General features: G+C 40.4%; 1 protein-coding gene across 7 annotated transcripts; it reads left to right on the top strand.

Annotated features, from left to right (window-relative positions):
* The first annotated feature begins 81,340 nt into the window (after window positions 1–81,340).
* On the top strand, window positions 81,341–282,640 carry NTRK2 (neurotrophic receptor tyrosine kinase 2). Of its 7 annotated transcripts, XM_065655720.1 has the most exons (18): window positions 81,341–82,023; window positions 99,103–99,177; window positions 99,411–99,482; window positions 106,520–106,588; window positions 110,279–110,433; window positions 122,578–122,714; window positions 125,631–125,763; window positions 127,296–127,595; window positions 132,536–132,568; window positions 137,505–137,605; window positions 138,858–138,957; window positions 161,252–161,323; window positions 198,075–198,263; window positions 231,866–231,996; window positions 238,141–238,313; window positions 241,888–242,122; window positions 280,514–280,672; window positions 281,544–282,640. In XM_065655720.1, exons 1-18 carry the CDS (start codon window positions 81,815–81,817, stop codon window positions 281,727–281,729), a joined length of 2,529 nt encoding a protein of 842 aa, XP_065511792.1. In that variant the 5' UTR covers window positions 81,341–81,814; the 3' UTR covers window positions 281,730–282,640. The 7 variants fall into 7 exon arrangements, with proteins under 7 accessions (XP_065511792.1, XP_065511788.1, XP_065511787.1 ...); XM_065655716.1 differs by lacking the exon at window positions 161,252–161,323; XM_065655715.1 differs by lacking the exon at window positions 161,252–161,323 and having other exon boundaries at window positions 81,729–82,023; window positions 198,087–198,263.
* Window positions 282,641–288,358: the final 5,718 nt, after the last annotated feature.

Below are 288,358 nucleotides of genomic sequence, written 5' to 3'. Positions count from 1 at the left end.
ATCTATTGAGGTCCCTTCCAATCCCCAACATTCTGTGACTCTGTGTGATTCTGTGATCTTGTGTTCCAGAAAACTAGCAGATGTCAGTTGAATAGTGAACATCCCACTAAAAAAAAAAAAGTAAATAGAATGACACATCTCGCTATAACAACTGCAAAAATACTCATTAATTCCTTTTGCATTCTTGTCATCCTTTGTGGCCTTTTCTCACATGAACAATTTTCCCATTGACAATGTCTGGAGTTTCTAACTACCACCCAAGTTGGAGCCTCTATCAGAAAAGCTGACTCTTCAGGCCACGCATAACCAGTAAGTTAAATGCACAACACATCTGTTTCTGATTGACTATCCAGCTCCTCTAGGGGCAACTCTAATTATTTGTGATGGATCATTTATTTTACAAAGCTTTACATTTAAGTACTTTAAAGCATATTCAAAAATTCCACTGGAAGCAAATTATCTTGCAGAGACATCCTGCACCAGCTGTACACAAGATTAATTGTTAGGCAGCACCAAACTACAGTGTATGGCAATCATATTAGAGTCCTAGCAGTGATTGATTCTGAGAACTAGGAATGGTCAGGTACACTCCCTGTCCCTTTTCTTTCTTCAGTGGGGGAATAAGCTCCAATAAAATATCTCATTCTAGGCAGAGGAGTAACATTTGTTGGTAGTAGAAATTCAGCATACATGTAGTGTTCCCCAGAAAGGTCGAGCACCAGATAGCAGGAAGCCTCTGTTTATCCTAAACTGACACTGTTAGTAAGCACTGGTCTTTTGAGCTGTCTTTGAAGTCTGAAAAGTGAACATAAGCATTATTCTTCTTATTATTTGTGTGTGATTATTCATACATAAGCCCTCATTCCCTAATCAAATATCACAACAAAGATATCTGGATAGATGTGTTGCTTAGTGTACATTTGGATCAGTTTTGCTGCCAAGAGAAAAAGTGTGACTTGAAAGCTCAAAAAGTTAAGGAGAGGAAAGGTCTGGTGCCAGTGAGCCAGAGGGCTGGGCAGGTGGTGGATCTTACCTCCCATGGAAGCACAGAGGGAAGAGGTGATCAGGCCTGGGAGCTGCTCCCTGCCTTTGAGTGGGATGTGTCCTGGGGGTCACCAGTGGGCTGGGGCTTCTCCCAGGCACTGCAGGGACACGTTGTGCTGTGGTCAGGGCAGCGACTGACAGACGCGGATGTTAATGCCAGCCCGCATGGATGCTGGCAATGATCCTGCATGTTTAAGTGTGTCTTCTCCTGAAGCCCTTGCCAGCACACCTAAGTGCTGAATCGAGAGAGAGAGGGTTTAAATTTAATTTTGGGGCATGCCAGGAAATGGAGTATATGTTACAGACACAGAAGCCAGGCCATGGGGAGAATTATTTCCCATCCTGGCTATACTTTTAAAGACCTAATGCAGTTCTGCTGTCTCCAGGAGGGTGGCTGCATTTACCTGTGCATTCAGATTTGTTAACTGTTCGATGCCGTGCCAGAGACACTCGTATATGAGCATCCACTGCTGATGTATGCTGTATATTAATATCCACATCTCTGCACATAGCTGTAGTTGGAAGAGTCTGCACTGCAAACAGGTCTGTTGAGCACTTGATGGCAGTATTTGCATTGGGTTCTTGCACCGGTAACTCCATTAGCACTGTGATTTCCAGTGCAGCCTCTGTAGAGCTATGAGCATTTTTGGCTGACTGGGGAGGCTGGGTAGGGACGGGAGGGAAAGAGAGAATCACCAAGGAAGAGGAGTGGAAGGACAATAAATTTGATTTACTCTTTTCAGTCCTACTGCCACAGTTGTCAGACACAATTTTACTGTAAATATTGCATTTCTCTGGTTATTGTCAACTTTCTGCCTCGGGAGCTCTCACTTGACCCTATCTGCTCAATCTCAGGACAAAAGTTAAGCAAGTAGTTATTTGAAATCTATCACAGTGCAGCTGATCACATTGATCTGGGTTATATTGATTAAGAGTGAAGGTACAATTGTCATGACAGTGTTAACCTCCAATAATTATTGCCTTCAAGGAGCTACAATGTTTCAGCAGTGGCTGAAGCACTTGGCAGCTTGTTGGTGCTGCAAAATATCTCTAAACAGGTGAGCAGGTGAGAGCAGTCCCCAAGCACAATGAGGGGCAGCCTGCTGCAGAGCTCACTGCTGACCTGACACGGGCGATACCTTTGTAAATGGTTCTCTGAGGCTGCCTAGGCTGTAAGGATGAGCAGAGCAATCCCCCTCTAATTCTGCACATAAATGGCAGAAAGACAAGGGTGACAAGAAGCCATTTTTATGGGCTTGGCAAATGCACCCTAGCTCAATATAAGGGTTGTGTCCAAGAAGAATACATAAAGCACTTTGGGATATGTATACCAACATCTAAATTCAACCCCTTCTGTGTTCTGAAATTTGTAGGCTGTGGCAGATTTTCAATGCTACCCTATTATCAAATAAGATTTGTGGAAACACTTGCAGTGATGGATTTTTTTTTTTTTTCATAGGCAAGCATTTGTGATGCAAGTAATAAAAGCCAGATTCTGGTGCTCTGGTAAAATTGTGAAATGCCAGGTATTTATTGTGGGTAAGTATTTTGTTTCCTTGATGCAATCAGTTTTTTGCAGTGGATTAGAAGAAGAAAATTGTTTTAGGACTCCCCCTACCCCCTGCCACTGATTTTGCTTTTTTTTTTTCCTGCTTGTTTCAGAGAAGAACATCAGTTGGTCTTATGAGGCAGTTTTCACAGCTTTGGGTGTGCAATATTACCATGTTACGGTATGGCTTTCTTCATGGCACTCACAACTCTGCATTTTTGTTAAAGAAAAAAAAAAGTCAGGAAGCAAAAGAAAATCACACAAGAAAAAAACTCAGTCCGCATCAAATGCTAAGAGAGGTCCTCAGCTGGGGTAAAGCAGCATAGATTTAATATTGATTATTTTTACAACTGTGGATCTGATCCATCAAGTAATTAATTTAGGGATGAAGCTGGGGAGTTTTCATGTCCTGTTGAGTCACCTTTCCACCTGTTTTCATTAGAAAAACTGCAAACAGAAATTTTCCCCTCTCACTACATGGGAGGTTCATTTCCTTGTTGCAGTTGATGTCTTTATCCAGCTAAATTATTCCTTTGTCCCCTTGAAATGCTCTGTAATAAATTAATAATTTATGCTAAGTGGAGCAATACTGCTGGGAGTTGGGAGTTCCACTAATCAAAACTCAGAAGTTGCAGGGCCCACTGAAAACATTTGCTGAAATCATTGTGGCTCCAGGAGATATTAAAATGCATGTGTTTGTGTTTGGGGAGAGACAGAGGAAAGCTTTGGCCCCTTTTACTTCCCCAAAGGTATGACTAGCAATGGCAGGATTTAGGAAGACAGCAGTGCACAGAGCAATCTTGCTTAGCACCAGAATCCTTTGGAAACTGAAATTCCCCTCCATGGAAATTTCTAAAAATGTTCTCTGTGTTTGGAAAAGGTAAACAGATTTTCCAGTATTTCCAGTAGAATGAAGAATTTGAGGACTCTTATGTAGTAGTGATTAAAGTAATTTATTTAGGGTATATTTGTAGAGTGTTTTATTATTTCATTTGGGAATCCGTGTTCTGAGCTTCTTGATTTGCCTCTGTCTCTCCCAGGGAGAAGGTTAGCTGTCCTGAAACCTACAGCTGAGGCTTTCTCCAGCCATGGGTACCTGGGAGGATAATGGTACCAACCCAGAACTGCAGCTCATAGTGACTCCAGTGCCTTCGGCGATCCCCTGAGCTAGCTGGAAGAGCCCAAAGAGAACACAACCCTGCCTGTTTCATTGGACTACAATCATGCAATATTTCAGTTTTCACAGTCTGCATTGTAAAATATTTTATGAAAAGTAATTTCAAACAGAAACTCTTAACCAACTGTGTTCAATAGGCAGGTCCAACATTGGAGACACTGGAAGGACAACGCAGTAACAGTGGCCCCTGTTGTCTCCCCACTTCTGGAGAGTGGATTATTGCCTCACACTAGAGCTATAATGACAGTGACCACTGTAAGACATACCTACATAGTTTATTAAGACCCCATTCCACATTTATTCTCTGGTATCTCATTTAATCTTTTCTTGCTGTCCTCGCAAGCGAGTCTACATAGGCAAGCCCCTGTTGCCCTGAGCTGCCTCTAAAGCTGGGTTGTTACAGCTTCTGAGCTGTCCTGTGCATTCTGAGATACAGGTGTGTTATAAGAGGTAAAAAAAGAGGTAGCTGTGTAATGCATATGCTGAGGGTGACTGGAAATTCTATGAACCTTTTGGGAAATGCAGCACTTTTTCTTGCTTTATTCAACTTCTTTCTATTAAAACATCAAACCCAGTCCCCCTATGTGCTCCCCAACCAAGACTCCAAACAATAGAATATACAAAGCTGCTCACTGAGAAAAAAATAACTGAATACTGTAGTAGCTGAAGAACTGGTCAGGTTACCAGCAGATGGTGCTCCAGAGTATGTAATGTTATTTTCTGCTTTGCTAGAGAAGAAAAATGTCACTTTTTTTTTTTTTTTAAATATTACAAGATGTTTCAAAAAGATGGACCCAATCTCAAAGATACAGTGATTTCAAATTTGGTCCCAGTAGAAAAGGATTCTTGGAGGGAGTGTCCCATTACCTCCTTGAGTGCAAAGATGATCATGACTTGATTTGCAAAGATGCTCATGGTATGTAGCTCCCAGTAATGTAATCCAAAGGTGCAAAACTCAGTCATAAAAAAGGCTTTGAGCTTTCAAATATCTTCTGGAAATGGGTTAGTGTTCTTCTTGTGTATTTGGATAATTTGATTTACTCATGCCCAGATTCTCTTTATTGCCTCTAAAAAATGTAGAAATAATAATAGAAATAAATGAAAAACAACAACAACCAAACAACAAATAAACAAAAACAACAAACAAAACAAACAAAACCCCCAAACCAAATCCAAACAGCTGAGAGAATGGAGGCTAGTATATTTCAATGCAAAACTGGTCCTGAACTAGTTCTCTGTTTTTCTATGCTTCACAAGCAGAAAGTAATCTACAGATTTGTAATTTAAAGTCGGGGGGGGCGGTTAGCTTTAAAATTTGTACAGCAAGAGGAGGATAAACCAGCAGCCTGGAAGCAGAAACTTTTGTCTCATATATCAATTAAAAACTGTTGCAGATCACCCGAGACACGTTGTGTTCTTGCAACGATCCCCCACTATTCCTCAGCACATCTGTACAACTTGCAAAGCAGGGCTTTTTTCTCCATACACAGCCTTCTCTTGTCTAAAGACATTCTTAGTAGCCTGGTTGAATTTTATAGATTTCCTTTAATCTTAGGTGTTTAAAGAAACTGCATTGTTATTGAGAGTCTGTTCCAAATGTTGAGATAAAATTCTGATCTGAAACCAGACCAGGGTTTTAAATCCTGCATAGTTCAAGAGGCATTGATCCTAGGCTTTTTTTTTTAAAATTTTACGGTTATCAATTCAAAATTCTAATCTGGATTTGCTTTCTGTTCTACATCAAGAACGATTGGCTCAGTCACTTTGGTTTTGGCTCATCTTTCAGCTGGATATTTTAGTCTAATGACAATGACTAAGGCAAAAGGTAATTGTTAAGGCAAGCAACAATTAAAGGAAATCTTAGTCTTCACTGCAATGGTCTGCCCCAAGCAGCATTATTATTTGTGCTGATAAAAGTTTTGAAATTTTTGATCTTCAAGATGTAATTTCAAAACCAGTTTCTTGAATCTGTGCTCAATGCACTGTTTTACTTACACATATGATCAGCAACGATGCTCACAAGGACATCAACAACTGAAGTCTTTGCTCTTGGCTTGGACTTTGGGGTGAGGCTTTGAGGATAGTGAGTCATGATATTTCAAAAGAATATAAAAATCAAAACAATGTGCAAAGGTTTCCATACAGAGTAAATGAAAACTTGCGCGGAGGTATGAATGTTGTGTCAGGTTGAGGTCATTTTGCCTGTTATGAGATACTTCTTACTCTGGTTGTGGTCTCGGTGATCTCAATGTGTTTAATTATCTTGTATTTATCTATGAAGACAGCATTTCATATGAACAAGGCTCTTGCAGATTTTCCTGCAACTAGGACCTTATTGACCCTATAGCTTCAATGACAAAAGGGCCACCTCTTCCCTGTTTGTTCTATGAAGTTACCTTCATTCCTGTGGAAAGGGATCTCTGAACCCTTCAAAAACATAGGAAGCATGAATTCTTCTACAATAAACCATAAACCAAAACCAAGCACAAATGAAAAAAAAAAAAAAAACAAACCCAAAACACAAACAAATGAGAAAAACAAAACAAAACCCCAAACAAATAAAGAACCAAATCAAACACCTCCTCCCCTCCACCCCTCGCCACCTTAGAATAAGCTTCTGTCAAACTGTGCTTCCATAAGATGGTAAATTTGATTAGGGGTCTTGTATATGGGCCAAAAAGCTGTATTGCTATGATACAAATCACCAAAGCAATATAGATTAATTTTCTTTGCCCAAAGTGGTTTTAGTGTATTTTGTCTGGGGTTTTCCAGACCACTTTTATTTTGGATCAAACATAATTTGGCATACTTCTCTTTCTGTTGGATCAGAGATTGCTTACTATGGCTAATTTGATAAAAATACAGTTATATGTTCACACCTGATTCAGATCAAATTCATAATATCTGGTAATTCAGTAGTGAAATCTCCAGCATTATTGCCTCTGAAACAGCATGGTTTTTTTATTGGACAGATGTTCTCTTTTGAGTGCATCAGTTGAAGACGTTATTGCCCTCTTCCTCTAGGTGTCTTTCTTGGCTGGTTTGAAACTTCCAACTCCCACAGTTGTGGCTGGTTAAAATGATCATGGAATACTCCCTAATCCAGATCAGGCAAAATAAAAGAAATTAATTCAAACCATTATACGAACTGTTTAAATTATTGCAGCTGGCTTACTGGCAGTGGATTAAACATTGTTCACACACACTACTCTGCAAGGGTGGCAAAATCCAGCAGGCAAATAATCACTGACAGCTGGGGAGTAGGGAAGGGGAAATCTTTAAGTAGCACATCTGTGAAGAGCAAAGGTCTCTCTGCAGCTTTTTGAAAGACTTAACACCTCATTAAAGGCCAGTTCTAAGTGAGTTAGAAACTAAATCATTACAAAATGAGGTAGCAAAATAATTACTGTAATGTTCACACCAGATTGTTCTTGAAAGACAAGTTTTTTAGTGCTCTTCTGGCATGTTCTATGGGAGTATGTTGAAAAGCTGATCTGATGCCACTCAAGATTGAGAATTCAAACTAATAGACATGAACACCTGGAAGTCAAAGGTATGGTGTAGAACTGGAATGTAAAACCCAGAGCTGAAGACCCTTTTTTCCTTTCATAATGTGTAAGGACAGTGTGTATTTCGGATCAGTGCTCCAGATAGTCTGTATCCTGAACAAATCAATAGGAAATACATGAAAGCAAGGGTGTGGTCAAACCTTACCCCTTTATGGAGAGGCTGAGGGGTTGGTAGAGGCCATCTTAATATGTTAGAGTTTCCTCAGTGCTGTTAAAGAACTTTTCAAAGTAGAAGGTTTGGGTTGTGCTCCTCAGCTTTGTGTTTGTCTGCAAAGAGTTCTTGTCTCCTGTGCACATTTCATGAGTGGGTAAAAGAGTATAAAATTTATCGGGCCAGAAGGAAATAGACTTCTGGTGAAGCTGGTAGGAGAAAGGGATGCCAGTCCATATTCCTAGCATTCTTGTGTATATTTTCTGATCATCTATTACCTGCTGGGTAGAGTGTTTTCATGGCTGAACCTAATCAGAGGAGGGCTAGAAATTCATTCTGTATCACCTGTGAGAATTCTCTGTTTTCTGGGTTGTTACATAAAATGACAGGGTCTCTTTTGTCTTCTTTTTGAGAGAAAGCATCTAACAAACCTTGGTCAGAGTCTGTGTGTCACAGCACCCGACTGGACAGGGCCTATCAGAGAACTTCAAAATTCCTCCACTTTTTCTTGTATGCTTTCATGGCAGTTAGACACTCTGCTATTGAGTCTAAAGTAGTTCTGGTCACATTTAGAAGCAGAACTACTGATGTCTTACAAAGTCTCAGGTCAAATAGGATGTGACGGTTAATATATGTTTCCTTGACTCATTTTTCCATCTGAATGGAAATTCAGATGTGAATATATTCACCCGAGATCCTGGATATAAATCCTGTGTAAGCATGTCCATAAGACAGATATCCCAGCAAGGAACTTGATGTCATTTTAAACTAGTTTTATGCAGTCTGAGCTGAGGAAGATGAGCAAAGTAGTGCAGGTATCTTGTTCCAAAGATACATTTGCAGCTAGAACGTGGTTGTGGTTCTGGTTTTTTTTGTTTTTTGTTGGTTTTGTTTTTTTTTTCCTCATGGACTATCTGGTTGGATTTTTAATTCTTTGATTCCTTACTTCACTTTTTTTTTTTTTATATTTTTATTGGAGGTTTTCCATACCTTCATCCACTCTGGTTTCATAGGAAAAACTGAAACCCTGCATTAAACTTCTGAATTTGTGGTTGCCCATGGATTTCAAAGTTGGAGGCAAATACTAGAGTAGAGCCCTAAAAATACATCATTGTTTAAACATAATTAGTAGAAATGTGCAGATGACACTGATAAATCATCACAGAATAAATATGAATAATGTTGTAGGGTATGCAAAGTTATAGAGATGGAACTGTATTTCAATTATTAATAGACTATTGCCATCGATAAACAAAGGTATCAATCTCACATGCTTACTATAAATTACATCCATTAGGTCTTTCTTTCCTCAGGCATATAAATCCATACAATCTGAGCGTATACGAGTTCTTAAATCCATAAATATATTATGTAGTATTTCTCTTTGAGGAGCTAATGCTTTGTTCAATATTCTGTTAAAATGGTTCAAATGAAGCAAATGGGCTTCTAGAGTCTTGTTTATGGAGGCTCAGGAGAGCAAAACATAAAACATGAAAGTGAAAACACTTGCAGGCTCAGAGATGACAGCACTGTATTCTTCTAACCAAACTGAGAAACTGAGTTTCTGAACTCATGTGAGCCACTGGTCTCTAAGAGAATCCTGACTATCTCAGAAGATTTTCCCCCTAAAAATGAAAAACACAGAAGTGTGACCTTAAGAAAAATAAATCCCAAATCACCTCAAACTAAGTTTCCTTTTTCCTATGGTATTACTTTACTATATACTGATAGCTGATATAGTTGGGCCAAATCAAGATGACCTAGATTTTGCCTTATGACCAGACCATAAGTTGACAGCTGAATGACCATGAAACTTTGTTACCACTGTAAATTCTCAGTGTGCATGTATGTTGAGTGATAATAGCACAGATTCTACAACTTCTGGTGTAAACTTAGTCATGAAAGATGTATGTTACCCATGACACAGTGATGTGAGCTGAGAAGTGCAGAGAGTTGTGCAGAGCATGAGATATTAATATCCATGGAAAATACAGTGGATTTTCTAAACAATCCCTTTCTTTATGTTGTCTATACAATACAGGCTCTCTGATTGCTTTCATGCATAATAGATAAGAAATATATACTAATGATGTACTTCCTTAGTAGTATATGTTCATATTAAACCAATTGTTTTGCTTCATGAGACAGAAACACCAGAATTTCCAGCAAAGACTGAAGGACCTGCAGCAGTTGTTTGGGAACTTTCTGACAGCTTACATAGTTATGTGTTTCCCTGGCCACTCTTTACCATCTCTGTGTTGTGCTTGGCTGTGTGGTGAACCAAAACTCAACTCATTTAAAATAAGAGGTTATTCTTCTACCAGGTTTGTTCCCTAATCTGGTTTGCCATGCCGTTGCTTGTGCAGGGAAAGCACATAGGGTAGTGTTGGGACAAAAACGAGAGGGCGGGTGTTTGGAGTGGGAAAAGGGAGGAAAGCAAACAGCTAAACTGGTTTACCCACTTCAGCTGAATATCTAATCACAGAATCACAGAATGTCAGGGATTGGAGGGGACCTTGAAGGATCACCTAGTCCAATCCCCCTGCCAGAGCAGGAACACCCAGATGAGGTTACACAGGAATGTGTCCAGGCGGGTTTTGAATGTCTCCAGAGAAGGAGACTCCACAGCCTCCCTGGGCAGCCTGTTCCAGTGCTCTGGCACCCTCACTGTGAAGAAGTTTCTTCTCATATTTCTTCTCATATTTAAGTGGAACCTCCTCTTAAATCCTGATTTAAGAGCTAGGAGAGTGCATGAGATCAGAGTCTCATTGCCTTGGCCATTGTTACACTGCCAGGCAGTACTACTGGGGAGCTAATATCCTGTTTGCCTCTCTGATAATTTTGTAATGGCCCTAAATGTGATATTGACAGGTCCTTTGTGCCACATTAACCATACACAAAATACAATGCCACTATAAGGAAGAAAGTTCACGGTATCATAGAATCATAGAATGGTTTGGGTTGGAAAGGACTTTCAAAGATCATCTAATCCAACTGCAACATGTTTCGCCACATCAGGTTGCTCAAAGCCCTATCCAGCCTGACCCTGAACTCTTCCAGTGATGGGACATCCACCCCTTCCCTGGGAAACCTGTTCCAGTGTTTCACCACCCTCATCATAAAAAGTTTCTTCCTTATATCAAATGTAAACCTACCATTTTCAGTTTAAAACCATTTCCCCTTGTCCTATCACTACAGACATAGGTAAAAAGTCTCTTTCCATCTTTCTTATAAGCCCACTTATTGAAATGTCACAATAAGGTCTTGCTGAAGCCTTTTCTTCTCTGGGCTGAACAACCCCAGTTCTGTCAGCCTTTTTTATAGGAAGAAGAGTGATGTTCCAGAATTCTGACCATTTTTGTGGCCCCCCTCTTGACCCGTGCTAACAGGTTCATGTCTTTCTTGTTCTTGGGACTCCAGAGCTGGATGCAGAGATGTGGGGCAGAATCACATTCCTTGACATGCTGACCACACTTCTTGTTATGCAGCCCAGGACACAATTTGCTTTCTGGGCTGCAAGTGCACATTGCCAGCTCATGTCCAATTTTTCATCCACCAGTACCTGCAAGTCCTTTTCCATGTGACTGCTCTCAAACCCTTCACCCCCTAGCCTGTATCGATACTGGGGATTGCCTTGACCCAGTTGCAGGACCTTGCACTTGGCCTTGTTGAACTTACATAAGCCCTCTTTTCAAGCCTGCCAAGGTCCCCCTGGATGGCATCCCTTGCCTCTAGTGAATCAACTGCACCACCCAACTTGGTGTCATCTGCAAACCATTTGGAGGTGCACTCAACCCCACTGTCTATGTCATCGTTGAAGATATTAAACAGCATTTAGTCCCAGTATGGACCCTTGAGGTATACCGCTCATGATTGGTTTCCACAAGGACATTGAAATGCTGACTGTAACTCTTTGGACATAGCCATCCATCTGGTTCTTTGTCCATCTAATAGTCTATCCATTAAACCTGTATCCCTCCAATTTAGTGACAAGAATTTATGAGGGACCATCTCAAAGGCCTTACAGAAGGTAAGGTAGATGACATCCATAGCTTTTCCCTTGCCCACTGATGCAGTTACTCCATCATAGAAGGACATGAGATTAGGCAGGCATGATTTTCCTTGCAGGAAGACATGTCGGCTCTTTCTAATAACCTTCCTGTTTTCCATATCTTTCAACATGTCTTCTGGGAAGATCTGTTTCATCGCCTTAGTACACACAGAGGTGAGGCTGACCAACTGGTAGTTCCCAGGATCCTTTCTCTTAATCCTTTTGAAAAATGGGTGTGATGTTTTCATTTTTCCAGTCACTGGAGACTTTGCCTGACTGCCATGACTTTTCAAATCTGATAGTGACTTGGCAACTACATCAGCCAGAGATGCATCTCTTTGTGTCCCATGGACTTAGATATGTTCGTGTTTCTCCGGTAGCCTAGAAACTGATCTCCTATGATGGGAGGGGCTTCATTCCCCCAGTCCCTGCCTTGAGGTTCAGGGGCTTGAGAAATGTGGGCAGAGAGATTTCCATTGAAAACTGAGGAGAAAATATTGTGCCTCAGCTTTCTCCATGTCAGTTGTTACCAGCTTTCCTGTCCCATTTGTCAGGTAGTGTGCCTTTTATTTAATCTTCCTTTTCTGAACAATGTACTGGTAAAAGCTCTTAATATTCTTTGCATCCCCTGCCATATACAGCTTCAACTATGCCTTAGCATTTCTGATCCCGTACCTGCACATCCAGGCACCACCCCTATATTCTTCCCAGGATATATGTCCCTGGTTTCACTACTTGTGCATTTCCTTCTTACACTTTAGTTTGACCAGATCCTTGCTGAGCTATGCTGGCCTCCTGCCCTTCTTGCCTGATTTCTTACATGAGTGAAATGAGAGCTCCTGAGCTCTTAGAAAAATGTCCTTAGAGAGCTGCCAGCTCTGTTCAGCCCCTTTGTCTCTGAGGGCATTTTCCCAGGGAGTCCTATACCCTAATTCCTTAAACAACTGTTTGTATCAAGTTTATATTGAGCAAATAATATAATTCAGCTGTAAGTTTGGGTAACATAAAAGACACATGTCCCTGCAGAAGAAGCCATGGGAAATCCTGATCAGATAGTCTGTTTTCACTTCATTGAGCTATGAGATTTCTTGCAGTCATTTTATATTCTGTGAACATGATGTAAATTTCAGATATGAATGAGCTTCAGCAATAGTGACTGTAGATGCATCTGACTGGAAAATTGCCCAGTGGGCTGTTGCAGGCACAGAATTGACCATTTAACCTCTGGATCATATCTCAGCTGTGATAAAAGTTTGATGTTGCTGGATTCCTTCAGGAACTTGCATGGTTTGTGTCTGTCTCTTATAAATCCATGAAATGTATTAATGCCATGTACAACCACTTCTGTTCTGATTATTTTTTAACTGATCACATTGCTTATTGCTCCCATATACATCTTCACCTCCAAACTGCGCTCACAAATGGAGTACCAACATGAGACTAAAGAATTTCTGCAAAATAGTCTTAATAAAAGCTTACAATTCAGATTCCTACATTCAATCAATCGAAGTGACAGTATTCTGTGGCAGTTAATGGGAATGTTGGTATTTATTAAAGTCTTGCAGAAGCAAATATAATCCTGAGTTTATTCACATTAGTACTTATTAATAGGCATTAGTTAACTGCTAAAACAAACAAACAAACAAAACCCTGATAGGTCCACTTTGCTTACTTTGGATCTCTGAAAAGATTAGAAGCAAACTAATCCAGACCAAGTACTGTATATTACTTGCACAGCAGAGAGGACCAAATGAAACATAGTTTATTTCATAAGAAACCAGCAACAGCTTGTGCTGGCTACAGTGGGAGAGCTGTTATAACGGGAAATGGGGGATAGTGAAAGTCTCTGATGCTGAACTCTTTCAATATAGCTGTGGATGGTAATAATGTTAGTTTTAGGAGGAGGCAAAATCCTAAAAACAAGCAAATTACTAGAAGATTTTCATATTTTCTGTAGACTTTTTTTTCCCATTCTGCTCCAGTTGTAGAGGTTTAAAAGTGAAAGAGGTATGAAAAACCATTTAATCTTTAAAAGAGACACAATTTCAGCCATTTCTACTTTTATCTGTTGTAATGCCACCTTGTTGGAAACAGTATGCCAGAGACCAGTTTCGTGTTCGTTGGAGAAGGACAATATTCCTCACTGTCATATTACTTCTGTGAATGAACACTAGGAGAAACTATTGAAACTGGAGGAATTTTAGCAATGTGGAACTTGTGTAAGGGGAGTATCAAGCTTCTGCTTGCAGAGAAATCCTGATAGTCTGCCACCACAAGGTGAAGATAAATTATACTTGTATCTTTGCAGATATCATATTACATTCCATAATATCAGTTGAATTTGATCTAAGAAAGCTAACAGGATATGAATGGCCTGTAATCTGTAAAGCAAGAGCTTAACAGAATGTTTTAGAAATTATGTATGACAAAACACTCTCTCTTTAAGAGGTTAATATGAAATATGGATTGGCGTAGCTGTCTTCTTAGAACTGCCTGGAGTAGAATGTGTCAAAATGTGTAATTTCATGTAAGTCAAAAGACTTCAAAATTTGGTTACACCTTGCATTATGAATTATGAGAACTGAATTAATTGAAAGAAGACAGGAAGGGCTAGAATTTTTTTGCCTGTGTTTACACAAATTGTTTCAGCAGTTGTCAGTTTCCTTCGTTATAAATTGGTTTTGTACTGAACATCTGTGTAAAAATCTCTTTCTGTTTTTCAAAATGAACAAATTTCTAGATTTGGCATGTAGATCTCACTCGAGGCTTAATTCTGTGAAGTATTTTCAATACGTTAACTGTTATGCCATTGAAATTGATGCATTTTTATAGGGCTTTGCTGAATTAGGGCCAAAATGTTCTAAATGTTTTACTTTTAGAAGGGGAAATCTCTGTTACAGCTTCATGAGACAAAGAGAGCACAGAAACTTGTGCATAAAACACTCGGAATAAAGTAATGCACCTTGCCTGATTTTAAAATGCAGGAATCCAAGGAAAGAGAGTACTTCAAAACTGTACTAGGTAAAGGGTCCAGTATTTGAGTAGGGTGGGCTGAAGCAATTGCAGTTGTTCCCACTGCTGAACAGTTCACAGCTCATCACCATAAAAGAAGCTACTACTACAACTACTACTGATTCATTTTTTCATTATGCAGACTGTAATTTCCAAAGGGTTACTTGCTGCTCCATGAGAAGTTGCAACCATCTCTACAGTAAGTGTAGAACACAGGAAGCTTCTGAGACATCACAGTATGGGCTTTTCCAGCCTGTGACCTGAGCTGTAAAAGCTTCTTAGACTTTGCAATCATAAGCTTTTCTTGGACTTACAGAGCAAAGTCTTGAGCCCTCTTTCCATCCTATAGCACTGTAAATCACAGGGAAAGAGTGGAAAGCGGTAGATGTAATCTGAAAAGTAACTAAATAAGAAGTGATTCTGATGTCTTTGCCTTTTGCCAGCATGAGAATATCTCCTGAAAAGGTGACTTTAATCTGTAGCATCCTTGTTATATCCATTCAGAAAAGATTTAGCTGCAATCACTATCAGCAGCAAGCTAAATTTCAAACAGAACTGAGCGTCACATCAGGTGGGGAGCTAAGTGCATGTTGATCAAATGAGAAACTAAGCTCATCAGTGTCCCTAATGTTCTCTCAGGATAACACTCTGGCTAAATAATCTACTTCCCTCTCCTTTAGCAAAGGTTTCATGCTTGGATTTCAGAAGCTTTTAAGAGGGTAGTCTTAATGGTGTATTGTATTGCCTCTGATTGGCTTGAGGGAAGTGTAATTCAGATGTCGGGATCTGCTGGAACTGCACCGAGTGGGAACATATGAACATGTGAGCATGCCAATTCACTTACAATTAGCCTGAAATGGCTGAAAATGTCGGAGTGAGTGAAAGGGAACAAACTTTTCAGATATATTTTGTACAATGTGGTGCGATTTTGGATGAAATTTTATCTGTGCCCAAGTTTCCTTAATTGGACAATAACTTACTAATGAAATAAAGCTGAAATCCCCTGTATCTCTGTGAGGAATAAGATTTCTCAGTTTGGAATTCACCTGTTACCGCAAATGTACATTAATTATGGTTTCATTATTCTTTCAGATAAATAATGCAAGATCTTTAACCAAGCATTTCCTTAATAACCACATTAGAAACTGAACCTCATATACCAATAAATGCAATACTATATTTAATTTTTACTGTCTTTGAATCCATAAGAAAAATGATAGGATAGTAAAACATCTTAAAGAAAACAGAAAAGGTTAATATTTTAAGTGAAGCATTATTTTGGTACAGTCTTACTTTGTAAAGTAATCTGCATATATTCAACACCTCACCACCAAGAGGAAATTAACTACCACTGAATAATATGGAAAACAGACATTAATTTCCCTCACAGAGTAACTAATTTGCCATAAAATCAAAATAACATCTACTACATGGAGGTTATTTTTAAATGTAATCTCACATGCTATAAAATTATTTGTTAGTTGGGTAGCGTTTAGCTCTAACTCTCAATTTCTTGAGTGTGGGAATGGCATGGCCCCAGTGTGGTCAATGGTAAAACAAATATGGATTTCACTGGCTTGCAGTTTTACCATTTAGAAAATAGAATACTTTGACTATTAAAGAGTGCAGATTGATGCAGCTTCAATAAAGCCATCGGATCACTTTGATTTGCACCTGCTGGGGGGTCTAGTCTATATGATTCTGTAACAAGTAGGAGAGTTAGGCTGCAAGTGAGGAGATTCTGTCAGTCAATAAAGCTGCATTACCCCAGTGTGAACAAAAAGACAGTGAACTGTTTATGCCGAGTATCTACTAATTCTCCTCTTCTAGTTCTTGAGAGCTGGAAATTGGAAGAAAAAGGGTTTTTTCTTATAGATGAAAGAAGAACTAATACTTACCCAGAGTAAATCTTGTCTTTATAACTGACTATATATTAAATTACTACTCCCATTTAAGGACTCCTGTGTTTTTCTTTGAATTTTGTAACAGTAACCTCTAAACCTCAGCTAGGCAGAGTGTGGATGTTGCATTAGTGTGAGAATTATAGAACTGTAATTTCCTCACACTGAGTAGATAAAGCTCTTAAAAAAAATAAGATCCACTTCCCCCCGCCCCCCGCCCCGGCCCCAGAGGGCACTAAGTTTGTTACTGTTCCTAAATAGCAAAAGCAGTGGTACAATTCTTCCATTTGAGTAGGAAATTGCTTCTTGGGTAAATGAACAGATGAGTCACTCAAAGAAATCATGAGGTTTCTGCAATGCATTTTTTTAACATATGGAAATAGGCATGTTGAAACAGCTGAAGCTAGCCAATTTCATTCTCATGCTTTACAGAACACACTAAAAACTAAACCTCTCTTCCTTTACTTTAATTCTACTCTGCTTTTTGGATTCCAGTTGTTCGTTTGCTTCCGCTCTGCATAGAGATGTACGCACAGCCTAGCCTGGTTGTACAAAAGTTCCTCAGATTTTGAGTTCTGGAAATTTTTCATTTCATAGAATCAGAGAATGTCCTGAGTTGGAAGGGACCCACAAAGATCACTGAGTCCAACTCCTGTCCCTGCACAGGACACCCCCACAGGTCACACCATGTGTCTGAGGGCCTTGTCCAGTCTCTTCTTGAACACTGTCAGGCTTGGGGCCGTGACACCTCCCTGGGGAGCCTGTTCCAGTGTCCACCACCCTCTGGGTGAAGAACCTTTTCCTCATGTCCAACCTAAACCTCCCCTGGCACATCTTCCCACCATTCCCTCACGTTCTGTCATTGGTGACCAGAAAGAAGAGCTCAGCACCTGCCCCTCCTCCTCATGAGGAAGCTGTAGCTGCGATGAGGTCTCATCTTGGTCTCCTCTTCTCCAGGCTGAAAAAAACAAGTGACTTTAGCTGCTACTCGTACAGCTTCCTCTCCAAACCCTTCACCAATTTTGTGTCCCTCTTCTGGACACTCTCCAGTAGCTTTATCTCCTTTTTATCCTGTGTTACCCAGACCTGCACGCAGTGCTCCAGATGAGGCCGCACCAGTGCAGAGCAGAGCAGGACAATCACCTCCCTGCCCGGCTGGCCATGCTGGGCTGGATGCACCCAGGACATGGGTGGCCTTCTTGGCTGCCAGGGCACTGTTGGCTCATGTTCAACCTTCTTTACACAAGAAAAAATAGACAATTATCCTCAGGCTGAATTTTCAGAACTTTCTTATGTATTTTTCTTAGGTGATACCTAAACCCTTCAAAGTTACATAAACAGGTTCTACAACCAGTCCCTAGGTCACTGTGTAAAATAATTAAGAATAAGTCCTAATTTGTATGTTTCACAGTAAGACCTTTCCTCTGTCATTTTAGCAGGTGCACAATACAGTCACATGCATGCAGCATGAAAACAAAGGGAATGTATGTGCTGGTTAACGAAAGCAACGAAAACCTCTTGATAGGCAAGACTCCAAGAAAACAGTTTGATCAGGGTACAAATAAGCAGGCAGACTTTCAACTGAATCCTGTAAAGACCAGGCTGTTTCCTCTATGGCGGACTAGTAAAAACAACTTTGGCCAGACCAGACTTTTGACTTGAGCTGGGAGTGAGTTTTCTGTGCTGCTACTTGGAGGGTGAAAACCTGGGGACAGCTTCACACCAGGTTGTTTCAGGCATGCAGTGCATGTCTTTGATTCAGTATTAGGCAAAAAGATGTCAAAGCCATTGTGTAAATAAGGATTAGGAAAACTAAGACTGTACACAACTTTGCCTTCCACAAAGAATAAGCAGTCAGTGAATCAGGTTCAGTAGTTATTGTGTTGCTCAAGTTTCACTTTTCTAAAGCATGAAGACTCCTTATGTGTGGCTTATAGAGCCTACAGCACCTGTCATAATTATTCCTTTGCCGAGGTATCGAAATGCTTTCTTTACCAGCTGAAAACATTTGCCAGGCTTTTCACAGCTGGAAATTAATTTTTTTTGGCATACTACCATTTATGTATGTTATTTGCACAGTTTGCCTGATACACTCTTTCAAAAGAGTGCTCATGAATACTTTTGCAGGCTCCGTTACACCTTCTGGTAAGAACATAACAGTCAGAGAGATCATTTCATGCATATTGGTCGACTGTCTTTTTTTCCCAGACATGACAGGAATAATACGTCCTTGCACGCTAGCCTTTGACTGGATGTCAGTGACCTCCAAACACAAAACCTGCTCTTGTGGTGTCCCTGTCTTTATCCAAGTGAAACAAATCAATGCTCGTGCCCTGCAAGGCCGGTTAAATTACCACAGGCAACCTTGTTGAATCTGCAGGTTTCAGATTTGTATTGAATTAATGAAGGCCAAAGGGGATTCCCATATTACAGCATCTCTGTTGTAAGGGATCCTAGCTACCAGACTGTGCAGTAACATCTGATTTTATCAGTTGATAATGCATGAGATGAAATAAACGCATCACTGTGCAATCCTCTACAGTTTATACACAACGTGCTAAAAGTAAAAGTGTTCTTTTCAGACTCCAAAGGAATTTCTGCAGGGAAGCTGGTTGGATTTAGGAGGTGAATCACCTTTTTTTGTTTTGATACAAATTAAAATCGTGAGGCACAGATGCTTATTAAAAATGTTAAAATTAAATTAAATTAAAAATTAAATTAAAGTTAAATTAAAAATTACCTGCTGAAGGTGAGCAGCAATTAGGCTTCTAAATATTAATACCATGTGTGTTGGTAGGAATCTTTTTCTGTAACTACAGAAGAAGTAGGCCATTTGTGGGAACAGGACCTCTCTTGCTTGATCACCGGTTCATCTCACTGATGAAAAGCAAGTTCCAAATTGTGACCAAATTGTGTGCAAACTGAGTGCCAGCTGTTCTTGTTAAACGAGGAAAGACTAGAACTATTAATCTTTGTGGTTATTTGCAGTACTTTTTAGAATTACTGACTGATGAGCTACCTGTAATTTGTACTAATCAAGTGATTCTTTAGCAATTAGTAATAAAATGCGAGGACTGATTATCTTTCGTCACTGACTTCATCGTTACTGTTTCACCCATGGCAGTTCTGCTTCTAGAGCAGGTCTTAGATATATTTGTACGGGAAAAAGCTCACATCATCTCATTAATAGGTAAAGATTACTTCAGTTTTCAGTGCCATCCATCCACTGTAATTCATACGCACAAAGTCCAATACAATGTTAATGCTGATCAAAACAGTATGCTGAAGAAATAGCAAAAGCTTTCACTGAACAGTATTACTTTCTCCTTTTTCCAGTGTTTTGTTCATTTCATTTCATTGTCCTGAGAGCCGTCTGAGAAACAGGATGGGAGAGGGGATGATTTCTTGTGTGAGTATGTTGCAAACCTGACTCCTTTCCAGAGACAAAAAAGCCTAAATTGTAAGTATGATCATATGCAAGAAGTCTGCATACTGCTTCTTTGGCTGTCCATGTTTCATGTTTTCTTTCAATTATATGCTGTTCTGACACCCTGCAGGTACCCATTGTGACTTTTTTCCTCTTACTTACACAATTTCATTTTTACTTTTTGCCTGACAAGAGATTCTTGTTTTATTTTATCCTTTTGCTATGGGTTCTTCTGAGCTTCTTGTTCCCCTCCCATTTATTTGCTATTAGTTTATAGCAACCACTATGTATAATAGTGATCTCAGATTTCTAGAAGCTATTACTCTGTTATAGACAGGACACTTCATTGATTGTTCTGAACATAACGTGTTTCAGTGATAAGATTGATGGACATGAAATTCCAAGACGACAAATTGACAAGGCTTTTAAACTAAGGCACTGTGCAGCTTTGTAATTTTTTTTTAATATGGCACTTTGAAAAGGTTTATAGAGTACTTAATTTTAAAAAGCCAAAAAAGGCATTAATAGTTAAGCACTGGTTTAGATGATTCGCTTTGCTTATGAAATGCAACATAAGTACATGTTACTATTTTGCAAAAGAGTAAGAGTCGAGTTACTGCAGAAGTGTACTGATACGATCCTTTCTTCCAAACCATGCAGAAAAGAGATAAGGTGTTTCTACTGACAGCACTGGCAGAACTACCAGCCTTTCAAGGAGAGGTGTCTTCAGATGGATTGGGAGGCAGCGGAAGTTTTTGAAATGGGAGATCAGCAGAAAGCAAGCTATCAATTATTTTTTTTTTTCTAAGGAGCAAAAGTGTAGGCAAGCAGAAGAGGACACTACTTTTTCTTCCCTGAACTTACTTGCTATATTGAGCCCAGATCCACCTTTGAACTGAGAGGTTCAAACAAGAATCAGATTCACATGCTGAGGGTCCATCACTGTCCTTCCACAGCAGGCAGGTGGCAGACAGCATCCAGTGTTACCAAGTGCATCATCTGTTGCTCATTGAAGGAAAACATTTAACTTTCATATTTTTCTGTGTTCTTTATAGTTGTGGGAAAAGGAGCAGGACACCTATATGGATAATTCAGGATGAAGCTATAGCAAAAAAAGCCAAACAACCACCAAAACATGAAGGAAAAAGCAAGATACAGAGAAAAAGACATGAGGGTCAGTAGGGAAAGCACAATAGCATCGATGTGTATAGTAGCATATGTTCACCTTCATGTAGCAATAGTTTCTCCATTTTCTACCAAAGTATTGGTCGAGTGTTAAGAAAGCCTGCAAATGGTTAAGACATGAAAGAGTTTGTTTGTTTGTGCAGGTTTTGGTTTGTTTGTTCTTCCCAAAGAGATGTAGAAAAGATATCTTACCATAGAAAGGAGATAAATAAGAGGTGGTCTTTTGAAGTGTTTATATGTGTGTGTATAAAATGATCAGTGAAGTAAATTAGATTAGGGGTTAAGACTGTATCTTTTCTCTATCAAAACTAGAGCTATTGAATTTAACGAGAAAGGACAAAATTACTGACTGATAAAAACTGTCTTTTTCCAGAGATGTAATATATTGAGCCCATGGAATTAGTCGTTACAGCAAGTAATCAAGGATGATAGTTTAGCAAGTTTAAAAATGAGACTAGGTGGTTATGATCTCAACATTTAGAGTCGTTAAAACTATAGGTACTTAGAAAGGAACATGTTTGTTAAACAGAAGCTCTAGAATTGAAGCTAAACTGAGTTTAGATGAGTACAGCTGTAAAGGACTTTTACTCTATTGTAACTCCTGTGGCATTCTTGTACGTTCTTTTGAAGCATCCAGTGCTGCTCAGACTGAGAAATGGAAAGATGGATTAGAACTAAAGAACTCATTGTAAAACAGTTCTTACTTTTGAAGATTATAATCCAGCTCTACACGCCCATGTAAATACCCTTGTCTGTTATATAACAGCAATAATCTAGATTGCTTCCTTCCCACCCTTTTCCTACCATGTTTTTCATTTTGGAAGTAATTTTGTTTACTGCTTTATAAAATATAAATAATTTAACTCTGAGTGAAGATAATTAATACATAGGAAACAAACTCCACCTTATATTGTCCAATAAATCATGGATTTTAATTTGTTATACAACTACCATAACCAGAATTTTAAATTTCTGATGCCTATGAGTAATAGAAAGCAGAGGCTAACAATAATGAACAAATCGGAAGATTTATCGTACCACAAAGGCAGTAAGCTACATCAGCTAACAAGAAGCGGATGGAGACTACAATTTTATATTTGCATTTACTACAGGCTTGTAATGAGGAGACACAGATAGAAAACATGTCTTTTGGCCTTCGTTATTGCTATGAGCCAAAGCAAAGCTATGTAATAACATGCAGACAAGACAGTGTATCTAAGCACACATCTCCACCTTACTAGTCTACGTGCCTTATGAGTTGAGGCACAATAAAGCATTAACCTTATCTTCCCAGCTGGACCTGGTTCAGACACAGCCCTCCATAGGCATCAGATAATATCCAAAAAGGCAAAGTTTTCCCTTAACAAAGTATGTAACTTCTAAGGGAAAGACACTGAAGTCATCAGAGCTGAAAAGCTAAAATTGTTGTCATTTTTGCCTTCGTGGCACTTAGTGTACATCAAGGCCCTGTTGTGCAAAGCTGTGCCTGAATGCATAATACAAAAGTATCTGAGCTCCATGAGTATACGTGTTATGAGGGGATGCTGTTGACCGAGGAGAATGATACAGCACTGTGTTGAGAGGCATCCCTTATGATATGATCTCCTTGTGTGAATTATAGTTGTCTTCTGTCTAAGAACCCAGAAGTTCTTTTCTTCAGCACGCATCCCTGTGCCAACATTTATAATTGGGACCATACTAGATACTACATGGAAGTTTTCATTTAGTACTGTGCTATGTATTAAAGGGGAGGTGTTTGTTTTAAAAGTGAAAAACAACACAGTGAGACTAAACTGACCTTTTTATTTTCCTGGAGAGTCTTGAAAAGTAAAAGCATAACAGATGCAAAGTATCAAAGTGACTGAGCACGATTTTCAGGTTACAGTGCAACCAGGTTTAAAGCTGTGCAGTGCAATCCACAGAAAGCCCATATTTATACAAGTAGTCAGGAGTCACATATAAGCAGGGTTGCTGAATCTTGCCTCTAACATAATTGTGCTTCTAATGTGATTTCCCACCTTCATTGAGAAGATATTGAGTAGGGCTCTGGAGGGTTGGGTATACCTTACAGTAACCTATGAACTTTGGGCAAATATGGAGTGCAAGCTGCTTAAGTTTCGTAATAGAGTCTTGTTGACATACACCACAGTATTTGGAATTCTCTTTGTGTTTGGAACATTCAGGATCAAGATCTGCACTTGAGATCTGTATGCATGTTCTTTGGGCAGTAGTCCAGCTTTTGTACTCCCTTACTACCAAGCTTTGCTTGTGATTTCATGTGTCTATGAGAACATGGGCCTGATTCGCTCATGTCTTCACTGATTTAATCTTGGTTTAACTGCACTGAAGCAGAAGGGAGTAATTTCTTTTTCAATCTATTTGCAATGGACAGGACATGACATGCAAAGTTTTCTTCTGAAACCTTAAAACCTTAGGAAAGTATCGTTTTTTACCTTTTCTGCTTATTACATTACTAAGAAAAGATTCAAGGAAAGTATGGGAGGTTGGGGATTCAAAAGCACATATTTTTTTCTTGGAATTTTCAAAATTACAAATATTCTTAAAGTTTAGAAAAAAATTGAGTTTATTACTCATTTTTTATCTTAGCCAAACAAAAATCATGTTCTGATTAGTATTTAAAACCACAAAGCCCTTCCCAAGGAGTCTAGAGTCTGATTTGTGATGTCATGATACTTAAAACTTCCATATGAGCACACAGAACTGTTTATGAAACAGAAATGAATTTTTAGAGGCTATCTGAACTGAGGACTGGGATGCCACTGTTTCTGGTGTTCGGGGCAAAGATTGGACCTATGGCCTTTACACCTCTTGTACTCAATGTCAGGGCCTGGTGACACCATGTGTCTCCAGGATTTTAGGCTGCCAAGGCTCAGGACCAGCTCAGAGGTCAGGCCTGCTCCCCTAGTGCCACGGGAAGAGGCTGCTAGATGCCCTGCAGGGGTGGTGGTGTCCAAAGCCCATCGCTGTCCTCTGGGAGCTGCTTATTAGCTGGTACCCTGGGCTGGAGCTGCCCTTCTGCTCCTTGTCTGCCCTGCTCCCTGGCTTGGGTGGTGGGACATCCCTGGCTGCTGGCCCTGCCTTGCCCCCACAGGGAGTCCCCATGGCACCCTGATCCCCAGGGAGCTGCTTGACATGCCAGTGCTGTTAACAGACTGCTCCCCACCAGACCCTGTAATGGTGCCAGTTGGAAGGCAAGAGCCTCCCTGTCAGTAGCAGTGCACGAATCAGGCAGACCTCACCACTGACCTGAATGATAAAGACCAACCAACTTCAGCAGCTTTCAGCTTTACACACTGGACAAAGGGCATCTTCCAGACCTGCTGCACTGAGAGGTCAGTTCATGAGGACAAAGACTCCAATCTGCAATTTTACAGGAAAAAGCAAAACAAAATTAGTACTCCAGGTTGACTCTCCAGGCTTGGAACACCTATTTCCTGATAGGATTATTGTAATATCCTCCATGTGGAGTTCACCTTGAAGATCCTATGGAAGTTACAGCTGGTGCAAAGCATGCCAAGAGGCAAGGAAAAAGGCCTTACAGAGTTAAGCAGGAGTAAACTTGCCAATCAGCCCACAGGGTGGTTTGCCTTGTTTAGATAAACGCTGTGGCTTTATGAAGAGGGAGGAAATGCAGAGCACCTCTGTGATGCAGTTGTGCTCCCAGCAATCCATAAAGGCCTAACCCCAGCATTAGAGTACCAGATGCTCAGGGGTTCACTAATCCACCCGCTATTACATCTGCATTCCAGTGTTTTCATAAGAAATGCTGCAGCTGAAGCCTTCAAATGCCTCTTGAAGCAATGACATACTTCAGAGATTGTGTCTTCCCTTCCTTCTAGACCAGGAGGGAACTGAACTCATGAGATATTCCCCCTCTAAAAGAGATGTGGGTAGTCTCAGACTTAAATCCTTAGAAGTTCTTGGGGATTGTAGAAGCACATGTGGTGGAAGAAAGCTGTCCTACTGAAGGTTGCAGTGTTAGATGGGTTCTTCTTTACTCTCAGGCCCTCCACAAGTATACCTTTTAGCTTAGATTTTGTGAACGGTAGCATAGGAAATTTATTTTCAGGTATGCTGGTTGATATTCTAAGCAAATGTCTATTTGAAAGCACCCAGAATTGCAGAATGACAGAATGGTTGGGTTTGGAAGGGACTGCTGGAGATCACCTAGTCCAACCCACCTGCTAAAGCAGGTTCACCAGAGCAGATTGCACAGGAAGGTGTCCAGCCAGGTTTTGAATGTCTCCAGGGAAGGAGACTCCACAACCTCTCTGGGCAGACTGTTCCAGGGCTCTGGCACCCTCAAAGTAAAGAAGTTTTTCCTCATATTCAGATGGAACCTCCCATGCTTTAGCTGGAAAGCTTGATATAATGTCTCAGGCCCACATAGGAACTTTCTTTACTGAGAAAATCAAAAATCCTTTTGCTAACCTAATGGCAAAATGTGTAGTGCTCAATTCTTCCCCTCCTCAGATTTCAGGAGCAAGCTAATTAATAACATCAATTTTTTAGCATTTTCCATGTAACTGGAACAACCTCAGTTTCTTCTGGATCTTCTGAAGTACATAAAATGTGGTATTGTTTTAAATTCAGAAATTTTACAGTGTTACCTTTCTGTCATGCATTGTGGAGTATGCATTTGATGTCCAAACTGGAATAATCATCTGCTATTATCAGTCTGCCATAACTCATTCCTCATTAGTAAAATTTTGTCTTCTCCTGAAACATACTTTTGTAGATGAAAAGCAATGGCATTAATAATCAAAAGCACTTTGTCCTGCATAAAATGTCCCATACTGCCAAATGGTTGCTCTGATTGATTGCCTAAATTGCAACACACTATTTCTCTTCTCTGTGTGGATGGTTATTAACTAGGAAAAGTCCTGAGGCAACTGAGTAGATCTTGATTTGATCACAGAAAGGCTATAGGGAATGTTTTGAAAAAATCAACAGAGGAAATGAGTAATTATGGCTGATAAGTAAGTTTAGGAAACTGTGAAGCCTTTACAATAGTTCCCATCCTCTTTTTGCAGAAGGAAGCATATTTGTTTATGTAAGACACATTCCAGCTCTATATGTAAAGATATCTCAAGTAATCTTTTTGCGGGACAAAGGGAGCTGTGATTTGGACAAAATATTTGTCCTGCTGTGCAAGGAATTAAGTGATTTTTATTGATTAGGCTAAAAATTAAGGAAAATTTCTTGCGCCTTATTCTCAAGTTTTGACTACAAGTACCTGGAAGACACAGAGTGGTGCATCGAGAAAGTACTGCAGTACTGTAGTAGAGAATAACACCAAAACAAAGTGATAACATGCCACCATTTTACCAGACCAAGTTGCATGTATGTGCGTGAACCACCAGGGTTTTTATTTTTTTGCATGCAGCACATGATCTGTAAATATGCTCAGACACTTGCAGTGTGGGAAACCGAGTAGGTGAGAGCACTGTGACAGAGCTCTGGGTTCTTCCAGCTTGGTAACGTGACCAACCAAAGGTGTCCATACTCTTTTATGAAGGAAATATCAGGAAGATATTTTAATAAAAATAGAATATGAGATAAAATGAAGACATCATGAATGACCAATAACTTGCAGTACAGTCACTATGGAAGTTGATGTAACTTCAGTTATCACATTCATACACAAAAATCTCTGTAAACAACATTGAAATAATAGTGACATTTTGCACTTAAAAACTGAAGTCAGGCTTTTTTTATGCTGCAATTGTATTCATACAATTTTTGTAACAGTAAGGAACTTAAGTTCAATGTCCCAAGTAACGTGACTTCTTAGACCAGTTCTGAATTTGGTACTTTTGCCTCAAACTCTTTTCCACTGAAATGAAAGATGTTTGGCTTGTTGAATAACAATATTTGGAAGTCACAGATAGCTGTGATTCTAACACATATTAGATTTGCTTTATTCTATGCAACACTGAAAAGAACATAGTTCAATAGAGAAAATGACTATGAAAATCTTAAGCTAGTGTCTTTCTGTTACTGAATCTTCTGCTTCGGTCACTTTTTTCTTTCCCTACATATTATCGAAACATGATTGTTATGTCTTATATTGCTCCATTTTTGTACAGGTTCATTGCAGTAATTCAGTATATAATCAAGTACAAGAGCCAGTACTCAATTCCATCAGTTTCCATGAGAGTGGATAAAAACACCCACATGTTGTATCTTCATTATAAGATGTATGAAACCCTAAGTCAACCTCAGAAAATAAAACAGGACTTGAAAATATACTATCTAAAGCCATACTAAAATATAGGAAGTGATTTTAAGTTTATAAAATAAGAATTTAAGGGAAAATGGAGCCATTTCTGGAGGGCTACTTAATAGACTTTGTTCTCTGCATGGTAGGATGTGAAAGTTCATTAATCAGATGAACTTGGGGGTCTCCAGGATACTGCCACAGAAGACTACTGCACCTAGTAAAATTAAGCATACACAGGCTGTGCTGCAGGGACTCACCTGCAAACCCCACCTACAAAACATACCAAATTGAACCAAACCCCAGCTATCCTTTGCTTTTCCTGCTTTTTTTTGAGTCAAGGAATTGCCTTTTAATCTTGACATCAAACATTTTATGGGAAACAGCTCTGCACTTAAAGGCAGTTTTGGGAAAATATATTTATTTGAGATTGTGAATTCGATCATATACCTGACACAATATTATAAGGAAGGAACATCCTCTGTTCAACATATTTCTCTCTCTGTGCACAGCTCTCTCGAGTCAAAATGTTACTCATAGCCATTAGCCTAACACTGCCAAGTCCACCTCTAAATCATGTCTCCAGGAACCTCATCCTTTGGATCTACAGACCAGCTGTATCTCTGTTCAAAGTTAGAAGCAGACGATGTATTGTCTTCAAGAGGTACGATTTCATAGCTAAATATTTCCATAACTTCTTTATTGAAAAGAAAATGTTTTCCATTTGGGGGACACTAAAAACCTTAGCAGATTTAGGAACTACTGGAGGGATGGGAGCTGTTTCCTCACTGGTTCTTGTTGACTATGTCAGTGTATGACCTTTAGAGATCTAGTGACTGTGTCGCAGGATGTCTCCATTCAGCTTGCTGCAGCAGCATTTTTTTATTGTCCTAAACATCCCCCAGGTCACGCTGCTTGTACATGATGAAGCACCTAAATTTTTCCTTGGTGATAGAAAACCTAGTTGGAAAGTGTACAGGAGTGGAGGAGGAAGGACATAAGACAGCAAACTGCTGAGAACATTAACTTCATGGAGACATTTGGAGTTACCTGATCCAGTCTACCATATACCTGGTTGAAGGGGCTACCAAAAGTTATGTTTGGCTCTGCTTTCATCTGTGATAGAGCTGCTGTCCTTTGGGGTTTCTAAAAATAGTAGTCAAAATTGTTTAGTTTTGTCTTCACTCTTGGATGCAGAATCTTTAGCAAAGGTTCAAAGGCGTCCAGTGTATACTTAGAAATGAGTTAGCATTCTTGAATACAAACCTTTCACTTATCCAATATTTTTAAAAACTATATCCTTTGCCAGAGATTTAAAGTCTCAGATTTATTCATACATCATCACTGTATATTATAATAACATACAGAACATATATATTTTAATGTATAGGAATTACACTAGAAGACAAAAACAGGGTTCATCATATTATAGCAGAGGATACTATATAGCCAAACATATTCAGCAACCATAGGCTTGGCATAATACTTACCTTTCATTTTGGCAAGAGCGTAGTGAAACTCAAGATAAATGGGGACATGAGAGTTTGGTGTTATCAGATTTGGTATGATATCATTTCTCTCAGCAACAATAAGGTCATATTTTTAAGGCATGTAATAGATAATTCCATGGTTATGTGTATAATAAATAATACCAAAAAGTTATATGAATAATTCCACTCATTTTCACTACCCTAAAGCATCTATGGCTCTTGATATGCCTCACAATAAAGTGAGTTGACAGTTTGCATAGTATTAATTTTTCAGTGTTTCTGGTTTTCTCCCTTCCTTTGAATTCTTTTCCCCTTAGAGGGTAGTAAGTTATCAGCACATATAAAAAATAAAATAATAAAAAAACTCTGTTTCTCCATAGAATACCTTGCTTTCATGTCTAGAGGCAGTTTCAAATTCTGGGAAATACACAACCATAGACCTTAGTTCTGCAATCTTCATGTTTGCAGTGGAACAGTTTCCATTCCAAAGGATTTTGCATGGATTAAATGCATTCCTGAATCACATCTGAGAAGCACTCATATGCATGCAATTGAAATGCCACTGATAAATGCTGAAAATGAATGCAATGTGTTTTAGCAATGTTTATGATGTTATCACAAACAACTGGATAGTTAGGGTTTTTTAAGAGCTTATGGTTCTCATGTCAAAACCTTCTGGATAAAACAAGACATGTTCTTGGCAGTCCTGGTTTTTTTAAAAGGTAAGAAAAACATACATTAAAGTTCTCTAGGATTTGATGGTTTTTTTCTATAGTAGTCACTAAAAAGGTGGATTTGTTGAAGGGTTTTTGTAGGTAAAGACCTCTGGCAATACAGACCTAGGCCTTGATAAAGCTGAAATCTCAATACCCTTTTATTTGAAAGTGCCAAGATTCATTAATAAGTTCTACCAGTACATTCATATATGACTGATAGGAAGAATTGATACATTTGGGTGACAGGCTGGGAAGACACCTTATTAAAGTCTTCCTGAAAAATCATCCCAAGATCATATGGGGCTCTTATGTTCTATTCATCAAAAGACTCTTCACTTCAAGTGTCAAAAAGCAAAATAAAAGATACCGATTATTAACTGCAGAATACAGGAAAAGATATTTAATTCTATCATAAGCACAACGTAAACTGAAAGAGGAGATTTGTCTAAAAAGTTCTCTTGGAGAGAGAGTATGGAAAGATAGTTTTGGCTTTAATCTGAAAAACACTTATCAGGACTACTAAACAAGTTTTGTTTTCAGCTGATCACAGTTAAGTGCCTCATTATTCAGATCACAGGCATTAAGCTCATACAAGTTTAGTAAGGTTTTTTTTAATTATTATTTGTTAAAATAAAAGCCTCAGGCTGGTTGAGATGTTAATTTGTGTGAATTCTGTAACATTAATGTGTCGGCAAGAGTTCCAATGTGTAAAGAAACAGTTTGTTCTTGAAACACCCCTAAATCTAATTATTTCAGTGAAAATTCGTAGAGGCAATAATAGGAAAGGTGGGGATAACTTTTCTAGATGTGTTCTGCTTGAGCTGGAAATCCATGTAAGTGTTTGACAGTGACCTAAAACCCCTAAAAGCCCTTAGCTATGCCAAGAAATACCAAAACCCCACGATGCATAAAAAATGAGACCCTTCTGAATTTATGCTGAAGTGTATTTAAGAGACACTTTTATAACACAATGACCTTTTCCCAACTTTATATACAGGAATTCACATCTCTGCTCTACACAGCTCTGTAATGTGGGATCCCGAGTCAGTGACTCACTGTGTTATTATTGTCACATCTGGTTTTGTCAGACACAGGAAAGCTATTGGGGCTAAACTGGATGACTCTGCTAAAAGGTTGCTTATATACCCTTAAGGAATCATCTGCTGTCAGAAATGGTCAATTGTTTTTATTAGCTGCCAAGTATAAACCTTAAACAGCATCAGGCTGACTGTTCTGGTAGCGCTGCTATAATCAAAGGGCCTTGGAGACCTAGCTCCTATAGCATTATCTACTAACAAATTAGCAAAAAACCTTCATAGCCATTTCAAGCCAGGATATTCATGGAGTTGCTATTAGACAGCACTGGTGGCAGGGCCAGGAAGACAGTTCTGGATCCCAGGAGGAAACTAGTTTCCAACTAGTGTTTCAGTAGCCAATTTTTTTTTCAAACCACCTTCAGCCCAGCCTTGTTAGGACCAAGGCAAATCATAGAATCATGAAATATTTTGGGTTGGAAGAGACCTTCAAAGTCATCTAGTCCAACTCCCCTACAATGAGCAGGGACATCTTCAACTAGGTCAAGTTGCTCAGAGCCCCATCCAGCCTGGCCTGGAATATCTCCAGGAATGGGGCACCTACCACCTCTCTGGGCAGCCTGGGCTGGTGTTTCACCACCCTCATTGTAAAAAAATTCTTCCTTATGTCTAGCCTGAATCTCCCCTCTTTTAGTTTAAAACAGTTACCCCTTGTCCTATTGCACAGGCCCTTCTAAAAAGTCTGTCCCTATCTTTCTCATAGGCCCCTTTTATGTACTAAAAGGCCACAATAAGGTCTCCTGGGAGCCTTTTCTTCTCCAGGCTGAACAACCCCGAGTCTCTCAGCCTGTCCTCACAGCAGAGCTGTTCCAGCCTTCTGATCATCTTAGTGGCCTCGTCTGGACCCTCTCCAACAGGCCCATGTCTTTCTTGTGCTGGAGACTCCAGAGCACAATACTCCAAGTGGGTCCTCACAAGAGCAGAGTTGAGGGGTAGAATCACGTCCCTCAACCTGCTGGTCAGACTTCTTGTTATGCAGTCCAGGATACAATCAGCTTTCTGGGCTGTAAGTGCACATTGCTGGCTCATGTCCAATCTTTCATCCGTCAGTGCCCCCAAGTCCTTCTCCATAGGGCTGCTCTCAATCCCTTCATTCTCCAGCCTGTATCGATACCAGTGGTTGCTCTGACTCAGGTGCAGGACCCTGCAGTTGGCCTTGTTGAACCTCATGAGGTTCACATGGGCCCACTTCTCAAGCTTGTCCAGGTCTCTCTGGATGACATCCCATCGCACAGGCATGTCCCCTGTGCCACACAGTTTGGTGTCACCTGCAAATTTGCTGAGGATGCACTTGATCCCACTATCTATGTAACTGATGAAGATATTAGACCGTACTGGTCCGAGTATGGACCCTTGAGGAACACCAGTTGTTACCAGTGTCCATCCCGACATTTTGTCACTGATCACTACTCTCTGGGTGTGACCATACATCCAGTTCCTCATCCACTGAACAATCCACCCATCAAATCCATAACTCCACAATTTAGAGAGAAGGATGTTGTTGGGGACCATGTCAAAGGCTTTACAGAAGATAAATGGCATCCGTATGCCTTCCTTTGTCCACCGATGTAGTTACTCTATCTTAGAAGGCCACTAGGTTGGTCAGGTAGGACTTGCCCTTGGTGAAGCCATGCTGGCTGTCCCAAATCACCTCCCTGTCCTCCATATGCCTTAGCAGAACTTCTAGGAGGATCTGTTCCATGATCTTCACAGGCACAGAGTGGGGCTGACAGGTCAGTATGCTTGCCATGGTCCAGACCTCTGCACAGGTTGGCACAGGCAGAACTTACTTTCACTACATGTCACATAAGGGACAAACTAAGACATTTTTTGCCTATTATGCTTCTCCCCAAGCTGTGGCTCCATTTCTTGTTCAGCTGCAGGGTACATGTCACCATTCACAGCAATAAGTCAATTCACATCCCACTGAGCTGCCACCACCAACTCCCCACCAGTGATGCTCTCTTATGTACAAAGTTTGATTTATTCAGTAAGTTCTTAACCATTACAAGGATTCAGAAAACAGGAGTCTCTCCTTTTCCAATATATTTTTTCTAATTGAATAGTCGCATGCCAGATTGATTCTCTATATCCCAGTTGGGCAATTGGTTAATGTCAGTTGCTTTTCAGCATGTGACCCTTGGAAAGCAATCAGATAAATTAGGATAGTTGGTTTAATACACACCCCATCAGCTGTGCAGGTGCCTTATTAGTCTTTTGACTGCCATCCAAGAAGGGCTACAGTGGAGGCAGATCTCTGGGAAACCGTGTGTAATTCTGAAAATACAGTCTGCAATCAGAAGATGGGGGAAGTTTGGCAGCTTGTATTTAGGGAGGGTGCATTATTAATGTGATTTTTTGGTATCAGTGGAATTACTAAAGCAATTATAGAAGCTCAGTATGAGGTCTTCATAAGGGGCTGTTGTTTTCACTGTTGACCAGAAGAGTCTACCTCAGTCTGTATGGAAGGAGGAAGACTACCGACATTACCCAATCGGCCTCTTAATTTCTGACAGATAACTTTTATCTTTCTGCACTGTGAAGCAATTAATTTCACCCATTTAAATGCTTATGATCAGATGTATTTATACGATTACTATAAAGTACTTGATATTAATATTTAAGTGAAAGCTAGATTTCGGGTTTTTTTCATAAAGCTTTGCCATTCTTAAATAGCACCAGCATGCCCTATAGATTTGGAGAAACCTAGGAAATTGGAAAATTTATATCAGCAAGAGTTGATTTAAATTCTCATGAATTCATGCTTTTACTTTTGCTTACAGCTGAGACTCTTTTTGGAAACCTTTTAAATGACCTTACATAAAGTTGTGATGAGTACAGGTAAATCTTTCATTTATCTTCTGAACCATGCTCAGTTTGCTATAGACGGATAAATTCTTCAGGTTCTCTGCTTCCAGAAGTGCTGTAGAATTTGACAGCTGGTTTATCTAATAAACATGTCTTCTTTCAGTACTGAAAATGCCAGATCATCCCTTTAGTTCCAGTATCTTATCTGGCTTTTCTTTCTCCTTTGAATTTTTAATTTGGAAGATAGAAGTCCAGCACTAAGGTCATTTTGGTGGCCTGACAATAAAGAGGCTGAGCATTTAGTCTGAGCTGTTTAAACACTTGCCATCAGAATTTTTCGCAAATACTTTCTGGACTCTGTAAGCATGTTCATGTTTCAGTTTGAACCACAAAGATGCAGGAGTACTTGTAAAAATACCAGCTCAAGCATAGATGCAGTGACTGCAAAGTCAGTCGCATACTTCAAAACCCAGAGGAATCCAGAATGGATTATATTGCTTTAAGGCCCTGAACTGCTCCTCATGAAAGGAATTTTTCCATGGGGGATCCTGGCACCATCAAAGCCATCAGGGTGAAGGATATTCAGCAAGAGTCATCTCACAAACTGCTTAGGGTGTCTGGCCTAGCCTATGGGATAACTTTTTATCAAAGTGAAAAGGGAAGGGCTGCTACAGGGTAGAATACTTCCCTTATCTGCGTTGTTCTCATCACAAACCGTTTAACACTGCAGTTAAATCCTAATTCTAAGGGCTTACAAATATCTTAAGAGTTCTTCTGCCTTCCTTTCTGTCTTAGCCTCTATCTTTGTGCTTTACTTTAAGCTAGAATGGTAAAAAATTGCTGTGTACCCTGTTGAATACATGGGTTTCTTTATATAGAGAATATAAATGTGGCTAATTAGCACTAGCTTTGTTTGTTTGTTGCTACATAAAAGCTACATCACTTTTTTTTGGTGGGGGGGAGGCAGGGGCGTGGTGATGTTGACAGATGTGGGACAAATAGTGCCAGGCATTGTTCCTGGTGCTAGCTGCTGCTGTAAATGAATGTGTTTATCCTGGACTGACAAACTAAACTGATCAGATAAAATTAACAGAATTTTTACCTGAACAAAATTTTGTATTGGTCTAAGTGAACCGCCTCCTGCTCCACGTCTTAACTGAGCATATCAGCAATTGCCCAACAATTTTATACACTTTTTCCATTTCTTTTGAAGTGCCTGTGCACTTCTTTGGATCTGGTTAGAGCAATGTGTTTTATTAGCGATTAGCTGATCTGTCTCATCTGGCTGCTCACAGGCTGCTCTTTCTCCTTTTCCAGCATCGGCTTTAGGCAAAGCACAGTGGATGAGGGCAGCGGGTGAACGTGGGCACCACAACAGCCATAAAACAGTGCTGGATTAGCTGGTGTGATCTGGGTGACCCGGGGCCCGTGGTGGTCCCATACGGGGCCATCTTGCTGCAGGGTAGCGTGAGAGGAGAAGGCTGAGGAGACACCCAGGGTGAGATGGCATGGTCCCAGAGAGGGGAGTTTGAATGGGGCTGTCCTCACTCTGCTTCTCCCTCCTGCCTTTGCAGGTGAGGGAGTTTGGGTGCAGACAGAACAGCAACCTGCTAACACCTTGGTTTTGCTTATTTGATGTCAGTAGGTCAGGCAAGACTAAGAATTGGATGTAGTTGCAGTGCAAAAGCCTCTTTCTGGTCAGTGACTGTCATTGTTGTATGAAATACCATATGTATGGACATGGAAGCAGAAAAGATTCATGGATGGACAACGTGAGCAATGACAACACAGTGATAGCCTTCCGGTCTAAATCTCATTAACATCTACGCTGAGGCTAATGAAATAATTATAAAAGTATAGTAAATGAGAACTGAGTCAGCTTAAATAACAGTCTATAGCAAGAGTAGAGCATTCAAGTCTATAAAAAAAAGTGCTTTTCTTCTGAACAAACCCTGAAGTTTCAGAAAATGAAGGGTGTTCAACATTAAAAGGTGAGGCAACCAAGCATCTAGGAGGAAAAGCCTACCAAAACCTGTAATGATATCTGCTTCCTTGCATTAAACAGAAATATTTAAAACAGGCACATTCTCAGCTATTAGTTTATACCTTCTCAGTTCGTAAAATATGTCATAATCCCCTCTGCAATAAAGTTACCTGAAAGCGGAGAGTTAAAACCAGACCATAAAATAAAAGTAATCTGTGAGGATTTAAGAGTACAAACACTATGCTCACACCAGCAGCATTGCTGGAACTACAAAGCAATGAAACCACCCTCTGGGATGACTTTTCTTCCTGTTGTAACTTTGCTCCCTTTATTTTACATCCAGTTAGCTTCCTACAGCTTTTAACTGAGGGAACCTGTAATGAAAATGCTATGCTTCTGTGAGGTATATAGAGCTGTGTATGTTCCAAGGTCGCCTCTGCTCCATTCCATCTAACATCTTAAACTACATTTTGCTCTTCTTTCCTTTTCTGTGCTACACAGGTGTTTTGGTAGAGGAAAAATGTCTGCTTCCCTTGTGCCGTCACCTCGTTTGACCCCACAGTCTCTGAAGTGAAAAAACAGACTGATGTCAAGCTATGGCAGCAACAAATGTGGCCTCTTGGTATTTACGCTTTGGATGCTGTTGTCCACTGTGCAGTTTCTGGTACCTCGCTTGAGCTGGATAATGCATTCATCTGTTAATAGACTGTGTTGAGAGAACAATTAGTACAGTTTTGTATTACTACGTAGACGACATGCTTGTCCCATTTGTAGTAATAAGGCTTTTGAAAATGCTTCTAATGGGACTCCCTTCCTGCAGTCTGGGTAGAAATGTCTAGATACTTTACAAGTATGTAGACGTAATCCCTGAGACCATCTGGAGCATCTGGATAGTCAACAGTTTTGAAAATTGGGATATGCAGATTGTAGATGGATATCCAACTATGGAGTTGCAAATGTCTCATACACCCATTCCTGAAAATCTTGAATCTTTTGTATTTAAACTTTGCAGCATCACTTTTCACTTAATATTTTAGTATTCTTATGAATTTTTCTTCTGTGTTCACAGCTTATCTCTTCATCCTGTGTCCTCCTTTTGTCTAGAGTGCCAATAAAGCAAAAGAAAATAGCCTGAATATTTTATAGTAATAAACTGACATAAATTGCTCTAAACTAATATATGTTGCTCTAAGTAATTTTTCTTCATCCTTCAGCACTGAAAATATGCAGCTTCATTTGACATTAGGTTTTCGCAAGCTTCCTAAATCCAACACAGATGCAGCTCTTGAAAAAATAAAATCTCTTATTCTTCCTAGGCAGGTCTTAGGTAAAGCTAACATGAACAAATATATTTCGCAGCTGAGTCTAAACAAAGAAGTGGTATCTTCTATGCTTCTGGAAAATTTGTTATGGGTATGAACCACAGAAGTGATACCTTTCTTCATTTGTCATCCTGTTGAGATCAGTGACATGTGCTAAAAGGTTCTCTATTCAATGTAACTAAGAATGATACAAGCCAAGCCAAAATATTTAGACATATAAGACCTTATGTTGAATTACTTAGCTCACCATTAAAACAAATGATATTGCTTTGGGAGGGCATTTATTTTCATGCTTGTTACACGATCTTCGAACAACCTTAGCATTTGTTTTCAGTGTATCTGGTTTGATGCTCAATTAATTGCTATGCTGCCCAGAAACTACATTTTAACTATGTCCTTAGCAACAACTAAAACATCAGTGTGTCATCAACATCACTGTCACTCCAAATCTGAAACACGCCAGCTACTAGGAGGAAAATTAACTCTGTCCCATCTGAAAGCAGGACAGCTCCTTTTTTAAGATCAAAAGGCAAAGATTAAGGGCAAAGACCGGAAAACTGATTTCAATGTTCTACTTGTGGTTTAGGTATCCCTTGCAGTAAATTTTCTTCACTAGCTATGTCTGTGGTTGCTGAGGTTCACACATATACCTTAAGAAATCAAATTCATTATTTTCTGCATGTATTGCCTTGAAACATGTAGCATAAATGTACTCATTCCAAATTTAATTTTAACTCACTTCCTCACTATTCATGTGCTTAGAGTGCTTCTAGAGTACAAGTAATTCCTTAGAATAACTTCATTTAACAAATGAAGTTGTTCTTTTTCTTAAAAAGGTCTATACGCAGGCTTCCCTCTCCATCCAGCCTTTTTTGGGCTTGCTTATGCCCCTCTGAGACATGGGGTTTATCTCAGCCTAAGCAAAAATGTTTTCCTTCAAGCATCTTCTGAAAATTTTGACAGAAAATCACTGACACTCCTGGAAAATAGGGAGCACCTGAAGGGTAAGAATTCTCAGAATTCAGTAGGAAAACTTTTCCTTCCATCCACCACCCATGCTTGCACTGCTCCCAAGGTCTGTGGGGATTAAACAGCCAGAGGTTATCCAGAATCTCTTCCGGCAGCCTGAAGCTGCTGGGGAAGCTCCATCCTGTTCTAAGGGAAAAGGGAGTGATAGCCTCCAAAGTCAGCCATCACTTTAGGAGACACTTCAGAGGATCACAGCTGTAGCATTTCTCATGAAAACACTGGAATGCAGATGTAATAGCTAATGGATTAGTGGACCTCTGAGCATCTGGTAATCTAATGCTGGGGTTAGGCCTTTTGGATCACTGGGAACTCAACTGTGCAGTAAGAAATCGCTCTGAATTTCCTCCCTGCTCAAAATATGGTCTATCCAAAACATGCTGAAGTAAAAAAGAGGTGCTTGCGAAAGGATGCCTAGGGTGGATCCCAGTGCTATACCATGGTCTTTGCTTACACAAAACTTCTTGCCTGTCAGGTTTTTTCACACAATTTCCCTCTTCTGTAATGTTCTTTTTTTGTCCACTCCTGTGACAACTGATTTTTGTGGCCTTTGTTTGATTCTGAAAGTAAGGAACATTTTCCTTCTTTAATGAATTACTGGCTTTGTCCAGGTGGTGTTTACAGCACCATGTGTTGAGACCTCTACTCTTGTGTACCTGTCTTTATCACATGCTCTCCTAGTCAGCGAAGACTCTTCCATGGTCTCATTGTAGGAGATCAGAAATCAGTACATTACCTGAACCTCACAGAACAATGTCAGTCTTTCATTTTACTGGGAGGCTAAGATGGGAAAGGATTGAAAAACCCTAAAGAACATGAAAAGAAAATCACAAAGGAGCCCGAAGGGTTTAAAAATACATTTCTGCAGTTTTTCAATGCCTTAGTTAATACACGGACTACTCACTGGTGAAGAAGAGGTGTGCTTGTATTTTCTAAGCTCCGAGTAGGTGTGTATCCCAAGAAATGAATACACTAGTGATTCTCTTGGGTGGAACAATCAGAAAAGAAACTTGGGTGAATCCCTGGCTACTTTACTGTAGCCACAGAATTAAACACACATATTCCAGCACTGTTCATTTTCTTCTGTTCCTAATACAAACCCATGTTATACCAAAGAAATGAGATAACAGGGGATTCAGCCAAAGTACAATGAAAGAATAGCAGCTTAGGTATAACATGAATAAGTGGAAGTTAAATACATATATTGATGCAATTCTAGATACATTTGAATATCTAAATGTAAACTCATACTCTGTATAAATAGGTTTGTAATTCGCTGAAGCCTTACATTTTGAGACCTTTGGGGATTTACAAGTTATTATTAGGATATTCCACAGTAAGTGATTTGTCAGTCAAAAGTGTTTTGAGGCTGCTGTAAAGGAAGACCCAACTTCACTGTTTCAAATTAAATTGGATATACTAATGGAGAACTCTTTATGGTTACTTGTATAATACAGACTTTCTATCAGTATAGATTATGACGTTACATATTTTTGTACTGTGATGAATGTGGGGTTGATAGGACAAAAGAAGATAGCTAAACATCTGTTACACATTTGCATTTCAGGTGAGGACATGAAAATAGAGCTTCATTTTTCATACTTCACCTTGTGTACCGAGCACCCTATTCTCATTATATTATACTCTTCTGTATCTTAAAACTGTAACTCCACTGCTCCTTCACATTCAAGGCCTGATTCTAATCTCATACTGCATGTTACCCACTTAAAATAGAGGATCTGGATCCTGATCTCATTGTGTGTAATCTGAAGGAAGTCTTTGCAGTTCAACAGAGGCACTTTGAGTTTTCACAAGGTAACTGTAACAAGACCGAGCTCCAACTGCTTGTGTTTGTAAAAAACCAATATCAATGAAATCAGAATCAAGCCTGTGCTATTTGTTATTTCTCTGGAAAATAGTTGATAAATGTATGTTTGCTTTTAAATAATCAGTAATATTCTAATCACAGTCAGTCCTCTTGAGCTGAAAAAATAATCATGGCTTGAAACACTTCCCAGCTAATACTTACATTTAATTCCTTCTTTCTCTTATTTCAGATTCCTCGCACTTCCTGTTTTCATGGAGAAATTCTGATGTGTGCTAGAGTAGACACCAGTAACAATATTTAGGGACTTTGAGAACAATCCTTCCATTTTGACAGAAAGGTAAGTCCTGGTGCAACTTGTACACTTTGCCATGTCCGGTGCATTATCCTCATACTTGCAAAATCATACTTCAGTCTTTATTAGAAAATATTTCCCTGCACTTTTGAGCCAGAATTCCTTCCCTCATATTTTCAGAATTATGCAAGATTAAAGGCAACTTTATTGCGGAGAGGAGACTGTTCGCTATAAAGATCTTCACTCTGGTTGTTTTTATATGTTCTCTGTGAGAAGGGATCTCTGGCTTTTTGGTGTATGACTGCACCTGTTCCATCCATCTTTGAGCTCATCTGGATGGGGGTGGTGGCTGCCAGCAGCCCATGGATGCACGGTGTTTGGGCAACCCTCCTTGGAAAGACTTGCTGTTGCCAGAGACTTCAGCTTCACTGAGAGCCTTGGACTGAAGAGGATCCTTCATCCAGTTGGTAAAATGTGTTACCTGCTTTCACTCATCTTGGGTTTATGACTTAATTATAATGGTTTAATTAAGTTATTCCTGGCCTACAATTGGGCTAGAAATATAATCGGGAAATGTATGTCAGGGAGAGCCACCTCACTAATCTGCATTTAGTGAAAATAACGTACTGTTATCATCTTCCTTTACTAAGCCTAGGTCCACACATATTCAAGGTTATATCCCGTGTTCTTTAGAGGTGCATTTCATCAATGAGCTTAACTATGATGACTGAAAGCCATATTTTCTATTTATTTTTGTTTTATCAAAATCTATCTTTCAATACAGAACTTCTAGATTTCCTGCCTCTGCTCTTTTTTTTTTTTTTTTTAAAGGTAGTGATACATTGATCACTGGGAATAAGTAGGATTAAGTCTCCTCAACTGTGATTTATTTGTGCTCATATATATTTTCAATTACTGAGAGGAACTACAAATGTCGAATCTTTATGGTTATGGTAACTGCGCAGTGAATTATAGATGACTGTTCATTGAGCAGTGTAACATAAAGAATCTTATCAGTGTGTGAAGCTGGCCATCAGAATACCACAGTCTCCATAGATCCTATATATGATCTGCACTCAAAACCATGACAGTTGGTTAAATTAAAACATTTCAATGTACAAAATAGCAACTACTACATCAAGTTATTCAATAGCAATACGTACTTAAAAGCAGTTTGAAAAGTCTACAGTAGTGATGCTGGCTGTAGGGGAGGAAAATGCAACAGTCACAAGGTTACTAAAAAGCTCCTATTTCTAAGATGAATGTCCATATTAAAAACAAAAGACCAAAACAACCAACCAACGAACAAAACCTTAAGTGAATTTATGCAAAAATGTATCTTTTTGTAAGTGACTATGCAGCATTTCTTTATTCAAATATATCTAGATAGAAAGTTATTAGCTTCTTTATCCCTTCATTACTGAAATGAGTTGGAATTATTTCCAATTTTCACTAGGGAAATATTCCAGATAATTAAGATGAGTGCATTCCATTATCTTATCACTTTGCTACTGCTGAGAGTCTCAAAGAAATGTGTCAAGCTGATGAATGGATAACATCCTCCTTGAATGAAAAAGAAAATGCTATTCCATTCTCGGCCATCTTCTACTTATAGGTTGAAGTACGATTTTTATCTTCTAAACTTAACTATGTAAATAAATATATATGACTTGCCTGAAAACTGCTTTTTTTTGTTTGTTGGATATTTTTCAAATATCCAACAGAGATATTTGAAATATATACAGTTATGACAAGTAATTGCAAGTTAAGTGAGATAACTCATATGAAGCAAAGTGGATTTTATGAGAACCAAGTAGGTAGGAGGAACAAAACCTGTGTTTACATATTTGTACTGTTTCCTAAATATCTTGATTTTTTAAAAATGATTGACTGAGCATGTCATAACTAATGGCAATGGTAATGAATAATGTGCATTTACTTAGACATTTTCAGACTGAAAGATCTCAAATACAAAAGAAAAGCAAAGATAGCAGGATAAAATTACAGCTGTTGTCTGATGGAAATTATTTATATTTCTTCAGGTTATAGGAACCTCTAAATGTAAGCTACAGCAACAGATTATAAAGGAAGTCAGAAACTGTGTTTCAATGAGATGAACCTATGCTAATAAATTTCATTGGTTTTGAATCATAGACTTGACCAAAATATCGCTTGGGATATTATATCACTTGGGACCAACCCCCAAAACATCACTTTAAAACATTTTCTTAGATATGTATTCTTAATTCAAAAAGACATGGTCATGACTTGCCTTATATCACTTGAAGAAGGAAAGAATAATGCTTTTTCAGATGACAGAAAAAAAAAGGTGAAAAAACTAATGTTTAACAGATATTAAGACTAATTTACAAAGTCAACTCTAATGAAGCATGAGACATATATTAAATACAAATAACTCTCTACTTAACATGAAAATCTGTGTTTCTGAAGCAAACTTGTAAGGCAAGTCTAAAAAATCTACATCACTATGAAAGTGGCATGTGTTTGAATTTTCTGTTTTCAGGGTGTGTAGAATAACTTTTCTTAATTGAGTTTTGCTGGGCTGCAATTCATGAAATTGTTCGGTGAAAGAAGCAAAGAACTTGACGGTGTGAAAAGCTTGTTTTCAGAATGCAGTATTTTGCTCAAACGCCAGTGAGATTAATTGGCTAACAACAATGCAGTAAAGCAGACATAACAATTACAAGAGAGCTATCAGGTCACATCTTTGTTTTATGAAGTGATGAAACACATGCAGTCAGGATCTGACATCGAAATGAACTCACTACCTTCCCTAGTAATGCCAGAAATATTTTCAGTTGCTGTTAACCAATTCACTATTAAACAATGCAGTATATTTTTCTTGTCTAAATACTGGCTTTAGTGTTCTTTTGCTTTTGCCATCACTTATTTCCTGGATTTAAAACTGTTGACTTACACTGGAAAAGATGTAGCATTTTTATAAGCATAAATTATTTTTAATAAACAAAGGATTGACAATCATGGAGCAGCTATGTGCTGCACAAGACAGTGGTAGGACAAGAACTTTCATACTTTATCTTCTTTCGCTTCCCAACTAGTCAAGTGGGGGGGGCTTGTTTGTTTGTAGGTTTGGTGGGGTTTTTTGTTTTGGTTTTTTTTAATCCTAATGAATGAAATGTGTTTTGCTTTCCCCCAGCTTTCTTTGTGGAGATGAACTTTTTCATCCAACTGAGATGAACTTTTTCATCCAAACTTCATCTACAAGGAAAAAGTATATTCATGGAAAATTTCAGCCAGAAAAGTGTATATATAAGTAATAGCAAACATCCTGTAAATCTGGATTCCTGTGAGTTTCTATCTTAGGCTTGATAGACTTTTCTAGGAAGATGCAGGCCATAAACACTGTTTTTCTGCAGTATGGAATGTGTAATGTGGATTCTTGGGCATCTAGGAACATTGGAGTGTATATCAATCTCTTCTCATTTGAGATGATAACAAAATCTGCAAACTGAGTTAAAAAGTCACTTACCAACTCTAACTACAAAGTCACTTGTCTTCCCAGAGCCTAAGAGAATGGTGATCCCTCCATAACTTTGGCTGACATTAGCCATTAGGTACAAACATGATGGTTTATGGAAAAGATCTCAACAGACTGCTGATCACATTGACAACCCAATAAGCAAGCATGGCATATAACCCTTGTCTTCACAGGGAACAAGGAAGAAAAAGAACGAAAGGCAACATGCAGTCTACAGTGTGGTGGGTGGCACTGCTTCTGTGGTTGCGAGATTCTGAGGATCTTTCACAGCGGGTATGAGAGGGGCAGCTGCACTAATCTCATGAAATTACCTGTATCTAATGCTACCGCAAGTGAGAGAAAAATCTAGAGTTTAAGGTAGACCACAGTAGTTATCCCTTACTAGCAAAATTATGCATTGGATGCAAATGTGGAAAAGGAATCCCTTTGGGGATTTCTATTAATTCTGTGTCAATTCATTTTGCTAATTCGGCAAAATTGTCCATGATGACTTATTGAAAATACGGCATGGGGATATTGATTTTCAGTCATGTACAGGTGAAAGCACCGATACAAAGATGTGCAACATTTTAAACATCACGGAACTGTTATGAAACACCAGAATGCAAAAGCAGCCAAAATGTTTTAATCATTCCTTAGAGGAAAAAAAAAAAACTTATAATATTGGGACTGTCTGTGGAATATTACCATTGAAAATAATAAATCAAATTCTGGTCTTAGTTTTAGCCCTACAGCACAATTGGCTTACTCGTATTGCAAAAGTAATATTTTACAGTTAGAACTGCACAAGAAAGTTCCGGCAGAACCATTTACCAAGGAATCTAAATGATCTGTGAAAATGATATTTTTTGTGGCTCTTCAAAGCTTCAGGAGAGATCTAGAAGATCACTGCAAAATGTTTTGACATTTGTGGAGAAAAGTTTTGTTGTTGTTGTTGTTGATGCTAGTGTTTTATGTTTGTTTGTTTGTTTGTTTGTTTGAATATATTTTCATGTAAGCAATGCTACAGTGTACTTTAGGAATTTCCCTGGCTGCTCTCTTGTGGGGCTGTCGGTTCCAGGTCTCACTGTGCTGGATATCTTTCTTAAACTTGCTTTTGATTGTGTACCCCTTTAACTTTTTTTAGGGGATTTTCCAGCACACTAGCTGGATGATTTAGACTACTGTTTCACATCCCAGAGGCAGAAGCTTTGACATTGAGATAGCTCAGTGACAGAAACAGAGCAGATGACACCTGACCCATCCTCACCCTGGACACGACTTATCTGTACCTCCCACATAGGGATTATTCTTGATTCACTGTTAAGCACTTCAGCGAGATACAAGGGCAAACAAATACATAGCTTTGCTTGTTTTACAGTAACTAAAGAAATAGTAGTATTTAGAAAAGGGTAATGTAAGTCTGTCATTCTTGCTACTGCCTTCTTAACACTTGGGTAAGAGCAAGAATGCTCTCACTTAAATATGCTTTTTACAGCAAATCATGGAGTCTTTTTTTCTGTATTAACTTTCCTCCTACCGTTCCCTGTGGAAAAGTGTGCTTTCTCCTGTCTTGGCCCAGCCCACATCATGTTTTTTGAATTCCTTGCAACAGTTCGAGACCTTGTATATTTTAAAAGAAGCATGTGGCATCTTAGTTATGACATTTCTGTGCCCATCTGTATACTCATGTAATTTTTGAGAAGCTGGAAAGCTCTAATTTCCCTGAAGATATGCCTCAGTACTCAGTACAAATCAAAGTATCTGAGGGCAGCAGCCTCACCTCCTCCTGGTAGATATACAGCGCAACCTGAATCCTCATACCCTGACACACTTAGTGGTTGAATTTTTTTTAACTTTTACATAGACTAGTTTCCTAAATTATCGTTCTCCTAAACTAAAGTAAGTCGATTTAATTTTTTTATTATTATTATATATATACATATATATATTTTATTTTAAGGAGTACAGTTTCTCATGGGCTTCAAAAGCCAAAAGGTGAGGTATGAACTAGTCACTGGAAACTCTGTGTAGAGAAGCTAGTTACAAAAAATCATCACCCTCAGAATGTAACTAATCCAGTCCTTCGTCTGGCTTTTGAGATGGATTAGATGAGTTTCCCTCAGGAGTACCTGTTTCCCATTACCAACTGTTAAGGGAGCCTGCCTGGTAACATTGCATTTGGTGCCAAACTTAGATGCCTAAATTTAAGTAAGCTGAGTCCTACCTAGTGTGTTTAGACTTCAACAGAGGTAAATTATTCAAGATCTGCAACTCTTTATTTTACAGATACATTCCGCACTGTGCAGAATTTTTATGTTTCTTTCCTAGTTGAAAGGTTTTTTAAATCCTTCAAATCTTCATAAAATAGACTTGTCATGCTCTGCTTATCTTTTTTTTTCTTGGTGGATTGATGCATTACTGACAGTCACAACCACTGTTTAACTTCTTCCAGCGAGCAAAAATAAAATCATAATGTAAGCCACATTATCAGGATTGCACATGGATTACCAAGTACAATCAGCAGTTCACATCCTGATGGGACTGAGAGGTATCTTGCATGGGCTCAAGTGCTCTCAACTCAGATTATCTCTTGAATACAACTGAGTACTTTGCAAAGGAGAAAAATACCATTAGCTGTATTTGTAGATGGGACAGACAAGGTGAAAAGAAATAGTTATTTTCAGACTTCTTTTTAGCCTTCCTCTGTGTTGTGGTTCAACCCCAGTCAGAAGCTAAGCCCCACACAACCACTCACTCACTCCCCCTCACAATGGGGTGGGGGAAAGAATCAGAAGAGTAAAACTGAGAAGACTTGTGGGTTGAGATAAAGTCAGTTTAATAAGTAAAGTAAAAGATGCACATACAAGCAAAGCAAAACAAGAAATTGATTCACAACCTCCCATTGCCAAGCAGGTGTTCAGTCATTTCCAGGAAAGCAGGACTCGTCATGCATAATGGTTACTTGGGAAGACAAATGCCGTCATTCTGAACGTGCTCCCCTTCCTCCTTCTTCTTACCCTGACTTTATAGGCTGAGCATGATGTCATATGGCATGGAATATCTCCTTGGTCAGTAGGGGTCAGCTGTCCCAGCTGTGTCCCCTCCCAGCTTCTTGTGCAACCCCAGCCTCCTCACTGGTGGGGTGGTGTGAGAAGCAGAAAAGGCCTTGACTCTGTGTAGACACTGCTCAGCAATAACAAAAACCTCTCTATGTTATCAATGCTGTTTCCAGCACAAATCCAAAACATAGCCCCATACTAGTTACTGTGGAAAAAAAGAACTCTATCCCCATCAAAAGCGGCACATTCTGTCTTCCCATCTTTCTGTCCTTTCTCATGGCTATCCTTCTTTCCAGCTGTCTCTTCACAACTGCCTTCAGCACTGTGTGGACAAGGAACGGTCCTGTGGAGGCTGTTGGTTTTATCGGGAAACACCTTAAACCAACAGATGTTACACCCAAAGATATACTCTAAATTTCTCTACTTTATTACAAATTACCACAAATACCACAAAAATCACCACTAGCAAGTAAGCTACAACAAAAATAAAAATAATTTAAAAAATTACCTCTAGCAAGTATACCTAAGATTAATAAAGTGAATATCTATATCCAGATATTACAAGTTACTATCAGCAATCGAAATACAGTATCGATCAATAGTATGGAAGCAGTCAATAACAGCAGCAATCAATCATGCAGCAGCAATTGATCATATAGCAAAAATCAATAACAGCAACCATCAATTAGGTGTATGCTATTACAGGTTACTATGAACTTCACATTAGTGAAGCGACTTATCAACAGGATAATAGCAGATATGATAGATTGTTTATATGGATTTATGATATTGGTATCAAGTGAATTAGACAGATTTCAGGAGGGGAAAGGCCATCTCAAAGAGGGGGAAAATCTGATCTCAGAGGTGGACCCAATGAACCGAGAAGGGAGAGGACAAACTGACCCAACCCCAGAAGTGGGCCTAAAAAGGAGGCCCAGTGAGATTAGAGAGAAGTTCACTTCAAAGGTGATGCATGTCACAGGGTCTGGAGTCAACCGCAAGTCCCTGATGAGAGCCCAAGATCTCATAGAAAGTTCATGCAGAGAATTCATCCTGTTTAGAAAACAAAAAGCATGTGCAGCCAGAGAGTTTCTCAGGGAGAGAGAGACCACTTTGGATAAAGATTAAGCTCTTTTTATATCACAGAGACAAAAGAGGTGTAGGACATAACCTCTTCAAGCAGCCAATAGATGCTGTTAATTTCAATTTAATACATGAGGTTATTGCTCCCCAGAGGCAGGGCATTGCACTTCCCTGGGAACTTCATGAGATTTCCTGTTTGCCTATGTCTCCAGACTATCCACGACTCTTTGAATGGCAGCACAGCCATCTGGTGTATTAACCACTTCTCCCAATTTTGTATCATCTGCAAACTTGCTCATGGTACACTCTGTCCTACCACCCAGGCCATTAATGAAGAGGGTAAACATTATTGGTAAACCATGTTTAAAAACTTCAAAACAGTGCTGGTACTAACTCCTGGGATACACCACTAGGGACTGGCTTCCAATTGGAGTTCATGCGGCTGATCACAACCTTTTGAGTTCAGCAGTTCACTCACTTATCTGGTCTGTACTTCATAGTTTTCCTATAAGGAAATTCAGGAAGACAGTGTCAAAAGCCTTAAGCTTGACATTTCTGAAAGTCAGTCCTTGACCAAAGTCAAGATAAACAACATCCACTGCTCTTTCCTCATTCATCAAGCTAATCATTTTATTGTTGAAGGCTATCAAGTCAGTCAGGCATGATTTTCCCTTTATAATCCACACGGACCGTTCCCAATCACGTTTGCATCCTTCATATGTTTGGGAAAGGTGTCTAGGAGGATTTGCCCATTACTTTTCCTGAGGTCAAGGTGAAGATGACAGACAGTTGCTTTCTTCCAGCTCTCCCCTACTTGCCATGGCCCTTCAAAGATAACTGAGAGTGGTATCACAGTGACACAGGACAGGTCCCTCAGCACTCACAGGTGTACCCCATGAGGTCCCATGGACTTCTGTATGCCCAGACTTTTTACATTTCCCTAACCCGATCCCCCTTCAGTGAGGATAAGTCTTTCTTGCTCCAGGCTGTCCCACAGTCCTCTGGCACCTGGGATTCATGGAGGCTGGTCTTAACAGTAAAGCCTGAGCTGAAGGCGACACTGAGTGCCTTGACCTTCTACATGTTCCTTGTCACCAGTTCCTCTGTCACATTCAGCAGCAGGCCTACAGTTTCCTCCATCATAATTTTGCTCCCGATACATCCATAGAAATTCTTCTTGATGCCCTTTGCATCCCATTCCAGATTCAACTGCAGGTGGACTTTGGCTTTCCTAACCCCATTCCTGCATATTCTCTATTCCTGCTGAGTTACCTGACCCTGACTGCAGCTCTTGAATGTTTCCTTTTCATGTATGAGTTTTGCGAGGAGCTACTTGTTCACCCAAGCAGGTGCATCCTGCTACCTTTGCTTGACTTCCGTCATATTGAGATGGACTATTCTTGAGGTTGGAGGATGGAATCCTTGAAAATCAATCCATTCTCCTGGACCACTGTCTCTCCAGAGCTGTATCCCACAGGATTCTTCTAAGCAAGTCCCTGAACAGGTCAAAGTCTGCTCTCCTGAAGTCCAGTGCTGCAATCCTACCTTTTACCTTGTTTTCTCCTACCAGGATCCTGAATGCCATCATCTCTTGGTCACTGCAGCTAAGGATGCTCCCAGTCTTTACATCCCTGCTCAGTTCCTCCATGTGTGTAAGAAGACCATCTCCCCTCACTGGCTTCTGGATCACCTTCCAGTAAGTTGTCAACAGTGCAGTCCAGAAAACACCCGAGTTCTTATGCCCTGCTTCTCTAGCCCATCAGTGGACAACAGAGGTGATTGGTAAACCACAGCCAGGTGGTGCTTGAAGTCTTCAATGAGAATCAGGGCCTGTGAATGTGAGGCTTCTCCCAGACATATTTGACTGTTTGTAAGAATTTATCCTAATGCTGTGTCCTTGCTTTTTGTGTTAATTAGTTAAAAAACCCCAGGAATATTGGTTAGTCTGACCTTGGGGACACACCACAAGTTTCAGTGGAGGGGCAAATCAACAGCACCAGTTCTATTCCTGTACTGAAATACAAGAGAAGTTCTCTGTAGCTTCACTGGTTTAGAAGACTTGAAGAGTCAACCTCAATACGAGGAACAAAAGATCCCTTTTCTTAAGATTCGCACATGGATGTAGTAATTTTTCATGAAAGGATGGAAAGTGGAAAATACATACAATTAAATTTTCTGATTTCTGGTAGGTAGCAACTACTGCATTCCAAAGGTAAAACCTGCTTTGTGCAAGAGGAGGGAATGCTCGTTGAAACATGATTAAATAACTAATGATTTTTCACTCCCCTTAACTGTACCATGGGACCATTTGAGCAGAATCTGGTAATTAAAAAAAACCAACAGATTTTGTTTTTTTAAAAATACTTCATTTGGCAACTACATTTTAACAGTGTTTTCTAAGTTAAAAGGCAAGCAGTGTATTTTTGTTATGAAGTCAGATATTGATAATACTCAACAAACAGCTTGGTTATCAAGCAGAATATCCAGAAGTTGCCCTAATTTTAATACCTGACATGCAAATCTGCTCTGTGGTATAGAAGTATTTATATTAATACTTTTGAAGAGAAAATTGGGATATGCTGGTGTAACCAGTATTAGATTTGGCCCATATGTTGCAGAAGCATGGTAAATTGGAAGCAGTACCAAGCAATAAGTAAGATGAAGAACAAGTTTTGAATTAACTCCTTGTTTGCTTCATTCTTTCTTTTGTCTAATGACCTCTGTGATTTAAGGAGTCGCAAAGCATTTTTTGCTACAGAAAATTCATGTTCAAGGTGGGAGATTTTTTCATCTGAAGTTTAAAGAAATAACTCATTTATCAGTCCAGAACTACTTGCAGAACTACACATGTAACTCGTTACCTGTGTAGTCATAAGTGTCCAACTCGTGGTTGATTTTTTAGTGCTGTATTTCTCTGTTGTGTATATCGGTTTTTTACTTCTTTAGTATAGATTATAAAGCACTTTATGATGTTTGTAATGCACTAAAGGAAACCTCATGCAGGTGTCAAGCTTGAAAACTAAGAAACAAAACAATGGCTTGGGGATTTATAACAAGCTACAGGACCTCTCTTGATCTGAATCTAGCCAGATTGCTACAGACAAGAATATTTGTTATCAAATGGTGTTCATGGAAAGACATAATTATCTTGCCCAATTTTTCTGTGTCTCTAAAACAATCCAATCAAACCAGTACAGCTGCTGGCAGATTTAGCAGATTTAGTAAGAAGGATTGTGTAGGCTTTGTGTTCTGTACACTGTTCAGTCCCTTTAGTTTAACAGTGGGGGCATTATTTGAAAATTTACTTTCTCCTGGCCATTTCAAATAGAGCAAATACAGATGTTTAGTCCTTGTGTCTTTTAATTCCAAAGGAAAAACACCAGCTGTACTTCAGAGAAAAACCTCTGTCAAATCTTCTGAGACCAGGTTCATCAAGGGCAATAAAGAAGTAAAGCAGAAGTTAAATTGTGCTTGTAAGAAGACGAGAGAGACTAGAACAACTCTCTAAATCAACTGTTATTTTATACAGCCATCAGAATGGCTGGCCCAGTAATTCATGAGCTCTTGGCTCTACCGATTTTATGGCAAATCTACTGTTTGCATTGAAGAAATCTGGATTTAGCCCTGACGGATTCATCAAAAGTACATATTATCTTGTTCCCTTTTATATTCTTTTAGTAGTTTAAAAAGAGAATCATTATATTCATATGAGTATCTCAAAATTTCTTAAGCTTGCACATTATCAGGGTCATTGAAATAAATTCTGCAACAAGCTATATATGGCTGTCATTCCTTTAGAGCCGATAGGAAAAGGAAAAATTTAAAATTGTGATATTGATAAACTGGTGAATATCAGAACCTAAAGAAACAATTTCTATGTCTCTGTGTTGAAATATTTAGGTGGGAAATAGTAGGCCATAGCATTTGTTTGTTTGTTTGTTTGTTTAACTTGGGGGTTAGAAATGAAATAAAGTAGTATAAGGAGAAAGAGAAAATTCATAGAATCACAGAATGTGAGGCTAACCTCTGGTTAGCCTCAAAGAGCAGTATCATCCTGTACTTTCATTATGCCCAAATTAGTTAACTGATTATCTAATTATTTAATTTTTGGAATAAGAATCTGTGCAAGTGATGGCATAGAGAACATGCTTCTCTGGGATTTCTGGTGAGGAGACTTCTGATTCGGTGAGTAACTGACTGAATGATCATGGAGCAGTCTAACAAGACCAGACTGAACAAAGAAAATATTTTGAGAAAACAGAGATACTGGTGTTCTTTAGAAGCGTGGAAGATGTTTGGAAAAGCCTTAAAAAGCTTAGTGGTGCTGATCTGTTGAGAAGATGACCATGAATCAGCAAGCTGTCTATAGAGGGTGGCTGGGCAGAGAATAGTTAGAGACCTGCAGGAGGAAGGTTATGAGAATTGTGAATATATTAGAAATGCATGTATATGTGCTTTAGTTTCTGGTAACTGTGAAACGAAGGAGTAGAGCTGTGATCCAACACCAATACGAGCTTCTGCTTGTAGCTATAGTTAAGCAGGAAATGTTGGCTCCATATGCACACTACTGTGCAGTAAGAGTTTTGTGCATGGATGGAAGTGGTTGAGGCAAGAGTGTGCATGATGGCCCGTGACAGTTTGAAAGGCAGAGCTTCATTGAGAAAGCCCAAGAGCAGCGTCAGTTGTGTTCATTGCCCAAATAACACCCACTCACATCTGTATATCTTCATCTCCTTTTGTGATGCTTTTCACGGCATCACACTCGTGCTTTTCAGACTTTTGGTTTCTAGGAAAACAATAACCAAAGAGGTCCATTCCCACAAAGAGTGGAACAGAGCGTCCCTAGAGATACTTATATTAAAGGCAATTGTTTGGTGTTGTATTTTCATTAAAATCCTTTCTCTTTCTGGGGAGGAAGAAGGGAATATATTGGTTTTGGAAGAGTTAAAGAACTAACGAGATACATGGGGTTGATTTATTAACACCTTAGTGTTTGCATTGTGAAATTTTAAAATATCCTACAGGCACTAGATGCTGTTTTAGCATAACAGCAAAATAATGATAGGTTAAGTCAGACTTTATTATTACAATGTGCTTTCTTTTTGTGATTCCAGATTCCTTTCCCAATCAATGATCCATATATCTATTGACATGTGTTGTGTTATAGCTAGACAACTTAATTGCTACAACGTTGATTTTTTTTCTTTAAAGCTGTTGAAATTTCTGAATTTTTCTTACAAATTTAATGTCAGTAAAAATTAAACAATGCATAGTACTTTCTTACCATGTTAGTTTTCATCGTGGTGTTCTAAAGGCTATGGATCATTGAAAATACTGCATTATTTATGTGACTGTATAATAAAATCACAATTACTGTGCACTTGTGGTACTGAGCTAAATTGAAATGTTGAACATAATAGTCCATTCACTCACCAGAAAGGGTCAGTGACTAGTCTTACACTTAATGTTGAACAGCATCTTACTGCTCTGCATGATAAAACAACTGTTAATTTCCCTACTGCCTCTAGCCTGGAAGATGAATGTCTTTGTTAACTTTCTAAAAATAAGTTTCCATTACGAAAAGCATGGTAATTTATTAGAAATATGCCTGCTTGTGCATACAATATTTTATCTTCTCAGATTTCATCTCAAGACATTGAGTTAATCGGTAAGTGACATAACAAGATACGAAGGGTTCTCTGTCTGAAAACTGATGGATCACATTAGAAATATTCAGGGAATGGGAGGAAGGGAATTCAGATGGATGAATCAGTGGTACTGGCATGTCAGAGCTGTAGTTTTGATGTGTTTTGTATGTGAAAGAACAGGTACTATCATGTATAGGACTACATTTCTTTATATACCACTTGGTAGTCCCATTTGGAAAGTTTTTGAGGAAAAAAAAACCCCAAACAGTACAATTCTAGCATGATGTTATTGTGGTAGCCAAAACACCTACTCTAAATCAAGCTCCTACTGTGCTGAGCTGTGGAGGTGTCCGCAATATCGTCCCACATCTGAAGAGCTGTAGTCCAAAGGAACTCAGGAAGGCATAACTGAGATGGGCGATGGAGGGGGAAGGAGTAAAGAAGCACAGAGGAGCAGGATCAACCTATTAAAAAGGTGAGGTTTCAAATACTGCGTTCAATTTTGGGCTTCTCACTACAAGAAAGACTTTGAGGTGCTGGAGCGAGTTCAGAGAACAAGGAAGCTGGTGAGGGTTCTGGAGCACAAGTCTGATGAGAAGTGGCTGAGGGATCTGGGGCTGTTTAGTCTGGAGAAAAAGAGGCTGAGGGGAGACGTTATCGCTCTCTACAACTACCTGAAAGGAGGTTGTAGCATGGAGAGTGTTGGTCTCTTCTCCCAAGTAGCAAGTGATAAGATGAAATGGCCTCAAGTTTCACCAGGGAAGGTTTAGGTTGGTTATTAGGAAAAAATTCTTCATGGGAAGGGTTGTCAGGCATTGGAACAGGCTGCCTAGGGAAGTGGTGGAGTCACCATCCCGGAAGGTGTTTAAAAGTTGTATAGATGAAGCTCTTACGGACTTGGTATAGCGCCAGATTTATGTTATGTTGGACTTGGTGAGCTTAAGGGTTCCTCCCAACCAAAATGATTCTGTGATTCTATGATTCTTTGATTCTGTGATTAGTTTAGAATTTGGAAATTTCATTGACTTCCAAAAAAGATTTGTTCAAGTGAACCTGGCATGTTCATTGGCTTCCAGGAATGTCTTGTATGTCTTCAGGCTTCTACCATTGTTTGATTCAGTCACAGGATTTTTGGTTGTTTTTTTCACTACAACAACTAGAAAGGCACCTAGAATCTATAGGGGGATTACATTTCAGTGCAAGTGTTTCCTGCTGTAACGTTCTACCTTCAGTTTTTAGATCCTGCAGTTTGTCTTGGATTTAGTAGTAAAAGCAAGAATAGAGGAAATGAGAAAAAAATAGTTCTGCAGGAGACTTGTATGTACACAAAATACCTTTCAAATAACTTTATAGGAAAATAATTTTGGAATGTCTTGTAATTACTAATAATTAGTAAATTAATACCAAGTAAAGATCACACTAGATTTCTTTTATATAACCCTAAATGAAAGTCATTATCTAGAAACATCAAAGGCCATCTTATTGAGTTCATGCTTTATAAACCTTGTATATAATTGTTCTTTGTGCTTAGAAAGACAGCTTCAGCCTCACTCATCTATTTACTCTGCTGAAGAGAATGAAAACTTTTCTTTCTTGAGTTTGCATGCTTGTTATATAACTGCAATTGCGTTGCTATCACATGCCTACAAATACTTTTCGTCTGCCGTTTTCAGTGTCTTTTATGCACAAATTGAAAGCTGTACTCTCCTTCAATTTTAGCTGTTAGGTTTAAATATAGCTTGTTTTAATTATAAGCTTTTTTTTTTTCTGTCACATTCTTGTGTTCTAAAAACTCTCCTGTAAATTCTTACAGACGTAAGCTCCTGATAAAGTCTCCAATCCTCATATAAATAGCAGCACGTAACGCAGTCCAGGAAAAGATCAGCCTTAATTTTTTTTTGCATTTCACCAGAACAGATTTCTATATGAATGCCTCTCTTTTCCCTCCATAAATGTAGAATGTGACTCCTGAAAGGTGACTTATGACTACACTATGTCCTAAAGCTCTCATGTTTAAACGGCAACAGTGTTGAGTTACTCCCCAAGAGGTTGTGACTTCCTCTCAGTAAGACTAAAAACCCCACCTGGGCTGTAAAAGACCCTTGATGTAAAGCATCTTAGTGTCTCACCAAAGGGATGAAAGAAGTTACATGAAGGAGACCAGCAGCAAGGGGAGCTTGTTTGTTTAGATATCCCACTAAGAAAGCTTGTGCCTATCCCATCACAACCTGTAAATATTTGACGTTCAGAGCAGAAGGACAGGAGGACCCAGAGGAAGAAGATCCTTAACATCTTCTTATACCTTTCAGATTTCCTGGGCTGTAAAAAATGGAAAAACAAGGATTTAAAAATACAAACATACACTGTGTTTAACCCTATGCAACTCAAAAAATATTTTAAAAAATATATAGTTAGACGATTCCCCAAATATTTCTGTGTCTCTGAACAGCAATGCTCTTTGTCCTCAGATCCAGAGATATTGTGAGTTCTTCCATCCAACCCATTAAAGCACCTGTGACTGGGGCCCACTGCCAACATTACCTATTGGCATCAACCTGTAAATCAAGCCAGTCTAAACCACGCGCTGGAGGGATGGTGTATTGGCCAGACCCTGCCGTTCCCTTCCAAGTGAGGGAAAACAAGGGATCTGAGAACACACAGAGTCTGAGGAAAGGCAAATGATAACCAAGGAGAAGCAGAGGACAGAGGTGCTCTGGAGACAAACTCTAAATTTGAAACCTATAGAAAGTTCAGGTTGCCTCTCCGGGAAGTTCAGTGTACACTGCTGTGTCATGGAGGCGTGCCAAACCAGACCAGAGAGACAACAAACTCCAAGCAAACTTTAACCAAAAAATATCTCAGCAGCAAACCAAGCTAGAAATAAGGTTTGTCAAAATCACTCAGCACTCAGAACATTATAATCACAGGTTTAAGATACTGTTTGGGAACTAATTATTACAAAAACAACACACAGGACATAGGCATAAGGCATTCTCAAAGCCCCAGAATGATTCAAAGTGAGCATTCACCCACTCACAAAGGAGGACTCTTGAGGATACCCAGAAGATCCGATCACTCACCAATAAAGCAAGGGAACTCAAGGACAGCCCAGAAAACACAGTTGCTCACCCAAAAGGTGAGGGCACTAAACCTCCAGGAGTTTCCTTAGGCAGTGTCCCAATCCTAAAGGGGAAGAATCTTTGACTACAGAAGCTTTGCTCTGAGAAGATTAACTCAAAACGAGGTCTTCAGTGGGATCCACTTATAACCCTAGGTCAAAATCCGATCTGTGGTGACATATGGTCAGTGGTCCAGAAACTTCTCTCAGCTAAGGCATTTCACTGGCCAAGGACCCTGCCTGCCGACCAGGGGTCCTTGACTCTCCCATCACCTGATCAGTGGGGTGTACGTGCCTACAACCACACTGCAGGGTTCAGTTGGGGGGTGCAGCGTACCTGCCATATGCTGTAGCACCACCGTTGTTTTAAACTCCCTTTCAGGACTTTCATGTCTATCTTGGTTTCTAATTTAAGTCCAGTAACTTCAGGATTTCAGGGCACAGTTGTGGCTAAGATGGTATTTAAAATAGTAAGATGTGGTGTGCAACTAAATATTTAACAATTCCTGAGACATCAGGTATTTGGCAATGCATCTGTCACTTTATCTGCCAAAACTTGCTTGTATTGTCTCACCACCACTGATAGCTGGCTGTGGAATTAGCAGCATTCGGTGGGGAGCTGGAGAAAGAGACCACCACAGATTACTGTGTATCATTTGGTCTGTCACCATTTGCACACTCCACATATTGATGTTCAGCTTTTTACTTCTGTGAACAGGATTTGCTAGGACCCTGTCTCTCCCTTCTAGCTTGCTACTCGCTGATCTGAAGAGAGTCTGGAATGTCTTTCATTGTTGCTCTCTGAGAATATACAAATGTGAAACAACATATAAATATTTTCTACAGTACTACTATAAATTGTGGACATGGCGGACACTGGAGTCCTTGTGATGCTAACACAGCTGCTCAGCATCCAGACTTCCCAAAGCTCCTGTGTATCAGACACACAGCCCAGAGCCTCACTCCAAAGTTCATGCATCATGCACCTGAGACAGCCCCTGCCCTGTCGCCGTTGGGCAGAGGTAGGGGACCAAAAACCTGAGGAGGGTTGGAAGCAAGTTCCAGTTAGGCATCTTGGGCAACCCCCCTCCCTACCTGCTTTGCTTCCCCAGGTGCCCCTCCGTAATAGGTTTGAGGCCCTGGATATTGAAGAAGATGCAGGTGCGGATGTGGTGCAAGGGCCGCCTACAAGTTCACACAGGAAGAGGCGATCGACTCCACGCCTCAAGACTGCCTCCGATAAAAAAGAAAGAAGGGTAATTGTAGTAGGCAATTCCCTTCTGAGAGGGATGGAGGGCCCGATATGCAGAGCTGACCCTCATCATCGGGAAGTTTGTAGCCTACCTGGAGCTTGGATCAGGGACATCGCCAGGGCGCTCCCCAAACTGGTGCGCCCAATGGACTACTACCCCCTACTGATCTTCCAGACAGATGGGGAGGAAGCTGCATCCCATAGTCTGAGGGAAATGAAAAAAGATTTCAAGGCCTTGGGACGAATGGTGCAAGAGCATGGGGCTCAAGTTATCTTTTCTTCCCTCTTTCCATTTTCGGGTGATGATGTGGGATGGAATTGAAAAATTAAGATCGTAAATTATTGGCTTTGAGACTGGTGCTACCAGCACCGCTTCAGATTCTTTGATAACAGCTGGTTTTATAAGACACCAGTCCCGTCAGTGATATGTGGGAAAGGTTTATCCCACAGGGGTAAAAGGATGCTGGGACAGGAATTAGCAGGGCTCATTTGGAGGGCTTTAAACTAGATTTGAAGGGGGATGGGGTTGTAGCTGGGCTTGCATCAGTGGGGCAGCATGCTGGAATCCATAAAGACCGGGAGGCCCCTCAGGCCCCTAGGGTGAAATCGGTGTACTCGGCTCGCTCCCTGAAGTGCCTGTACACCAATGCGCGCAGCATGGGGAAAAGCAGGAGGAGTTAGAAACCTGCGTTCGGTCAGGAGATTATGATCTGGTGGCATTAACAGAGACATGGTGGGACAGCTCACATGACTGGAATGTGGTCATGGATGGCTATGCCCTTTTCAGGAAAGACAGGCCAGCCAGGCGAGGTGGTGGAGTTGCTCTTTATGTGAGAGAGCAACTACAATGTATAGAGTACTGTCCAGGTGCGGTTGAGGAGCGAGTTGAGAGTCTGTGGGTGAGAATTCAGGGGCAGGCTGGCAGGGGTGATACTGTCGTGGGTGTCTACTACAAGCCAGCAGATCAGAGTGAGGATGTTGATGAGGCCTTCTACGGGCAGCTGAGAGGGCCTCACAGTCACAGGCTCTGGTTGTTATGGGGGATTTTAACTACCCTGATGTTTGCTGGAAGGACTACTCAGCCAGCCAGCCTCAGCCTAGGAGGTTCCTCCAGTGCATTGATGACAACTTCCTAATGCAAATGGTGGAGGAGCCGACTAGAAGAGGTGCACTGCTGGGTCTCATCCTCACTAACAAGAAGGGTCTGGTCGAAGCAGTAAAGGTGGGGGGCTGCCTTGGTTGCAGCGACCATGAAATGGTGGAGTTCAGGATCTCATGTGGCGGGAGCAGAATAGCAAGCAGAATTGCAACCCTGGACTTCAGCAGGGCCAACTTTGGCCTTTTCAAACAATTGCTAGGGGAAATCACATGGGCGAGGTCGCTTGAAGGTAAAGGGGCCCAGTATAGCTGGTTAACATTCAGGGACTGCTTCTACCAAGCTCAAGATCAGAGCATCCCAACATGTAGGAAGTCAAGAAAGGGAGCCAGGAGACCTGCGTGGCTAAACAGGGAACTGCTGCGCAAGCTCAAGTGGAAGAGGAGAGTTTACAGATCATGGTAGGAGGGGGCTGGCCACTTGGGAAGAATATAAGGCTGTTGTTAAAGGATGTAGGGAGGCGACTAGGAAAGCTAAGGCCTCCTTAGAGTTAAACCTGGCAAGAGGGGTCAAGGACAACAGGAAGAGCTTCTTCAAATACATGGCAGATAAAACTAACATCAGAGGCAATGTAGGCCCACTGATGAATGAGGTGGGTGCCCTGGTGACAGAAGATACAGAGAAGGCAGAATTACTGAATGCCTTCTTTGTCTCTGTCTACTCTGCCGGAGGCTGTCCTGAGGAGCCCCGTACCCCTGAAGCCCCAGAGGAAGGCAGGGCAATGGAGGAGTTTGCCTTAGTTGACGAGGACTTGGTTAGGGAGCAATTAAGCAATCTGGGCATCCATAAATCCATGGGTCCAGATGGGATGCACCCGCAGGTGCGGAGGGAGCTGGCTGAAGTCATTGCTGGACCACTCTCCATCATCTTTGCCAAGTCTTGGGAAACGGGAGAGTTGCCTGAGGACTGGAGGGAAGCAAATGTCACTCCAGTCTTCAAAAAGGGTGAGAAGGAGGACCGAGGCAACTATAGACCGGTCAGCCTCACCTCCATCCCTGGGAAAGTGATGGAACGCCTTATCCTTGGTGCCATCTTAAGACATGTCAAGGATAAGAGGGTCATGAGGGGCAGTCAACATGGCTTCACCAAGGGGAAGTCATGCTTGACCAACCTCATAGCCTTTTATGAAGACATAACAAGGTGGATTGTTGATGGCAGAGCAGTGGATGTGGTCTACCTTGACTTCAGTAAAGCATTTGACACTGTCTCCCACAGCATCCTCACAGCTAAACTGAGGAAGTGTGGACTGGATGATCGGGTAGTGAGGTGGACCGCAAACTGGCTGAAGTAGAGAAGCCAGAGAGTTGTGGTCAATGGGGCGGAGTCCGGTTGGAGGCCTGTATCTAGTGGAGTGCCTCAGGGGTCAGTTCTGGGACCAGTATTATTCAATATATTCATCGACGACTTGGATGAGTGAATAGAGTATACTACCAGCAAGTTTGCTGATGACACCAAGCTGGGAGGAGTGGCTGACACGCCAGAAGGCTGTGCTGCCATCCAGCGAGACCTGGACAGGCTGGAGAGTTGGGCAGGAAAAAATTTAATGAAATATAACAGGGGAAAATGTAGAGTCTTACATCTTGGCAGGAACAACCCCAGGTTCCAGTATAGGTTGGGGAATGACCTATTAGAGAGCAGTGTAGGGGAAAGGGACCTGAGGGTCCTGGTGGACAGCAGGATGACCATGAGCCAGCACTGTGCCCTTGTGGCCAAGAAGGCCAATGGCATCTTGGGGTGTATTAGAAGGGGAGTGGTTGGTAGGTCGAGAGAGGTTCTCCTTCCCCTCTACTCTGCCCTGGTGAGACTGCATCTGGAATATTGTGTGCAGTTCTGGGCCCCTCAGTTCAAGAAGGATGGGGAACTGCTGGAGAGAGTCCAGTGCAGGGCCACAAAGATGATGAAGGGAGTGGAGCATCTCCCTTATGAGGAAAGGCTGAGGGAGCTGGGTCTCTTTAGCTTGGAGAAGAGGAGACTGAGGGGTGACCTCATCAATGTTTATAAATATATAAAGGGTGGGTGTCACGAGGATGGAGCCAGGCTCTTCTCGGTGACAACCAACAGTAAGACAAGGGGTAATGGGTTCAAGGTGGAACACAAGAGGTTCCACTTAAATTTGAGAAGAAACTTCTCAGTCAGGGTGACGGAACACTGGAACAGGCTGCCCAGGTGGGTTGTGGAGTCTCCTGCTCTGGAGACATTCAAAACCCGCCTGGACACATTCCTGTGTAACCTCATCTAGGTGTTCCTGCTCCAGCAGGGGGATTGGACTACATGAACTTTTGAGGTCCCTTCCAATCCCTGACATTCTGTGATTCTGTGATTCTGTGATCATTCTTTGTAGCCAGCATCAAGAAGTGAAAGTCTCTGAAGTGGCAGCTGAGGCTGCCTCTGACAGCGAAAGTCACAGGATTTTTTTCCAGCTTCATCCATCGTGGTGCTTGTCCTTCCTCCCAGCTCTGCATGTTTGCCTGTCTGTGTCCTGGCCCCATGTGGAGGTGTGGCCCATGCTGCAGTAGCCGTCAGAGCAGTGAGGGCTGGCTGCCCAGCAAGGCAAGGTCAGCCTGGAGCAGGGCATGATGGCATCACCAGCGGTGGTGGTGGCCTTGTCAATAAAGAGCCACTCTTGTGTTCTGTGCCTGCCTAACACCAGGTCTGGTGCAAGGGCTTGTGGCAATGTGAAATAATGTGAAGGGATTTTTTTTCAGAATGATCTCTGTTTCCCCTGGCTCAGTCTGATGTTTAGCCCATGGACTGTGCAAATTAGACAGACTGTGTTAGAGCAGAAGATAATGCTGCTGTGGGAGTTTCACGGGAGATAAAGACCCTGTCTCTCCATCTAGGAAGGATGAAGAAGTCCTAAACATGCTCGTGAGAAATTTTCTTCTGTATGTCAAGAAAGGTGCTTGGCTCACGCCTGAGGTTTTTGTCTTCCTTCAACTGATGCCTCTGTATTAAACACGATATCAGACATGGAAGATGAGAAGGAACCAGTTTACGACTGCCTTCTAGTCTGTGTACTGAAGAACATTTTTACTTTAAGACATGAGTTGCTCTGGGTCAGCTGGATACTGTCCAGTAGTTTTAGAACTGTGTGCTTAGTTCCTATTGCTCTTTAAAGCTATTTAAGGAGAGGCAGGATATAAATCTATGTTTATTAAGACAGCGCCTGTGTGTATTACACTTCTACAGGCCTGAGGCAGTGTCTTACTACAAACATGGTAAGTAATTTCACTCAAGCTCTGAAAAAAATCTTGGTTCTAAGAATTGCCTGAAGAGCATTTGGCCCACAACTTATTTAATATATACTTGCATCTATAACCTGAGAAGTAGGAACCTCTGTGACTTAAGAAGTAACTTGCATCTCCGTGACTGAGATGGATTCATCACCATCTAGAAAGGAAAGTATTGATATTTTGGCTTTATTTCCTGTAATTGCCCAAGATAAATTTTTGCTTCAGTGTTTGTAATGAACTCAATAGTTATTTGAGTACAACTGGCTTGGGCTTGTTCTTGATAAGACTATATTACTGGCAATGGCACACAGAGCAAATAGGTCTGTGAAAATCTGAACAAAGCAGAGGCATTTGTAGATATAAAGAGAGCTATCATGAACATATACATGCTCTGAATTAATAGTTTTTAAAAGCTAGGTGTCGATTTCAGCTATACAAAAAGAAGGGCTATCAATAATGCAGAATTTTTCTTTAGAATGGATATGAACTTGCTAACGATGTATCTGTACAACTGTACATGTATTCCTGAAGCAATGTGTGCGTGTCTGGTATTGGCAAAGCTGGGTGTCACAGAAAGGGTAGTACAGACACTGGAAATAGGGAAACAGGGAAATAGTAACTGTAGTTATTACGTGTAGGATTTTAATAAAGTTTTAATATCTTATAATAGAGCACCTTTACTAATTTTAATATCTTATGATAAAGCACCTTTACTATAGCTAAGAAAAGTATGGTAAGAAAAGGGATACAGTAGGTGTTTCTAAATAATACTATTGGCTGCAAAACTGTCTTTAAAGTTTTCTACTTATGTCCTGACTTTGGAGCAAATGCAGATCCATGGTCATGCCTGAGGATGCTACTGCTTAGGATGGGCTACACCAGGATGTCCTAGCTGCACCTTGGTATGCAGATCCTGGATTCACTGGGATCAAGCCTCAATTCTGGGAATATTCTGGCTGCTGAAACTTCTGTGGATTAACAATCATATCTTCTCTTTCCTCTACCATAACCCTCTGATGGCAAAAAAAACCTCTGCCCAGCTTTGATGCTATTGTTTGATCCTCCATGGGTGGCTATTTCATACTTGGGTCTCAGTGTTCCTTAAAGGAAATTATGACCATAATAACTAATTTCAGGAATTAAATCAAAGACCAAAGTGACACCTGCTTCTTTTTTAAAAAGAACATACAAGCAGGATACTCAAGCCTCATATTTTAGGGAAAAGTTAGAATTTTCCATCCACAGCTCCACTCTGAAGCTTGACTGAAGCACAGTAATTCTCAGCCAGGCCTGCTATGTGGAAAGCAAAGTGGACTGAGGTTGCTGTAATACTAAGCTTTCTTTAAAGCATCTGTTTTATTATTAATATACTTTTAATAGCATCTCTCTGATTGTTTTACAGACTGACTACAACTTAAGTTAATGCTGAGACATTAAAAGCTTGCCTTTTAAATTTTTAACAAGAATAAAAAAGTATACAGAGTATGGACTTTGTTGAACTATCTGGATCTGAAGTGAAAACAAGCTAATACTATTTCACACTTTGGTTTACATATTTTATTGGAAGTCACAGATGCTTCTGATTTATATTTTTGTGACCACTGTTCCCTAAGTACTCTAAATGTCAGCTAAGCGATCTTTTAGAGACTTCCACAAAAATGAGACCAACTTTTCACGTGAGTGAAGATATTGGAAAAATGAGAGGTGGAAATGAACTCATTTAAATTGGAGGTAGTCCTCTCTGCTGATACCCGTAATCATTCTCCCCCATCCCCAAAGCAAACTAAAAGAAAAAATACACAACAAAACCAGAAACCACCGGAGGGAAATGGAAATAGAAGACAGAAAAATAAAGAAAAGTTGTCTCCGTAGTTCGAAATATGGTCTTCCTTCCCTCATGACTTGCAGAAAGCTATAATGAACTGGTGGACTAAAAACTGCCAAGAAATTCTGGTTGGATTATCAGCATTTTGAGATCTCTGAGCATTTTTGATCAGATTCATCACCCCACTGTGACTTAAATGTAGAAGTGAGAAGCAGATTACCTGGTAGTGTGAGTCTGATGTAAAATTGGTTTTTTTGAACTGTGTTATGGTTGTGCAGTTTCAGAAAAAAAAAAAATCTCCTCCTCTGTTGAAAGCTTGTTTGTTGTTTTCTTTTTCCCCATGTTTCAATTGTATCTGTTAAATCCTGTAAACACAACGAATTCTGCTTGGTAGAAAAGTAACTTTGACTCACTCAGGTGAACCACAGCATCAAAGCCTCTTTTGAAAATATGAATGTCTTAAAACATTGTATGTGCCAGGTGTACATCGTAATGTATGAAACCTTTCGATGGTTTTCTTTCAAATAAGTAGTAATGTTTATATATAATTTTCTGTGCGCTTTTAAGAAGACACCCTAAAACTTCTCTTTCCCTTCTGCAGAAATCTAGAGCTTTAAGAATATGAGATCAGGTTGGTAATTTCTAATCTTGCCTTCCTTCCTTTTCAGTTAATTCTCCTCACTCTGAACTGGTCCATGCAACTACAGGGGACCTCAGGAGATACAGAGAGATCTAACGTCACAGGCTTGAAGGACTGCGTCACCTCTCAACTACCATTGGGATTTGAGAAAAAATGTTGGCTGTCACTCCAGGTCTCATAGCAGAATCTGGAGGACCCCAGCTTCCCAGATTTGGGACCTTCTGGGATGAGCTGTGCCTCAGGTTTCCTTGGCAGACACCTGAAGAGCAAGACAGTGAGGACATGGCTGGTGCTCCCCAGTGTCTGGAGGGCACATGCTGGCGAGACAGCTGGGAAGTCTGCCTGCAGTTCCTGTCCAAGAGATAGCTCAAGAGATCTTTTATTCCCCTAAGGGGGTGTACCAAAGGGCGCACGTGTGAGTCATAGATGTTCCTAATCAATCTGTAATGCACAAGTATCAGTTGTTCTGTACTACCCTAACGAAGAAAACCTTCAAATTTATGCATCTGTGACTTGTTTCTGACCTGCTCCTATGATTATAGATACAAGGCTATGCCATACATTACATGTTAACAGAATTATTGACTAGAGAAAGACAGGGGGTAAACCCTAAGTGTTCTGTGCTTTGACAATCAATATTTTCTCTGCGTGTTAGATAGAACATAAGGTAGATTCAGGAAAGTGAAATAGCTCATTTAATGAGCTGCTTTACTAAATTTATCCCCTAAAAATAACAACTAAAGAAACAGGTTTATTCCCTGCAGAAATTAGAATCTCTACCCAGCTCAGAACATAGGATGACTTGTGAAAAAAGGACAAACCATTGCAGTGAAAACACCATTATTAAAAGAAGTGAGCCTTTTTTCTATCCCTCCTTTTTCTCCTTTCCTCTTTCTAGTTTAGTTGTAATGAGCAGTGTTCACAGATTGTTTTACACTGCTGATGAGTCAAGCCAAAAGAGGAGAGCTCCTGAGCCGGGACCTGCAGCAGTTTCCAAGCATGAGTCACAGTCACTGAGCTGTCCATTATCTGCATCTTCTGGGAATCACAGAGTCAATAAGGCTTGTCACAGGCATCAGCCCTATCGGGAAGCCTGATCTAAAACAAGAAATGACAGAGATCAGAGGTTGATCAGCCAACAGGAGTGCAGACAGCTGCAAAAGTAACTGAGTTTTAACTTCTTAGATGAGCAGAGTTAGCACATATTATTCATCCATTTGCTATCACTGTTAAACAAAATGCCTAGAAATACAGGATAAAGGAATCAACAGGAATATGTCAGCTGTGCTAAGTCTGATCTTAGGAAGTGAATGAATGAACGTATCATATTACAGAACAATGGTGATATGAGAGGAGTGCAAGTCCTTTAGGGGACACACAGAATGTTTTCTTATTTCTGGTGACAGATTAGTAGACAGCTACTATCTCTTAGCATAGTCTGGTGCAATACTATGCAGTTTACACGTTGCCACCAGGTAGCTACCTACTAAGGTAGTCTCTGTGCTTTTCATCCTTGAAGACTAAATAATTGGGGTTTGTTTGTTTGTTTGTTTTTATACTGCACCAGGAATCCAAATAGCATTCTTGCACATTTACCTTAATGAGAACAGATCGTATCTGTGCCAAGCAGTTTGTGATATCATTTGTAGGAGTGAATGCTGTCCAAAATGTGCTACACTAATGCCTCATCTTGAGAATACCAGCAGTGCAATGACTTCCTTTTAATTAATTATTATGTCAGCTTTGTGTAAGAGGCCAGCTCGCAGCCTGTGAGCCAAACCTCTGGGTTTCTGATCCAGGAAAGAGAATCACACCATGCACAGGTGAATAGTATTTGATAGAGTTATAAAAATTTCCATGAGTTTGCTCTCTCAAGATAAATTACAGGAACTTTCATTTCTTACTGTTACAACGTCTGGTCTGCACAGGATAATAGGAATGCTGTGCACACAAAGGGTGGGACTGTGTCACCAGCAAACCTATTCTGCTGAATGAGATTTAAATGGTCCTAACTTATTTCTAAGTATTGAATGTGAATGGGGTACCGGGGTGGAGAAAAATTTAACAAAACATTCAGAGGTGGTGTTAATTTCTCATAGTTTAGGTGCAACCTACAAGAAAGTTCTAAAAAAATTTAGAAATAGAGTCCATCGGTCCCACTGAAATTTGCAGGAGAATCTCACTAGCTTCACAGTAGTCCTGTGTGACTGAAGTTCAATTCTGATCGTGTAAAAGTTGGGTTTGGTTTCAAAGCAGTCAGAATTTCCTTGATAAAGAGTAATTACGGATGTTGATTCTGCAGCTTCATATGCTGCAAACCACACCTCTCTTTAGTCAGCTGAGAGGAGTTGTAGGAGTGTATTTCTTTGGAGACAGAGGCTTCATCCATGGGACAAAAGGATGCATATAGAGAATACTTCTGTTTGCAAAAAGGAGTAAAAATTAAAAACCAAATCCCAAACAGAATACACAACCAACAAACCCGCTCATGTGTCTGATTACAGTGATGCAGCTGGTTCTGGATTTGTCGCCTGACTCTGAACTCAGCCATACTTGCTTGGGAAGTTACTTGGCATTGCATTTTGGTACCTTGATGACCACCACGAATTTGAGAACTGGGACCTCTGAGGCTCTGAGTTTGCATACATAATACTTATTATCTTGGCAACTCTCTTATAGGAGGATTCCATTGAACGCCACTGGTTTTGCTCTGGTCAACCACCATTCAGCACCATGACTAAAAGTTACACAGGTGAACCCTCAGGAGTGCCTGGAACTCAGTGCCTTAATAATTGCCTTTAATTATAGGAGACAATCCCTACAGAATTTCCTCAGCCTCACAGAAAACATAATTAAATGGCTAAGACTTTTGCCTATTTTTTCCAGTATCTGTGTCTCATTGTGATCCCAGAACTCTCCTCCAGTATGAGGTAACACATACCCAAGATCTTGCAGGTGATGAAATGAAGGATTTACAGTCTAGGAATGCTCCAAGGTAGATATTTTGTATTCACGTTCATCCTCGCCTAGAGGTCTTGAAATGGCATATAGCCAACCTCTTCTTTCAGCAATTCAACAACACTGCTTCTTCCTATTTTCAGATACAACTTTTCTTCAGAAATTGCCTCCAATTTGAGACAGAAGTAAAAACTCTTCTGTGAATATTTCTTGCCTACATATGGAATCTCCCTCAAATTATGTTATACCTTCTTTTGCTGGTATGCTTAGAAAAATACTTTGAAGACTCTGTGTATTGGTAGTGCCTGATGATAACTGCCATAAAAACATAATTAAGATGAGTAGGATATAATTCCTCTAGTCTGCTATGATGTTTATAATACAGTGTAGTTTAGCAAATAGACTATGGAATCTTGTCTAGTGTTCTATTTCAGCAAAGTAAGAAGCTTTTACTAAACAAAACTAGCAAGCAGAAGTCTTGGCCCCAAGATGCACTAGATTAGCACCTCTGTTTCCCCAGTTACATCTTGTTGCCTTTGCTTATGTTTAGAGGACTTACCATGACTCAAAAGTAGGGTAACTCATTGTTGAGTCAGACATTTTGTCTTACCGTATCTGTTGTGAGTAGCACAGTTTTTAGTGCCATTATTGCCAGACAAAGAGACAGTGACTCTGTTGATAAAGATAGCTCTGCAGGCTCAGCACAGCCTGACTTACTCCAGTGCCCCAGGCCTCTATTAAGAACACTCCAGTGTTACTCTTGTGTTTATAGCTGGCATACTACTCTTATTACTTGCTTTGTTTTCCTTTAAGCAGGGGTCAACACACTGCTGTATTCCCTTATTACTTTGCATTTCTCAACATTGTCACACTCCACAGTCAAAAAGCACGCAAAACCTCAAAAGAATCCATGTCCTTGGACCAAGATGGAGCTTAAAGGTCAAATAGTCAATTATGTGTCTGCATCAACCCATTGGGCAATTTTCCAGTTAGGTACATCCACTTTCACAATGTCTGAAATCCAGCAGGGCAAATGTACACCTCATAAACAAAAAGCCAAGGGATGCTCAGGGAGAATAGAGCTTGTCTTCTATAAAGCAAAGACACCCAAGAAATGGCACAGGAAAGGGAGTTGACTTTAGTGAGATATTAATTGCTTCTTCAGTTTTCACCCCACTACTCCAGAAAGACCTTTTTTAAAAGAATTTTTTTTTTTTTTAAATACAGGAAAAATTCTGAAAAATTCTTATTCAGCAAAATGGCAAACAACCCTGGACCCAACCCTGTATTTATGTAAACATGGAAATGACTTGAAAATGAAGAGTTAGGTGACAGGTTTGGAAATTAGAACATTGGATATTAAGATATTGTGCAACAGTAGGGTAGTAGATAAAAATATTAGCATGCCAGTTAAAGTCTTTTCCTTACAGTGGAGTTTCAAGTGCTTTATTTAATTCGGTTTTAGGTATGCCAAGTATTGGTGCTTCCAGAAATTTTCCCTTGGGAGACCATGGTGCAGCCTAATAATTATCACTCTGAGGCAGTCTCTTTGCTCTTCCTTGCCTGTGCCAACTGAATGCTATCTAGTAACACACTTGAGACAGCTTTGTGTTCTGTGTTCAGGTCTCTTTGTATGTCCTCAAAGATGCTCTTGATTTTGTGAAGTCCCCTTGTGATTAGGCTCAAGTAGGAGGCATTTCCAATATTCTTTTCCTTCCCCAGAATATGCTCTACTCACGATTTTCTAAGTCATCTTAAGTGGCAACTGAACAGCCTGCTCGGTTTGAGTCACTAGCATGCATAATGCTCAGGATGTGGAGACATTGTGTCAATGCACACGGTGACTCCACAAAACCATTGTATCTTAGGAAGCAGAAGAAATCCTGTCCATTTTAACAAGGGAAAGCCTGTTTCTTACACTTTTGTACAAGGTTTTAATCAAGACAATGGTCTTCATATGCCTCTGTGAATTCTCAGGAATCATCCCAGATATTCAAGAACAAGAACTTAATTCAAAACCAAGAACAGTCAAAACACATTTTCATGGATGCTGCTTTTCTTGCAGAAGCATGTGATTTCTATTTTGTCAGCTTTAAAGTGTTTGCACTCTTGTATTTGCAGTCTGCATTTCTAGGTCAATAGAAATAACACACTTAGAGTTAGTGAGTTGACCTTAGATAATTTTTCCAAAGTACTAGCTGGACCAGTGTCTTCTGGGACAGTGCTGTCACACTAATTCTCTTAATGTCACAAATATATTACACAGGCTTCTTAGACTATAAAGTTTTACATGCTTGGGAAAAATAATCTAATGGGTATATCTTATTGTAAACAAATATGTTTTACACATTTATTATAACAATAATCTATTGATAATTGAATCACAAACTTATTTTTATACCATTATTTATATAACATCTGTGTTACCAGTGTTTACATTTACTTCTTATGTATTTTACCTTTAAGATTAAATCAAAATTTTAGAAATTCAGGTACAACTGAGGAAGAAAGGCAAACAACTTCTTTTAACATCAGGTCAGAAAGACAAGAGCAAGCATCACGCAGTCCTACAAGATTTAAACCCTCATGCAAATTGCATATCATCTTAATGATGATATAAGCTTTGCCTATCATCTTACTCGTCATACTCTTAGTATTTCCTTTCTTGCTCTTCAGAATGGTGACACTTATTTCCTTACGTGGCTAAGTCTGTATCAGCCTGCCAAGTCAAATGAGCTCCTGATGCAATATCTGAAGATCAGAGTTTTAATGATAATGACCTGAAAAAATCTTTTGGCATTCAGCTATACTAAATGTATTGTGTGAACTCAGCCCCAGATTTTTGTTAGTTCTCTCACCACATAAAAGTTACACTGAAGCTGCAGTGAGCTTTCATGTGCCCAGATTTATCAAACCGCAGTAATTACCATCCATGTACTTCGGCTCTTTGACCCATACTCTGTGGTCAATTAATAAATTGGCAATCTGTTAGGCTGTTTCACACTGGGATTGAATAAGGATGACAAGGAGAGGGCCCTACATCAGTGGTTTCCTTTCAAAGCACACTTAAATACCATCAAATCCACAATCAATGGCTATGCACACGCATGTTTAACAAAGCTTTTAACCTTTTAACCACCAGACCATCTGCCTTTCAAGAAATATTGCTCTTGGTTCAAACGGAAAAGAAAGGGATGGTGTACGCCCTCCAGGCTCTTATGCTTGGAATCTGTAGGTGAGTGAAGCCCTGGGAATCTCTTCAACTACACCATTCTCCTTCAGGTAAAAAAAAAATAAATGTAGGGACCAGTATGCAAGAGCCATCTCATGAAATAAATCCAGTCAAGACACAATCTGATAAATACTGATGGGAAGGAAGACTGAAATGGGTCTCAGCAGCTGTTCCTGGGCCTCCCCAGCAGAGCTGATACATGTGTATATACGCAAGATGAAATAGGACGTGAGACTCCTTTCCTTAAAGACGGTGTGAAACAAACGAACAAACAAACAAACCAAAACACTACCGGTTTTGAACACAAGTACCCTAGTTTCCAAGCCTAGTCACACAAGCAGCAGCAGCAAAGCCAGAGACACTTGTCCCAGCCATGTAGCTGCAGCAGGATCTAGACTGACCTAGCAATGGTGGATACCAAAAGTGAAAGAGAAAGTAACCCTGAGTAACCTGTTTCTGCATTACAGGGAAGAAACAGGACATGATTTGGGTTTGGCCATGTGTGAATGAACCATGGCTATAGAAAGTTATTCTTAGCTACAAAATACCTGGGGAATCCCTGGTTCACGCGACTGCACAAAACTCTGATGAGGCACAGTTGTGTGTCAGGAAGGAGAAAGCTACACAGGAGGTGTCTCCTCCTGACTATGGGAGCTGTCAGAAAATGCTACACCACAAGAATTTGACACTGGTGAGGACAGTACAGGGGAAGAAAGCATTACTACAGTAGATAAATAAATCAAACAGGATTGGGTTAACAAATATATGAGCTTTAGGGCTAGATGCCGGACATGGATTTCAGAACTGGCTTCGCTTCCTGAGGTTATATAATATCTTCAGCCATTGATCAGGAGAGGGTGAAGGATTTGAGTAGCTGGGATTCAGCAGCAAAAATCCAATCAATTACTCCAAAAGCACCAGAGCCCCCAAGGACAGATACCAAAGGCAAAAACTGGGTTGAATTCAAGGAGGCTGTGTGTCTTGGGAAACACTTACTGTTATTGTTGAACAGCTACACAGCTGGCAAAGTAGTTTCACTGCATGCAGACATGCTGAAGAAGCAATCATCGGCTTGGATAAAGATGAAACTAAGTGCTACTGGCTATTAGTTGGTGAAATTAACCTTGTAGATATACAAACCGTATTGGAATATGATACACTTGAAACTGCAGGCAATTTTGCTCATTGTTTTTTCTGGAGAATGCTCTTCCAAGACCTTTATACTCCATTGAGAGAAACAAAAGACGGCCAAGGCTTGTAATCAAGAGATGTCTTTTTGCAAGACAATACGATCAAGGACTCAAAGTAGTTTTGTCTGTAGTGCTTGTAGTCTAAAAATTTACAGGAACATAGCAGATTTCCCTAACCTGCATCCAAAGGCAGAAATCCCTCCAGGATCGGTATCCATTTAAATATACATTTGAAAAAAGAACACTTCCACATCTAGATAGTCAACTTGCATTCAGTAGAGAAACAGGCAGTTTCAGGACATGATCCACCTGACCTATTCAGACATTACTGTAGGATGAGGTATGTCAGGCATTGTCCATTTCTCCCTATTAAATATAAAAGAAACGTAGAGTGGTGCTGTGAGTCTCTACACGTAGGCAGATGAATCCTGACATTAAAGTCTGCCTCTGTTGCTAAGGAAAATGTGTCACTTTCAGAAGACAATCATTCTTCAGCAGAAGTCTTCAAAACCAGATTAAATTGGGCACAGCTAAGAAAGGCTCTTTGTTTGATATCAACAAGTTTAAAACTTTTTGCTTTCTTTCAGCTTCTTTTCTAGGTGCAGGATCAAATTTCTAACAAAATCAGAGAATTCTTGCTGCAGAGGAAAGGAAAAGGTAAGTACCCAGTGGTACCTGTGAAGAATAAGTTAAACCTGTGTAATGCAGCCTTCATCTCTCAGGTGTGGGGAGAAATGCATCCACAGTAGGTGTTCCCCTTTCTGTTTCACAGGGTGAGTTTGTCTCCTGTTATTTCACCTCCTTGTTTCTTCAGCTGGGATGGACTGAAATCCTGAAATAGCTGGAGAGATAAGAGATCTGGTAAACATCTGAGAGATGCTGATGATGTGCCACTGGTGTTGACAGTTACTCCACCCATATACTTGTATTTACCTAAAAGGTTTAGGAGAAGGTCTATGATGTGAGTGGGGTGTTCCACCTGACAGTAGAGCCTTGGGAAGAAAAGGAAGCCATTAAGAGGTCCTTTTGACAGGAACAGATCCCAAAGAGCATTGCCTATGTAAATGACAAGTAAAAGCACTGGCGTCTGAAGAGAGAAGGTGTTCTTCAAGTAGGACGTCTAATGAAACTGCAAATGACGGAGTAAAAACAAGTTTAAATGTTTTATATCTGCACACTCAATAGAAGGTCCTGAACTTCCTCTGCTACTTGCCACCAGTAGAAAGGTTACTGAAATCTGCAGACTCCATTTGGAATGAGTGAAACATCCTAAGATGAAGGAACCCAGCCAAAGAGCTGGAGCAGCTGAGTCACTAAGTGGAAAGCAATGCTGGGACGGGCAATAGGGGCTGGCTTGTGGCAGGTTCTCAGAAATCTGCTGAGTTAAATCTGCTAGTGCGCAGAGAAAGACTGAGCCATCGGTCTTGGTTTACATGAAATTACAGTCTAACCCAAAGACCAATGAACTCAGAGAGACATTGATGATGGACAGATGGACATTGGTATCGTGCCTTTACAAAAAGTAATGCAGCAAACTGGAATGAAGATTTTGATTTTAGGTTTTGGAAGTATCAGCATAAACTATGGCAAAAGAAAGCAAACCTTAATCTTCGATTTGCATTGACAGATGTAAGGAGGAACCATCCCTTTCCTTCCCTCTCTCCTTTTTTGCTCTGTAATTCTTGGATGAAATTTTCAAGTGAAAAATATATTTTGTGAAAGTTCAGGCATCAACATGCAACATGGAAAAAAATATAACACAGGAAGATAACATAATCAAGTATTTTGGGCATGAATAGAGTACATTAACAAGAATTTTCATACACCTAGAAAATATAATGCCTACAAAAACCTCAAGCAAATTGCACGGAAAGCAGGTATAAACTTTTGCTGCATTATCAGTTCAGGCTAACAGATGGAACATAAGGCAAAGGCAAAAAAAATACAACTCAGGCAGCATTTAACTGCTGAGGACTAAGCTGTGCAGGATAGATAAGCTTCAGTTCAGGCATTAGGAATCTTTCACTGACTTCAGCTTCAGGACCTAAGCTGGAGAATTCACCTTTAATGAATGTGAATTCTGTTAACAGTCAACAGACACTGGTCCCTGCCCTGAATTGTACGTAACGTGCTTCGTGCAGTAAGTACAGCTGCTTGGGGGAGGCAGCTGGACACTGACTTAGCCAGAGATTTGGACAGGTACTAAAACTACGAGAATTAGCTTATGCTAACACTTTCAGACCCCAAATGTTCTGCTATTGTGAACTTTTATGATATTCCCTGTGAACAGAAGGGTAACTATCAGCTCTTTCTTTGTTGCAAGTGTTGCCAAAACACAAGGCAACGTTGCTTGTTTGAACTTCAGAAAACTGACACCAAATGGCACCTCTGTTTTAGCTGGACATGACAGCATGAAGAACAAATGTTATCTGAATCTTGTGAAAAGTACGAAGAACTGATGATTATGGTACAGCTTAAAATGTCTCCTGCGCCCTGTCATTGCTGTGGGAAACCTAGTGGAAATGCCATAGAAACGTGCAGAATATTATGTAAGAGAATCCCTCACAGGCTGTGACCAAAACTGGGTGTCGTTGGGAGGAAAAGGCTCTGGAGGAGATGGGGAAAAGTTCACAACATGTTGGTGGCCAGCAAAGGCTGTGGGAGCCACAGAAAATAATCAGCAATGGAGTGGTTTTATCCATAATTGAGGGAGAGAGAGAGCATGGTGGAACATGTATTAATCAAAGGGATCTGCATAGCTTCCACTCTAGACTAAATCCTGAATTTAAACTTGAACAGGAAAGCCTCCAGATGATAGCAGAATGGGTTAGCAGTGAACTTGTCAATGTGTTTTCTCAAGTCAGTCCAGAGGGTGGCAAGGAATTTTGTCAGCATCAAGACATTATTTAATAAGCAGGGGACAGGACAGATATTTTCTGAAACTTTACTGTTCTGTAAAGAATTTAGCAGGTTTTTTGTAACAATTCTCCTGTTTTCACCTAGCTCAGTCTTAAAAATAATATCATGTAATGTCTTCTTTTGTATAGAAGATGTTGAAGCACCTGTAGAGCAACAGTAGACACAGGCATCCAAAAAGGAAACTGAAACTGACAACAAGCACTCTATTTACATGGTATCATCTCTAGTACTAAAATTTTTAACTTAAAAGAAAAAAACAATGAAGAATGCTCCCATATACATAATTTTCAGACAGAAAGAGATTAGATTTACCAAGCCTTCCACAGCATATTATCCATAAGGTAACTGGAAGAATTACCCACACTTCCAGCCACCGTACTGACCACCAGGATTTCTCAGTCCTAAATAGATCAGTTGGAAACTATTGATTTCTGACCTTCTAGGTCTCTACTAGTTTGACTGCTTATCTCTGCTCATGGCTGTTATCTCTGCCACTGTGAGGAGGGGTATGGTCAGACATCATCAGTAGTTTTGGAACAGAATTACTGTGTCCTGCCCGTGCCATCAACAATAAGCACAACTATACAAGCAATATTTTCCCTTGGAGAAACAGGCCATATAATAAGATTTGACCTCTGTTTGAATGAGACACTGGCCATGACAAGCATATCTGCATCATAAATAAATAATTTCTATCTTGAGCAATAAACTACAGAGCTTTCATGCTCCAGGTCAGTGTATTGCATGTGGCCTAAAAGGGCAAGGAGTCAAAAATCATGTTCACCTCTCACTTGAAATGATCTTAACCCCATAATAATGAGGCAATGCACGTTCATGGTATGTAGTTCATGAGAATGAGGAACAATAAATGACGGGAAAAGCAGTAAGTCAGTAACTTCTGATGCCAAGTGAAGCTGGCTTTCAATGTTCCAATAGCTAAGTTTTCAGATGATTTCTGATTTTTGCAATTGGTGTACTGGTGTACAGTGTAGTGTCTCTCTTTTTTTTTTCTTCTCTTTTTTTTGCCTTCTTTTTCTCTGATTACTATAAAGGAGGGTACAGAATATCAGCAGCTCATCATGACCAAAATATTCTCACTGTTTGGGCTGCTTTTAAACTGGGAGAAAACTCTCAACTATCTGTCAGATTTTTATTATGTTGGCTGTTTTCCACCTATTAAACCCTTGTAATCAGAAAGACAAGCATGTCTTCCACAACAAAATGTGGGTGTGCAAACAAGTATACAGACAGTCAGCTGGATTATCTGAGGGAAAAATGATTTCTGTGAACTGAGCAAGTCCATGAATTTGCTACAAACTTAACTTGAACAAATATCATTTAACAAAACCAGTAAACCAGAACATCAGAGATGATCACCTACTTTGGGATTCCTGTTGCTAACGTCTTATGATGTTTGCAGTCAGAAGGTGTCCAGAAGGTGGTACATCAGTAGCTGCAGAATCAACAAGCTGCCCTGTTTGGCTGGCTGCAGAAATGCTCAGAAGAGTGGTGGTAAAATAGTCTGAAGCAGGGGCAGGAGCTTGCAGCAACACAGAGAGGAGGCAATCATGCATGGGATGGAGGAAGTAATCCTTCACAAGTCCTTATTCTAGTTTTACCGTCTTTGGTATGGTGTTTGCTCTCATAGCATTACCAGAAAGTGACTTCTAACGTCCTATTAGCCAGAAAAAAATAATGCTGCCTTGGACTTCAGCAGAAAAGGGAGATCCGTGCTCCCTACAGTCATTGCTTTTACTGCCCCCTCAGAAAATACTGAGGTTTTTTTAATAATGAGGAGGGTCCTTTCCTGCACCCTATGACGTGATTGCTTACTGATGAAAAGAAAGTAGCACTGCTCTCATAGGAAGAAAAAAAAAAAAGACCAAGTGCTACCAGGAACTCTGTGATTAATACCTGTAGGCATCAGACAGACATGGACTACGGGCCAAGAGGCTGGGTTAAGCAGCTTGACAAGATTAGGTCATGGGGGAGACCTGAGCTTTGAAATTGAGTGGGGATATGAAAAGTGGCATTCTGTAGCGTGAACAGTGGCCCTAGAAGAGTGATTCAACTCGTGAGGAGGTCCCGGGTAGACATCTCAGGCACCATCGAGTCGGAACCTACTATTAGACCGTCAGGCCTTCATTCAGTTCCTTGTTTATTAGAAACACGGTAGTTGCTGTAAACTTTTCCTTTCCTGTTCTTTGCTCCTTCCCTAAATAAAGAGGTGTGATAATTTTCTTGAGCACAAGGTGGCAGGATTCAGCTTCTAGCTAAAGCCCATAAGCACTGAACAGTGCTTGAAACACGTAAGGTAAAAATGCTTCCATTAGTCAGGATTGCAAAAGCAGCTATGATCCAAGTAGCTTGACAAATCTGCAAATAGGTGAAACACTGGAAATAACAAAAGCCAGGCTAAGACACTCAGAGAGTGCTTTGGAGGAGGTTCAGAAAAGGGTTGTGTAGAAGACAGTTTTTGTCATTGAGGGAGAAGATGCGGGGAGCTCAGGCAAGAGAAGCAAGTACATGTCAGAATAGTTATTAGACCAGCAGATGCTGGAGATTTTAGTTCATATACTTGCTCTGGGGCATAGTGCAGCCATGTCTCATGTTTAGCTCGAATGCAAGAAAATCTTCATGTAGGGAGTTTCATGGGAATCAGGATATTTCTCAGGAAAACGAAAGATTTCTGACAAAACCAGGAGTTCCCATGAGCTGTCCAAACTCTCCCACATGTAACAACTTAAAATCCCCAAACTGTGAGCAAAATGTAAGCAGCTTATTTCTATGCAGCTTTGGTATTGTTGTATAAGACGGGTCTTTCTGTATGCACTCCTTTGGATAAGACAGGATACCCTACTAAATGCACAAATCATGTGGCCCTTACCTTTTCCCAGACCCTGTTGTATAATTTCTTTTTCCCCCACCTAAATAACAGTACTTTCACAGGGATTCTTTGAGTTTTAAGCTCCTTCCTCTTTTGCAGAAATCCATGTTCACACCTTTTCATATATTTGCTACAATTTATATGCTACAGTACAAAGATACTTTATGTATGGTGTATGAGTTAAAGTTCGAGTGATCCAATCCAATTTCAAGGCAGTAATTTCCAGAAAACACTATGAGTATTTCAGCATCTTCAGGTTTGGCTTCTAATATATTCAGATGAATGTGCTCTCATAACTTTATCTATGACAGTAAAAAAATGAACCAAGTAATGTGTACTGCAAGGGAACAGAATCTCTGGGAGGTCATTAATTTTTCACCTACCTAACGCAAATCTGACTCTACTTCACCAACTCTGGAGAGAAGCTCATCTCACCTGCTCTGAGAAGGCTCTATTGCTCAAGATTCCAGTTTCTCCAAGATGACCTACCTGTAGTGCTTAACTGTCCTTTCCACGCAAAAGTTTTTGTAATGTTGAACATGAATCTTCCTTTCTGTAAATCAAGTGCATTACTTCTCATCCTATCCCACGGAGAAGGAAAAAAATTGTTACCAGTCCCTTTGCATATCCTTTTACATATTTCAAGTAGTGTTACTGCACTTCTCTTCAGTCTTTCACACACTGAAGAAAGCCAGTTCTTTCAGTCTTGACTCTGAGTTCATATTTTCTAGCCCTCGGATCACATTCTATAGGGTTGTTGTGTTTTCAAGTCTTTGTTCTACTTTTACCACCTTCAGGATGATGTCTGCTCTCAGACCATTACCAGAAATGTACTTGTCTTCACTGGTTTAGTTGTGGCTCTCCTTTAAGTAACGCTTCATATGAAGTATTTGAGCAGTTCTTTCCCACTTTCTTTAGCCTGTGAGATAAAGCATAGAAGAATGGTTTTACCTTTATAAATAAAAATTATTTATGTAGAAATAAAGTCAAAATTTATCACGGCAATTCTTTGTTCAGCTACCCTTTTGTAATCTAGAATGTAGACACTCCAAGCATCTAGCTGTGTCTATTGGAAGAGCTGTTGCTTCCCCCAGTAGGCCAGCAATGGTACTTCCTGGGGCAGCATTCACTAGCTTTAATTTTGGCAAGTTTGGTGGCCCCAGCATACTTCACCTTCAGTTTGTTATCCCCCCACATTCTACCCTCATTCTATTCTGATAAAATACTAATTCTAGGGGAGAAATACGTTTTTAACAGAATTTGATATTTTACCAATGTGTTTTCACATCTGGTCATTTTTGGCATTGTCATGCAGAAATCCATGTGGGTAAATCCCAGCCCTTCTGAAAAATGATTACCATACAACTCAGCCAGGCTCTTGTGAGAAGTATCTTTGAGTTGTAGAAAATACAAACCAAGATCTACTGCAACAGCTGATAATTCCCCTTTCCAGTGTGTGCTCCAACATTATTTAACACTTACTTGCAGCCTTATGATTTCAAGGTCTTACCTACAGAACTTTACTCTTCCAACACTATTGAATTATCCAACCAGATTGATCCAGCTGCACGGTTTTATCGGAAACTTCTTTGACCACTTCTCAGTTTCCCAGAATCACAGAAAATAGAGACATGTCTGTGAAGTAATAAAATCCAGTATGTGCCCACATATGTTTACACAACTGTGAGCTTCTTGTCATAAAATCACTAGGAGAATTACGATTAAGTATTTATTGCCTTAAAGAGCTGATGTATTTGTGTTCATCCAGGAGAGAGAGTAAGCAGACTTGGCTGGAGAACAGTAATGAAGGTTTTGCAGCAACTTCCAGGGTTTCAAAATTTTACTTTATCTTGCATTAGAGACCTTCCTCATGTTTTTTTGAAAATTGAATAATATTGCAGTTGATGCTGTTAATTTTTCTGTCTCTCTTTTTCTCATAATTTTTTTCCTACAAATCCTTTAAAAATCCCAAACTATCTTGCCTCTAGAAAATCGTTCCATTAATTTTGCATCTTACTATCTATCCTATAGATATTTCTGTTTAGAGATATTTTATTTTAAACAGATTAGTGCCTTCTTTTTTTTTTTTCCAAATCTTGCATTACTTGTCAACAAAATGACTTGTACTTGAATAACATTATGGTACTTCCATGTTTTTATGCTGCATCATGTGGTTTTGTTATTCCTTGGAATTTGCTTGATCTTCCTCATGTTTTATTTAGAAAGGACAAAGTGGTGAACTTGATAAGGAGGAGATATATCCTGGGTAGAAGAAACGTATCTATTTAACAACATAATTTCAAATAAATTTGGTTTAAGTATGATAGCATGATTGACAATATTTTAAATTATGTCTCTTTAGCCAGTCTTCACTCATTGTCTTACAGGGAGGTATAAATGAGTTTTTCAGCTTGGTATGGCTATGACTTCCTCAGTAGGATGTTCTTTGAAAGCAAAACCAGCCCTGCCCGTGACTGTTAGGCCATGAATGCACCCAGTAAGAACTGGATTTTTCTGTAGCAGCCTGAGCAAATGTAAAAAGAACGGAGAGTACTTTCAATTAATAAGTGCCATGTCAAATTGATTCCTGAGTACTTTGTAAAGTGTATTGGCTACTTGTTCTGTACCTTTGTAAAAAAATTAAAAAAATCTGTAACCTTCCCTTCTTTAATTCACCCTGATTTACTCAGTTCAAAATTACTCAGCTCAGGTAATTAGGTAAGAAAGGACCATCACCATCTTTGGATGTAATGGTACAGAGGTAAGTAAACAGCCACAAAGCAAGGACTGTCTGTCACTTACCAGGACAGAAGGAATATAGCCGCTGAAATGGCAAGGAACGACTATCTTTATTAGGCCCAATTTCCCAGATCAGCTGCCTATTGCACCTGTGAATTACGTGCTGTACTAAGACCTGCCTCAACCTTCATGCGGGGAAATGCTAACTCATTGCCGCTCTCCCACCATGCTAGAGCGGGCATCGTATTAGTCCACAGGAGGGTCAGGGGTTAATTGATCCCCCACGCTAATTGCAGCGGGTCCCCTCCGCTGGAGTGTCTCCGTGGGGTGCGGCGGGGTGCGGTGCAGGACGGCGGCGGGACGCGCGGTGGCGCCTGCGGAGCGCCCAGCGCCGGGCACTGCGGCGGGCTCCGCGCACCGGCACCGCTGCGGAAAATCCGCACCCGGGGTGGGGAGGGGGGAAGAGGTGTAGGAAAACGCAAAACATCCCCGACCGCGGAGCTGTCAGGGGGAGGACAGGGCGTTTTGGGTAAACAGCAAGGCTTTTTAGGGTCGCTCATCCGTCGCCTCCCGGGGCACTTAAAACACGCCCGTTTATCACCCGAGGGCGAGATCCTGCCCTGGCGGGGATGCCCTGTGCCCCCTGGCAAGCTGTCCCCGCCTGCGCCCGCAGGGGCGGACAGTCCGCACGGGCGGCGGGGCGCTCCCCGTCCCGCGGGGGGCGCGCGCGTGCGTGCGTATGTGTGTGTGCATGTGTGTGTATATATGTGTGTGCGTCCGAAGGCTCAGGCGCAGGCTGCTTATTGGTATCTCCTCTTCGGCATCCTCCCTTCTCTCCCCCTCCCACCTCCTCCCTCCCTCGTTGCTTTTGTCTTTTTTTTTTTTTTTTTTGATTTCAGGCTCATTTTGTGGAGTTTCTGCCCCTCTCTGCGTCAGCCCCACGTCACTTTGCCGGCAGCTCCCCGGCTTGGGCTGGAGCAGGAGCCGGGGCTGCTTTATTATCAGCTGGAGGGAGGAGGAGACGGTGCGTAAAGCGGCGAGCACGGCTCCCCGAGCCCCGCCGCCGCTGCCGCGGGCTGCGCTTCCCTCTCCGCCCGCCCTCCCTCCGGCGGGCAGCGGCCGCCCGAGCCCCCGCAGGTAGGCGCGCAGCCTCCGCCACCTGCCCCCGCCGCTCCGCGCGTTTTGCAGCATCATCGGGAGCCGCCGCGGGGGCAGGCGGCGCCGCTGTCCGCCCGCCCGCGGGGCCGGGGCAGGTGCCGCGCCTTGCCGTGCCGGCGGCCGCGCTCGTCCCTCTCCGCCCCGGTCCCGCCGCAGCGCCCGGCTCTGGCTCCCGCCGCCCCGGGCGGGCAGCGAAGCGGGGCGGCTGCGGCGCGCCGATGTGAGCCCCGACCGTGGGGTGCCCGCCCGCGGCGCGGAAGGCTGCGCACTCTCCGGGCGTGCGCCCCGGCAGCGGCGGCGGGAGCAAGAGGAGGCCGTCGGGGCAGTGCTGGAGTGAGCGGGGGCGGCATGGTGTCCTGGCGGCGGAGGCCCGGGCCCGGCCTGGCGCGGCTGTGGGGCTTGTGCTGCCTGGTGCTGGGCTGCTGGCGGGGCGCGCTGGGCTGCCCCGCGTCCTGCCGCTGCAGCTCCTGGCGGATCTGGTGCGATGACTCGCCGCCGGGCATCGCCTCCTTCCCCGTGCCGCAGCGGAGCGCCGAGGGGGACAATGTCACCGAGATGTGAGTACGGCCCGGGCCCAGCCCGGCCCCGGCCCGGGTACGGGGGCGGTGGGACGCAGCAGCCAGGGAACGCTGCGGGAGGGGGCGGCGGGGAACTTCTCCGCGCCAAAAGGCGCTTGGTCCGCGGGCAGAGGCGGTGGGTGGAAGCCTAAAAGCCCGGCGTGATTTAATTTGGACGCCACTTCCCAGAGATACCGCTGCGAGCCCGTTTAGATGATGAATCCTAATTGCGGGCGATGCGGTTCCCGGGGAGCGGGGCGGGCGGCGCGGCGGGAGGGCGGCGCGGGGGTGGCCGGCGGCCGCAGCGGGACCGCGGGGCAGCCGGGGAGCGGGAGGGCGCGCTGGGGAGCCGCCTCCGGCCCCTGCCCCGGACGGGGTGCCGCACCACCCAGACCTCACCTCTGCGGCGGCCCCAGATCTGCAAGAGGGGGTTTATTTTTTTTTTTCCTTTCTTTTTTTTTTTTTTTTTTACTTTCGCTCCCTCAGTTTATTCCCGCGAACCAAGAGTTTTGGTGGCTTTTCCGGCCCCCTCCACCCCTCCCTCCCCCGCCATGTCTCTTGTACGCTTTTTCTACTAAAACAACAACAAAAGAAAAACAAATATTAAAACAAAAAGGGAAAAAAAGGAGGGGATGCGGCTGTTTCTGGTGGATGGGACAGCAGAGTGTGTTCCCTGCCCTGGCCATAGGCATGCGAGACTGCTTTGCCCTTCCCACCAAGGTGGCTAGAAGGAGAAAATACTGAGCCTGCAGAGGTATGAGAATTGTGCTGTCTCTGTACAAGTGCTGGAGGATCAGGAAACCATTAGTAATAGTGAGGAAGGTGCAATTTTTTTTTTTCTCTCTTACCCCTGTGTTGCTTCCATCCTCGTTTTCCTCCAGATGATATTCAGTGAGGGAGTTCTCTAGCTTTTTGTGTTCAATCCTGCATCGTTTTGCAGCTCTGTACTGTGTGGCATCCAAATACATTGCCTGAGAAAAGCTGCAAAGGCTCTTGCTGAGCAAATGATTTTGGACGCTGAATTTGCAGATGATACATCTGGGGAAAGAAACCCTTCTAAAGCTGTTTTGTCCACCTCCATATTTCCCAATCACTGTTATTTCTGGATTGTTTTCCATGGCATTTTAAATGTAGAAGATACCAGTATATTTTCCCCTAAATCTATATAAATTTCTCACTGTTTGCATTCTCCATCTTTCCTCTCTTTTTCACTTTCCTTTAGAAACAATATGAAATTACCATGAAATACTGTGTGATTTTAGATTAGATTTTAGCCTCTAGGCTACCTATCTGCAATTTGCTGAAGTCAATTTGCAGTATTTCCCCGCATGTGTTTGGGGAAAAAGCTGGAGACATGCATTTTTACTACTCATATACGGCCTATCTTTGGTACATTATTAGGAGCTATGGTAAAGAGTGAGTCTTTCAGCAGTTATTGTTTCAGATATTTGTTTAATATTCTGTGTATTGCTTAATTAAAAAAAAATGCTTTGAGCTATGCGTCTCTGTTAATTTTCATAGGCTTTGCTAGCCTTATTATCAAGTACTTTCAATTTGGAGGTAATAGAGCAATTTCCGCCACAGAATTTGAAGTCTGTTTAAAAGGCCAGAGGAGAAAACACATATGTAAATATGTATTCCAGCCATGGTCAACTTAAAACATGTCTAGTCATTTTGCAGTGATGCTTGTGGTTTTCATTTTCCTGTGTTTTTGAGCATCACTGTCTTTACTGTTCTTTTCAGTTTTTACTGTATCATTCTGTGACATTGCATGTTGTTGTGTTTGGTGATCTAAAAATAATTTTGAGTCATGGATTTCTCAGGAGATGCTGTTGCACGTATTTTAGATGGTCTTTTCATGCGTACTTTTAACATGAAACACAGAGGCCCTTTAATTAGTTTATAGGCATAAATTAAAAATTGGACTGCAGTAGCTGTCACGTTATTTCATTGTGGGAGCTCAATAAACAGCAAATATGCAGGAAAGCAGTTCAAATATGGTAGATACAGATTGTGGAAACATTTTTTAACACCACACATCTTGCTTTATTCAAGCTAAGAAACCGGTTTAAGAGGCTGGGGCATTGCATTCTACTGGGAAAGCTTCAGGCCTGATTTTTCTTTTATGTGTTTTGTAGATACAGGAGCACGATTCCATCGGCATCTGGTGGAATTACTCTTGCTGTAAATAAGAATGAGAAGAGCGTAAGACAATTAATTTCTGGTGATTTATTCCGATGTATTTCCTGAGTCACTGTTGAAACCAATCCTTCATCTGCTGCATAAGTCCTGCTCTTGGTGGGAGCGGACCCCTCAGTCCTATGCGGAGCATCCACAAGTGCCTGGGGCATGTGGCTGGGTCAGGATCCTCACCTTGGCCGTTTGCACTGGGAGCGTTGGGATAACTGCACGGTTCGGGCGGGCATGTGGAACCCATGGTGGTGCAGAGGGTTGGCTGTGGGCCAGGTGGATGGCACTGGGCAGGAAGGATGTGAAGGGGCAGTGAGGACCTCCCCTTGGCTCCCAGACGTGGGAGAGAAGGCTGCGGCGGTGCTGGTAAGAATGAAGGAGATGCGGTCCCGTGCATCGGGCAGCCTCCACTGCTTGATACCCAGGTGCTTCAGCTCTGTTTTGGTCCATGGGTAAGTTGCAGTTTAGAGCTTAATGAGCACTCTCCTCCCGCTATTAGTTGATTCCTGCTTGGATCCACCATCCAAATCCACTGAAAGCAGCAGAAAGACACCCAAGGCACTTCTGCATCAGCCCTGTGAGGGCCAGCTGCTGCAAATTGGTGTGGGAGGGTATAAGAGTATTTATGCCTGGTGCTTTTCTTAGTCATCTTCTTCACTCTTTCCCTTCCTTGTTGTTTTTGCATAGTTTTCTATTAATGTGCGTAAAAGACAGATTTTGAAAATTCTTTGTCTCTAACAAGATTTTAGATTTGCCCAGTGGGCTAGGGTGCTGACGGGGGCTGGTCTATATCTGAAAAGCATGTGCCAGTGCTAAATTCTCTTATCATAACAGAGTTTAATCATAATAATTATTTGGTAGTTTTGATATTGTTAGGGATAAATTGAACTCCAGACTGAGACCACAGAATCACAGAATAATTTGGGTTTGAAGAGACCTCTGGAGATCATCTAGTCCAACCCACCTGCTAAAGGAGGTTCACCTAGAGATCCTGCATTAAAATCATGCTATCAGTCATTGCAACTCACGTTAAGAGCCAAGGACCAAGAGTGGTGAAAGCAAAACGAGTATGTAAGTGTTGTTAAATCCGTGCATTGTAGTCACCATAACAAATAAGTAGTCCTTGGCAAGATCACTCAAGCAGAAATATTAATAGGATAGTAAACGAGTCATTTTTGAAGTGCTCAAGACTTTCCGTAAAAGGACTGGTCTAATATTTTCTTATGAAGTAAAATGTATTATTAGTATATCTCAGTGTATATGACTTTTCAAAGACTTTGATTTCAAAGTGTCTTCTTGCAGTGCAAGTGTATTCCTGGCCTAGTTTCACAGTTCTAGGATCAAGTCATTAAAATGTTGACTTATGATTATTCAAGTGAATAGGGTTTGAAATTAATTGCTGTGTTTCAGGAAGAACTGCCTGCCAACAAAATAGTAGGTGACTTTTAAGCTCTTGCCTATTAAAAGAGAGAGGTGATTGTGTATTGCCCACATTTCAAAACCACAAAATAAATTTCTAATGCAGCTATATAAAGCACTCTAGGATTGTTAATAAATAAGACAGGATAAGTAATTTATAGAGTAAATTATTTAACAAGTCATGTGAGCTTGTGCTAAAAAAAAGGCATTTTTAAATTCATATGAAGCTCAGAGCTGCTAGTATTTTGGGTCTCTTTCATTTTAGATTTCTAGGCTGTTGCAGATTTAATATAACATAAAACTGTCTACAAGGCTCTTCAACCCCCAGCCCCTTCATCCTCAAAAAAACTTTTGGCTGTACAGCATTGCATGGCTTGGCTGGATTGAAAGGTTACTTCTGGTGACTTGGAATTGTATAATAAAACACGAGGCACCAGGCTACAAATTATTAAAGGGGCTTTGGACAGTAGCGATATAATAGCTGGTTTTAAAGATTTGGGTTATTGGTTAAGGCGAGTCAAAAGTAAGCATTCTGAAAATCAGTTTTGTAATCTCTAGGCTCTAAAAATACTCCAAATATCACAAAGCATTGGGTTTCGTATATACTGGGATTTTTTTTTTTTTTTTTTTTTTTCTCCCAGGAAGCCTTTTGTGTGGCTTGTTTTAGTCTCTGTCCTTTGGATTGATGAGGACGGATGAGGCTCCTGTGGGACTCCACTGGCTCTGTCTCCATCCGGCTGAGATGAAAGAGCTGGTGCTGGAGGAGGCAGCATCCTTCAGGAGGTGCTCAGTGTTGGGCAGGGGTGGGCTGGCAGGACGCTGCCTCTCCATCTGTGTCTTTCGTCACCCAAGGCTTTTATGAGACCTTTTGGATGTATATAGTAAAAAGAAAGCCATTTGTATGAATTCAAGGATTTGGTCTTGAATATGTTGTTTTCAAGAAACTTCCACTTTTTTCCATACTAATGAGAAAACAGAGGGCCCGGCAGTCCAGACTGTGATATCTTTAGGATGGCAATTTCCAGATTTTGCAGGTTCTATTTTTTGCTTTATTATTTTTATGCTGACAGTGGAAGGGAGAAAGTAGCTTAGCAAGGTTCTAGATCCCAAGTAACTGTGAAGCAAAACCTTTTACATAACTAAACAAGGGCCTTATTTCTCCATTTTGGATTTTGTTTTGAAGTGAGAGAGACCCCCGCTTCTCCCTGCTTTGGATTGCAGTTCTCTCTTTCCCGTTTGTCATCTGTCACTGCAAGAATGTCTAATAATATGTCAGTGAAGGTGACCATCCAAATATCCTTGCCCTAGCTGCATGAGTGTAGCAGGTAATGAAGACTAATAAAAGATGAAAAACAGAGCAGAGAACACTAAAACCATCTAAATGCTTTGTTGATGTTGAATGTGTGTTTAGCTTGTTTACGTCTGAAAAACCTCTCTTTAAAAACTGTCCTTTAAAAAGTGAAGCACCGATTGTATAAATTCATCAGTTTTCATGCATTTCAAATGGAGGAATAAATTCATAGAGGTTTCAAAGCCACATGCCTGTACTTTCTGGGATATAAATACACTCTCTTACTGGGTGCTGTTTCCGTTTGCTAGGATCTCTTCATCCAAATATATGGAGGCACATAGCTGCTATTAAAGTCAAATACAAATGGGATGCACCTTAATTCCGGTTCAATTGTGAGCCTGTATTTTCAGAAACTGCGTAAAGCAAAGCAAACTACTCCCACTCCTGAAATATGCATATGGAGATCCTGTTTCTTACATTGGTACTATTAACCACAACATTGCACAAACATAATGGACTTCTAGAAAAAGGAGCCATGCCATGGAAATTCTGTTGTGAATATACTTCTTTTTTTTTTTTTAAATTTTCCTGGAAGAAAATGACCTACATTGAGTATTGATCATCAACAGAAGGTATAGCTGAAACTTAAATATGTTTAATACCAGTTCAGCTATTCTTTTTTTCTGGCCTGTGTTGTCATCAGTAGGATACATTACTGAAGATCAGCTTCCAGGTCAATATGCTTTGGTTCCTAGGCAAGGCCTGAATAAATGACTTTTTTTTTTTCAGAAGTAAAAGTGGAACGAGGCAGGCCCAAGACATTTTCAGAGTCAGTTTAAGAGATTGTAATCTCTGGATGTCGTGACTTGAACCAGCCTTTTGCTAAACGTGTTGGTCTCAATCCAGCAAGGTTCTTAGGTGCCTTTTTTTCAGAGGGAAGCTGAGGCTGAGATTCTGGCGACATTAAAGTCAGTGACAAAACTGGATGGAATTTGCATTTTACCAGGGTAGAATAGTTTAGAGGACACATGCAAAGGATGAAAATACTTTGATTCAAGCATTTTCGTGCCTGTTTTGAGTTTGGAAGAGGGCTGTTGCTCCATTATTTGATATATTTTTGACTGGTGGCTTTTCTTGGATCTCAAGCATTTTCGTACTATGTGATGACTAAATGTATTGAGGCAAGAAGAAGCTGAGATTGAGTATTGTAGAGAGGTCTTTTACAAAGTTTTGTATAATTCTGTATTGAAATGAACCTGCACCTCCATGTGCAAAGCAGTAGCAGCTGCAGTCACGACAGGACCTACTCTGCCCTGGTGAGACCACATCTGGGATATTGTGTCCAGGTCTGGGCCCCTCAGTTCCAGAAGGACAGGGAACTGCTGGAGAGAGTCCAGTGCAGGGCCACAAAGATGATGAAGGGAGTGGAGCATCTCCCTTATGAGGAAAGGCTGAGGGAGCTGGGTCTCTTTAGCTTGGAGGAGACTGAGGAGTGACCTTATTAATGTTTATAAATATGTAAAGGGTGAGTGTCACGAGGATGGAGCCAGGCTCTTCTCGGTACAACCAATGATAGGACAAAGGGCAGTGGGTACAAACTGGAACACAGGAGGTTCCACTTAAATTTGAGAAGAAACTTCTTTACAGTGAGGGTGACGGAACACTGGAACAGGCTGCCCAGGGAGGTTGTGGAGTCTCCTCTGGAGACATTCAAAACCTGCCTGGACACATTCCTGTGTAACCTCATCTGGGTGTTCCTGCTCTGGCAGGGGGATTGGACTAGATGATCATTTGAGGTCTCTTCCAATCCCTAACATTCTGTGATTCTGTGATTCTGTGATTAATCAAACTTAGTTCATTGCTGAAACAGAAAGTCAGTGAAATGGCAGTTCTTCTGAGCTCCTTACAGAAGAGTCTGTTGATAGAGCTCTAGTTGGGGCTGGGCAAGTTATCTATTTTTCTACTTGGTCTGACAGTTGAGCCAAAAGAAATCTTCCGGTTTTAGATTTAAATGATTTTTTTTTAACCTTTTTTATTCTTAATTGGACATGTAAAAATAATTAATGCCGTATTCAGCAGATATGCTGTGAAGCACGGATGTCCACGTTGCACAATCAGATGCTGTATTCCATATGAAGACCGTATAGGACATGACTTTTCCCATTCTTTTGCAACAGCTGTCTGATTTTCTGAGTGCCAGACAGCACAGCGAGCATATGCGGATAAATCATGTGCACATACTGGGCATGTCAGACTTAACTGGGCACAGACTGGGAGACTTTCCACAGCATGTGCTGTGGGTGTCATGCGCTGGTCTTGCTGATCACGTCTGGGACTGTCCCAGGCCTCAGCATTTAAAATCTGGCAAGTCCCTAGGAACTGTGTAGCGAAGGCACTTAACTCGGCTGGCTACTCTCCTGCCAGCAATGGGGAGCCCACTTCTTCCAGGAGGTGATTCAGGAGGCTAAATTAGGTTCCTACTGCAAATTGCCTGGTGGAGGCATCCCCTTCTCTCCCCCGTGAGTATAAGAAAACCTCAGGGACTTAATTCCCTGGGTTAAGTGGAAAAAGCAAGACCTTCCTTTTTGCGAGCAGGGTCACGCTGTGGAGTGAGATGTTTGTGTGGTCCCAGATGAACCATTTCAGCAGCACGTGTGGGGAGCTGCTCTGCATGAAGCAGAGCATGGGCCTGAACCAAGGTCTTGCACGTCAGCATCTTGACTGCTGTCCTGTATGGTGTACAGATGTGGGCTTGCCTTGGTCCTTCATGGCTGAGTTGCCTTCCTAGGCATGGAGTATTTAAATGTGCTTTTGGGTCAGAAAGCAAGACAGTCTGTTTAGCAAAGCGACTGTGATGCTTGTTTGTGCAGTGAGACAGCTGGGTCCTGCTCCACTGAGTGTTCAATTACGGCAAAAATTAGAATAGCATGAACAGGTAAGGTTGAGACTGCTCTCTCTGAGGTTGCTTTATAGTAGGGTATCTTCTGAGAGACTGGGATCACATTACCTTAGGGAGAGGAAGGAATTGAACCTGGTACTCCTGGACACTACTATAGCATTATTTCCAGCATTTCTTCCAAATCTGTGGTATTCTACCTCACACGGAACATTTATTTTATTTTATTTTAGTTTTTTTAACAGATGAATCTATTTGGTGTATATTGGTCTAGTCCAGGGAGGTGAAATTACCTTTCCTGCCCTGCCCAGCTGGGTGGGTGAGTAGTCTATTGCATATTCATCTCCTACTCCCTGCTCCACTCTTGCCTCTTCGTAATTTTTAGAAACAGGTTTTTGAACACATTATGCATGCTATGGTCCTCACCTGATGAACACATACACTGTAGTCTCTTGCTGGGAGCTGTTCTGTTGACTTCATGGGACTAACATTGTAGTGTACTTAAACATATGTTGAAGTGTTTTACAGTTTAGAGTAGTAGCAATGTAAGTATCTTTTGAAGACTGTGTATTGCACACTTATTTATACATGTAGACAAAACTTTAGACTTTTTGGGTTAGATTCATATATATTTTAAAACAATTGAATTGGCACAAATCCACATGTGCCATCAAGGCACCTAAACAGAAAAATATTGATGCTGGATGCTACTTTGGCACTAGACATCACTGCAGATTCCGGACCGCGTTTGTGTGCAGCGACTGTCTTGTTGCCTGGAGCCTGTGTTGTTTGGGGGGTGCGGACCTAGGTGGCACAGCTGCAGAAATAGATACCGCTTGTCCTGGAGGTGAGCGTGGGTGGAAGAATGACTCTGTCCGTCTTCCTTGCCCTGAACATTTCTCCCAACCCTCCATGGCATTCCTGTCTGCATGGAAACAGGGCAGTTGTTCCTTCTCTTTGCTTGGTCTGGTTGTATGCATGGTTTTCACCTGCTGTAGAGCACTTTTGCATATTCTTATGATTGTGAAAGAGGTACGTCAAGGGTGAGAATTCAGTTTGAAGGGCAAATGGTAGAGAAGATGACCTAAGACTTGAAATGATGTTAAAATGGAAAATTAATTATTGCAAAAGAGTGTATTTTCCCAAAGTATAACAATAAAGACATCCACGAGTGTTTCTGAAGTAAAGTTGACCTCACTGTGGAAGAGGCAGTATGTATATGTCAAGCAGTGGAGTGAACAGAAACACAAAGAGAAACCTGAAAGATAGACACAGAATGCTTGTCTGCATGTACAATTGCAAGAGGGAATTTCCCAAAAATCGAACTGGCCAAGTACAGGAATGTGGAAAATTATGGAAACAGTGGCAGCAATGTGGCAGTCAACACAAGTATTAGAAATAATCTGGATACTGACAAATGTGCGGAAAGTGTAATAAACACATCATTATGTTAATATATGCAGTGCAAGTAAGAAACTACTTATATTAAGTGAAGAGCAGGATTCCTCAAGTGAAGATAAAGTGCTTTTTTTTAGGAATGCTAAAGGAAGAAGCTAGAAATTCAGAAGTTTGGCCAATTAAAATGAGGAGAAATGGACTGTAAAGGACAGAAACCAGAATGGAAATAAATGTGATAAAAGAAACTGAAATAGGGAACTGGGAAGAGCACATAAATGTGGAAGAGTGAAGAGTCTTTAGCAAAGAAGCAATTTTAATGCTGTTGAAATGCTGTCTGAAAAATGCATTGGTTAAATATAGATTGGTGTTGACATACAGAAGATGGCAACACGTTCTGGGCCTCAAAGACTGAGGTAAACATCGAGTCAATATCATGGAAGGTCAAAAAGACAACCTGTAACCCTTTTGGAATGCTTCAATAACAAAATGCGAAGATGTATTAATGTATGCCTTCCATTTGAAAACAAGATACGGCTTGAAGAAGACACAAATCTGTGGTTAGGCCTACACAAAATGTTTTACAGGTCTTGGGAAAGAGACTGGGAAATCGATTGTGAACTGTGGCAGCAGATGGTATCATTTGAAGAACGGAAAAACATCTACCAGTTGGGTTCTCTATGCAGTATTTGCAAAGAAAAAGGGTAGAGATTGTGACCATATGTAGACCCTCAAGACTTAAATAAAAACAGAAGAAGGAATTTTTCTTTTGGCTTATGAAAAGGGGAATATTGTTTGAGATTCAAGACTCCAATTATTCAGCAAATTTAATGCATTAGCAGGATATAGATGGATTTTCCTGGATAGATGGCTTCAAGTTTTGCAGTTTCACTCCATCGTTTGGAAGTACTATCTTTTGACTTGTATTTGGCATGAGGTCTGTTGCATGCAGTGAATGAGACAGTGGACAGTGTAGCACGTATGGACATATGTCTTGATGATCAAGTGAATATCAGAGCAGATTGAGCTGAGTATTTGACATTCCAAGAGCCAGTAATTTTAAACTGAATAAAGCCAAGTATTAATGTCAAACAGTGGAAATAATATATGTGAGGGGAAGACTGACCTCAGAGGGAATTTCAGAGGGAATTTCTTCTGTTGAATCAAGGAGTCAGAGAATATTGAACATGACACAACCTGAGGATAGGAAAAAGACTTGAAACTTCTTGAAGCATACTGACTTATGTCAACAAGTGCTTATCTAGCTCTGAAGGATGTGAAACTGACTTAAGACATCCATTCCACAAAGTTGCTGTCTAAGCATGGGTGCCTGGAAAGAAGAGAATTCAAAGGTTTTGACATCAACCAAGATGCTTTCATGTTTTGGTTCACTGAGGAAACTAAAAAGATGCGTATAAAGGATGGTTAGGAGGAATCTTACTGTGTTGTTAACAATGAAACTGATGTTTTGTCATTCTCCTTTGCATCAAGGCCAGTGACAGCTACAGAGGTGGTGTGTGCAAGTGCTGAAAAAGAGAGTGGTTCTGTTACTTGTCTTTGAAGAGTCACCATCCTAGGTGGTTCTGTATGAGAAAGAAATGTCGCAGAATCAACAGAGTAGCCAGAGTTGGAAGGGACCTCTGGAGATCATCTAGTCCAACCCACCTGCCAGAGCAGGTTCACCTAGAACAGGTTGCACAGGAATGAGTCCAGGTGGGTTTTGAATATCTCCAGAGAAGGAGACTCGGCAACCTCTCTGGGCAGTCAGTTCGAGTGCTCTGTCACATGTATTTGTTTGTATTTATTCATTCCTTTCAGATGCCCATTCTTCCTGCAAGCCAAATAATAATAATGATTTTAAAAAAGATTGTTCTTGTGTCTACTTTCTGTCAAGAGCTAATGAAAAGCCACATACGCAACTCTCCTTTGTATGTTATTTAGTGTGTAATTTTTAGTATATGTGTTGTAAAGGGACTGTACAAGAGTTTAAGCCTCTTCCTAACAGTCTGCAGGGATGATTTTATACACAGTGGAAAAAATGTGTGTTGTAGATAAGTATAAGGTCAGTGATTAAGACATATCTTTTTTAATAAATAGGTTATTGTCTGCCCAGCTGATACTTTTTTTTCTGACTATATCAAGGAATATCAACATTTCCAAAACATCTTTGCGAAGGAAAAGCTAGAGTGTAGCAGTCAAGTGTACTCTGGAGAAATATCAAAAATTGATGTCTTGGTGAAATACCAAATACACAAACTTCATGGAGCTCAAGGGGGAGGGCAGGTCTCCGAATGGAGAAGATAATTAAATAAGCTTTGCATGCATTTTGGGTAAAATAATTCTGAAGGTGGAGCTCGTCAAGGGCATGAATCTTAAATCTTGAAAGCTGTATAAAATGTCTGGAGAATTTGCTTGATTTGGTAGTCTGCTGCTTGAAGAGAACAGAACAAACACCTTGAAGCCAAACCAGAAATGTAAGTAAGCCCAAGGGTGCATTACGTTTCATTTTCCCTACCTCTAAATATAGTAACTGTTTCCTTAAACTCTGCATTGCAGACATATTCATTTATTTTTACTTTTGCCTTCATGTTTGCATACTGTAAAGAAGGAGCTAAGGTTGGCTGGCAAACTGTCGGCTTTCCATTTCCCAGGGAGTAGTACTCATAGACAAGGGTATGGATCCACTCCTGCAGTGCCAAAATAAAACTGGGATCTCCACTGAATTCCTGCTTTCTCCTGCTTTATGCTGGTGGATTGGCACTAATTGTTCAGGACGATGGCTTTGGAGAAGCAATTCCCAGTGGCAACTGTGTACTACTAATTGGGTACTACTCATTGGATGATCATAGTGTATTGGCACCAAGCAGAATGCCTGAGCCCCGCTGTCTTGACGCAGCCACACATGATGAACAGGGAATTCCTGAAGGTGACTGAGATCTGTAACCTTGTCTGGGAGATGCTGAGTTTCAGGTTGCCCTGAACAGCGCATTACCTGAATGCGGGATATGTATAGTGAAGGATTTGCTCCAAAAATGGGCGTGCCTGTGGCTGTAGAGAAACATCCCAGAGTTAATTATGTTAGCTCCAGAGCTGCTGTACCGGCACGTGGAGAGCTACCTCCTGTAGTCTTCTGTGACTCATGGTTAAATACTCTAAATGGGAGGGGAAAAAAACAAAACAAACCAAAAAACCAACAAAAACCCCTCAAGGATGACTTAAGGAGGCTGTGATAGTGGCAATCAGTTTTTCACTCTTGGTGAAGTACAGAGTGATTCACAGTTTAAAAAAAAATACCACTGCAGCACGTGCTCAGAATTTGTCAGGAGACACCAGACAGCCAAGGAGCACCTGTTTGTAGAACTGTTGAATGTTAGGTAGGACCACAGTGGACTAACTCAACACACTGCCTCTTTCCCGAGTTCGGCATGCTCTTTTAGCAGTAGAAGTTGTGTTTCTTGAGGTTGGCCTCATGAAATCTGGCACTGGTGGTACCATGTGGAGACAGCAAAATAAAATAATCGGAATAAACCTGGATATCCGTAGAGAACTTGTGGCTTGTAGGTGTCTGTATCGTGCTCATTGCTTGCTGTTACAGTTTCCATACTAGGGGGAGTGTGGTCCTATGTAGAAAGATTTGGTGGTTGAGTGGAGATTGTATCATTGCTCCCTACATGTGCCTGAAACCTGGCATTCCTGATATGCAACATTGTGTAGCTCTATGCTTCATTGTCAAACTATGTGAGTTCACACCCCTCCAGCATTATTTTAAATTTGGTTTCAGAGGGGCTGCAAATGAAACCCATTTGAATCTGCCAGGTTTCATCAAATAATGTGTCAAGCTTAAAAATCTTGCATTATTTTGATGCATAACTGTAAATCAGCCCAGGTGTGCTGAAAATGTCCCTAAGTTGTAGCATACCTTTTGATGAACTTGGTCTGACATTTGAGTTTGTAAGGAAATACAGCGCTAGGGATCTATGCAGTGTTTAATTGTCGATGTTACCATACAGCTGTCACAGTAGTGTAGACTAGGGACATACATGACCTGTCATTAAATGTTAATTCACCTACTGACAGTTCAATGTCTTGAGTGTGCTGCCTTTTTCCCTAAAGACTGCATGAAAAAATAACTCGGAGTATAAAGTTTTCCCAAAGTTCAGAAACATTTCACCAGGGGATGTTTATTAATTTTAAAAACTTTCTTCCCAGCTGTATGAACCAGAGCTAAACATATAACTGATGTATTTTTTGGAGTGTTAAGAAAATATGTTTCCCATAAAGGGAGGTTTCTGGCAACAAAAGTACTTCTGGAGCTGAACTACAATGTTATTCGCTTGCATCTATGTTGTTAAGATTTGTGTGCACTAGTTTTCCAGCATGTCATTATAGCTCCAAATGGAGTAGTATACCTTAACCTACATTAATACAGAGGAAACAGAGTAAATCAAATAAGTTAGGAAGTTGTGCTTCTGCTGACCATTTTTTTTCAGGTTAAGAAAAAGAATTGAAAGTTAGAGTGAAATCCTTTTTTGAGCTATTGAGGCACAAAGTAATCTAGACCCCTTTACAGAGCAGAACCTGCTTTCTCTTCATTCTCTTCCAGTTCAGAGGTTGCGTCACTGACATTTTACAGACTGTATCCATAGTCTTTCATGTATGTAATGAACAGAAGTGAAGACCACCCTCTTAAAGGAGAACTTATTTGGAGGAGTTAACTCTTTTATAATAGGATGTTAAAATACCCTTTCCAGAAGTTGCAGAAGTGGTGAAGTATGAGCGTGGGACATTATTCAATAGCTGCTGAAGTGTGCCGAGATGGACGTGTTATTGTAGGTTGCAATGTGCAGTCACTAGGTGTGTGGTTCTGAATGCCTTTATTAGAAGTAATCAGTAGTTTTCAAAGAGGGGATGAAATTAAAGGTCGGAAAACAAACATTGTTTATTGATGACTCACTGAAGGAGAGGCAGAACGTTATAGTATAATCAAACGAGTAGCACTGTAGGCAGCAGAGGGTTTGGTTTAGCAGCAGCAGTCGGTGTTTGTGAGCTGGTACATATGATCAGGCTGGGTGACATCCAGCCAGGTTTTGGCGGTGCGATGCTTTGCTGTGGTTGCTTCCAGGCTCCTCACGTGACTTCAGCCAGTGAGTCAGGATGTTTTTCTTCTATGCTACAATAAAAATGTTCAGTTAAAGAACAGGGTGGATATTCTTAAGGGCAGGCAGGCAAATTACATTTACCAGCGTCGCCCACTGCAAGTCAGAGCTTTTAGAGTATTAATGTTTGATGATAAGTAACAACAAGGTAAAGTAGTTGTGAAGAAGGTAAAAATAGACTTCAGTTGGGGAGAGGTTTTATTTTGAATCTCCCACTAAATTAAACAGAAGAACTTCCCCTTACAGTGTACAGCTACAGTCATCAAACTCATTTTTTTGTCTCACTGCTATGAAATTGCTGCAAAGGCTTAACTTACAACAGACTTATTAAGCAAGTAAGGAAGCATAAGAGGACATGACCTGCTTATGGTAAATTACAACTGTCCAATCTTTCTTCAAGGATTTCCAACGGCGTGAAATTTGCTTTACTGTCATGTTCCATACTGAGAGTGTTTTTAAAAATGTACTGCAGAGCAGTTATTGTTTTGAGTTAGTTGCAGTTAGTTGCCAGAATTTCTTTTGGCTTCCTACTTGAATTATGGTTCTGGAAAATCAGTGATTTCTTTTGGTTCTTTCAGTTAGGAACTGGAATCATAAATCATTCACCATAAAGAGACTATCACCAGCTCAGATTAAAATATGCCCCCCCCCCCGCCGCCTTGCTTTTCTTTTAGGAGATGCAATAGGAGAGAGAAGTAAAATATTACAAATTCATGCTGCTGCTTCTTCCCAAATATCATCCTTTTGGTTTGTTCTCTAATGGACCAAGGCTGATCTTTTAATATAGATTGTGTGCTCAATCTCAGATCTTGGTCTGATGTGAATTGTGGTAGCTTCATTGACTTCTGCAGAGCTGAGCTGTTTCACACTGTCTGAGGCTTACCACAGGATACACTGATGTATTTCTGTGTGACACTATGAGTTATGTCAAGTTCTGGAGTTCCTTGTAGTGGGAGGTTCTGGTTAAATGTTTTTATGATTAAAATTGCAATGTCAGGTTTGGATGGGTGATAAGTGATGTGATCGATCTGTATTCTGGCAGTGTTCATCAGAAGTTCTTTCGATGGCTTAATCTTCAGCTAGTACAACTGGTCATTCAGTTTCTTTTCTTTTACTCTTCTGAGTCTCCATCTGTGTTTATCCGTCCATTTTTCTCAATTCCTGCTCTTCTGTGTTTTCCCAGTCTCTGTCTAGTTTTGACAGGATCCTTGTTGGTTGAACACTGAAGGCAGGACCAGGAAGGTATCTTCCAGATTGCCTTAAATATCCAAGGAAACACAAAATATGAAGGACTATTATCTTATAATGTGTATACCATGTTAATCTTATCCTAAGAAGCCCTGCAGAGCAGTCAGTGTAATATAATGCTGTAGTAATGTGTTTTGTCTAGCGTAATGCATTGTCTTTTTACTGCCCACCTTTTTCCCAAGGGACAATGTATCCCATTAGGAGACACTTTTTGTTTTTTCTGGTACTTGGCAAGAGCATAGCCCAAGTCAGCTTTGCAGCTTTGGAGGAGAGCCCAACCCAACTTTTGGTATTCTCAAGCTTCTGTTGGGATGTGAACACACAGTGAATTTCTCAACACACCAGATGACATAGTCAGGTTGCCTTTGGGAAAGCAATGCACCTTCTTTCCAATTCAGCAGAATTCCCTTTAAATTAAAAAAAAAAAAAAAGTGCTTAAAGACAAGTTTTATTCTAGCAAAGAAAGACTCATCTTTAGAAAAACCTGCAGCTTTGGTTAGTTCTGGATGCTCGTGAAAGTACAGGTCAATCTCTGTTTAAGTTTTTCTGGGACTGAGGTTATCTTTTGAAATGCATGGACTCTTTAGCAAGGCGTCTTTTACATCAAGCTTACTTTTCTGCCCATAATGTCAGTTGAATTGCAGTTTCCACTGATTTCTTCTTCCTAGACTGCATGATTTGCACTGTGAAACTTTTTTTCTTCATGCAGAAGATTACATATCATCCCATGCATTATCTGTAAAACATTTTAATTTCCAGTCTGTGAGATGTCATTGGTTATTTGTAGATCTCACATGATGATAATAAAAAGGACTGGCTTGCATGCCCACATCCTTTTGGTGTTCAGGCAGATATTCATGTTATGTGAGTGGACTCAGTGCTTTGGTCTACTATGACAGTTTATTTTCTTTTAATTTCTGCTTGCGTATGTAACATCATGAAGTACAGCCTGCCTTTCCTCAGTTTCCTTATTGCCACACCTTGTAAATAGAACCGAAACTACTTTGTGGCAGGGAGAAAATCGGTTGAACATGTGATTAAGTTAACAACATCAGAGAAAAGCCTAGGGCAGTCCGATGCCTCCTCAACGTAAGTGGAGGTAGCTCCACTGTCACCATTAAAGTTGGCCCTTTTGTTGTTGTGAAATCATGAGGAAGGGAAGTGTCTCCTGGAAAATGGTGACAGTGTAATGTGGCTTTACTTACTTCAGGGTGGCTTGCTTACTTGATGAGCAAGGCCTCATTTCCTGTGGGTAAAACCCAATTGTTTCTGCTCCAGCCCTGTCCCAGGAAATATCATGTAATCAGTGGGGAAGATTTTAAGCAGCACATTCGCTCTGCAGATGCTCTAACTAGATCTTAGTGTTAATTTTAATAGGTCAGCAATTACAGCTGACTTTCAGACATGAGTACTTGATCTTTGTGCAGTCAAAGCCATGGAAGGATCCACTTTCATACTTTTCTTCTGTCTTGCTTTTTCAACAGTTACATTGCAAAACAGCGAAAATTAGAAAGTATCAATGACAATGAAGTTGGATTTTATGTTGGACTTAAAAATCTGTGAGTATATGGGCTGCATATTTTATAAGGCTATTTTTTCTTTATTTCTTTTATAGAAGCCTATAGAACCTCATCAGAGTTTAGGCCTAACTTTGTGTGTTATAGAGGATCTTGCAGTTGTAGATGTTGTGATTCAACCTTGTTGATATTTCATACACACTCTTTATTATTATCATTATGCTTTCCATTATATTTTAAATGAAATAGTCTAACAGTTTTTTGTATTTTGACAGGACTGTGGTGGATTCAGGCTTAAGATTTGTGTCCCGTCATGCATTTGTGAAAAATGTCAACCTGCAATACATGTGAGTAAGGATAGTGTCTACTCCGAAAGTCAAAACTGCCCAACTCATGTTAATGTATTTAATTTTTTATTTATTTTGCTCCTTTACCATTTCATTAATATAAAATGTTTTAGCAAGAAAGACTTACAATGCCTTCTGTCATTAATTGACCCTAAATAAGATATGTATAGTAAAGAACTGGCAGAACATAGGTAAGGATGTGTGGTAAGGAACTGGCAGGTCATAAGAACATAACGTGGGATGGTAAAAAAAATTATCTAGTTCATTATCCTGTCTCTAACAGTGGACTCTGGCTGCGTCTTCTGTGGTGAGCAGTGCAGCATGAAGAGTGGCTCTCTCTTGCTGAGTGAGCTGGTGCCAAGAATGTGATGTCCACCCTATACATCACACTCAGTGACACGGGTCTGACTAGGTCTAGTCTGATTCAACTACCTGAATGTGTTTTAGCAGCTGCAGGGCAGTAGGTGCATGCATGGGGCACATCTAGTGTAATTTGACCAGTGTGCGTACCTGGGAACTGGAATGACTGTAGTCTAAGTGGGGATGATCAGAATATTAACTTGGGAAGCTAACTCAAGATCTGAACTAATGCACCCAAAGCAGACTATAAGAATGAGGTTACTTTTCATAACCAAATGCAATTTGTGGCTCATGAACTTCAGGAAGCAGAGTTGGTGCCTTTGCAGCTTCTTGACTGTGTTTTTCTAGATTACTTACACTTTAGAGTTACCAAAGGCTGAACTGATCAAAGTTTACAAAAGTACAGAGAAAAATGATCAGCTAAAATGAAAGTTTTTGTTTCTTTTTAGTGTAAGTATGTGTGCCTGAGAACTGTAGTGCCTTTTGATGGGGCAGACATGGAGTAGCTCACTTTGCTACTTAGATGGAAAACTGAGGATCTAGTCTTACAAAACATTGAGATCATGTGAGGGACTTAATTCCTCACAAGTGCCCTGTTTTAGCCAAGTATTCAAGTGTGTGTTTCAGTCCATTCATCTTTATTAGATATATTTAGCACTTAACCCCTTGCTTTTGTCGAAGTCCTAATGAGATCAAAAAGACATAAGGCCAAGCCTCGGGCTTGTAAGTTACTTCCTTGCAATATGGAAGAACTGTTGAACTGAGCCAGGGCTGATTGCTTTGCTAATGAAATGGAATCACTTTCTGCACCTGTGTTTTCTAAAGAAAGGGAATGAATTTCTGTGAGGAAGTGGACATGAATGTCCATATCTGCGTAAACAATAATTGCTGACCTTAATGTGGAACAGTCGCTGGAGGAGTGTGAACCAGATCTTGTCGGCCTGTGAAGTTTACATATCACTTCATATAGTCATTAATAAAGTAGCTTTTACTGTAAACAGTTGGTGATACAAAGGAAGTATCTTCTAGAGTGAATTTGTGTGTTTACCTCTGTAACAATTGCTCAGTGAATTATGGTTGTAAAAGATGAAATTCCATAAAGCCAAGTGCGTATTCACTGGCTATGGAAAAGCACAATAAGAACGTGCTGGCTGAGAGGCACATTTGCAGAGAAAGTTTCAGTGGCTGTGCTGGGGCAGAATCTCAGAGTAATGTAGCAGAACAAAGCAAATTCAGTCTGGGATACAAAAGAATTTTGTGCTAGATTTTTACATCTTTTCCCCATTACGTTAGCTGCTGGAAGGGTATCTATTGGAATACTGTATATAGATTAGGACACTGAATCTACCCCTCTTGGAAGATATTACAGAGAAGGGCAAGAGAGTTACAAGGAACTCGTAAAGCAAATAATTTAAGGAGACTCAGAGACTGAGTACCTTCAGTCCAATAAAGAGAAGAGTGAAAAGGAATGTATGTCTTCTTATCTTTAAAAGAAGAGCAATTATGATGATGAGAGCAATCCGTTCTCTCCATGACCATTAGTACAGAGTGAGAAACAATGCATTTAGTTTGGAGCAAAGTAAACAGATGTTTGGAAGACCTTCCCAGCTGTATGGGCAAGCAGACACTGCAAAAAGTAACTGAGGCAGTTGGGGGGATCCTCTTGACAGGCTTTTTTGCCTGTTTCCTTAGGGAAATGGGGATCCTTTGGTCACAGTGTCTCTGTCCCCAGTGTTTCCTTCTAACCAAAACTTAAACAGATAAGCAGGTTTTCTGAAAACTGACAACAGAACAGGGTCACCCTATTAGAATTCCCATTTAAGGAACAAGTATCGTGCATCTGTGACCTGGTAGGCACTACAGAATTCACTTGGACAAGGTGTTTTGAAAATAGTTCAGCCACAGGAAGAGCTTCCACTGGAGCAGACAGTCAAACGTGGAATACTTATCTGTTGGTAAGCAGGCTTTACTAGATCTGTAGTTCATGAAGCTGCTTGTTAGAAACAGATGAGGCTGACTGACATCTGTGTGGTTGATGTACATGGAATCCCGATCTGGAATACTTAGGTTATGAACCAGGAGCTTATCCAGTCTCGTACTGTGTTTTCTTCTGGTGGGGATTTAGTAATGTTAGCAGACACAGGATAAGCCCAGATAAGATGGAAAATATTAAGTGGCACCACCTGCTCTGTATGCACGTGACAAAGCAGTAAGTATGGGGATATTTTTTGCTGAGGCTGATCTATTATCCCTGCAAAAAATGCATTTGTTTGTTTTCTGTGGGAAGTCTTGATGCACACTAAAATGTTTCTGAAAGCCCCAGTGACTCACTGCTTGTTGTTGTCAGCAGCAAAACTCCTGTGGCTGCACTGGGAATGAGGTGCAGCCTTTGTTGTGGTTGGGACAGTGACAACTGGTAAGATCTGAAATAATTTCACTTGTAAGAGTAACCTCTGAGTACAAGTCTTTGAGAAGTCTTGCATTTTATTTTGAAACAACAATTTGTTACTATCCAATAAAGAAAACAAAACCTCCAAACTTCTGAAGTCTGATGTAACTGTATAAGCTTTAATTTTGCTAGTGTTACTGTTACAGTTTTCTTTTTCCTCTGTGACAAATATTTTGATGTAGTTAAGGAGTTCTATTATACGAACATAGTATTTATTTTACGTATCGTGAGAATATCAGATTATATAAGAATATCAGATTATAAGGAATTTATTAACGCACATTTCCTCAAGTCTTTTTTTGTCATTACCTTATTATCTTGGCCAAATTTCTGTAACCCAGATATCTTTCTAGAGTTATGTATGATGAGAAGATTTGAGTAATAACATAAACAACAGGAAAGTAAATGTTATAATAGCTATTACTTAAATGTAATTAATAGTCTCGCTCATCTAATTGTGGTATTTCCATTGACCTTACACTCAAATTCATCAACAGTTGCATTTAACAAGCTATTAAACAATCCTAGCTTAGTAGTACTGTAATTTATAAGCTTATCTGCTGCTATCAGTAATTTTAATGGACCTGTGTAATACATTTGCATGGTGTACTGTCAATACCTTTAAACATCAAAATATGTTTCCAGCAAGTGCCTGTTTCCAAAAACATTGAAAAATAGCTATTTTTACATGTCAGGCTGTATGTAACTGCACTGCTGGATCACAGATTTGTGAGTGTGGTATATATACAGCTCTAGGTATTAAGATGTATTTGTGCACTGTTTGGGTTTAGGTGAGGCAGCCAAATGAAACCGTTTGAGACCTGGCTGCAGATTTTGCCTTGCTTGCACAGAGGGCTGGCTCCAGCCACAGGCACAGCAGGCAGTTGCCTGTGGAGGGAGACTGAGCGTAGCAAAAGGGCCATTTCTTCACCTCTTCTCGCCGGTTCTCCTTGGATCTGTTCTCTCCTCTTCCTCCTCGCCTCCCCTTGCCAGGAGCTCTGTAGGCAGTAGAGCTGTGCCCGTGTTGCTGGCTCTGTGAATATTTATGCAGCTTCTCAGGCTGCTTTTCTGCTCCTCACATTGCCACAGATTTGCTTTTAGCTGAATTAGGGCTTGCAGGTTTAAAATGAGTTTGATATGTGAATTAAAATATGGGTATGCTGTTGACTGAATTTGTGTGCTCTCCTTAGGTATGGCTTTGGGGCCAGGCTTTGTACTCCAGACTTTTTTGGTTGTTGTTTAGTAAAAAAAGGCTTTAGAACCCAGGATGGATCTTCTTTGGACTGCTCACCATGATCTTTTTCTGTCTAGTTGAATTGGGGAACTAGTTTATATTATATTTCCATGGAAGTGGAAGTGTCATCCTTAACTACTCCATAATAAGCCTGGTAGTGATTATTTTCACTTAACATGAGTTAAAGAGACCACAGCAGGCATCCCTATAATCAATGTAAAGTGCTCAGTTCATGAAAAAATATATAACTTTAGATTTAATGTGGAAGTATTAGTTAAGATGACAAATGTGTAACAGTGGTCTGAAAAATTTCTATTGAATTACTTGTCAACTTGAAAAACCTTAAAGCTCTAAACTACATGAAAGAAAAGGCTACTGTCTTGGAAGCACTAAAAGTTTCAACTCATGATCAAGAACATAGGCACAGGAATTTTTTATTACTTTTCTTACCATTCTTCCTTTCTTTTCCTGGTGCATATAAAGCACAACTGGCAAAAATCTGAAAAGACAATTAAAGCTATCAAGGTTCTTTTGGTTTTTCAACACCGGAATTTTTAAAAACAAAGTAATGACTCTTTGTTCCTTTGATAGTTTTACTTAAATTATCAGTCCTGTTTTTTCACCGGCTTATATGGATTCATTGATACCTGCATAGAGTTTTCAGAAAGTAGCATACCTAGTGACATTTGCACGGTAAATCTGGCTTATGAATCTAAACAAGTAAGGGTTGTTCTTCTGCCTAAAGGTTTGCAGTAATCCTCCAAAAGCAACGATTGGCCTGAGGCTAAATGTCAAGAAGACACAGTTATAGCAGCACCTATTCTTGCAGTCTGTGCAGTGACAGAGTTCAGAGCTCTGAAGCAGGCAGCTCAGCAGCTCACCAAGAGATGGGATGAGTTAGATGTCCAGGAGTAAGTTGACCATGGGAACATGTAAGGAGCCAGGAGGAAACAGTAGGAAAGATGGGACTTTAGTCCTGCCCATGAAGTAGGTGAGTGGTTGTGTCCATGCTGGGTTACTAACAGCAAACCCTCTCCCAGAGTCAGTCTTTATGTTTTTAAGATATTCTTTAAAATTTTATTTTTAAGGTGTTATTTTCCTAAAATAAAACAGAGAGAAATGCTGTCTCAGAGGATTGCTGGAGCTTTTACATAAGATGTTTGTGGCCAACTTTCACATTTATATTGTGATACTTTAGTATTTAGCAGATGTTGGTGGGAGAGGGTTTCAAATCCCCTTTGGTTTGCTTTGGTCTGGAATCAGAGCTTGAACCTGGCTCTCCCATCAGGGTGCCAGGGAGGGTCACACGGAATGAAATGCCTTCAGCTGGACAGAGATTTCCCTGAGGAATGCATTGTCTGATGGTTAGGGAGTCTTCCTGACATGAAAGAGCAGGGTCCTCTGCTGTGCGGAAACCAGGAGTCAAACCTGGTCATCACAGGGCCACGATAATGTTGCCTCCCACTAGAACAATAAGTGGCATGGGCAGCTACCTGCAGGTGAAGTCTGCTGTATACATGCTTGTCTTTAGGGAAAGGTAGGATTCAGTTGCTGCGCAGGTAAGGGAAGCAGGTGCATCTGCACGTGCTGCTTGGCAGTGTGAGAACCAGAAGAGTTCTCCTGCGTGGTGAGTGAAGAGTTGCCCATGGAGGGATGGGGTTTGATGTGCCTCAGTGCAGGAGACAAAAGCCCAAGTCTGTATGAAGGTTCAACTTCTTCCTATTAATCTCCCAACATATGGCTATTAGGGAAAAAATCATAGTGGCCATTTTTACTTAAACATGACTTCTGTACTTTAATTTTGATATATCTGATCAGTGTCCATGAGACGCTTCCACCAGCATCTACCATAGGGCTGTCCAGTTCACCTGACTAATGAAATCTGGTTTGTTCTCACATTTGAGGACTAGTCAATTTGTAAACTTCAGTCTGTTGTTTGTCAGAAGGAATCAAAAAGGAAGTACAGCAAATAAAATCTCTTGAAGATTCTGTTCTAAATGTTTGTAGAAGATCCAATTTGTAATTTCTCTGAAAATTACCTTGTACTCAGAGATCAAGGACTGAAAGTTTGGGAAGTAAACACTGTCCCCCTTAGTCAGAGGAAAACAAAACAAAACAAAACCTTAATCCTTGGTTTTAAATGCAACACAACTTTAACTATGGAGCCCCTATGGTGTCTTTATAATACCATATAAAACTCATGTAGTATTTTGACTCATAACACTGATCTGCACTGTACTGCTGGCAGATACACAGTTTACTGCTCTCACTGTCCTTAATTGGTGGACTGATAAGACTGTAAAAAACAGCATTATTTTGCTTTGGGGTGGAGAAGCAATTTTGTAAGCCTGAGAGGGGAGGAGTATTTCTGATTCAGAGGAACATTTCTTCGCTTTGCATAATGAGAGAGGACCTTTCACTTAATTACCACTGGAAACCATAAATGCTTAGTTGACATAAAAAAGCCCAATATAGGCATTTTACAGTTTTCCTTTTGATCTTCCATGTGGGTACATATTGTACATTCAATTTGAAAAGAACAACTAAAAGGCTCTGATGTGGATCTGTGCTAGCATGTGAGGAGGGCTTATGTGAGTACCGAGTTTGGTGCAGCATCAAAGAAAGGGATACACCCATTTCACCTATGAATAAATTGAGCATGTAATTAACACCTGGACTTTACAAAATACTTTTGAAACAAAATTAAACCTGCTGATTTTCTGCAACAAACAGTGCTAAAAGTGAAAATATTGACCTCTGCTGAGTTTGATTTTGAATGTATTCGACTTTAATTAGAGACTGGATTCAAACCTTTAAAACCCATCAAACTATAAAACGAGACCAAGCACCATTTCTTTACAACAGATGCGAAAGGATTAAGGGCTTTTTAGAGCTGGTTTGAGTTCTTAATTTTTTTTTTTTAAAGACAAAACTGTATTTTCAGTGTAAGAAGAAGCAATTCTAATTAATGCAATCTTTCTTTTTTTCCAATAGCAATTTATCCAGAAACAAGCTCTCAAGTTTGTCCAAGAAGCCTTTTCGCCATCTGGGTTTGACTGATCTGTAAGTTGTGATTTCTTAAAATAAAGTTTATTTTTGGCTGCAGTGAAAGAACAAGAGTTTGAAGGTTTTTTTGTTAAAGGTAGAGGTCTATCAATTATTAGGAAAGAAATTCCAATCCAAAGAAAGCAGCAATGCTGGCCACTTAAATACAGAGAGATTTTCATTCCAGGGATTCAAGAAGGTCAAGTGTATCTTTTAAAACAATCTAGAGGTCAAAATAGTCTTAAAATATTTTATTCTGAGGTTACTTCACACAAAAATACTGGAGTTTGTATTAAACATTTGAGCTGATGAAAATACAGTCATGTACAGATCTTCAAATGAAGCCTCTCTGTTATACTCTTACAGCTGCTATGCTTATGGTTGGCTATTGAAGAATATTTTTATTTTCTCAAATTCTTTGAGTTTCATTGTGGTTTATATTAACACTTGGTAATGAAGCACTGGTAAACATATATTTGTTGATTGTTTCAATATTCCATTTTTATCCTCTGTTCCATCAAGCAGAATTTCTGTATTGGTATACATACCAAAATTCTGGTCATCTTCTGCGTGCTTTGCTAATATGTGGGACTGCAGAGTGCCTGCAGGAGCTTTGGGAGGGCTGGGGCTGCAGAGGAGAGGGAGATTGCTTTCCCAGAGCTCAGGGCAGAGTCAGTAGTTGTCCAAAATGCCAGTCCAAGAATTGCAACACCAGCATGGCAATGCTCAACTGCTTCTGGTGAACTTCAGCATGGGGGAAATGAAATGAGCAAATTCCAATGCCACAAAAAGAGGTTATGCCCTTTAGGTAGGTTTTACTGATAATTAAGTTGGTGTAGTCACTTTCTTTACAGCCCAGGGAACATTGCTCACTGGAATTTTCTTTCATAACTTGGAGGTTGCCAAGCACTCTGATGGAGAGACTAGCTAGTTGCAGAGTATTCGTCTTGCTGGATGCCCTGCATAGGCCTGTGGGTTCTGAAAGTCCTTGTTTTTTCAGATGCTGTATCTAGTTCCTGCCAAAAAGCCATCTGTAGTGTGTACTTGGCTGTAGGTTCTATGTTTTGTAGTTGTTGTGACCTCAAAGAAATAGATGCAGGACTCAGATGAGTGCACAGCGTGAAGCTTGTTCTTCTCCTAATTTTTCTAAGCAGTTAGTGGGGAAATGGAGTCATCTTTGCCTCTCTCCCCAGGTTGCAGAAACGTAAGAGTGGGTATGCTCTAGCTTAGTAAGCATGCAAAAAAGGAGGTGACTGCAATTTTGAAGGCATACTCTTCTCCCTGCTTCTTGGAGTTTGTCTGCCGCCAGTAATAGGTTTATTCCAAAGCACAAATCAAGCCACTCTTGAATCTCTCCATTTCAGGTGAACAGCTTCTTTTAGGCTGTGGGTGGAGTGAGTGCTTACAAAGATTTTGAAAGAGAACAACGTCAGTGTTGTAGATCTTTCTGAAGAAGTTGGTTTGCTTCTGGGCAGACAGAAGTGAAAAAAGGTTTGGGACAGAGAGTGAGAGAATAAAATGTTACAGATATGTGACGGAAATTATGGAGATGAAGTTTGATGAGGCTGGGAAATAGCACTTTGAGGAAAAACAACTGATTGATGTGAATTAGGAGTAAATACATTTGTGTTGCTAATACCAGAGTTAAACAATGGCCATTCAGTGCCATGGTAATAGAAGCAGGGGAAGGGTACTGAGACTCAGCCAGACGTGGGAAAAACGGATGGTGTGAAGGTTAAACTGAGTGGTATTTGAGGTATGGAGGCACTGTGTGATGGGGGACAAGTTGAGAGAGAGAGGATGCAAAATGGAGGTAGTGTAGTGGGCTTGGGAAAGAGTTTTGAGTATAGGGATAGAAGAACTAAAGTTATGCAGAGATTACTATGGATTGAGATAAACAGACATGGGAGAAATGAGGGCAAGAAAGCATTGAGGGGGCTGAAGGGAGGAAAAACAGTGATAAAATTAGTATCAGTGGAACAATTGTGTTGATAAGTCGCTAATACATAGGTGTAAAATTAGAAAGAGGAGAGAAAGAAAAGTATTGGAAGGGGAATCTGAGAGAATGATGCCTTAAGTGTCTTCTGAGGACCTTTTCTGACAAACAAGTGTCCTGTTGTTAGCACTCTTGTAAATCATAACATAAAGGGGTGGAACTTCAGGATAGGGTGAAGTAGGATATATTCACCAGGTATTGTAGAGAAGAAGATGCTGCTTTGAAAAGCTGCTTCTTTTAGAACAAACTGTAGTTGCAGCTGTAAAATTATAGCAAACAAGATAAAGACATGTAATTTGTTCTGACTAGGTCAGATTCTTTCTTCCACACATCATGCCTCCATCCAGCATCCTGGCAATGATGGGCCTAACTCCCTTGGTGGGTTTAACATGAAATAAAACAGTGGAAGAAAAGGACTGCTCAGCCACTGATCAAAGGAAATTTCTCTTTTACAGGGAAGTTATGTGATGAAAAAGAAGATGGGAAGTAAATATTGCTGTTTTGAAAATTCATGTTGTAGGTTTTGACCCAAGGGATCCTAATTGCACAAGCAAGTCTTGTACATGCTGTGGTGCTGTTAAAGTCCAGCAGATGACTTCTGTGAACACAAATTCCTCTTTCAGACACTTGCGAGAATGATCCCTGCAGCTGTTAATCCTCAAAGAACTGCAGATGGCTTTGGGGGGAACAAATTACAGCTCTGATAAGCTGAGTTTTTCATGATTTGCACACTTAAAGTCCTCAGGAGGCATTTATGAACATAGATTCTGTGAGCAACTTGAGTTTAGTTTCTGTACATTGAAAATATTCATGAAATTTTCTTAGGAACAGTTGTTCTCCTTGTAATAAGATGCCTCACACAGTCACTTGCACATGCTTTATTGGATCTTATCTGTGCCTGCAGGAGAAAAAAATAACACTAGGTCACTTCTTACGTAGATATTGGGAAGTTTATGTTTATATTTTACTTGGGCATATTGCATTACATTGTTGTGTAATTTAATGAAATTTTAAAACTAGAATTTGGTGAGTTTGCTAACCTGTGGTTTAAATTCCATGCAGCATACTGTATAGCTGGATGATACATTTCTGTTTCAGAGCCATTTTTTCAGTTAGTGTTTCTTCATGACATTACCTAGGGTTTTATTGTGAGATTTTCTAGAGTGTTGTAGTGGATGAATTTTGAAGGTTAGGTAAAATCCCTTTTTATGAGTAGAGTTTGTTAGAGCTTGCCTATAATCCATGACTGTTTGACTCTATAAAGAATTTACCACCTCACAGCGGTAAACCATTTCTGGTATGATCTTTCTGAGGTAGCTGAGCAGAGAGTCAAGTGTAGAAGAGAGCAATTCTGATCTCTGCTTGGCTGTTATGAAATAAAATGGAGCTTGATGGAAAGCCAAGTCCGTGTGCTCCTGATTTACACCAGTGAATTGGAGATAGTAGTTGAGCCCCATGTATGATCTCTCTGATCTATGACAGTCTGGATTCTTGCGCAAAGAGAGCTTCATTCTTTACATGTAAACCATTATCCTCTTGTAGCTTACATTGCACTGAGGTTACTAAGGTTGCATTCCTTATCTTTCCTAACTAAAGGGTTCAACTTCTGCTTTTACCCAGCTCAGTGCCTGGAGCTTCCTTGCTCCCCATTTTTTTTCTATAGGCATGACACATTCTGCATTCTAATTTTTTTTTTTTTTTTTTTGCTATAGGATATTGGTGGGCAATCCATTCAAGTGTTCCTGTGAAATAATGTGGATCAAGAAATTTCAAGAGACCAAGTCCTACCCAGAAACTCAGGATTTATATTGTGTAGATGACAACAACAAGAAGACGGCTTTGCTGGATATGAAGGTCCCGAACTGTGGTAATACTCTTTTAACATAAAATTGCTGCTAAATTTTTGTGATACAGGAAAAATGAACATGCTTTTTTTCAAGACGCCTATCAGGATGACAACAGCGCTGATAGACGAAAAGGTTTCCGTGGAGATATTAACCACTCACTGGTCTTTCACCCGACATGGAATAATTCAGGGAGCTTCACATAATTTTTTTTTTTCCTTGATCAATGTGCCATTATTCAAGTGCAGGAGAACAGAACACCCATTATAGATAACACACAAGAATTATGTAAAATGCATGTGCCATTGTTAAACTAAATATTAGTGCTTCCAAGCTCAATAGATAGAAAATTTTACCTCCTTAATTTTTTTTTCAGGTATTTATGGTTAATGAGGTCTTTATTTCCCTTCAAAAATACAAACTCTAGTGCTAGGACCATAGGAAGAAAATTCAGAAGAACTGCATGCTAGTAGAGACAAATTAGGAATACCTCTGTTCTTGACACAGATAAAACTCTACTGAATTCTCTTGTAAAGGCTGTGCAAAAGAGTCATAACAAGCTTGAGTCTCTGGCATTTTGCAGCATGTTCTTTTCAGTTTGCTTATAGGGATCTGGAGATAGTGGAAAAATGTAATAATGAGGCTTTTTTTGTATGCAGCTTTGCTGCCTATATGTGGTCCTGGGACAGCTGGTGAAAGGTTTCACCCACTCATCAGAGAGACTTCTCCTTTGTGTAAAAGGGGCAGAGACCAGGTGTTCCTGACATGACATGAGACCTTTTGGAGTCTGGAGCTTCCTTTTGCAGAGCAGGGAGCTGGGGTGCCCTGCAGCAGGCAGACAGCAAGGAAAGGGAGCATGGGCGTCCCCATGGAGGGCTGCTTTGGGTTGGGGAAGCTGTAAGTGAAGGTGAATAGCAAGAGGAACACAAAAACAATACCCTTTCTCATTCCACGTTGTCCATTGAGTGTCCTTTTCTCCACTGCCTAAATGGAGGGTGTGACCTCCTCTGATAGCAGTTGCCGTCAAGAAACAGCCGTGGAGGGGAGCTGCTGCAGACCCAACACGTGTGGCGTTCAGTGTCGGTAGTGCGTTTTGTGGTCATGCATCATGCTATTGGCCTTGTGTCCACCTTCTGGCTGGGACCAGGTGTGGTGGTGTATTCATGACAAAAACGATGCTAGCGTCTGGTATATCAGAAAAAAGCAACCTGTTAGGGGGTCTTGTGAGCTGCACAGTTGGTCTTGTGTGCTGCAGGATCTGATCTGCCTGAAGTGGGAGATGATACCAAGCTGAGCTAAATGGACCCAACCATTTGCTCTAGCTGGATGGACTAAAAGGTATCTGCTGGGTGTAGAAAGGTGTACTGGTGGACTGAGATCAATTAGCACAAACCAGGAACTCCAGCATGGTCTTTTGTAGCATTCTTGGCCGCCACACCTAGAAGGTGCCAAGTAGCTAGGGTTTTTTCTTTGCAAATTTTTGTTGTTAAATACCCAGAATTAAAACTATGAGACATTATTTCTTTTTCCTGAGTGCTTGACCATCTGCAGTCACACCAGACTTGTCTCTGACCTCTTGATGCTATGTATGTGCATGCGTGTATACACGCACACATCTTGTGGGCATATCTTGACTAAAATACTTGCAATGACGAGGCAAGGTGGTACTTCCAACTAGAGGAGGAAGACGAGGAGGAGGAAAGGTGGACATATATGACATTTAGATTGGAATTTGCTGTATGTAGAATTTGCATATGGGATATGTTCATTTTGCTGAGGATCTGTGTGGATGTCAGCACATGCCTGCCAATTATTTATGTTAGTTTACAGGCTCCAAATATGACTAAAATTTACTTTTTTTTTTCCCTTTCAGTGAGTCTTTCTCCTTAATTACCTTTTTTGAAATGAACCAGTGCAAGACATAGGTGTTTAATAAAGGTGACAACACAGCCTTTTCCTAGACACAGAATAGAGAATCCAAGGTGAAGAAGAATTACTACCTTGGTGAGCACGGGCAGTGTTCTGGAAGATATCTGAAAGATGCAATGTGTGACTCTTGCTTTCAGTATCTCTGCAAATATTTTTCTGTGTTTAAAAGAAGAATAGTTAATTTCAAAAAAACCCAATAATGAAGCTGATTTATCTCATTTCAAGAGCTTTCTAACAGGCTAACAGGTAGAACTGAAACAGAAGAAGAATTCAGCTTTTGACTTTGTTTTGTGAACTTTTTTCCCTGTCAACTACGTGATCTCGTTAGCTCCTTTTGATATCAAGAGAAATTTTTGAGCATGCAGGCCTTTGTATTTTGTTAATAAAACATATTCTAATTTTCTCTGCTAATGAAATGGTTTCATCCGATCTCTCTGGTTTGTTTTTTTTTTTTATTTAGAAACTAAGCAAACATGCTCTCTTCTTTGTGTGCAGGTGTTATTAATTACTTCATAATATTATAGTAAGTGGCCTGTACAGTATGTGGTAAATGTCTTGGTAACAGGCTGTCTCGCTACTCTGTGCTGCTAATAAATCTCTTGGTGGGAAGTTGGAAGAGGCCACTGTGTTTTTTTGATTGTAAGTCTTTGGTTTGTAGATAATTGATGTGAAAATTAGCGAAGTTCTGTGGTACTTTATTTATTGTTTATATGGTGGAAGTGTTTATTAATGTGCTGATTAAAGGCTGGTTGCAATTTAGATGCCATCAGCTTTGTGATTTCTTTTCTTGAGGTTTAAAGTTGGGTATGTTCACTATCTAGAAGATATTTTCGAGTTGCAATATTAAAAGTCAATAAATGGTTACAATGTTTGCAGAATTATTTTTTCAACTGCGTTTGAAATGTATTTATGTATGATGAAAATTGTCAGATTCTTTTTAAGTTTTAAATTCACACTTAATGGCTATGTCAAATATTAAGTTGCGTCTGCCATGGTGCTATTAGTAGAGCCTTCTGTGTAGAGGAGTGGTTTTGTTTAGTTTTGCCATTTTCACAGCATTTGCTGGTTGCCTGTACAACATGGACAGCATCACCACTTAGGCCATCCTCTGTAGACCCATGTCTGTACTGATGATTAAGATATTGGTTGCTCCCACTGATGGACAATCAGTTATTCAGCTGCTATCGTTGAACTCACTGCTACCGAAATAAGTCTTTTTTTCTTGTGGTATTTTTGGGAGGGGCTTGGCTTCTACAGTTGTCTCTGCAGGCCTGTGTAGGTTTTTTGTTGCTCTGGATCTCAGTCTGGTAATGGCATTTTGCCTTATATGGCCAATTTAGTTAATCGGATTTTTTTACATATGCTGGTGTGATGCTTAATCTGGCTTTCAATTTTGCTTACGTTCCCAGGTTTGTATGCTTATTTATCATACATTGTTTCTGAAGACGTTTTCTTTCTTGTCATTGGTCCTGAGTTCTAGCTAAAGTCTGCTGAACAAAGTGGCAAATTAGTCTCATGCACTAATTTGTTGTACGTATAACAGACGTATTAATATGTTCAGACTGGCTGTTTGTTTACATACACAGCCAGTCAACAGAAATGTCTGATTGGAAAACTATGAGATTTTTTGCATGCTAACATTTTTTGTCTACCTCTTCCCTTGCGCATGAAGTACTGTGGTGTTGCTCTTTGTGCTGGTTCTTGTGTATGAATGACAAAATGTTAGAAGTCGTTGTAATGTAGAATTACAGCCTAAAGAGATGGATTGCCCATTTCTTGCTTGGTGGGAAAACCATGAATTTTTATGGGCAATCGTTCAGATGACTATGGATGAACTGGACTGGATCCGGCTTCATTTCAGCCTCTTTCTGGTGATAGATTTTTGTCCTAGAGGTAAATAAGTAAATGGTAGTATCAGACTGGAGGTAGGTGGTTATAAATTCTAAAGAGGAGAAAAAGGCAAACTGAAGGATTGACATGTTTATTTCTTTGAATTTACAGAAAAGATTTGTTGTATTAGTTAGTCAATAAAATAAGCATTAGATCTTAGGCTATCACAGTACAATGCAGTCTAAAACCACAAGCAAAGGAATAATCCAGTGGGTGTTGACATTTTTTTTTCCGTTATCAGCCAGACTTCACAGATAAGACTATCAGGAGAACATTACAGGCAGAATGAAGTGAGTTTAAAAAAAGCCTTAAACATTCTCTGTGTTTACCTTTCAGAATATTCTTGGGCTCTCTACCCTGTATTGTTTATTTTGGCTAAAGAACTAGATGTTATGCATAATGTATGGTGGCAAACTGTTCTTATTTTTCTTATCTGTGATCCTGGGCTGCATGAAAAATTATTTCTATGAGAGTTTTGACAGTAATGGGGTTTCACTGTTGCTCCGAAGTTGAGTTAGAATTTGCCAAACTTAATAAAAACAATTTTCATTATTCCAGCTTTTTAAGTGCCTGTCCTAGGGACCTTAAGAGACAAGTCCTGGGCAGAAGTTAAGGAGCTGATATAAGCCTTGGAAATATAAGCCCTTCATCTGGTTTGAAATGTCAGCAGCAACCTTCAAAGCTTCTATGCAGGTTGACTGCAGAAGATGGCTTGCTGTCCAAGTGAATTTGTTCTCGTGTGCAGCTGTTCGTGGGTTTTGCCTGCATGGCATTCATAATGGCATTTGAAGGCCTGGATGGGATGACAGTTCTGCGGAGGTTGTATGTGCTGCTGTAATCATGAAGATGAGTTAGCAAGTTTTGTGGCCTTTGCTGCAGCACACACTCACTCTACTTACAGAAGTTCGCTTCTAGTGATAACTTAAGTTAAGTAGGGACTGCTGGAGTGTTTAAAGGCAAATTAAGGGTGTATTGGCTTAGGGAAAGCATACTTTAAAGACTCATGATCTTTCAGTAGAGGCCATACTTGTTTGATTATTTTCTGTAAAGGTTCCCAGCTGAATGTGACCATCAGGTGTGTCATGATTGGCGGTAGATTTCTCTTAGTACTGTAAAATATTTGGGTGGCTTGATGAGCTGCCATACCACTCATTCTGCTTCCCAACAGAAAGATGTTCCTCCATAGACTAACGAGGTGGGTGTTGTGAGTGTCAGATCTGGTGCAGTAAGAAAATGAGAGTTGGACTTTTAAGAAGGTATACTGAAGCAGCAGGCACATCTAGCAAGGAGAGGTCCAAAATATGCTTGTTCAGTGTGCATATGCCTTCCAGCTGGTCATCAGGAAATGCTGAAGGCATGGGAAAGTCCTAAACTCTGGTCTGAATGACTCCCCTCAGGGCTTTGGCAAGGAGCCTCTACGTTTGGATGCAGCCTCTCCCAGTGGTAGGAATTTGTGCTTTTCCTTTCAAAAGGGTATAACAAGACCTGTGTGGTTTGGTTGGTTTTGGTTTTGTTTTGTGTGTGTGTGTGTGTGGTTTGTTTTGTTTTGTTTTGTTTTGTTTTTTCTGGATTAGGAAAAAAATGTAGTGGGTACAGGAGGAGATTTTTCATCATTCTCTGGGTTCAGCTTCAGTTCAGGAATCTAAGCTACAGCTTTGGGGATGTCCTTGCCACCAACCTGTAGAGTGTTTGAGACTATTTGAGTTAAACCCTCTCAGATGTGTGCAAAAGACTGTGATCATTGTGGAAAACACCCATCAAGATTTGCTGTGCCACATGGTGACCATATCTCTATTCAGTGGTTATTCAGTGATCTATTCAATGGCTATATACTCTTCTGAAATATTGAAGACATTTTGATGTGGGACAGTTTCTTTAATTTACTTTAACACTCAATGGGCAGTGTATGGAAATATGCTGGGCAAAAGGATCATAATCCAGGATTCCTCCTCCTCTTTCCCCCTTATACTTTTCAGACTAGTCCCTTTTTAATCCAAGGGAAATTTCAAGTTTTGTTGTGCATGATGGCAAAGTTAGAGTGAAGAAATGGAGAGTAGTGTCTGGTGGTTAGAGCAGTGAGAGATTATATATTTTTAAATATTCCTCATTTCTGCTAATTCTGTATTTTATTTGCCTGACATTTTTTTATTTTCATTGACTATGATTCTGATTGTCATCTTAGAGTAACTTCTGTGAGATTTCTGCAATTATCCCTATGGATTGGGCATTTGGATTTTGTGGTTGTGATACCATAGGAAATGGAAACAATGGTTTATGTTTTCTTAATTCACCTTTTGCATGTAAATTTTTGGCATATCTTGTTTATAGTGCTCTAAAGATGCAGCCAGGCTAATTTTTAGCCCTCTTGTTCTGCAGATTTCAGTGGAAACATGCCCACTTGGCCATGGCTGAAATTTGGCTCAGAACTTCTTGGCTGCAGACAGTTGCTAAGTGAAACACAGGAGGTAAATCATATCCAACAGCTGCTAGCTTTATAGCTAGAATTGGTAGAAAGTTTTTTGGTTTTTTTAAATCTATAAAAGCCCATTGGAAAAGATCTTTGGAATTTGTAACACATTCCTGTATTTTCAAACAAGGCAGAATTTTAATAGAACGATATAAGAAAACTGGTTTTTTTAACATTTTACATTGATACAACCTGTTTGGAGCCAGTAAGGCCTCTGAAATTTGCAGATCCATGTGCACAGTTCTTCACAAATTGCATTGTCAACCATCCTGTTTCCAGGCTCCAGACAGTACAAGTGGTGGGTGTTACCAAGCTGTACTATAGTACTGTAGTTAGTTGTATGTTTTCTCCCTAGAGAGAAAAAGCAAAACCAGGGGAGCCAAGAACCTTGAACTGTATTGAAACCTTATGTGGGACAAGTAGACTGGATTTGGGCCACTGTATTTTACAAATTACAAAGGATATGTTATAAATCAGTGGTTCTGGTAGTCCGCCTTTGCGTGGTTCAGTTTGTTAGATGGTTGCTGGCTCAGTATTAATTTAATCATTCGTGGTCTGATATATTTATTAAAAAGAAGATAAAGGATTTCAGGTAGGGATTAAAATCACCTGATTAAAATTCAGATGCAGTTGGCTAGTTTTGAGAAAAAAACTGACAATTTTTTCTTGGTAACTACTTGTTCTTGTCACAGGACTGGTTGACCTGCAAAAATGTGCCAAACAAAAAAGAGATGTCATGGGCTGCATAGAAAACCATTTAGTGACACTGCATCATGGCTAGACTCCTGGGAGTTTGCTGACAGGCCGATGAAAATCAGGGGCTTGCTGTACAAAGGATGGCATAAATGAATGCAATATCGGATTTATGATATTCTCCCAGGAGCTTATTTCTTCATCATGTCATTTCTTAGGTATTAGCGATGCTAATTGACCATATTGAGAGAATTTTTTGGTGAAGGCTTTTGAGCAGCTGAACAAATCCCAGAACCAAACAGATGAAAGTTGAAGCTGAAGAAGTCAATCTGGAAATAATTTTGTAAAAAATTTTGTAACTGTGAAGATAGTTAACCAGTGAAACAACATCTTGGATGTAATGGTGACTTCTTTTCTCCTTGTTTAAGACCTCCTTCTTCTAAAAGTTGTTGTAGTTTATTGGGTAGAGTGTTGGTGCTGAGAGTTTGTATTAATACTCAGTTATTTCTTAATTAGGTTATATCCTTATTTTGACATATAGTGACAGTCTGGCTCTACCAAGGCCAGTTAAAGTTTTCTGTAGGAAGTAGTAAGTAGCAGCGTGAAGACTTTGAAAGCCCTCTAAGGGCTACTTACTACTGCTGTCCTCTGAGGAGATCTTATCAATGCTTATAAATATCTCGAGGGTGAATGTCAAGAGGATGGGACCAGACTCTTTTCAGTGGTGCCTAATGACAGGATGAGGGGCAACAGGCACAGACTGCAGCAAAGGAGGTTCCACCTGAATATGAGGAGAAACTTCTTTACTTTGAGAGTGCCGGAACACTGGAACAGGCTGCCCAGAGAGGTTGTGGAGTCTCCTTCTCTGGAGACATTCATAACCTACCTTGACACATTCCTGTGCGATCTGCTCTGGTGAACCTGCTTTAGCCAGTGGGTTGGACTAGATGGTCTCCAGAGCTCCCTTCCAACCCCAACCATTCTATGATTCTGTGAATTCAGGTACATTCTTGTTATTAGTTTTTACTAGTTTCCATTGACAGTTGTGTAGCCAAATGCTGTAGTAACCTTTGAAAATTTCATCCCAAGTTTTTGGGTTTGTGATTGCTGAAGTCCCAGCTGTACACAGTGAAGATATGAGTCATTCCCTACTGATGCTTAACAATTCCACTGTCTGATGGCCTTGGGCCATCGTTTTGCACGAGTCATGGTCTGTGAAGGTAAATAGTTCCCCCTTACTTAAAGGAAGGTTTGTTCCTTTAAAGCATGAGATGATATTTGGGCTTATGTGACATGAATGAGTTCCTCCTGCTTGTCTCTGTTGTGTCCGGTTGTGCCGTGGTGGAGGGAGTGACTGCTTATTCTGATCCAGAGCTACCTATTTCCAGGGATAAAGTGTTATCAATTTGAATATGAGAACAGATATTCTATATGTGGTGAAATAACATAGCTGTTATACACCCATACATAATGAAACACATGATCTTTAGTGTACACTTTCATTTGTTGAACTGTGTAACTCTCTACACTACAGTTTAAAATTCTCAGTAGAAGGTTCTGTCCTCCCGTTTTTGTAGACTCTGGAAAGCTTTGGATAGATTATTGACAAGAAGGGACACTTGAGAAAATGAAATAAACCAGAGTGGTCTTAAGAAGATCATTCAGAAACTCTTCTTTCTCCATCCTGTCAGAACAGGAGAGCACTCAATGAATTTGAATGTCACAGACAAATTTCAGAACTGATAAAAGGGAATGTCTCTTATACAGCCTGGACAGAATGTCTGTGAAATTCATTTCTTCAGAAGGCTATTAAAGCCAAGAATATAGCTAACTTAAAAAAGAAATCGCATACTAGCAGGGTTGTTGCTGGTATACAGAATTATAATAATTAATGCCATCAAATTTTGAGAGAGATACTGTGTTTTGAGCTTTGGGGCACAGGGTAATCTCTGTCTGAGAGATATCAAGATGAGACTTGTGGAAAGATGATGTCATGTCTACCTTGCATGGGCTCTTACGCTACAGTCTAAAGTTACTATGCTGGCAGTACATAAAATTATTTGAACCTGTTGTCTGATGGCTTGTTTCAGTTACTTTGTACAAACTCCTTTAAAATGTACATCCATATCAACAGAAGAGATAGGCATCTAAAACACTGTATTTAACCAAATTAATCCAGGAGTAAATGTAGCATGGTTGGCTATCTTTGTAATTGTGTAGGTGTCAAAATGCTACTGACTCGTATGAATGGTCTCGCACTGCACTGAGCATACATACTGAGCATATGTGTCTGTTAGGGTGCATTCTGTTTTTTTAAATACAGGTATTTTTCAGTACAGGTTTTGCTGCTTAGACTTGTTGCTCTATTGCTTGAGTCCAGTGTATCATATTTTCTGTTTACGAGGTTTTATGCTACTGTTTGCTTTTTCCAAACACAGCCACTTCTCAACTAGTGTGTGTTCTGCTGTGAAGCAGTCTGGCTGCCACTGGAAATAAAAGCCAAAATGAGCTTGCAGCTAAAGTTCACTAATTCAGGATATTGAACCAGAAAAAATGAGTCTCGAGGCAATTCTTGTATGTGTTTCCCACCCACTTCTTATGACTAGGAATGTGAGGAAAAGAAAACACACATAATAATGTGATCTATTCTGTTCTGTTTTGTTCTGTTCTGTTCTATTCTATTCTATTCTATTCTATTCCATCCTATTCTATTCTATTCCATCCTATTCTATTCTATTCTATTCCATCCTATGCCATCCTATTCCATCCTATTCCATTCTATTCTATCCTATTCCATTCCACTCCACTCCGCTCCACTCCATTCCTACTTTTTTGCTGCAATGTATTCTGCCAGGTCTTGCAACTCGTTTTTAGTGTAACTTTAAGAACCTATAGAATAGTAAGCACTCTTTTCTTATAACCCCCTGGCAGGCTACAAGCATGGTGTAGCTCTTTCCCTCAGAGATATAACACTGACATGATATGTGCAGACTTTTGCAAAAAAACCCAGAGCTAGATCTAATTCTGAGTGGGAACCAGAACCAGTACCAAAGGAATTAAACTTCAGTTGCCTATCTTTTAAATAAACACACTGCAGGAAGAAGTTGTCTCAGAACTTAACAGCTGTTAAGAGAGGGCTCTAAGGGACCAAAGTTGTTTTTATTTTTGCTTACATGAGAAGTTTCATGTGAAATGATATGTTAGTAGGAACTGTGCAGGCTTCAACTGTGAAAGGCTTATCTGTCGTGTAGACCTTGTCCCAAGTGCTAGGGCCAGGAAGGAGTGGGGAGTTTTAATCTCTTTTCATGTTCAGGTCTGGGAAGAGTAGTTGGAATGGTTTTCAGAGGTGGTGTGGAAGTGTAACTTTATAAAGCAAATGATCTCATTACTTCTCTCCTCGTTCTCTAACCAGCATAATTAATATCCAAATGTTCCCTCAGATTAGTTTTATTTCCTGCCCAGCAAGTTGACAGACACTGCTGAGATTTGAATTCACAGCAGGCGAGAGCAGATGGCTACCTTCGCTAACAGATTACTGCATCAAAGCGTACAAACTGTCCAGCTCTGTCTCAATAAACTTCAACATATGATTTATAAAGTGAACATAATAGAAGAAATCCATGGCGCCTATAACAGGAATCATATTACAGCACTACTTATAGCACTGGTAGAAGCAGTTATTGTGTACTTGTGCTGATCTTCAAATCTTATTAGGCAAGAAAGCATTTCTGGAAAATTGTCTTCTTTTTTGTATTACTTCCTCTCATTTAATTTTTATTGAACTAGTTAAACTTAAAGGGAGATTTCCAATGCATATAGCTTCTGTTGAAGTTCTGGCAAACATTCATGTGTGCACACTTACTTGGCGGCTAGCTGTTTGTATGGGACTTTTTACAGAAGCAAAAAAGTCTGCTAAATTTCTGTATCTGCAAGTCCATGATGAAACTACTGTACTCTTAACTAAAAACCAAAACAAAAAAAAAAGAACTGTTGTTTCAGAAAAAGAAAAGTCTTTGCAAGATCACGCATACATATCCAGCACAGCAGATAGACTTCATTTTTTGAGATGATAAAGTGCAAGTAAAACTTGTCTGGAACAGTTGATGAGAAATGCCTCATAAAGGAGGCTGAAGCATTTTAGAGAGTATAGCAGCTCCAAATAATGGTACAGTATCTTTTAAGAAAGATGTGATATTTCTAGCATGTTGCATAATTATTTACTACATACATAAATATGAAATGTGAGGTCCTCTGTGTCTGAAGTCTGTTGAATTGATGGCATTATTTAATAAGAGGGTCAGTCTATAATTCCTTTTGTTTTTGTAAGCATCCAACATATATTTACTCTTTGGGAAGCTCCCATTACTTTGGTTGCTGAAGAATGAGATATAGAGTGACTTATAGGTCTGTGAGATGGAGGGGAAGTCCTGATTCTTGCAAAATCTGGGCTTGTTTCCTGGTGAGTGATACCGTCTCACTGCTTTTCTGCTTTTCTGAGGGCAATAGCAAAGTCTGCTGAGGTGACTTAGATAGCAGCTCTGTGCAATTGCAAACCTTCTCTTCTGTCCATTCGCCCCTCTGGCTTGATCCGTTCAGTGCTCTGTTTCCTGCACTTTGTACTTAAGTTCTAGGTCTTGCCCTGCGCCCTGTGAACCGTTTCTCCCTGTGAGAGGGAGGGCTGCAATGTCCTGTGATCCTGGGAGCTAATGGGATTTTCCTGTTCGTGTTGTGGAGAACAGTGGGAATACCACTATGTCAGTTCATGGAAAATAGAGGTTTCTCTGCAGCTGTTGCAATGACAAGGATTAAATTTCCTGTTTTAAAGAATACGGGAAGGGGATTTCTTCATTTTGAACTTAAAAGCTGAAGTTAGGATAACCTCTTTTTGCCCATCTGAAACATTTCCTTATATAATTAGCTTAATGTATTTCCACATGCAGTAATGTTTTCTTAGGATGTGAAGCAGAGAAGGCGCAGAAAAATGTTACATAGCAGTTTAAAGACTGTAGTTATATGTTTCCAAAGACTCTGTTTGTACTCCCTGACTGAATAGTAACTGACTACAGTGAATACCTGATTTAGTGGTGGTTTTGCTTGCATTTATACAGCTTACTTAGAATTGAGTGGTCTGTTTCTGTCAAATACAAATACATGTGGGTTTTTTTCGTTGTTGTTATTTCTATCATAGACTTGCCCTCAGCAAACTTAAGCAATTACAACATCACCGTGGTGGAAGGAAAGAGCATCACATTGTACTGTGATACTACCGGCGGGCCACCCCCTAATGTGTCCTGGGTGCTCACTAATCTTGTTTCAAACCATGAGGTAAGTTTTATATTCAAATATGTGGCAATTCAGAGACAGGCTATATCTGCTGAAGGATGGAATGAAGGTTCATGTCCAACTTTAGTTAACTTTGTATTAAAAAGATGAAATAGAAAATTAATGTTGGGTTTACATTTGTTTTCGAGTTACTTTCAATCGAGGATGACTGCTGCAGTGCTTTTGGAGAATAGCAGACATTCTCTCCTTGAGACCCTGATTTGCATTCTGGTGTTTGGATATTCACTTGTAAATGAGAGCACTGTAATTTTTTGGAAGTAATATGGTGAACTGGGATACTGAAACACAAGGGCTTTCTAATTTTCACTGATACCTGCATACAGAGAGTACATCTAATCTACTCTGATAATGAAAAAAAGCTTTGTGTCTCTAATTTTATTATGTTTTCATGCCAAAAGCTTGGTGTGTTGGAATTTGGGTGTAAATATTATTTTGTGACTTGTTTAATTTTCCTTCAACAAACAAAGCAACAACAGGGAGAAATAGAAATAGAAGTGAAGGTTTTACTAAAAAGAATGGCAGGTTTTTTTAATGAAGCATGAAGATGTGTCCTCAATAAAATCATGTAGGCAGGGGAATTTTGTTTTCTGAGATCTTTGTATTCTGTGTCCCTACCTTAGACTGTGCACACTGGAGATAGAAGTTCTTTCTAATGGAAGTGTTGATAAGGAGAAGCATATAATTAGATCTTTAACATGCAGCTACTGACCTCTTAAATTGCCATTATTTATACAGTGGGCAAGACCCTCTGTTATTTACAACTTTATGGCATTGACTTACGTACATTCATGATGGTGCAGACTGCCTAAAGCTCTCTGGTCTGTACAAACTGCAGGATGTGGACTTCCAAAACTGTTCCTGCAGCGTGGAAGAGACAGCACCACGTGTCTGTCATAGCCTTTGCACTTTTTTCCTTGAGCACATTATATCGGGTCTGTATAGATTTTGAGTAGCCTGGTTTTCAGGTCTCCTAAGTAAGAGCTCTGCGGAGATACATAGGTTTATTTTTAAAATTTGATCTGTAAAACTACCCAGACGCATCAGTCATTATCAAGAACAAGAAATTAAAACAATTTGGAGAACCTATGCCAAGTTGTATTTTCCCTTTTCTCTTTACCCTTCTTTCCCCTTTTTTTTTTTTTTTGAGTTATGTGCCAAAACGAATGTGAGATGCTGTTCAAAAAGTGAGATCACCTCATTTTTTAACCCTCCTGTCTTTGAAATGCCATGGTCAGTTTTCTTCAAGCTTTCCAGAAATGTTCTGTCATGGCATAACTTCATCTTGAGATTTCAGAGGGGCTCATAATATAAGCTAGATATGGCCTTAGCTGTGGAGCACAGTAGTCTTTTCAGTAGCAGAAGAATGAGTGCCTTTTAAACCTCATTTGCCATTCACAACTGTCCTTCCCTTTTCTGTGAGTGTTGTGTTTGGTTTCCTTTCTCTCACTCCCATATCTTAGTTTCCACCTCCCTTTTCTTCATCTCCTATGCTTCTTTTGCCTGTTTTCTCTCTCTTTCCTCTTTTACAAAGAGAGACATTAACAAGAGTTAAAACTATAATAAACTTTAGTCCTGCAAAGTTAGTTGTATGTCCTCGGTTTCTGTGCTGCTGCATAATCGGATTGATGTTGGTTAGATTTATCTTGCTCTAGCTTTCAGCCCCGAGCCTGCGATTGAGCCCCTCTGCTTCCAGTCCAGCTTTGGGCACTGCTCACCTCTGAGAGTTCCCCTAGTGTCACACTGGAATCAAAGGGACATTTAACTTCAGTGGAGTAAAGGTGTCATCTCGAGGTTCAAAATTCTGGTCCAACAGGACTATATGCAGGAGTGTTGCCACCTGTGCCCCTTGACTGCCATGGAAAGTCACTGTGGCGTTACAGATGCAGTGTGTTATTTGTTTGTGTTCCGTGCAGCACTGAAGTGTATGTGTACACTGCGATAAGTACTTACAATAAGTATTATTGTTTATTTTCTCAATGTGTTTTGGTTCCTTTTAAAGAAAATAGTCTTGTGTTTTATGAAAGATTAAAGTATGGAAAGAGTAATTATTTGGGGATCATATGAAGGGTCTTATTTAAGAAAACCAGAGTCTTTAACAGCTTTTTTATTTTTATTTTTAATTCAGCCCTCTTTGCTTTATTCAGTGTTGTATAGCTGCATATTCAATATGGCATTTAAGGCTATAAATAGCCACTGAGCTTTCTAAGAACCATAAGGATCAAAATACCTAAGAATCATAAGTCTTACCTTAATTTGCTTGTGCTAAAACACATAAACCAGTACTTAAGCAGTAGCTTAGGTAGTAGCTTGTTGTGAAAGGTTTCATGAAAAGAAGAAGCTTTTAGCAGAAGTTTGGCTAATGAGGAGAAAGAAGACATGTTGTGAGGGTACAGTATAGCTTAGAAGGCAGCAGTGGAAGAGACGTCAAGTCTAAGTACAAAGAAAACAGACAAAAAGGAAGAGCAAAGCAAGGTTTAAACAGAATATATGAGGGAATAAAAAGTTGAAGGGGAGCAGAGATAGACCATAAAAATGAGTCATGAAGTGGAAGAGGGGTATGAGCAATGGTATGGGTTGAGAAAAAAAACATTGTGTAGAGGGGAAGAAGCATTTAAGAAAATGGCAGAAACCAAAAGTGACAGGACAGAAAAATGGTTGAGCGCAGTGTTTGTCACAGGACTTTTGGAACTTTAAATCTGCTGTCACTGATGGTTACAACTGGTTCTGTACGTGTTTTGTGTCTGGATAAGATACTAAAGTAAGGCTCTGGTTAATTGGACTAATAGAATAAAAAGGGAGAGAAAATGAAAAATGCCATTCAGCTGTGGCCAGTGATTGCCTCTCTCTCTGTTCTTTATGCTGTGGTTGACACCTACATGTTTTTCTGATCGGTTGCAGAGTGACACAAGTAAGAACCCTGCCTCACTAACCATAAAGAATGTTTCGTCCATGGACAGTGGACTGTGGATTTCCTGCGTAGCAGAGAACATTGTGGGAGAGGACCAGGTCTCTGCCGAGCTCACCGTATTCTGTACGTACGCAGGCCTCTGTACAGCTCCCAAGGCCAAACTGCATTGGTAGCAACTGTTTTGGGTATAAATAATTTTTGGAACAAAAACTCTTTAAGGCATGCGAACTATCTACTGTAGTTAATGCTGGGAGTAGCCCAACCAGCAGTTGTATTTGTCTTTTTCAGCCCTGCGTTCTGAAAAAAAAAATCTGTTTCTAAATGCTTTATCTTCCAGTTAGAGCAATCTGCAAGTAAATGTCTGAAACCCAAAATACGCAATGGCACTGTGAGTGTGGGAAGGTTTGTAATGATGTGCGTGTACATACATACTCTCTTAGGAATTAAGTGTGAACACTTGTACAAGTGTGAAGGCTTGTACAATTAATTATAAGAGACTACAAATGTTTAAATTCTTATTATCTAAAGCAACAACTGCTGTGTTCAAAAAATAACACACTCGCAACATTCGTACTGCCAGATGTAAATTTATTTGCCATAGCTTTGAATAATATACTTATTTGTCATGGCCAAGGAAGGGAGAAGGGACATGTAGTATAGAGGCACTGGCTTCTCAGATCTAAGATCCAGCCTGAATTAATTTGGTGTGAACTAGACAGCATGTTTTCACGAATTTGAACTCTCTATTTAATGGAAGATGGGAATGGAACACTTTGTAGAGGGCAAATTTTGTTCGGCATGTGCCCGTGACAGAATAAACTAGAAAAATCAGTGTAGATGTAGGTTTGTAGGTTGAAATGGGATATATAATAGCTATGTGAAGGGACATAAAGTAGAAATGTTTGAACAGTGTAAATGAGATTCTGAGCTTGGCACTGTTATGAGTGATAAAAGGGAGTATAAGGAGATGAAATTGGATGCAGTTAAGAAAAAATATCAAGGAAAATTTCCCAATAGTGAAATAATGGGCAAGGTGTTGGAAAATCTCCTGAGGGAAACAGCACAAGTTGGTAAACTTGAGGCATTTAGCAGGTCTGAACAATGAATGAGAAAAAGTATAGTAAAAAATTGTCTTTCTGTGACAGAAGAATCCAGGGAATTAAGTAATCTGTTCTGGCTTTGTGGAGAAAATTGTCTGAAAGTTTGGATTCCTAGCTGAATATATTTCCAGTACTACTTGCTTTTGGCCAACTTTTAAATATTTTCAATACTTTTGTGTTCCTTCAGCACTCCTCTGCACCATTTTTCAGCAAAGCTAAAATGTCTCTCTCCCACTTCTTAGTGATCCAGTAACTGAACTTCCCACATCTTACAGGGTTTAAGTGATTTAACGGGTGCTCAGTCTTTGTCTGAAACTAGTTTGTTTTGTTTCTTTCTGAAGAACAGCTTCATTTCAGTTGTGAGCACAGTACCCTAGGCAGAGCAGGTGGGTTCCTGTGTGAGTATCTTCCAAATAGGTATCATTCCTACTAATAACATACTTTTGTACTGACAAATGAAAAATACTTCCCTGATAACTCTGGGGGGAGAGAGGGAAGGAAGGAGAGACATGTTCAGAATATTCTGATGTTCTTCCCTCTTTTTTTCCAATGTAGTTGCACCAAATATCACATTTATTGAATCTCCAACCCCGGACCATCACTGGTGTATTCCGTTCACTGTGAAAGGGAACCCTAAGCCCACATTGCAGTGGTTCTATGAAGGGGCTATACTGAATGAGTCTGAATACATCTGTACTAAAATACATGTTATCAATCAAAGTGAATACCATGGCTGCCTCCAGCTGGACAATCCTACCCACCTGAATAATGGTGCTTATACCTTACTGGCAAAGAATGAGTATGGAGAGGACGAAAAACGGGTTGATGCTCATTTCATGTCAGTGCCTGGAGATGGTGAGTATGTTTGGTTTTATTTTTTTTTTACATTAGCAATTGCAAATTGATGAGGCTGTGGAGGCAGTGCTCCTGGCCAGTTTAACTATTTTGGAAGAAGCTTTGTATAGATATATATGTATATATGTTGGTTTTTTTTTCCTCTCTGAATGAATTCCTTCACATTTAGTTGTAAAATAATGTTTTTCTTGAGCATTTTCTTCTTATTTATGGCTTCTCACAGGAAGCCATGCTAGTGCTCCATTAATCTTCCATTTGAGTAACCATCGTTGGTGCCAGCTAAGGCTAATAAAAGGTTGCTGTTTCTGAAGTGTTTTCTGAAGACTTAGTTCTGATCTTGGAAAGCACTGAGTGCCAATTCAGCTGCTCTGTAAGTTTTCTGCATGGCTTATGAATGCAACTAGGCAGTGTGTCCAGGGACGGGGAGATGCCTATGTAGCACCTACTGCCTTGTTGCAAACTCAGTAGTGCAGTTCAGTGACGTGATGAAAATAGGTTGTTGAGGACACCAGAGGGAGCTGGAGAGAAAACAAGTAACCCAGAGGCAGGATGGTCAAGGTCCCAGGTCCTCACAGGCATTTCAGCATCCAATTCCCATTCGTTTGGGTGGAGGCTGGGCACCTACATGCCTAGGAATATGCACACTCAAGATGGTTGCTCTTAGATATATGCATCTTCAGTTGTTCTAAAGGCTCTGCCTCAGCCCTCCTAAATGCTGTGTGAGCAGGATCAAGGTGGGCTAACTCATTGAACTGCAGGCACTACTGTAAGTGATAGATGTTCACTCTGGTTTGATCTTTTCCCACATCTTCAAAACTACATGTAAAGTGACCTTCAGAGTAACAAGGTATTCATATGAGCATATTGCTGTACATGGAAAAAACTCTCGTGTGGACCTTGTATAGCTGGAGTGAAAATAAAGGCATATTTTTAGGCAAGTTGCACACTCAAATCTGAAAATATGAGCATGTATGTACCTTTGGCTTCTTAGTGATGGGATATAAACAGCTGCTGCTTTTTTTTTTTTTGAAATAGCAATGTGCAGTGCTAGTGTTATCTGGCAGAAAAAAAAATGTGGATATTTGAATTCTCTATCCTAAATTGCAGGCTGCAGACAGTAAAAATATAGTCTGTATTTAATGTTTTTCCCTATCAGCTCAGGCTATTGTAGAGAGAGAGATGGTAAGTCTTCTGCTTTCCCACCCATAGAAAGAGAAGGTAAAGTGCTGATACAGCCAGGCTTTAGTTACTTCTGCTGTCCTTAGTGCTCCTTTTTTCTCTGGTGTTCTTCCTTAATTAGACTCATTACAGAAACATGCCATGATTTCAGCTACTGGCATTCTCTAATACTGCGTTATAACAGGTCAGTGAAATGGTTCACCTCATAGATGTTTTGTGTACAATGGAAGTTCTCTTACACCCTGATTATTTAATATGCCTGGCTTCATTTTTCTTAACAGAGTAAGAGTTCCTCTCATACACTTAGGTGAATTTATAATTTTCTGTCTTTGATCCAAATCCCTTGTACTGTTCTATTTTTCCTTTATGCTTCTCCCCTGTACATAGAAAATTTTTACAGTTGTGGCCTTTTAAATCAGTAAATAGAATTGTAGGTATCCTCCAAATTAGAAAGACAGCCTTATTTATTTGTTCCACCCTCTTTATACTCATAAGGAATATAAGTCTCTCAATATAATCTGTGCTGTGTTCTTTAAGCATTTCCCAAGCCTTGTGGTGGATTCAGCTTCACAAAAAGTGTGTAGAAGAAGACAGTGTATAGACAAGTTATAACTGGATTAGAAGTCAGTTCATGCATAGTGGATTGCACCAAACCAATCTTAAAAATTAACAACAGGGGAAAATGCTTATCTACTTAGCCTCCTCAATACTGTTTTTATTTTTTTCCTTTAAGAATTATGGTGTTGAATTCAGAAGACGTCACAACATTGTTGTCTCTTCCACTGGAGCTAACATAACAGCAAATGTTAAAAAACTAGAATCCTCTGCATTGTATTACACTTTTTGTTTCAAACTATTACTATTTAAAGCACTGACAGGCTGTTTCAAACCCTTAAAAGGCTTTTTCAGTGCTGTCGTTACTGTGTAGTTTCTTCTTTTGGCCCACATATTGTACAATGAAGCATGAAGATTACGGCCCACACCCTCGCATTTCCATGCCTTCATGACTGAACTCAATACCAGCCCTGATGTTTCATGGGGTGGGGTACACTCACTGAGCTTTAAACTGATTCTCTGGTTATTGCATCACTTACGGGCAAATGCTCTGAACGTAAAAAGAAAAGAAAATTTAAAAAAACCCCTCACTTATAATCCATATGTCTATCTAAATTAAATGCAACTAAGTCTGAAGCATGTTCTGTCATCAACAGTGTAATACTCCACTTTCAAAGTTGCATCAAAGATGATGAAGACATTATTTGTGCTAAGATGCTCCCCACTGCTGGCATGCTGCTTGCAGAACATTTTTCACTGTTCTGAGGATGCAGGCATAAAGGAGAGGAAAGCATGTACCACAGTGGGATTTGGATTAGGTCAATGATAACACAGCTAATATTGTAAATTAAGACTTTGTTTTATATACAGAGGCCTGGAAGAATAATTTTCCTGTTCTATTAGCTAGATTCTTAATTAGTTTTAATCTGCTAGAGTTCTTGGATTCTTGAGAAGCTGTCCTTGCTGAGGATGACGTGATTATTTGAGACTACACTGCAGCAAACAGTAAGCAAGAAATGTTAATGTTTTATTCTGGAGGCTGTTCTCATAGTTGATCCAAAACTGCTAATGAATGTGGGAGAGATTTTTACCAATAATAAGTGTTTTTAATTAAGCTTATTCCTCTGTCAGCTCTCTACTCTAGAATTCAGCTAAAGGAATCCAAGTCACAGAGTATCGTCTAAAAGTAAAATAATATGTTAAATAGGCCTTAGAAGTGGCATCTTTCTTGTGCAGCAAAACAGCATGGGGCTGTTTTGCAGAAGTATGTTTTTGGATTGAGTCTTTTGCTGCTGCTTTATTTTGAAAATGTCAAATTTCTAAAGAAAGAAGCAAGCAAGCAAAGTGTAGTTGATGTAGTTTATAAAAATGAGTGAATAGTCTGAGTGTCTTAATAGTTTATTTATACAACAACCTCTTCTAACAGGGACCAAAACAACAACGCTGTTCTGGGTTTGCCTTAAAAATAATTGTGTGTAAACGTGCAAAATTATTGTGGTGAAGTTTACTGTTAAAATAGCTTCAGCTGATGTTTTGATGATTGTGTAGGTATGTTTTTATTTAGGGAATACTAAACAGAAATTTGAGTTTCCTCCAGCATCCTGATTTTTGCAACCTTATTTGAAGTGAATTATATATAAGGTATTTGAATGAGGTTGATGACTTCCTAGTTTATATCCCTGTCAGGGGTTAAACTAATCTGATTACTTTATCCCAATTCCAGTAAAGGCTAACAAAAATGTTGCCATTTAACTCTGGAATAAAGGCTTGGGGATTTTTTTTTTCCTCTTCAGCTTACAGGAAGTAAATTAGAAATACTGTCTTTCAGCAGATGGATGTTTTATACTGGAAAAACTGAATACATGAACTGTATGGAATGAAAACTCTGGTCAGAAGTTGCTTGAGGACAGAGAGTACAGGCTTTCTTCACTTGTTATTTGTCTCCGCAGATTGACATGATGGTTCTCGTGGAGTTTATTAACCTGTATCTCTGGATACTAGAATATCTTCAAATACATTTAAAAATAAACCTAATTATTTGCTGCCGTTCGGCAAATAGATTGCAAGTCTGTTTAGTATTTCCAGCACAGATTCTCATGATGTTGACATAAGTAGAAACAATGCTGTTCACAGCATTCACATAGATCACAGCGGTTTTATGCCAGTGTAATTCCACTGCTATAGATTTACTGTATAGTACTATTAACAGAGTTATGCTTTCTGAAATTTGATTTATCTTTGGAGATTTTAACTATCTGTTAATTTTATTTCCAAACCAACAAAAAGAAAGAATAAAAATATGGAAGAGATGACTAGGAGCCTACTACCTAAGCTATACTATAAATACGTTATAGACCAGAGTGAATGAGTATGTTGTAATTACAACACAACTATCTTTCAAAGCGCGAACAGTCTAATAGTATGCTAATTTCAGTGGGTGTTCTATGCAATATACTCACATATGTGCTCGGCCTTATATATGTGCACTAACTAGAAAAAGCTGGAAACTGGAACTAGTAAAATTTAGAAAGGTGTACACTAGACATTTGCTTGTGTAAAGGCTGGGTTTGGAGACATCTGACTCTTTTGGTAAGAGTTCTGTCAGTGTATCAGCTGTGCAACTGGCTTCTTGGAAGCATCCTTTTACAGAGCATATGAATTGGTGCTACTTAGTTCATTCCTACGTCTAGCCCTTAACTTGCTAGCTCACAGCTAAACTGATTTGCTCCCGCAGTGCAAAATTAGCAAAATTTTTTGACCAGGTAAGAGTCAGTGATTGTTAATGCTCACTGAATTCTGCTTCCACTTAAGGTCAGGGAGAATGTTACCATTGTTTTTTCAACAGGAATAGCTATCTTTGCACCTATTCCAGATATACCTTAACAGCAGAAAGCAGAGTTTTGCCCAGTTGGGAAATACTCCTGTGTTTGGCAGGGCTCGTGCCCTGTGCATTATCTGTTTCACATGAAGCAAAACATTAACCTGTGGGACAGCTCTAAAATGGTTGTAAATGTAATCCGATAAACAGGTACTGCAATATATTGATGTTGCTTTGCATTTGTGTAGATGCTGATCATGGCTATTGCAAATAACATGTGAATTCTTAAAAAATTCCTAAAGAAACTCTTATTCTTCCAGCATTTGCAATCTATTTACAAATGCTTTTTCTTTTTTTTTTTTCTTTTTTTTTTTTTCTTCATGTGCAGGTAGTGGCCCAATTGTGGATCCAGATGTTTATGGTATATATTTGATTTTCTTTTTCTTTTCTTTTAATGATAAAAATGAAGGAACTGAAACTATTAAAAAATTGAATGTCAGGCTCAATTAAATTGAAATGGCGCATATTATAACACAGTTCTAAAAGGTACTTTGTATTTTTGGTTCTTCTCCTGCCTTATATTATTTAAGAAACATGAGGCCATTTTACTTACTCTGCTGCTTTTGAATCACATTAGAAGAAGCGTAAATCCACTGCTACAAATGGTAGCAGTTGATCCAGTAGGATGACGGCTATCTGATGTAGCTCACAGGCATGAGATTTTGTGAACCTTTTGGAGGCTTTGCTTGGAGGAGAGTTCATTATTTCTCCTTGTATAACTTAATTTATTTTTTTCAGGGATGATTTGATACTTGTTTTGCCTCCAAAAATGTACTCCTAAATCCCACTCAAAAATGAGGTTGGCACAAGTAAGTTTTCCTGTAGGCAATTTATTTTGCTCTGTCTGCTCATTTGTACCTTACTTTAATCTCTCTTGCATAAGCAGACCATCAACTCAGTGATATGTGAGTGTATGCCAGCAGAGTTGATGACACAGTGTTCACAATAGTTTTTTAGTTGGATGAAATGTTTTGGTCTGTACCTAGTGAAAGCCAGTGTGCACAAGAATTGAAGCTGCAGAATGAAAAGCAACTGGCTAGTTTTACAAGACACTTCTGGTGAGTAGGAAAGTCCATCCTAACCAACACATCCAAACACTCTTCAGCTTCCAGCAGAAACCGGATCTGGTTTGGAGTACTTTTTATTTGGATCAAATGGCCCGTGACTCAAGTTTCCTTAAGCTGATTTAAATGTTATTGCTTTGATTCCGTTCCATGTCATTAAACTTTAAAAAATGTGCAATTGAAGCATCAGTTTGGCTTTAAGTGCTTAGAAATACTAAAGGATAGCTTCCCCTCCCTCTCTTTCAAAATCAGGTTTTTTGGGGGAGCTGGGAAGGTGGTGATGGTTTGTGCAATTTCTTACATGTGTTGTATTATGTCAGCTGTATGCAAGACGATTTTGATTCTGAGCTGTTTATCAAGGACCTATTTGCCTGTGTATGGCTTTAACCATGTGAGTGCTGTGCTTCGATTGACTCGGGAAGGTTTCTGCTGAGATGTGCGCTTCAAACTGCGCTGGTGGATCACAGCTTGCAAGACCTAGTCCTGATGAAAGCCGCCTTCCTTTTTATTCCTGCCTTTTCTTTCTGCTGTTTGAAATTGCTGTCTTTGGTCTTTGTTTCAGTGACTCAGTGCTTGCTTTGAGAAGCACTTTGTAGTCCAGAGTGTTTCCCTAATTATTCCAAATTCACAAGTCCAGTTAGTGAGGTGAATAAATGAGGCTGGCTGGAAAGTCTAGGAATGGCTACACTTCTTTGGAGAAGCAGCCACCTGCATGGCTGACAGTGGGAGCCTGGGTACGAGCTCCCCCAGAGACTGAGCGGTTTCGTGACTTCTTTTCAGGCTGCTCTGTCTCTGTGCTACCCCATTTAACCAACAGCTTAGATTATGTTGGAAGGAAGATACAAAGAACCACCCCCTGGTTCCTGCAGGCTTCACTTTAAAGCGCATTTTTCAGAGCCCCATGCTAATTGTGTTGCAAATGTGCCTGGTGTGCAGGGTAGAGGCAGCGGCAGAGGATTTGTTCTTGCTGGGCACCTGCACTAGCTGTGTGTCTGTCGGTCTGTTGGCGATGGGTAAAGTTAATGGGAGCTGCGAGGTATTTCCCTGCAAGTGTCAGGGTGCCATGGGGGTCCCTCAGGGCAGGGCCTGGCAGCCAGGGCTGTCCCACCACCCCAGCCAGGAGCAAGGCAGCTGGGGGGCCCATGAACAGCCCCACACCCAGGCATTGGGACCTGTCCTGGGGCCCGGGCTGGGCTACAGGCCCGCAGGTGGTCCGGGCTCAGCAGGGCCCAGAGCTGGGCAGCAATAAGCTGTGAGGAGATGGAGACAGAGAGGACAGAGGGCAGGGGACCCCGGCCTCGAGTGCCACTTCATGCAGAACAAACCCCTTCAAAGCCAGGTTTGGCCTGTCCCTTGGGAGTTGGCCGCCTGTGTCCTGCCCTCCATGTGAGGTGATCTCCAGATGTTTTCCGTTAAGTGTTTTGAGCATAGAATGGGAACCCGAAGAGCTGATGAGCTCTGCCGAGGGGAGTCCCAGCTGCAAGTGCGGAGCAGCTGCTGGTGCCTCTGGATCAGCTCTGCGGCACCTCTCGGAGAAGGTGGCTGTCCTGGTCCCTCTGGGAAGGAGCTGAGAGAAATAAAGCACCTCAACTGCGGCTGAGCAGGAGAGCAAATGCAAAGACAGCGTCTTTGGCTCCGAGTTCATGTCTTCATGCCCTGCTGCTTCTTCTAATGTGGCTGTGAACATGAGAGAGACAACATGCTCCATATCACCCACCCCTCAGAGGACTGTGCAGAATGACCCCTCATGCTGGTGTGACTGTGCTCTTGTCTGTATCCCAGCCACCATGCACCTTCTTTGTGAAATGGCTGCAAAATACTGCCCAGCCTCAGCTGCGGTTCACTGCAGTTGGCGGAGAGCCACAGGTGGCACACAGCAGTGGGGAACCTGCCCTGAAGCACCTGGCCCTGTAGCAATACGAGTCCCACGCAGCATCAGTCGAGAGGCGCGACCCTTGTCTGTGACCCAAGCACTATCAGAGTACTTGGTATCTGTGTCAGGATTTCATAGAGAAACAAACAGGAATTGGTTTTAACTCCCTATCACCCGGTTTTGGCTGGATAGCTGTTGCGTGGGTTTTCCTTGCCTGGCTCACGCATTTCAAGAGACTTTGGAGATCTGACACTAGTTCAAATGCAAGCGCTTCACAGTTGTGCAGCAGGGAAGGGCAATGCAACACCAGCATACTGACGTGGCCTGCTTTAGCTCTTGCCCATTTTAATATAAAAGTACATTCAGGAGATCCAAAGACCAGACCTGAAACACTGCCTAGTTCTCATTAGTCCTTCAGGATGTGATTTCCAGTATCAGAGTGCAGACCCAAGCATAAACAGAACTGCAAATAGAACTGCTTTTGCCCACCACTATTTACAGAGCAGCAGCAAACAGAGCCCACCACTATTACAGAGCCACAGCAGCAAAAGCTATGAATATTTGTTTTATATATTGGTCTTATAAAGCTACCGTAACTACAGGGTTGGTCGAACCTATCTTTGTGAAGATTTCCCCAGCTAATTGTAAAGGAAGCCAAATATTGTAGGCTGAGATAGTTGTTATAAAGTGGGCTCTGCCTGCAAATGCGTGAAGCAGAAGCCTGCTCCTTTGCTCTGGCAAAAGCGTGTATTTGTGGTGGCGGATGGTCTGCACAGCACCTTGTCTGAGTGTGCAGGCTGCTTGCGCAGGTGAGCCACTCAGGCAGGGTCGGTGCTGCCTGAGTGCTCTTCGTTTGCCTCTCGCTACTTGCTGCATAGGCAGCGGTAGGTGTAGAGATGCAGTGCTGAGTCAGAGAATTCAAACAGTAGAAGACCAGGAAATTGAATTTTGTTTCTCGTGAAAGCTCTGTATACTTAATATGTATTTTGGCTTGAAAGAGTCCTGTCCTTCAGCATGCATCATGAAGACACTAGATAGAATACATGAGCTGATCAGATAACTGGACTGTACTGACTGTAGCACTGGTGCCAGAGGTAGCTGCGTAGCTTCATATACCAAAAAATCTGCACCCTGACAAGTGCTTTGCAGAAAGCAAAGGAAAATCAAAAGCCCAGTGCAGCTTGCTGTTAGCATTGTTAGCTGAGGTCTCAAAAATGGCCTTGAGAGCTGAAGAAGATAAAGTCTGCCAATGCGCAGGCCCTGCAGCTCTGCAGTTGGAAGAGTTCCTGCTTCTGTAGTTAGTGAGAGCTATGCCTCTGTGCTCTGCTTTCTCAAAGTTAAAATTTCATCTGTAGGCTTACGGCACTGATTTTAATCAAAATGTGTAAAGAAATATGCAGTTAATTGCAAATATAAATTACAATGCTGGAGTTGCATTTTTGTGATAGATGCAATTGTTGCCTTTGTTTCCTTCTTTCATCTGCACACATTGCAGTCATAAAATCGAAGCGTTATGTATATTTCCAGATGCAAACATAAAATATATGCATTTATTTTATTTTAATGCACATTTCTCTAAGTTTTTATATATATTATTTAATTCTTTTTACCTCATTTGAATAATTTGACAGGAAATAATGGGCTGTAAATATCTGTGTTTCATTTTGAAATAATTATAAATAATTAAGCCATGTTCATTCTTTTTGGTACAGACCTCTCAGTGGAATTATTTTGACAAGTCAAATTTCTTTACACCATCTCAGACACTTAATTTTTTTAAAGGTTTACCTCTGTGACAGTTTATGATGCTAGACTGTAACCTCTGTGCACACAACAATATTTTTTTCTTATTTTTTAAACAAAGAAAAAGAGCTATTTCACATTTGGTTGTAATAAACTAGCTGAAACCCCATCTGCCAAGTTCTTCTCATCTGAACAGAAGTCCCCAAGCTAATTTCTAGGACTGTCCTATATTTGACTGAATACAAGGCTGGAGAAGTTCAGCATAGAGGGCGGTCTTTAATTTTGAATGGGAAAGTCAGAAGCATGTGAAAATAGCTTTATGGATGGTGTTTTTATTTAACTCCAGTTTGTCCAGTAGAGATAGACATTATGGTGTAAATTACTTCTCTTTTCAAGTTTATCAGTCGTGACACATTTGTTCAATTTGTTTGATTCCACCCCCCCTCCCCACCACGCAAAGTTTGAGCTACATTAGCAATTATGTATTATTTCTAAAGAGCTCAGAGTCCTGAGAGTTGTTAGTGGACTTGCCATCTTACAGACCAGAAATAATAAAGACAACTGTTTCCCCTCTAAGGTTACGAAATTATAAAAGCAACCTTTTTTCCTTTCCTAAGAGTACGAAACCACGCCTAATGATCTTGGAGACACCACAAATAACAGTAATCAAATCACTTCTACGGATGTTTCCAACAAGGAGAATGAAGATAGCATCACCGTAAGTATATATATTGTTTCATGATCTGTAATCCTGGTGTACTTTCTGACTACAGAACTCACAAAACTGTGGAAATTGTAATAGGACCCTGAGCTACCAGAACACTGGAGCTATTGCTGTGTTGCGATCAAAACTCAGAGGGAAAAAAAGAAAATCAATGCTCCTCACTCTAGCCCTCCCCCCATTTTTTGACAGAGCATATCACTTTTCAGTACAAGTAAAATGTCAAGTTATTTTGTTTCTTACTTTTCCAAACAAGTAACTTTAATTTTTTAGCCTAAGACTTTGCTTCTAATTTTAGCCAAGGAGAGCAACTGTATTTACAAAACAAAGACATCCAAGGTAATTGGAAGATTGTTCTTGGAATTTGGGTCCTGAAGCCAGCTCCTCCTTATAGAAAGAATGTGCTGCAGTGAACTTTCAAATTCTAATCGTATGTTTTTAAAACATGATTTCATGTACATTTTTGATAAAATAATTTGCCGTAGATTTGAATATAAGTAGCTGAATTGGTGGGCCTCCTCCTTTGCTGCCTTGCCTCTCATGCTTTCCTGAGCCGAATTGCTGGAAACTGGTGGCAGGCGGCCAGGCTGGTTGCTGTTGCAGCCTCCCTGCATCGGTGACTCCAAAAAGCAGCAGGTGTTGTAGAGCATGTGCATTCATGCTCACTGGAGAGTGGACTGTGAGTCGGGACACTGTGCTAAAAAATTGGGAGGATCCCAAACAGTCTTGTGTTGTCTGGTAAGAGAATCATTGAGCGGCTGAGGTTGGAAGTGACCTCTGGAAATCCTCTGTCCAGTTCCTCCTGCTTAAAGTGAGGCCAGCGTGGTTGCTCAGGGTTGGGTATACTCTGCTTTTGACATCTCCAGGGATGGAGACTCCACAGCCACTCCAGGGAATCTGTACCAGTGTACAACCACTTCTATGGTAAAATCTTTTTTCCTGTGTGCTTTTGTTATGTGTTTTTTTATAACATGCTACTCTGCTGAAAGAGAAAGGGGTGATGTGCACTTGCTCCCACCTGCCTTGAATGTGTAGGATGTTGAAAAAGTTGTTCTCAGAGGTGTCTGAATCTCTGTTCTCTGCAGGACAGAAGAAACCTCAACAAGTACTCTTTGATCCAAGTGCAGATGTTACCCAGTTGAAATGAATCTCCTTACCTAACTGGGTTAATCTGAATGTATGCTGAATGTCTTTGAAGGTAGTTCATGAGACTTAAACAATCAGATCTGTTTGTGTCCTCTTTTTTTAGGTGTATGTTGTGGTGGGAATTGCAGCGCTGGTATGCACTGGCTTAGTAATAATGCTCATTATTCTGAAGTTTGGAAGACACTCTAAGTTTGGGATGAAAGGTAAGCAGGGTTGTTTTTCATACCTTCCAGAGTTGTTGTGGGTTGTATGAGCTAATACTTTAGGCTTCTGCACTGAGAGCAGCCAAATTAACTAGATTAAGTACCATCACATTTAGTGGGTTTTTTAATTCATCAGGTAAGTATGGGCAGAGTGTAGAATTTTGGATCAAACTCTTCCACTTCTCTTTTTTTTTTTTTCCTTATAACAAATTGCATTTATTTCCCCACTGCTGCAAATCCCTCTGGGATGCTTCCTGTAGTAAAATAATTCTTGAGACAGTGTAGGTAGGAAGAAGATAGGAAATGAAATTTATTCTGATATGAGTTTGATTACAACGATTTAATGAGAATCCATGCTGCATGTGAGAGGTACTTCAGATCATACTACAATGTCACATTAAGGTGACAAATTAAAGGGAAACAATGGCAAGAATGGAAGGTGCATTTTCAGTGGATCCTGTCAAACTGGTGCTTTCTGACAGATGCATTTCCTTGAGCTTCTGTTTGTATCTTGGGAAGTAGCAGCTGGAGAGAGTAGAAAGTGCTCATGTCCTGTGGAAGAGGGAAATCTCAGCCCTTCCATTTATTCATTTATTTATTTTACAGACAGATGGAGGTATGTGAGATGTGGAGGTACCTGCAACAACTCAATTACTGTATTATTTTACTGATATCATCAGTCTGTGTCTGGTGATGTAGGTGAAATTATATTAAAAAAAAAAAAAGAAAAAGCACTATCTTGTTGCAAAGACAAGAAGGTGCTTTGCTAGGTGCTAAAAGAGTTGAACATTTGTTATTAAGATGTGTAGATGAGGGTCTGTGGAGAGTGGTAAGTAATCTTTTGGGAGGCTCCTGTTAACTATTTGTCCTTCCTCTCAGTTGTGCTCATGACACAGTACCACATACATGTATAGTTTGGTAACCCTTACTTGCTCTTCACAGGTGCTCTGTATATTTTGTGTTTATTCTCTTTAGAGGAGAGCAGAGCAGAAATGTAGTCGGTGCAGATTAGCTCGTTGGGCTGGTAATCTTTTCTCTCACCTTCTTCAGACAGGACAAGTTTCAGCTCTTTGGAGCAGCATTGAAAGAGGACAGTCATTGTGAAATATCCTCAATAGCAACATGGAGCCAGCAGGATAGACCTGCAGAGTTTTGGCCAGACTAGAAAAAGCTTTCTGTGACCTGAACAACAGTTCAGCATAAATTTTGTGTCTGAAACTTTCTGAATTGCATTTAGAGAGCTGAGGTAGATGGAAGCTAGATGAGAGCAATGATGAGAAATGTCTGATGCTCGTTCTTTAAAGCTGAATGCTTGTTACATTTTTCAAAACTTGCATTAAATATTTCAAAACGTCATTCTTGGAGGAACGAGGAAGTAAACTCCATCCTGAGGGAGAATGCACAAAAGTTGCATTTTGTGTAGTAACATTTTAATTTACCTTCCAGGAAGCTTCTTACATGGTGGTCGTGTTTTAGTATCTTCAGGTACAACTTTTCTCACAAAAATATTGCTCTTGCCTGATCAGTAAGTTTGACATCAGTAGATTTTGTTGCAGAATTGTCCATGTAGATCACATATTAGTAAGGATACACTTTTGGGAAAATAACTATATGAAATTCTGAAGAAGCAGCAACATCATATGCAGTGTTTAGTTCATTCTTTATATTTGACCAGTGAATGGTTTGGCAGATCAGTAAAATGACCTCACAGTTCAGGTACACTCCTTCAGAAACTGATTGCAGGCATGGTATGTGTGGTAATGGTGAAATGTCACTGTGAGCTGCAACTAATTCTTGAATGGTTCATTAGAATGGAGTGACCTTCAGTTACCCCTGAAGTTAACCTCAAACTTCTCCAAAGTCTGCATTCACATCTGAGCTTCACAGTCTGGATCTGTCCGTAGTCCAGAGTCCTAGGAACACTCTCTCCGTTTATCATCATCATAGTACTGTTGCATTCATATTGAAGCAATATTTAAAGACCTGAGATTAGAACACCAAATCAATACGTAATACCCAGACAAATAATAAAATATTACCTGCTCTGAAAAACCTGCAGCCTAAGTATATCTTGAGAATTCATAAATGAAGATAAAAAAACCCTGGGGTATTTGAGCTTGAGGAATATGAGTCAAAGGTGAAGAGAAATTTTTTTACTGTCAGTATTGATCAGTACAATACATTTAAAATGTGTTATCTTTTAAATTCTGAATAAAAGGATCAAGCCTGTGAACTCCTTGAGTCATTTGCCACTGAATTCAGTGACAGCAAAATTAGTCCCAAGTTAGCTTACAGACATAGTGTTGTAGTTGGTGGTTTAATAAACAGTCTTAGTAGGGAAGTAAAATATTGATTGCCTTTGAAAATATTTATAAAACAAGATAAAGAAATCTTCTTTTCAAATCTTCCCCAAAATATGAATGTTTTGCATTCATAAGAAGGAACTTCCCGAGTCAGATCAGGCAGAAATGCACAAAAGGCTGTACTTTTTTGCTGTTATCTTGCAAGGATGCAACATAGTCATCTCGGACACCCTGTCTCCCCACCCTTCTTTAGCAAGCAGTTTGGAAATAATCAGAATAGTCACTCAGTGATTGAAGCAGTCAAACTGGCACTCGGTGATATTTTTCATTTAACCATGTACATGGAAAAAATGTTCCACTGAAAATCAGAAAAAGAAATGTGTAAGTAAATAGGCAATCAGCACTGTGTGTCCAATGGGAAATGTCTTTGTGTAAGGGATGAAATTTTCACTCCATTTGGGTTCACAGCAGGCATCTGCAGCTTCTTGAAGGCATTGTTTTGTACTTCATGTATTTAAATGCCAGTTTATTCCATCTTTTGCACGGGTATCATCTGCTGAGTTTTTAGACTGTGTCCTTGCTGAGCCCTTCTGTGCTTGAAGAACTTGAGCATGGTTGGAGTGTGCACAAACAGTGACAGCATCCCTGGAAGGAGATGTGGAGCGGGCAGTTGTGTCCGAGCTCTGCTGCACCAGAGCTGCCCATATGTGGAAGCACTGCGAACACTGAAGAGCCACAGACACTGACACAGAGCTCACATGCCTCATTGTCTTCTTTCCTTTATTGTACTGACCAGGAAAGAGTCCAGTTTATGTGGAAGGGCACACCATGTCCTCCAGGAGCTTGCAGTACTTTGGCCATACTGATCAATCTTTTACCAACATCTGCTGAAGAGTTTTATAAAGATAACTTACCCTATCTTTTGGCTTCTCTCTTCATTTTGTGTGCCTAAGGTGAGGGGACAACTTGGGTTATATTAATTTCACTCAGTTACCTCTCCAAATTGTAGCAATAGAATATTTTTGCAGGTAAGGAAGACAAGCAAAGCTCTCCTTCATGGCCAGTAGCAAAACAAAAACATTTTGTTGTGATATTGTGGATTCTGGTTGGAGTCGGATTGCACCATATGAGGCAATTGTTACAATTCTTGCAGTGCTTCTTTTCACTCTGTTTTTTAGAGCTAGCAGAGATAGCAGGCTCAGATTATTACCTTAGGAACAGTTTTAGCAAAGAACTGGTTTGTGATCTGTGCTAGAAGATACTCAAAATAAGGTCAGTACTAAAAAGCGATACTGTTCTTTCTACTCTGTGGATAAACTCTCATGTTGTGCTAGACTTCCAGACTTGCATTGCAAAATTCATCAGGGTAACTGCTGAAACATAATTCTCTCTATTTCTCTGCTTATGCACATGTTAAACACCTTATACAGGGTCTGTTGATGACAGCTTTGTGTGAAAAGCTGCTTTTGGTTGCTTGAATCTGGAGGTGACCCTTGCAAGATGCTGAAACATAAATGGTGAAAGCTTCAGTTAATTTCTTAAATGTATTCATTAAGATTTGTGGGTTGCTCTTAGGAAACACCTTGGCTTGCATTAGGATGTGAAAGTGCTTATGGTGGGAATTCACTGAAGGCTATCAAGACAGCTCTTACCTTTTTGTGTGCATTTCTGACTCCATCTAACCAGGTTGTGAAACTGAAAAACAACAAGGGAACTGGAGTAGAGAGGGCAGGGGAAGGTTTGTGAGCTCCTTGAGAGGATTTGTGAAAGAATAATTCTACTCCTGTTTTATTCTACCTCTTGTGTTGAAAAATAAATGTAAATAAATGACTAGTTGCGGCATAACCGACCTGATACACTAAGCATGAATGGAAGTATGGAGGAAACTGATGGAAGATAAATCAGTAGATAAAGTTCGAACTAACATAATTCAGTTAAAAGGAGGAAAACATTTTTGCTGATTTCAACTGTACTGACTTTTAGCACAGAGTGTCCCTATTCCAGCAACAAGGCGATATCCTCAGTGGTCCTTGCTTGCTAGGAAAGCTGGAAGTGGATGATTACAGGCAAGAGTATTATCACAGCTGCTTTACTGTACAGATAAACAGAATTTGTGTAGGTTTTACCAAAACCAGAAAGGAGAGAGAACACACTCCTCCCCAAAGCAGCCCCTTCTGTCTTTTGAGAAGTTAACAAATAGAATCTGACAGAAGTAGAGGGAAACATATGTGTACTTAATCCCTTTGGGGTGAGCGGGGTTTTTTTGAATGTTTGTATGAAGTTTCTGTCGGTGCTTTGAGCTGTGTGCAGAAGTACAAAGCTAAGAGAACAAGCTGAGTCTGAAATTCCCATTGTACTTACAGTGCTAGCATCTTCTCCTGTCTCTGAGCTTGAGTGTCATGCTTTGAAAGATGCTTCTCCTTCCTGGAGTGCTTTCTGAACTACCTACCATGTCTAAACTTAATCCTGACTGTGAATGCTTTGCCCCTTTCATGGTCTTTAAAGTCTGTTCAGTTCAGGGTACAGAAATTTGTCTGTCTCTGATCAGGTAATAAGATTGTGTAGGTTGATTTAAGAAAGAAAACAGTGTCCCTTTTAGGATGAACACCCCAAAATAGTACCTTTTCTTCAAGCCCTTGTTAGCTGTTTGTCATCATTTTTGCATGTTAGTTTGAAATTGGGACTGTCAGTCAGGGTGCTGTGCTCTTTCACCAAGCTGATTAAAAGTTAAGAACACATCCATGGATTTTGCCTGCCAAAGTCAAAACAGGGTATTTTCTCCTACTTCTTGATAGTTCTTTTGCTCAAGTGATTTCTGTAACTTTTTTGCTGGGCCGTGAACTTCCTTGAAAACATTTTAATTAAAAGCATTGATTATTCCAACAGGAGCACATTGAAAATTTGAGGAATATTTTTTCTTCCCTGTGTGTCATTATCTATTTTGGTTTTGCTTGTAAACTCTTGTTATTTTTGAGCTTTGGTCCAAAAGATAGTACAGGAGAGGGCAGCTTGGAACTTATTTTCAGTTGCAGCATATTTCTGAGTTGTCTTACAGTATTTTAGTTTTGGTAAGAAACACTATACAACAGCATGCTAAAAGCCTCCTTACAAAGCAATATTGCCATTCGGATACAATGCATCCATGACTTTTCACCTTCATTTAGCCAAGTAATCATTTTTACATGACTTTTAATACAGTGCTGTCCCGGTAAGAGTGGAGTGCTTTACTGTTCTGTCTGAACATGACCATTTATTGAGGCTTTTGCATATTATTTTGGATGTAACTTTAGGGCCATCAGGAAATCTTTTATGTCTTATTTGTCTGTAAGCACATAGCAAGTGGTTGTTGTATTCTCTGTTTTAATACATTTTACTTGACTGCACACTGTTGTGGGAGAGGAGGTGATTGCAAAACAAACACTGCTTCATTCACATTGGTGACTAAAGAAATCAGATTTTGGAGAGTTTAGATGTCTCTAAGCGAGTGGTTTGAAGGGGAAAGGCAGAGCTGTTCTGTTTATTAACTCACACATTATCACATTATTTGCTTAAGCAATTGGGTTGTTTGTAGACTAGGAGAAGAATGTAATGCCATTAGAATAGAAGAGCTTTTACTCCTTTTAATTCTAAACCAAGTACAAAATAGAAGCTTTGCTTCTTCAGCAAAGACCTGCAGTTTGACAAATATGATCTAATGTTTAAATCGGTCTGCAATAAGCTTGCAAGTGAGGGTTTCCTGGACAATTTTGCCATGTTTGCAGGTAATTAGGAAGATCGATTTGGAGCTTGGGAACATGCTTACTGCTTGACCTTCATCAAGTCACTGAAATTCAGAGCTTTTTGAGTTTCCATTTGTACCTATAGAAGTGATTTTTGTGCTGCACTGTACCTACCCAAATGCAAATTCTGTGGGCGTTGATCCTATGTCGTTAGAACATTTCATTATGTAGTCAATGAGCAGAATATAAAAGAGGGATTAATTCATGTGAGTCAGTGTCGTAAGATACGATGTAGAAAAAAATGAATGTGCTCATATCCACAGTATTTTTAGTCAGTAGACATGTAAAGGCAATGATGATATTGCTCATCTCAAGCACACACAAGAAGCTATTTTTGTTGTTTGACATTCCAGTCCCTGCAGTCATGGGCAGATCATACAAATTGCCTTTCTCTGGGGCATTCCTTATATAATGGGGGCAGTAGTATTTACGTATCACATGAACATTTGGAAGATAGGGTTGTTAATGCTTCTAAATAACTTACTCTGAAGAAGCAAATTGCTGTACTTCAAAGAATGAGAGTTCTTATGAACTGATCCGTGAAAGTCATTTTGTGTGAAGGATTTTACAAAGATCTTAAAATATTTAAGCCACCATTCTGTTGTGTTCCAATAAAGAAAAAGATGTGTCTCTTAAAGCATTGTTTTGGGGCCACATCACTCTATCAGAACGTAATGTTAGGCATTTCTAGCTTTTCATTGTTTTTATTCATAGAAAATTTGGTCTCAGCTTTCTGTTTCTCTCTTCTACTAGTTTCCTGAGACTGGTCCTGAAGTGCAAGATAAAAGAGGGGAATGTAGCCCTGGTTCTGTAGTACAAACAAGCCAGTGGATGGCATGCGCCATATGTAACATAGGATTTAGGGAGACATCTCAAGTCTGAAGCTAGGGAATTTTTAATGATCAGATGGTGCATTTGACTATGATATTCTTTGGTTGCAAAATTCAAACTCAGTTGTAATGATTGAGGCAGAAAAGAAATTATTAACTTACTGATGGATATTATTAACACAGGAAAATTGTCTGAGGCCTTATGTCTGTTACTAGTGAAAATATATGGAAAACAAGCGTAAACAAGTACCTGTGGTATTCCACTGCCCCTCCCACCAAAAGTAGACCAGCAGGTGATGGGATGAAGGAGCGTGCATGTATGTGATGTGCATGAGTGAGATGGAGAACTAGGGAGATGCTGAGTAGAGGACAGCTTAGAGATGAAATGGAAAGTGACTGAAGAGAAGTGAGGCTAATAATGGATGCAGTGGAAATGAGGAGAGCTGAAAATCAGAGTTGCCAGGGCTCTACCTCGACATGGGCTGAGGCTCAGAGGAATAGCACAGCTCCTACATTAGGCTAGTGGCAGATTGCTCCGCAAGTTTTTGTTTTACAGAGTCCACAGTTTCTCTTTTAGTTTCTTATGTGCAAATGGTGAACACTTACCTGCTTTTATATGAACTGTTGCCCATATGCAGGTCATGCTGTTTTGGAAATGCGTTAGTTTGTAAGGGCAAATTGTGGCTTAGCCCGGAGAATTTTAGAGAGAAATGAGACTACACATAGGATGAAGTATGATGAAGAGAGGAATGGGATGTGGGAGAGAAGGTGGGTCATGGGTAATTAAATATTTACCTGTAATCAGAGTGTGATCAGGCACAAAGAGGTTGGAAGAAGTATGCAGATGTGGGCACCGAATGGGAACAAAGAAAAAGAGCGGATAATAGCAAAGCCAGCCTATGCTTTTTATTTATTTATGTATTTACAAGTGGTCCCAGTTCTCCAATGCTTTAAGCACCATTTACTACAAAGTATATGTGGGCTTGGTTGTGATCACCATTTGAGGAAATGTTGAAGCTAGATGATGCTAGAAAACTACGTGTTATAAACCAAGCAGTTCTTAGAAACAGAGATGGGAACATGAATAGTAGATAAATAGAAGGTATTCTGCGTAGAGATGGGGTCCATTGTATGAACTCCAGCTAAGAAAAAGGCTAATGTGGAAGGGGCTGCCAGCAGAGGTGCTGATAGAAGTTGCTCCTGGAGGCTGGTCTGGCTTGTAGTGACTCACCACACAACAGCTGGGGCTGGCAGGCAACCTGAGAGTGGCCAGTCCGACCCCCTGCTCAAAGCAGGGTGAGGTACTGCGGTTTGCTCAGAGCTGTGATCAGCGAGGACTGAATATCTCCAGGGATGGAAACTTCACAAGCTCTCTGGGCAAGGTGTGCCAGTGTTCAATCACCCTAACAGTACAATTTTTATTTCCTTATTTTATTTCAGTTTGTGCCCACTGCTGCTTGTCCTGTCTACAGGACACGTTGACTCACACTGCAGAGGAACAAAACAGGGGTACATAAAGGTGGCATGTGGACAAAGACACTTTCTGAGCTGTTCTGTGTTGCTTTTGAATACTGGTTAAATTATGAAGACAAGAAAATACTGAAAGGTTACGGTAGACCACATGCTATTTTCAGTACAGTGACATCTTTTTCAGGGAGGTTATTTGGCTCAGGTATGTGAGTCTCAGTTGAATAGCACCAGTGGGGATTACGAGCATATATTGCTTAGAACTTCACTCCTTTTACAATGCTTGTCGGATTTAATGTGAGTTTTCCTACATTTGTGTTCCTCAGCTTTCCAAAACCGATGTAGGATTCGTCCTCTGATTGAGTTGCATTAATTTCTGCTAATGGCTTTGAAGTTTGAATGTATTTTTTTTTTCCTTTTTTTTCCTGAGCTTGGGAGATATCCTGTGCTTGTTCTGAATAGTAGATGATACAATTACTCTGCTTTATAAAGTTCTGTTTTTAAATGCCTGGCCATCTTAGCTACTTATCAATTCTCTTAGCAGATGCTGAGGTCTTAGTACAGTTGGAGTGCCCTTTTTCATTTAATTCCTGTAAAAGCATTCAGTATTGAATTTTGCACAACAGGGGAAGATTGACCCTGGGCTCAGAGCCTGGCTGGGGCAAAGCACTGTGCTGGAACCCTCCTCACAGCTGTTGTCATTCTGCTTCCTGCAGTGGAGCTGTGTCTTTTAAAGTAGCATGGACAGAAACACAAAAAGCAAAGACTCATTTAAGTTTGTTTTAGGCAAATGTGTGCATCTAAAAAAGCCCCACAAACAAAAACTGCTCAGAGATTGAATCTAATTTTTAAAGTTTTTTGATGCTTATTTGAACTTTTCCCAAATCTGGCAAACTGTTTGTTCGTTCTTGTTTGATTTTGCAAAAACATACAGGAGTAGCCTTTTATCAACAGCTTCTTTTAATGCATCTGAAGACGCCTTTGTTTTGTTTGTGCACTCTCATGGCATTATACTCTTTGGATCTGAATATTTGGAAAAAGCATCAAGAACAGATTTTTTTCCAGGTTGATGGTGTTTCTTCTTTCAGAATGGACAAGAAGAACTGTAAAGCCATTTTTGTAGCAATGCTGTTGCTGCTTAGGAAGAAATGAGGAAGTACAAAAGTTCACAGGAATTAAGAAAAATTAAGACAAAAGGTAGCCAAGCTGCTTGAGTATCTAGTAAAAGGAACACTTTAGGTTTTATTTCAATTCTGGGCAAAGGTTCAAAAAATATTGTTTTATTTGAGTGAATGGGTCCTTTTCATATCTCTTTTTCACACACCCACCCTGATGCGTGTCTATCACGTCCCAGGATATCTATAACCTGGGAGCTGCTTTGTATATAAGCTGTTGACGCAGCCTCACCACTGCAGCCTGTGTATTCCCCAAGGTGTTTTCTTTACGGGTAGCTGAACACACCTTTTCCAAGTGACTCATAGTTGTTTTCTTCCTGGAGATCCTGTACCTCCCCAGTGCTTCCTCACCAGTACAATATAGATGTGCCTCTCTGCCTCACAGTGGCCACTGTTTTAGCCTGTCACATTTATTTACTTAAAACATTAGGGCTATATTCAGTCCTCAGCCTGGATGATAATCCAGTGTAAGGATCCGAATAATGTGTTATAAGTAATGCCTTTTTTTCCCATAAATGAGTGATGAGGTGAAATGGGAATGGTCTTCTCTGTTTCGGAGTAGCTTTTTGTGCTGCCCTCAAAGCCCATTTTCTCCTAATACCTATGTAAAAATCAGAATTGTGTTTTTAAACAGGAGTCTCTCGTTCTTTTTTTGTGCTCTGCCCTGTTTTCTCCCATTTAACACTGTTCGCTTTGCCAGTGCCGGAAACCAGGAAGAAATGATGGCACTTCCAGTGTTGCATTGAGAAACAAGATCTAGCAAAATGAGATCAGTCTCATTTCTTTGAGGTTTTCTTAAGAAAATTAAGGCGGAGTTGAGAATCTTTCTGGTTTGTTCTGTTTGATTTTTTGGAGCTTCCTAAAAAAGGCAATGGGATGGGAACAATGTAACAGGTTCCTTTATGGTGAAGTAAAACGAACAGACTGTTTTGTAAGTATTACTTATTCTGGGTCAGTTTTATTCATACTGTTAATGCCACTGTTTCTTCAACTGCCCCGTGTAGCTGAATGCCCAAGAGCACAACATGGAGTAATGCAAACGTGCAGGAAGTATTTATAAAAAGTCTTTCCTGTGACCCTGAGAGATGACAAAGTTATTTATCGTGAAGCATCACTTCTTCCTGGCAATTTGGCCAGCCAGTCTGACTGTCGTTCTCCTCCTTCTACCAGCCCCATTCCTTCTTACCCTCTTTGGGCACTGATGGTGCGATAATACAGAGCTAGCACATCTGAGGACTCAGACCTTTTCCCTCAGATCTGTTTTGGATTTTAAATGCATCATCCTCATGGAGTAACAGGAGGGAAGAAGATAGCCTACGGTCGTGGCACAATCTCTGCACTGCCACAGCTCCCCCACAGAGTACACAGAAGCGTCCGCAGCTGTAGAAGTTAATTCATAACCTTTGTGAAGAGGGCTTGTGATCATGGGTTTGCCTCCACATTCAACGGGGCCAGCCTCACCAAGCAGATGTGCCCTATACGGCCTTGTAAAGTAGGAGAAACTTTGACTTCAGATCTGGTCAGAAGATGTTGTGAGTAATTCAAACTTTGAGAGAAACGCTCCTTAAAAATCAGTGAATTCAGTTACAAAACCCTTTGTTTCACTTGAGTGCACTTAGGCACAGAGAGGCTGGTGGCCACGGCTGAAAATTTTGTGACCAGAGGGCTTCCAGGTAGTGTTTGTGGCCTAATCTCTCTGTGCTTGTGCCCTTTCAAAAGGTTATATTTCTATGATTTCTAGAAATAGGCAGCAGCAGAAAGGTACCTCACAGAAATATTTATTTTTCCACAATAATATCTGAAGCAGAATTTCTTGCCATCCCTTAAATTTTTGGAGAGGGCCATTGCAGTGTTCCGTCCCACGACCTCTAGAGCTGCACTGTTTTCTGTCCTTTCCCTGTGGCATATGGGGCTGTGTACTAAGAGCAGCCCATGTTTTAGGCCTTCAGGTGGGTCTGATGCAGTTCCTCCTTCGTTGAATGTCTCTCACATTTGAGCTGCTTTTGAGGGTAAAATCAAAACGAGCAGTCGAATTCTGTGTTCGTGGCTACCACCAGCTAAATATTTCAGCCCATTGTCATCTTCTTGGAGGTGTCTTTTGAGCTCTCACAGCCTTCAGTCACTTCAGAGAGCAGTAGATAGCCTCTCCTGCTAAATTTCTCTTTTTCTTTGCTTCTGAGTGCCAGCTTGCCAGCTAGGCAAGTATTTTAACTGATTCTGATGGTGCCTGAAGCCTGTGCATTTTTTCTCCTCTTGCGCTGGCGTGCTACACTCCCTGCATGCTCCAGGCAAACATTAACGCAGGGTATTTTGCTGCCGTCAGAAGAAGTCATGCAACCTGCCGGTGGCACAGTAAACCCCAGCTGCCCTGTGTGTGCAGGTTGTGCACCCGGTGAATGGCACAGGGCCTGTTCCCAGCCCAGAGGCTGTGAGTTTGAGTGATACAGCTATTAAGTGTGAAGGCATCACCTCTGGCACGTTGGATCTTTGGGCTGCAAAAGTGTTCTGGATAAGCATGACTATGCGCTTGCTCTGTGCTTACATGATCCCTCAGGCAGATACTTTTCGCCTCTGTCAGAGGCAGGGCAATAGATGTTCTTTCGGTTGGACTGGCATAGTTGTCCTTGCATTCTATGCCTGCTGCGCACAGGAAGGCTGGCAAGGGAGAGAAAGTTTCCTTCTCTCTGTCTCTTAAGCACTCTGTTGCTTTGATAAAGAGTATATGTACACATAGCTTTATTTTAGCAAAGTAATAGTTTGGAATTTCTTATAGTTGATTTAGGGTGCAGTTCACCAATTCACTAGATCATCTAGCACAAGTGCAGAGGAACCAGAGGAAACATTGCTCGTTTTGCTCATTGGTAAAGCAACCTATACCTGGTTCTTGCACACGGCATTTACTACAGGCCATGTGGCAGGCACAAGCGGAGCATGATAGCAAACCAACAGAGAAACGGAGGAGTGCTTATGCTTTCAGACTGCTGGACCATACTGTGCTGAGGCTGTGGAGTGACTTGGACAGTCTGAACCCCTGCGTTTCCATTTGGCGCAGTTGGATGGTTTCTGAGCTGAGGTCAGAGTCTGTGTGTTCCTGCAGGGACTGGAAGCATTTGTCCAGTTGCACAGTTGAGGCCCAAATGCGCCAAATGTGAATAGTGAGAGAAGGATGCAGCTGTCTTACTCCACCTTCCTGTAGCTTCCTTCTACGGCAGCAATTCCGCGCAGTGCTGGTGTTGCCTGCGGCAGCTCTGGGCTGACAGTTGTACCCTTGTGGTGCCAAAGGGAGAGGAATTCCTACCCTGTGTTTGCAGTCTTTATGCAGTTGGCTATGACTCACCTGTGTACTTTGAAAAATCTTCACGCCACAACAGACATTCACTATTAATCACAATGACATCGTCTAGCATTTAGGTGCTTAGGTACTCCAGTGATGGTAACTTTTGCAAACTTTTACTTGCTCCCAGCAGCCAGGACAGCATTTTTGCTGTGTGCAAGCTGTGCTTCTACAAACAGGTGTTGTGATTGCATAAAGTATAAAGCTGAGCACTGTTCTCACTGACCACTACCTGTACAAAAAGGATGTTCGTGTGCACTGTTGTGTACACTAGCTGCCTTGGAACAGTGACCTCTTTGCCACTGAACTCCTGTACTTTGTGCACACTAAATTGATTATGTCATTTATTACTTACCTTTTTAAGTGCAAGGCATAGAGCTTCTGAGAGTTGCCCAGTGCCTCTTCCAGCTGTCCTAACTCCCAAGTTTACTTAAATTTTGATTAGATCTTCAGAGTTAGCCTGTCTTTTACCAACTCATTCTATTGCAGTTGACTACTGATAACCTTTCTCCACTGTTATAATCATGAAAATGCATTCAGGACTGTGAGCAGTGCTGTGGAAATTCTTTAATTGAAATGTTTTCTTTCAGTTCAATAATTTGGTCACCAGTTTGTTTTGCTTCAGTGTGAAGTGGGGAAAAAAAAACCAAACTAACCTTAGCTGCAGTGGAGACTTCAGAATTCAGTGTTTATTACTGTTACCTAGTCAAAGAGCTGTCTTAATGTTTAAAACCTTGCTAAGTGAGGGGATTTTGGAAAGGGGAGAATGAAATGGGCTGCACAGAATGGATCCACTGGTATCTAAGGGTGTTGGTATGCTGATGGCATCCTTCATTAAAAAAAAAAGAAAGGCCAGTGAGCCTGCCTCTCTTTTACACAATGGCCCCTTTATACTGCCCTGCCAGTAAATGAGTGTAGATGGAAATTGGACTCATTTAGATTGATAGGGGCTAGCATTTCTTTGGGGAGAGAAGTGCAGCAGGCAGAGGTCCTGCGGTTGGCTGTGTCAGCTTCCATGTACATCTAGGAAAGTATCTTTTCAGTAACATGGGAAACTAAATCCTCCCAGAGAATAGGTGGAACCTAATCTTGGCCTTTAGCTCCTCAATTAACCTTGGCACTGTAACACAGTGGGCTATGGATGAGGGGGGCATATTAGAGTGGTTCTGAAACAGCTTCTTAAATAGGAGATGAAATATCAGTGTTTTGCTGGAATGCTGCTTCCAGCCAACATGGCAGGACTTAAAGAAAAGGTAACAGAAAAGAGCCCCAGTTAATAAGGTCTCTACTGAACCTGCTCTGGACAAGACACTGACTAGGACCAGTTCTCCTAGGTGAGTCATAGCTACAAAAAGAGAGAGGAGAGAGTGCCCTTACCCACACTTTGGGTGTACCTGACTGCGTTGGCTGGTGTGTGTGGGAAGCACAAAAAGTACAGCAAAAAGTATTTTGCTGATGCCAGTAGGAAAAACTCAATGTGTTTAGTGGTAGGTATGAACACAGGTTGTAGCCTGAAATGGTGAATGCTTTTTGTACAGACTGAGGGGTTCATGTGCATTCATGTTTATGTATGCTTACACATTCCTGGTTTGCTGTGTAGCTTGTCAGCTATAGACAGATAATTATCTTCCTAAATGGGATTCAAAATAGTTTTCTGCTTTGTTTAACAGAACTTTATGGTGTTTGAATATTTTTATTTGTCCAGTATAGTCATAGTTTAGTCACTTAAAAACCAAATATGTCAATTTTTCAAATACTTCATGGCTTCACTGCTTGTGATTCACCTTTTGAAATGTGATTGTAGCTCTGACACATTGCTGTTGTTCAATTTCACTAAAAAGAGTTGCTAATCATGCAAAATAGGTCTAAAATTTTAAAGGTGGAAAAATAAGAAAAGTGAATTTTGCATGATTTTGCATGATTCCTGCAGCCGTACTTCCTTTTCTTCAAACCAATGTTTTATAGTTCTCTGTGTAGATTTTTGTTTGTCTTCAGGAGTAGTACAGGTGGTTGGAGAGTCCTTGTACTAGCAGCACCTTGTGAAGAAAATTTCTGAAGAAAATTACATTTTCTTTTTTACTTTCCTGTATACCCTCATCTATGTGTTCCTGCTCTGGCAGAGGGATTAGACTAGATGATCTTTCGAGGCCTCTTCCAATCCCTGGCATTCTGTGTGATTCTGAGCCTGACTGTAAGGAATTCAAGGATAGTTTTGTAAAGAAGTGCAGTGTGTGGCAGTTTGGACGGAACAAATGGCTCTGAACCATGAGTTATGCAAAACTCTTAGCACAGAAGGTGAATGATATTTAAGGGTAATAGGAAATATAGTCATGGGTCAGGACTACACTGAGCAAAGTCTTGGATGCAGACTAGAGAGATCGTAGCCAGAGGGCTGATAGTCCAAGAATAAGACCAGGTGAACCTCTTGCAATTCATTCAGTGAGCTCAATGAGAAATACAGGTAATAATTTGAGAGACAGATGGGATTATGGTGTTTTGGTTTTGGTGGTTTTTTGGTTTTTTTTTTTGAAAGGCAAGATCAAAGCCTGCCTTTGTTGTGGCAGAAGTTGGGCTAAGTGATGAGTGACAGAGAAAAATGAGGGAAGGGTGAAAAAAGAGATAAAGGAAATGAGGATGGGAAAATATTCAGGTCCAAGTGGGAAGACTAGAAGAGGTGAGCAGGTAGGGAGTTTCTTAAACTGTGATGGGGTAAAAGGAAAAGGTGGTAGTATAGTTAAGGAAAACATTGTTGTGTAACTAAGGGAAAGCAAGCCAAAGAAGGCAAAAATCACACCCTTTTCCAATTTTGTACTGGATTGATTATATCCTGGGTAGAAAGAGAAGAGCAGGAATGGTTTAAGACAAAAGCCCGAAGTTGTGGAGAAATTCCTAGGATTGAAGATGCAATAGTAAATTATGATGAGGAGGTGGGACCAACTTCTGCCAGTGGGAAGGAGGACAGAAACAGGGGTGGTGGGATTTCTTGTCTGTCTGGGGGAGATCTCGACCTGGCTTTGAAAGAGTGGCCCCCGATGTCATGAAGGTGAGCAAAAAAATCAGTGGGAAAGTGAATGAAGAAAGGAATGAATTGGTAACCCTATCCGATGAAAGCAAGAGCAGAGGCAGTCAGGAGGGAGAGTTGAGAGCTGCGGAGAGTATCAGCTCTGACAACTCTGATGAAGTAAGAGAAAGGCCAGCAGATGTGTCACAGAACCACAGTGTAAGAGTTTGTCCTCTGTCAGGCCGGTATTGGGAATGCAAGCCTTTACAGGTACCCTGCAAAGGCTGCCATACCCAGTCCAGTCATCATAACTAGGGCCAGGAGCTGCTCTGAGCTCTGTAGCAGCAGAGTGAGAGCTTGGGAAGCTGTTTTTCTTCTCTGTTCTAACTGCTGCCAATCTGAAATCAAGCTCTTGCCGTCAGTGGAACTGTATGGTTGTGAAGCTGGCTTGTTAGTGCAAAATTTGATACCAGAAGGTGTGTATGTTTCAAAATAGTATCACGGGACCAGAGGAAGAAATCTGTGAGATGTCCTATTCCTTAGCTAATAACAATGTCCTGCAGTCACCTGTCTTTTGCAGTGCCTCTCACCGAGTCTGCATAGTCATGAATACCAGCTCACATTTTAAAGAAAACAAAATGAAAAAGAAAAAATGGAAGTATTTAAACTTCAGCTTGGGATGAACCAAGGCCAGACCAGTGAGACTGAAAATAAGACAGCCAAGGCCAAGATATGTGCTGCTGGTGCCATGGCCACTGCAGGATCAAAAAGGCAGGAAGATGAGAAAGGTTATTTTGCAGAGGTCTGTACAGTGGCACTCAGCCTGGCCCTTAGCCAGGACACCTCTGTTGGCAAGGGTTTACTTGGCCTGACCTGTGCTTTTCACATGCAGTCACAAGATTGAATGTGAACACATCAAAGAATACAGTAACAAATGCAAGCAGCAGGCAGACTATGGATATTTCAAGGAATATTCTTTTGCGCATTGCATGTGCAACAAGTGCAATTAAAATTGTGAATGCAGAAAAGAAGAGGCCTCTCCCACCCGCCACATGCAAGTAATTGTGTACACAGAAGCAGCTGATTAGAACTGTGGATCAGCTCTGTTAAATCAGAAGGATGGCTGGCTGTGTCTCGGAGGTGTGTGCTGCAGGGTTCAGCCAGCAGTGAGAGCAAACCTTTTTGCCCTGGCCTGGCTACTGCATCCTGTTGCTTTTTCAGCAGCAGAAGCACCACTGTTGGAAACGGGACCTACTAGTCAGGGTAGAGTAAGCACTGTAATAGGCTCCACAGATATTACATTTGTAAGGTGCATGGAATACGAGAATTTTGCCCTTGGCCTGTAAATTACAGGCTTATGCATAGGATTGTATGCAACTGATTTTTTAAAAAATCATTACAGGTCCTCTCAGATGTTAGGTGGCTCTCGTAGTTATAGCCAAGACTGTAAACTTTTTTTACAGAGGAATGTTCCTCTGCATTTTATTCTGCCTTGGTTTCGTAGGTCTGTGGAAGTGCCATAGGACTGAACACAACTACATAACCAAAAGTGGGAAGGTTTGTAACTCTTTGAAATGTAAAAGGAAAAAGATGCTAATAATGCTCTTCCGATTTGAATATATTTTTTCTGTTTTTATCAGAAAGAATTAATTCCTTGGATATGGCATTTAGGTATTGTCCAATTCATGGTACCAAAACACCTTATTGTTCATTACCAGTATCTTAAGGAACAGACAGTGGTAGAGTGAAAATGTAAACGGAAAATTAACGTTATGAATGATTCTTCTCTTTCTGTATAGCACCATGTAATTCCTGATGTAAAGCTGTCCATAAGCAGATTCTTGCTAAACTTACTCTGTGGGCATACTGCAGTTTTGGACTAACAGTGAAGATGCATTGATTTCTGGCTTTGTTGTAGTGTAAGTTTGCACATTGTCCTTCAGGTACAGTCTGCCACTGTAATCCACAGCTTGTGTCTTTCTGTCTTACTTGGGTGTCCTTATCAATGGCTAGCTCGCTTGTTTCTTACCTATGATCTTTTGATCTTTTTTGAATGTTTTTTCGCTACCATACCAAAATGAAATATCCATGGTAAGTGGAACTGTTTTATTGTTTAAGGCAAAAGAGATAATCTTTCGAGTGTGATTTTGCAGTAGAGAATTTTTAATCACCTATACACTTTGTATAAGATAATGTTTAGCATTTTATTTTATGAGATTAATTCAGTAATCATTAAGTATAGAAGCAGCACTGGTTTTGTACCTCAATTTAATTCTAGTACTAGTAATTCTCACCTTTGTCAATGTTACCATATTGTCCTTGAAAAGGAGGTTATTTCTAAGGAAGAATTCTAATCTCTAGACAGTGGAAATACTGGTAATTAAATAGGCAATTAGAGGGAAACTAGTGACATGGATATTTTGAAAATGGCCAGCTTCTTACATATGTAAACTCAGTGACTTTGAGAGCACTGAGCATTCCTCTGTGCAAATACAGCCTATAGATTTCTGCAAATGCACTGCTGTGTGGCAGTGGGAACAGAAGTTGTTGCATTTATTCCTTCCTGTGCTGGATGGTAAACAGAAAAATATTTTCATATTTGTACCTTGTTGGTATGCCTTTTTTTGTTGAGCTGCATGTCTCTGAGGTGAAATGTCTACAGTCAATGTTCATTTGGGTGTTTGATGGTTTTCTTCAAGTGCTCTTGGTTTGATCATATTTTTAAAAAATCTTGACTTAATAGTTTTCCAATATTTTAACATAGTTGATTTGTTTAATAAAGGCATTTTGAAATCAGAAAAGCAGTTTTATAACCTAAATTACGACTTCTCTGTAATAAACTAATAGTTAGAGAATGATTTGCAGTAGGAGTGCTAGTTGAGCCAAGACCAAAGGAGGAGGCTCTCTTTGTGTTGCAGTAAGTAGCACAGTAGCTGGACCTACCCAAAGAAAAGCTATTTGGAACAATTTATAGGAAGAGAGACTTTAGAAGAAAAAACTGAAGAATGTACTGAAGAGGGAAAAGTCACTAAGAAGGAGGATGTAGTGTAATGTAAGATAAAAGTGGAGAAAATTATCATACACCTTCCTATGAATCATCTAATATTTAGCTTTCTCCTCCCCATTTACGCTTCTATATTGCTTTAGTCCTATCAATACAAAACAGCAGTTGTTTGGATTTTGCCTGCCATACAAATTATAACTTTTCACATAATTTTATTTAATTTAATTTGATGAAGAGCTTTTTTTTTTTTTTAAAAAAAAAAAAAGGCCTTCTCCTTTTTCAGGGCCAAATAGGTAGTCCTGATAGAAAGTATGCCCAAAGACTTTTCAGTCCTAAGAAGGATCTGAAGACTGGAAAATCATATTCTGCATCAGTGGGTACTAATGAAAGCCTAGGTAGTGTCACAGGCATTCAACAGTATCTTTTAGGTTCTCACAGTAATAAACATAATATGTGTCAACACACACATATATATATTTAGAAATATATGTAACATATGTTGTTATGTATTACATAGTCTAAAGTGCACAAAAAATTATGCCTTTGTGTTGTTGACTAGAAGTACTTCATGTTGTCTTGAATTGATTTGCAGTTTCTTTTCATGAGTAGTTTGTAAATGTGCTGGTTTTGAGGAAACCTGAAGAAAGATCCACTTGGATATGTAAAAAGCTGAAGTGAGGAACGTGCTGTGGAAGTTCATTAATGATTCAGGATGGTTGGTTTCAGTTTCCCTCCTTCCTTTCACAAGGCAAAATCTGATCAATACTTTTCTTTCAAGGTCACAAGTGCTACTTGGTCCCTGTCCTTCTCACAACCCTTCCCCAACCATATGAGCGCTTTGGAGGATTTAATTATTAGTTTAATCAAGCTTGTCATCAATTACTCTTAGCATAGTCAGGCTCGGACAGAAAGCCATATTGTTACAGGGTTGCTGTGCTTGTGAGTGGCTTCGTGTCATTCGTGAAAGGGGCCTTTCCCCTCCCTTCCTATCCCTAGTAATTCTTTGGTTGCATTATGGATAGGAAAGCTGTGAAACAGTGGTATAGCGTATCTCAGATATTCGATTTTGCAGTTTTTGTGAAATAGAATTGAGTCTGAGAAAATTAATTTTCGGTCTTTGTGAGGGAAGGGGTGTTTCCACAGCATGGCTGATGATTCTTACTGTGTTTTGACAAATTTGTTTTCCATAACTGTAAGTGAAAGGTATATTTTTAAAAAATAGTAATAGTTTTTAATGTACTTTTTTTTACATATTTTGGTACTTCCCCTCCCCCTCGGCTTTATTTAAAATTTTGTTCAGTGTAGACTAAGTAAACTTGTTACATACTCAATAACTAACCTCACTTCCTGAAGTTATATTGTAAATTCTAAAGGGAGTACGAGATTCTGTATTTTAATTGCAGGAAAGGAAAGAATGTTCCTCTAATGAGAGTGGAAACCTTTGTCCTTGTAAAATAGCTTTCCTGTTTTGAGAAATATCATGAGCAGTCACTCACAAATACAGAAGAATATCTTAATATATTCATATCTTCTGTTTGGAATCCTGGTAAAGTACTCTCTCAGCCAAGCCTTTTCTTTCTAAACAGGCTGCTAAAATACAGGTTTGATGCTTTATCAAGAGGCAAGCAAGGCTGTGTATCCTTACCTACATGCTTGAGTTTTCACGTAGACATCATTGTGCTGAACAGGGTCTGTGTTTTGAAATTTAAATTCTGTATCTCAAAAGTTATATTTGAGATCTATTAACTTAAGTAGAATGAGCTGGATGTATTCGTAGGAACTGAATTAGTCTGGTATAATTTTTATGTTGGCTGAAAAATAACAAATAAAATTTAGGGCATCATCTCTGCCTTCTGCTTTTTAGGAAAATCTGGACAGGATAAAGGCCTGAAGTCATGATAGAACCTAGAGTTATCATAATAATTTAAGGAGCCAGCTCCTGGAAGTCAGCTTTATTGTAGAATATTATGAACACAGTTAATCATGCTTTTGGAACAGAATGGATCCAAATTTGCTGTGGGTTGTAATCCTTAATCAAAGAATGTCCACAGTTCACTTTGCTTATTCTACTGACATCATATTTAGTATGGCTCAAATCCATTTCATATATAATCTATCTATTTTATGCTGTTCATAAAATGCTAGTAATAGAAAATCTATTTCTATTGGTTTGTTTGGTTTGGTTTGGTTTTGTGTGTGTGAGACTAGTACCTTAATGTTAAACCGTGTTTTTCCAAGGAAAAAGCTGTTTGATTTTTGTGAAATAAGTTGGAGGGAATTTCTATACACATATGTAAATGTGCAGCTACACAAATTTTAAAGCAGTATAATTTAAGTAGATTATTTAAGTTGAGCCCTGCCATTTGGCTGGGCTTTGCTTTTATATGTTTTTTCTTTTTAAACATTTGTCCCTACATTGAATTCATAACGTGTGTCCAGATCTGCTGACCACAGATCCGCTGCTTTTGCATGCAAAGTTCATTTTTTCATGTTGCAAAGAATACTTAGCACTGATACCTGAAAACTCAGGACAGCGAGTCTTGAATTTGCCAATCTTTTGTTTATGTTCATTGTGATGCCTCATGCTGACCTACCTTGGACTAGAATAGGAGGAGATGTGGAAACCTGTTTTACTATATCAGTGCCTCCTGCCTTACAGGAAGCAGGGAAGGAACAGCAGCGCCTCTGGCACAACAGAGGGTAACTTGCAAAAGCTTTAGGCAGTGCAGGTTGCCTACAGGTTGATGTCAGTACTGGGAGTAAGGAGTAGTAGGACCAGGTGCTGAACAAGCTATTTTGATGTTAGGTCTTCTGAGGATTCTTTAGTGCAGTGAATTTCTGTCTTGCCTGTTAATGAATCAGGCTTTTGACTGTATATGATCCCCAACAAAAGCAAAAGCCCTGGACAAAAACCATAAAACCTGAGCAAAAGAGTGCTCCATGCAGTATGATTAAGCAATGACCCTTGACTTCTGTGGGGGCTGTCTGTACATTAACATCGTCTTTGCAGCGAAGGAATATAGACCAAGAAGAATTTCACCAGTAACTGAAGAATACCTCTTCACTGCTTATCATAAAGCATGATATTACAATTTTTCATAAATATTTTTAAGCACTGTGTATTTCGTTGTCTCTAAAACACATTTACAAGCTGTGTCTGGTAGGGTCCAGTCCAAAAAATATCAATTAATAGTGACAGCCCTCTTCATGGTATTGTTAATTGTGAGAAATGTGAACTGGGAACAGTCTAGAAGTATCACAATGGGTGTTCTCTCTCCTGCAGAGTAGAACAGAAAATAAAGCAACTGGTGAAGAAATATAAATATATAAAAAAGAGTACATTTGGCAATTGCAAACCAAACCCTTGACAATTGCATTAATGGTAATGCATTCCATTCCAGTTCATGGTGAAGTAAAAGGAGTTGGTCTGGTAGATCAAATATGGCTTTCATTGCAAGACTGCGACAGTGAAGGTGAGATGATAAAGCTATTCAGACTCCTAACCTATAAAGAGCAAAGACTGTATTTTTTTAAATATATCCGGTGAATTTATGGAATTATTTACTCTTAGAAAAGACATCAAGATAAAGTATTACATTTGTTTTCAGTTATATTGCTGGGTTGTATCTATCCTATTACATGTATCTATCCTATTATGTATACGTATGTGTACATGTACACATATATTTCTGTTGAAAAAATACATATGCAGTCAAAATTGTGAATAATTAATTATGCATGTTAGGTTCCCTTATGAATCTGAGAAATTCTTTTTGTGTAAATGTCAGGGCTTTGAACAGGGCTTGAAAGGGATTTTATTCTATTGAAATATTTCATAAATTGGGAAGGACTAAATAGCAGTATGAGAATGTAACTTGCTGTCTTGTTTTGCTCATAACAAATACATTGTGAAGCAATTGGTAAGAATCTGTTTGGTGTAAGCAAAGTCAGCTGTATATCTAGGGAAAAGTCCCAAATACTATGTTTAGAGTAGTTTTCTTTGGATGAGTGTAGGGTGTTGTTGGTGGTTTTTTGGTTTTTGGGGGGTTTTTTGTGGTGTTTGCGTGTGTGTGTTTTGGTTTTTGGTTTTTTTGTGGGTTTTTTTGTGTGTGTGTGTGTGTTTTTAAATTTGCTAACATGTTTTCAATCATCATCTTTATTTCCAGTCCAGACGAGTAAAATCACAAGAGCCCTCAAGTACCTGTTAATACATTTTTCAGACAGAATGTCAAAAATTGCTTTCTTTTCCATCAATATTGATTCATGGCACCGAGCTTAAATAATTAGAATTGGCCAAGTACCAGGTTTTTGTGTTCTACATTAACAAAGTTGGTACAATTATTTTGAAAATTATTTAATCAGTTGCAATACTAACATGCATTTCACATAACTAACTCACTTCTTGCATTGTGCTTCAAGTAGTCAGAAATAACTCGGTTTTGTGTTATCTGTTAAGTGGTCTCCCTGGAGAGTAGTCACAGTGTGTGCTTTGCATGTACTGTATAATTTTGCTCAGTTCTGGGACAGAGCACAGCAGTGTTTGAGGCTACCCATATACCGTCAAAGCAAATGGGGCTACGTTTTCTCCTCTGTTGGGAAAGGCATGGATCCTGTCTGTACGTTTAAAGCTCTTCTCCCTCATCTCTCAAATAGGGTGGCCTCATACATACTGTGTATTGCAAATAATTCCTAACCCATGCTCTCATTTAAACCATACTGGGACATTGTCTGGGAGAGTGCTGTTTATCTTCTATCGATTACATAATTGTGGATAAAAAAGAAGACACACCCTTGCTCAAGCCTAAGCTCTGGCCTTTTTTATTTACTGACACAAATGTGCTTCAAGCCTGTCTTTGAAGTCTTTAGCTTAGTAGATGGGCCTGTAAGCAACTCGTCCTGCACATCCCATTTATGTTCAAGAGTTTTTGGCTTGCCAGCTATTGTTTGGGTCTTCTTGTGTGCCTGTTCCACATCTGAATTATTCTGATAGTGGTGGAGTCATTCAAGCTCTAGTTTGCAGCAGCCCTGTTCCAAGTATGTCTGAGTTTATTTTCTGGGAAGAAGCTGGGGAGGTGGGGATGAAATGGGAACCTCTTCTTATGAAAGGGAGGTGGGCGTAAGCCCTATTGCTGATACTTTCTGCAGTGGCAATAGCACAAGTGGAGAGCACCGCCTTGGCCAAGCCTGACACCATCATGGCCAAAGCATTGCCAGTTCCAGGGACTCCTGACCTGCAATTATTGCAGGCCATGATGCGTTCAGTTTCTGGAGCCCCAAGGCAGGGAGTCATTCTGTTTTCTTGACCAAAGAAGAGACAGGCATATTGGTTTGGCTATTTATTTATTGAAAAGGCAAGGGGATTTGACTATGAAGACTGAGGACTCTGAATTTCTTAAACAGTGCCTTTAGGGGAAATTGTCACCAAGTAAAGCATCAATATCTCTTCTTTCAGAAGAAATATCTCTTATTTCAACTGCATTTCAAGCATTTTGTTAACCTCAGTATGTCTACAAGACCATTTTTTTCTGTAGAAATAGGGAATTTCAGAAGACGCACCTCAGCAATTCTATAGAAATAACTGAGCAATAGCACCATTCCTTTCCTGGTTCTATCCTTACAAAGTTATATGATGGTAATGCATTTTGAGTGGTTGGGTAAAAGGACAGGAATTGTGCCACATGCACAGAGAGGGAAAGGGTATTTCTATTGGTGTTCACACAGGTTGGAAAGTTACATTCCTAATGCATCAGTGGCAGTAGACAAATAGGATTCAAATAGGATATACAGCATAGTGCGTGCCAGACGTGGATGAGAAACCCAGCAGCTTCAGTTGAAGGAACACAGTTTCAAATAAGAGTCATATTCACTTGCTTGCTAATAGTCTCCCCTGTCAGTTATGGCAATAAGCAACTAAACATGGTATCCATTACAGATCATTACACCCATTACTCACGTCTAATATATTTCATGTTAATTAACTTTATAATTACATGGTATCATCTAGTAAAATTGTTTACTTTCTCCTGTAGAGTTACTGAGTCTTCAGATGGGGCTTTTTGGCTGATTTTAGGTGTAGTTAGCCTTTTAAATGTAGTATATGCTTTGTTCTGTCAAAAAGGTGCACTAACACGTAACATTCAGAAATACAGAGAGCGTGAGCTTCCCTTTCTTTGAAGACCATTTTCTTTCTCCATTCCTTGGTGTATCCTGTGTATAGCATTCCTTTGAATGGTGATCCTTTTTGTGCCCATGTAAAATTGAGAACAGAGTGAACCAAACTGAGGCCAGAATGGAGTAAGTGCACACTTTGGCTCCAAGCAGCTGTGATTCAGAAGACCCCGACTACTTCATTTAGTATTGTGTTGTGCAGTATTTTTCCTTAAGAATATTTTTCATCTTCTGTGTTTGAGAGGAATCACAGGGACATTCGCAGCCAAGCAGTGTCTCTGGTGTAATTCTAACTTATTGCAGTAACTGGGGAAAAAGTCCCTGGAATCCTGGAAGAGGTACAGGACCTGAATGTATGTACTTCAACCTGCCTACAAGATGTGTACCAGACTTTGAGATGGCTTTTCAAGAGCGTAAATCTAGACTGTGATGTTCATGAGGAAACATCTTATGCCTCATTCTTCTCTTCCCACCAAAGACCATGTGTTGCTGTGGTGGAGAACTGGTGTAGATAAGGTTCAGTGGAAGGCAACTGAAAGATTGTCTCTTTCCTGTGCTGTGACATTAGGACTTGTGATAAGAGATAACTAGCAGCGTTTTGGGAGTATTTTAGTTTTTTTCCCTATGGGACCTATGTCTTAATATTCCTACCAGGAGAATTTGTGGGGTGAAATACTTTAACTAAGACTGTATCAAAGTGGGGTGGTGATCTCTGGCCCAGAGACCTTAAAGTCTGCACAGGATGGAGGAAGAAAAGGTGCACAGAAATGATGTAGCAGTGTTCACGGAGCAAAACAGTAACTGGGCTAGCTGGGATTTGCCTCTTGGTTGCTTGCTGTCACTCGATTGTCCTGATCATTGACCACACACAGATCAGGTTTTTTGAAGGAAGATCATTATTTGCCACATGGAAGTGCTTGAATAGCAGTGACTAAAGGAAGGCAGTTGAGATTAATGAAGGGAAAAAAAAAAAAAAAGAATTGTTTTACTAGAGACACTCAGTGATTAGGGTATACATCTTGTGAGAAGTATCCAGACTTCAAAAATTCAAGGTAAAATGTCATAGAAGGGAAGCTGGAGAATTGCTTAATAGCAACTATAAGGCTGTAATGATCAAAGGAGTTAATATTGTTGTAAGGCAACAGTAAGCAAATAATGCCATTATAAATGAATATATAGGATATAGTTCCATAATTTCTACTGTACTAGAATGAGCAACATTATTTCCCTAATTTGTATATAAAAACTGGCTTGCCACTTCTTGTCAAACGGCCATACATTGAAAATGTGGAATGTCTATTGATGCTTGGAATTATGCAAGCCTATGTGATGGAGTTGGCTTCAATATTCAGGTAGAGACACAATGGTTTGGAAGTTGACAGGGATTCTCTTTTTCAAAGGGGTAAGACATAATTATGCTGTGTCCTTTATGTGCTCTGATCTTCTTTCTTTTGGCTGTAAACTGACAGTTGTCAGACGTCTGTGTAGTAGCATTTCTATATTGAACATGCATACCCATGAGTGTATTAAATTCAAATGCTAGGCATGTCATAAGATAAACAGCCTTTTTTCTTAACCGCTTTGACTTTTCAAGTACTTGCAGAAAGCTTTGAGAGAGTGTTCTTTGATATATTGATTAATCTCTCAGGCATACAGTGTTTCATGTAAATGAAGCGTAGAATAACCTGCAGATGTCCATGTTTTTAAATGTGCATGCAGATAGTAATTAATACTCCCTTTCCTATGAATTTGGTTTCTATTAATGTGCATTTTCTGTGGTTCTATGAGGAGCTGCTGTTACTGCAGAGATCTGTTTCTGAGTCTGAACAGTTGCTTATTCACACTGTCTCATTTTCACTTTAACCTGTCCTGAATTAGAAGCTTTGCAAAATATATGCACTGACTAGCTCTGAACACTGGTGCTTTGAGCTTCAGCTTTTAGTGTCCTTGACTCTCACGAATCAATAGCAAGCAAAACAACTACAGCATCAGCAGCAGTACGGTAAAAGGAAACGTCTGTTGGATCTTGTGCTGGAAGACATTGCTAGTAATGACTCTCCTTGAGAAAGATGCAATATTTTCTCCTTAAGAGTGCTGAGCACAAATGTTCCATTTGCTGCTGCCTGCTTGGAAAATTAGTGCATTTTCCAGTGTATCATACCGGGAAATAAAATGAAACTTCCAAATCTGGCTAAGGAAAAACAGATGAAAATATTAAATGATCATTGTTAGCAATGTAGAGGACTGTTAGCCCAAAATATTTTTGGGCTCTAAAATGCTGAGGAGACAAGTTTTACTATCTCTTGGTTCTAACTCATTTCACACTGGGAGCAGTTTTATAGGCTTCTGTACTAAAGTACACATAATTCTGTTTGACCCCCTTTCTCTTTTTATGAACTTGTAGATCAATGAAACAAACCATTAAATAGATTGAATGCTGCCTGCAACACTAATGTTAATGGGTCCAACGTTATTAAGCCCATTTGGACATCTCATACAGGTGATAGCATTCAGAAAATGACAAACTATGTCTGTGGAGCATAAATTTAAACATGAGAGGAAAAGCCAGTGATAGTGGAAAAGAAATTGTTCTAAGATATTGCAGTATTTTTAATAATTTTAAAGGTGAGTAAAAACTCTTTACGTTTTGGGTTACTATAAATAGTCCTGAGATTAATATGATACTGTGTTATGTACTGCCTTCCTGTTGTTGTAGGCAACTGGAGCACGTAAGAGAGTAGAGACTCTATCTTGATGTACAACTTAATGGGATAGACTGTTAAATTTCTTCTGGTCCTAGTTTTTCTAATTACTAAGAAAATTTAGTTATCGGAAAATCTTATCTGGGAGGAGAGATTAACATGAAATTCAGATCTAGAATTTTCTGGGAATTTCTGGCCTGTAATAGTTAAGAGTGTGTCCAAGTCTGTGTGGTTTTAGGTCTTTGGTTTTCATGTGTTTGTCTTCTATCCATGCTTTTATCTTTAGGTAAAAACGTAATATTTACATATGTCATTAGAGGTCTTAATGACATGAATGAAAATTACTGTCTTAGTGCCTCGAGGTAAAAGTGATGTTTAGAAATAAAAAAAAAGTTGTATTAAATGTTTATGTTAGTGTGCTGTGAAACACAAGGCAGTATTAAGCCTGGTGCATGTGAAATCTGCAAAATCCTAAGAAAAAGTGTGGATTTCTTCAAACAGCTTTATCTTCTGCTGTTGTGTAGGCATTGCTCTAATGAAGCAAGATATTATTCTTCTTTGTGCAATAAACATGCTCCAGAAACCTATCCAGGAGCCTCTCCTTGCTTTCCAGTAATAATGAGGTGACATTTTGTCCCCATTTTGCCACAGCATTAGCCAGCACTGCTCTTTGAAGTAGTGGCTCAGATCCAAGAAGCAAATAAAACTATGAATGAATTGTTTCATTTAATTTTCTACTTGAAATGAGAATCTGACAAATTTGATAAGAGCACCCTTTTAGGTAATGCAACTACATCATCTTTATGCTTTTTCCCCTTCCACTCAGCAATTTGAGCTTTCTCCATATAAATCACCGTTTATTTAAAAAGACCAGAGATACATGTCCTGATGTGTTCGATTTCCTCCAAGCTGGAAAAAGCAAAAATGCTTTTTTTTTTTTTGTTTTAAAATACTCTGTTTGGATCAAGGCCCCACGTAACATTCTGCTTGTGATAAACCATATGTACTTGGTGAAGAGAGAAAGTGTAACGAGACTTACCGTAGAAACTTTGAGTTCCTCAACCCTTCTTTTGCATGTGCTTTCTCTTGAATGCTTGGGTTTACATACATGATTTCCAAATTTATGCAGGGACATATTTGGAGAGTGGGATGTGAGTATGTGAAACATAGTTTTGAATTTAGTTAAGTCATCATTACAGGAAACTTTCATTTATTCTGGCAGAGTTTAGGTTAAGTTTGTAATGACCAAGAAAGTTTGCCTGTAGACCTCCAATTTATGTACAACTCATCGGAATATATTATTTCAAATCCTGTTGGAGTAAAAAGGATTTCAGACAACTAAAATTTATGACCTCACTTTGTGAAAAAAGTTCAGAAGACAACCATGTCATAACATTTTCCTTCTTGAATGACTGAGGCAGAGGCTTGTAGGGAACAATGCCAGTGAGAAGGGGTGTGATCAAGATTGTTTGGGACAGGTAGAAATTGAGGCCATGGATGTGTGACTACTCCCATAACAGTGATGTTCCCAGATATCACAGTACATTAGATGTTTTTATACCGTTAACTGCTCAATTGTATGTTGTGTGCTGGTTAAAGGAGGAGAAAAATTGACTTCTTTACATATAAAAAGGATCGTGTTTATAAAAGGCTGTTATTTCAGAATGAGTTCACTATGTATATACATATGGCTTTTTTGCTATTACACTTTTTTATGCTTTCTTCTCTAATGAATAGAAAAGCTGAAAACAATTGGTCTTAAAGGCATTTTATCCAGCTACCGATGAGAGTAACCTCTTAGAAAGTTGTGTATCATCCAGCATCTGAGATACAGATCTGCAAAGCTCGTGAGATAGTTAGCTGTGGTACTTCCAGAAAGCTAGTTGTAGGATTAAAAAAAATCCTCAGTGTTGGCTCAACTGGATCCATATTATTAACATAATTCGAACTACACTTCCTGTAGCACCATTCTCTTTGGGAGAGAAAGTTACACTTAAATTTCATGTCCCCAAAATAGTGTATTACAAAATCATTATAGTGTTTTAAGAATAATAATGAATACAGTGCTCTCTTCAAAACTCTCTGAATGAAGAACCGATATTGGAAATAAAGTATCAGCAGGTTACATTTTAAACTACTTATTATTTTCTTTATTGTCTTGAACACATTTGCATCTGAGAGAGACAGATACATGATGTTCCCTTAAAGGATGAATGAAGTTCTGTCATTCCTTGTACAGGGAAGATTGATAGCTTTTTTTTTCTCTCTTCCACTTTTATTTTGAGTTTTTTATTTTTATTCTCCAGCGTACTTTCCTCTGCAAGTCTGAGTGGCAGCTTATATAACTGCATTTTTTTTAACTAATATTAAACTCAGAATCCAGTGCCCTGGCAGCAACACAAGCCAAAATCAAACTTTGCCTCAACCTGCCTAACTGACTCGTTTTGAACTCTGAGAAGCCAGATGAGAAGTTGGCAGTTAGGACATGAGAAATCATCCTCTATATACCCACTGCCTGTAATATTTTGCCTCTATTAGCTCAATGACTCCAAATAGTCAAAGAGCTAGTGTACAAATTAAGTCCAGATTGCCCGCTGCTTAATGGGTTTGTAGCTTTTTCTACCTTCCCTGGAAGCATTTTTTTAGAGCACTTCTGTTCAGTTTCTGCATCTTTATATTTCAGTCCTTTTTCCTTCCTCCATTTTCCCTTTGTCCTGTCAGAGTCTTCCTATCCCCTACCACCCATCATCCCGCATTCCTCTGTAGTTTTTCTGTGTCCTTTTCTACAAACTTTACCTTTTTGCTTTCTAAGTTCCAATTAATAAAGTCAATAGAGTATTCCTTTTTACCTTTTACTTTACTTTTTTTTTCCCTTTGGACTCCCTTCTATTAACCATTGTTGCCTTCAAAAGATGCATTTATTTTGATTAATTCTTGTGCCTTCAATAGCACTTGCAGGACTCCCTTGTTGCCTTCTTGACTCCTGTAGACTGCTCAGGTCCTAGGTCTGAGTTTTCTTCCATACTGGTTGTTTTAGACATCACTGTCGACTACTCGGGTTGCTGATACACCTGCAGATGAAACTAAGAATATGAACAGATCTATTAATATTGTCTACCTGTGTTTTGCATAGTACTGTACACTTATTAGTAGTTCATCAATTAACAACATCTCAAATGAAAATTCAGAGGTGACTTTAAACATAGCAGTGTGATTCACTGTAATTGCAGCAGACAGGGTAAGGAACAAACTAAAAGGCCTGAATGCTCTCACTTGCAATGATTTGCTTTAGTGTTAAAAGTGTGGTATAGATGTGTATTTTGATGTAAATACATATTTCTGTCCTTTGATTTAGTGTTCAAGAACATATGTAATCTCTACAGATTTAAGAAAACAAAAGGAGGGGTTGGAATGGCCTAGGAAATTTCAAGGGAAGGTCGTGACCATTCAGTATGCTTCAATTCTAGACTACCAAAACCCTGATTATACTTTTCTTTTTCCATCTAACTTGTAACTTCCAAACATCCTTCAGAAAGTTACTCATGAAATAATGATTAGCTACAGTGACTCAGTAAAAATACCGCAGGAAGGCCTGGAAAAGCCTACCACCTTTGTAATGTGCAGAAATGGATCCTCAGTCTTCCTCAAACTTGTTAGATGGAGTTTGCAACATGCAGATACGGTAATGAAGGTCTACATTTTATAGCTGTGCATTTTTCTTGACATTATAGTAGGCTCTTAGGGCTGTGATGGTAATACACTGCATGATGAACTGAATTTTCAATGATACAGTTTTGGTTTTGAGTGCTCTCATTGAGAATTTCATGGTATGGCAAAAGTATATTAATTCACTTTTAAGTTGTTTTATCTATGTGAGATGAGGCAGTAGAAGTAGCAAGGATGTGAATGATCTAAGCTTCAGTAAGAGTACAGATTCCAACAATAAGGTAGTGTTCCTTGGAAGTTCTTGAGATACTTGTCACTATATGTGGATATGGCCATAAGAAACTGATCTTGTCGATGTCAGTGTAGCCTAGAGCCTTCCTCTCCAGGTAAAACAGTCCTTGTGCAGAAGCCTAGCTGTTCTGAAAGATGCTCACATCAACTGACACTATATTTTTGTCTGTGAACTAACCAGGTCCCTTTGTGTTTTCTTGATGCCTTACACTGAACCTTATCAATTGTTTCACGGAAAAGGAATTTTGCCACACCCTTTTGGAAATGTGCAAAGCTAGCATGTTCAGCTTCTGAATGTGCCATTACCTACATTCAGAGTAGAAGTACTAAGAGTGCCTCAAGGTTAGAACAAGCAAGAAAATGCAATGTAAATGAATTAGTCATTCTTACTTACTAACAGTCAAATTCGACTTCTCATGAAACTGATAGCATAAGTCCCATTCATTTAAGGCAAATCAAGATTTGACTCTGAATTGTTGTTTAAAGTGCTGTGGAAGATAGATAAGCTTTCACTCTTTATAGACACTGAGAACTTACCAAAGCAAAGGAAAATAAATAAATCAATAAATAAAATAACAGAACAAACAAAAACTACTGATGAAGTTTACATTTGCAGGATAATAGTGCAACTCACATGTTTTTTTTCAAATGTCATTAGAACAAGTAATGGTGACTGTCAACAGTGATGTACATAATAACTCAACTGCATCAGATAACAACAGACTGGGTAAGACAATACTGTTCTAGGAAGTATTTATGCTATAGAGTCAGATAGTTGGATTTGTCATAGGGCCAAACATAGCCATCTTTGAAGTTCTGAGTCTTAGGCGGTCAGGTAATGTTTGGGGATAGGTGCACAGGGTTTCTCCTTCATCTCAGAATGGAACGTGACACAGGGATTTTTACTTGTGTTTCAATGTGCCATCATATTTAGTTGTTAATTTTTAAGTTCCTGTTGATACTTAGAAACAATACATTTTAAGATAACAAACTATTATTTCTCCCAGCTCCACTTTTTTCTGCCATTACAAAGTAATTTAATGACATTAAGGGCAGGAACCTGTTTGGAGCAGGCAGAAGGGATGATGTGCACAAATCCAAGGCATGAAACAAAGGTTACACAGGAACCTGGTCTTGTACTTACAGCAACTCTGTGGTATAGCGGGGTTCCCTTCACTTAGTTAATGGACCTGGGCAAAGACAGAGAACTTGATTGTGCACCCAGGCTTATTCGCCACAGGCTTTTGCACAAGGCAGGACACCTGACTGAGGTTTTTTTGAGCAAAGCATAGTACGGTCCCTGGTTGGAGAGTTTTAGCTTCATTGCGTTACAACTCAACATGAATATCTTGATATGTTAAGGACAAATGAGTAACATGCCTTATAGATTTTTAATTAACAAATAAAATGATTGGCCACAAGATAGAGCTAATGTTGTAATTTTCATAAATTCATGTACAGTTTTTATTTAACATTTTATGTATATTTTAAATGCATTTTATGTTTATGTGTTTGATTGTCAAGTATTCATTTATGTTTGGACTTTTGTATTAATTTTTCTTTGACTTTTTTTTAAAGCATGATTTCTCATATTTTATTTTGTTTCTTTTAGGTTTTGTTTTATTTCATAAGATCCCACTGGATGGGTAAATGAAATAAGGAAAAGATGAGAGAGGGGCTGTTGAGCTTGTGGAAACTGTGTGCTGCACACTAGGGAGTGGACAATGTTCTTGCCCAGTGAAGTGCCACCTCCCTTGGACTTCTCTTTTAGACATTGGTTATGTTTGGAGAGCTGTAGAAGTACATTCAAATCAGTAGCTGTTTTGCAAGAGCAGGGCGAAGCCAAGCCCTGAGGCAGCTATGAAACTCAAGAAAGTCCAGGAATAAGCTATCACACTTTTTCCTATTGCCTTGTCCTCACTGTGTCTTCCAAAATGACATTGAGATGAAATTACATTATATTGTTTCCTTTGTCAATTTTTTTTCTGTTTGAACTTAACTGGAAAGATGTTGTTTTTATAAATAATATTTATCAAAGGTGAACTGCAAAGTTGCTTTTATTTTATTGCATTAGTGGCTCTGCAGAACTACAAATGCTTAATTTGAGTGTGTGTGTAAGCTCATTGATTTCAATGAGAATGCTCACATCCTTAAAGTTCTTGTGTATTTCCAGGATATGGCCTTCAATCTTAAAACAGTAGATTGCAGAGCTGGCCCTGCAAATCTTATTTATGTATGCAGTTCCACTGACTTTACGAGGAAGAGGCAGAGTATGAGCTGTACACAGAAAGGTGGCAATACAGTTCGTTAGCACTTTTGGGTATTGAACCAGTGCCATCACTTACACATTCAGTTAGGTCATGCTTATTCAATAAAGTCAGTAAATTTGGGTAAGTATACAAAGCTTTAGTAGGCTGGAATGCTGATTCTGAGCCAAGAGCAAGAATAACAGCACTATATGGTTGGTCCTTCAGATTGTATACTTACCAGCCTATTTAACTGTTCATATTTAACTGTGAAGTATACTTCAGAGTATGCTCCAGTATACTTCAGAGGAGAGCCTACTCTCTTCTGAGAAGAGAGTAACAAGTAAACAAGTAAACAATTACAACAAGTAAAGCTAATCGAAGGCAAAAGCATTTTGACTGCATCTAGATATAGTGCTAGACATTAATTTTCGTGCTATTTACCTATCAAATCCTGAGTTTATAGTTTAATCTTTTCAGTTTAGGGAATTGTTGTAAGAAAGATGAAGTTTCTGTTTTTTTGACTGAGAGCTAGCTACAAAGACTAGTATCAGAAGACTGAGATAGGTGCTTATACTTCTATGCATTTTGATTACATTTCTGAGCTATGGTTTGATTTTAATTCCTTACAATTAGGTTTAGTAAAAAAGAGCAGATGGTATCATTTTGGTCTCTCCTGTATTTACTTGTCATTGTGTTTGCTTTTTAGTTTCAGCTATTTTCACTCTACCATTGAAAGACTTGTCTTTTCTTCTGCTGCAGTCTTTTACAGCATATACCACCCCTCTCTTTCTACAATACTGTCTTGACTCATTTGTTCTATCTCCATATAGTTTCTCATATTTTGCCTTTTAAGACTCTTAGTCCTTTGGCCTTTTTCTTGTGTTCTTTTCAGTCTGTCGCATCCAAGTTCTTTATTCCTGCTGTGCTCAAGTTTTGGAAATATCCTTATTAGTCAAGAAATACGTCTACATTTGCATTTTTCTAGGCCTATGTAGTGAGATATTTCCTTTTTTTTGCCACTGGCTAGGGAAGGAGAGTTGCAGTTGCTAAAGTGCTTTCTTCACTTCTCCAAAATCTGTCCCAAAGATGTGGTGTTCTCCCCACATTAAAGAAGAGGGCAGAGCTGGAAGTCTACTGATGACCTATGAATCGTGGTGTCTGTCATCCTGCATATACTGTGGTGATTTGGGGAGGGATGGCAGCAATTAAGGATATCCATTATAGTTCCTGTTTGAAGTTACGTGTCAACAAGTGTTCTGCTGTTCCTCAGAAACAATATTAGGAATGTCTGCCTTTTTTCCTCCCTAAGTCTATGTGGACATGGTCTAATTTTAAAAAGATACTAACTTTCTCTTCTGCTCACTGATTCTCTTTTAACTTCTTTTTAATTATTTTCTTCTTGGACTTCTTGCTTACCCATGAATCTCCCGTCCTGTTGAAATAATATCTGATGCCATCGAACTGATTCTAAATCAATAGGGAATCATTTAGCTCAGCAATATTTGAACTAAAGTCAGTGGAGTTACATTAAATCTAAGTTTGATTATGAGCAGAGCTTGACCCAATAGCCCAGATTCTAGTCTTAAATTTTGCTGGGACAAAATCAACATATTTCAGTTATGTATTCACAATGTATTGCCAAATAAATGAGGTGAGAACCTGAACCCTTTTTTTTTTGGCAGGGAGAAGGCAAACTTGCAAAGCTGGAATTTGGCAGTTGATTTTTGAAATATTTAATTTTAAAAGGTAGTTTTTTCTGATTCATAATATTTATATGCATAGATGTGCACAGTTATTGATTGGGGATTTTTGCATAATTCTTTTGTAATTTATTCTGTAGCACTTTGCAGTTCATCTTTATGGTATAGGAGTAGGTTTGACCTTCAAATATTTCAGCTTGTACTGACACAGTATTTTGGATTTTATGTAACCATCGAGGTAACTTTAATAAACCACAACTGATTTATGCACCAGTGAAATATATATTTTTATATATATATATATACTAGAATATCTTTCTTACGTATTTTGTACTATATCTGTTATATTAGCCACTCAGTGCACTATTACTTGATTCAGATACTCACAGAACTTTATGGATTACAGCACGTGATTTGTTGTTACTAATAATGTCTTCACGCAGATGTTTAACGCTTGATGGAAAAAGACTACATGTTCCTAAAATGGTTTCTTTTCAGTATGTGGACAGAGCCTCTTAAAACTAAGGGAACTAAACTTTTAACATACAAATTGTAGTATCCACTAGTTTCTGTCTTTCAGCTTGATTGTAAGTAACATTGCTTGTAACTGTAGAGATTCTGATCTGCCCAAATGGTGTTGGTTTACACAGGGCTCAGTTAATTACAAATTTGTGACCTCCTTAAAATAAAGTGAGACTCAAACTAAGAATCATGCAGGAACCATTAACATGGTTAAAATGGCTGAACATCCAGTATTTGACATTAAAAAGCTTTTATGTTGTTTCACTGAGCAATAAAAAGGCTATGAAATGTCTAAAGGCGGAGTTGCTATTTTTTTTTCACTGGGCCAGACATGAAACTAAAATAAAAGCATATTTCTAATGTTCTACTAGAAGGGGTTTATTTATACTAGAATTTACTTTAAAGTGACATTTAATGTACTCAGAGAAGTACTGAGATAAGCCGTTGAGCAATTTGATGGACAGATTAATTGGGGGTCTGGAGAGGAAGCACTGCTGGGGGTGTGTTGGTGTGAGGCAAGGCATATCATCTGGTCTGTGGAGTAAACATGTTCCTGTTAAATTTGGTGGAAGGTTTGAGCAGTGGCCAGGTCTGTGTTGCAAACGAGCACATTGAGGAGCCTGGAGTGTGTGCTGCGCTTGCTGCAGCTGCCTGCCATGCCAGGGAGAGGTGGGGGCCCTCACACAGCCCGTTCCTGCAGAAATCGAGGCTGCTGTGACACATGCACATGGCCATATGTATGTGTCTGAGTACCCTAACTTGTGCAAGGCAGTCCCCAACCTTTCCACTGCCTTTGACTACCAGCTAGATCCCTTCACTGCACAGCAGTGAAGGAAACCATTAATTTCAGTGGGAGCAAGATCCTTGGGGGCAGCAGACAGTGCCAAGAATACCTGTGGACAGCTAGCTGGAAACTATTCTAACTTCAAATAGTTCTCACAGGAATTGCTCTTTCTTTTTTGACAGCTGGCACAAGCACTAGAAAGCACTTCTTTGCTAGGGTGCAGCCAATCCCTAAGCACATTTTTTCAAAGATTAAAAAAACTTATGGAAGTTTGCCATGTAGGAATGACCAGTATGCTTCCTGCTGGCCCTTTACTCAACAGCAGTCATACAAAGGTCCAGTTTCTCAGTCCCTTCACCCGGCTGGCCGTTATAAGTTGACAATTTATCATCAGCATGACGACCAGCACTTTACGGCTTTTTGAATGCCTGAAAACTTGCAAATGGTTTGTAAAGTTGGAAGCTGTTACTGGACAGATTAAAAAATGCATCTTTTCTGACATGTTTTTAATTCATCTTCCTTTTTCAGTTGCATATCATACATTTGAAATAATTTGAATGTTATTAAAGGATTGGGCAGCTAAGTATTTTGTTCATGTTCATTTCAAAAGAGAACCTCAGAAGTTTATCTGAAGGCTTCTAGTATTTTCTGCTTCTGCTTCCTTGTCATTCTCTCTGGCTTCTCTTCCTTCCAATTTTCAGTGGTTCTGCCTTTCCTTGTCTTCTGTTCTTGAGAGAGCTCAACATCCTCCTTTGTGAGCTCTTCCCCATAGAGTGCTAGTGTGCAAAGTCTTTGAATATCCATTTGAAGGACTTTGCTGTCATTACGTGATAGTGTAAAGTATTCCAGATTATAATATAGGGCCATGTTGTGCCAGATTTTGTCATCTGATCTCCACAGCATGTGTTCATGGCTGGAAGTACTGAGAACTATAAATACAGCATTATAGGGGTCACAGAGAACATTGGTACTGTGTATTTCACATGTTTCACAGCCCATTTCCTTGTCTCACTTCCATGGGAATGTGTATCCCCAGACTTTTGAAGGTGGCTTCCGTTTGTTCTATTTTTCTTTTTTACATACAAATTAAATCTGCTGTGAAAATAGAAAATAATGCATTAATTGGAAGTTAATGCAGCTGTTTAGTTCCACAAGCATGTAGACTGTATGATCAAACTTGTAGAAGGTGTTACTGTCTTTTAATCAAACCTCAAGGTTAACTGGTTAACTTATTTTCATCAAAAAAAGATAGATTGTAAGAGCCCACATTAGAGTGTGTATTGTTTTGATATGGGCGTGCCATATCACACACACACACACGGAATGCTAGGGATTGGAAGGGACCTCGATCATATCCTTCTAATTTTAATGACATCCTTCCATGATTAGCTATATTTTTTGAAGCTGCAAGAAGCGTGGTGGATAAGCACATGTGTCCTGGCCTGGAGCAGAGTTGCAGGCAGTGTAGAGCCAAACTGCTTTCATTTTGAAGAGGGCAATTCCCCCACAGTCTCTAGAAGCAGCAACTCACAGCTGTGTTACTAAGCAGATTATGCCTTCATATAGGACGAAACTCCCCTGATCACATACACATTTTCACGGTAACTTTGTTCCTTGGCTGGAATGACAAGAACAACCATACAGGATTTCAAGGAACTATCTGATATTGAAGCAAGTAGAGGGTGAAGTCTTGGCCTTCTTATAATGGGTTTGATTCTTCCTTGATGTAGGCAGTGTAGCACTCACTCCTCAGGCATGTCCACAAAACAGGAAAAGAAATCCTGTTTTTTTTCCTGAGTTGTTTTTGTTTTTCAGCACAGCTATTTAATTGATATTAGTGGCTTTACTAGTGTGAGAGCAGGATCAGGCTGCCATGCCACTGCACAAACCTGTGGCCAGAGTCTTTGGCAAATACATTTGAAATGTCTTCACTACCATTCAGAACCCTGTGTTCCTTCCTCTTTCTTAGATTTCGGGTTCAACTTAAAAATAGGAAGAAAGTCATTCTGCTGGTATCAAAGTATAGAACTTAAGCATTCTTTACTAAAATCTATTTCCACATGTTGAAAAAGGTAATATTCTAATTGATAGCACAAAAATGCTTTCTATCATAACATCACATCATAAAAAAATAGTTTGCTGTAATCCATCAGCAAGCTGTAAGTCCTTTCTCTCTCCCCTCTAATTCTTCATGTTGAAACCGTTTTGTATTTCTTGTAAACAGTAGACAATTATTGTTTTTATTCCAAGTACTGCCATAACAGTTTGGACAATCTATACTTACAAAAAGTGTACTTGACAAACTTACTTTTAACAGGCCAATAAAGTTTTATAATTCATTATCATTGTGTCTTTCACTGTCTGTAAATTGATCACATCTAGTATTTCATTAGTAATTGTGCAGTGTATTGGAAAGTATGTGAATCTCGGAATTCATCACCTGATATCTGTTGTTACAAACGTGGTTATTGTTGTTTCTGTTTTCTGATAAACAGTGAGATTCAACTCCTTAATTATGTTTTTATAGCATCTTGAATGGTTACCCTATTTAAAAAACACTCTCTTCCCTGCCCACCCCCAACCCCAAACCTGTTTGCAATAGTTTTATTTCTATTTAATTTAATTTAAATGTATGCGTGTTAATATGTACATTCAGTCAGGTGTGTGTGTATCCAGATCTAAGGACTACATAGTTGACTGTTGACCATAAGACAGCAAGTTTTACATGTCAGGCCATGCTTCATCTACGCAGAACTTTAAGTAGAAAAAGTTGGTTAGTTGAATACTCAAGTAAGCTGTGTGCTAATTTTCCAAAGTATTTTGAGGAGACATCAGTGCTGTGATTTAAGGCTGTGTTTTGCTTTGGGACTTCTGTTTGTTGGCCTGGACCATCTGGATTTCTTGACAGACCTAATGAAACAGAGTACACAAGAATGTTGAAATGGTTATATCACAGTTTAAGCCCAAGTTTTTCCCTTTTTTGCTTTTAAATGGGCATGTACTATTTTCCCATCAATTTGACTGCTGCATTTGGATGATAGCAGATGAGAATATTGCATTACATGTTCATTTACTTGTTTCTGAAATGTTTGGTCACATCTTTTCTCTTCTGGGACCTCAGCACATCTCTGAACATTGTACCGAATCTATTTGGTATGCCAGTAGAGAATTTCAAATTTTTCACTTATTGGCACAATTGTCATGTCATGTAGTGTATTTTAAACGTATGCATTTTTGTTATCATCCATGTAAAACATGCTTTTGGAACTAATATGATGTATCCTCACTATCTAGAAGAAACAGGCTAGATGTAAAGGTCCTTTTTTTTTCAAAGAGAAGCTTTCAATAAGACTTGCTATTACAGATAAATTGTGATAGTGATGAAACTGTTAGGTAAAATTATTTTAAAGAAGTATTCAAACAATATAAAATATTAGAGTCACAAAAATGCTTTATCGAGTAGAAGAACATATTGAAATCGTGATGTATTGGATATTTTCTGAGCGACAGTAAGCTTGCCATTATACTCTAATATAGGGTTTGTAGCCTCAGCAGAGCAAGAAGCTATTGTCTAGGGAGAACAATCAAAAAATGAAGCTGAGCAAAAGCAAAAGTGAAAATAGACATTTACCCGGGAAATTAGGAAGTCAACAAGATAAGAAGTAATATAAAGTCTTGATAATCCAAATTAATATAATAATGCAAACTAGGGTTAATTTTTTAATGAACATGAATTGTAACTTAACAGTGTTCTTGTAGAAGTAATGTCTTTATTTTGTTCTTTTAAACAAGAAAAAACCAACTAACAGAATGTGTTGGATATTTGCATCTTGATAAATTCTTGTTTCTAATTGCTACATTAACATACTGCAAGAATAAAAAGTTAATTTTGTAGGTTAGTTCATAATTCTGTTACTATTTTAAAACTCAAATGAATTTAAAGATCACCCTTCAGGTTGAGTAATTGGTGTTTCTTCCTGTATTATGTTTGCCTTAAGTTGTGCCAGGGGAGGTTCAGACTGGATATGAGGAAAAATTTCTTCCTGGAAGGGGTTGTCAGGCATTGAAACAGGCTGCCCAGGGAAGTGGTGGAGTCACCATCCCTGGAGGTGTTTAAAAGATGTATAGATGAGGTTCTTAGGGACACGGTTTAGTGCCAGAGTTGGGCTAACAGTTAGATTCAATGATCTTGAGGTTCTCTTCCAAACAAAATGTTTCTATGTTAGCAATCAGGCTCTGAAACAAAAATACAGTGCACATAATAAGCCATCCTTTGTATATTGCAGTTTCCTGAGAATGGTTGCAAAAAGTCACGAAATTCTGATTTCTGATATTTAGATAATTCTATTGAAAGACATTTTTGGCAATAAATCTTACCTATAAAAAGCAAATACATTGTGCAGGTTTCTAAACTAAGTGTTCTCTATGTAGTTTGTTGAAGGTGACATATACTTTAGATTTAAATGATAATGTTTTGTTTGGCTTCTGAGTTACTATATCCAGAGCTCTAGGACTTTCATCATCAGAGCACAGTTAACAATAAAGAAGCCAGAGGTCATAAGGTCTATAAACAGAGAATAGAGTTTCAACTAAAACAATCCCTCCAAAATGTAAAACTGCAGTTCATAGTGCATGAAACACGAAAGTGGGTAAAGACAATTCGGATTAGAGTTGTTGTTTGGTGCACAAGTTGATACTGCGTTTAACATGAATGGCTTGCTCTGGTAGTTGAAAATCAGTAATTTAAAACCACTTGTTTGCTCTAGTTATACAACTTGCTTTTCTAGTTTCAAATTCATAGTTTATTCCCTTGATACCATCATTTTCCATTATAGCAAACTTCAGATATAGTTCCCCAATACATTGTAATCAATAAAATCCCAAACTCTGTCTCAAAATGAATTAGAATATGAGCGTGGCAGTGTCTTTCATACCTGTGTTTACTCTTGCCACATGGGTGTGCTTTGCTCTTTACACATCCAGAAGAAGCAGAGTATTCAACTGGGTGTTCTAGCCATGACACCTCTCCAAGGGAGCTGATGTGCAAAAGGAAAATGCACAAGTGTGTGTTGGGAACCAAATATCAATGACACCACAGATCATACGTATTTCATCAATAACTCTTAACAGCTGATACTAGGTATGAGAAGTTAGACAACAGAAGATGATGAAACTCTTTGTGACCAGATGGGCAGTTGGTTGTGTAGTTTCTTGATGGCTAGTGTGATCCCACTGAAGAGTCACCACATTTTCCTTGGAAAGGGTTTTAGCATAATTTCAGTGTCTACAACATTGAAGCTGATGATGTCTCAGGAACAGATACATCATCCCTGCCTCAGGGAACACGTTCCAAGAAAACAGCTAGTTCTTTATAAACCTTCATCCAAGGGCATTTCTTTTAGCTTGTTGTGAGCCCATGCTGACTTTCTGCAATGTCTTTACTCCAGCAGGCATCCTGGCATAGACCTTGCTGCCTAAACTAGAATTCCCCATTGTTTTTCTAAAGGTGCATGTCATATAACCAATTTTAATGCTTCCTCATGAGACCTAGCATGATGCTAGGGTCAGAGCTTATAAGTTAACTCATACTTTTCTGCCCCAGACGGTCCATGAGTGAGGGTCAACAGGGCTAGCCATGTCAGAGATTCCCGGTGCACTTGTGCCTAATTCATGCATGGTCATAAGAAGTTGGTTCATTTCTGTTAAATATCTTAAGACTCCTAGGAAAAATCCAAGGGCTGTGTGTACCTGTGCAGATTAACTTAGAAGAACAAAATGTGAAGTCTTGATAGGTCTGTGCTTTGTAGAAGAAAACATTTACATAAGACTCGCATTGTCATTCAAATTCAAAAAAGTGTGTGTTGCCTTAAATACGAGAGACAAAAGTTAAAGCATGAAAGAACATCAGTGTTGGCTTCCTCAAGGTAAGCCCTGCTCATTGATTTTTCTATTAATGCCAGGTGATTAGATGAAAGACCTGGGAGTTAGTTTCTCTCTTAGTGTTATCTTCTATAAGCCAAAAATCATTTTTTGGCAGCCGGAGGTACTACTTCTGTGTTGTACCATAGCTGTCTGCCTGTCTTAGTGAAGTCTGTCTTCTGGATACCAAATAGTCCAGTGACAGATATCTCAGTCTTGTGAAGGCTTCTGCAACACAAGGAGCAGCTCTGTGTTATTACTAATGGCTCAGCTGTCTCATTTTTCAATACATGTAATGTTTTTTAAATATGACCCAAATCATCAACTCTGCATTTGTTTGCTTCCAAGAGTGTGAATCTAAATCAGGTAAGTTGACTGTGAATTGACTGAGCATTTCCCGTCTCCGGTAACCACTAGGCTTTGAGGTGTGATTTTTGAAGCAGAACTTGGAGAGACCAGCTTTCTATTGCTTTGTGGTGCAACGGGTTACCTTTTCCCATATGTCAGCATTGTTTTTCCCTTGGGAGTTGGCATAATCTCTTTCCAGGTAAAGAGTCACACTTTATCATTCTTCATCATTGTGTTAAAGAAGGCGTGAAGGGCCACGTGCCTCTTCAAGAGGAAGGCAAAGATTTATCATAACTGCTTTTCCTTTTTAAAGAGGATGCCAAGTTTCCATTCCCTGCTGCTACTTCACACTTGGTTGGAATACGAATGTGTATATAACCCTGTTGCTGTTGAACTTGACTACCCTGGGGCCCAAGTGAAGTTGTTACCTGTCCAAAGGAGGTGATGATGTTGCCTCTGGGGGCAGTTATTCCTCGCTGGGGGGCTCTAACTTTTGTTGCTCCAGGGTTCTGGTCTGAACTCTGCCCGTGGTGAGAGCAGCTGTAACCACTAGTGATTTGTAGATGGCCCACATGATAGCAATTTGATCAGTGATTGCCAGGAGACAGATACTCATGCCAGGAAAGGGCAACCTTTGGCCAATGAAGCAGAGAGGCTGAGGACTGATGGCAGAGAGACTGAGTTATCCTGTCATCAGTCTAATTACAAAGAGTTTGATTGTCTCTAGGAGGGGAGTGGAAATTCCAGAAGACTTCTAATGTTTTTTTCCCCATTTGGAGACATGCAGGTCTTGCTTCGGGTGCCATAAATCAGGCTACTGTGAGATTTATTTGTTTAATACAGAATATAAATGTAATTTTAACTCACTGCATTTAGAAGGAGTTCCATCTGCGTGTTGCAGGTTGCAGAGAGTCTGTGCATGTGCTTGCACAGTAATACCAGAGCCCTGGCTCTGACCCCAGATAGAGCACAGCACTGTGTTCCCCTGTAAAATAAATCAGGAGTGTTTATTCATCTGAGATTTTTGTCATCACTGTGGTTATGGACAGAAGAAATTGTGCATGAGTGTGTGGTCCTACCTGGAGTCACATCATTCTCTCACTCAAGTAATTTTATCCGCTTCAGGATTCTAGGGAGGGCTGTTAGTGTACCACATTAAATTGTCCACATTAAACTGCTTTCTTTGGCATTCTGAAACTTCTTGCTACTGCCTACACATTTCAATTGCAAGCGCAAAGCTTGTGCAGCCTGATTCTCCCTTGTCTTTCTTTGCATTACATTTATGTTTATGCCATGTGACTGTAAAATGCTAATAGATCAATCTGTCCAGCAACTGATGTATCTGCATGGGATGCAAAACCATGAGAAACTCAAAATCAGTAGAGACTGAGAAAGGTATGAGTCAGATCCTTAGCCAATTCACATCAGCTAAGAGACCAACTTAAATAGTTGCCATTCGTAAGTACTACTACTCCCTACTATTTGGGAGTGGCAAATTTTAGAGCTTGAAATTCACTGTCTGTGAGCATTCGTAGAGGTAAGCATCTTAGGTCTTGCCAGATATTTAACATAAAAAGGAAATGCCAACAAACTGAAGCAATGCAGTTATAATTCCAAAACTGTAAGGTTTAATCCATAATAGCCAGATTCCATGTAAGATCTGTATTTATCTGTAGTTTTGCTTTTTCCACAAAATCATCTTTTAGGAAATCACGTAGGTGTAAACCAGTGCTATACACTACAGTTTTAGTCAAGCGTTACTAACAGAATAAAATAATCTCATTTTTTACTACTAGTACTGAATGAGTTTATGTATGATATCTACTTTGAAAACTTTATTTAGAACCCAGATCAGTGAGTTTAATTCAACACGGCTAGTTTATTTTAAATTCAGGACTCCAATGTCTTTATGTTGGTGTTTGAATCATTAGTATTATATTGATCTTTATTTTGCAAGTGATAGTGGTGCCTAAACAGATTTTTTCCTTAAACATTATAAGAAATATCCCTGGGTGTGAATATTAATTTTTTAGCAATAATTTATTGTCTATTTGAAATGAAATGGTGCCAGATGGCATTGCTAGTGATACAAAACATCAGAAATCTGTTGTAATCATACTCTTGAAAATGAAGTTTCATTTTTAAAATGACATCTGTAGTGAGATCCTATGCTATTCTTGCTTTCTTTTAAAAATTTGAACGGGTGAGTTGCTCAGGACTTAATTTTTGCTTCATTTTGCAGGCTGGTTAGATAACTGAGATGTTTCAAATTGTATCTTCGGTCCTTGCGTTTTGCTACCACATCATGAAAACATGGAGTAATTGGCTGGTAAAGTAAAAGAAATTGGTACTGTTTTAGCAAACCGAATTCTAATGCCTCTAGAAACTGTATTGGAGAACAAAACCATCCCAACCTCTCAGTTCCTGAACCATGTAGAGGAGGGAATGGAGATAGTGCAGGAGGGATTCACTTCTGCTGGCTCCCAGCCCAGCGTTAAGTGCTCTCCAGCAAGCTGGGTTGTCTGCCTCGCATCCATCCCTCCTCTGTAAGTCCACATGACTGTGTGACTGAAAGGTGAAAGACCAAAATCTTGCTAATTTTAATAATCCCAGGAGTACTGTAATGAAAACCTGGCTCCATAGATTTTACATTTCTGGTAACATGCAGCAAATTGTACCATCTTTAACTCTCTCCCTGGCAAAACTCCCACTGACTTCAGTGGGATTTTGTCTGAGCGTGGCCAGAGTTGGAATTTCAGGTTTTGGTCCTATATTAATTTCTCAGGAAGAAAGAGAAATGGATTTATAGATTTTCAGTTAAACATTAGGAAGACATAAAACTGTCATTCTCCATAATGTAGTGGTACAAATATGGGCAATCACCTTTTTGGCATTGCCTCTTGGGAATAATACAGATCTATTACTTTAACCCATTCCTAACATAATTCATGTGCAGCCATATATTATAGTTGCTGCCTTTCAGTGACACAACTAAGTGCCACAGCAAAACAAGACTTCATTTGCCAAAAGGGTTGTTGTCATTCTTAATGCAAAGACAGCAGTCCTGATTCCGCTGTCATTCACAGGGATTTTGCACCATTGTAAATTTAATAAATTACTCTTGGTTGATATTAAGATGAAGGGAATTAGGCTCTTGATATTGCTATTTCACCTTTTCTGTTCAAAGGTTTTCATGCTTCATGTTTGGTTTTACTCCCGAAATTTTTACCTCCAATTTTTTTTCACTATATTTTTATGAACTAGCTAGTTGGAGCTTAGCATATTATTTTGGGTAAAAAACCAACCAAACAGGCAGAAACCAAACAACCAAACCAACCTCATTTGGCAAAGTCAAGTAACGTAGAAAAATCTTCAGGGAAATGGTTTCTTCATAAAGAGTGTGAAAACAAAAAACTTTCAGTTTACCGAAATTATGGTATAAATGTGAGGACTCAAGAGAGTGAAATACTAAGTTATTATGTTCCTGCACCAGAGTCTAATTATTGGCTATTTAGTATTGGTGTGCTTGAAGTGAGGGTGTGCGTTTTTCATGCACATGGGAAGTGCACGTATCTGCCTTTTGCAGTCTGGTCCTGTGAGACCTGTTTGTGTGTGACTATTGCAGACTCCAGTTTTGAATCTAGTCCAGTGCAAGAGAGGACTGTGGCTGTGCATGGTTTGTTTTGGTTTGCAGTCTCTCAAGGCAGAAAGATTATTTTTGCAGATCAATTCAGAGATACACTAATTAGGGAAGTTTATATGGTGTTCTGCTTTAGTTGGTTCTTATGTTCTTCGCGTGTTCATTAGATTCATACAGAATTACAAAACCATTTAATTATGATTTGTAGTACTTGCTTCTAATGGTGGTCAGAAGTAAGGCTATGTTATCAGCTCCTTTAGCAGTTCCTTTTTGAGAGATTTGATTTCCATGCAAATCTGTCGTGATAAATCTGTTGCTAAGAAACAGCTGTGACTAAATTTTTGGTAAAAGAGGAAGTTACAGTGAGAATAAATGATTTTCAGCCTCAAATACTTGAGTTTAAGACGTACTAATGTATTTAATGCCAACATATAAGTTACAATGTCACAGGAGGCCATGTGGACAACTGGGAATTGAATATTATAAGGTGAAAGGAAGCTGCAGACTTAAGAAAACCAGGGAGATGTTAGAATAAGAGAGAATAGATGAGCCAGGTGGTCAAGAGAGAATCAGTTAAGAAGAAAAAGGCAGAACTCTTTATAAAGGAAGAAGTGAGTAAATAAGCAAAGGGGGCACATCAGAAAAAAGCTAGGGGAGAATACTTGGTAAAGCACTCAGAAGTAGCAGAAGAAGCAGAAGTAATTTATTAAAATATTATGTGCAGCATTCTGAAAAAAAGAGATGCACTGCTTTATTTAAAGCCCTGCGGAATAGAAACAGTGATGCTATCAATATTTTAACAAAACCTCATTGTGGTTTTATGACCAGTTTTGTGACCAGTTTCAGAATTAATGTGTCCATTTTCAAATCTGCTGTAGCAAAACTGTCAGAGCTTGGTTTGCAGTGTAGCCACCTCTGGGATGGCTGAGCTAGCTGGTATGATGCAAGTAGCTTTGAGTGTGGGGCATCTTCCTGCTTGCCATAGATGCAATTTCAAGGAAAGCTGGCAGGAGAGAGGTGGCAGGAGGAACCTCTAGCCATTGAGGCATCATGTGGCAGGGAGGAGGAGGTGTCTGCAAATGGTAGTAGGGGATCAACACCTGGAGGCAAGTCAGTCAAATTTGTGCAGCTAATCCCATAGCTTGTGAGTGGTAGTGCTGGGACAGAAATTTGGCATGTTGCCTTTTCATGCAGGAGTGTCATTTGCTCCGCTGCAGTAATTTTTAGGTCTGTATTTGAAGAGAGTTTTCAGTATGTAAGGCTTCACTGACTTAGGAATTGTTCTTAGAGAAAGAAAGAAGATGTTGTTCAGAGGCAATTCAGCATCCTTGATCTGAAGCCGCATTGGCAGGGATATTCCTCTGAATAGTCTTTTCAGCTCCCTCCCATCTCCAAAGGTGAACTGTATTTTAAACAATGTCCCAAAAGATCTAATTGGTCATAATCCAGAAGTCTATAACTGTGGAAATGGAGAAGAGATTAATGGAAAGTAATTGCTTTTCTTTATGATTTCTTAGATGTGCACAAAACCACCAGATGCTAGAGTGACTCTGTTGCTAAGGCTATTCCACATTGGAGAACATGGCAGAAGCTTCACGTGGGTATCACAAGAATTTCTAGTGACACGTGATTGCTGAGCACCAAAAACCTTCCCAGTTTGGGCCAGTCTCTTGCCAGCCAACAAGGTTTTCTGAGCAGGGGCTGTGATCTCTGAAGGCCAGGGAGATGTAAAGTTGCTGAGTGCTCTAGGGACAGGGGACTATAGAGAAAGCCACTGAAATGGCTGCTGTGGTAGAGACACAAAAGGAATTAGTTTCGTTGTTGCTAAGTAAGCTAATATAAATTGGAATAAAATGTCAGGTATTGATGGTCGGGAAGGAAAGTAAGCTATCTTTTGCTTTGTGCTGGTGGTCATTTTTGGACAGCCTGTCTTCTGCGCTGAAGCTTCCTGCCCCCCCAGCAGTCCCCTTCCAAACGCCAGATACCGCCTCTCCAGCACATGCAAAATTTTGGGCCATCAGAACCCAAAGCCTGTTCATGCAAGGAGAGAGTGAACTAGTTGACAAGAAATAGATAATGGGGCGTTAGTTCACCATCTTCCTGTGCCATCCTCTTCAGATGTAGGTGGGCCTTTGAATTTTGTTTTCAAAACCTGTTTTCAAGGATGGGGAATGTTTGGAGAAGAAGAGGAGCCAGTCCAAGAAAGCTTCAGTTGGACTGCAAGATCATTTCAGTGAGACCTGAGTAAACAGCAATACCAGATTTCCACAGATGTTGTTTATAATTTCAGCATGATGTTTGGGTTGACTGTGTATAATCATTTAGTTTTGCTTCTTTGCACATTGTCACGTTTAAAGTTAGCTAGTGTGGCTGTAAATGAAAAACGAATTGGAAACTATTATGCTGGAATGCTTCTTGAAAGCAAATTGAGAGGTATATTTCAATGCAGGACAGTATTGACTTCATAATTCATGCAGTTTTGGGGGCCTGTAAGAATCTTGCACTTACAGAAAGTGAAAAGTAAGTCTTTGTGTTACAGCATCGTATGGTTAACACTTCCACTAATGAGAACTTCAGAAACAATTAAGGGGGTAAAACTCACTGAAATAAATTGTTTGTAAAGAACGCAATTAAATAATGTGTGTCCTAGTAGAATAACCCACTGTAGACTGTGGATTCGTACATCACTAGTGCGTTTCTCACCTGATTCTGCAGCCTGGAAAAGTAACCTGCTAATGTTGTCAAGTGTATTTACTTTAGTGATATATGCTGTGTATTTGTTGAGCTGTAGGCCTCATTCAGTTCCGAACAGACATAAACAAACATTTGAAGAACCCAAAGTATATTCTGTAAGACCATTCAAGGTCCACCTTTTTGTCATTATGGAAGACTAGGGCTGAAAGGGGACATGGGAGATTATTCCCTGTCCTAAGCCTGTGTCAACTATACCTGTATCTTTCCCAACAGATATTTTCTTGTGGCTTCAAGATCTACAGAAATGGAGATTTCTGAGTCTTGTATGGGCAATTACAGTGTCTGAGGGTGTTTTCCTAATATTTTACCTCAGTCTTTCTTGATGCACTTCTGTGATGAAACTTTTTCATTCCTATCCAGCATTGGCACGAAATAAAGATTGTTCCCTTCCGTTGGAAGGCTGTCCTCATGTACCTCCTTAGACCTCTGTTTAGGATAAAAGGAATCCCATTCCTACAGGTTTTGCTCAGGTCTCTGAGTATTTCTAGATTTTCCATATCATGTTTTCAGCTGATCTGCTTGGATGGGAGAGGCATATAGGTAGTACCCCTGTAGTCCCAAAAAATAATCAGGGAGGGTTTAAAGAAGAGAAATCATTTCATTAGTAAGGTGTTGTGGTGTTTAATTCTTTGTTTGTTTTTAAAGCATACAGACAACAAATACAAGTTCAATATCAGCGAGCATTTCTTCAGCATTGAACATATCTGCCATATCATCTAACCATGTCTACGTAAACCGTATTTGGAAAATTATTCACGTTGACTACTCCAAATAGCTTTGCTGTTCTCTCAGATAAAGACTGACTGCAAAGTCAGCATGGGGAAACTTGTGTTGCTTCTGTACACATTGTATTTGTCTTCTAGACAACAGAGGACCTCATTCCCAGCCCTAGGAGTGGGAATGCTAGCACTTGGATTATTTCTGAGAAGTGTGAAGGGAAGCAATTGTTAAGTAAATAGTTTTTAACTGAAATGAAAGGCAACAAGGATTTAATTTGGAGTGAATTATTCTTTCTTGCTCGATGCCAACAAGCACATTCCAGCTGATCTTTTTTCTTATTGCGGTGATTTTTCACGGTAGTATTTTTGAAGGATTGTAATTTTACCCATGTTTCCAAGATATCCAAACCTGCAGGTGTCTATAATGAATGGTCTTGGTGATCTATATTAAAAAAGATAAATCATTTTTTCTTTCCGTCTTTCACATTTTCTGCTGCCTTGTATCCTTCTCTGACTCACATATTCATATTGATTAATACACTACATCCCTGCTAGATTTTTGTCTCAGGTCTGTGTTTCATTTGACTACCAATAATGAGAGGCAATAAATTTCTCATTCTCTATGATAGGGCACATCGTCTGAGCTGCAGATACTGCAAATGTGTCCACGAAGCAGTGGGCAGCTGTATAGCCAACATTTATGCTACAGCTGAAGGTGGGTTATACAGTGAGTCCTGAAGGGCTCTGTGATTCGACAGCCAGGGCTGGCAAGTCCCTCCCGGGTCCTGGTCGTGACTTTGACAAAGATCCCTCCTGCAGCGCTGGGTGAATCAGAGAGCCACACAGAACTCCTCATGTGGCCTCCAAACTCGGAATAATAACCACACGTACCTCACCAGGGAAGAACTGTGAGGATTTATGGGTTATGATGCTTAAGAGTTTGAAGGTGTGTACCAGATTGTGTTTGTAAAGTCTGTTGTACAAATGCCTCCCATTCTGGCTGAAAGGAGAAAGAAATTGGCAACCTTTGTGCCACAGGCTGAGGCTTTGCTGGTGACATCCCTGGGGAGAGCTGCCCCTGGAGTGAGACCAAGGCACAGTGGGGAGTCACACATCCTTCGTCCTGCACAGACAGTTCTAGCAAATACAGTATGTACTAGAGACCTCATGTTTTTTCCTTCAGGGTTTTGCAGTGCTGCAAAGGAGGTTTCTTGGGTTAACTGCTTTGCCAATCTATTCCAGACTGAGACATCTGTGTCTTTGTCCCAGTGCCCTATAGGTCTCATGGCTTTCAGGGAGTGATTTGCATTATGAAGGGGTCCCCTGGGCTATTATCCTCTCCGTTTGGAACCTCCCTTGCAGAAACTATGACCTCTGGAATGTTCTAGGCTTGTGTGTAAAGGGATGTGTGTGACTGCATGCATACAGCGGAATATAGATTATGTTGAGAGAAGAAAGGCAGCTCAAATGAACTGACTGGCATTCTTTCGCAATCATGCTCCAGAATAAAACTGAAGCAAAGAAATATGCAGCTGTGGCTCTCAGATTCAAAGCCACAACAAAAAGGCCTAATGAAATCCTTGAGTGGCTAAAATCTGTGTGCAGTCATTTCAGTGGAAATTACCCAGATTGTGTGTTTGTTGCTCTCTAGAGGAGTTAGGTATTTGAAATAAGTTTTCCAGCAAGAGGAACAGGCATTTTAGGGGAAGGCATTTAAGTTAGTTTGACCGACCTTTTGACACCTAGCAACAGGGAAAATTTGGTACTGTAAAGCTGAATAACATACCTATTACTTCATTAGACTCCAAGGTATGCATTACTTCAATAATTCTACATAGGAAAGAAAATAATCTGGCACTGTAACTTATTTGCTCTGTGTGAAAGCGATACAGTGATAACAACACAATTTAGTCTTCTTGTGGAGCTGCAAGAAGTGAGGAAAGACGAAAACTGATTTTTCACATGAAAACAAAAGCAAACCACCTTGGATTCTTGATCACCCAAATGAAATGTTACATCAGTGGTGTGGCTTCATTGCGAGTCTCCACCTTGTTTTGCAAGGTTGTAAATGAACAGATTCCTAAGGGCTGCTTCTTGAGTTTAAACCTTTATTTTCAGCCACTTAGTCCTCCAAGAGACCTCCAAGGAGCCTCCTTCCTTCTTTTATTCAGAAATGGTTAGCAGTGCATGATGACAGGGAACAGAGACATTTGTTGGATGTGGGGAAGTTCTCCAGCTCTCAGTTCTTGTTCCTCTGACTTCCTGGGAGCATACTGAACATCTTGGGCAGTTTCGGAAAGTTTTTCTCGTGTCATGTATCAAGAAGCAACTGAGTACAAGCTTAAACAAGCCCTGGTGGGTGCAAATCAATTAAACAGATTAATGATACCTGTCAGGAGATGTGAAATTATTTATCCTCTAAACACCCAAGCCTGGCAAGTCTCGGTTTTCTGAGTCACAGACTTAATGTCTACAGTGTGTTTTTGGCTCAGTGTGCTGCGCTGTGATGGAAGGACATGGACTGTTTGATCTGTGAAGAGCAGTGTGATTCAGCAGCATGGTCTTGAGTATAATGTTGCTTGGGGTGATCTTCCTTTTGTGTTTTCTCCACCACAAACAAAGAAGGATTAACCCCATAATACTTGTATCACAGCTGAATGTGACAGAGACTATTGAGATTACTTCACTGAGGCTGAGGGTAATAGCTGTTTTCTGGGGATCTGGCAGGGATGGGGATGTGAGATGAGAAAGGCCAGTTAGAAGGTGGGGAGAGGCAAGAAATGGTATTGCTCCAGACAGCTGAACTGCTGAGAAAGCATAGGAGCACCTTGCCTTGAGCTTTCCTTCATTAAAAGCATCAGCAGCTACAAAGCAAAGACCATCATTTTAATAAGCCCACTCTAGATTTGCAGAAGAATCTGACTTTGCTTTGAGGAGCTACATCAAGGAAAGTGAGACTAAACTGGTTTCTCTTTGGGAAGCTTATTCAGGTGGCTATTATTTTTTTTCCTTGTGTTCTATTTATGCCTTTTTATTCAATTCCCTATATTCAGCATTCAGCATTTTAAGAGACTAATAATATAAAATAATGTTACTATAATTGCATTACTTTCTGTTATGCTGGGCTCTCTTATCCAGTCTAATAGAATTGTGTGAACATAATTTGATATCACAGTTGCAGACAGTTGTTAAACTTAGGAATGCAAAGGAATATTCAAAAGTAAAGCTTACAGCACCTTAGTCAGAAAAAAAAGTGTGCTAAGCTGTGATTGATGGGTTGTCTTCCAGAGGGAATGAAAGATAAGATAGTGATTCAAGAGCTAAGCTAAAAAGACGTCTGTTCTAGTAAGAAAGTTCGATTCCAGCTTGATAAGAGGAAAAATTGAACGTCTGCTTTTGCTGAAGCATAAAACTTACCTTTTAGTCATGTAAAAAAGAACAACTTAGAATCTACAGCAAATATAAGAGTCTCAAGGGAAAAAAAATCTTGTGTAACTGCTTTTTCAGAACAAGGTATTTAACTAGTGAAAAAATACACCCCTCCCAAAAGAAAAAAGAGACAATATTCAGTATGGCCTCAGAATTCAATAGAGGTGATGTTGAATGATGTGACATGCTCTCACTGTCCTGCTCTTGACTTGATGATGTGCTATTACCGTGCCCAGCACAGACTGATCCCTGTTCCCAGAGGACGTAAGAAGAGCCCATGCTAGCATGAGGTCAGTTGAGAAATCTTCCTAGCAGTCAACATCATTTTTCATGGAAGGAGGCATGGTTATTAAGGCATCACAGCACAAAATCATCTCTATAAACAATCCTCTTTACCTGAGCTGCCTTGTAACACTTGCCTGAGCAGATGCATCCTTGTAACTATGCAGCTCCAACCACAAAGCTAAAGTTGGCTGGTTTATTTTTTCATAATCATTATTCCTATTGTTTTCCAGTGTGCCTGAGCGATTAGTGACTTCAGGGGTAGCTGGAGTGATGTGTGATGCACAGTAGTGTGTTGTGAGGAGGCTGTGGGATATTGTAGCCTCCAAGAGATCTTGTTAGAGCTTGGAGAGCAAACATGGAGAGTAGATTGCTTATATCTTTGGCACAGTAAGGGGAGGGAGAAATAGATGGACACAGTGCTCATTTGTGACCATCTAAACTGAAGTCTTTGTGCTTGCAAGGTCATGACAGATACAAACAAAACCCATATGTTCTTTCTTATTCTGCGTTTGAGAGCCTCTCCTTTTTATTTTTTTGCCTGAGCCTCTTACCTGAGTCATGCTATTGTTTACTTTGAGACTCTATATTTTGATACACACAAAGGTCGTGTGGATAACTCCTGTGGCAGCCGGTAGTCAGGTGTGTTGCCACAACCAGCTACCTAAGGGTTAGGAGAAGTCTTGAAATAACGCAAAGCAAAATGTAGCTCCAACAAATAGCAGCGTAGATAGCCGTTGGTGGTATGCATGTTAAAACTGCATTAACTCCGATGGTGGTAGAAGCAGCAGGAAAGGCTATATTTTGCAATCATGAAACTCCTTTTCCTGGCCAGAAGTACCAGCACACCTTGAAAATATTGAGTTTTATTACTTCTTATTTCTAAACCTAAGGAAACGCACATTCGTTGACACCACCAAGGTCAAGAACAGTGCAGAGATCCACTGCTCAAGAGATAGCACAGAAGTGGGTTGTATTTCAGGAAGGGGTGCTGGTGGTAGTGAAGGTAAAACCATGACCCACCCCAGCAGTGTTTGATTGCCTCCAGTTTTCTGTGGGATGCACAGTGAGAGAAATTTACTGTTTCTACCTGTTCCCATACCATGTGCTGAAGATTGATTCACAGCTTAAGGATGTCAGAAGTATTTTGTCTTTATTCTATCTTGTCAGTTTCAAATATAATTGGTTTTCTTACACATAACCAATTTTCCAGAGAGCTGCTGGTTTTTCTACACAGAAGGGCATTTTCTTGGGCCTAGGTAATGCAGAATGGACAGGTTTTTAGCTCAACATCAAAGAGAGGAGAAATTCAGCCCTGCAGCATATAGCTCTCATGTTTCTTCTACAAGGCAGGCTACCATTTCTCATCTGACTCTGGCTTCTGTCTTCTTCAGATAAGAAATATGGTCTAAAAGTGCAGTCAAGCGAATATGTTGGACAGCACATTTGAAGGTGGAGAGGGCCTCTGGAGTTTTCTTAAAAGCTCAACTTGACTATGAGTCAGCTATTGGCAATAGCTAATGGATATTGACAACCCATGATTTTCACTGCCATCAATGACGTTTTGTCTAAAATTTTCAGATTTCAGGTATGAAACCAACAGTAGATTTTATAAAAACCAGAATCAGTAATAGGTGACTGAGGGAAATTACCATACTTACTCTGCCTTTGACAAGTAATTCAGTGACCCCATTTCATCTGGATGAAACCACACTTTAAAGCGCTTTAAGAAATTACCCTACAATTTGAGCTCAGTGCATATTCAGAAAAGGGCAGCTCTATCTTCTTGTCAGTGCAGGTGATGGCCTCATCTTGCATCCTAGAAAATGGTTATGCATTACTAGAATATCAGTTGTAGCCAGCTGCAATACTGGCCCGTAATTGTAATGTGGCTTAGTGCATTCAAAAAGTGAAATGTGACTTTATGCTAAGCGGATAGTCTGGCAAATAAGTGACTGTGGAAACAGTTTATGTAACACTTTACTCACATTGATGAAAAAGGTCCCAGCAAAGAGTAAGTTTGAAAGGATGTGAACTCAACTGCTTCTGATACACAAAAATTTCCATCCTTGTCTTAATTAGAGAAGAAATATACAGGAAATAGGATTTTGGAACCCAAACAACTACTTCCAAAGACCATTACATGAGCCGATTACTTGCTAATAAATGAGAGGGATCACTAAGTGACACGGCACCAAGTTCCTAGTGTTTGATTTTTCTTAAACTGTTTTGTACTGCCCGGAATTGCTTTGGAAGTCACCTCATTTTCCAGATTTTCCTCACCTACATCAGAGCGCTGAATATACTTGGAGCCTGCTTCATGCTGCACAGAAGACTAGTTTTTACTAGTTAGCCTAATTGAGTAAATAGATTTATTGAACAATTGTCTACTTTTCACCTGCAGCACTTTGCGGTTTATACAGATTGAAAAAAATACTTCACTGTACAAAATTGGGTCTTGGAGTAGGGCAGAAATTATTTGATGAACAGAATGAGTTTCTATTCATTATCCCACTTTAATGTCTAGAAATGTGTAATGGTCACTTTTCCAAGCTGTCACTGCATGTGTGGTAGAAGCAAACAATGACAAAAGAGCCTCCTCCTGTGCAGCAGAGAACAGCAGAGCTGAAAAGGACTCAGAGACATACCTCTATTAAATTACAGAGCCAAGACAATTTGCCCATTTGCTGTAAGAGAAGGGATCTGACCCTCACACTAAAGCTGTATTAGTATAAAAGGACTTTATTTGCCCAAGAAAATGTGTATTTGTTGGCCTGCTTTTTGGAGCCATTAGCTTGACATTCAGAAAGTTTAGAGACATAAAGATGATGCCTAGAAAAAAATGAATGTGGTTTTAAATGGGTTTGCACTATATTGCCACTGCACACAACTCTCATGCATCTGAAAAAGGCATTGTGACTCCATGTAAGTATCTTGTGTGCCATCTGAGGGACTCTTTCCCACAGTTTGTTAGGCTCTGCACTTCATTAGAGGAATCTTCACCAGAAACTCTTAATCCTGGCAGCTCTCCTAGTAGAATCAGTCATTTGAGGATCTGAGTGATCAGTAATGACAAAACCAGCCTTGGTATTAGTATTTCACTTGATAAATTGCAGCGATCCAGGCTTCAGTTACATTTGTCAACAGTGACTTTCCAGTGAAGTGCAAGGTATTTGAAAAATTGCCTCTAATGTTTCAGGCTAGTGGGGGAAGTACTTTTTCAAACTATGAGAACATTTCCCTCATGCACCATTAAACCAACTGGGGAGAAAGGAAAGCAGGACAGGAGTGGGAGTACACTCGAGTCTCTAAAGGTAGGGTTGGGTAGCCACATGCCAAATTATTTTAGTTTTATTCCTATGAGCTATGCCATGTAATGATAAAGTGGTTTTGTTAATGATACAGTGAGCCACAGAAAAGTAAGAGTTTCTTTTCTTTAAAGCTGCCCTTCCTTGGCTGCTGCCTCTGGGCATGTCCTCATTCTCATCTTGTTCCTTAACGGTGCGTGTGCTGTGGTGGATCCTGCCCATCTTCTCTCACATCCTCAATAAAGTGTTTACAGGATCTGATGCTGGTCCCCATTCTCTCTCTGCATCCCCCCATACCTCCTGCAGACACAGATGCCATCTGTGTGGCGGGTCACTCAGCTCTGTCTTTCCTCTGCACTATTCCTTCTGTCCACCCCAAAACTCAGTCTGGCCCTCCAGCGTTTTTCAATGGTGTGACTGGCGACTTGGAGTAAATGCAGGTTTTCGTTGTCCTCAAGGTCCTTTCTGCTGCCCCCTTCTTGCGGGGACATTCACCTCACCTGCCACTGCCGCCTGTGGGCTAAACGCTGGTGGTCATCTGAGGATGCTGTTCCAAGATACACGCTTCCAGAGGGCAAACTTATACATCTATTTCTAGCATTGCCTTTTAATTGTTACAATTAGAAGACAGGAGTGCCAGTCCAAAAACCTGGGTTAACTTGAATGGAAAATGAAGTGAAATGTGACATGCATGGTATCTGCAGCCTCTTCACTGGGCAGATTAGGCAAAATGTTGTCACTGCTAAATGGCGATTCTGGTTTTCTTTGAATAGTGGATGTAAACTGGAAGACGTAATGAGGAATTTAAATGGCAGGCTTAGATGGCAAGAGTTCAAATGTTACCTGTGCTGATCTCTTTGTTAGATCAAAGGCCCCTGCAGCTGGCAGAAGTGGAACGCTGTGCTAAGCAGGACTTCTTTTTACCCATTTACGAGGTTTTATCTACATGGCACTTTCATTAAAAATATAAAGCACAGAGTGAAAAAACAAAACAAAACAAAAAACCAAAAACAAATGATCACTGAATTACTGATAAAAGTGACCTCTTTGTGAAAGGTAACTAGACTCAGGTATGGATGGGGGAGCTAATGGGATGTTCCCCTGGGCTGGATGAGCCTCTCTGCAGTGACCCGAGATTTTGCAGTGTGGTGGAATGTGTTTTTCCCCCTAGTCTCCTCACCATCTGTGCTGCACCTTATGTGGCTGTTCAGATTGTCCCCTTTGGGTTTTGGCTCTCAGCCGTATTGTCTTTCAGAAATTACCAGCCTGCCACATCAGGATAAGTCCATCTCCTCTGTGTCTTTTGTCTTGCAATAATACCACCTTATAGGGAGAGCAGGCATTCCTTGGATTTGTGGCAATTATTGCTGTGTGATCCAAGCAGGGCATAAGGTAAAAAAGTTGACGTGTGTATTTTATAGCTTATTTCTAAGAATGACAGAAGGAGTTCAACAAATTTGGAGATCTTTCCCAGTGACAGACTATGCTGTACCCTGACTTATTTAGTCTAGGTGATCTGCCAGTACAAAAATTTGCTTCACATTCCAACTCCTAATGGAAAAAACCCACTGTTCTCCATCTGCACCCAGACATAAAAAATTCCTGAGGTAAGGTCAACAAGGCACACAAAGAGAGCCATTGACTGTGGTAACGGAGGACAAACTGGTCCAAAAAAAAAAAAAAAAGTCTGCAGGTAGGAAACTATGTGCTGAGTTACAGCAAAATCTTTGTTTCTGACTCTAGGTCCTTCTTCAGTTATCAGCAATGACGATGATTCAGCCAGTCCCCTCCACCACATCTCAAATGGCAGTAACACTCCATCTTCTTCTGAGGGGGGTCCTGATGCAGTCATCATTGGGATGACGAAGATTCCTGTCATTGAAAATCCACAGTATTTTGGAATTACCAACAGCCAGCTCAAACCAGACACCTGTAAGTACAAACAACTGTATGTGTTTCAGTCATTCATTTTACCCGTGCAAGTGCTGGGGCTCCTTAACAGAGCTAGCAGAACAAAATGCTCTAAATTCCTGGGAGTGGAAGGGTGGGGTTAAAATGTATGCAATTTGTTAAAGGTACATGGGATGAACCGCTTTACGTCTGTCAAAGCCAAATTCAGCCCTTGTCAATGAAGTCAGCAGTGTTATACTCAAAGCCTGATCCATATTCCATCAAAGTCACCAGTAGCTTTTCCATTGATTTCAGTGGTCTTTGGCCAGGCCTATGCACTGAATGTCTTCTTGGGAGAAAACAAATCCTGAGTCAGAAGCAGGAGTCAGTATTGTTACATACATGCTGCTTTTAAATTCATCGTGTTGGCAATCAACGTGACCTAACTTGGAAATCGGAGAGTTTGTAAAGCTATAAGAATGATAAGAGTTAAAACCTCAATTCTTTTAATTTTATTGTGTAATTCAACCTCTACAACTGAAAAGATGTTGAAGTAGAGCAGAAGTTTGCCTGATGGACGATAAATGTCACATACAAATTCTTTCATGTTCAGCTAGAAGCCAGGTGAAATGTGGAAAAATATGAAGCGTTAAACATAATTAGCTATGAACAGGTAAAAAAGGGTATACCTAACGTCAGCTGCTGTTCTTTGAATCTAGCAACAGTTTTAGAATTGGACATGTGAAACACTGATTTTTGAACCAGTGATTAGCATTGCAGCAGGTAACTGAAAAAGTACCTAAAGGATATTGTGAATAATAGTAAGTGCAATGCTTACTATTTTTCATCGGTACATTAAGGTCTTTTAAGTGTTTCAGAGAAGGTTGTTCCTGCCTCTTTTTTCCTCGTGTGTGTGTGTGTGTGTGTGAATGTACATACATTTCTGAAATGTCACTGGAGGTCCGGACTGTTTCTGTGCGAAGTCGCTCCAGAGATTCACAGTATAGCTGGTGAGCATTGGGCTTGCAGCTGAGGGACACTACATCCTATCTGTATCCTACCCTGAATGACATTGCTTCATAGCACAAACTGTAGTCTAGGGGCATACTGCCAAGGTCAAAAACCTTTGCCTCCAACTTTGCAAAGCTTAAATGCTGTAATAGGAATCTTTCTTGACCTGTGCACAAGGGCATGCATGCATATGCTTATGCATGACTTATAAGGCTTCAAAGACTGATGCTGGACTACCTAAGTATCTTGCAAATATTAATGCTCATCTACATCTAGATTGTTGCACTAAGCACAATCCACAGAAGGATGTTCTTGCAATGCAACAGAAGGTCTTTTTTTGCCTTTTTATTATGCATCCCTGACGTTCACTTTTACCATAGCTTTTTTGTGTGGCATTATTTTGTGTTTGGAAATGCCCCATTATCTCTTCTACAAGAGGATATTTGAATAATCTGGCATAGCATATGCAGTGGGATGCGGAAGGTAATCACTGAATCACTGATACTTGATCAGCACAAAGAAAATGTTATACAGATGCATTCTGATTTAGAACATTAATTCCTGTGAAGAATAGAAGCCTCTAGGGAATCAGAAATGGGCAGCCTGCCCACTTGAGCCCTCTAATATTGTATAAAAGGCCATGCTTTTAAATATGAGGCTACTGTACCTTTGTTCCTAGCTGCATTAGACAATATTATAATTGTTTAAATAAATATCAGTGACTACAGACTATTTAACTTTCAGCATTAATGTTGAAACAACATACATGCTGTTCTGGGGAAAAATCCAAACTGTACCAAAACACAGACTTGTCTCACATTTAGTAAGCTGCACATTAAGTACAGATGCATTAAATCACAGCTGACTAGTGCTAAGTAGGTCCTGATCCTAAAAATACGGAGGTCTGTTTGGTTTTGTGTGCTGCAATGAAACCCACATGGTGTCAGGGAAATTCATCACAGCGCGTGAAGTTCAGTTTGTGCATAAATGCTTGGAGGATGATGCTCAAGACTTTGCTATGGTGCTCTGGGCAGATTGTAGGGCTGATGCTCTACATTCTGCCACATTGCCGTGGTGGTCTCAGTCTGTGTTTTTATTGCTTTGGCAAAGAGGATCAGGTAAACTGTGACAATGTATAAAACAAGGCAGATTTCTCCTACCACATTGAGATCTGTCCAATAAAGAGCGTAATTAAAATTGTCTCAGAAAAAAATGGTCTTCCCATAAATAATTTCACTTATGCTCTCTTTCCGTCTCTCTCACTCGTTTATTATTACAGAGCTGCACTTGCCCTTTCTTAACCTGCCAACCTCCTCCTGATGTGTATATCTGGTATTTATAAACCTCTAAGCTAAGTAGCTCTCCTACCTTTTTCCTGTTTACAATAATGCCAGCTCCAGATGTCATCTGGTTTCTCATCTCCAGCAAGATAATAAACACTTATGTTTGTTTCCTATCTGGTCTAAGTTCCATTGTCCACTAGCATTAAAACCAGCAATCACTGACAGTCACGCGGAAAACATTCTTATGTATTTAGCATATGCTGGTCTGTGGAAGGAGGTGAGATTTCAAGCTAGGTATGCAGATCATATCGCAGTTTTCACAGAATTTTCCCAGAGTACATCTGCTGTGAGTAGCAAGTGGAGTTTCTTTTTTGTTATCTACTTAAGCCATGTTTTGACTGGTCTAGCTATCCATTTCTAATACAGTGTATCGAGCTCCATTAAAAAAAGTATTAGAAGTGTATGTGTTTAAAAGAAAATTATAAAGTTGATTATGATTAATTTAGTTTGAAATTCCCTCACTGTATCAGTAAATTGGTACTTTCACTACTGAATAACTAAATCCTGAAGAGTTATTGCTTCTAAAGAGTAAATGTCAGTCCAAAAGTTGTAGCATTTCCCTCCTGTGAGAGATAGCTTTCAAGGAGGGAAAAGCAAACTGATGATGACCAAAGATTCATTGGCTAGAAGGGTTAGGTTCTAGTCATCACTCAGGAGGACCGAATTTCTGTGCCAGGTTTCAGCACAAATGCTCATTTGCACCCTTAATTGACATAACATCTTCCAACTGGGTTTGCCTGATATTTCACACTCCAGCTGCTCATCATCTTAACTGCAACCCACTGATGCTTCTTCAGCACTTGTCTGTGCGACACCCTATTCCAGCACTCCTGGCTTTTCCTTTCTCTGCCATGTACCCTTGGCTGCAGCTGGCTGGTGGGCTTATCTGCCACTCCAATATCTTGAATATTTCCACCTTGAAAGTGTACAGTCTGTGGTGCAGCAATGTTTCAGACACATACAAGACTTCTTGGTTTCTGTGTGAAATCAAAAGGTATTTCTTGCTTTGGCAGTACTTGGCTGACAGTGACAACTCCAATTTCAGAAGCATGAGAGAGAGTCTACAGCCTGGACATGGTGAAATGCTCTTTGCACCTAAGTCATAATAAGCCAGGTTGTGCTGTATTAGCATCAGCCTGCAAACCTCTTGCTTGGGAATTAGCAACAGCATTCAGCTGTTGCTGTTGAAAATTGGGGCATAACTTTGTAGTGAAGTAACATCACCAGATGCAGAAACCTTGCGTGGATGGCAAACCTTGCAAACCTTTTTGTCCCCTGCAGTCAACTGGATGATGCAATACCATGTGGGCATAGATGCTAACTATTGCTAGATGGTTAGCTTCACTAATCTTTAGAGCTGTCATAGCCAATAAATTATTTGATATTTTCATTAATACCACGGTATTTCAAAAATTAGCCTTCTACATCTCTGCACAGAAATTGTGCTTACTAAAGTTGCCAACTGAGCCTACCAGATGTGTTGAAACAGGATGGAAAAAGCAAAGCCATTTTCCCCATAAACAGCTATGGACTTTCTTTGTTCATCACTGAGCCTGCAGCCCAGGACTTGGAATATATCAGCCCATTAATATTATGTTTCTGTGCTTAATGGTGTAAATGCAGTCAGTAAATAACACTACTGTGTTGGTAGTATTGTTAAAGCAAAACCTGATGAGAGATACATAAAGTGTCAGTGGAAGCGCTCAGGCTGAGACTCTCAGGGCAGAACTTGGGTAAGAAGCTGCTTTTGCAGGTGGTTTGGGATTTCGGGAGTCAAATTGTTCTCTGAATCTCACCCCAGTAACCCCCACCTCTGCGCCACAAAGTCACCATGGTTGTTTTGGTGCAACTGAAAGGAAACCTGGAGCTTTGCCCTTTCACACAGAGGTTTGCAAGCTCCAGGATTCAGGCCCCTTAGGGTGGATAAAGAGCAGCTGCACTGATGTCAGTTTGCACTGCCCAACTAATCTGTACGCAAAACTCACTCGATTTCATCCTTAAAGATATTATCAAAGATGGAAAACAGCATACTGGGCACGCTTGTTGATTAGTCAGTGGGTGGTTTAGTGGCAAGATGTTTGGAGTGGCTGGCCATACGTATAACCAATGCGTTTCAGATGATGTGGTGTGGATTGTCATTTTGATATGTGAAATTATATATTCATGAGATAGTCTTTAATATTTTGTCTATATTTCTCCAGCTTGGGGTTGTGTTCTTGAAGTATAGGAGTGTGAATGTGCGGTTTGGATAACAATTATTGTACTTCCAGTTGACATTTCTAGGGAAAGTCTGTGGCTGATTACAAGGTGGTAGAAATAAGTTTTGTAAATTAGTTTTCATTTATTTGGCTTATCTGAAAAAATGAATTTACAGTCTATAGCTCCAGTTCCACAGTAAAATTGCTAATTACATGTGTGTTGCTAATTTTAAAGGCAGAGGTTTTGGGAGCATCCCTGTTCTATCCCATTTTGAACACTGAACTTTTCAGATTATGCTTAGGGATTTTCATTTGCATTTTAGAGATTGTTACAGCAGTTAGTTAAAGGTAATCTCAGTCTTTTTCTGACTCTCCTTGTTATTTAACTACGGATTTCCTTTTAACATATACATAGCCAGACTTTGGTTGTCCCTGGTAGGCAGGAATATTGCAGAAATGCCCTGCTTCAGTCCACCACCTTCTTGCATGAATTTTAAGGGAGAAAAGAAATAGGAGTGTTATCATTTCACCGTGCCTCCCACAGTACTGGACTTTTCTCTTCAAAGCCTTAGGTCTTGGAGTCTGGTGATAACGTCAGATTTCTTTTTAGAATGAAAAAAATGTGAAGAAAAGCTTGAGAACGTGTGCCAGACCCCAGAAGGCTGAGGGGGGGGAAAAAAAAAAAATCTGCGTTAGTTTTTGTTCCGTTTACTGCATTTTGATTTCTTTTTAAACTCAGTTTCATGATTGTCAAGCATTTGAGCATGGCAGCAGCACGTGAGGGGGCAGAGCTGGCCCCGCTTTGCCAGCGTGGGAGATGTCCCTGGCATGGCCACCGCAGAGAGCAGAGGGAGCAGCCAGAGAACCAGGACCCACCGAGCTGCCTTCCCTCTCCCCGTCCGTTTGTGGAAAGGTACAGCTACTTGTAGCTCGGTGCCTAGTTGTTTCTGTGGCTGTGACCACTCACACCCTGCAAGCTAGACTGGTTTCTCGTCATTTTGGAGTAGGCTGACAACCTTCTCTCCAGCCCTTGAATCACTAGGAACAGGCCATTTGATATGAAAAAGAAAGTAGTCGTCTGTATTTCCAGGGTAGGTTCAGCAGAAGGAAAGGGATGTTGTCACTCGGTGTGTATTTCTCAGGTATCCTTGCCCCAGGAGTCCCACAGCAGAGTGTGGCCACAGCACGAATTTCCTCACTTGGGTGCTTGGGCTCTCACTGCGGAGTGGGGATGTGACAGTCTGCTGATACGACAGCTGCGTGCAAAAAAGAAAATTAACAAGAGAGAGCCTCTGCACTGCAGGAATCTGCCAGGCCTCTGACCCAGAGCAGTAGATTTGTTAATTTCTGTGTGCTGCTCATCCTGCACACACGGTGTCTGGTAGAAAACAGAGATCAGCTTTGGGCAGACTGCCTGCAGCGGGCAATCTCCATTTGACTTTATTTCCTACCTAACAAATTATGGCATGTTCCAGGTTGTATCTGTTACTCTACACTCCCCTACAATTTTGAGGAACAGGGGTAATTTTTGACACATGTTGCAGGGTAAAAAATAGACTGAGTTGGTCCCTGTGCAGAGAAGAAGGGTCTCTCAAGACAAACATTCTGTCAGCATTACAATATCTTCTGAAAGGCTTTCGTATGTGAGTGACCACAGAAGAAAGGCTGCTGTAGTGGTTTCTTAGCCAGTTGAGCCCTAAGCCTGGGGATTTTCCATCAACTCCTGAGTTCACAGAGCTGAAAATTTATAAGCAGCTCATTTTCCTATAAAAGACACCATGACTTCAACAGCCAGAATGCAGAGGAGCAAAACTGATTGATCTTAGTGAAATCCATACTGGGAGGAAAAACCTCGCTGCCCAAGCTGAGCTTGCCTATCTTGACATTCATTGGTAGTCGGCATTCAGAGGTTGGGAGGCTTAACAGGGCATTTACTTCAGGATCTTCAGATGCTGAAAACAAAAAGCTTTAGATGCTGAAAGCCGACAAAGAATGAGGTTGAGATTACAAGGAGGGATATATATATTATATTTACTGCTTGTCCTGATCCTGTTGTGTGTTTTACTCGGGGGAGATCTGATTCGCTAGGTAAATGTATAAGAGCAAAATTGGCTGAATAAAGATATAAAGATATATGAAGATATATTTTATCGTCTTGACTAAATACTTTTGTAGTTTGATTGCATGTTTTAATCCCTGATTGCAGTCACCATTTAAAATGTGTGTCTTTGCAACTGTTCATCAAGTCATACATATGTCAGAAATGTCAGCCATGTACATCTGTAGTGTATTTCATTAGCTGCATTTGACTTTTCTTAACTGGGTAAGAGATTTGATTCCCAGACCATAGCATATTGAGTCTCAGATATTTTTCCCAGCAATGTGGTTGCATATTTCCTTTGCCCAACAAATCTAACAGGGAATAAATAAAATTATGAGAAATTAGATTTTTTATCTCCTGCCGCTCATTCTGAGACTCAGCAGACCTGAAGTTTTTTTGTTTTCCAACCAGATGGAAGAAATTCTTCCAAAGGCAGTAAGACTTCAACTTGAAAAGCGTGGGTCTCTACCCCCTTAAAAATTCAGAATTGGAAAGAAAGTAATATTTCCAGATTTAGTGTAGAGGTGAGCTGTAGAATCGCTTTTCCCCCCAGAAGCTGCAGTCTTGATTTGTCCTTGAAGTCCATTTACATCTAATAAAAAGGCGAGAAATCATACTTTCAGCAAAATGTTTTCATTTCATCACACAGAATGTTGTTCTGTGACCTGAATTATTCAGTAAACTACTTGCTCCGAGAGTCCAAATGCTGTAAATGCAACTACAAGAAAGAACAGCTTGGACTCTGATCTTTAATTTATGAATAGAATGAGTGTTTTATCACCTGGAAATACAGCACATGAAGCATACTCCAGGCTAAATAATGGGTGTTAGAAGGAGATCTGAACACTGAAGACCCAAAGTATGCAGTTCAACCACAGAGTACGAGACAAGACAGCGTGAAATGTGTGTTCTCAGGAAAGTGACCAGTGTCAAAATTCAGGGAGAACGTGCACCTTCTGGTCTAAATTTGTCAGGTAAACTTCATATAAGCACGCTGTTCTTCATCAGAGCACTGAAATGCTCTGTCAACATCAAGTCCCACCATGGACTTCATGTGAACAGAACACTTAAGGACTTTTTGAAAGATGACGTGAAATTAAACACATGCACAAGCATTCTCTGCTTTTAAGGTATTAGTCGAGATCAAAAAAATACAAGATGGTGCTTTTTTAGTAGGTGTAATCTCAGTGTTAGCACTACATTCATTTTGTCATTTGACAATACATCTGTATCAGAAATAGATACACTATTTTGGCACCAAAATATGTAGCTAACTCAGTAATACTTAAATGAAAAATAGCACCATTTTTTTAAATGATTAAATTATGCCTTTCACACTCTGTGCTGCATACGAAGCTCTATGGATGTTGATTTTATATACAGAAACCTGTGTATGTATGTAAAAGCATAATGGGAAAATAACATGATGGAGGTTAAATAGGTAGTGCTTATATTTAAGCTGAATGGGAAAAAAAGTAATCCATTGTGAAACCATCCTTGTCGTGAGCCTGAGCATGAGAGCAGGATTGGGCCTTGGATTTATTCCTTCATGTCAGTGAGAGTTTTGGCTAAATAAGAAATACGGATCCCAGAAAAGCAAGGTAGTATAAATAAGATTAAAATAAGAAATTTAAGTATAATAAATACTAAAGTACAAGAAAATCAGAAATAAATCAGATAACTTTGTAGCCAAAATTATTTCATAAAGCCTACTAGAGTTCATCACCAAACAACTGCACTGTTATTAAGAAATAAGAGTGTGTAAAATGCAGTTAGCCCTGAGCACAAGCTCACTCAAAGACGACTTTTGGGAGAAAACGATCAGGAATTCAGTTGTCCACGATAAGTGTTGGTTAAGACAGGGTGGTATTTATCGCAGTTGCAGTGTGAGCTGTTATATGTTGTTTTTCAGCTGTGTGTAACATCTTCACAGCTCTCACGAGCAGCTGACTCTGAGGAATTTTAGGCTGTCAGTGCTTTGAGACTACGACTTGAGAGCGGTTTAGCAGTTTGTTTTCTGGAGGAGACCGTGTGGTTGGCTTTGCAGGTTCACAGGTCTGCCCTGTGCCGGGCGGCCCCAGATGGCACTGGATTACGCTACGCCTGCAGCCCTCAGAAGTGCAGAATGATCCACTCTGAGTATGCGCTTTCCCCACTGCATCCCACTGGTGGTGGATCCACGTGGCAGGGATGCGGAAACCTTGTGCTCCCACCCTGGCTCTGTCACCCGCTGCAAGCAGGAGTGCTTGTCAGCTGCTTGGGGGTGGCTGATCTCCCAGGCCTTTTTTATTCTGTGCTCTGTGCAGCTTGGTTATCGTTCTGTCTTGAGGAACCTTCCCCAGCAAAAATGCCACTGGAGTTCACAAGGTCCTAGTACATTTGGTTTGGTTTTGACAGGGTTTTGCTGGGGAGTTCGTTGTTGTCTCAGGCTTAGTTGCGTGTGTGTTATGGACATAAGGCAGACCAGCAGCAAGTGGAACCTAACAGTCATTTAAAATATTGTCGGAGATAAAAGTTGGTAATATTCTGTAATATTCCTCAAATTTTTTTTTTCAGCAGTAACTTGTTAATTAAACCTCTCAACAGGCTTCTCATTTTCCACAACAGAACTTGGGGAAAAATTATAAGGCTTTTTTTTTGTAGTTGAAGGTGTTTAATTAATATACGCACTCTAGTTTAGACATATATTATGTATAATAAAATACCTGCACTGAGCATTTTTGACTTATTTAAAAAATATGATTGTGCAGGTAGACAATTCCAGGAGTATGTTTCCATCACTAATTAACACAAATAAAATCCCAATTGCTGAAACGTATCTTTAAGATCGTCTTTTAGAGGCCTCCGTTTTTCACTTTCCATTAAGCTAGAGGGTGTTTAAAAAAGATGGATCCAGTTTCAAAGCAGTATATTTCATATCTTGCTAATGACTGAGGCCAGGGGCTGTCGGTGCTCTAGGAGAGGCATCTAGTGGTAATAATATGAAACTCTATGCCCTGCCCTTTCTCATGGGTGGTTTGTGTTTGCAGAGATACAGTGATTTCAAATTGGGTCCGTCTTTTCAAAAACTCTGTAGTTTTGTTGGACAGAAGAGAGAGCAGCTTTCAGTACTGGTTGCTCTTTCTGCCAAGGATGTTGAAGGGACCTCTGCTCAGTGGGACTATGACTGAGGGGTGTTGAGAGAGATAGGCAGCCCTTGAGCTCAATAGTTCCCAGTCTGTGAGGGTTGTTATGAATTTCTCAGCCTATGGTTGAGCATGACATTCCACAGAGAATGGGTTATCGCTCTTCAAAGGCCAGTATGTGGATAAAGTCATGAGACATACAGATCTGGTATGAGGTGAACGCTCGCTTGGTCTTATCTCTAGCCCATCAATGCCCACAATAATTGAAGACTATTTTTTGCAGATTGCAATGGAATCACTGTGACTGAAATTTAAAACCCCTTCAGGGAAAAACAGTGTCAAATAACCTGAGTCAAGACCCTGCAATGAGGTCTGAAATTGTTAAAATTCTGTTGAGGAAAAGTTGTGCAGTACCTCTGGCTAGCAACTTGCTCATTAGCCTTTGGGGGCAATAAAATGTTTACATGCAAAACATACTACATGGGGGTATTGTTTGCATTTAGAAAAAATAGATGGTGTATGCATGCTAATTATCTCCTGTTTCTTGAAATTGCAGCATATCTCTGCATAACTAATAATCTCTCTACGATTTTTTTTTCATTATTATTGTTTCTGCATTTAAAGGATCTAAGTTCCATTCTCAGATGTCAGCTAGGCATATGAAAGGAGCATCTCGAAGGCATTCTGGTGCTAAATCAGTGACTAACTGGTTTTCTAAAAAGCCTCTAAACAGCTTGGAAGTGTAATGTCTGGTCAATAGAAATCAGAGTGTTAGTCAGCTTAGTACTTTGGACAATTCCAATAAATGATTACTTTGCATTTAGCTACCTAAATGCCTTTGAAAACTGGTTGCTGGAAACTGTTGAAAGTCAGTAATTGTACAGGTCACAGGGCGCAGGAAAAGGCTTTCAGTCTCCAAGAGACTCACTGTCCGTGAGTTGTGCTGGGGGGTTGGAGTCAGAGTTAAGGAGATGGGAAGCAAAGCCTCACTTTATTCCTTTCTTCCTCCCCCCACCTTGGTTTGTTTTCCTCAGCACTGGAAAGAAAGAATGAAAAACAAGGTGATTGTCTCTATCATGTGGTTATCTGTTCCCAAGATTGGATAGTGAGAAGCCATATCTAACTTCAGACAATCTCCGATTTATATCATTTTGAGGGAAATACAAATTTGACAGAATTTTCAGCTGCTGTTATGAATACTTCTTTGAGTTACACTTTCAGTTAGAAGCTTCCTGAACTGAAGCCATTCCCACACAGCTCCTCTCAATTCCAAGTGCTGCTTAGGATTTGTTTAGGTTTGGTTTCTTAGGCTGTTTTTCAAGGATGTGCTCTCATTTTTCTGGTGCCCAGAGCTTGGAAGGCCTGTGGCTGCCTTAATAAAAAAAAAAGAAAACAAATAGCTGAAAACAATACTCATCAAGGGGAACATGTCCCACACAAAGTAGAGAGGAACAGAAAAAGGGAGAAACAAATGGAAAGGAAACAGAACAACCTCAGTCTCAGCCTTTGGCAAGAAGGAACAATACATGACAGATTTGCTCTGACCACTTGTGCAGGAAGACATGATTTGTCTTGTCCTTGTCTTATTCTCATCAGAAGAAAAGCAACTGCTCTGTCGTATTTGCAGTCTCCACTGGAATGGCAGTGGGATTGCTCCCAGACGGAAATACATTGACCAGTGCTGTGTGGCAAAGCTCGAAAAGCTCCTTCTTGGGTGGTAAAGTGCAAGGCAAAAGCTTATGGGATCATTCTTTAACCTCTGATTTAGAAGTGGAAGAACCCTGTTACACAGGGCTGCTCTTTCCAGGACTGTCACTGTTGTCATGTGCTTGTGATGCTTTGGTCCATGAAGTTCACTTGTGCCATGGGGAGTGCACAAAGGTGCTCTATCATCAGGTGGGAGTAAAATTACTGGCGTTATCATTGTCCAGCAATGCTGTTTGTGTCTTTGTTGATGGTAAATTCTCACCTCATTTTGCATACTTGTATATGCTCCGTTTGGGAATAGATGAGTTGCTACGGTGGATCTCAGTAGTAACTTTTCTAGTACCTAAAAGTGGCTGGTACTGTGCCCATTAGAAACCCTTCACCAAATAAGTATCTAATAAACCTTAAGGAGTATGTTTCTTCCAGGTCTTCCAGCACAAAGAGATTGGCTTATGCTTTGTGACATCTGGATTGATGTCCTTTTTTAAATACTAACCCTGTCTAATAAACCAGCAGGTATTCCCTGTATGGTATGTAGCAGCTTCCATGACATTAACAGCAAAAAATTTATATCCTCTTGTGGCTGAAACCCTCAGGACCAGTAGAGCAAGGGAGAAGAAGGATCAGAAGCAGCTAAAAGGCCAGAGGCTCAGAGCTTGCCGGCACCCCCAGCCATTCCGGCAGAGAGCTGGCGCTCATCTGTCCTGGCGGGCAATGACTTGAAACAGTGTTAGCATCATCTTCAGTGTGTCCGGCGCTGGCTGGGGTGAGCCTTTGGTACTGCCCCGAGGGCTCCGAAGCCCAACTGCATTCACAGTGTGCCTGGAGAAGGGACTGCTGCCCACCTCTCCGCAACACACACGGCAGAGGCAAGTTCACCGTCCTTCAGCTCCTGAAGCCCATGGCTGACTACAGGTGTAAACTGCCTTTTGCTTCAAGTGTGATCAGTTCTCTGGCCACTACTGGGAAGGCTGGATTCGCAGGCTGGGCGCCTTCAGCTGCCACAACCAGCCCCAGCAGGCCTCAGACAAGAAGCCCAAAAGCTCTGCGCTCAGTTGAACCTTGCGGGAAGAACGCTTTCAGTCTTGTTCCTAACCCTGAGAGCTGACATCAGGTGCATGTTTTTAGTGAGGTGTGGTTTCAGAGACAGTAAATCACAACTGTTATCCTGAAGATGTGGTACAGGAGCGCAGACTTAAGCCTCAAATTCGCATGGTCCTTCTTGGGGAACGTATTTAGTTTAGTCTTAGCTTCTGGAGTGGAAGGCACAAGCCTTTTGCTTTTTTTGCAGTGGCAGTGAATCCTTCAGAAAGTTAATCTGAATTCAGCTGTTTGCAACAATCCTTATTTTACTAGAAAGTGACTATTAATATTTCCCATCTCATAGAAGTCTTTTGCAGTAAGCATTCTGATGCAGCCTGTTTCCTTGCTGGAATAGGTTTCACACAATTTTGTATTGCACTTTAAGGTTACAATTCTTTGCCTCTTCTAATGGCAGCATCTCAGAGAACTCTGACATTGTACCTCACTGAAAAATAAACACAGTGCAAAAGTATATCTTTCAGAAATGCAGAAGAAGAGAGAAGTTTCAACTTTGCAGTGATAGCTTTCCTCTAGAGGCCTAATCCAGAATTGATTTCGCATTTTAATCAACATGAGTCTAGCCTATTGATCTCTGTGTGTTTTGAGTTTGGCCTCAGCATCTGAAACAGGACTGTGGTAAATAGCAACATTAAACAAACTGATAAGAGATTTATCGTGGACTTGTAGATTTTCTGGATGGCAAGACAGGATGGTTTCAAGACAGAACAAAGCACACAGGTGTTCATTGCTCCTGCAGAAGACAGCTTTGCCTTCTCAACTTTGCAGCTTGCATTTATTGACAGAATATGTACACAGAAATATGTACAGCACTTTCTATGGGGCAAGCACAGAAAAGGATCAGGTGTTTTTCTTAATAAGGGAGAGAAAGAGCACAGAGAAATCTTTTAATTTTGTTTGGTTTGGTCTAGTCTTGGGACAGACTCTTTGCCTGAGCATGCAGTATTTATTTTTCATCATATATAAAAGGCTGTTCCCAACCACAGTGAGTTCTTGGCTTCATGAGACCAGTAGTCCCATCCAAATGTCCATAAAACTTTTAAAAAACATTTTCTTATGCTTTCTATGACCTGTTTCTATTGCTATACTGTATACAAGCATATATGTTAAAATCCACAGTATTCATTAGCTAAACCATCTCAAGAGCTGTCTTCCTGAAACTTTGATTCTTCCATAACTGCAGCCAAAGGCTGTGCTGGGAGACAGTTCAGTGTCTGAGAGACTAGTGTCTGCCCTACCATAAGGAAATATGGCAGCAGATTTCAGAATAGTTGTGTCAGAATACCTACCTGAATTCCTCTCCGCTTACAGAGGGCTTTTTTAGGGATCACCCTCAGAAAGACAAGATTAATTCAGAGAAATGCTAAGAACAAAGCTGCTACAGAAACATGTATCGATGGTGAGGGTTTTGATTTTTAAGAAAGAAGGGCAATTATTTAAATGGAAATGCAGTATAAAGAAAGATAGCAATCCTGGGTTTAAATCTTTCCTAGATATCCATGCTTTTATAATAAGGAAAGGAAATATTAGTTTACAAGCTCAGCTATAAACTCTCTGTGGTCACAAGCTGCCTATCATTCTCTGCCCTACTTTCTGCTGGCAGATCCTTAGAAGCCGTGTCAGGGCTGAGCTGGACTTAAGAGTTTTGCATGGCATGTTAACTCTCTGGGTACTCAAGCTAAGAAGGCCATAGATAAAAGCCTATTTGAACATATTCAAGCCAAAAACAGTGAGCACTTTTTTCTTCGTATTTCAGATTCTGTGATGGAACGAGCTTTATATAACCTTGTCTGTGACAAAAAGTGTATTTGGAATTAGCTTCTGGGTAGTTGCCTTTGAGTAAACTAACAAGCCATTTGATACAATGCAAGCTAAGTGTTTTTGCATCCAGATACACTTGAATTATTGAGGTTCTTGATGTGTGGTGTTGTTTAAGTTGTGCAAGCTGTAGGATGACTGTAAATAAAATCACATTTTTGGCCAGTTAGTACTCAGTCTGCTTCACAGAAGATGATCGTGGAATCATAGAATGGCTTGGAAGGGACCTTAATGATCATCTAGTTCCAACCTCCCTGCCATGGGCAGGGACACATTCCACTAGACCAGGTTGCTCAAAACCCTGTCCAGTCTGGCCTTAAACACTTCCAGAAATGGGGCATCCACAACTTCTCTGGGCAGCCTGTTTCAGTGCCTAACTGCCCTCACGGTGAAGAATTTCTTCCTTATATCTAATCTAAATCTACCCTCAGTTTAACGCTATTACCCCTTGTCCTACCACTACATGTTCTTGTAGAAAAGTCCTTCTCCAGCTTTCTTGTAGGCCCTCTTTAGGTACTGGAAGGCTGCATAAGGTCTCAGCAGAGACTTCTCTTCTCCAGGCTGAACAATCCCAACTCTCTCAGCCTGTGTAAAGGCTTATGAAATGCACACTGTACCCATGAATGCAAAAAATATGAAGTATATTAATATGTTCAGTCTTCTAATGTGGTGCTCTCTTACAGCAAGATTATGAAACGAAGGAAAGGCAATGCATACTCTTTTTCTCGTTACCTTTGACAGGCAGCTGCTCTGTATGGACAAAATTCACTGTATGTCCTCAGGGAATACCTTCCATGTTACAAACATGAAGACAGTATTATCTCTAGGTGTTGTTTAAGCCAGCAAGCATGTTGCTAAGAGTGACACTGTTCTACACATACCATCATAAATATAAACTCTGAAACACAATTACTGATAAAACTCAGTAGATAGGACAAAACCGAATGAACATCACAAAGATGAAGCACAAAAGTCATGTTCAGACAATAGGGAAACTGCAGGGTAAATACAAAAGCCCATGACTTGCATGTATCCAAGCAATAACCAGAGAGAGGGCTTCAGTAAGAAATGACACCCTGTGAGACAGTGATGTATACAAATCTCCTTTTCCCAGAGAAAGAGAAGGAAGAAGAGGGTGGGAAAGGGAAAAGGCAATAAAAGATAAGAAAGACAAAAGGGTAGGCCTGCTGGTCATTTACTGCAATTGTGCCAATATTTTGAAGCTGTACTGCTCTAAAGCTCAAAGCAATTTAAGTCACTACCTAGGTTTTGCCTTCCTCAACAGTGTGACTTCAGGATTTGGATTTAAGGGGCAAAAAGATTTGGGCAAGTATATCACCTGACTTGTTAAAAGCAGCAACGTTTGAGGATCTCCTTAATTGCCTTTCACTAGGCCAGTGTTTTCACTGAGCTTTCCCTCTTTTCTGCTTTTCATCCTGACAGCCAATTAACTGAATATCCGGGTCCAGTTGGGAAGAGAATTTTATCTGCATTTCTCTGGAGCCTCAGTGAAGAGAACTGGAGGGCAGCATGGCAGGGTGTTTTTATCTGCAGCTTTAACTGTTTGTTAATTTGGTTTTATAGCTTTTAAACTGATGTTTATTGCTTCTCTAGATGTTCAGGAGGGAAGTCCTCCTGAATCCCTGATGGCATTTCATTATAGTCATAATTATAAATTGTCTCTTATCTTTAAGGAGTGTGAAAGGATCAATAGAACACAAGACAGCTGAAGGACAAAAAGCTCTTCTCGGTCACTGTTTATTTCTGTACCTGTCTGTGCCCCCCGTCTCCAGACCTCAGCTGCTACTTGTGCTGCTGGACATATAAGGAGAGAGATGATTAGGGTGCTGGGATAAGGGAAATGTATTATAACAGCGGTGGCTGTGATTATCAAAGGAACTGTGTATTTAAGAGATATCATGATTTGCCTTAGTTGCTGAAAAGCAGAGGAGCCATTCTCTGGATTTTCTTTTTATTAGGAATATTAATATAGCAGCACAGACCTTACTGAAGATGAGATATCCCATCATAATCCGAATAACAGGTTCTAGCACAGAAATACTGCTGTATGCAAAACTTCAGTTCTTCCAAAGGATTTTACATGGACAAGTATTTGCAATAGAATAGGAATTAGATTGCAGAATCCTTCTTTGATTATAATTTTGTTCAGCATGGGAGAAATTTTTTGAGCAATTACTTTTAACTCACAGCATTCAGATCAGGACATAAAGTTTGTCAAAAGTCAGTTGTAGTCATATGTTGGGTTTTGTTTCAAACTTCTGTAGCTTTAACTTCCATTCTGCACATCGTGTGCACTTGCAAGTGATTCTTCCTGGGTAAGTTTTCTGGGAGTGAAATTTGGTAGCCTCTGGATAAGGATGAGGATAATGATCAGAGGAGCAATGTGCTGATGTGCAGGCATCCTGCATAGGCTCCTGTATGAGATTGGCATCCAGTTCTTCATCTGATGATGGCCTTGGAAGAGTGGTTTGTCCATCACATTGCAAAGTGAGAGAGGGAGGTCCTAGTGCCTTTATCATTTTGGACAGCCAGAATAATGCAGCCTTCAGTGAATTATTCTATCCTCAGTACAAGTCTTCCCCCTCCAAAGTTCCAGGGTAGTAGCTGAGATTTTAAATGCACAGAAGTAAAGCTGTTCAAAAATAGAATTTTCCTCCCATGGGAGATTTCAGCATTTCAAAATTACTTTCTGATTTAAAATGACAATGTAAGTTAAAGCAGAGGGCACTTGAATCAATTTTGTCTCAAGTTTCAAATTGAAATATTGAAATGGAAAAATGTGCATCTTCAATATAATTTAAATAATTGGGTAGTTTAAAATGAAATGTTTATCTGGGCAAATATTTCAAAATTAAGATTTTTTTGGGGGGGAGTGGGTGGTTGTGAGGCAGGAGGGAAAGCTTTTTTCTGCTTTGGAATATTGAATTTGATTATTTGTTTTAGAAAGCCAAAAAGGTAACTGAAAATCAACATTTTCCTGCTGATGAATCTTTGAAACTTTATTTATACCATTAACATTTTCAGTCAATTTTTTTGACTGTTTTTATACTCAAGTCAGTACGGTGGGAATCAAAATTTTGAATGTCCTGACTTGTGTTCAATTAATATTTGGCACATTTTCTTTCATTCCTATACCTTTTCCCATTAATTTTCTTGTTGAACTTATCTGGGAAAGGGAGTGACTTTGAAAGACAAAAGTGATTGTATGGGTGAAACTCCACTGAAGTCAATGGAGCTTTAAATATTGGCACAAACAGATAATTTGTCTCATGGAGTGCAGTTGCATTGTCACATCTTGAATGTTCTTCATTCTCATGATAGACATTGCTAACGGAGTCTCTTCTCAAGCACTTATGCATTTATTGTTTTCAAAACCCCTTTCCTCAGAGAGGTCAAAAGCTCTTCTCATCACCATAGGGAGCCCATGGGAATTTCAGCATTCTGAAGTACGGCAGGTATCCAACTGCATTAAAATGTTAACGCCTTTCTTACTTTTTTTTTTTTTTAAAGAGCTTTGTTTTTTTCATGTATCAAAAGTGGTGGAACCTAATTATTTTTTGATTGGAAGGAAAAACATTCCAGCAGGAATAATGTCACATTAAAATCAGATTACTTCCAACTAATCCATAAAAGAAATTCCCCTAGTGAGAAGGCCCTATCCCTGATTGCTTTGTATTACTAGCGTGATGCTATAATACCATTTTTCTACCATGTTTCTGGTAATTTTTGGTATTATCTATGCAGAAAATAGATTGCACATCTCCTCTAAAAGCCAAATGTTTTCTCCTCCTTGGCTGTACAGTAAAGCTGGAGTTTTCCCTCCTTGCCTATGTTGATATTTTTCCTTAAGAGTGGAGAACAATGCAATTACTTATTTGCATGTGTTACTTTAGAGCCCTAAGGTCCAAACAGGACCTCACTGTGCGAAGCACTGCGGGACTCTGCAGCTGTAAACAACCCCTGCCTGAGGAGCTTTTGGGCTATGACCTCGCTCCCATAACCTGGAGCTGGTTGGTTGGCCCATGGGCAGGTCACAATCCTGGGGCTTCACGCACACAGTGAAGAATGGGGGAAGGATGCTTCCTTGTCCTGCCTGCAAGAGCAGGGGGTCCCAGGGATTAAATCCCTTGCCCCAGCTCACACAGGAAATCTGTGGCTCACCCTGAGGTGGAGGCCAGATCTCCTGCGTGGTCCCCTCATCCCCTGACCCATCCATCCTTCCTGCCCAGCGTCGTGTTGGCCTCCAGCGCAGAAACTTCTACCCGAGAAATTTTCCATTGAGTTCTGCTGCTGATGAGTTTCTTTCTCACCAATAGGTGGAAACTGACAGCCCGGTTTCTCAGGTGACACAAGGAACGGTTCTGCCATCCCAAATGAGGCAGGAAAAACATCACGCAGAACAAGGAATTTTCCATAAGAAACTGTACCATAGCAACTGCAAAAGACGTTGAAGCACATTACACTTTCTCAGCTTGTTGCAACCTGTGCTTTGATGCAACAGGACATCAGAAAAGCGAAGACTTGGGGTTTTATTTTGTTTTTCTTTTCCTCACTTGTTTCTTTGGCCAGGAGAGTGATTGCTTTAAGTGGTGCTGCTTGATCATAATGAATTTATTGCAAAATTGTGTAACCTTTCCACGTCCATCTCCAAAGTCTGTGCCAGAGCCTGTGTTCTGGCATGCATTGTCATGCTGTAGCTGGGGAGGGTGAGGGAACTACATCTGCAAACTTCCATAAGAGATCACAAGCTTTTGAAATTGTAGGATAACTAACCAAATGGGATGCAGAAATATTTCCAAGAGGGTGGCAGCTGTGCAATATGTGGCATCGAAATAAAGTTGAGTCACTAAGAAGTAGTGATAAATAAGCTAGCAAAAGTTTCTGTCTCTTTTTCTAAGCATATCCCAAATATTATTGTGTAGTGTAACAGAAAAAAAAAAAATCACTGTGCAGAAACAAGTGGTTGTGGTGTTGGTTTGGATATGGGTAAATTCTTGCTGTACTAGGGACAGCATTTAATTAAAATGTATAAAATCTTTAAGGGAAGTCTTTGCATGGCAGATGTTTAGCTGGTTCCTGAGCACCTGTAACAGGCTGTTCAGGTTGAAGAAATCTAAATTAACAGGACCTAAAATGCTTAAGTGAGAAAACAGGAGAAAATCTGATTAGCACTATTAATCAACTGGGGTCTGGAGATTCCCTTTCTTTTGAACTGAGGCTATTTAGTCACCTTTCTTGTCTTTTTTCAGAGTTCATACTGCACCCTGCCCATATTTAATCTCTACCTTGTGTCTCTTCTCAAGCCCTTCAGCAGTTCAATCTTGCGTTTCTCACTGGAGACAACTCCATGGTGTGGATGATCCTCCTTCCCTATGTATCTTCAGATACGAATCACTGGGTGGAAAGCTGCAGTATATAGCACGTTTGCTATGTATTATATGTACTGTTTTTTCTTTCAAACTCACAACCTGTCCAATTTCTGAGGTATTTCTGAGGCAAGATGTACCTCCTTTCTGTGAGACTGCTTGTTTCAGTGACAAGCCTGTCACTGATTTGGGAAAGTTGTATCAGACTCCTGTAAAGCTGGGCTTGAACTAAAAAGGCTGTACTGGAGCAGCGGTCATCATGGTTGCCCTCAACTAGGGCTGTCAGCAAGGTGCATATGTGAAAGCACAATAGTTTTTGTGCTTTTATAGCAGCGGTAATGCAGATTCTCAAACCACTTGCTCCTAGCTACTGTAGCTAGCTTTCAATGCAGTTAGTTATGGGCAAAAATACCTTGTAAAAGTCCTGAGAAGAAATTTTTCCCCATGATGTTGCTCAGATGCTTAGCTAGAATAGCCCACATTAGGATGCAGTTTACAATTTTCCTCAGTTTCCACAACAACTGGCATTTCTGATGCCTGCTTGACACAATATAAAGGAAAATTATTCCAGTAGCCCATGTTCAGAAATCTTTATTTGTTTACATTTATGAAGGTGTGGAAAGAGAGGTACAACAAATAGATTTGAAGAGCTGGTTGTGGTATGTTAATTCCCTGAGGGCCTGTTTATTTCTGTGCAGGATAGTAGGTAAAAGATTGTAAACTAGTAATAACATACAGACTGGAGTAAGCAAAGAATTAGGGCAGTTAGCTAAGCAGCAGGCCTCACATTTTCTTTTGTTCATGCAGGTCCTTTTTTTTTTTCTTAAATTAAAGGATGCTGTGGGTTTCTTAATAGCTTTCTTCAGCAGCTCATATTTGTGACTGTTAATCTGGAAGGACTCCATGGAGTGCCACAGTTTACATTTTGTGAATGAGAGCAGGATTAGTTTCATGGCATACAAGATAACACTGAAGGAAATGGAAGAAAAACCATGGTGTTATAAAATCTTTTTTCTGAACATATTTTTTTTCTTTCCAATTGCTTTGATTTTTGACTGTGTCATAATGCACTTTAAGGTGGCCAGAATCTGTAAAAATAAAGAATTCATTGCAGCCAAATCCATATCTGGAGAGTCACCACTTGAGATTTTGAAATTAAGAAGGTGATGGCAGTGAGGAGTTTTGGCCATTGTTTTAAAATATAACAGATATGAATTTTGATGAATATGAAACTTATACTTTATAGCTTTGTGACATAATATTTTTTAAAACCCCACTATTATGAAACAGGTAACCATTTCTGGCCTTATTTTCTAGGTGAGGGAAGCAATGATAAAGGGATTCACTCAGCATAAGCCTTGTAAGAGTTATTTGCCAGAGTGCTCATGACAAATGCCTTTTCATCTCTATGTGTGTGTGTGTGTCTAGGTTTCAGAAGCAAATGATGTTGCCTCTCTGTAGTTTCTCTGTGAGGAAAAATGCAAATCAGTAACAGTTATTTTTGCAGTTGGAGCCTGTTATATTCTTGGAACATGCGGCTGTATTACCATTCTCATATTGAAGAAAATGTTACAACAAGGCAAGAAAAAATGTGACAGAAGCAATGGTGAAAGCAACACACTAGCCTGTAAGTTAGTTAACAGTTGTACATGAGAAAACATTGGAAAAACCACCCAGTACATCTTGAAATCGGTTTATAATTAATTATGTTAGCTTCTGATCCTTCCTCTTCTCCTTAAAATTCTGACCAGAAGGACAGGCTAGAAACAGAGTCCTGGAAATTGCCTGAGGACCGTTTTGTGGATGTTGGACTGCAAAAAGGCAAAGTAGCCCTCCAGGTCCATAACAGGCTCCAGACAGAAGCGTCCTAAAATCAGGTCTGTACTTGCCCTCGTGCTGGTGGTGGTCTTGCAGGCGGCAGCAGTTAATCAGCACTGCTTGTAACGTGGTCTGTCAATCTGCCCTGGTGACATCTTGTCTGTAGGGCTGACAGTAAGGCTTTGTGTACCTCAGTGTTTTAGCTAAGTGCAGACAGAGTGCGTATCGATGGACAACGCCCGTTTCCGTAGCTGCAAGTGCCAGTTCCAAGCAACGTGAGACAAAAATTCTTCTGTTTCACTGGTAACAATACAAATCATGGTAATTTTTAATATTTCCTTTATTGATAAGCATGTGGGGTTTTCTGCCATTACAGTTCAACAAATGAAGCAGCTGTTTGTGTTGGTTTCTTCTGCTCAATGTGCTTTCTGAGTACATGAGTATGTAGGCAGCTCATATATATTACTGTGGGAGAGAACTTGAACTTCAGAAAGGAGAAAAAACCCTACATTTTGCCTATCTTTGTTCAGACTACGGTTGCTGTAAATATAATGGTGTACAGTAATGGGAACAAAACAGTTTTGTTTTTTAAAAGCAACAGTCATACGGATGCTAGGTGAGAAGAGAACTTTTCTGGTCCAAGCATTTTTGGTTTCTTGCAGAGACTGCCGGAATTGCATTTGCGTTCACTTCAGATTAAACTGTAAGTAGGTTCCAAATATAAAGAACGCAGGGGAGAAAGGTGACTGTGATTTATGGTGACATCTATTAAGCTTTTACAGAATATCATACGTGTGTACTAGCTATCACCATAAAATTAACAGGTACTAATTGGTCAGAGCTGCCAACTCAGTCTGCTTATGAGTGTAACACTCTGCTTTAGGTCACGTTCATTATACTGACATCCTATGTCAGATCCTGAATAAAGTTCATTCAGCCATTTCTGCCGTTCTTCTTGTTTCCCTGCTATGTGTGTGTGCTGCTATCAGCAAGAGTTCATGTCTCGGCAAAGTCTGGATCTGTGTGCTTTGAGAAATACATGTCTCGGGTATCTGCTCATTGGCCACTTTTCCAGCAGCAGCGGGGCTCTGAGGGGGCATCCTTCAATTGAATCAAGCCTGGTGTTTTCCTCTTTCTTGGCAACTGACTGGAACAAAATGTTCAAAGCTCTTTCTTCCTCCTTTCCCTCCTTCTTTTTTTTTTTTTTTTTGCCCTCTTTCTGTCTTTCACTTCCATTCCTCAAAAGGCTATAACTGGGTTCATTATTGTGTGATAAATCAGCCAGTAAACTTCCATGCATTTTGCTGCATTTGGGCAGCTCCTGTTCCTTAGTGACAGCTGCTTGGCTCAGCACACTGTAATTATCAACTCAAACCCAAGATGCTTTTAGGTGCTGAAAACATATTGGCAGAGCCTGAACTTGTCCTTAACCTCGTCATGGGCCACAGCTTTAAAAGATCCCATTGAATGGTTGGTTGATTGTGTTGTTGCTGTTGGTGCTGGGGCTCTGACTGTTCATTGTCACAGTGAACCCCATTATAAGCAATTGTTACCATAAAGGAGTACAGGTCTTTGTTTTTCATTAGCTCCTGACATATTTTATAGTGAACTTTCCATTAATGTATCTGTGTTCATTCCATTTGTCTAAAATACAATTTTGTTGATATATGGGAGGGGATTTATACATGTTAGTGAAAATTTACAAAACCCTTATTTAAGCAGATGTCTGAAGGGAACTTTGCTGAGGAACAGACCTGTTGGTTTGTTGTCTGTAGCAGAACCGAGGCACTCTTTGCTCCTACTTTAACTCTGCCTCTGTTTGGCTGCTGGCTGGCATCTCGCTGTCCACAGCCACAGGGCGCGCAGAGCGTGGCATCGCCCCGGTCCACTGCACAGCAAGTGGCCCTGGGCTGTGTGTTGCGCAGACCACCTGCGAGGGGCCGCACATAGTCGAGACTTTTGCTCCCTCACCAGACTTCTTTTAGCAAAGAAGGAGGACTCCTCCTCATTTGTCGGAAATGTAGAGAAACATAATTTCAGCTGACAGATGACACAGTCCAGAGCTCAAGTGAGTGGAAGATTTCTCATATTCTCTGCTAGATCTGTTAGCTAGATGTGTTAGTTTTCATGTTACATGAAAATAACATGCAAATCCAAGAGGGGAGAAGAGAAAGTACATGACATTTTTTGGAAGATAAATGATCTGGAAAAGTCCTGCTGTTCCCATTGTCAAGCCACAGCGTTCCTTTTCTCATGGTATCCATGGGGCGGTTGGGTTTTCTATCAGGACAATTAGAATAGGCACCTATGCTGCTGCTATTGCAAAAAAGGCTTTGAAGTGTTCGCAAATCCTGCTGGGCTACAGTTCAGTGTAATTTACAGAGCGGTTCCAAGTAGGAGCACCACTGTTTGCCTAAGCAAAGCTCAGTGCAGGTGGAACAACAGTCACATTTGCATCCTTCCCTAAGATTTTGGGGGGCTGTCAGAACCTGGAGAAAGATGAGAAGTCGCCCAGGCTGTAGAAACCTCATGACCTTTACACACAGAACAATTTGTGTTGTTCGCATAAAATAAACGTAGACTTTACCGTCGTAGTCCTTCAGAGGATGCAGGGCAGAAGAACCAGGTCAGCAGAGGAGGTGATGTGTCATCTATGATAAGCACGTCTTTTTAAGCTTGAAGAATGAATCGTGCTAGATTTATGTGGAAACAAATTTTTCCAGTGCATGTGCAACAAGACAAAAGAAAAAACATCTTTTCTTTGCAGTTGTTGAGAATCTGATCCTGAAGAACACTCAGCATGTTCAGTCTTGCAAACCCTTCCTGGCTTCATTTGGATGACCTATAAGTGAAAACTTATAGGGCTTTTGTTTGAAGCTAGTACAACGTAATAATCTTTTAACCGCATTGTGGCTGCAATAAAGGTATCTGTCACAGCCCAGCAGCAAAGACAGATTTTCTGAGTGTACCTTGCATGCATATACAGAGTGTTTCAAAAAGATGGACCCAGTTGGCTGGCAAGACTACTGGACTTGCACAGGATATGCAGAAAGCTCTCTTGAATTCTTCTCACATTTTCCTCTGAAGCATGTGGTCGCCCTGCGTGCTTCCCCTTACACAAACAGTCTGTTTCCTCAAATTGTTGGTACCAATGACGAATGCTCTTTGGCATCAGTGGGTCAATATTCTTGCGAATGACTGAGGCCAGGGGCTGTTTGTGCTCTGGGAGAGTAATCATTTGAAACTCTACGCCCCATCCTTTCAAGCGGTCAGAGTTTCATTCATGGGCGGTTCGTGGTTGCAGAGATATAGTGATTTCAAACTGGGTCCATCTTTTCGAAACACCCCATACTGCCAGTAAAAGCTGCCTTTGTTATCCATAAGCACTGGGATTCTGAAACTGTAACAGGGACCAAGGGGGAAATGCCCTGTAGAAACATCAGCCTCTGTATATGGCCTGCCCTAGCAAAGAGGTGTGACAGCCTGCCAGTGTTATAGAAGCAGAGCAACAAATGCCTCACCATGGAAGGATGCAGAAAGGCTGGAGGACAGTGCATCTGTAAAAGAGAATACCCTCTTTTTTCAGGTCCATTCATATTTTATGATGGTTTTGCTCATGTCTCCTGTTGCATGGGGCTTTGGGACAGTACAACCCTTAGTGGTAAGCCTCTCTGCATCCCCAAAGGACAGAGGACAAACTGCGGTTCTTCTTGAGGGAGACTCAAGACTTGTTTTCTCTCCTTCCTGCTGATGTTCTTTCTCAGTGAATAATACAGGGATATGACCAAAGGGTGAGGAAGGTTTCTTCTTTTGTTTGTTTGTGATGCCCGATGTCTTTGTGAGTCTTTTGTAGGTCCTCCTCAGAGATAACCAAACCTGTAACTTTTCTCTGTCTTTAAAGGCCACTTAACAGCAAAACCCCAGAAAAGGGACAGTATGTACAGAATCATAAGAGCAAGTCACCACATAGCGACAGAGCCTTAATGGTGTGCAGTTAAGGAAGCAGGCAGAGGCTGAACTTCCTTTCAAGGGGAGAATTTACCTCAGTTGGCCCAAAGAATGCAAAACATGGGCATAAGATTCAGCTTTCCTCATGGAAACTCACAGAGTGTGCTGCAGTCTGATAGAACCATGAAAGGTGCTCTGAAGCAGGACAAAAATTATTAGGAAAAGCATAAATAATATGTTTAAAAGTGATACATAGAAGGCTGGGTTCTGTCGTGCTCCTGCAATGTTTTCTCTATTGTTCCCTTTTCTTTCTATGCAAAATAAGCTGCAACAGGGCATACCTACCCATCCACCATGGCAGATCAGATGCTATGCCATCTTTTAGCAAAATAGTTCAGCAAAAGGTAAAGGTTAAGTACATGCTTAACTTTTATAGAAGCGGATAGCATTTGTGACTGTGACCTAAGCACATGGTTTATTCGTTCACAGGCTTGAAAGCTCCATTTACTTTTCATATCTCGTTTTGAAAGGCTACCAGTAAAGCCCTTCTGTTCTCCCTTATATCAGGGTACAAAATGATTTCCTTTTCCTTTTAAAATGAGAAGAGAAAAAGCAAAGCAGAGAAACCTACATCAAAAATAGGGCAATCTCCTTCAAATTTCACTTTTATACCAACTTACGCCAAGCTTGAATATGGCTCAGTCTCTGAATGCGTGATGTTTCTTTCAGGTACTGCTGCTCAGACTAGCAACCTGGGATGCTTTTCAGACTACACCTGTTTCTTAAAACAAAGATAGAAAAGAGTTAATACATTGAAGACAGTATATTTATTAGCCCTTCTTCCCTCCAAGCATCTATTATATGAGATATGCTACATGGTGTTTCCCCATCCTTTGCTGAGTGCTTCTGTTTCTGCAGCACAGAAGATCCCTAAAGATTAGTATCATGCTGAGGGAAAGGATTTCCTGGTCTGAGCTAAGAGAAGGGTGGTGGTGTGAGGTCATTGTCTCCAGTTAACGTAAACATGGAAGCCAGACCAGATCTGCCGCAACAAAATAATGCTAGCAAAGGTTTTATACAGCAACTCGTGCACAAAGTTTTACAATCATTAATCTTTTGGAAGAAGTGCACCGAGATTACAAATTAAGTGTATACACATCCACAAAGACAATGTTTAGTCAAAATTCCAACACAGTTTTCTGCTTAAATCTGATTTTCCATGCTGTACTGAAAAGTTGTTAGTAGCCTAGAAGGAGCACAGAAAGAGAAACATGGAGCGATTAATATCTGCTACTTATTCTGAACATAGAGCATCAAATTTAGCTTTCAGTTGTTTTGATAGATCCCAATTATTTTAGCATGTAACAGATCAAATCCATATTTAATACATATTTAAAACTGAAATAAAAAACAGTTTCAGGTTTCTAAGGCCTTGTGTACCTTAATTTTTGTATAGAAGGGCAAATTCATGCCTGGAAAAACTGTCGACTTCATTATTCTTGTTTTCCTGAAGGGCGAATGTAGCTCATAAACTCATGCATTTAAAGCAATGATAGCATTGTTATTATAATTTATTATTAAATAGTTCTTATTTGATTATAAAGATCTAATCCAGTATGGGAATATGCCTATCTGTAGCCAAACTGAGAGGATCTTGGCCAACTAAAACAAATGCATTACCATAACAAAAGAGTAGGATAAAATGCCTCACCAGAAATTAAATATTAACCCCAAATGACAGCAGACACTTGAGTTTCGGCCAGAGAAGAGCCACACCAGTGAAAGCAAGTGAGTTTACAGTGAGCAAGAGCAGTGGTGTCCTTGCTGCTGCGGGCAGGTGTGTGAGGATGGGGCACCTTCCTGGGAGCTGCAGCACTGTGTCACGAAGAGAAGCCTAATTCTCAGCCCACACAACAGAAACTCTCGGGTTTAAAGTATAAATCCTGTGAGGATGTAAGTTGTAAACAAAGCAACTGAAAGGTTAAGCTGCAGCGATCACCGATTTATTTGATTTTTCATCAGGCATAGCTCTTGACAGCTAGGATACCCCTGAGTATTATGCCATTCCGGTGAGAGCTTACAGGTTTGCCTTCCATAAATGTCTCCAGTTCTTCCAGGAAGACCACTGCCTATTCAACTTGCCCATTAAATGTGTCCTCAAGGCCCACTTGGGGTCTGATGCCTGTGAAAAGTCTGGCAAATCACTGGTGGCCACTCAGGGATAACTGTTTCACAACTGTTGAATTGAATCACTCTTTTTCAAAGAAACAAAACAAAATTCAAAATGATTCAGAAGCCATACTTGTACAGGTAATGTGACAAGGCCCAAGTGCCTTTCTGACCTAGTTCTTCTGTGGATCTTCCATACTCAGTTTTCTGTAGCCTGTACCAGCACCTTTCATTTAGAGCAGCATAACTGAGAAGCTCATGCTTGTTGGAATATTTTCCTTCTGTTAAAGAGGTGTGAATTGAACCTTAGCTGTGGAATATATATATGAAAACATGCTGCTTGTTTGTTTGTGCCTACAACAGCTGAGCACCGGTCTTGCATGAGAATTTGTTGCTGCTGTCCAGTAAAGATTAAACAACAATAGCACTACACAAAAATATATAGATAATAATAAGTAATGAATATCATATGGATAAATACATCAAATAATCAGAAATATACTCTCAGAACTGAGCTGGCCTACTTCTGCATCTGGGCAATGCTGACAGATTGAAAGGTTAAAAAAAAAAAAAAAGTGGTTGTTGTTGGCTTTTATTGCTGTGTTAGAGAGTAGATATCTCCACGTGCCAAAATTTCTATGGTGGCAATAGCATGCAGAAGTGTAGAGATGCTGCTACTGCAGAATCTGATGGCCATCAGGTTAGACTCACTGTCTGCTGTTTGTAGTGGTTTTGTACCCTCCTGCTATGGGATTCTCTCTGAAATTCTACCCCTCCTTTTATGCAAATGACAAATGTTGTACAAATTGGGTATAATACCTGAACAATCACTCTGCCATTTACACCTGTTTTTTCTTGCAAGATCTTAGAAAAAATTGCATCTTCACTATTGCAAGAGAAGTGGTGAGAGAAGAAATTAAGGAACTCAAAATGTCTTTGTGTGGCACCTCATGTCACATCACAAGCTGAGTCTTTTTCTGCTGCTGCTTTTCTTCTTATGCAACTCTAAATATGTTACTATATATTACCTTGCCTGGTTATTTGGCATCTTGAAGATCCTCACTCTCTTCTCAGAGTCCTGGGACAACACATTTCATCAGGAGTGTTCCACATGTGTACTGCTAGCAAAATTCTGAACAGTATCCAAGAAAGCAGACTAAGCAGGTGATTTAAGTGGGCATGCAACACAACAGGATCTTCTAGTGTTGGTAATTCAGTGAGCAGTGATGCTGGAGCCTGTCTGCTGTGTCTCTTACTGTCCATCAAGCAGTGAGTCCATATTGCAGCCTCTCCATAAGGACAGATCTCTCCTCTGTTCTACTGTTCTCATACGGGAAAAGGAAACACATCTGAAACTTACAGCACTTGTGATATTGTAATTGGGTGAGGTGTTCAAGATGAGACACACTCGTACATACCAGATAACTATGTATTTTTTCATGGTCTTTAGGAAACGCAGCCTTGAAAAGACTACTGTGATCTTCAGACATGCAGAGATATAGGGAGCTTATTTTATGTTTTTATTACAAGTCTTGTGGAAAGTGATAGAAGAATGTGACTTCCAGTTGGGAAAATCGACTTGAAATAACTAATTTTAAAAGGTTGTTGAAAATTTTTCTAGAGAAAATGACTGGCAAAATGGAGAAAATATTTTCCTGGACGGGGCTTCCGTCTCTTTGTCTTACCAAGAAGAGCAAGAGTGTTCATTATATATATTTAACACCAGGCCTTAAAAGATTGCTCAAGCTAGCAGAGGAAGTCTCCTAAAACTGAGATGAGGGCGATGCAAGCCAGACAAGCTAAAAATTAAGAGACAAAGAATAAGGCATGCATTTTTATTAGCAATGGAAATTATTAAATGTTAGGGCAAGTGAATAACTCAGACTTTAAAATCAAGACTGGCACAGCTGCTCTTTGGAAGCAGCCTCCTACCAAGCACAAGTCATTTAACTCAATAACAGCACTTCGTGCTGTGTAGAAGGTCAGCTTAGGTGGTGTAATAGTCACATGTGATGGTAAAATGTTCAGACCTATTGTTTGTGACCGAAGGGAAAATACTTCCACTCTGTCACAGCATTTCACTTTTTAATTACATGCAGAAACATTTTAATAATTTATACTGCTGAGTGTCCTGCTGGCTGTGGCTAGAATCAGTCACATCCAGCTCAGTGAAATCAATGTGACGAGGTGATCTCAAGTTGCCTGTTTCACTGGGACCCGCTCCAGAACGTTGTGTGACCCTCTCTGTTCAGCCTCACCACCCAAGGTAGGTTACCTGGGGAGTGCGATCCCATGCCTGCAGATAGCGTTTGCAGGACGAGGCCTTGATGCATCACTTCCAGCGTGGTATGTGCTGTTTGTTAGCAACTGAAATACCCAGGAGTCCAGCTGTGGTGGTGGCATGTCTCTGAGACCTCGAGAAGAAAGCTCTTTTCTGTAGTTGTGCTCCCCGTTGTCAGCCAATTTCCTGAAGTCATCTGTGGGAGCCCCCTGCTTCTATGGGCATGGATGGCTGTGTGGTTATTTAACACCACAGCCTCGTTTCAGCTTTTAACTTTGTTTAGTTTGCTCAGTCTGACTTCATATTTTGTTTCATCTTTCTCTTAAGTGTTTCAACTTGACTTAGCTTTTTGCTTAATGTAATGTATTTTTTACAGTAACCAGACAAAATCTTTTAAACCAAGGATGGTGTGCTTTTAAAAGTACAAATGGCAGTTCAAAGATAATCACCATTTAGATTCGAGAGGAAAATACACAGCTGTCCTTGGAATGTTACTGTATCTTTGTCTGTGAGACAATGTTATGAGACCACTTCTTTGGCAATTCAATTATGTCACCTCTTTCACCAAATTCTGCTTTGTTTCTTTGGTGTAAATCCAGGATAATCTCTTGGACTTTAACAGAGATAATTGGCTTTATCCTGATGTTAACTGAAAGCAGATTTTGACCTGAATTTTTCAGTGTATCTCCTGCTGAAATCTCCTCCCACTGAAGATGGTGTCATTATGGCTGGGGCCCTGAGTATGCTAAATGGATTTCTTCTTTAGCTCATATTTCCGTCACATCATATGTGTTTGATTTACTTACGTTGCTCCTATATTTAATCTCTGCCCATTTAGTCACATTTACTGTCATTTTTTATTTGTTTAGTAACTCGCTGCAGCTCAGAAAGGTAACAGGATGGATAGAGCATGACACGTTGCAAATATGTTCTGCACGGATCTCTTCTGTGGCTTGCTGCATTCTAGTTTTAACAGTTTGGTTTATGGGATGGGTTGTTTATTCAAATGCTTGGTTTATATAAGAGCATTTAGCAGCAGCTGTAAGCGTGCTACAGAGGAGTAGTAGATAGGTTTCTTATTTATTTTTACTCTATTGTTTCTGAGGTCCTCTAGGAACTTCAGGGAAAAAAAAAAAACCCTTCGTACTGCTAAGGTCAACATTGGGAGTGTACGGGGTTCAAAATGGAGAGGACCCACACAAAATTCAGAAAGTCAGCTGTGTTTGTCACCAGGTCTTTGGCAGCTGCAGAGGGACCCAAATGAAAAACTGCCTCTGCGGGAATTCTGCTGCTGACGCCAGTAGGACGGGATCTCAGCCCGACTCCCTGTCTATGGGCTTTGTCAACATTTTCAGATGGTGACACTGGTAACATGGAGCTGAACTTTCCTCCCTAGGAAAGGAAGAGAGGCAACCTCCTAGTGATGCTGGTAAAGCAGAGGGAAACAGAAGAATTCCCCAGGGGGCAGGGTTGAATGGCAGGTTTGGCAGGGAGTAAAGGGGAGTTCTCATTTATCAGGAAGCAGATTTTAAAGCAAAGATCAGGAGGTGTGCCACGCTCCCATGCTCAGGCGGCGTGCCGTGGCAGCGGTCCTCCCTGCCTGTCCACCTTGTGACTGGCATTAGCAGAGCCAAGGGGTGCCACTTAACCTGCATCCATGGGGAAAAGGTGCGTTTTCTTTCATTTTGTGCTTTACTTGAAAAGCCAGCGCTGAGGAGGTAGTTAAAAAACAAATTCCTACTGGCAGCAGTGGAGCTGCTTGGGTAGCTTGCCAAACAAACGTACCCATTTTTTTCATCTCCGTGATAAAACTCAATCTTAAATCAGAACAGAGTTCAACAAGAGTGAAAAGCATTGGTGCTTTGTGGTCTCATTTCATGTGTACTTGGCTGTTAATGGGACCTGTGGCCTCTGGTGAGAGGCCTAGCACCAGAAGAGGGGATGGGCAGTTTCTCCCCCTGCAGCTGCCCACTGCAGGGACAGGAGCAAGCTCAGGTGGGTCGGGAGTGGCATGGGGAGAAGCTGGCTTTCCTCACCCCGCCTTCAGGGCACAGTGGGCCTGCTTGTGTGCTGGCCTGGGTGTTTCTGGCAGGTGGCAGCTGGGTGTGGTGGAGGTCCATTCCTCTGGTGTGCTGCCCACCTGGCAGACTCATGATGGAGACTCCTGGGGACACCGCTTGCTCTCCTGGCTTGCTCCAGCACCAGGCTCCCTCCACATGCACACACATGTGAATATGGAGTTCATTCATATGCAGTGCACTTGTGTTATATCGCTGTAGGCTTAGGGTGTGGGGCATATGTATTTTTCTCTTGTAGACCATGGGTGCTTTCTCCAAACGCTGGCGACAACAGTGGGGACAGGCTGTGCCATTTCTCCCCACTGCTGTTACCAGCAGCACTCTGTTTTCCATCTTTTAATAATGGAGGCAAGGTGGTTTCTGCAGGAGTGGCCACCCAGTTTGGAATAGTTGTGTGGCCAAGCATGGAGGCAGGGGTTGGTCTGCATCTGAATATATCCTAAATTACTGGTAGGGTTCTGTCTTGGTCCCTGCAGTTTGGGAGCCAAGGTGACATTCATGTCTTTGCAGAAGCTGCCTTGGTGCCCGAGCATCACTGTTTACTTCACTGTGTGTAGGATGTAAGTTGCAAATAGGCCTTGTCGAGGCAGGGTTAAATTTCAGTGTTTGCTAAAGCAGCTAAATGCACTGAGGTTAAATTCATCAGTAGATGCTGACTGTTTCATACAATTTCACCAACACAAGCTGTCAACCTTGTTGAGTTGGCCAGTTAAACTGTCCTTCCAGCTGCTTTGTTTAGCTTGAATATTGTAAATTGATAATGTATTCTACAAAATTTGGTACAGTCTTTTAAATATTAAATCTTTTAATGGAAGCTTGTGCTGAAAGGAAAATGTAAAATGAGTTGAACAAAAATGCTCAAGGACTTTAATGTCTGAATCAATTGATTCTGGGCAGCAATTCAACTAAGCCTCTGTCCACTATGGTATCTAAAACCTTTGTCCATCTTTTATTTCTTCTACTTCAGAGCAATACTGTAAGTCATGTTTCCAAGAATGAAATTTCTATCTTATTGTAAATGTTGTATAGCCAGAGAGGGAAAGCAGTTGAACAAGTGGTAAGAGAACGAGAGAGTTAGTTGGATAAACTTCCCTCTGAAAGGGGGAACATTTTGTTTTCTTCGATTAGGTCAATTTTTAAACTTTTTGGCTTTGCATGAAAGAGTTCAGCTATTGTTAGAGGTACAAAAATAGAAGTGTTGTGAGAAAGGTTTGATTTGTTTTCAGCTTCTTTGTCTTCACATTTTTAAAAAAGCAACATTGGCTGTTATGTATGCTCTGCAGCAGTCATCTTAACATGATGATAAATGGCCTTTTCCCACGTGACTCTTAATTGCATTTCTCCTTATCCAGCAAATGCGCTACTGTCGAAATATAAATATATTAACTCGGTCTTCTTGGGCAAAGCACTAATGAATGACACATGGGTGCTCCGATTCCTTCCATGTCATGTGCCCCACTCTACAGGCAGCTCTGTCTCCACGTGGCTGTAAACATGGACCCTGTCCCATCCTGGCCTTGCAGCTCACTTCTGACCTCCGTTTTGTCTTCTCTTCACAGTTGTGCAGCACATCAAGCGTCACAATATCGTTCTCAAAAGAGAACTGGGAGAAGGAGCCTTTGGGAAAGTTTTTCTGGCGGAATGCTATAACCTCTGTCCTGAGCAGGACAAGATCTTGGTGGCAGTGAAGGTAAAACAGTCTAGGGTTTCCGTTATTAATTCATGGTTGCAACTAATGCTATTTTATTTGTAAATGATAATGTTTGCCCATTCTGTAGCCCAGTGTAACTGCTCTGATATATGTGGAAGAGTTCACAAGGCTAATGGAGTGTTAAGAGAATGCGATATTTGATCTCGCTGTGGATTATAAAATGAGAGCTTGATTTCATAAGGAAAAGGGGTAAAATGGACTGTGTCACAAAGGGGCAAAATCTTTTATGATCTATCTGAAATATAATTAGTGAAAAATAATGTCTAGGTCATTAAAAATACATGTGACACATATGCATGTCTGAAAACATGATCTATTGCTAGCTAAGTGAATAGGTTATGTGTATAATTGCTAGTCAAAGAGAGCCTTTCTTTTTCAGGATTGTGCCATTCTCTTAGTCAGACATTGAAATTATTTGTGGGTAATTGTCATTAATGTTATAAAAAATTTGTGGATCATATTGTTATGTTGTGTTATATACTGGCTGTGTGGAACTCCAGAAGTCATGACATGTTAGACCTGGAGGAGTGATTCTTGATTACACAGCTCCTGTCAAGTCTCCCAAAATATAGTCCAGAGGATGAGGAAACTACAGGAAAACAGCCATAACCTTGGAGTTTCAAGTATACAGCATAATTCTCACATTTCCAGGGAGGGGGGCGGGGCGAGGAGAATAGGGAAATAAAGCATTTGTTTGGTTCTCCTAAAGGGCACAGGCTACATGGTGTGTTGGGAATCTACCACGGAATAAGAAGATCTGCAGCTTGGACACCAAACCTTCTTCACAGTACCAAGCCTTTTCATCTCCCAAAAAGAAAGGGCTGAGATTGATTGTCAACCTCAGCTACGGATGTAAGCTAGAAAACAATATCGGTGAAACTACACTCTTAAGAGTTTACAAAGTCTCTCTGGCAACAATCTCTTACCTCTGTCTGTGTTCTGCCAAAAGCTTAACAAGGTGTTCAGCATTTGAAGTGTCTCATTAAATGCAGGGGGGATACATGTTTAGAGTTTGGGTTGTGCCTAGGGATCAGAAAATAATTTTTTCTGACCAGTCACAATTAGGCAACCATGTGTACATTTTGGATCAAACCATACAATAAAAGAAATTGAGTAGATCATGTTTTTGAATTTGCAAACAAGAAACAGGGGTTTTGATCTGGCAGTGAGAGAACATGAAAGGAGATGGACTTGTAGAGAGCTTGCTTGCTCCATCAAAAATAACAGGTTTTTTGGGGCTTGCCAAGGTTACAAGCTTTTGATTCTTAGGAGTTGTTCAGTCATGTTGACTGGTAAGGAAAAATTAAACCCTGAAGGGATATATCATAGACAGGAGAAAGCAAGAGGTAGGAGATGACAGAACTAGATCTGAATGAATTTTCTATTGTATTTTGGTGAAGCTAGAGTGGAAATTGCCTTTCCTCTATCACTTCAGGGAACTGCTTGATAGCAAAATAAAAGTCTTTCCATTCACTTGCTCCCTTTCAAAGTCCTGACCAAATGGAGCCTAGCACTTCTGCCGCTAAGTGCTGCACTGTGCTTGTTCTCTGTTCCTCTTTCTCAGTGTAATTCACAAGGAAGGACATTCAGCCTTTAAAGGGACAGATGTCTCCATGGATTTAGATGACAAACCTATCAGTTTTCTGGACCAGTTGTCATACTATTTTTTTTTTCCACCAGATTCTGGGGACAGGTTGTACCCATTTTATGTTTCCTGCACTGCCTCTTGAAGATGTGACTCTAGCTGCTGTCAAAGAGTGAACTTTTTGGCAAAGTTTGCCATTAGGTTGGTCTCCATATAACTGAGGAGTTGGTTGTCTGGTGCTTCTCTCTTTCACCATGGTACCAACCGTAGCTCACAGGTATCCTTCAGTCACAGTGGAGGTCAAGTGATGGGACCTTGTAACAGCAGACCTGGATGTGAGCAGTGGAGGGCAGCTCCTCCTGGTACACAGCAAGGGCTTTAGAGAGTTTCTCTGCACTGACCAAAACCAGGACACAGTAACCTCTGTGAAATAGATTTGATGAGCCCAGTGGGAATGTGTACTTCGCGAGGAGCAGGGTGGTGCCAGGGGGAATTTGGCAGTGAGGAGGCATGATCTTACCTGCATGGCGTGAATCAGGGTGGCTGGTGGCCTTCGAGGGCTGCCTGTTCCTGCCGGTTGCTCAGCAACTATGTGCCTGGCCCTGAGCATCACTATCTGGTTCAACAGGCATCCTTCTCCTTTTCAGCTGGCTGGTATTGAAGTGCTGATGTTGCTGCAGCAAATTATTCAGGGCCTAAGAGGCCCAGAAAAATCTGGGAAGATACAAAATCAGGCTTTGCATAAACAACCAAAGTGCTTGAGCTTTTGCTTCTTGGAAGAGGAGAATCTGTTTCAATTTGTTTCAACCATCAGGCTTTTTTGGGGGAGCACTGATTGTTTGGAAATGCTCTCTGTGGGCCAAACCCTGTGAGCGGGGAGCTTAACCATGGGTTAAGCTGGTTGCATGGGCATTGTACTGCCCTTTCCCCCATGTGTGTTCGTACGTCTCATCAGTACACCATTTTTTGCAGACACGTTTAGAGAACAGAGGACGGAGGAAGGAAGGGTTATTGTTTCCTCGTAGTCCATTTTGCCATACCGCAGTGGTTGTTCGGGCCTGGATCAGTACTGTCTCCTCAAGGGTTGGATCCCCAGGCATAGTCTTCCACTGCAGGGTGGTCCAAAAAGATGGGCCCAATTTCAAAGCAGTGTGCCCCAAAATTGGGTCCGTCATTTTGAAACACCCTGGAGTTTAACCTGGCTGGAGGCGGAGGTGAGGGTGACTGTCAGGGCACAGGTTGACAGCTGCCTCTGGCTCCCCTGGGAGGCTGGAGGAAGATTTACTCTATCCTGCTCCAGGCTTGTGCTCACCTAGCAGACTGCTGTGTGCGTGAGGTGAAGAACATTTCCACATCATTCACAGAGGAAGACCAAAGGTTTCCAACACTTCAGGTCTTCAGAGAAGAGTCAAAACCACCCCTTCATTTCTTGAGGAAATATACCACTCAGATCTTGTATAGTGATGGGGAGTAGTAGTAAGGATTTCATAGGGGAAGGCTGAAACAGCATAAAGAACAGCTGTCATGGGCATTTCATTACCAAGTCACACAGATGCTGGTGACAGCCACATCCCCCTGCTCTTCCTCTGATGCTTCTATGAATGCAGTTCTGTGGTGTCAGGGTGGACTCAGGAACTGCTGGTTTGCACTTGCTGCAGAGCACGGGTCTGCAGAGACCAGATGGTCTGTGGATACTTGGGGAAGCACTCTGTGGAGGAGAATCAGTATGAAGCGGCAGTCTGGCTGTCATAAGGATGAACTCAGCAGATGTGGAGCTCCCATAACAGCCAGGGGATCCCTCTGTTGCCCAAGGCAGTGTGTCCCTACTCCTTAGCCGCTGGCCTGAGTGGCTGGAAAGTACATGCATGTGGTTATTTCTCAGTTCCTGCTTGAGCAAAACTCCTATCCATTGGTGAGAGTGCTTCATATGCCAAGCTTGGGCATACTTGTCAGTAGTGATAATAATAATGAATATGTCTTTTTCTGTATTTGTGCTCTTACAGTTTTGTCTTGGTTTCAATTTTTCTCCTGCACTGGGAAGAAGCTAAAGGCATTAGTCAATGTCATTTCTATGTAAATTCCACATACTCATTAATTTTTTCACTTTCCCGTCTCCTTCTTGCCTGACTGTGTCAGCTATCTCTCATGCATTGTGTCTATTTTGTGCACTGCATGAAATAATGAAAAGACAAGTTTGCAATGGTGGGTGACAAAAATTCAAGTTGCCTCGTGGTAGTAGAAACCCTGCCTGAGTTTTACCTAGGTTTTAGACCTTTCTGCATTTTGCTGTTTGACAGAAGATGTATAATTGGCATGGCAACTGCTCTGTCATATGATAATTTTGCTGTTTCTGTGAGATAAGCAGCATCTTCTGAAATATACAATATGCCATCCTCACAGGGCAAAGCTCTCGGCATTTTTACTGTCTTTCCAGGGAAAAAGCCTGCTGGAAAGAGTATCAGCCTATGCTTCTTCCTGTCAATTTTCTTCCAGGTTGCTATTATTTAAAAATGATTTCAATATGAATTGTTTTTCTAATTTTGTTGTTGACAAGAGTTACAGTCCAATTGCTTTATACATGAAACCACCAGAGGAACCTCAAGTGACAACAGAATTGTTCCCAGTGATTTCATTATGTAGCATAGATTGGACCGTGGGTTGGTGCCTGTATTGTGTTAAAGCATCATCCCAGAGCCAGAAAGTGTTGGAAGATATTTCAATTTCACTCCTCACTCGATTCACATGTGATTGTGCGGAGACCCTAGTGGGGAGTCAACCTGATACCCACCTTAGATGATACAGCTGTGTGTACTAATATATCATAGCTTATGAAGCAATATTCTCGTTGCATCATTATTGGTAAAACCTGTGGAAGAATGGTTCTGGGCCTGAGGACACATGAGACTCATAAGTGGGTCCTTCAGGGAAGGGACATCTGTGGCATGAGTGACTTCTGTTGCCTCCAGGATCCATAGAGCCTGAAATCCACAGGGAAATGTCCCTAAACTTGGTAGATGGCTACCCAGTCTGTTCTGCTCCTTGTCCCCTCATGGGGACCTTATTATGGTAGCTGTTCATTTTTCAATACCTGTGCTTGCAATTTCACAAGTAAAGCAAGTGTTTTGTCCAGCAGTCATCTTCTAGTCCCTTCTTTGCATGTGCATGTGTAATACTAGAAATGTGGACAGGATTGTCTCTGTTAAAAAAAGACCTTGAACGAACCCCGACTTCTGCAGCTAAAAACTGGGTTTGCTGGCAGAACGATTGCACAGTATCAACTTATTATGTGTCTGTTCTGATGAGTGTGGTTGGTCCCATGCTCTGTACATGAACTCAGGGTAGAAAATAAAGTGACTAGATGGCCAGGGAAAAGCTTCTTTAGTTAAAACAATGCCACTACTTTTGTGTCTCCCATCGTACTAAGTATACGTGTAGTTAAAATCCAGAGGTACAGAGCCCAGACATCAGTTTCTGCGAATAGTAATTTGTGAACATTGGTAATCTGCTGTCTTTCTCTTACTGTTTTGAAAATATTGACTTGGTATAGTGCAACTACCATACCTTTTGAAGGTAGAGCCTAGTAGTGGTTTGTTGTCAATTATAATAATTCCTCATTATAGTTGGGGTCAGAATTTGCTTTTTGTGGTGCATGAAAGTGTTTCCTTACTCACAAACTGTAGTTCTTAAGAAGAGATCCAAAACTGCCTATATGTGGCAGTTAAATTAGCATTATTTCATTATACAGCATTTAAACCTCCTATTTGATGTAGTGTTGATATATTTCCATCAAAATGAAAATAAGCAAGAGTTTAGAGCTGAATAAATTTTTAAAAAAATTGACACCATATATTTCTGATATGCATCTACTTCCTCTCCATCTATCATTTTAGGCTTGGTCCTACAGTTACTCATACATATGCTTAATCTTAGGCATGTGAGTAGATTTACTGAATTTCAAAGGAGTTTCTGGCTGAAGTTTTCAGTTTGTAGGTTCTGGTCCAGGGACATACCCTTGCATGAATCTACCTGATGTATAGCACACTACAGGAGTCAACACCAACAACAGTGATGTTAGTAAAACATAAAGAGTACATCTGCATTCCCACTAAGTATTTCAAGCAAGCAGAGTTCTAAGGAACTTATGAGAAAGGTAAATACCAGCAAGATACTAGGGTTTGCCTGAGATAAATGCTAAAGGTTATGAAACAGCTGTGTACTGGTATTATTTTTTTGAATAAGAGTAGTTTATCTGTTCAGTGTTTTGAAAACACCTGGTACAGTAAGATCATAAATATTCCTATACCCTCGTGGAAGAAAAATCATTGCTTGGGATAACGTGGCAGGAGAATGAAAATTGTACTGCCATTATTTAATTGCACTTAAACATCACATCTGCATTTCTAAGAAAGTTATTAAGAAACTACTTCCTCCATTCTTTATGCAGTAGAATGTCCTTATCTCACCCTTACAGTGCCATCCCACGTTTGCTATCTTTTGTGAACATCACCCCTTCCTTACATTTTCATTTTCTCTGCCAGACATTGAAGGATGCCAGTGACAATGCCCGCAAGGACTTCCACCGTGAGGCAGAGCTGCTAACTAACCTGCAACATGAGCACATCGTCAAGTTCTACGGTGTCTGTGTCGAGGGTGATCCGCTCATCATGGTCTTTGAGTATATGAAGCATGGAGATCTTAACAAATTCCTCAGGTAAATCCATGAACACATACTGTGCTGGAGAGGCAGAAGTGGGCAGAGAAGGTAGGTGTTACTGGTACTTAATGTCAAATTGACTACTACTGCTGGAAAATGCTGACACCTAGGAGTGCAAATCTATGCAATCCTTGTCTTTGTACTGGGATGTGGGCCTCATTGTTTCTTTTCCTATTTGGACATACCATTAAGTCAAGCCTTATGCTTTGCACCAAAGGAGTGGGAACCAAATAAATATTGTTTTCAGTATATTTCAGTATTTTCTGAAATGCTTGGTTATAAATCTTACAGTAGGAATTATTTTCTTGCAGGCTTTCTGGTAACACTTGGAAAGATCACACTCAACACCTATAGCTAACTGTAGGCGTCGAAGAGCTTCTGAAATCTAACCCCTTTTCTCTTCCCCCCTCTCAGTATTTTGGAAAGACTGCCATTAATCTCAAGCAAGAAAACTGTGAGCTATGGCAACTGCAGTGCAATGGAAAATGCTACATCTTAGGGTCCAGATTAGGACTTTATTTCATAAAGCTGCTCAGAAATGTGCATGGGAAATTGAAATTTGACAGTAAAGCCATCATAAATAAATAGATGATACCTAAGCTTCAGAGTAGTAGGTAACTTATGAACCAGGAATTTATGAACAGTGACCATGTATATGTGCCATTTCCACTAGCCTGCACTTGTTGACACAAAAATAAGCAGTTAAGAGACAGCTTTTGCTCCTGTGTAAGAAAACATTTGTATATGGGACTGTCCTTTCAAGGTGGTCTATGTGATTTTCATCAAAGGATATCACAAAGGCATTTTAATGTACTGATATCTCTCCTGTTGAAGATAATGAGGGGTGCCACCATTTTGGAAAGATATATGTGATAAAGCTGTAAAACAATAAAAAATTATGTCCCTTTAAATGAGTTCAGATTTTCGATCTGACTGAAGCGGCTAGTGACTGCTAGTGTCGCCATTTGTGCATTTTTGATAGCCTATATGGAATGAGTTTGTTATCTTTCTAATCTCCACTGAGCACATAGCCACACTGTAAAAGCAAATGACATCAACCAGCATCCTCCCTTGTTGGCAAGGCTGCCAAGTTTGGCAGGGAGACTGGGGCCTGAACTGGGGAAGCAGAGCAAAGACTGCTACTTTCCCAGACTGATTGTCTGTCTGGCAGAGGATTTGAGTATATTGTCAGAGCCACATCAGGGCATTTACGTTTGCCTGCTTGGACCTCTGCTGTGGATCAGGGAGAGCTTCAGTTTCCGAAGACGCCATCCCAGTACTTCTTCAGAACACTGACTTCCTACTAGAAGAAGCCAGATTGACAGCTGATAAGAAATAATTTCTTATTTCATAAGAAATAATTATTCTTTGATTCTTTTTGATTGGCCTTTTCCTACCCCCTACCTGTGATTTTGAATTATTGTACAGAAAGGTAGTTTAGCAGGCAGTATATTTCCTACTTTAGGTCTTCTCTTTTTTTTAAATTATTAATCAGACCTTGTCTTCAGAACATAAAATGATTATGCTGGGACAAGCTGTTAAACCCAAGCTCCCATTTGTCATTCCTCTCACATTTGCTGCAGCCTGTGCTGCAGATCAGAGGTTAGCTGAAAGCTGGCTCCAAGAACCTGTATTTCTTACACTGCAGCGCCACCAAAGGCTGCCGCGGAAAAATTAATCTGACATTTAACCCAAATGAGCCTTGCCATCTGCATGCAGCAAAAGGCAGTTTCAGGTTTAGGACTAAAGCGTCGAAATCATGCCTGCCCTGTGCTTGTTCTGGCTAGTGGAGGTGCATATGGGTCCAAAGAAATCTCTGTCAATGTTCCTGGCTGTTGCAGACACTGAGGAGTACCCCAGTGCACAGCCAGCACCAAGAGGACAAGCAAGGTGGATGGAGTGTTAAGAATAAGCCAGATTTCGTTGGATGCAGACCGTGTCCTCAAGAAAGCTAGCAAAAGATGAAGATTTCTCTGATTTATTGACTCAGAGCTTCTTGTCTGAGAGCAGTCATTTTAAAAATCCACGCAATTAAAAGGTACAGTGCTTTTCAATAGGAATTTGCAAGTGAGTCTTGGTTGGAGATTTCATATCCTCATGTTTATTGCCCCTCAACCCAGACAGTTGAATGGCTGCTTGTATGTACCCTGTGGCAGAGAGCTTCTTTGCCTGATACTGGATGCAGTCCCAGCAATGCTACACACCCTCCTTCGTTTCTTTCTCACATCTGTCACTTTGCTCATGAAGTTCCTCCCCTGAGGCAATTTTAATATCATATCTCTAATAGGTAGTGTCAGATTTGATCTCACAGATTGTGATTAATTGCAACTCTTTTCCAAACTCCTGTGCCCTTCCCTTAGGGACGAATTAAGGCCTCACCTCTATTGATTAGAAAGGTGATTCTCTGAAACTCCTCCTTGTAGGAAGGGAGGACTTTTGAGGGAAAATAAAAATCGGTTCTGGAATGTTTTTCAAAAAACATTTGAGGAGGGAAGAGGAGAGGTGGTCTCTGAGAATAAAAAAGGCTTCTGAAGGCCCAGAATACTGGAATTGATGGAAAGGGATATTCGGAATATTAAAAGGTATATCAAATGAGGAATGATTGCCAGATGACCTCATTAATTGCATAAGTAATGCTTAGTCTAAAGTGTTGTGCATGGGAATGTTTACATCTGTACCTTCATGATACTAGGATGTTACACATGTATACCAGAGCTAACATAGTTAATGTGAGTGGAACAGATGTGTTCCAGTACTTTGCTGGGCTTTCCAAATGCAAAACATCTCTCCTGTTGGAGCATATACACATTTCTCATTAATCAGTTGATTATTGCACCTTAGGGACTTGCTAGGTCTTAAAAATCTTGTATTTGTGAAGCTGTTCAGTTGTTCCAAATAGTGTGTGTTTTGTGTCCTCCTCCTGTTGCCAAAAATTCCCATTTCAGGCAGGACTTACTCTTGGTGATAAAATAAGAAAAAATGGTTTCCTGCTCGGCATTTGGGTAGGAAATTAGAAGTATAAATCTAAAATTGCTACCCTTGCTTCTCAGATGGCATCTCAGAAGGGAGTTAGCTCTTTTTCTTTAAAAAAAGATGGAAGGGTTAATGGCCTGTCTCCCTGTAGAAAACAAGGTATGCTGGTCATAGGAAAAGTGATGCTATGCATGCCACTTTATTGCCTTTCACTCTTATGGAATGATATGGTTTTCCTCAGTTACCAAACAGCTGCATTTGCCAGCCCTTCTCCAGAAAAGACTACTAAAAAAGAGCAGGAGAAAGTGGTGGTTTTGGACAGAGGAGTATTATTATGAATGCGTGTGCCTTATTTCCATGAGCAATATATCACCTGTTGTGTAATGATTTTCACACCACCTGTCTTCCACACAGTGAAGGAAAACAGTAAATGAAAAAGCCAAGATAAACATTTCCCCCTATTTCACCAATTAATTTGTAGCCCTCTTTGTAGCCCATATTTGAGCAAGTCAGTTGTGTGGTTGTAGGCTCACGAATGCCTTTCACCTCTTCAGCTTACAAGTGGCCTATCACTTAATGAGTTTGTATTTTGGTGTAGGGCACATGGACCAGATGCAGTACTGATGGCAGAAGGCAACCGTCCTGCTGAGCTGACCCAGTCCCAGATGCTTCACATTGCCCAGCAGATTGCAGCTGGCATGGTTTACCTGGCGTCCCAGCACTTTGTCCATCGGGATCTTGCTACCCGGAATTGCCTGGTTGGTGAGAACCTACTGGTGAAGATTGGGGATTTTGGGATGTCTAGAGACGTATACAGCACAGACTACTATAGGGTAAGTGAACTGCTGCAATTGGTAGTAACCCAGGTCTTGTTCAGTTGTCTTACCACGTTGATGTGACCGATTCTGCTTTTACGCTCAACTGTCTGTCCGTCAGGTAATTTAGAGGCTGGCATATGGAGAACCTGGATTTGAGTTACAAAGCTTTGGTAAATTTGGAGAGAGGTAATCAGATTAAGATTGGCATGTCCTGCTGTTTATATATGTTGGCTTTGTATCCTAATAATAAATCACAGCAAGGTCTTTTTCTCTGGGCAGAAATTCTGCATGTTTGCTTGGCTTTAGTGAAGAAGAAGCAGCAGCAGATAGAAAGAGCGGGTAATCAAATTTGGCCCAGCACTTCAAAGTTGTTAAAAAATGTTTGGCCTTATATATTGCTAAGATAAATAGGAATTGTAACTTTTGGGTATTGTGTAATATTTCAGTTTACTAGAGGAGGTCTAAGTACTGGACAGCAGCACTCGACCAGTTATTTTACTCAGGAAGAGACAAGCTGAGAAATTGTTACATACACAGCACCTAAAAGGCCGTCAGTAAGTTTTTCGTGCCTTAAGCCACATCTTTAGTCCTGCTGCTCGTGGTTGAGAAGTTTTTTTGTGGTAGGTAGGAGTACCCCACTGTGCTTGTTCATTCTGACCCAGTATGTTTTCCCTGAGCTTGGTTGCCATAAAATGATCTCCGAAGTTTGCAAAGGGCTTCCAGGGTCGCTGGAATAAATGGGACTGTGTACATTAGCTGCTGTTGTTGATGTTGTCTTGGTACTATTTGGCAAGTCATGTAGTTGACAGCATTTGCTGTTTGCTACCACGTTTGTAATTTCATGATTGGAACTGAAGCTATCAGGCATATGTGGCTAGGGAAAGGCAGCCCGTGGCCAAGCTGTTAGTTTATAAACCCTAGAGTTTATCCTGTAAGATAAGCCACTCAGCATCTTCACGCATATTTTCTGTATCTGCCTCTCACATAACTCGTTGCCAGTGAATCCCTTATAGATAAACAGGAGGCCTATCCCTTAGCCACCCAATGTGGACTGCCGTGTCCATAAAGGAGAGCATCACTTCAGCATCCGTGTTTGTAGAATGGCCAGAAAAAGATTGTCTCTACGTCTGACTGAGGCTGGACAGGGCAGAGGAAGCTACACACAAGAATTATTGTTGAGTGTTGTTTCACTTAATGTGAAGTAAGTCTTCTCTGTTCTTTGTCTTTTCTTTCGAAAGGCAAACCTAGTATTTAGTAAACATATAAGCCAGATTCCTCTTATACTATATTATTTGGGAAACTTGGCACTTCAAGCTATTTGGTCAATGTAAAACAAGCATGACTGCATTTCACAACTTGGAAAAATACACATAATGGTAATCACTGCCTGCATTTGTGTTTGAGAGGACACCAGTGAGCACCAAAGGCCAGTGTTTCTTGATTTTGTGTCTGAAGTATGAGCAATACCTGTTGGGACTGAAAGCATGTCTATGTTCTATACTTCAGTGAGACTGGATTTGTTTCCCATGTTCATCATTACAGTTAAGAATGAATGTCCATGCTTAACAGTAAGTGTTTGCAAAGGCCTTGGCAGTCAGAGGCAGCATTTTTCAACAGTAAACACTCTGCTTATTTTTGGAAAAAATTAATAACTGGCTGCTGCAGAAAAAATTACCAGCAAAAAGGGATGGAAACTAATTAATTATATGGGCTTTCTGAGGATGACAGGGGCCTGGTACAGGCGTATGATAGTGTATTGACCCTGGTGCCATCTTACCTGCTCATGTACTTCTTGGTTTAATCATTATGTCTTACATGTGAGCACTCAGGCAAAGCTACTACCCAATGAAGCACAAATTTAGAACAAGAGCGGGTGTTTAACGCAGGGGTTCACCAAAGGAAATTCTCAGTAACCCAGATGGTTCTTGGGTACCTCTCAAAGGACCTCATTCAATGGGTACACTGAATTTCTCTCTGCCTCTTATACAGAATCAGTTTCTCCTTTCTTTCTCTCTCTCTTCATCACTTTCTTTGAGGCCAAGGGAGGATCAGTGGGTTCCAGGGTATCACAAAGGAAAAGAGAGTAGTGTGAAGAGTGTGCAGTAATGGCTGTGAGAGAGGGAACAAATAAGGCAGAAAAAGTAAGTGTAGGGAGGTGTTAGTAAAAGTGTGAATGGAGAAGGAGGTAGACAAGTGTCAGAGGGGAAGAATGAAGATGTAAAGTAGCATGGCTCCATCCAAAATGATGGTATAAGCTTGCAGTGTGATGGACAGATATGAAACTTAAAGTTGGGTAGTCACTTGTTCTGCACAGAGAGAAAAACAAGAAGGACCGTTTCTCTGGCCCTCATGTTCCAGATGGCTTCTGGCTTTTGCAGAGGAGGGGCAGAGCCACAGCCTGCTGTACCACCATATTTCGATGTTAAAAGTTTGAAGTTACAGTTGAGCCTGTGAGGTTTTGGCCTGCCCTGCTTGGGCGTATGTGGGCTGGTCAGAAGCTGGTCAGCAAACAGTCAAGGCTATTGTTACTTTCCAGACAGTTGCCTGGAGAATTATATCCATGGCAGACCTAAGTAATGAAACTGTCCGTGATGACACTGGGGTGGCACTGACCTAATGTACCTAGTCGTTTATAGCAGGCCAAGTCTTGTCAACTGCTCAGGCTTAATCACATACATAGAAGCAATTCTTCCCCAACCTTGACAGCTTTATCTGATGCTCGTTGGAAGTATTTACATAGCTCCAAAAAGCTCTTCAAGAAATTGTTCACCGTTTTTGTTTATTAATACACTGGAATCATTTTTTTGGGATCCTACCACCCCATCAGGATGTTAGATTTGCCCAAGATGATTACTTATAGCTTGCTTCTGTAAGATAAGGATGATCCCCAGTCCTTATTCACTGTTAGATTGTTAATGACATTCTGCCCTGAATCAGCTTAGTTGGTAAAAGATGCTTCAAGGAAGAGGGGGAGAGAAATAACCCCTGGGCTGGGAACACATGTGATGCATGGCCCTTATTGCACAAGCTGTCCTTTTTTCTCCTCTGTTCTTCTTTCCTTTCTTTTTCATCAGGCAGGAATTGTGTGGGTGGGAGGAGCTCTGATGTACATGCTGGCATTCAGTGCAATAGCAATAGTTGTCAGTAGTCAGATAAGATGAACCCGGGGACATGAAGAATCTGCAGGGGCTTTTCTTACCCAGCACTGCTGTCCCCTCCAGGCCAAACTAAAACGACTGTCAAGTAATTAGTGTGGTTAGTTTGCCGAACAGCTCCAGCAACACTGCTGTACTGCAGTCCTTGTAGCACAGTGGATCATTTCACAAAGTTATTTACTTGTAGAGCTTCAGTCTCAGGTTCATTAGGGGCTTTGACTTGTTTTGTTTATGTCTGTTTTTTGTCCTTTGGACTTCCAGCCCACACAGGTCAGGGTTTCCCATCTTTCCCTCTGATGCCCAAGTAGTGTGACTCAGCAGCAGCTTTCAGTGGCTTAGAGTATCGACACTGAGGCATGGGAACAACTACTTTGCTAATATTTGTTCTTACACTCCGAGAGAGTATATCAGGCCCTTTTCAGGCTTCCAGTTCAGTTTTACAAGTGGTTGCTCAGTACTTGGTCTTACAATACTTTTCTGCATTTCTTTGTCATAAGCAAAAAGCTTAAAGGCAAAAAGAAAAAAAGGAAGGTCATCTCATCCCAGTACTTGGAAAAACTTAAAATATCCAGCCTGGTCAGCCAACTACAGGCTTGAGCCAAGATTTAGGATGAAACTCTGATCTCACTGGAGTAAGCAAGAGCTTTGCCATTAATTTCATTAGGACCAGAATTTCACCCTTCCACATTTTTATGTTTGTCCAGTGCAAGATAGAGATTATGTGTCTGATTTAGATTTATGGAGCTCAGTTGTGTAATCCCTATTTGCTTTTGTAGAACTTACTTGCCTTTATGCAACAGCACAAGGAACAGTGGAAAAACTAAGAACTCCTTTCCTCCACTAGTACAGACTGTGGAAGATCTGTCAAAAGACTGAGGCTATTGGTGAGGTTTCCATCTTCCTTTAGGACCAACTTGCCCCAAAGGAACAGAGAGGTTCATAAGTCACAAAATATTTTCCTCCACTTCTGCCACAGATGGGGCAGAAGAACCAAAGAAGGTGTGTTTCAGTATAAAGTCCAGTGAGCCCATTTCTCTTTAAAATCTTCTCCATATTTTGTACCATGTTTTGCTATTTGAAGAAAGCATAGCATGTAGGATTGGAAGAAGCAACATTGGTTCCTGAGCCCACACCTTCCACTGTTGCAGGGAGGCATGCAGCAGGTGTTAAGGGTAGGAGGAGCTCAAGAACCTCAGATCTCCTCAAGCCACATGGAAAACCCTAACACTCATTAACACTTTAGCCACTTCTGTGTAAGGCACTAAACCCCACAAAAATTCCAGTCTGCCAGGGCAAAAGAGGAAGCAATGTCAAGGATGTCAACAGTGTCCTAAGCCCCTAAAGAGAAAATCCATTTGGCAAAAATTCCTGAGAGATCTTAGGAAGTCAGTCACACGCGGCGCACAACAGGAGGTGACAGCAATCCCCATCAGTCTGTCTCGATGAGAATGACCTGAGCTGGCAAGGTGTATAACGCTATGAGTGCACAAGTCAGCTGCACCAGCCCATGGCTTTACTGGGGTTCAGTGATGCCCCTCAGAGCACATCTGGGCCTGTTGCCTCTCCTCAGTGCCTCAGAGCAGAGTGAGAAACAAAGTTGACCCAGAGTCAGATCAGCAAGAGGGGAAACAAAAATTCAAGTGACAAACACAAGTCCTAAATAAAGACTTTAGTTAAATAGATAAATACGGAACAGCCTGCAAAACACTGGCAGGATTCTTCTCAAATGTCTCTCAGGTATAGCACAAAAATGGATAGCAGCAGTCTTGTGTTTCCAGAGCTTGAATTTCTAACTCCTGGATCACCCCTGTCCTGTCACACAGCCCCTTCCATCAAAGTGGATGTTGCAAATAAGTAAGATCCTGCTTCCAGGGCTTTCCCCAGAAGGCTGCTCCAAAACCTCACTGTCCTAATGGCTGCAAATTTTATTCTTTATTGGCAACCTGAATTAACTCAAGACCAAAGAACAGCCACTTCATCATATTATTCTCCTCCTTTCCTAGCCTTTGCATGTCAAGTGTATTTAGAAGTATTCCTGTCCCCTCCCAGACTGTTTTGGAGTGTTAAAAAATGCCCGCTGTCAGGACAAAAGGTTCTTCATTTTTCTTGTCCTCATAGTAGCCTTCTCCCATGACTTTCAGTGTGTGAAACAGCAGTTCCGGTGTCTCTTTGTGGTACAGACTTCACTAGGACTGTGAGCACTGTTTTCCAAATGAGATTTTGCCTGTTCTTGGATCAGAGGTACTTGCCGGTCTCTTACTAAAACAGACTGCACGGTACATCCTAGACTTGCATAGCCTGTGTCATTGGCACACAGTCACTGTATTGTCAAACAGTGCCCTGGGCCACTCTCATCTTCCACTCCTTCCAAATGAAAAACATCCCCTTTTTCTGAAGTTTTTGGTTTCAGTCCCTCAGTGAATGACTTTGCAGTTCATACTGGCACATTTTGTACCTCTAGTGCTTGAGAAAGTCTGTTGTCTCTCTTTTGTTTTTAGCTTCTTTGGAGGCTGCTTTTTAAAAAAATTAAAATTCAGGTCTTGTCCAATTTGGTGGTGAGTAAAGAACTAAAGGAACACAATCATGGTACCAAAAAGTAAACAGCTGAGGGAATGAGAAAGATTTGTAAGAAAGACTCCTAGATTTTTGTAGCTTTGTTTCTCACTGTTTTGTTTCTCGATAATTTCTATTTAATGTTAAGTGAGTATTTTGGGAAATGATGTCTTTTTAAAACATAGAGATCCATGTGCTTTCAGTTAAGATGTGAAAAGTTATGACACTTCTTCAGCCCCCAGGAATACTTCCAGAAAAACTAAGGATTACACAATTTGATACTCCAGGCCAATTTAAAAAATACCCAGCTTTCAGACCTTCTCTCTACTGAAAAAGGTCAAAAACCCTTTTGAGAAAGCATTTTGACACTTGGGAGTATTATAGTTCTCAGCAAACAGTCCCAATTCTGATCTCTGCTGTTGCTTAGCAAAGCCAGAGTAGCAGTTTGAAGACAGCGAGACAACATTAGTATTAGAGTAGTGAAATCGCGAAGAGCAGCTTGCCTGCTAGGCACAAGCCTTCCTTCAAGTGTGCACCTAATATTGTAGCTTGCTGTATTTCTGTCACCTGTATAATATACATTTCTGGTGACTCTCTGTGTGTAACATTTGCTAAAAGATAGTGCTAGTAAAATAATCACCAGAGAGTGATCTGTCTTAAGCTATTTCTAGTACCAAATGCCTGTTGGCAACAAGAATTAATACATGACAACATGGAGCTAAAAAAAAAAAAAAGACTGGTTTATCATTATTTGGGCTGTAACTAGCCAGGCAAGCACCACGATACAAATGTTTACAGTAAGGAACAAGTGTCTGTCTCTTCTGAAGGGGCAAGAGCAGCAAACACCTGCAGGTCTCAGCTGTCACTACAGAGATGAATACCTGTGTGGGGGAGTTTGGAGGAGGCTGCACTAAAGAAAACAAGAAAGAGTTACTGAGAAGTCAAGCAGCTTGTCAAGGCATCCTCGTAGGTGTGTGTATTGAATTGTCACAGTTTGAAGGCACAGTTTGAAGGCTTTTTATTAGCTGCTATTTTTGCATCCATTGCTCAAAAGGAAATTATCTGCTTCCCTACATGGACTTCTCGGCTCTCCTCCTCCGTCAGAGGCTCATTGCATCATGTGTAGTGCTGGGGAGGACAGAGGGTTCCAGCAGCCCTGGAGGACACGCACAGATGATTTCATGAAACTGGAAACAATGCAGGAAATAATGGGCCAGATAGAGAGAGGTAAATCCAAACTAGCTGCCTTGAACTCTGAATTTAAAATAAAACAATTACAAGAAGAATTAGGCCTAATGATTTTAGAGAGCATTTTGGAGCTTCCTAAAGGACACCACAATGTCAGCATTTAGAAACTTGTACACATCAGGACATGGTGTTATCCTGATGCTAAAGTATTAGCAGCATGGCTTGTTGCCTGTTACTACTTGCCCGTGCCAGAGTATATTCTGTTGTGTGCAGAAAGCATGCTCTTTCTGCAGCTCCTAATTACACATCCCTGACTGCTGGAGTTTTGTCTGGAATTGCAGTTTTCTCACTTGCTCAGTTCTACACAGAGAGGCCAAATTCAGCTTTGTCTCAAGCAAGTACGGTCCCAACATTTTCAGCCTGGCTAAAGGTGTAGTCACTTCCCAAGTGAAGTTCCCTCATCATCTTCACACCAGGGTCATTGGTCTTACTTATAGTTCTGATTCCATCTGTTTTCACAGATACACATCTTAAGACAGGAGTCCAAAAAATTTTTCCATATTAGTGCTAGGAGAAGGAACATCACAGGTCCAGCCATGTATAATGTGCTACATTTAACAGTGAGTTCTTACTAAAATCCATCTTGCAGGGTTAATGACAAGACGGTACTATGGAAAATAAGATTTTTAACTGGGAGGCTGTGACATACTTTGTTTTGCCATGTTTATAGAATGCCTCCTCTCATGTGAAATGTGCAAGTGGGAATCCAGCTCCGTGGCTTCTGGAGCACATTCTCCTTAAGTCTATGAGAACAAAGAGTGTAGAAAGCGCAGAAACAGAAAAATGTAATGACTAGGTTGACAAATGGACATGATTAAAAGACAAAGTAGAGCAGAGTGACCTTGCTTCTGTGACCAGTTACTTGATTACCCATGGAATTTGGGCGTCTAATTATTCCTTTGTAAATCCACCCCCACTAGATTTACACCAGAGTGGTTCTCATGCAGGGTGTCAAGAAATAGGTTCATGTTAAGAAAATAAGGTCAGCCACAAAGCAGCACCTAGAAAGAGAAGCCAAGAAATGCAGAAATCCTATTGAACAACACTACAGCTAAAAGCTTCAAATGTATGTCAATCAAAAACTTAAGGTGTTTGGAAATTTTCAAGTGGTAATTCTCATTCTGTTTGATTCTGTTAAAAGCTTTGAGAATTTACTGTCTATTTGGTCCCATTTCAGTCGTAAAGCAGAAATTATGATTTTCAAATGGTTGGAAATTTTGAGTTTCCCACCCCATTTTTAAAGTGTTTTGATGGTGTCGTTTTCAACAGGGTTACTCCCACTGTATGCAGTTGGTGAGAGCCTTAGGATCCATTTGCATGCCTATAGAATAGCAGGAAGTTTACACAGTCAGCAGCACTGGTGGCTGACACAAGCTTTTCTGCTAACGGGCTCTTAGCACAGATGTTCATTAACTTAAAAAGTCCTTTTAAAATTATATATACAAAACTGAATCATTCTCAAAAATAACCATGCATATGGATATAAATTGCAGGAAAGCAATGATTCACACATTGAAATTAGCTTTATGAGCTGCAATTTGGAGATCTTTGCATAACTGATCAAAATCAGCTCATTCCATTAAGTAGCAGCACAGCCCTACAGAGCCATTTTTGCAGGTGCTGAAATGATTTGACCGCTGTTTAGATGTTTAGCACATAAGAGGGCCGTGTCCTCAATCCCAACTCTGTTCACAATTTGCTGGACTGTAGTTTGAATATCAGTGGAGGCTTTTTCTGTTGACTTTACTAGAGCCAATGTTTTGTCCAGGGACTTAGAAAGTGCAAAGTTTACAGGCAACATTTTGTAGAGACCAGACTCAGAACAGCAAGAGAAATGATGACATGATTTCTCTAGTTTTTCTTCCCAAGCCAGGTCTTTGTGCAGACCATTAATGCTATTTAGTAATTATGAGGAGGAACCATGTGTAAATATCTGGAGAGAGAGACACTGTACTGTAATGCTACAGATTGTCACTTTTGACAGGAAATCTGCAAAGCAAATGACAGAACTCCAAAGGTTAGCAGCTGAAGCTGTTGACTTTGTGATGTGCGATGTGCACAGTGTGAGGAAAAGATGATGTGGGAACAAAATGGGAAGAAGACTTCTGGGATCACTGTGACCACAGTCAGAAACTGGAGCGGCAGCTCCCGGCTGCTGCAGAACACTGGTGCCCCTTGTGCGACCGCGTCGCTGCCCCCACTGGTGGTGGGGACAGCACAGAAAGGACATCCAGAGGGAGCAGGGCTAAATGGGAGTTCTCCTTTGAGGACTGGTCACAGAACCGGCTCCCAGCAAAGTCTTTGCAGGCTTCCAGCTGGAAGGTGTTCTTATGCAAATGGATTCTTTCCTTGCAATAAGGAAAGCAGTTGCTAGGCAGTTTTCCTAAATATGCATTTTTTTCCCTGGGCCCAAAGAACAATGGGCACTCTTGGCTTGCAGAACTCAGGAAGCACAGAAAGGAAGAACTAGGCAATTAGACTGTGAAGTGCTGTGTGTAACGGGATGGATCGAGAGGACAGCATCAGCTGGTAATAGATCAGAGCCTACAAATCTGGCGCTGCGGATTTGGTGCGGGCACAGCAAAGAGCTACTGGTGGTGAGTGGAAATAGGGAGCAAAGGAGGCAGTGTGTGATACTGCAGGTCATTCAGACCTTCACTGTTCTCCGTGTCCTTCAGCTGTCTGATGGAGCACCTGACCAGCCAGGCAGCTTGCGTGTGTCCACTCCAATAGGAAGGGGAAGGGAAGTCATTAGCAAAGACTTGGGTCAATATGAACGTGTTGGCACCAGTTACAGAGAACATGGACATGCTTTAGCTTACCTGTGGAGCTGTAACTCCTACGCCTTTGTGAAGACTTTTCAATATCAGACATTATGAACAGTACTGAAGTTTTTGACAAGTTGTCAGGAACAGTTCTCTGAGCTTCCCAAAAGGTGAGGACCCTAGAATAGAGGTGACTTTGCTTCTTACAGACTCAAGAACTTTGTAATTAGACTTCAGAGATAACTTGGCTTTGGATTATATATATATATGTTATAGTCTTACATAAAATGGAGCCAAAACACTTAGAAAATGCTGTCAAGCTTCTCTCCATGGCCTAACTTTAGGAAGAAATGAAGGCCTGATCTCAGGTGAGTGAGGGCATATGCATCTGACATCAAGGACAGATTAAAAAAATTAGAAAAGTTTGTGGTGCCTCAAATTCTTCTACTTCCATCAGGCAGGTAAACGAATCTGCAGAAGAAAAGCCTCATAAGTGGGAAGTAACTTTATTCTTCCCAATGTACTGAAAAGCTTTCTAGAAACATACCTGGCTTAAAACCCTTGAATTTACTTTCAGAAGTTACTGTTTATTTGTCCCTTAGCACTATCCTTGAAAAGCTGCTGTCCGGCCCTTGAGGATTTGAAGGACTTACATTAAATTTGGTATACAGTCAGTTCCTACCTCTCTTCTCCAGTTCATCTCATCCAGGGCTTGATATTGCAATAGTGATGTCTCATGTCTTCAGTTGGTGAGCAGAGTCAGTCGGACCCATTGAAATGCTCAGAGGTACCAAACCTGAGAGGCGATGCAAGTTAGGTTTTGAAACTATCACCTTATTTAGTCTTATATATTTGCGTTGTTCTCCGGTGAGACATTTATGTTTATCGTAAGTTTAACACATTGAGTAGATGAGCCTTAGCTTAAAGCCTACGGAAGCATAATGTTGCTCAGGTTACATCTTTGGTCTTCGATCAATATAGTTAGCTTTTAAATTGTATTTTAACTTCTTATTTGACCTGGAATAATGATGCTTTTAATTTGCTGTGACATTTTTTTCCTTTGTGTTAATTATGAGGGAAAACTCTTTGAGTTTGATTATGTTCATGGAGCTACATTCCCGTATGCATTATATGACCAGGAACTCTGCAAAATTGTTTGAAATGGATCCAAATGGTTAGCAAAACATATGAAACCAGAATGTTTTCAGAGATTAATTTTACTTGTGAGGAATTTACCTAAACCTTATTCAGAGTTGAGTCATGAAGAACAGTAAGGTGGTAGGTGCCAGGTCAGAGAGGCAACTCATGAATGGTCAGCAAGGATTTTCAGAATCTGTATCCTTGCTGATGTAGATGAGACCAAACCATTATCAGCAACATTACAGAAAATACTCTTTTTCCACACCAGGAATTCTACAACATTTCTAGCCTATACAATTTTTATAGAAGACAGAAAGACACTCGTAGATATTCAAAGAACAAAAACTTGTCTGACTTCCAGACTAAGCAAACTGGCATTGACATCACTGGGGACAGGTTTTTTACCTTTGTCCTTATTAACTGCAAGTTTTTAATGGCTCGACTTCTGTTCTAAAGGGTTTCACCCTTCTATCTAAAGGGTGAAAAAAGATGACATCAGCCTGTGATCCAATCCTTGCATGCCACACTATGAAGCAAACAAATGTTTTACTGGAAATGTAAGTTGGGTTTCTTTTCAACTGATATGTAAAACGTGATGCAGTCTGAGCTTCTCTTAGGAGATTATTTTATAACACCACTTAGTCCATTCCAAGGTGTGTGTGTGAAGGGAGTCCTTCAAATTATTTTATGACCTGCAAGATTATGTCTCTATGAATTTGGATTTAATTGTGTACACAGAAGGGAAGAAATCTTATCAGGGCAAATACATCACACTCATTTTCTTTCTCTTTTTCTTTTAAATTTTCTTTTTCTTTTTTTTTTTTTGGTGTTAGAATTTTAGGAAGATAACGAACTGTTCATTAAACATATCACCAGATACCCTTTGATAACACATCAGTGTTGCAATTGTTTCACTGCCAGTATAAATACAGGGCGGGTGGCGGCGGGGAGAAGACAACATGAATGACAGACATAATGATTACGAATCATTTGTCCTAATGCTTTTATCATCTGCCTTCCCCATACTGCCTCAGTCCAATTGCACAAAATAAGAATGTGATGTTATCTGGAGAACATAGATTCTTTCCAGATTGATTTACCAGATGCCTGTCACCACCAAGTCACTTTGAAAGACTAGCTGATAGGCTGGGCTCTTTGCAACTTACTGCTTTGCATGCAGTCCTTTTGCAGCTGATTGTGCTGCCAACGTTATTTTCTGACAGTGAGATTTAGTGCAGCATAGCTGGCTGGCAGCATCCTTGTAGGAGATTTTTCTTGCTTGTGAGCTAAGCGAAGGGCAGGGTCCTGCATTCTTGGCAGCCTGTCATATGCATGAGCTGTTTGTTTTTTGGATTCAGCAAGCAGAGTTTTAAATCATCTTTAGCAAAACAAGACACGGAGAAAAAAGAGAGATCAAAATAGAGATGAATATTTCATGTCATAATTTTGGCAGCATGTCTCGTCTTGTCTTCTACATTGAAAGCAGCAACGAAAATGAGAATTTTGCAGTTTTCAGTCAAGTGACTTCTCATGCTCCTTGAGTACCTTCAGGTATTCTAGAACTGGTCTCTCATGCCATATCAGCCATTTTTTAGAGAAAACAATCTAATGTTGAGTACTTGTGTGGGAAAAGTATTAAAATAAAGCACAATGTCAATACATAGTGAGTGGAATGTGCCCCTCAGCAGAAAGCCGATAGATACTACTTGAATCTACAAAATAGGGCTTATATATTTTTTAAGATATACAGGCCCAATATTGCCATTTTCTGCAGAGAGGAATTCTGTCGAAAGTGATCAGAAGATCCATCTTATAGAACTCCTACCCATTCACATAGACACACACAGTTGTGATTTTTTTTACATCAGTCATGCTTGGAGGAACATACAGTTTTGACCAACAAATGTTTCCATGGCAGTTTGGAGAGGGACTAAATGGTGGGTTTGGAGATGAGCCAGTTTGTGTATGCCTGCGTATTATGCAAGATTAACCTTCTTGTTTTCTGTCCTGATCAGCTTTAGTTACTAGAATAAAACACTAAATAGAAAAAGAGGAAACCAAAGGCTATGCTGCACTACACAGAGTAAGAAGTCCTTTGAATACAGCTTTAAGCACTGCAAAAATGGCATAAACTAGGAAATACAAAGGGGTTTCACAGAGAGGCTTGTACAGCTCCACTGTACAATGTGAAACTGAAGGTATGTCTAGTCTGGAGGCACTGCTAGCTCTCAAACTTTGACGTGAGATTGATGGAGACTGCAAAACTATTCAGAAGCAGAGCAAATACTCCTTTTCTGGGACATACACTTCTCTGCCTGTGCTACTCACAAAGTCTAAGCTGACTGCTTTATATGTTCTCAGTCATGTCAGAGGTATGGAAAACAGAATTATGTCAATTGACACAATTAATCAGGAAAAAATGTAAATAATGCTTCTTTTATAGTTATTCCTTTTAATCTGGCAGTATTTTACAATATCTTAATAGATGTCTTTAAGATAAAAGGCAGCAAAAATAGAAAACAAAAAAGGAATACATCTTGATCTGTTTAGCCTTCAGGTTACATAAATTAGGCAATTACTGTGCATCTGTAGTTGAATAATTTCCTATTGTAAGTAAAGCTCACAGGGGCAGTAAGCCTAAAACCTGCCTGGGATTCTCAGAACTCCTGGCTTTGGAATAATTGTGACCTCAACATACTGGGAGTACCTGTTTTCTTACTCTCCTGCTACTGCTGTTTCAGAGGGTCAACTCTGAGAAATGGAGGGAACTACTTTTTAGGATCAACTTAAGTATTGGGAAAATGTGGATTTTCCTTAAATAAAGGTGCAGAAAGTAGCTGGAAATTGTGTCACTAAATCCCAGGAGAAGATGGAGAGCAATAGGTTGCAGAGCTATCTGTGATTTCACCTCATAAAGGACACTGGAAGTGAGCAAAAACACGTAAGAGTGAAAGGCTAATGGACAAAGTGGGGATACAATGAAAAGCGCCAAAAAGCATCTGAGATTGACTTTGAGAAGAATATTAAAATGAGCAAGAGAAGGTCCCTCGACTGTTTAAATGTGAAGAGAATGAGGAGGAAAATGTTGCCACTACAGACATGATGGTGTGGGAAGGAGAGTTAATTTGTCCTGGAAGCACAATTGATTTTTAACATCTGGTCTTGAAAGTACAGTGATGAATATGAAGATGTAGGCCAAGTGGCTAATGGGACCGAGAATATGAAGGCTAAACTTGGAAGAAGCATAGAGAAGAGGTCCTCGAACAATGTGGACATGGCCAGCTTGTTTTATGACGAGAGACAAAGAGTTCAGCAAACTCTTAAAGCAGCATGAGCCAGCCCTGCTGCCCAGAGAAGGTCCTGCTCTCCTGCTAGTCTCAACAGCAAATTCCTGCATCATCCACCTTTCTGCACCAGCACAGGTGTGTTACTGCAACCACTGAACAAATTGTATTGATGAAACAATCCAGCTGAAAAACAAGCTTTTTTTTTTTTTTTTTTTTCCCCCTGGTTGTGGGGAGGACAGAATACTTCTCCAAACCCAAGTACAGTACCAGGGCATTCCTGCTTTAAGTTTTTGTTGAATTAGACTCTAAAAGAACTGTGTTATGTGAGTACATCAGAAGAGTAAATAAACAGCAGGGAAGGAAGAAGACTATTTAAACTAAGGGATGATGTTTGCTTAAGAACAAATGAATACAAGCCGGCCATGAAATAATTTAAGCAAGAGGCTAGAAAAAGGTTTCTAACCATCAGAGGAATGAGGTTCTTGGGCAGCCTGTGAACTGGGAAGAAAACTGTCTCATTTTAAGGTGGTACTGTGCAATTTATGAAGGGAATGATGTGATGTATGCAAACTATCTGGTATGGTGCAAGAGGACCAGAGGACTCAGCATGTCCCTCACAATTCTTAGCTGGTACCCTGAAACCTGTAAAGAACCAAAACTACTTGGTCAGAAGTATTTGGTTTGGCAGAATGTTAACATGAGTTTGAAGCACAGATACTTCATTTTGTCTGCATCAGTTCACTCTATCTTTACTTGGCACAGAATATTCAAAGCACAGTTACTAGCATTTGTGAAAGACAGCTTAAAGTGGCTGATTTTTAATGGCAAGGAAAATGTTTAGAAGATAGAATATTTCTTACTTATGAAAATACTTGCCAGTAGCTCTGCAACTCTTGTAACTTCTTAGCTCTCTCACTGTTTCTGAAACCACACACAAACCAGAATATCAGGACTGACTTTGTATCCTCTCTGTGACTTTGGAAAAGTCTGTTCTTTAATTCTGCCGGCAGTCTCCCCTCCCTTCATTCAATAAGGTTTACTTAGACTTTAACCCTCCACATTCCAGTCAGGTTGGGCTCTAGTTGTAAAGATGTTTCTGTTTCACCACAGGTAAAGCAAATATTGCTTTGAGCTTCTTGTTTCTCAGTGTCCTCCATTTGTTATTATGTAAAGTCAGGAGAAGATTATTGTATCTCCCTTCCATTTTCTTCACTTTTTTTTTTTAATTTCATGAGGAATGACATTTTGAACAGATCTGTTCAGCCAGTGCCCATCTAAAAAACATGAGTGGTATGTTTGCGTCAAGGTTTATTATGACCCTTGTTGTTTCAGTTAGGTTGAAGTTACCCCTTAGATCAAAAAGCTACAGCTTCACATGCAAAGTGGTAAGAGCACAGGGGCTTCCATGCTGGATTATACCAGGTTTTCACTGGAGTTTTAATGTATAGCAGATGCATCACATTCACTATTGTATATTATGTGCCCTGCTCCAAACTTCTTTTACAGAGAGCAGAAAACCATTACAACCTTAGCCACTGTCCAGAGCTTTCAAGTTCTGGATGTCTGTTCAGGTGCTGGAGATCTCCAGTATCAGGATCATAGAATCATTTTGGTTGGAAAAGACCCTCAAGAACATCAAGTCCAGCCATAACCTAACTCTGACACTAAACCATGTCCCTAAGAACCTCATCTGTACGCCTTTTAAACACCTCCAGGGATGGTGACTCCACCACTTCCCTGGGCAGCCTGTTCCAATGCCTGACAACTCTTCCCATGAAGGTATTTTCCCTAATATCCAATCTAAACCTCCCCTGGCACAACTTGAGGCCATTTTCTCTTGTCCTATCACTTCTTACTTGGGAAAAGAGACCAACACCCTCCTTGCTACAACCTCCTTTCAGGTAGTTGTAGACAGCGATAAGGTCTCCCCTCAGCCTCCTTTTCTCCAGGCTAAACAGCCCCAGTTCCCTCAGCTGCTTCTCATCAGACTTGTGCTCCAGACCCCTCACCAGCTCCATTTCCCTTCTCTGAACTTTCTCCAGCACCTCAGTGTCTTTCTTGTAGTGAGGGGGCCAAAACTGAACATACGATTTGAGATGCGGCCTCACCAGCGCTGAGTACAGGGGGACGATCACTGCCCTGGTCCTGCTGGCCACACTATTCCTGATACAGACCAGGATGCTGTTGGCCTTTTTGGCCACCTGGGCACACTGCTGGCTCATGTTCAGCTGGCTGTTGACCAACACCCCCAGGTCCTTTTCCACCAGGCAGCTTTCCAGCCACTCTTCCCTGTGCATGAAGGGAACAGCAGCCTAACACTGATATGACAAACAGGACACCCATATGTCAGTCTTCCCAAGTCTTGCATGGTGGAGCTGGCGAAATGGACAAAGGCTGATTTTCCTGTTGATTACAACAGCAGAAGATGTAATAAAGCAAACCTATACCTGTTATTCAAAAAAGGTGGATCATATTTTTGTCCCACTCCACCTTTCTCTACAACACCTGAAAAAAAAGGATACTCTGTTAGAAAGGCACAAATGGAAGTTGCCTTAATGTTCACTTAATCGTTCATCCTTTCATCTGTTGCTGAGGCTGGGACTCGGTTGAAAACCATCAAGATCAGTTGCTTGATTTCCAGCAGGTATCTGGGTGCATTGTTCTTGTGTTGCTCTTCATTACAAGCATCGGGATCCTTGAGCAGCAGGAAACACAAGTCCCAGGGTGGCAGTGGAGCTTTTGCTCTACATTGAAATCCCAGAGCGTATATCTCTGCAGCTGTAATTATAATTATATATTATAGGATGATCCTCTGCCTTTTACAGAGAAACTACTCAGAATTTAAAAGGAGTCTGGAGACTTCTGGGGACAGGCAGGTTAAATTATAGTTATTACCAGGCAGCTATTTCAAGATTACTACCCTCTGAATAGAAAATCTCCCACCCCCATGAAACACAAACAAAACAAAAAGTTTACTTGTCCTTCCAGAATTCTTCTGGCATTCAACCCAACTTGAAATTTCCAGCCCTTCACCTCAACACATTCTTCTTTGTAAAGAAAAAAACCTAACCATTTTTCAGTATGTCAGACCAAGGTCCTGAAATTAAAAGACACAGATACTCATTTGGTTTCAATAGGTTTTGATGTGTAAATGCTAAAATGGGTTCTTTTGTGTGCATGAAAGAGCAGGGGGCTGTGCATACTCAAATCTGTACGTTGTTTTTTTCATGGGGGTGGGTTACTAAACACTTTCCAATGTAAAAGGTCATAATAGCCTTCTCCACTGCATTGCTTAAGATTGGGTTTGCATGACTGCCCAAGCCACTCCAGCACACTGAGAAGAGGCTCGCTTCCACATCAGTATTTGTAGAAACACAGACCATGTTCTCTCCTGCCACAGCTCTCCCATTCCTACCAATGCAGTATATCCTCCTCCTGGGCATCCCACAAGTGGGATGAGCATGTGTTCTTCTGGAAGTCAGCAAAGAGGCAACAGGTTTGCTGTAACTACTATGTCAACACTTGGTCCCAGTGCTGACCCATTCTACATTCTTTTAGTATAGCGGTTCAGAGGCAGCATAGTTAGTTCTGTAGATGCATAACCATGTGTCTCTGCTGCAATTTGAACCTTTCACGATCAAATCCCATTGCTGACACATTGTGGGGAACTGTTATTTTTGCATAAAGTTCTATGTCGAAGGACTTAGGCAGGTGGCCACACACTGAATGATGAGATTAAGAACAAATATTTAACAGTTCCCTCATTTGCTGAGCACAGACTAGCAAATGTACAGAATTGAATAAGAGTGCTGTGGAAAAACATTATTAGATCCTGTAATTAATTTTTTTTCCACAATGCATATTTAGATTACTAGTGACCCAGGAATCTTTCACTCCAGAACAACAAAAAAACCCCTTATATATCATATATTTGATATAAAAAATACTTACACAGAAATTATATGGATGTAAAACATGTAATCAGCTGCACTGGTGAAGTCCGTTCAGAAATACATCTGCCTTTATCCACTACCTGTAAGCATGTTTTCCCACTCAGAAACTCAACTCTCCAGGACTTGTAAAATGCCAAAGATCATCTAACATTTAATTGCATTTTAATTCAACATGCAAGGGAGACTTTTTAGTTCCCTGCCAAATGGAGGGCTTAACCTAGTCCTTCTGATGTGAAATGCACATGGTACCTGACAACAGGCAATAAAGTGAGGTGCAAACTGGGCCCATCTTCAAAATTTGACATCTCACAGATACATGGGGATCTCCATTCTGGCCAAATTCTCTCTGACAAGGCAGACACCGTCCTGACTGTCCTGACCTGCCCAAGCAAGCTCAATATGCATGTGACTCTCCAGCCTTTCTAAGAAATGACTGAGCCTGTTCTTAAGTGTAAATCACATTTGCTTGTAAGCTATCTGGCCATTTTTGGGCATTTTCTTATGCTGTTCCAGAATCTGTGAATGAGGGATGTTAGGGTGCATTCCTGCCAGTTCCCATTACTATCTGTTTATGAAGCAGTTGTTCATAAATTTGTCTAATAATTGTTTGCACCTGCTGATACTGTCTACCTTCATTAACTGTGGCAGCAGGTTCCAGACATTTAATACACATTATGTAAAAAGAAAATACTTTCATCTGTTCTGAACTTATCTTGTACTAATTTCATTGAGTGTCCTCCTGTTACAGTATTTCAGACTTTGCTAATAATCGTTCTGCAGTTGTTTCTGATTGACCTCACTTTATCGATCATTTAAATGATTTTGTGGTCCTCAAATCAAGCATTTTAGTTCTCCTTTTCTGTGCCTCTCCAGTTACATTACATCCTTCTTGAACTGTGGAGGCCAGAACTGCACACAACTCTAAAGGCACGTGGGGGGCCCTTGGCTGTGTAAAGTGACAGAATTATGCCCTGTGCCATGTTGTCAGTACCTGTGCTGGTGATGTTCAGTATCTTGAGTTTTTCTGGCAGCTGCTGCTCACTGGGCTGTTGGTGTCAGAGATGGCTCCAAAATCTCCTTCCTAGGTGAAAACATAAGTTATTAGGTTATTATACCTATTTATCACGCATCTGTCTGGTTTGCGAGATCCTTCTCACAAAAGCCTGTCTAAGAAACATAGTGTCACCCCCACACTTGGAGTAGTTTACAGTGCTCTCCCCTCTCCAGGTGCTTGATGAAGATGTTGAATGTAGCTGGTGCTGACACTGACCTCTGTGGACTCTTCTACTGCCTCCTCTCTGTCCTGAGAAGCGACCTTGAAGGCCTACATGCTGCTTCTTGTCCTGTAACAAGCCTTCAGTCCATAAAAAGGCCTTTCCTAAACCTTTTTTTAATAACCTTTGATGTAGAGCCTTATCAAAGGTGTTCTGAAAATCCATATGTGCTTTGTCTGATGGATCACCTTTGTTCACATTCATCTTGACTCCCCTATGGGCTGTCACTAGACTGGTAGAGTGGGATCCCTTTCTACACAAGCTGTTGTTTCCCACTCTTCTCAGTAAGATACAGACCCACTGTTTTTATCTATGCATCAGCTCTCTGTCACAGTTGCTTATTTTAATGGTAATCATACACCTGCATACCTTTAGACCAAGGTGAATGCCATTTGGTCCTGGTCACATTAACAACCAACTTCTCTCCTTTCTTCCTTCCTCTAATCCTCTAACATTTTCTGTTTCAAACATTGTTTCTTACTTAATAAAATCACTCTCAGTTCCGTGAGAGGGGTGGCTTACACAAATGCTTCAAAACCTGTAAAACAGTTTTCTCTCTTAGGTTAGGCATTCTTGTGACTTCCACACACTCCTGCACTTCTTCATCTCTTATGCACTAATTTGTACTGTAGTAGCAACTCCTGTGTGACAGACCTAGCGTATTGAAATTTATAATGGCGCGGTTCACTTGCTTTTCAAGGCAGTGGGAAGACTGTCTCCTTAATGGCAAGATCAGGTGCCCGACAACATAAAGTCCCTAGAAGAAAAAATCCAAGCAGGAAGTCTCCTTTTGCCGGTCTTAGCTAATCAGGACATCTCCCTGTGGCAAACAGGTTGGGCTATCCTTAGTTGTTGTACCTACGACCTACCTCACTGTGCTCCCCAACCTCTGCTGCAGTAGATCCCCCCGCCTCACAGCAATACCAAGCAGGGACTTGGCTGGGTGTCTTGGGGTACCGCAGCTTCGAAAACCTGCACTACTTCATTGCACAGCACATTCTGACTTGGATCTGAACTAAATTCGCAGCATTAAGCTGGTCATTCAAGTGTTTGGGACAGGGAAGGAGATTTCAAATATTTGTTATGTCCCTTGCATAAGAGGGTCTGCCTGGGACATAATCAGCTCCATCTAGTCTTCAGGAAAATGCTGACCCAGTCTAAAATTTTCTGAATGTTCCACTAAAAGAACTGTGGGTTTTTTTCTTCCATGTTTTGTTGGTTTGTTTCTGTATTTTTGGGAGCACGCCAGTTTTATTGACCTTCTGAGGGCTCTCTGCATGAATAAATGATATCATGAGGAATTTTGCTTAGAAAAAAGACATCCAAGGAGATTCTCCGTTTCTGGCCTGAAAGCTTACAAGGAGACTGGGTGCAAGTGGCAGTGTCCTTTCAAGCCTGAGATTTGAGTGCTAATTCAGATTTAAGTGTACATTCATCTTACCCCCCATTATATGCCCAGAAGTCCTCAGGAGGCAGAACTGAGGACAGAAGTACAGTTCCCTTTACCACACAGCCTGAGGCAGGGTCTAGAATGTTTTTGGGCATGGGGCTGGAGCTGAATTAGGTGCCTGCTCAGAAAAGGCATCGACGCACACAGATGCTGCCATAAAGGCTGCGTTTCCCCGCGGCTGCAGTCCAGCCGCTGGCCTGGGGAAGGCAGGCAGGACTGAAAGGCTGGGCAGGGGATCACAGCCTTACTGCCTGGGCAGGGGTTTGTCCTCTGCCAGCTTGTGCTGTGGAGGCACTGAGGCCCTCTTGAACCTTTAGCCCACCGTCATCAGCACTTTTTCTGGCTACAAACAGTCCTTCGGATGTGTGAGTCATATCTGGGATTTGTCAAAACCGCTTTGATTACATGACCTGTGCATGCATTGGGGGTATTTGATCCAGACTGTAAGTGGATGGGAAGGAACGGGTTGAGAAGCATTTGAAGCGTTTTGAAGAAAATGTAGATAATAGAGGGTTAATGTATTTTTCCCCTGAATGTCTGCTTTCTTATGCCCAGTATACACTCAGCTTGTGTGGTGCCATGGCAGAACAGCTCAGATCTGCTCCCACTGCAGTCAGCATTGCCCTGTTCCCACTCCTCCACCCTCACGCCCCCTCAAGCATCCCCTTTTTTGAGTTTCACCACCGGAATCTTCTCCAAAGGTTGGTGCGGCAGGTTCAGGGTGTTGGGAGGCTCGGTTTCCATGGCAACTGGGCTCTTCTGCTCCCAGACAGCAGCTCAGGGGGAGACAGGAGGGAGAGCAAAAGAAAGTCATTAAATGTGCCAATTAGTATGCAGGGCCAGGGCTGCTGTGGTAGGCAGCGCTCGCAAAGGCGGGCACCAGCAGGAGTGCCCTGGCTGTGCTGCGGACCAGGGGAAGATGAAGCTGCAGGCATTTGACTACAGCAGGCAGGAGCTGGATGGGCAGCTGCCCCTGGCTGGGGCAGCAAGGCGGGTACCACGCCAAACACGCATCTGCTCTCTTACAGATGAGCTCTCTGGCATCGCTCACACCCTGCAAGCTAAACACCCCAGAAATAGGGAAGCCCTTAATTTCCTGTTTGGCAGGAACAACGGCAAAAATTGCGTATTCTGAAATTTGTGTGTTTGATAACAAGTCAGATGTCATGGTGGCATTCAGCTGGAGAACTGCAGAGAGGGGAAAGAGAAGGGGAACTTAACTCAGATGAAGATACGCTATTTTCTCTGCTGCCACTTAGCTTGTAGCACATGGCAGGATGTGACTTTTAGAAAGATGCAGCTCAGAGACCAGAGTGTATTTTCATGGGGACAGACGACAGGGTTCTCCTAGATTCCAGTTCTGATATCGAGAGACATGCTGCCCCCTCCTGTAGAGCATCCAGTTCCTGTTGGACATGGTCTTTTTCTTCATTTCTTGGCTTAGTCTGTTTTGTTGTGGGGTTTTTTAAAGATTTTTCTGATCTGTTAAATGGTTGCAATAATTTGTCCTGGGCTGACAGTATTTCAGTCAGTGCTGAATGTATTTTATGCAGCTGTACAGGAGCTATAAATGTTTTGAAATGTTTGTGAATAAACAATGCGATATGACAGTTGAAGATTCTTAAAGGGATCGATTCCATTGTGATACAGACGTGCTAAAATATTTAATCTCTAAAAGGAAAGCCTTCTAAGTATCTTAATAAGACTTTGACTGGTGCTATTTCAGATTTGGATTTTTTTTAAAAAAAACTGCTGATGACTTTCTCCCATAATTTCACTTTCCATGGAAAGAATCTGCATAGAGAAATTTCTGAAGGAATTGCCTATTAATTAATTATTTTATTGTTGCTTGTTTTTCTGCAGGCTGTAAGATAATCCATTCCCTTCCTAATATATGTTTGTTCCCTCTAATATGTTTTAGTGCTTGATCTGCGATCCACTTGTTCTAAGACATCGTTTATTGATCGCAGAATCATAGAATGTCCTGAGTTGGAAGGGACCCACAAGGATCACTGAGTGCAACTCCTGTCCCTGCACAGGACAACCCCACAGTTCACACCATGTGTCTGAGGGTGTTGTCCAGTCTCTTGAACACTGTCAGGCTTGGAGCCGTGACACCTCCCTGGGGAGCCTGTTCCACCACCCTCTGGGTGAAGAACCTTTTCCTAATGTCCAACCTAAATGTCCCCTGGCACATCTTCCTGCCATTCCCTCAGGTCCCTGGTGTCTTGTGTGAAGCTTTTGTTTGTTTGGGGGAGAGGGGGGGCGCTGATTTGTTTGGGTTTTAATAATTATTGGGTTTTTATTATTATTTCCCTGTGAATCTCTGTAAAATGTGCCTTACTTCAGTGCAGATATTGAGTATCTTAGTTCTACATGGAGCAGTTTCAAGCAGGTGAAGAATTCCTCCAGGAATTTCTCCTGGAAGTGATAATGGAAATAACTTAGAGACTAGAGGTATTGCATTGAGCTGTTCCTCATGCCCTTGCCATCCTCTCATCATGCCAGACTGCCTAGGGCCTGAAACACACTGGGAATCCCCTGCATGTTGGGCTCCCTCATACTCAAGAAGGTGTCACTGTCTGCAGGAAGCTGCCCTCCAACAGCGTAATGTTTCCTTCCACCTCCTGCCCCTCCAGCAGCAGACACTGCTGAGATTTTTCTTAGCAGACCTCTGTGGTCTTTGCTTCACTTCAGAACCAATTTAGAGGATGCACAATACAAAAAAAAACATGCTGTAGAATGTGTGACCTAAATTGAGTATTAGTCTCATTCTATTTTTAATTATCCGAGTACATTTTGTTTTAAGTTTCCATTCAAACTGAAATCTTTTGGGAGCATCTGGCTGCTTTGTTTTGCTGCAAAACATCAACACTTTTCATTTCAAAATTCCTTGCTCAAAATGGTTCCAAGTATTTCATTTTGTGAAAATGTTCAGTACTTTGCTTGATACAGAATCAAAGGCATTTCAGAACATTAATAATTCTCACAAAGAGAATAATTTTTTTTTACTACTGTGGCATTGTTGAATAGACTAATCAGGTGACTGTAAGTAGCCTAGGCAGAAGTTTGTATAAATCAGTTTGGATTTCTTGGGAAAGAGAAGTTTAAGGGAAGACATTCTCAGTCCAGGAGAAGTAAAAGGTGAGCTTTTCTCCTGCCTTGTTGTCTTTCATTCTTTTTATCCCATCCTTACACTCTGCTGCTTCTGATACTTCTGAATCACAGTGTATTAACATGATAGTCCAAAGGTATTGTGATTCTTCTATCAATCAGTCCTTAGACTAAATACAATCATCTTTCCTTTACAATACAATCATTCCTTTACAGAGATAATTCCTCTCTCTTCTTTGTATTGGCTGTACAGAACAAAAAGAGCTAGGGCTCACTTCCACATGGACTGCTTCTGAATACTGTTGCACAATATAAAAATATTATCTGGTTTTTTAGAACAGTAGAAAAAGGTTGAACTCTAGAACCTGCATCCCAGCCCATGCTTACAGATACAGCTTTGTCCTTCATTGAAGTTAGAGCATTTTTGTCTGTCTTTGCATACATAATACCTATTATTCTCATAATTAACAGTGATAGTATTTTATAGTATTAAAATCAAATATTACATTTTAAATCTTTAAATATTAACTATCTTGACAATATTAATGATAAGAAGATTTTTCCATAATTATATCATGTTAAAATTAATTATTCTGGAGATGGGTTTGTAGCAAACACATCGTAGTGATTGGCATCTATCTCAGTGCTAGTAATCACCAAAAAGTGTATAGTAGTTCTTCCCTTGCCTTCCAGCTGAGAGCATCATGAGCAACTTGCATGGCATGGCCCCAGAGAGATTAATTTCACCCTTAGGGCTAAAGCATGATCACAGAATGTAAACCTCCAGCAGAAAAAATAAAGATATTTATAGGTGCTAGACTTGCCAGTTGTATATTTCTACTTATGCTTCTTAGAGAACAATGACATGGATAGTAATGATAAAGTATCATTGGCCCAGTGTTAGACATTGCAGAAGAAATTCCTGGTACAAATGCAGAATAACCAAAAGCTGTACTTCTGCTGCAAGACAGAACGCAAATGCATCTACTGTTTAGGAGGGAACAACTCTCTGCGGTGACAGACATAATCCCAAGACCCCTGGAAATTTGGGGTTGATCTGCGTGCCGTGGTTCTTTCCCCAAACCTGAGTTTCACCCAGTGACAGCTCAGAGGCTTGCCCGAGAGGCTGTGCTCCCTGACTCAGGGGAAGGCCCTATATCTGGTGGTGACAGCTGAAAGGCACGATTTCATCAGGGCTTCCTGACAGCCACTCGCAACCCATGAAATCCCCGAGGATCCAGTGGAAGGTGCCCTGTCTCCTGCCAGTAAGGGCCCGTGGGGTCCTGCAGGGCAGTGGAAAGCTGTCTCCCTGACCTCTTAGAGAAGGTACTGGTTCTGCCTTACTCTCTTTTATTCCCAACACCTCTCTTACCAAGGAAAAACAAATCAGCAAGGACACTGCAGTTTTTGCATCCTATATGCTGAAAAGGTGAGATGATATTTATTATTCTGAGTATTGTGTTCTTTCCAGCAGTGTTTATTTTGAATATTGCATTCCTTTTGCTGAAGCAGAAAAGGGTTGAGGCTTTTCATAACTTGACTGTGTTTTGACCATAAGTCACCTTGTGTAGGAGGCTGTTAATGTTACTGGGAATTTACTGAAATAAATGAAAGGCATATGCAAGGTGAAAGAGTCTTCCCAGGCTTCAGCCCATCCATAAAGGGACTGAATGCAGTAAATAAAAGGGTTATGTGGGAGATTGTGCTCACTGGTGACTGCTTGCATGCTTGCTTGTTGGAGATGCTTTGCAATAGATAGAAGTCTGCTGGTCATCCATTCCTGTGTGCGCTGCTCTATGGTTGTGACCATTTTGCTTTTTTTCCAGCTACTGTTCACCCCCTGTGCTCCTCCCATCCCCACACCCTCTTTCCTCTTCTGTTGCTATTAATTTTGATTCCTTTCCCCATTCCCCAGGGCTAGGCTGTTGAGTTGGTTTTTAGTAGGTGTTTCTTCACTACAGTGCTCCTGCTGAGCTTAAAGATGCCCTTATTTGAGTAAGTGCACATCAGGGGGAGTAACTCATATTAGGTTCGTTTAGCAGGGGAAGTTCTCCCCTGCTTTCTCTAGAACTAAGACAGTCTTGGAGACAAAAACTTGCTTGTGCTGTTATTCTGTCATGCCTGTCACAGGAGGACATGGATGCTTGGAAGCTGTCTGACCTTCAAGATCAAGAATTCAGATTGAATTTTGTTCGAGAATTGTCAGACTTAATTCCTGTTTGATAGGAACGTGGTCTGTATTGGCTCATATACGACACTAATTGTGATCTCTTCAAAAGATGCAAAAAAATTACACATGGCATTATTTTGGGTTTTCTAACTGGCTAAGTCCCACTTGAGTATTTCCCTAGCTCAACAATTCTCACAGAAGACTGAAGCTACCTCTCCCTTTCCAGCAAAGGTGTCATACTCACCGTAACAGTGAGATGTCAGTAAGACTTAAGTACCCTTTCCAAAGACACTGCAGTGCATTTACCGTCATGCTATAAATTTTATCCTGTGTAACTAGATGTAAGTAACATTTCAAAATCAAGTGGCATACATTTTGTGCTGGAGTCTTCATGATCTTGCATTAATACCATTCCTTCACTACCTAGTTCATTGTTCTCTGCAACAGAGCACCCAGTCATTCATACAGCAATAACTATGGAAAGTGCTCAAAAGAACTGAAAATCAAGTTAAAATAGATCAAATACATAGTTCACCAACTTGGAGGATATTCATTTAAAAAGTCAGTGTTCACATGAAATTGCCATGCTAGCAAGGCGCCCTGGTTTGTCAGTGTTAGCTAGTCAGCGATAAGCCAACTGATAAAATGTGTGTAGAGGCTTGTATAACACTCATTTCAGACATCCTGGAAGGCTGGAGCATTCATACAGAATGGGTCTTGCACAATACAGTGGGTTTCCAAACTCAGAATCATTATGGTAGGAGGAAGATCCTTTCAGGAGAGAACTTACTGGTGCATCTGCTTTTTGTTAACAAAAGCCTCTTAGACAGCTCAATGACTGAAGTGTCTTGAAGGGCAACTCCTATCTGGCAGAGAGAAAAGGAAAATAAAAATGGGTTGCAGCCTAAGTATGGGGTCAAGGCTAATGGGAACCACAGAACCACCCCCTTCCCATAGGCCACGGTGAGCCATAAAACGAAAATATCCTGATGGATGCAAGATCCAGGGACTTTTCAGTGGAAATAACCACAGAGGCCAGGATGCCGGGTTAGGTGAAGGTGACAGCCTAATGCACAGAAAGGATAATAGATTTGCCTGGCAAGAAAACAAAGTAAACTATACACTAAGGCCTGAAGCACATAACATTTTAATAAGAACATCTTTGATTGCATTTGATAATACTCTGTGTGGATCATCTGAAACATGTCCAAAGAGTATTATAAAGTAGCATGACTTTAAAAGGAAATGCAGGCTTTATGGAACAATATTTCAAAAATTTTCATCTGAAGCAGATGAAAAATATTCTGAAGTATGAAGACTCACAATCGGTATTAGAACTATAGTAACACACTATCACATAATGAAGTTAAAGGGCAGCTGCTATGGTGACCCATTTGGTAATTTTTTACAATTGGCTAGAAAAAGTGTTAGTATTATGTAAGACATGTACTGCAAGGGTATGTAGGAGCCTCCTGTAGATCAAGACTTCACTGACCTAGACATTATACAAGCATAAGTCAAAAAACTAGTGCCAACCTAATTTAAATACGACTAGGTTTAGTACCAGATTTTCACAGAGCATGATTTGGGAGTCCTAGCCTCAAGTGTTCCTGAACTATCAAAACACTGGGGCTGTAGACAATCTCAGAAAACCCCAAACAAATTGAAATATGCTGTCTTAATAATATGAGACATTCGTTTCACACTTGGCTTATTTTAAATATCTCCAGGACCTCCTTGAACCTAGACAACTCTGGAGTCTGGGAATGCTACATGTAAGATTTATATTGAAGATCATACAGTTGGTCTGCACTTTTAACAAGAGAGATCTCAAAACATCAAACAACTGTTCTAGTGTTAAATTTCAGCCTGTTTTTACAAAAGTGAGGTATCTAACCTTTGAGCTCTCCATTTTACTGCATATCCTACTTTTATTTGAGCAGTGAAACTAAAATTATGTTTATGCGTTAATTTTGAATTAATTATAGTATTACAGCACTGGAGCAAACAGAGGAATCAATGTTTAATAGGATTCGTATTCATCTGGAGAGGAAGGTGAGCATGCATGAGGAAGGAACCACCTCAGTGCTGCATAGTTACAGTAAGAAGTAGGTTCATCCAAGGAGGAGGTAGAAGATTTTCCAGAATGCTCCCTTGGGCCACTGCAAAATGTGTGAGGGAAAAGCAGGGCTAATAGGTGTAGTTGTGGGTTTATCTCCCACCCACCTCTTCTCCTTTGTCCACACATCACTAGGATTTGGTGAAGACTGTGAGCATGTACGTTGCACAATCTGAAATGGAAATCCATATGTGTAAAATCTTCAGAGAACCCTTACCTGAAATGCAGAAATGCTGGTGCAGAGTCCTAAATCCTTTCAAAGACTCTGATCTTCTTCTATTGCCCAGGATTGCCTAGTAATGAGCAAGTTTAACAGGCTTTCTGTCAGGAAACCAAACCTTCACCCTGACGACATGCCATCAGGGAACGGATCCACCTAGAGAAATATTAGGAGGCATTTCTTACTAGACTGACACCTTCTATGAATGCTTGCATGTCAGGAGATTATCTGGCCTCATTTTAGAGGCAGAATGAAAGACGCTTCACCATCACAAGCAGAATTTACAGCTCAGTGTTGGTTTTAGACAAACATAGTCATGTGTATTCCAAGAGCCATTGTATAGACAACACAGTATAATGTTTCCCAAATGGAAAATGACAGTGCTGCGGGTAGAGGCAGGCACTGAAAAGAATTAAGAAAAAACCCCAAACCAAATACAAAACCAAAAACGAAATTTGTGGTTCCAAGCCCTCTGCTGGTGTAAATTCTCCCTTTACACCAGTGTAGAAATTCAGCCAAGAACTATAAAATTATTTCATCACTGCTTGGGCTGCACTTTGGCTCTTGTGTCCAAGAAAAATATTTTAAGCATGCCTTGAGGAATAATTCAGCATATGAACTCGATAAGAACAATTTAGAATTTTGCAGGCTCCATAGGAATGAGTAATATTTTTTTTCGGTAATAGCAGTTACTGGTATTTTTAATGATCATATTGCGTGTTGTTTGATGGATGCCTCATTTCAGAGCAAATGCCTGTTTCAACTCATAGAATGATGTCATGGTACAAGTGAGGAGGCAAAAAACAGAATTCATGAAAGGAAAACAACAGAAAATTTTTTCTGTTCTATTTTAGTGAAACTTTTCTCTTGTGTTTTCCAGTTTATGTAAACAAATTATGGGCCAGAGAAAGTGAGAAGCAGAAAACATCAAGGCTGCAGAAGAGAAGGAAAATGAGCACAAGGACCTTGCCATTGCTGTGTTTACTAACATCTGGCTGAGGACCAGTATAATTTAGCCTCTCTCAAGTCCCTGTCAATTTGGCTATCTATATGCATAGACTTAGATTAGTGTGTTGACATTACCAGTGTAGACATTTCCAGTGCAGGCACTGCACAGCGATCAGGATTGTGGTTGAGATCATACTTCCCTCTTGCTCTTCAGCCAAGAAGAGATGTGTCTTCACAAAAAAGAGCAATTGCTAATTCTCTGAAATAGCAGTATTGTTGGTCGTCCTTGGAATTCATGAAACTTTGCTCTACCTTCTTGATGCTTCTGGCTGGAGAGAGTACATTTCTGAACTCTTTTCAGGCAGCCGGTAGTTGACAGATTTGATCTGACATGACTTGCCCAGCATCATACAGGTAGTTTGTGAACAGCCAAAATAGTTGACCTAAAATGGTTGACTTATTTCCTTTTTGCACTGATGGTTCAAAACAACCTCTTTCACTTGTGGGAAAGATGTGGGAACCCAGTAGATTTTCCCATTTTCTTAGGATTTGTGATACTAAAGACTCCTTTGGTTGCCTCACATATGTGTGGTACTTTGTTAATCTTGGTGTTTGTAAGCAATGTGATAAATTAACCACCCGGGGAAAGGGGGAGAGCCCATCTAACAAAATGCAAGGAAGTGGAACATCTGAGACATTTCAACTAAAAATTGTGGTGCTCCCAACCGATGGACGTTACAGAAACACTTCTGTGCCTCACAAAGGAGAAGTAAAGCTACAAACCAAGCTCTGTAGCTCTCCTCTTCTCCTGTGCTGTAATTTGACATGACCAATAGAGCCAGACATGCTACATTAACCTACAGTAAATTTCAAAAAAATGTGGTTTTCAGTAAAACAAATATGGGAAAAGGTTGTGATCTCTCGTACTTGAGAAATAGCTTTCAGGCTTGACATTGGGAGTAGAGATTTCCTAGTGAACACAAACTGGCTTACGTGGTATGATACTTGGCTTTCAGAGTCTGCCCTTGAGTAACTGCTACTTGTTGATGATGACTGTGCAGTTCAGCTAGCATCTATTCACATCACACCTCAAACCCTCTATTTAGAACAGCAAACAGAAATTAGGATTTCAACTATGGTACAGACTTGTAGAGGCCAGTTTTCCAACACATATTAAAGATTAATTTTAAAACCTCCTTGGCCCTAGTCGTCCAGACTACTCAGGATTGATATAAAAGTAGAATTCAATGTTTGTTAAACTGTTTGCTTTGAGAATCAGAAAGGCAGTGGCTGTAGTTCATGAATATTGCATTACAAAATTGTTTTGCTGGTGACTTGGACACATCAGATGGTCATCACAGATCCTGTGAGGATTTTAATGTGAGTTGTTCTAGCTACTTGTCTGCTGGTACCTGATACCTCTCTTCGTCCACTGTTAGAACCAGCAGACACTCCGGTGTGGAAGTAGTGGTGACATACAAGTGACATAGCGATAACTTTTTGTAAAGCAAAACACAGGACTTCACATGAGCTCGATTTTCTGAGTTGCAAGTCCTGCTGCTGGAGTGGTCAGTAACTGTATGCTATGGCATGACTTGATATGGCAAATTAGGATAATATAAGGTGTTCTAGAAAGGAGACGCCATCTGGTTCAACATGCCAAGTCTTTTCTGGCTTTTAGTAATCCCAGCTCCCTGCTTTTTCATCAAGGTCTTGAATTCCCATCTTCAGAAACAAATCTAGATGTCCAATGAATTCATTAAAATACACTGTTCAAGTTGTCTTTCGTTTCAGTTTGCCACAATATACTTCCCTTATAATTCATTGTAGATTGTAAAAAATAGATTTTTTTCTCATTTTAAAGTAAAATAAGTATTTTAAGGGTTATACTTCTTTTCTTCATTCATACACACTTCATCCTGTGCAGCAAAGAGCTGTAATCCATTACTTTTCAGTACTGCAGATTTCTACTCAGTTAACTTTCATTCTGTGCCTCTGATAGGGGACATTTCTTTTAATCAGAGATGTGAATCATGTCCCCTTCTTCATAGCACTCATCTGATCTTACCTCAGGGCACTTCATTTTCCTTTCTTGGAAGAGTAAGTGCTCTGTAATGCAGTAACTACTACAGTTTATTAATTATCCTGTAGATTTGGCTGACCCAATATGATACTGTGTTGTATAAAACACAATAGTTCCAGTTTCTATATCCTTTCAACTTAGCATTTGAAAAGATCTCTGGAATTGTAAGATACATTAGGTCATTCATACGTTTTAATTCCATGTGGTATATCTCCTTCATTCCACCCTTTTGGCAGAACCGTGTGTAGCCCTCCATAAGCATTGCTGAGAAGTTTGGTAAGAACTGCATATTGGAATGCGTGGCCCATCTACATAGGAACATAGGAATAGCTTCTATAAAGACCCTTCTATTCCAGGATCCTGTCACTGTGAGGAGCCAGTGCCTACCAAATAGTATGGAAACAGGTTAAACATATAATAATATTTCCCTCATGTACTCTCTTAGCCTCCAGCACTCTGCAGCTCAGGCACTTCCTGGGCCAGACATGGTATCTTTGTGTTTGGTAGCCCTAGTCAGATTTCATCCTCTATGGATGTGTATACTCACTTTTTGATCCCAGGTAAGCCTTGGGGGCTGGCAGTATCTTGTAACAATGGTTTCATAGAGACTAATGAGAAGAATCTTATCTCCAGCAACACAAAGTTGATGCACAGTATTGAGCTGATGTTGCACAGCCGAAGAGAGAATTTACAGTGTAATAAATGTTGTTCTAGGCATTGTTACAGTTTTCTGACAAGACCACTGGTAGAATTAATTAAGAACTTTAGATGTAAGCCCATTTTTAATAGAGATGAACTCAAACAGGGTTAAAAGCAAAAATAAAGGATACATCTTTAGCTATTGGCAAATAATCTACTTTATTTCATAATTCAGTAAACCTCATGTGCTGGAGTGGTATGGCTTGTTATGATGGTGAAAATAATGTACTGCTTTTCTGCAAGTGGATGTGGCAGGACTGATGGTATTTTAAGAGGAGACATTGTCTTTATCTGCAAGGCCAGGGCATGGAAGAAATGAAAATAACAGTTATTGATTTTTTTTCTTGTGCTGAGGGAAACATTTGACAGCATTTTATGAGGGGGAAAGAGCAGATGTTCACCAAGAGAGGAGAGGTTTTCAGTTTTAGCAATAAGACGTGATAATTTTTGCAGAGAACATTTCTTTGCAGTTATATCATCCTGAAATGGGGAAACAACTCAGAAGACCAAAACATAAATAGCAAAAACTACCCTGAAATGCTGCAATCCCACAAGTATACAGGATCCTTTTTTAGGAGAGAGTGAACAAATTAATCAAAAGGTATAGCATGCTTCCAGCTCGACCAACTAAAGTCCAGTTGGGTTAAAGAGACTGAGTATACACTTGCTACATGACAGTTAATTTAAACATATGCTGAGCTGTGTTGCTGCTTTTAAGACTACCATCCTGAACTGCAGAAGGTCTGAGATCAGCAGGGCTCTGGAGAGATGCAGCAGTCAAGCCAGACAGGGCACTGGGCAGAATCACGGCTGAAACCCGTGGGTTAGTCATTGAGGCTCATTGGGCTCGCAAAGTAGAAAGATTACTTTTATCCTGTTGGCAGAAAAAGCATCACTAGTCTTTGGAGAATATACAAAGCGCTGTCACACATTACTGCGATGTCACTCTGTGGGAATCGTGGGAACCTGGGAACGCTGAACCTAAATGAGGAACTCTGTTTTCCAAGGCTACGCAATTGGTTGCTGTGCTTTTAACTGCATGAATTCAGAGTAATCAACTACTTAAAGCCAGAAATTAAAAAAAGAAAAGAAAGAAAAAGAAAGAAAAAAAAAAAAAACAAGGGGGGAAGGGTTATGTAATATTATACAATGCCTCCAAAAGTCTGGGGTTAGATTTGATGTCCTCTCCAGCCGCTCCAAATACGGCCACCAGCATTTAGCAGGAAGAGAGATTATTCTGTGTTCCAGCTCATCCCTGTCCTGTCCTTTGGTCAGCCCCTGCAGCACCCTTCGACATGGCTCTGGAGCCCCAAAGCCCTCGTCCGCACCCTGAGCACCCCCAGTGCCGCTCTGGTAAGGCGAGGTTACAACTGACATGCATTGCAAAAGCGCAGCCAGTCCATTCAGCCCTCCTTCTTCATGGTACAAATGAATAAGGCACAAACCTCGTGTGAATTGATCAAGTGGTCATCTTAGCAACGTTATTCTTGTGCCTTTCACAGCCCATGGCTTGTGTCTTAACTGTGCAGCCTCACATACAGCCTGTTTCATCCATACCTCTGTAGGTTGGCTTCCCCCGGCTTCACCCACAGCCTCCTGTTCCCAGCAGGACCACAGGGCTTCATTTGTTTGTTCTTTGTAAGAGAGCGTACCCATTTGCTCACAAACATCAGGCAGCACGGCTTTGAGTTCCCATGGCAGCTGGACAGTAAAAGTTGAAACAATGGTCAGGGCAGGGTGTTGACAAATGCATTTTAAATTTGCATAGGCAGACTGCAGTGATTGCTGGCCTTCAGCTTGATGACGATCAGCTGAGGGCTCCTCTCTGTAGAAGTAATATGCAAGAAAGCTGGGTTTACATTGGATAGATTCATGGATGGATGGATGGATGGATGTTTGCAGACCCCTAGGCAACAGAAGTCATCTTCCACAGAATTTAATACTACAGGCCTGGTTTCCTTCTTCAAATGGAAATTTCTGCATTAGACAACCCTCACCATTTCTTAATGCCTGTGAAGCGGGATAGAGAACATATGAAGCCAGAAAGCTAACAAACTTTAACAAATTCTAGAATTAGATGCCCCGCTTCAAGGCTAAGACATGGTGTTTCTACAGCAGTCCTTGAAGCTTGATGTTTGCAAATAGATGAAAACAATGTTCAAGATCAGCTTATCTGGCACCTTTCAAAGTGCTAAATTCATTTACAAGATGAGTGCTGAAACTGATTACAAGTTGGATGACATTGTATTGTTGGAAGTGCAATATTTCATAGATGGAAAAATGCGGTCATTTCCTCTTGGAAGTGCTTCTTTGAAGAACATCATAGTTCGCTGATCTGGCATGGCAGCCTCCTCCCTGTGAATAGTTTGCACATTGCAGAAGCTAACTCACCAGGCTGTCTGGTTTAGATTCTAGCCCAATATTGCTAGTAAAACCAACTAGTGAACATAACACAAGGCTACGGCTGGGATAGGAAGTGCTTGCTTACATAAACTGACATTTGGAAGCAAGTACTTAAGTACCAGAAAGGATCTGTACAAGTGCAATTCTTAATAAAAACGAACCATCATAATACAGCTGCTCTCAGGTAACATTGAGAAAATACATCCTAATTTGTAGCCATAAAATGGTCATTTTTGCATCATTTTTACAGCTATGATATGGATTTTAAGGTGATAGCATATTAAGTTAAAACTGTAATGCTTTTAAACCTGTCATAACCATAGCTAGACTGGATTATCTACCTGCAGCTGTAGTCTGCTTAGCACACAACCATTTTAAAATTATGTGTATCAAGCAGCACTGATTTACAGGATGCATAGCAGGGACTTGATCCTGCAGAATGCTGATGATATCTGAGAGCTGTGTAATACTTGGGTTTCTTCTTAAAGCATATGCAGAAGGCATCTCTTTGAAGCACTCACCACCTTTAAACTTTGGTCAATGTAGTCATGTTTTTTTTCATTGATCCTTGTTGGAAAACACCCCTTAGCCTTGCTGAGAGTTTGACAACAACAGGCAAAAAGGCACTTCACCTCTCTTCACTGCTATTGTGGCACAGCTGTGGGTGCTTGGACTCAACAGTTCAATGAAGACTGATAGAAGCTCACAATTGGCTGGCAATTTGTTTCAGGCATCCTGCAAACAGCGGTGTTGAGTCCCAGGCTTCAGTTCAGGAAAGCTCTGAAGTGTGCGCCTCATTTTAAGCATATACCTAACACAGCCCTTAATGCTTTTTTGAGTAAGTGTTGACTCAGTAACCACTGATCATTAATAGAGAAGGAAATATGCGTTTAGAAAAAGTGCCTTTGACCAGGCCCTGACCTGTGCTTTTGATGTGACTGAACTGAAATCTGGGTTGAAACTGAAGGTGCTCCTGGGTCATGGCTGGATGTGCAGGCTGCCACAGGTAATGGTAAATGTTGCACAGGTATCCTGTTTTCATTGCAATGCCATCTGGCAAGAAGAGCACCCCTTATAATGCTTTTATTGATACTTTGCAAAGCATTAAATGTTACCTTCACAAAGACACTGAGGTATTGGAAGTAACTTTGTCTAAAATGATTTATATTGGCAATGACAGAGATGGAGAGACCTCAGGACTTCTCAGTCCTGGGCGAGTACTCTGCCTTCAGGGACAGAGATGGACACAGCTCCAGGCAAGATGATGTGAGAAAAACACCAAAGAGCCCTGTGGCTCATGCTTATCCGTAAATTGAATTCTTGATGTCAATACCGATAAGTCAGTCTTGCTATGAGTGCGAAGAGAGATAGCTAGGTCTGTGATGTTACAGATCAGTTCATTGCAGAGCCATCATTTGGTGGCAATTTACCATCATCACTCTAGAGGCATGTCATTTGTTTTACTGAATGGCATTGGAAACTCAGCACAGAGTTGTACCACAAATACACTGCAGCTCTGTAGCAAGGAACCATGGGAAAAGAAGATTTGAGAGGTTGTATGTTTTGTTGTTTATTTTTTTAATTACTTTTTCAAAATCTCTTGATGTAAGTTGTGAGAAATAAGAAAAAAATAGAGACACCTATTTTATTGTTTATAGCTTTCATTAAATTTTAAGGAAAGAGTAAAAGAAATTGCTGAAAAGAACCAGTAGCAGAGTCTGTATGATGAGCAGATCTAAGAGCCATTTTAATATTTGATGAGACCAAAAGCTTCTCATCACTAACCATCTTTTAACAGCACTTGCCCTTTGTCTGTGTGTGTGTGGCTCCATGTTTCTAAGGGACTAACTTTTCTGACTTTCTAATGAAATACCTCTCAAGATGGCAGTAAAAGTGGTGGTTTGGAGCTGTTTGGTTGCCGTGCCAGTTCAGGTTATGGTATGGTGGGAAACAGAAGCTTTCTTTACATGTCAGCATGTTTGTGTGTTACTTCAAACTCTCCATCTTACTGAGTGATTTCTCAGCCAAAGGTGATTAAAAATATGATGCATGCAGTCTTACAGTCAGTCTGCCTGCCAGAGTGGTAAACTGTAACTCGGAGATTAATGAGCTGAACTGAGAAAAGCACTTAAAAATATGTCTCCGTTCTCTGTCAATGAGGTGCTCAAGTGTATGTTTGTAAGTTAGGTGGAAAGCCACAGGAGTTGGGTCCCAACTCTGACACCTGCGCACAGCAACCTGCAGGGAGTCAGAAGCAAATCCACAGTCTAGCCAGGAACCAAAGTGGGGAGCCCTGCCTTTCATCCAGCATCCTGACAAAAAATACTCCTCCATCACTCGTATGACATCTCATGCAGGGGGAGGAGAAGAAAAGAGGAGTAATAGACCAACTCTATGAAAGTTTTAGCATGGCTTTCTGTTTTTGTGGAGTAAATAGCAAGCACTGTCTTGTGGCAATGCGTGGAACAGGGCTGAGCTCTCACAGCCGTAGCTGTGGTTTTTGTACACTACCCTAATGCTGAATTACTGAAAACTAGCTGGAAATGGATGTTCTGTGTGATTTAGAAATAATGTGAACCCTGACTGAACTTCTAGTGGATTTTTCTTCCATTTGCTGTTTCAACATGAGAACAAGGAGGATATTATTTGTAACAACAAATGTAAAGTCCCATAAGGAGAAATTGTATTTTGAATTGACAGAATCTTGAAAGTGCAAATGTGATTTCATAACTAAATACATATTCAGACAGGAAAATGAGAGGTAATCAAAAATTAGATGTCCTTGAAAAAGCTTGGGTTTTTTGTTTTTTTTTTTTTAAAGAATTTCCTTGGAAATATTTACAGCTGTCTTGATGCAGAAGTAATCAGAATATCTATATATCTATATCACAGTATCTCTTCAGTTACACTATTTTAAGAGTCCTTGAGTGGATTTCTATATTGATATGGTCCAGTCAGAAAGGGACATGTCAGGAACAATAAATTGTTTAGAAACTGGAAACATGAGATTTTTTAAAATGTAAATTAAGGTTAGGTAACCTAATTTTAAGGAAGTGTAGGATGCTGGGGAAAAAGAAAAATGTTCTAGGAGACTTTCAGAAAGGCATTCATTCAGTGAAAGATCCCATTCAATATGACTTTATTTGGGGTAGGAGTCAATGTTTTACAAATTGTTTATTGTCAAGGGAATACATACAAATAACTGAAATTATTTTAAAAGCTGTGTAGGACAGGGTAGTTAATGTGGAACAAAATAGTTTGATGCAATAACCTTGGTAATTATCAGCAGAAAATAGCATTGCTTTAATTCACTCAAAATTAGGATATTAGACCATATAGATCCTGATCCTAACATGTCATGCAGTCAGACCACTGTGTCTTCATGGATTTTGGTTGATATCACTGAGTTTCCAGGAGAATCATCAGTGCAGATTTCATTTCATGAATATTTTTTAGTTTCCTGAGTGTTAAAATAGAGAGTAAAACTGGCCTAATTTAAAGAGGGTTGGTAGGCTAAATTAATTAATAATTTTGTAGATCTTCCTTGTTCCTTGGGTAGGGTGTGCCAAGCAAATGTGAAAGATGAGTTTGCACTTCAGAAACCATGTCTTCAGAGATTCTGTTGAGAAACCTGTCATGGTAGTGATTGTTGTTGGGGGGAGAGGAGTTCGGACCATGAATCTCTAGTCCTTAAAAGTTCTTCAAAGTGAGTGGCATCAGATGGGAAAAAAAGAAACCACACATTCTCCTTATTTAACATCTTGATGCTCTTCCTCATGACAGTCTAGAGGAGTTATTTCTGACTCTTTCATTTGTTTTTCTCAGGTTGGGGGTCACACCATGCTGCCCATTCGTTGGATGCCTCCAGAGAGTATCATGTACAGGAAGTTCACCACAGAAAGCGATGTCTGGAGCCTGGGGGTTGTGTTATGGGAAATCTTTACCTATGGCAAGCAACCATGGTATCAGCTCTCAAACAATGAGGTGTGTGTAATATGTTAACTGTTGGTATAGCTTCTCTGGAGAAGCGGCAGTAAGAAATTTATCTAGTAAGGGTAAAACCCCTGATACCAGGTATTTATGGTTGTGGTTGAATTTCTTCCTTTTCACTCCTTTATCACCAAGGTGGGTGGAAGTTGTCCAAGCAGAACTACACCAGTTGGAATTTAGCTTTTTTGTTTGTATTGTCTGCTCTGGCTATTGAGAAAGACCATGAGGCAGTGAAAGGGAGCTTAGCTATCTCCTGAACAGGCTTTCGGTGATTTCAGTTCCATATCATACATGTTGTTGTTGCAGAGTGGCTGCCCAAAACCGTTCTTGAATACATTGAATTAATATGGAGATCTCTTGATTTCCAGGCAGTCACAAGTAACCATTTTCCAGAGATTAGCCACAGTGATAACTCGTAAATTTAAGGAAGAAGAGAGGGAGGGAGGGAGGGAGGGAGGGAGGGAGGGAGAGAGGAAGGGAGGAAAAGAGGCAGAGGCATTGATACTCTGTGTGAGCAGAGTGAAAACTTAGCCTTCCTTATGAGATGATGTGGCGTTGATAGATGGGTAGAGAGAGGAGGTGTGGAATTAATTCCTGGCTATCATTCCCTCATGAGTGGAAGGGACAACATGAGTGAACTTAATATCAGTGAATTTATTGCCCCTTGGTAACTTGTTTTACAGTGTTTTTTCCAGATCGCATCCTGCTGCTCATAAGTGTACCTAGAAACGCAGCCCTTGGCAGTGTTGGCTGGGTGACTGCCACCAGTGAGGCTGCTGTGGTGGTTAGCAGTGAACTCTTCCATGGATGACCCTCACGTAGTTGGCTCAGCTGTGCTGATCCTTTTTTTTGTGATTTCTCGTAGGTGATTGAGTGCATTACTCAGGGCCGAGTCCTGCAGAGACCTCGCACATGCCCCAAGGAAGTGTATGACTTGATGCTGGGCTGTTGGCAACGGGAGCCCCACATGAGGCTCAACATCAAAGAAATCCATTCCCTCCTCCAGAACTTGGCCAAGGCGTCTCCAGTCTACTTGGATATTTTAGGCTAAAGTCTCCTAGAATTTCTTCTTATGGGCTGCGGGAATCAATGTGTTCAACTGCCGCTGAACTCCATTAAAATGTGTTCTTAACTTTGACAGTATTAATGACAAAGTTGCGGAGAAGCTTTCAAAGGGCAAGCAATGTGCACTTCTCCATCTGTAGACAAAGTATTGACGTTTTAGACATTACTGAAACGTATCTCTTCTCTCTCTCTCTTTCAGTTTCTGTCATTTTTTTCTTCTCTTCTGTCTTTCTAATCAACTTGGCTTCTGCATTATTGTAACTCTGCATAGACAAAGGCCTTAAAAACATGATCTGTTATATCAGCAGACTCTTCAGTTTGCCCACCACAACTAACAATGCCTTGTTGTATTCATGCCTTTGATGTGGATGAAAAAAAGGGAAAAATATATTTGACTCGAACTTTGTGATTTCAGCAGTACAGCTACTGGGAGTTTCTAGGGATTCACCTCAATTTTTTTGCTTCGGCATGTGGGTGGAAAAAGAAGACTGGTGTTCTCTACGTGAAGCATATTCCTTGCAGAGATAAAGCCAGATGGAAAGAAGACAGTCTTGTGTGATGCACTATCTGGAGGAATGAGGGGATCAGATGGCATCCAACCCCACAAAGAAACACTGAAATGATTTGATGGAAGACAAGATGGGGTTTGACACTTTGCCTGAAGAGTCTTTCTGAGGACTAAAGGGATTGTTCAAGGAGGTGCTTTGCCAGCACCTTTCATTGCCAGATACAAGTAAAAGGGAAAAAGATGCTGCCTGCACTGCACATAGTTATGTTTCTACATGATAAACTAAACACATGCCCTTCTTTTGTCTTCTGGTAGGATATTGTCATGCCACTGGTATAAAAATGTTCTCCAGCTAGTCTTTTTTAATGAAGGCTGAAGCTAGGCTTATTCATGTACAGTATTAATTTCAGGATCATGTGTTGAAACTAAGGATTTTGATAAGATAGGACAAGCTATAGATGCTGGGGCAGGTGTATCTTATACTGTGCTTGTCCAGCAGCATATTCCTTCTTTCCTCAATCCTTTTTCTCTTTTTTTTTTTCAACCGTGCAAACAAAACTCTGCATGGTCTTTGTCGATTAATGCCCTTTGTGCAGAAACTATCACTCATCTTGTAGTACACCCTAGTAGGCATAGCAAACTCATAACGATGTAACTTATATTTCATTAGAAGGGGCTAATGGAGGACATTAGCCATGTTAAAATGCCTTTACAATGTTACAGATACAATACGCTGATATAACATGAATAATCTAAAGCACGGTTACGTTTGAGCCGTGCTAGGGGATAGAAATCTCTAGAGGAAACTAATTACTCTGAGGTTATGGCTTACTTTTAAGAGTGCAGAGACCCTGAGCTCAGCACCATATTTGTATTGATACTAGTATTGTCGTTACCAACATCCACTCTTTCTTAAATAATTTCTTTTTGGTTGGATTGGCATTGTATGTGTACAACATTTGCATGGCCACTGTGTTGGTGACAGCTGCATGGGCATACATGTTATTTTTCAAACCAGATGTTGATGATTTCAAATTTAGAGTTAGGATTATTTTTAATATGAATTCTTACAAATGAAAACCTACCTTACCTATTCCTCAAGACTTTTGCCTCCCTCTGTGAGGGGGCGTTACTGCAAAAAAAAAAAAAAAAAAAAGAAGTGATCTTTCTTTCTGTTTTTTCTTTTTGTTATTTCTTATTGATATGAGCCAGATCAAAAGTCCTTAATCTTTGTGTTGGGGATATTTTATTTAATAAATTAAGCATTTTATTTTTATAAGTGTTCCCATAGCACATTTAATATATAATTTGCTTGCATATATTATTTATTGAGGCACTTTAGGTTTTTCTTTCAGAAGCTTTTAGAGCTAGCTCATAAAGATTCTGAACATTTTCAAAAGAAAACAGTTCACTGGACAGCGATGAAGTTTAACCCTTCTCAATGTCATTGAAAAGGCAGCATTAAAAGTAAACATGACAGTGTAACTATAAAGCCATACTCAGTATTCCTTTAATAAACTAGGTGTTATTTCTTAACTGCTACTGAACTGGAAACATACAAAAAGCCAGAGGAAGATTCCTACAAAATGGGCCTTAAGATTTTATCTAGACTGTCTTGGCAGTTCACACAGAAGGCTAGATAAAGACTGAGCATCCAGTGAAACCCATTCTCTTGAGAATCTGAATGTTGTGTTTTAAAGGAATTTGAAATTGATTTTCAAAGTAACAGTGGTGGAAAAGAAGCATGTCAGAGTCCGCTCTCACTGTGCAGTAGGAGGAGGCTGCAAGTGGTGGATGGGGGTGCGAAGTTTCTACCTGCTGTATTCTGTCTTAGTTTCTTATGAGCTGAAGAAAAAGGCATCTGAGATGCTGCTTCTACTGGAAAGCAGGCTCCAGCCTGAAAGCAAACAGGTGTGTTTTGCAAGCACTGAAAGAATGTATACCAAAAATAACCACAAAACCCTGAAAATGTACTTAGTGGCATCTTCTTTTTGATTTACTAATGAGACTATTTAGAGTCACTTCAGAGAAGAAATAGAGTTACAATGCATTGTGCAATAACATAGCAGTATGTTAAACTCCTAAAGGACCAAATGTTCTACAGAGCCACTGGTATGGATAACATTGACCTATATCATTAATGTTCTTGATAGTGCATAAAATGTATAATCACAGTAGACAAGCTATAAACTGTAGCTATACGTAGTTTGTGTTTGTTCATGAAGAGATGGGTAAGTGTAGCAGAATGAGCAGAGAAGAGGAAGAAATATGTTCAAATCACAATGAAGGGTGAGTATATGTGCATATTCATCATGCTTGCACTGTCAGCTAAATTGTGTACACTGAGTAAATGTGACAATCAGGCTCATTTAAAAAGTATTTCTGGACTGTGCTATGAACTGATCATATATATAATATATATTATATATGTGTAGTTGCATATAGCATATATATACACACACATAGCATATACATGTATGCCTATGTCTGTTGTATTTTATTTATACATGTGCAGACATGCATGCACATTATGTATGGGCTGTGTGTATATGTATAAATTTAAATACACCTACATTATTACAAACAATTATTAGACTGCTATTAATAAATCGATAAAGTCTGCTGAGCAACCAAAATATTTTTTTCTTTTGATATTTCTTTTTCTATGTTTGTAAGACTCAAATTTTTAGCTGGTGTGCAGCAGAGGCAGTGCTAGAATGCCAGAGATATAGCAACAAGCACTTTTTTTTTCCCCAGATGATTGCATAAAAACATTTCTTCCATTCCCATCTCACTTGTTGATTTCTCACGATGAAATGAACAGACAAGCTTCAAAGCTCAGAAAACAGAATTTGTTTTACTGTCATTTCTGGGTTTGTGCTATCATTGTTTTATTGTCCTGGAATCACAGTGCAGCTCTATTAGCATTTTATACTCATCTGCAGTAACGAAATAATTCCAAGAATGAGCTGGACTATTCAGACTGCAACATGACTTGTAGGACAATGAGAATGCCAAAATTCAGCAGTAATAATAGCAGCATTCACCACGCACTGTCCTTCACTCTCAATAGATCTGCAAATCTCAGAACTGGCCGTGGAGAACAGATACTTGTAAAGCAACAGCGCCCAATGATGCATGATGGAGTGTGTCCATTTTAGAACAACTTCACTTTGTTTTGATTTGTAAAACGATGTATCTATTTATTGTCTGGAGTTTAGTAAGAAACTGCGTACGATTTTTCTTTATTCCTTTCTTGTTTTTTATTTCTCACTTTCTCTTTTCCTTTCTTTTATCGGGTTTTTTCCTTCCCTCCTTCCTTCCTTCCTTCCTTCCTTCCTTCCTTCCTTCCTTCCTTCCTTCCTTCCTTCCTTCCTTCTTTCCTTCCTTCCTTCCGTCCTTCCTTCCTTCTTTCCATCCTTCCTTCATCTTTCTTTCCCTCTCTCTCTCTTTTTGTACCCTTCCCCACCTCTCTGAGAGATTGTTTTTGTAGTGGTTGATGTAGACTTTTACAAAACACTTTTAAAAGAAATTAAATAACCCAATAAGACGATCAGGTCACTGAATGACTGAGATACAATGCATCTGTGTTAGAACAAGTCTGTGTCTGGGTTGTTGCAGCCTGTGACTGAATTTCAAATACTGCTTAAAAAATGTGAGGGAAGGGAGTGGGAAGGGGCTGGGGAACGGACTGGGTTTTCTAATCAAATTTGAAGGTTTTGATAGCACAAGAAGTTGTATTTTCTTGTTGTGAGGGCTGGGATGAACCACTGCTGCTTTGAATCAAAAGGTCCTTTACAGCCTTAGTTAAAACACCTTTATTTGGGTGGGGCGGGGGGTATGCTACATTCATCATAAATATGAAGCAAAAAAAAAAAAAGTCTACATGTTGCAGGGAAAACACTGTGAATTTCACAATAGCAACCAAGTGACTATTTTGCCATCTTTTACACATAAGTCTCAGGAGAAGAAATGGGAAATGTTGGGTGTGTTATTTTACCGTCTATGCATTCTAGACCAAGTCTGTGGGGATTTTTTGTTTGCTTGTAGAAGGTTCTGAGTGATGACTGGCTGGTATTTTATAAACACTGAATACTTTGGGCAAGGATAATAGAAGCTGCTAGTAGTGAGGCCATTTGATTGGAATATGTGAGAAAACAGAGGTCAAATCAAATCTTTTCAGAGGCCTATATCTTGCAGCTTATATGTATCTTTCTGTAACTTAAAGAAAAGCAGCTAAGAATGTTTTATATACAAGTAATTTAATTCAACATTGATGTTTAATTGAATCACCCATAGAGAGAGAATCAATTAATTATGAAATATTTGTCCCAGCCCTGCTCTCCACCTATACTTTATGTATATATATATATTTCTAGATATCACTCTCTTTGTCACTTAAGATAAAGAGGATGATATCTATATATAAATATAAATCTCTATATTGTCACCAAACTGTGACCTGGTGTGTAGAGCTATCTTTCTCCTTCCTTTTTTCCTTTTTTCTTTTTTTTTTCTTTTTTTTTTTTTTTTTTAATGTGGTGTCTCCGTGGAACTATTTAGTGGTTCTTGTTTTGCAGTTTGTTACTAGTCATTGCTTTAAAACTTTCATTGCATCTTGGCTGATTTCAAAGTGATGCCTAGGTATCAGTGTTAAAAGTTTTGTTTGTGAATCATGTGACCAGCTTCTCTTGACATGACATGGAAAGTCTCTTGTATTACAGTGTATTTAATAAAAATGATGTCTTACAATAAACAATGTCATCCAAAAGAAAGATAAAATGATTACTTTAAAAAACCTAAAAATTTTGTGAGTGTTGTGTGCTATTTTCTTTTGTTAGAATGCCTTTGTTTACCTCCTTCCTTTTTTGAAGAGGATGAAATTAAGAAACAGTTTGGTATGCTTACAAACATGACATATTTGAACTCTAAAACCCTGAATAAAAACGAGTTGCTGAAGTCATAGTTGAAAGAGCAGACTAATAAGGAAAAGGAATATTCAGTCTGAATGTGATGACAAACTCTTTTTTTTATTCTTTGTTTTTCTATTTGAATGCTTGTTCATTTGGGGTGCTGGCTTAGTGAATACCTGTTTATCTACCAGCAGAAACCAGTCTTCAGATATTTTCTGTCTTTTTACTGGAAGGGTCTCAAACCACAGCCCCTTTTAAAATGTGGTTTCTTGTTTTTAACTTATGTTGGTCTGGAATGAATATATCGTGAACAAATATGGCATTAAATCCAAGTCATTGAAGAACATAATTAAGATTCAGAACGCAGAGTGCTTAGACATCCAAAGGAGGTTCAGCAGCTTGATTAAAGATCCCTCCACCAGCTATTGATCTAAACCAAACCCTTCATGGCTAGAGTAAAACTGTGAGACCCACTTTATGGCTGTATCTGCTTCATGCTGCCAGACCTCCCTGAGCTTAGATGAGCTGGCTACAAGCATTCAAGAGCATTCAGAGGGAAATGTGTTCATCCAGTGACTTAGAACTGCCTTACCTGCCTTTGTGGTAAAAGCCGATGCCTTCCAGACTAAGTGGGTTGTGTTGCCATCCCGAAATGAAACACCTCGCTGCAGACAACTGCAATGAAGTGTGTTTGGCAGCAGCAAGAGCTGCAGAAACTCCCAGCGCCGAGCCCATCTGAGCATCACCCTGCAGACCCAGCAGCGCGGGCACCACCGTTCCCTTTCCCCAGGGACTGCTGAGGCCAGGGACACGGAGCAGCAGCAGGACGGGACACTGCCTCTCCTCGTGGCCACTCTACAAGCAGGAAGCCAGGTGAGGCGGCAGAGCCCATGCACGGCCTCAGCAGTACACCTGGCATTTTTGCAGCCCCTCCTGTGCAGCCCAGCCCCCTCAAGATGACAGCTGGAGCTTTCTCTCCCCAGCAGATCTCCTGCCTACCCAGGGTGACCATAGCTCCTTCCCAGCTCATCCCAGCCTCCCCAGATGGGCCCTTGGGCAGGCAGGAGGTGTTAGGACATTGATACTCTTCATTGTCTCTGATTGAAGGAGGAGGAGTTTTCTATGTTTTCCAGCATGCACCATGTTGCAGAGCAGAGGCTCAAATTAGGAGTAATGACTGGTGCCATTTTTATT

Source organism: Caloenas nicobarica, chromosome Z, assembly GCF_036013445.1.
Source record: "Caloenas nicobarica isolate bCalNic1 chromosome Z, bCalNic1.hap1, whole genome shotgun sequence".
In the NCBI taxonomy this organism is placed as follows: Eukaryota; Metazoa; Chordata; class Aves; order Columbiformes; family Columbidae; genus Caloenas; species Caloenas nicobarica.
The sequence above is the reverse complement of the archived record's forward strand: the minus strand, read 5'-3'. Positions and strand labels throughout refer to the sequence as shown.

What these genes read in the sequence shown, in the direction of transcription:
- NTRK2 (XM_065655720.1), top strand. Translation starts at nt 81,815, where the DNA reads ATGGTGTCCTGGCGGCGGAGGCCCGGGCCCGGCCTGGCGCGGCTGTGG. An exon ending in AATGTCAACCTGCAATACAT is followed by an intron (nt 99,483 to 106,519) that starts GTGAGTAAGGAT and finishes TTTTTCCAATAG; the next exon opens with CAATTTATCCAGAAACAAGC. An exon ending in ACAGCACAGACTACTATAGG is followed by an intron (nt 242,123 to 280,513) that starts GTAAGTGAACTG and finishes TGTTTTTCTCAG; the next exon opens with GTTGGGGGTCACACCATGCT.